This window comes from Euleptes europaea, chromosome 9 (genome assembly GCF_029931775.1).
Source record: "Euleptes europaea isolate rEulEur1 chromosome 9, rEulEur1.hap1, whole genome shotgun sequence".
Lineage (NCBI taxonomy): Eukaryota > Metazoa > Chordata > Lepidosauria > Squamata > Sphaerodactylidae > Euleptes > Euleptes europaea.
The window spans coordinates 12,798,493-13,040,979 of NC_079320.1; the positions used below are offsets into that span (position 1 = coordinate 12,798,493).

The following is a 242,487-nucleotide window of genomic DNA, read 5'->3' on the forward strand; positions in this document are numbered from 1 at the left end:
GACACATGGCATACTGCCACACTTTAAGATGTAAGTTGTGAGGGTGGCATTTGCACCCTCTGAGAGCCATCTGAGAGCCAGTGCAGCGTAATGGATAGAGTGGCAGATGAGGATCATGGGAGACCCAGGTTTGAATCCCCACCTCTACCATGGAAGCACGCTGGGTGACCTTGGGTCTGTCACAATCTCTCAGCCTGGTCTAGAAGAAGAGTTGGTTTTTATATGCCGACTTTCTCCACCACTTAAGGAAGAATCAAATTGGCTTACCATCACCTTCCCTTCCCCACAACAGAAACCCTGTGAGGTAGGTGAGGGTGAGAGAGCTCTAAGAGAGCTGTGACTAGCCCAAGGTCACCCAGCTGGCTTCATGTGCAGGAGTGGGGAAACCATCCCTATTCACCAGATTAGCCTCCCCTGCTCATGTGGAGGAGTGGGGAATCAAACCCTGTTCTCCAGATTAGAGTCCACTGCTCCGAACCACCGCTCCTAACCACTACCAAACCTTACAATCTCCTTCCTGTCCTCTCGCCCGCAACAGACACCTTGTGAAGTAGGTGGGGCTAAGAGAGTTCAGAGATAACTGTGAACTAGCCCAAGGTCATCAATCAGGCTTTACGTGTAGGAGTGGGGAAACCAACCCGGATCACCAGATTAGAGTCCACTGCTCTTAACCACTACACCACGCTGTTGATCAAACAACAATTAACCAACGAAACTTTCTTAATTGGTGGATGTCCCTGATTTTTAGAGAAACTAGGGCAACACAAAAAAAGTGCCTTAAAACAGTGGAGAGGAGGACAAAAAAGGACAATTCACAAGTACAGATTTCCCCTTCTGCCCATCTCGATGCACGCTGTCAAATCTCTGGGTACATGGAGGAAAGGGCTGTCAAGTCCCAGCCGCGTTAGGGTGACCTGTTGGGTTTTTAAGGCAAGAGACATTCAGAGATCGATTCCATCGCCTGGCTGGACTTCCTTGTTGGTCTCCCATCCAAGTACTAACAAGGGCGGATACAGCTTAGGTTCTGAGATCTGACAAGATCAGGCTAGCCTGGACCAAGAAATGTCATGTGCATATTTCATGGTGTCTGCTACAATGGCCTGTACTTGTGCTTGTAAAATTACATGGCATAACAGGTTTTAACACACCAACCCCATAGAATGTATAGTTACCCTACTTTCTTATATACAGTGTCATTACTGTTTTCCAGTATCTATACACACGAACACATGAAGCTGCCTTCTACTGAATCAGAACCTCGGTCCATCGAAGTCAGTATTGTCTACTCAGACTGGCAGCGGCTCTCCAGGGTCTCAGGTAGAGGACTTTCACATCACCTACTGGTCCCTTTAGCTGGAGATGCTTAAAGGGACCTTTTGCCTGGTCCCTTTAGCTGGAGATGCTGGGGATTGAACCGGGGACCTTCTGTATACCAAGCAAATGCCCTACCTGAGCCACACACCCCTCCCATAACTTTAATAGTCAACAAAAGGGAAAAGTTACCACAAGACGTATGATACAGCGATCCCTAAAAGGCTGCCTGCAGATGTGTTTCCTGGCACCTTGCTCCTTTTCTTCCAAACCAGATTTACAGACCATGGCTATACCACTAAACCAGGGGTCCCTAACTTTTATGAGCCTGTAGGCAAAGGTGGAATTCTGACATAGCTTGGTGGGCGCAGCAACACCATGGCTGCCACAGGAGATGGAGCTAGCTGTAAAATTATTGCCAGCTTAACTTCAGTAACACAGTGTAAGATCCTTGTGCTGTGGTGGCAGCTGCTGCCAAAGAAACATTTTTTAAAAATCTACACAGCCAATCAAATCTCCAATTGTCAATCAATGCGAAACGAACACCAATCCGGAGGTGCCGTTTTGATGTTTGATGTGATTGATGTGACTTTTGATGTGATTGAGAATATTAAGGACGCTTTCCTTTTTATGTTCTTCGGTTCTGCTGCAAGAACCCCGGACTGCTATGCTTAATTCCTCCAGTGAAGTAACCAAGGTCCTAAATTAAAGACTGTAATAATTCTGGAGAAGCAACCAAGTCCCAAGTAAAAGACTGTAACTATTCTATTTTATTTAATGATTATTATTTTGTTGGTTGAAATAAGAGTGAATTTTGGAAAAGTAAATTGAGCCCACGTGCTCTTATTGTTGTATTTACGTAGCTAATTCACAGCATAGGTATTGTTTATTTAGTACCTGGAGGTTGGCAACCCTAGGCACCACGTTGGGGATCCCTGCACTGAACAAATGCTGATTTTAAAGCTTATGTTTTGTAACAGGTAAGGAAACCTGGAAACATTTCTTTGACCAGAGGGCAAATCCTTTTAGATAAGACTTTTCACAAAGAATGAGGCTATTCACTCCCCCCCCCACAACTCGTGTATCCAGCTGCACCCAAGAATTACATAATTTAATACTTCTATAGGTTGTGATTCTATGGAACGAGAAATGCCTGATGTTCAAGCTGGTTTCAGAAAAGGCACTAGAGATCATATTGCAAATCTATGCTGGTTACTGGAGCATACGAGAGAATTTCAGAAGAAAATCAGCTTGTGTTTCATAGATTTCAGCAAAACATTTGACTGTGTGGAGCATGAAAAGCAGAACATATAATTAGGAAAGCTGGGTTAGATTTAGAAGGTGAAGTGAAAATTGGAGGGAGGAACATTAATAATTTGAGATATGCTGATGACACTACATTATTGGCAGAAAATAGTGAAGATTTGAAACAACTGCTGCTGAAAGTTAAAAGAGAAAGTGCCAAAGCAGGACTACAGCTGAACATCAAGAAAACAAAAGTAATGACTACAGGAGAATTACACAACTTTAAGGTTGACAATGAGGAAATTGAAATTGTTCAAGACTTTCTTTTCCTTGGCTCCACCATCAACCAAAAGGGAGACTGCAGCCAAGAAATCAGAAGGAGATTGAGACTGGGAAGGGCAGCCATGAAGGAGCTAGAAAATATTTTGAAGTGTAAGGATGTGTCACTGGCCACCAAGACTAGATTAATTCATGCCATCGTATTCCCTATTACTATGTATGGGTGTGAAAGCTGGACAGTGAAGAAAGCTGATAGGAAGAAAATAGATTCCTTTGAAATGTGGTGTTGGAGGAGAGTGTTACGGATACTGTGGACTGCCAAAAAAACAAATCACTGGGTTATAGATCAAATCAAGCCTGGACTGACCCTAGAAGCTAAAATGACTAAACTGAGGCTATTGTATTTTGGTCATGTCATGAGACGACAAGAGTCACTGGAAAAGACAGTCATGCTAGGAAAAGGTGAGGGCAGCAGGAAAAGAGGAAGACCCAACAAGAGATGGATTGACTCAATAAAGGAAGCCAAAGCCTTCAATTTGCAAGATCTGAGCAAGGCTGTCAAAGATAGGACATTTTGGAGGACTTTCATTCATAGGGTCACCATGAGTCAGAAGCGGCTTGAGGGCACTTAATACACACACACACACATAGGTTGTGTACAGAGAAGCAGAAACCTCTTTTCCAAGAAGATGGCAATCGATACAGGGCACAGCATTGGTTTGATGTGTTTGTATGTATATTTAAAGAGTTACTACATTCAGGAAGAAGCTGAAGGGTATGACAAAGTAGAATTCGTTCCTCTGTCCAGCACTGCAGCTTTGGCAACTGACTCTCAGCATAAACAGAAAGCAAAAGGCATGAATGTAATATAAACAGTGAGCATCTCTCGCAATAGAAGTTTCCCCCCAAATGTTTCATCATATTTTGAACCCACCATTGCAGGCAAATTCTAGGATGTTGAGGAACAGGGTGTGTGTGTGGGGGGGAGGTCCCTTAATCTGAAAGAGACAGGGCATGCCACTTGCAAAATAAAAATCACGGTGTCTTGAGATGGTGGGACACTTGGGTGGTCTGTGGGTGATAGTGGTGGTGGAAAGTGCCGTCAAGTTCCAAAATACTAGAAGTCGAGGGAATCCAGTGAAGCTGATGGGCAGTAAATTCAGGACGGACAAAAGGAGTGATTAAACAGTGAGTGATTAAAATGTGGATTTCACTGCCAGGGGATATAGCGATGACCATAGGCATAGAGAGCTTTCAAAGACAAATTCATGGAGGACAGGTCTATCAGTGGCTACTAGCCATGGTGACTGAAAGGAACCTCCACGTTCAACGGCAGTAGACCTCTGGATACCAATGCTAGGAGGCAACAATGGAGGAAGGTTAAGAACATAAGAAAAGCTATGGTGGATCACACCAAGGCCCATCGAGTCCAGCAGTCTGTTCACACAGTGGCCAACCAGGCGCCTCTAGGAAGCCCACAAACAGGACAACTGCAGCAGCACCATATTGCCTGAGTTCCACAGCATCTAATATAATGGGCATGCTCCTCTGATCCTGGAGAGAATAGGGATCCATTGTGACTAGTATTAATTTTGACTAGTAGCCATGGATAGCCCAGGCTACTAGTCAAAAGGTTCTGTATGCCCCCTTGTTGGACCTCCAAAGGAACTGGTTGGCCGCTGTGTGAGACAGGACTGCTGGACTAGATTGACCACTGGTCTGATCCAGCAGGGCTCTTTTTTATGTTCTTATGATTTACAGCAACCCTGTAGGGTTTACAAAGCAAGAGACAAACAGAGGTGATTTGCTATTGCCTGTCTCTGGATAGCTACCCTGGATTTTCTTGGTTGTCTCCCATCCAAGTACTAACCAGGGCCGACCCTGCTTAGCTTCTGAGATCTGACGAAACCAGGCTAGTTTGGGCCATCTAGGTCAGGGTGGCCTAGTGGAGGCCTGAAAGACGCTGTCCTCTTGACGTGGAGCTATCCTACCCATGGTGGTAGTAGTAGAAGAAGAGTTGGTTCTTACATGCCGACTTTCTCTACCACTTAAGGATCAAATTGGCATACAATCACCTTCCCATCCTCTCCCCACAACAGACGAGGTACATGGGGCTGAGGTTCAATCCCCAGCATCTCCAGTTAAAGAGACTAGGCAAGTAGGTGATGTGAAAGACCCCTGCCTGAGACCCTGGAGAGCTGCTGCTGGTCTGAGTAGACAATAGTGACTTCGATGGACCAAGGGTCTGATTCAGTAGAAGGCAGCTTCATGAGTCCACTTCTCAAAACCAACGCGCTTAACCACTACACCATGCTGGCTCAGGCATGGTAGAGCATACTTGATTCTTAATTGGGGGAGGGCACTAGGGCAGGAAGTTTATAACGGAACAGCTGCCAGTCCTCTCCTATGGGGAAAAATTAAAAAAAGACTTGGGGACACAGTAAAGGGAAATCCTGTCCCTGGCTCCTCATTGGCAGGAAGCCAGCATGGGTGTGCTCTGGGTTTCCTTGCAACCCAAGTCTGCACACCACACACCACCGGTCATCACAAAGGGGATTTTGCCAGTGGAACGATACGGGCTGCATGGTTTCACATAGCCCATGTCCCCCGCCCCCCAAATCAAGCAAAAACAACATTATGGAGGAACAGCTAGATTCGAGCCCGGAAGCACCTTAGAGACGAACAAGATTTTTGGGGTATAAGCTTTGGAAAGTCAGAGCTCCCTTTGTCAGATAAAAAGGGAGCTCAAAAGCTTATACCCCTAAAATCTTGTTGGTCTCCAAGGCGGTTATGGATTCAAATCTAGCTGTTCTACTGCATAGAATCATAGAGTTGGAAGGGACCACCAGGCTTATCTAGTCCAACCCCCTGCACAATGTGGGAAATTCACAACTGCCTCCCCCACACCCCCCAGTAACCCCTACTCCATGCCCAGAAGATGGCCAAAGTGCCCTCCCTCTCACCATCTGCTTAAGGTCATAGAATCAGCATTGCTGACAGATGGCCATCTAGCCTCTGCTTAAAAACCTCCAGGGAAGGAGAGCTCACCACCTCCCAAGGAGGCCTGTTCCACTGAGGAACTGCTCTAACTGTTAGAAAATTCTTCCTGATGTCTAGACGGAAACTCCTTTGATTTAATTTTAACCCGTTTGTTCTGGTCCGACCTTCTGGGGCCACAGAAAACAACTCGGCACCATCCTCTATGTGATAGCCCTTCAAGTACTTGAAGATGGTTGTCAGACCAACAGGGCTACCCTCCGAAATTATTATTACGGGGGAGTCTTTTCAAATAATGATCACACAGGGATTCCAGATGCCAAATTTAAGATTGGGAACGTGGGCAGAAGCACCTGGGGTTTTGAACAGATGCGATAGGAGGATGCAAAAATGGGGGGGGGGTGTCCCTCCGAGGGCATCTGGGCCATACTGTCACGGAAAAGGTTTTCCGCATCTCGGCTGGAGACCACCCCCCAAAGCAGGCAAAAGCCAAAAAATAGAGCATGCAGCCGAACTGATGCTGTCCAAGCAGCGTTGCTGCAGTGTGGTGGAGAGACCCACGGGGGAGAGGAGGGGGGGCGAGGGCATCCGTCCACATGCTCGATGGTAGCCTGCCAACAATGGCATCGCCTTAAACGGGTTTTTTCTTTGCTGAGCTTCAACAAGAGCCAGGGAAGGCGGAAGGACGGCGGGGGTTTTCCGAGCCCTGAGCAAACCAGATAAGGCCGCCCGTGGGCTGCGTGCGTGCGAAAGGGAACAAACAGGAGGCATTAAAAATAAGAAAGGAAGGTGGGGACCTTGGGAAAAGCAGCACCAGCAACGATCGGGGAGGGGGGCAGGGGGGGAGGGGTTGCGATTTTGCACCCAACTGCAACCCACCCACCCCTATTGCAACCGACCCCATTGCAACCCAGCACTATTGCACCCCAACCCTATTGCACCCCACCTTATAGCACCCTAACCCGATCGCACCCACCATCCTAGGTTCATCTCAGCCTTGCAAGCGCTCTTGACCGGGGGTGGGGGGGGAAGCAGGGAGCCCTGGGGCAGCCACCTACCGACTGTGGCGGTGCGGGGTGGGGGGTCCGGCCCGCTCGCCCCCGGCCCCGTCGCACCTGCCGAAGGAGGCGGCGGCGGCGAGGACACCTGGAGGGAGAGGTGGGGTTTGGGGGCTGGATCGTCCCCAGGGCGGCGGAGACAAAGAGCTGCGGCTCCTTCTGCCTTCCGAGCTTGCGAAGCGAGGAGGGGAGGGGAGGGGTGGGGAGGGGGCGGTGGCACACCCCAGAAGGGGTTGGATCCTGATAGGAAGGGGGTCGGGGGTGGGTGGGGACATCCTTGCCCGACGAGCCTCCTCTGCGAGAGGCAGCCAGGAGGGGAGGAGAAGGAAGGAGGGGGATGGACGCGGCTTAAGCCAGCATCTTGGCGAGGATGCGGGCGGCGCGCTTGCTTCGCCCTCCCTGGACGAGAAGGAAGCTGCATTGTTCCCGTTGCAACCCTTGCATTTGTGTGTGTGTGTGTGTGTGTGTGTGTGTGTGTGTAGTGCACATTGCTGGTTAGGAGCGTGCGTGGAGCTCACGGTGCAGATCTAGGATGGGGGTGGGTGATGGAGCGCGTTAGGGTCGCCAGCCAGGGTTGCCAACCTCCACGTCTTGTCTCCGCGGCTTGAATTTTGCCGTCTGCATGCATGGGCTTGAAATTAGGATATGCATTGAGCACTTTTGCCTATATTTATCTTTGTGCAAAGCTTGTATGCTGTCATATTGAACTCACTTTGAACCTTTTGTAAATCTCCTGTTTGCTCAGCCAAGGTTGTGCCTGTTAGTAATTACCTTTACTATCCCAGATCATTTCAGGATACAATGCTTCCATATTAACATACCACACTCTCATTCGTACATTATCTTGATACTTATTAGCACATTACGTCTGCAGGACAGTACTCAGCTCAAACCCGACCCCTCTCTGACTCTTCCTACACACTTGACACTGAGAGACCCTGTCCTTCAGTGTTCCTCCTCTGAAGATGCCTGCCACAGCTGCTGGCGAAACGTCAGGAAAGAAAATTCCAAGACCACGGTTACACAGCCCGGATAACCTACAAGAACCAATACCTTTACTATACATTTTCAGAGCAATTTTGTATTGTAGTTACCTTATTTCAGGTTTACTTTTGCTGGTGCTTGCACCTTGAATTCTAACCTCCAGGTCCTAGCTGGAGATCTCCTGCTATTACAACTGAACCCCAGCCAATAGAGATCTGTTCCCCTGGAGGAAATGGCCGCTTTGGCCATTGGACTCTAGGGCCGTGTTGGCGAACCTATGGCACTCGTGCCAAGTCTGGCATGCCAAGCCGTCTCTGTGGGCATGCGCGGGGCGGCGGGGGCTTTGAAGGAAGCGTGGAGCCATTCAAAGCCCCCTCTTCCCTGGACTCCCCATTGCCCAGCTGGGCGGTGGGGGCTTTGAAGGGCTCAGCCCCTTCCCTGGACTCCCCGCTGCCCCCCCTTGCTGAGCTGGGAGGAAACCTCAGTATTCAGGTTAAATTGCCGTGTTGGCACTTTGCCATAAATAAGTGGGTTTTGGGTTGCAGTTTGGGCACTCGGGTCTCTAAAACGTTCGCCATCACTGCTCTAGGGCATTAAAGGCCCTCTCCTCTCCCAAACCCCACCCTCCTCAGGCCGCGCCCCAAAAACCTCCCCCCCCCCGGTGGTGAAGAGGGACCTGGCAACCCTAGTCATGAAGTTAGGGTTGCCCACCTCCAGGTAATAGCAGATCTCCTGCTATTACAGCTGATCTCCAGCTGATTGAGGTCAGTTACCCTGGAGGAAATGGCCGCTTTGGCAATTGGACTTTATGGCATCGAAGTCCCTCCCCAAACCCCGCCCTCTTCAGGCTCCGCCCCCAAAATCTCCTGCCAGTGGCAAAGAGGGATCTGGCAACCCCACTTTCAAAGCAAGACACCTTCAGAGGTGGTTTGCTGTTTCTTGCCTCTACTTAGCAACCCATTTCAGAGATCCGAGGAGATTAGGCTGCCCAAGCTATCTAGGTCAGGGCAACACAAATTCATTTGCTCTCAAGGGAGCATGAGTTTTTCCTGGTCTGGGGGGAGTCTTATTTATTTACACTTCTAGTGACCTTGATGTAGCTGTTTACAGTCTCGATGTTTTTTTAAGGGATTCCACCCTCTTCCATTTTTGATTCCATGTTCGAGTCCATGTTCATCTCTGCAGGCAATATGGTTAAAAAGTCCCTGAGTGTGATGCATAGAATGTTGTGCGTTCTACTTTGGCATCCAGACTTCTTTCTTTGCAACACCCTTCCCACCTTCAGATTGAGATATAAAGGTTCAAGGATAGCCATTCCTACTTGCATCTGACAAAGGGAGTGTTGACTCTCAAAATGTCATACCTCTAAAATCTTGCTGGTCTCTTAAGGTGCTACTGGACTTGAATCTACCATGTATAGAAAATTGTTTTGGTCTTGAAGTCACAGTTGGCTGACAAGTGCATGTTTATCACTTGATGGTGGTGAAATCAGTTGCGGACTTAAATATATGAATGAGCCACACAAATTAACAATGCTTTATTGAATGCATTATAGAAGTGCAGCCTCTCTGTAGTTGTATGAACAGACATGAACTCGTGAATCTGCTTTATAGAGGAAGAAGAAGAGTTGGTTTTTATATGCCAACTTTCTCCACCACTTAAGGAAGACTCAAACCGGCGTACAATCACCTTCCCTTCCCCTCCCCACAGCAGATACCCTGTGAGGTAGGTGGGGCTGAGAGAGCTCTTATAGAGCTGTGACTAGCCCAAGGTCACCCAGCTGGCTTCATGTGGAGGAGTGGGGAATCAGACCTGGTTCTCCAGATCAGAGTCCACAGCTCCAAACCACCACTCTAACCACTACACCACGCTGGCTCTCTCATTTACTGAATCAGACCCTTGGGCAGGGCTGTGGCTCAGTGGTAGAGCCTCTGCTTGGCATGCAGAAGGTCCCAAGTTCAACCCCCTACATCTCCAGTTAAAGGGACTAGGCAAGTAGGTGATGTGAAAGACCCCTGCCTGAGACCCTGGAGAACTGCTGCCAATCTGAGTAGATTATACTGACCTTGATGGACCGAGGGTCTGATTCAGAATAAGGCAGTTTCATGTGTTCATGTGTTCAGTCCATCAAGGTCAGTACTGTCTACTCAGACTGGTAGCAGTTCTCCAGGGTCTCAGGTCACCTGTTACCGGGTCCTTTTAAATGGTGATGCCGGGGATTCAACCTGGGATCTCCTGCATGCTAAGCAGATGCTCTGCCATGAGCCACAGCCCTTCCTTTTCTGCAGCGGGCCAATCCTTTGATGGTTTTAGAAGAGCGTGTCTGTTAGGAAAGTGAATGTGTCTCTTTAATATTCTTACAATATTGATAGGCAGGAGAGAACACCAGGGGACTGAATCAGAGGGCTTTTTACACTGCACACTGAAAAGGACCATACTGGATCCATACCAAATAAGCTGCCCACATTTCCCACACACAGTGTGTTGTAGGCTTCTACAAGGAGCTGGGTATGTTTAGCCTGAAGAAGAGAAGACTGAGAGGGGATATCATAACCATCTTCAAGTATTTGAAAGGCTGTCGTATAGGATGGTGCCGAGGTGTTTTCTGTTGTCCCAGAAGGTCGGACCAGAACCAACGGGTTGAAATTAAATCAAAAGTTTCCATCTAGACATTAGGTAGAATTTTCTAACAGTTAGAGCGGTTCCTCAGTGGAACAGGCTTCCTCGGGAGGTGGTGAGCTCTCCTTCCCTAGAGATTTTTAAGCAGAGGCTAGATGGCCATCTGTCAACAATGCTGATTCTATGACCTTAGGCAGATGATGAGAGGGAGGACATCTTGGCCATCTTCTGGGCATGGAGTAGGGGTCACTGGGGTGTGTGTGTGGGAGGTAGTTGTGAATTTCCTGCATTGTGCAAGGGGTTGGACTAGATGACCCTGGTGGTCCCTTCCAACTCTATGATTCTAACAATGCAAAGTTCTATCCTTTGTCCATTGAAGTCAGTGGGCTTGCAAAGGGTATAACTCTGCTTAGGATGGCCCAGTAGGTGTAATCCTCTGTGGCAAATGCATCAACGCCCCTTGTAACTTCAGAGTGCCCTGATGTCCATAAAGCTTTCAAGGATCTGAAATGACTCTTCAAAATTGCTTCCTTCTAAAATAGTGTTCAGTTTATGTGTGCATTTTTAATCAGTTATTTGAAGCCTCTGGAGCTTTTCTCAACTCCTTTATTCACCACCTCGGCTGAATTCTTGAAAAGGGCAATTCAAGCTAATCCTGAAATCAATGGCTTCTCATTGATATTTGTTTGTAGGCGATACAGCTCTTGTGCTAACAAAGCACAGGTGATCACTGAATCACTGACATTATATTAACAATACGGAGAGGTTACCAGGTGAAGAATCAATCAAGATAAACCAGCAATCCTGTGTCACAATGCACTGTATTAGTAATTCGGGGAAATATTTATGAAAATCACTTACCTAGAAGTCATTGTTCCTTTTTCCACTTTCCTTTATTCTGTTCTTTATGCTCGCAGATCAACAGGTCATGAGCAAAACAAATTCAATAATAGAGAAATAACCAAACATACAGAAATACAATATCTGACGTGTACAGTTAAAAGGAAGTATAATTAAAAACCATGGATTAAAATTTTGTCAAGGCAAAGGTTACATCTGGATCAAGTAGCAGCAAATAGCTTTGCAACTATCTCTTGAGATGTCATTGTTCCTCAATCTATTCCCCAACAAAAGGATCTTAACTTGGAAGGAACGATAAAAACACACCACGATCTAAAACAGTGGGCTTCCTACAATACAACCTGTCTAGACAGAACTGCTGATATCACTCCAGTTATATATTTTTTCATCCCATAATACTCCTGGTTATAATATCTCTCTAGATTTTTTACAAATGGTAACCAGTATAAGTATATAATAGTTTATAAGTAAAATGTAATGTACATGCATATTAAAACTAGAGGAATCTCAGATATTGTTTCATACTTAATCTCAAGTATTGTTATGATACTTTTCAAATGTCATCAGTCTTTAAGATCTATTCCCTATTTGTCCATTGTTCTACATATCCCTTCTTTGAAAGCAACCTGTTCGGTATGGAAAGTATGAATAACAAAGCTAGCGTGGCCAATGTCATTATTAATTCACTTTAAAGATTGCTGCCTCATCTATGACACAAATATCAGCAATTCAAAGATGAGAAAAATACTGCCTGTCTGATAACAAATAGATATTTGTTTTGGTTCCCAAGGAGCTATACAATGCTTCATAGAATCATAGAGTTGGAAGGGACCACCAGGGTCATCTAGTCCACCCCCTGCACAATGCAGGAAATTCACAACTACTTCCCCCCACATCCCCAATGACCCCTACATGCCCAGATGGCCAAGATGTCCTCCCTCTCGTGATCTGCCTAAGGTCACATAATCAGCATTGCTGACAGGTGGCCATCCAGCCTCTGCTTAAATACCTCCAAGGAAGGAGAGCCCACCACCTCCCGAGGAAGCCTGTTCCACTGAGGAATCGCTCTAACTGTTAGAAAATTCATTCTAATGTCTAGACGGAAACCCTTTTGATTTAATTTCAACCCGTTAGTTCTGTTCCGATCTTCTGGGGCAACAGAAAACAACTCGGCACCATCCTCTATATGACAGCCCTTCAAGTACTTGAAGATGGTTATCATATCACCTCTCAGTCTTCTCCTCTTCAGGCTTCCTTATGTATCGAGCCTTTTGGGATCTTCAATGCCTTTTCTGATGGCTAATATAATTGTAATTGTTTTATTAGGGTTTGTTTTGGTTTTAGGTTATTATAGTTTTTTTAACAAACTAGGCTGTGTTGCACATCTGCTGGAAAAGCAGGTTATGAACATTTTAAATTTTTTAATGAAGTGGTAGAAGAAGAGTTGGATTTTATTCCCCGCTTTTCTCTACCTTTAAGGCATCTCAAACCGCCTCGCAATCACCTTCCCTTCCCCTCCCCACAATAGGCACCTTGAGAGGCATGTGGGGCTGAGAGAGTTCGGAGAGATCTGCGACTGGCCCAAGGTCACCCAGCAGGCTTCATGTCTAGGCGTGGGGAACCAAATCCAGTTCACCAGATTAGTGTCCACCGCTCATGTGGAGGAGTGGGGTAATCAATTAGAGTCCGCTGCTCTTAACCACTACACCACGCTGGCTCTCTTTTTGCACATTATGCAAGCCCAAATTTGCCATCCAGCCCCCCAGAGCCTGCTCTTCCAGCTCACCCTCTTCCTCATCCTCTTTCCAGGCCTCATGACCCATCTGTGAGGTCACCCACTTTGGGTCCCGAGCCACACATCAAGAGCCACTGTCACATGAAGCTGCCTTATACTGAATCAGACCCTTGATCCATCCAAATCAGTATTGTCTCCTCAGACCACCAGCAGCTCTGCAGGGTCTCAGGCTGAAGTCTTTTACATCACCTACTTGCCTGGTCCCTTTATCTGGAGATGCTGGGGATTGAACCTGGGACCTTCTACATGCCTAGCAGACACTCTACCACTGAGCCACACCCCCTCCTAAGCTCTTTCAGTGAATTTCATTCATGCTCCTCCCTGAGGGTCTCCAACCACAAGACCCGAGTCTGGTATTTCAGTCGAACCCAGTTGCTGTGTTGCTCAACGGCCCTCTGGGGTCTTTTGTTCAAGCAAGGGAAAGTAAAACGGCTTTCAGTTTTCACTAATACCAGTGATTTCAGCTAAACGAGCTGACAACAAGCCAGGCGGGAGTAGAAGCCCAAAGGGAGGGAACTGGAACATGTTGGGCCCACCAGAAGTAGTCATAAATGATTTGGGGGATTTCCATTTTCAGGCATTTTTGCAGTGTGGCAAGTAGCCGATACGGGGAAATGTGTTCCTCTTCCAACAGTCACAATTTTCTTCAGTTGCATATCTAATAAGTAACAAAACTGGGGAGGGGGGATCCATAGGAAATACTTCGGACAATTATGAGTATTCAGTTATTGCTGTTATATAAGAAGAGTAAGATTCGTGTCCAGTAGCACCTTAGAGAACAAGAAGATTTTCTGAGTATAAGCGTTTGAGAGTTAATGCTCATTTGGAGCGAGGGTTGGTCAGCCTCCAGGTGGGGCCTGGAGATCTTCTGGAGTTATAACTGATCTCCAGGGGATGGAGATTTGATCACCTGGAGAAAATGGCTACTTTGGAGGGTGGGCTGTATGACATTGTACCTCATTGAAATCCCTCTCCTCCCCAAATCCTGCCATCCACAGGCTCTGCGCCCTCCCCCCAAATCTCCAGGTATTTCCCAGACAGGAGTTGGCAACCCTATGGAGCTTTGACTCTCGACTGCTTATACCCCAAAAATCTTGTCTCTAAGGTTCTACTAGACTTGAATCTAGCTCTTCTGCTGTCATATAACATGTTACTGGTGTTATGCCCTGACCTGGATGGCCCAGGTTAGCTCGATCTCATCAGATCTCAGAAGGTAAGCCAGGTCAGCCCTGGTTAGTACTTGAATGATGAAGAAGAAGAGTTGGTGTTTATATGCCGACTTTCTCTACCACTTAAGGGAGACTCAAACAGGCTTACAATCACCTTCCCTTCCTCTCCCCACAACAGACTCCCTGTGAGGTAGGTGGGGCTGAGAGAGTTCTAACAGAGCTGTGACTAGCCCAAGGTCAACCAGCTGGCTTCATGTGTAGGAGTGGAGAAACCAACCCGCTTCTCCAGAGTAGCGTCTGCCACTCATGTGGAGGAGTGGGGAATCAAACCCGATTCTCCAGATCAGAGTCCACCGCTCCTAACCACCGTTCTTAACCACTACACCACGTTGGCTCCCGGCACCACGCTGGATGGGAGACTGCCAAGGAAGTTTAGGCAGGCAATGGCAAATCACCTCTGTTTGTCCTTTGCCTTGAAAATCCTACAGGTCACCATAAGTTGGCTGCAACTTGACGGCACTTTCCACAACCATGCTGGTGAATAAGAGGTCATATGAAAGCACGTGGCAAGTAGATTTACCAATAAATAGCAGTTTTGTGAGTTTGCCCCTGAAAGGTTGCAGGGACTCAAATAAAGGATAAAACCTGAGGTCAATGGAAAGTATATTCTTGAGACCTTTATATCATTGGTTGGGTTACTCTGATGTCACAGAAGTCTGGCAAAATGGTGCTTCCATATTATTGGCTGAGATGCTATGGTGTTATAGTATGTGCTTGAATATTCTGAACTGCTAAGGAGTTAAAGGGCTGCTAGTTCAATGGAGATAAACTCAGTGCTGAACACAGTGGAGAGATGAATAAGCATCAACTCATCCAAGATTTTCTTGGGTGAGACTAGGGTTGGAGAAAAATGACTTGCCCCTTTAACGGAGGCTTAATGTGTGGAAACAGGCAGCTGAAGCTTGTCAAGGCGTGCAAGTAAATTAACGCCCACTGGTAAATAATATCCCATTCAACCGCTTTAAAGGGACAGGATTTATTTTTCTCCAGGCCTGCTAGCAACCCTACACCCAGTAAATCCTTTACAATGAAAGGAATGTCTGATAAGGCTGTTTTCACACATGTTGGATAATGTACTTTCAATGCACATTAGCAATCGCAACAGAATTAGCCTGCATGGATCAGAAAAAGTCACTTGCAAATGGTTGCTGACATGCATTGATAGGGTTGCCAGGTTCTTCTTCGCCACCGGCGGGAGGTTTTTGTAGTGGAGCTTGAGGAAGGTGGGGTTTGGGGAAGGGAGGGACTTCAATGCCATAGAGTCCAATTGCCAAAGCGGCCATTTTCTCCAGGTGAACTGATTTTTATCAGCTGGAGATCAGTTGTAATAGCAGGAGGTCTCCAGCGAGTACCTGGAGGTTGGCAACCCTATGCATTGAAAGTGCATTATCCAACGTGTGAAAGCATCCAAGGCTTGGGTATGTATCTGAGAGCCGTGAATAACCCAGGGCGAATAATAACATGCATTCTCTGTTGTGTTCCCAACCTTATGGAATGACCTGCCTGAGGAGGTCAGGAAGGCTCCACACTCCTGGTTTTCCATAAACTATGCACAACTGAATTATTCAAGAGGGCTTTTAAATGCAAGCAATAGGATTGTACAGTAACAAAATTTCAGACAGATACTTAGATAAAGGACTTATACTGATGGTGCTAGAAAGTGCTGTCAAGTTGCAGACGATTTATGGTGACCCTGTAGGGTTTTCGAGGCAAGAGATAGTCATATGTAAAGATTTATGAAATCAAGTTAATTGGCCGCTGGGCACACCCTAGCCATTTTAATATTGGTTCCACAGAACCCTGATTCTTGCCATATTGAAATATTGGTCATAACAAGCTCTAGGTCTCTGAGATGCTCCTGGCCAAAGTCTACTGACTGTATAGTGACCTAATGACCTCAGTGTAGCAGCCTTAAAGGGATTAGCTTCTTTTAATCTCATCATTCTATGTATGTTTGCTCAAAGGATGCTGGCTACAAGAGGAATGTGCATTGTCTTCGCTATGCCTTGATCTTGTTAATCATTAATCGTGGTATGCCTTGCCTAAGTTCCATTGTCTAAAGTATTGATCAATCTTGCTATTCATTATGTGTCTTTCTTAATAAAAACCTGAGAGCTCCACTCAGATGGCAGAGCTGGTCCTCTCACCAATCCAGATACAGTTGTGTGTGTTTTCTATCAAGGCACTTGCTATGTGCTTTCCCTTCAGTCATACAGTTTACGTGAAACTTGCTTTTTAAATCACAGTGGGTAGCCGTGTTAGTCTGTCTGCAGTAGTAGAAAAGAGCAAGAGTCCAGTAGCACCTTAAAGACTAACAAAAATATTTTCTGGCAAGGTATGAGCTTTCGTGAGCCACAACTCACTTCTTCAGATACCTGAAGAATCTGAAGAAGTATCTGAAGAAGTGAACTGTGGCTCACGAAGGCTCATATCCTGCCAGAAAATATTTTTGTTAGTCTTTAAGGTGCTACTGGACTCTTGCTTTTTAAATTTACATTTTAATAGTTCACTTCTTTTTGAGTTATATTACTCTATCTTCTCAATGTATCTTCATATCTAACTATACATTTATTGTGAAGCATGTATTACTTAATCATTCTTTTTCTGTTTTGATTATATTTTTAATTTTCAACTATATAACTAAAAAAGACATTCAGTTTTTCCTGAAATGGGTCTGTTATATATAACGGATGTTAATTTTGTTCAGTTAACTTATTCATATCATCCTTTCGTTCAAATCTGGGTATTCCTCTCCCTTCCATTTTGCTGCATATATTACTTGTGATCGTTTATATGTTCTGCTTGTGTATTGAAATAAAACTTTTAAAATTAAAAAAGGCAAGAGATATTCAGAGGTGGGTTTGCCATCGCTTGCCTCTGTGTAGCGACCCTGGACTTCCTTGGTGGCCTCCCAACCAAATACTAAGCAAGGTTGAACCCTGCATAGCTTCTGAGATCTGACGAGATCAGGCTAGCTTGGACCATCCAAGTCAGTGTGTGCACTATACTACTGCATAGTAGTAAGGCATAGTTAAATTGTGGAACTCCCTGCCCCAGGATGTGGTGGTGGCTGCCAACTTAGAATCTGGGACAGGACCCTTGGTCCATCGAAGTCAGCATTGTCTACTCAGACCGGCAGCGGCTCTCCAGGGTCTCAGGCTGAGGTCTTTCACATCACCTACTTGCCTAGTCCCTTTAAGGGGAGATGCCGGGGATTGAACCCAGGACCTTCTGCATGCCAAGCAGATACTCTACCACTGAGCCATGGCCGCTCCCCAACACATGGTTGGCCACTGTGTGAACAGACTGCTGGACTTGATGGGCCTTGGTCTGATCCAGCATGGCCTTTCTTCTGTTCTTATGCTCTTATGCTCTCTTCTCTAAATCAAGAAGCCATAAGAGCACAGTCTGATTTTTATTTTCAGTAAGCACTCTGTTCTTTTTATATTATGATCATCTGCCCCCCTACTAGACTTTGATCCATAAATCATCCATCTCTCATGCCAAGATCCTCTCCCGAAAAAACAAGAACTCCACATGCAAGCCTTTAACATGGTTAGATGACTGTTATTCTTAAAATAAGCACGGAAGGGGGGGAGCAGCGGCATTTTTCACCTGCAGCATCTGCAGCATCTTTCACCTGGCAGATTTCTGTCCTCTGCTGCTACAGCCACCTGTCATTGCCAGCTAATATAAAAGACAACTTCAGTGACAAAACATATCTTCATCCTACTCTAAACAAACCCACACATTATTCCCCAAATAATTCCTCACCAGCCATACGTGCCTCTGTTTTCAGGTTTAAAAATATTTTGAAAATGTTGAACATTGTAAAGAAAAATGCCCTGCCACCTGGTGGTAGAAAGTGCCATCAAGTCGCATCCGATTTATGGCAATCCTGTAGGGGTTTCAAGGCAAGAGATGAGTTCACCATTGCCTGCCTCTGCGTAGCAACCCTGGACTTCCTTGGAGGTCTCCCATCCAAGCACTATCTAGGGTTCACCCTGCGTAGCTTGCAAGTCTGGGCCATCTGGACCAGGGCGACTGTAAAATAAACATAACCTAAGAAAGGCCCTGCTGGTAGGGCTGTCAAAAAAAAAAATTCGGTACAGTTCGGATTCGACCGAATTTGACCCTTGTGGGGTCGGTACGTGCCGAAGTCCGAACTCCCCCGCTTCGGATCCCCGGTAATTCGGGGGGATCCGGAGTTCGGGGGGAAATTCGGCCGAAGCGCGCCTTCAGGGATTCCCTGAAGGCGCGCGGGGGCCCTTTAAACTCATCTGAGCCTCCCAGCTGGGAGGCGCAGATCAGTTTAAAGGGCAGCCGCGCCTCTCCAGCGGGCTCCGCTGGAGAGGCGCGGCTGTCATTGAAACTCATCTGCGCCTCCCGGGCGGGAGGCGCAGATGAGTTTCAATGACAGCCTGCCTCCCTTCTGCAGGCTACCTTGAAGGGGGGGGGCTGTCATTGAAACTCATCTGCGCCTCCCGCCCGGGAGGCGCAGATGAGTTTCAATGACAGCCCGCCTCCCTTCTGCGGGCTACCCTGAAGGGGGGGGGCTGTCATTGAAACTCATCTGCGCCTCCCGCCCGGGAGGCGCAGATGAGTTTCAATGACAGCCCGCCTCCCTTCTGCGGGCTACCCTGAAGGGGGGGGGCTGTCATTGAAACTCATCTGCGCCTCCCGCCCGGGAGGCGCAGATGAGTTTCAATGACAGCCCGCCTCCCTTCAGGGGAGCCCGCTGAAGGGAGGCGGGCTGCCCTTTAAACTGATCTGAGCCTCCCAGCTGGGAGGCGCAGCTCAGTTTAAAGGGCAGCCCGCGCCTTTCAGCGGGCTTCCCTGAAGGGGGGGGCGAATTGGCCGAATTTATTCGCGAACTCCCGAACTCGCTGAATTCGGCCCCCCCGGTTGCCCGCCAGATTTGAGTTCGGATCCGTCCGAACTGAAAATCACCGAATCAGGGGAAATTCGGTTGATTTTCAGTTCGGACCGAACCAAATTGACAGCCCTACCTGCTGGATCAGACTGAGGCCCATCAAGTACAGCAGTCTGTTCACACAGTGGCCCAACCAGGTGTCTCTAGGAAGCCCACAAGCAAGACAACTGCAGCAGCACCATCCTGCCTGTGTTCCACAGCCCCTAATATAATAGGCCTGCTCCTCTGATCCTGGAGAGAATAGGTCTACATCATGTCTAGTATCCATTTCTACTAGGAGCCATGAATAGGCCTCTCCTCCATGGTCCACTCCCCTCTTAAAGCCTTCCAAGTTGACAGAATGGTTTGATATGATAAACATGATAAAGAATGCTTTGAGACCATGTAGCTTCCAGCTGAACACTTATCTCGTGAAAGATCTTAACTACCAGCCCCCTGGCTGGTAATACCCCTACTCCCTACCTATGCTTTGTCAGTTTCAGTTTGCACATTTTCTGTTGAGTGTCATTTTCCACTCCCCCCCTTGCCCCAACACACCTTTAGTCTATCTAAGGAGATACCCTTAGGGGTTGCTTAGCTCAGTAATAAAGCCCATATTTTGCACGTAGACCAGTAAGGGCCACAGCTGAACATACATCCGTAGCATTCAGAAGGCCCCAGATCCAAGCCCTAGAAGATCTAGTTAAAAGCAGCAGAGATGGAAAAGACTTCAGCAAGATACTACAAGATAGACCAACAGTGTGACTTAGTGTTGCCAATTCTGGGTTGGGAAATTCCTGGAGATTTTAGGGGGGGTAGATCCTAGGGAGGAGACGGTTTGGGGAGGGAACCTCAGATGGGTATAATGCGGTAGACTCCACCCTCCAAAGCAGCTGTTTTCTCCTGGGGAACTGATCTCTAGTCTGGGGATGAGTTATAATTCCAGGAGATCTCCAGGCCCCACCTAGAGGATGGCAAACCTAGGCTCTGAGTATAATGCAAAACTGCCCCCCTGCTTTGCTGATAAAAACCAATCAGCTTTTCCAATCCAGGGATGGATTGCTTTCTTAATCTGGCATGATTTTAATTGCAACAAATGTTCCTTCTTTAGACTAGTATATTAAAAACTTTTCTTTTTGTTCCCAGGCTTGAAGAGGGAAGCGCCCAGATCTGCATGGTATGGAGAGACTGGACAGGGAGAAACTTTTCTCCCTTTCTCATAATGCTAGAACGCGGGGTCATCCGCTGAAGCTGGAGGGTGACAGATTCAAAATAGATAAAAGGAAGTTTTTCTTCACACAACACATAGTTAAATTGTGGAACTCCCTGCCCCAGGATGGGGTGATGGCTGCCTACTTGGAAGGCTTTAAGAGAGGAGTGGACATATTCATGGAGGAGAGGAGTATTCATGGCTACTAGTCAAAATGGATTCGAGTCACAATGCATGCCTATTCTCTCCACGATCAGAGGAGCATGCCTATTACATTAGGTGCTGTGGAACACAGGTAGGAGAATGCTGCCACAGTCGTCTTGTTTGTGGGCTTCTTAGAGGCACCTGGTTGGCCACTGTGTGAACAGACTGCTGAATTTGATGGACTTTGGTCTGATCCAGCATGACTTCTCTTATGTTCTTATGCAATTCTGAACTTCAACCTATGTTGCAGGGCTTAGTAATGGTGGGCAGGAAGCTGATTCCACTCGTTTGACCTTTATAATTCTGCCTAAGCCTTCCCAAAGGTCGCTTTGCTCAACAAATGGCTTAAAGTCCAATGATACCTTAATCTAAAGATGTCCAGAGTTGTCACAGATGTTATTTCAAAGCTCCCCAGTTCCCCAATGGGTAGGCAATTCCAAGAGCAGAGTTATATCGAGTCAGTTTCCTTGCTAAGAAAGGTTACAGGAAGCTTATGGCGTTTGTGATATATGTTCAATTACAAACATACAATTCTGAAGATGGTTAGAAGTAGGGTTGCCAGCTCTGGGTTGGAAAATACTTGGAGATTTTTGGGGTGGAGCCTGAGGAGGGCGGGGTCTGGGGAGAGGAGGGACTCCAATGCCATGGAGTCCAATTGCCAAAGTGGCCATTTTCTCCAGGTGAACTGATCTCTGTTGGCTGGAGATCAGCTGTAATAGCAGGAGATCTCCAGCTACTACCTGGAGGTTGGCAACCCTAGGTAGAAGACAGGTATCCGGACTGATAAAATATGCTGCTGTTAATGAAGCGTCTCTCCCCCCACCCCCGGTAACAAACAGAAGCCCTCAAACCAAGTGTAAACGCTTAAGACTTCTGTTTGCTGTCCTTTAAAAATCCAAATGGCTTCTTTGTACCCACAATGGCTTCATATTGGCCTCAACTCAGTGTGGCATAGTGGTTTGAGTGTCGGACTAGGATATGGGAGACCCAGGTTCAAATCCCCAACTCTGCCATGAAAGCTTGCTGGATGATCTTGTGCCCGTTACACACTGTCAGCCTAGCCTACCTCGCAGGGCTGGTGAAAGAACAAAATGGTGGTGAGGAGAACAGCATAAGATGCTTTGGATCCCCACTGACGAGGAAGGTGGGGAATAAATTGGGTTTGCCAATCTCCAGATACTAAATACAATTGATAGCTGTATAACTTGAGAATAGTAACCAAGAAAAACACAGCTAGGCTATCCAATAATTTAAACACTCAATAAATCACAATGATTTTAAATAAGCAAGGTGGTTATGTACCATGTTATGAGAAATTGAAATACTCACCTTGCTCATTTAAGACCATTGTGATTCATTGAGTGTTTGAATTATTGGATAGCCTAGCTGTGTTTTTCTTGGTTACTAATCTCCAGCTACTAGCTGGGGATCTCCTGCTATTACAACTGATCTCCAGGCGATAGAGATCAGTTCCCCTGGAGAAAATGGCCGCTTTGGCTATTGGACTCTATGGCATTGATGTCCCTCCCCTCCCCAGGCTCCCCCCTCTTCAGGCTGTGCCCCCAAACCTCTCGCCAGTGGCAAAGAGGGACCTGGCAACCCTAGGAATAAATGAAGCAAATAAATAAAACCTCACTCTGGCTGGCTGTGTTCTGTATGGGGTTGCCAACTCCAGCTTTGGAAATTCCTGGAGATTTGAAGGCTGTGCCTGCGGGGTGGGGGAGGGTTTAGGGAAGGGAAGCAGCTCAGTAAACATATGATGATGTACAGTCCACCCTCCGAAGCAGCCATTTTTTTCCAGGGGCCCTGTTCTCTGTATTCCGGAGATTAGTTGTACTTCAAGGAGGTTTCCAGGCCACACCTGGAGGTTGGCAACCCTCTGTCCCTAACAGCCACCAGTTACCATACACTGCCAAGCAAGCATCTGCTAGCCACTACTAATATGAAGGAAACATCTTTGGTGGTGGAAAGAGCTGTGTTTAGCTTTAAGCTAAACAAAACCCTGCAGTAAGGGTCATTTACTCAGTTAAGAGCCGTTCCAGCCTGTTTAAACAAAGCCAGCAATTTCTTGTGCAATTATGGGTATCCCCCCCCTTGCTGTTTCATGATTTCACACAGTGTTCTTTGCCTTTAAGTTTCTTTTTCTCTTTTCGCCTTGAAGTTTCTTTCCCCCCATGACACACAGTGTTCTTTGCCTTTTTCTCTCCAGGGATTTCCCTTTTCTCCGAAATCCAATTGGGGGTGGGGGGATCCTAACCTGCCCCCTTGAGAACAATGGCCCGCTATTTCCCCTCATCCATTTGGACTTGGCAGTTGGCGTCTGTTTCTTGGTAGCGTGTTTTGCAATCTCTCCAGAGTAAGGAATTTGACTGGGGTGACTACAGGGCCAGTTTTTCTTGGAGCGGGCCGCCCCAGAAGCTTGTCCTTTGTGGCACTCTGTAAATTTACACACACGAAGGATGTAGAAGCCCTGCCGGTTCAAGCTGTTTGGTTATTCTTATTCAATATCATTACTCTCACTTCTGTTTATTTCAAGCATTTAAATTCACAGCCAGCGTGGTACAGAGCCAGCATGGTGTAGTGGTTAAGAGCGGTGGTTTGGAGCGGAGAACTCCAATCTGGAGAACCAGGTTTGATTCCCCACTCCTCCACGTGAGTGGGGGACACTAATCTGGTGAACTGGATTTGTTTCCCCACTCCTACACATGAAGCCAGCTGGGTGACCTTGGGCAAGTCACACTCTCCCAGCCCCATCGACCTCACGGGGTGTCTGTGGTGGGAAGGGAAGGTGATTGTAAGCTGGTTTGCTCTCTCTTAAGTGGTAGAGAAAGTTGTCATATAAAAACCAACTCTTCTTCTCCTTCTCCTCCTTCTTCTTCTTCTGTTAGACTTCTGTCTGGGAGTTTCGAAGCCCCGCTCTGCCTGTGGAAGCTTTCTGGATGAAATTGGACCTGTCTCGCAGCCTAACCTATGTTACAGGGTCCCTCCCCTCCCCAAACCCTGCCCTCCTCAGGCTCTGCCCCTAAAACCTCCCACCGGTGGCGAAGAGGGACCTGGCAACCCTAGCGGTATGCCACTTTGGATCCCCATTGGGGAGGAAAGCAGGGTATAAATATCTAAGAATAAAAACATGTATGCCTTGCTTTTCTACTAGGGTGGCGAGCATGAGGCTGGCAGCCACGGGCAGACTCAATAGTGTGCGTGTGTGTGTGTGTGGGGGGGCTCTTCACCAACAATGTCCCAATGTCACTGGCAACACCCTGACATTTAGCTAAAACTCTATGGCTTAGAGTTTCAGCCAAATGCTAGATCAGGGGTCCCCAACCATTTTGAGCCTGCAGGTACCTCTGATGTAGTGTGGTGGGCACAGCCACAAAGGGGCTGCGTCAGGAGGTGGAGCCCCTGCCACAGCTTACGTCCAGTCACAAAGTGAAGTACCTGGTGGCAGCTGCTACCAAAGCAGCGTTTTTAAAAATCTGCACAGCCAATCAAAACGTCATGGCCACAAGGATTTCTTAACAAGTGGATTTGGCGCTAAACTGAAAGCACTTCTCTATCCCGGTCCTTAGTTGGCTCTGCTATGGCCAGCTGCTGTTACTCTGGGGGCTGCAGGAATCCTTGGGGATACAGCTAGGGTTGCCAGGTCCCTCTTCGCCACCCGTGGGAGGTTTTGGGGGCGGGGACTGAGGAGGGCAGGGTTTGGGGAGGGGAGGGACCTCAATGCCGTAGAGTCCAATTGCCAAAGCATCTATTTTCTCCAAGTGAACAGATCTCAATTGGCAGGAGATCAGTTATAATAGCAGGAGATCTCCAGCTAGTATACCTGGAGACAATAAACAGGAGGTGTACTGATATAAGGTAGTTGAAATCCAAAGGAAAACTTCTCGGTACTCAGCCACTGAACACTGAATATGTACAGTTTTAACAATATATTTGTTTGCTCTTGCAATACTATATAACCATCAACATATACAGAAAAACTTGATAGTTACAATTCTGTATAAATATGGAACTTGTTTAGCAATAATTCCAATGCAATTGTATGCTTCAACAATAGTTCACATCCATTTATTACTAGAATCCCCCAGGGAAGTGTCTATACATCCGGCAGTAAATAGCTTTGCAATAGTAGAAATTTAGGATTGCAATAGAAGATGCTCTCAACGCTGGGGTCTGCTGGTATGTAATTGAGTGCATACAGTTCCGGGTCAGCTGATCACTGCTGACCAATCAGGTTATTAGAATCTCGTTACTGATGGAAAAGCAAAGATATTTACTGCCGGATGTATAGACACATCCCTGGGGGATTCTAGTAATAAATGGATGTGAACTATTGTTGAAGCATGCAATTGTATTGGAAATATTGCTAAACAAGTTCCATATTTATACAGAATTGTAACTATCAAGTTTTTCTGTATATGTTGATGGTTATATAGTATTGCTAGAGCAAACAAACATATTGTTAAGTCCGCGTGGGAAGGATTCACGAGATCAGAGACGGAGTTCAACAACACAGCTTTATTTGATTTCAGCACAGAACTAACTTACACACTGAACGTGCCCTGCTTATATGCCCCCCTGGCCGCCTGCGGCCACTCCCCCCCCGATCCGTGATAGGGGGGGAATACCCTCTCGGTGACCAATGGGACATGCTGGCTTAAGGCCAATAGGATCCGTTTGCTTAGCCAATAGGGCGAGCAGGGTTTAGGATCCTTCGTGCGGAACTCAAGCTCCTAAGTCTCCCCTTGCTTACTGCCCTACTAGATACATACACATATGAATGTACATATTCAGTGTTCAGTGGCTCTGTACTGAGAAGTTTTTCTTTGGATTTCAAGTACCTGGAGGTTGGCAACCATAGATGCAGCCCCCCCCCCCCCGCCATGTAGCTGCTAGGCATCCTCAGCGATGGATGTCATCACTGGGAGTGCAGGGAGGGGTTGTTGTCTCTCAGGGCTAGCTGGAAATAGGACAAAGCTGAAAGGCCCAGGTCTCAAGGTCCCAGTTCTTAGGAGGTCTCGGGGTCAAGTTGGCTTCGTTTCGGTAGCAAAACCTCCTCATGCGCCTTCCGACTATAACCCCAGATTATCGTACAGATTGCAACTGTTTAGAGCACTGGTTCCCAACCGGGGGTCCGTGGACCCCCAGGGGTCCGCGAGAACTAAATTAAGGTCCGCGAAACCAAGTTATAAACCCATAATAAATTAATATTTTCAATTAAAAGTTCTCTATTATAAAATATATATTCAAATATTATTCTGAGTTTAATGTTTAACTAACAGTTATGATTAAAGTTTCTTTTCAAATTCTCGGAATTTTTATTTTGAACCTTGGGGTCCCTGCACCGAACAAAAAAGTCCTAGTGGTCCCTGGTCAAAAAAAGGTTGGGAACCACTGGTTTAGAGGAAAAACATGAACAAAAACAGGTCCGATAAACCTCTGCCAGAGATTCAGCAGCCTCGGATCCAGTGTTGAACGAGGGCTGGATTCAAATCTATACCGTCATGCAATTTTCTCAGTGCTCTTGGATCCTGCATTCCCTCTGCCTAAACCTATGTCCCAGGGCTGTTGTAAGGCTAGACATTTGTTAACATTTGTTAACAAATAACATTTGTTGTCATTTTAGAGAATTTGTATGTCGCCTCTTCTGGATGAGACCTGGATGAGGTGGCTCATGAGGAAAAACAAAACAAAAAACATTAATTATAAGTATTAAAAACAAACTATTTAAAAACAATCCAGGGGATAAGGACAGAATAGAACAACCAATGAGCAGCTTAAAAATATCCATAGAACAATCCTCAGGCTAGAAGAAAATATTTACAATAAAAGTTATAAAATAGTTACAAAATAGTTAAAATAGTTACAAAATATTAAACACCTTCGTTTAAAGTCTGGGTAAAAAGACATTTTTTGTTTGCTTGGTCCCTCACTGACTCTTATTAGCCCTCTTTCCTGTTTGTGTGTTTTTATGAGTTTATATATTTTATTTTATTAATAAGAGTGGTAGTCTTCAAACAGAGAAGCTTCAAGGGGAGATTACAACATGAGATTGCTGAATTTGAGTTCATTCACAAAATCAGAAGAATGGACACCCCCCCCCAGGGCTGAATAGGGACAGAGGACTTTTATCTCTCTACAGATGGTAATTTTCTGCCCCAAAGCATTTTTCCTATTCTCTAACCAAGTTGATTACAATTTACAGACTGACTCCATTCTTTGCAACTCCCCTCCCATCTTCTGATTGTGATAGGACTCAGCCTTATATAAGGTGATGTGATACTCAAACTTTTGTTTTTTTAAAGGTAGGCTATAAACAATGTCAATAAAGTGAAATAAAGGTGGGCTATAAACAATGTCAATAAAGTAAAATAAAGGTGGGCTATAAACAATGTCAATAAAGTAAAATAAATAAATAAAAATAAATATATTCTGTACTGGCCCTAAGGCTATATAAGGGGTGGAAAGTTCCATCAAGTCACATCAAGTGTGTACGATGGAGAATCTCCCACCCACTCCTTTTACTTTTGTGGATGCAATTCTGTACTCTATTTTGCGAGAAAGGATGTGAAATGTGGGGGCAGGGGAGGGGTGACATTTTTTGTCAGAGTAAGCATTACCTTGCCAATGACAATGCAGGGTTTAAAGGGACGGGGACTCAGGTGCTTCCTGATTTCTGCATGTGATTCTGCTTTGCTCCTGAGAGGCCCGGACTTTCTTCACAACAAGCAACACCCATGCGTAAGGTTTTCCAATGTCGGGATATAACATTGTGAGACAAGAGGGACAAACCAGGGTCATACTAACCATGCACAAACGACCAATGTCTGGCTCATCAAGGGAGGAGCTAAAGTATGCCAGACCTTTGGAAGAGTACAAAACCTAACAGCAGGATGGCATCAATAACTGAATGATTTATCAACTAATATCACCAAACCGATACAAGTATTGTGTATCATGCACTTCATATGAAATAATGCAGTCACGTTGATAAAAGTTGATTGGGACTCAGAGTATCTAGTGTGTATACTGACTTCAAAGTTCATGGGTTGTACCAGGCAACACACTAAGACAGTTATGGGTCAGTGGAACCTGCCGAAATCCAAAGATGGGGAAAGCTGTTGTAAACTTGCTCAGAAGTAAAGAGGAAGTTTAGGGTGGTGAACTTGCCCAAGAGTAGAAAAGTGTGCAGGAATGGGACCTCCGGATATATTATTCCATGTTTCAAACAATTGCTTCTTCAGCCCGCATGCATAAATGACGTGCAGTATCAAGGTTGATAGACCACAGAGGGTTCAGTCAGACAATCTCAAATGACAAGTAAATTGACGGTCTTTGGAAGAGACTTCAGAAGCGGACTTAACCCTGCACAACCATGGCACCATGGCTACTATGTTGTATATCTTGACATTGCTCTGGGAGGTTTACTGCAGATATCTGTCTGCTTTCAAAACCTCTTAGAGACTAATCCCAAGACAGGAACAATACCTCTCGAAATTTGGCGAAGCTTGAAAAGTGAGAGAGACACCTCAGTGCTCCTGGAGACTCAGCCCAGAGTTTCAGATATGTCTGTTTTCCTTGCAGCTTTGGTAGGAACCTCATTTTGCCTCCCCCTTCCTAGGGTTGCCAACCTCCAGGTACTAAAGTTCCATCAAGTCACTGCTGACTTATGGCGACCCCCCTCCCCATAGGTGTGAGGCCAGTATGACTTTAACTGGGTGGTGCTTACCATGATAGACAGATCCTAAAGGGTTTGAGAAGAGGAGGAAAAGTCATGGCTGAAGCAGCAAGTCAGTTCTAATGGAGCTCCTAATTCAAGTTTACAAATACAATGTTTTTCTTCCCAAGTTATGTACATAGTTAATAAAGTTCATCTTATGTTAAACTGCATCTTGGATCCTGAAAGTGAATTGTAAAGAATGTGACATCAGGGTTTCAAGGCAAAAGACCAACAGCGGTGGTTTACCATTGCCTGCCTCTGCGTGGCAACTCTGGACTCCTTTGGCGATTGGACTCTGTGGCATTGCAGTCCCTCCCCTCCCCAACCCCCCCTCCTCAGGCTCCGCCCCAAAAACCTCCCACCGGTGGTGAAGAGGGACCTGGAAACCCTACTGTCAGAGGTTCAGAGAGGCCTGGGACATATAAAAAGTAAATATGATGATGCATGATTCACAGAAAAACCTGAATCCCACATTTTGATCAGTTCAACACCTCATAACTGGAATCTCAGATTTTTCCTGGTCACATCTGGTTTCAAGAGTTAAGCAACGACTGTACAGTTTCTTATGATGAGACACAGGGCTAAAATGAGCAATATCATTCCAAGCACAACTTAATTTTTTTTTAAATATGCCAGGATATATATCCCTTTGCTCACAGGATATATAGCATGTAAAACAGTTGACGTGGGGCTGCCAGACTCAATAAAAGGAACAATTAATTTACAGCATATGGTCATCAGCAAATCCTTTGGAATGGGCAGCTTCCCAGCAGAGAAAGCCAACTTTTGTTGACCTCTTCAGTCCACTTAAGTATTAGCCTAGAAAGAAAATGAATCCCACACATCTAGGCCAAAATGACCACTGGATGAACAGTAACTAATGCTTCAAGAATGACTCAATCAGGCAATGTTAGTATTAGAATTACTCTGAAAATGTGATACTTGTTCTTAAAGAGCCAGTACTCAAGGAGTCTATGCATGTATTATATGCATATGTTGTTGTATTGTGGTGCATACAAAGAACCTATCTTCTAGTGGTAGGAGTCTTTCAGATGAATCTGAAAGAGTATCTTTCCTCAGGATGATTACATCGCTTGGAGTCTTCCTACCACTAGAAGATACCTGTTGACTCACAGAGTCTTGATGTTATGCCCTACAGCTACCTCACAACGTCAAGCACCTACATTTTTTTTCTCCTATAGAAACACAGAACCTACATTTTTTTCTCCTATAGAAACACAGAATCATAGAGTTTGAAGGGACCACCATAGTCATCATAGAATCATAGAGTTTGAAGGGCCACCATGGCAGGAAATTCACAACTACCTCCCCCCCACACACATAGACACATACACCAGGTTAGAATTGGCAAATGCCTGAAGAAAAAGATGTCTGGGTCCTTTAAGAGAGGATGAATGGGATGTTATTTACCTCCATGGTATGAAAAGCTTTATCAGCCCATTTCCACACATTTTTGTGTGCCATCAAGTCAGCTGACTTATGGGAACCCCGTAGGGTTTTCAAGGCAAGAGATGTTCAGAGGTGGTTTGTCATTGCCTGCCTCTGCGTAACAACTCTGGTGTTCCTTAGGAGGTTGCCCATCCAAATACTAACCAGGGCCAACCCTGCTTAGCTTCTGAGATCTGATGAGATCAGGCTAGCCTGGGGCTGTCCAGGTCAGGGCTTCAGTACATCAGACCTCTGTTAAAGGGATAGGACATTTTTTTCCAACCCTGTCCCCAGTTCAGTGTCTGCCGCCTCCCAAAGGAGCTCTGGAGAGTGGTGATGTGAAAGATCTCTCTCTGCCCTAGACCTTGGAAAGCTCCTGCCAAACAGAGTAGACAGCAGGCAGTATCAGGTTGTGCACCTTTGCTGTGTTAATTACTCTGCCTGCAGTTAATCTCGAATTTCTCATTCTCTGCTCTGCATCCAACCCCCAACCTCAGCCAGCATGGTGTAGTGGTTAAGAGCGGTGATTTGGAGCGGTGGACCCTGATCTGGAGAACTGGTTTTGATTCCCTGCTCCTCCACCTGAGCGGCAGAGGCTAATCTGATGAACTGGATTAGTTTCCCCACTCCTCCACATGAAGCCAGCTGGGTGACCTTGGGCTAGTCACACTCTCTCAGCCTCACCTAACTCACAGGGTGTCTGTTGTGGGGAGGGGAAGGTGATTGTAAGCCCGTTTGATTCTCCCTTAAGTGGGAGAGAAAGTCGGCAAATCAAAACCAACTCTTCTTCTTCTCTTCCTCAAAGCTGTCTTCCTTTAATAGCAGCCAGGTTAGTTGGGGTGGGTGCCAGGATCTCTTCCTAAGGAACTACACATCTCATGGGGTTTTGGATGGGAAAGGGGATTGCTTTTGAGCCACAACACAGCAGGAAGCTTTCCACTGCACCACCACTTGAAACAGTCATACTTCATCCATGGGTGCTAAGCTTTTCTCTTCCCTGTCACTTGCTCTTCCCCTCTTTCTGCAAAATGGAAGCAGTAGAGGAGGGATGGAAGGAGAGAGTTTGTTGTTTCACAATTATGCAGAAAACCGTGGAATGTGAAAGGAAAAAAGTTTTTTTAGCCCAGTTATTACAACATAAAGTTGTCACGGACAAAGGTTAATGTTACAGCCTTGCTTTGTTTGCCGATTAAGAAACAGGCAGAGCAATCCTGAAAGGATGGGGGGTTACACAATGCCCAGGGACAGTGTCACCATGCTGCCTCCTGAGTGGCTTGCAGCGGTGCAGTGGGGAATTAAGAATAGATTTCTCTATGGTTTTTATATGCCGACTTTCTCTACCACTTAAGGAGGAATCAAACCGGCCTACAATCACCTTCCCTTCCCCTCCACACAACAGACACCCTGTGAGGTAGGTGGGGCTGAGAGAGTGTGACTAGCCTAAGGTCACCCTGCTGGCTTCATGTGGAGGAGTGGGGAATCAAACCTGGTTCTCCAGATCAGAGCCCACCACTCCAATCCACATTTACGCCAGTATAGGGGTCATGCCAACTCCTTAGCAGCTCTGTTCCCCCTTCGGGATTGGAAGTAACAACACAATTGTAAAGAGAGTTATGTCCGTTTAGGCCTGTTGATTTCCATGGAATCAGAAGCATGAAGCACTGTTTAGGACTACCCTGTAAGCATGACCAATGTCCCATTACTGGGATCTCAGGCCGGCTGCTGATACAACATAAAAAACGTAGTTTCCTGAAAACCCCAACTTTCACTTTTGAAAAACAAAAGTCCCCCATCACGTTCCTAGCTGCCTCTCATAGGAAGCAGAAGTAATCTAAATAAGAACATAAGAAAGGCCATGTTGGATCAGACCCAGGCCCATCAAGTCCAGCAGTCTGTTCACACAGTGGCCAACCAGGGGCCTCTAGGAAGCCACTAACAAGACGACTGCAGCAGCACCATCCTGCCTGTGTTCCACCGCACCCAAAATAATAGGCATGCTCCTCTGATCCTGGAGAGAATAGGTATGCATCATGACTAGTATCCATTTTGACTAGTAGCCATGAACAGTCCTGTGAGCTCCAGGCCTGGGAGCACAGCTGTCCTCCAAGGTTGTGTTGCTCAGAAGGTTGTTATGACTGCTTGCTCTCCGTTGGTGTGATAAATGTAATCTATCATGGGAACCAGGCTTGGCTTAGTATCCAACTGTGCCTTTGGTTTTCTGTATATGTTCCATCCTGCTTGTCCCCCCCCCCCCCCCATTAGAGTCCTCATACCTTTCCCTGTAAGTTCCTGCTACTCACCTTATGCTTCCCAAATAAACCAGCTTCTTAGAATACCCTGTCTGGACATTTGGTGATTGGGATTCGACAGGTGAACTCAGACCTTACAAGCCCTCTCCTCCATGAACATGTCCTCTCCCCTCTTAAAGCCTTCCAGGTTGGCAGCCATCACCACATCCTGGGGCAGAGAGCTCCACAATTTAACTAAGCGTCGTGTGAAGAAATACTCCCTTTTATCAGTGTTGAATCTCTCACCCTCCAACTTCAGCAGATGACCCCACGTTCTAGTATTATGAGAGAGGGAGAAAAGCTTCTCCCTGTCCACTCTCTCCATACTGTGCATAATTTTATAGACCTCTATCACGTCTCCCCTTAATCGCCTTCTTTCCAAGCTGAACAGCCCTAAGCGTTGAAATCACAGCATCCATTTCCTGGTTTAAGCTGGGGGGGGGGGTTTAAATAGCTTCCTGCCCTTCCCCCAGAGTTGCTCTGTAGCTTCTGACCCCATCAAATAAGAAACGTTGACGAGACACGATAAAAATTGGAGATGGCTTGATGCGTGGTTTAGTTGTCTTATCGACCTTAATCCCAGCTGGTAGGATATGAATTTTGTATGAGATGTCCACGTATTGGATTACAGTTGAAGCGCCGATTCAATAAATGCTCTAGAAATGGGGAGGGGGGTTGGGGGGGGGGGAAGCCAGGGTATTAAAAAGTAAAAGCATGAAAAGGTAGCTGCCCAGAATATCAATAAATGACGCTGTAATTCTATAAGCACTTATTTAGGAGTCAATCCCTTTAGTTGGGTCTTTCTTGAAAGATAAGTGCAGCTGGCATTTGGGCTGTGAATCTCATTAGAATTATTTGGGTGTATATAGAACCGATCTGGCCAACCTTCTTGCTGCCACTGTCATTTTAGGTCAAGTACCACAGGAATGGTTGTCAAGGAAACCGGAAAAAAACATGACTTTTCTAGTAAGCAATTCATTTGGTTAGGTCTCTTGACACTACTGGCAGCCTGGGTGACTTGAATATTTGCTAGCAAGTTCCACCTTCTCTTGCCCCCCCTCTATCATGCCTCCCCTTAACTACCTACCAGTAATACCGGTTTAATTCTTCCTTAAATGGTAGAGAAAGTCGGCATGCAAAAACCAACTCTTCTTTCATTTCTAGCTGCACCAGGTCAAAGTGAGAGCAAGAAGCGCTTCGCCCACCTCCTTCCGGCTGAGATAATAAGAAGAAAAGAGCCGTGGTTAAGAGGGGTGGACTCTAATCTGGAGAACCGGGTTTGATTCCCCACCCCTCCACATGAGCAGCAGACTCTAATCTGGTGAACAGGGTTGGTTTCCCCTCTCCTACACATGAAGCCAGGCAGGTGACCTTGGGCTAGTCACAGTTCTCTTAAAGATATCTCATCCTCACGTTCCTCATTGGGTGTCTGTGGTGGGGAGAGGAAGGGAAGGGGATTGTAAACTGGTTTGATTCTCCTTAAAAAGGTAGAGAAAGATGGCATATAAAAACCTCCTCCTCCTTCTTCTCAGTGTTCCCTTAGTATCCCAATCAAGCACACAGGCAGGATAATTTCATCTTCTGCCCCTCAAGCACTAAGGTGACATCAGTTTCCCAAAATTCCGCTATGAGGGATCCCTATGCCTCTAACTTTAATTTTCCCAGCACAAGTTGGAGCCTCTCATGGGGTCCTGTTGCTCTGGTGGCAAAAAAGAACACGGCTTTCCTGTGTGACAGATCCCCAGTGTCGACAGGCCAGAAAAATTGTGCCTGATTAAGTGCTCTGCTCATTTTCTAGAAAAGCATCTGTTGTAAGGGAGATTCTCAAGTGGTCTGGTGTGCTCACTATTGTCCTGCAAACTTTAGTTATTAATCATGGCCAGGGTGCATGGGACCTTTGGGAAGTCACAGGAAAGAGCTGCGATTAGGATGTGTCAGAGTTCCCATGAGAGGAAGGCTGCTTCCTCATGCACTGGCCTCCTGATTGCACATATCCTGAGCATGATTCTCTGGCATGATATCAAAGACGATTCTCTCTGTACTTCTGGCTGTGCAATCCTGAGGATTTGTGGTCTCTTAAAACATGAGGAAGGAGCCCCATGGCGGAGAGTGGTAAGCTGCAGTACTGCAGTCCAAGCTCTGCTCACGACCTGAGTTCGATCGCGACGGAAGTTGGTTTCAGGTAGCCAGCTCAAGGTTGACTCAGCCTTCCATCCTTCCGAGGTCGGTAAAATGAGTACCCAGCTATCTGGGGGTAAAGGGAAGATGACTGGGGAAGGCACTGGCAAACCACCCCGTAAACAAAGTCTGCCTAGAAAACATCGGGATGTGACATCATCCCATGGGTCAGGAATGACCCGGTGCTTGCACAGGGGACCTTTACCTTTTTAAAACATGAGGGGGGCTTCTGGGGTTATGGAGACTCAGTCTTCTGGTTTGCATGATGGGCCAAAACTTTATTGACACTTAAAATATTTTCAGTGGGCTGGAGATAAGTCTGTTAGCTTCTCTTTATCCCAGCCCCGAGTGACCCATTTCGATCCAGACAAGGTTTTGGGACTGAAATGGCACTATTAGCCTTAGGAGATTATCTCTAGCTACAACTAGATATGGGCAATCTATCTCGGTTGATTCTATTAGACCTACCAACACCATTTGATATGGCCAGAAAGTGGGATTGGGTCTGGAGGAACACTTGAGAGCCCCTGATAGCCTATAGGTTATCCCAATTTCCACAACCCCCCTCCAAAGTTTCCCTTACAACATGAAAAGGGAGATATAATTTTTAAAAAGATCCCCCAGCCACTCATGTTCAGGGCTAGATGACCCAAACCTCTGAAGTCAGGGAACTGCTTCTGCTGAGGTTTAGGGCAGGCTGAGGACAAAGCTATCTCCTACACATACACTTGAAGCTGCCTTATACTGAATCAGGCCATTGGTCCATCAAGGTCGGTATTGTCTACTCAGACTGGCAGAGGCTCTCCAAGGTCTAGTGGAGGTCTTTCATATCATCTACTAGCTGATCCTTTCAACTGGAGATGCCAGGGATTGAATTTAGGACCTTCTGCATGCAAAGCAGATGCCCTACCTCTGAGCCACGGCCCCTCCTCAATGAGTATTGCAGTATTGTTGGGTATCTCAATGAATATTGCAGCATTTCAATACGGAGAACTCTCCTTGGCCTTTGCCTACAACGCTGTATAATTCCTTGGAGGCTCCAACTTTGAATGAATCTGTGATGAAGGGGCAGATGGAACTAAGGGCTGTGGAGTTGGTCACCTTTGTCTCTCCCTGCCCCTTTCTCCAGCAGTGCTTCAAAGTGATATATTTGTGCAAAAAATAAAACCGGTAAATTTTGGGTTCAGGTTTATTGGGCCATATTTTTTTTGGTAAAACCGGAATAAGCCAAATACCCATACTGGTAAATTTTGGTATTTGGCTTATTTCTGGGTTCCCCCCCCCCAAAAAATGGGCTCATTGTAGTCTATGGGGATTTTTTCAAAGCTCCTTGTATGAAACCCAAATTTTGGTAAAGTTTGGGACACGGGGTCTGATTTTATGGGGTCTGAAAGGGGTCTCCTCCCTCCTCCATAGAGAAGTATGGTAAATTTTACAATGCTTCTCTATGGAGGAGGGGGTCAACCCCTTCTGGACCCCATAAAATCGAACCCCCTGACCTAATCATCACCAAACTTTGGGGTTCATGCAAGGAGAGTTCCCTTGAAGCCACCCTGAAAATTTGGGAACTCTACCTCCAAAAATGCCTCTCCCAGAGATCATTTAAAAAATCCGTAGGGAAAAGTCTGGGGAAAGCCAAAGTCAAAAAAAGCTGATAACCTATTTGGCTGATTTGGCAATCATCTATTTCCGTGTTGGCGAATCTATGGCACGCGTGCCACTTCCGGCACGCGTAGCCCTCTCTGCCGGCACGCGCAGTTCCTCCAAGCCGCTGGCCTTTCCGGCTCTGCCCCGCCCCGGGTGATCTCTAACCAATAGAGATCAGTTCCCCTGGAAAAAATTGCCACTTTGGCAATTGGACTCTATGGCACTGAAGTCCTTTCCCAAACCCCGCCCTCCTCAGGCACCACCCCAAAAACCTCCCACTCATGGCGAAGAGGAACTTGGCAACCCTAGCCTCTCCCTCTGGGCCCCCTCTGGGGGTGGTATTCAGGTTAAATTGCCGCATTGGCACTCGGCGATAAATATGTGGGTTTTCGGTTGCAGTTTGGGCACTCGGTCTCTAAAAGGTTTGCCATCACTGATCTATTTGGATTCAGCTTTATTCCCAGGTTTTTTAATTCGGTACAACCAAAACCCGAATATTGCCGAAACGGCTAATTTGGGTTTATTTTCGGTTTGGGTTTATCGATATGTACAACCCTAGTGATGAGGAACCATTTGGACTCACCACAGCCTCAAAATATTGGTGTTTTTTAAACCAATAATTTTGTTGTAAACTGATTAGTTTTGTGCCATCTTGGCTCCCAATCTTGGCAGAAAGGCCACCCTTAAATCAATACATATTGTCCTGGCTCACAATCTCTCTGGAATTCTGGCTGGAAGGAGCCAATGAGGGAGAAGCAACACATAAAGGGAAGAGTTCTGGAATATGCAAAGAGAAGGGCACTCAAAGCCACTGGAGGAAGCAGTAACTGCAGGAAGAAGAGGAACTGACAGACCGAAGAGAAACTGACTAAGGTGCCTATCCCTCCTTCTCAGAATAAAAACTCTACAGCTTCCCATTGGAGAAGTCTGACCCTATATTTAGAGTCTATAGAACACCAATTCCCTGCAGTTGAGTTAATTATTGCAGGTGATTTTAATGCTAGGGTTGGTAATGGTTTAATTACTCTACTTAATAACCTTGACTTGTGCCAAGATTCTTTTCTTCCATTACTTTTCCTCTTCCCAAGATCTTCTAAAGATTTGATTTGTAATTTTGCTGGGTTGGAAATGATTAAGACTTGTTTACAATTTCATAAATGTTGGTTAAATGGCTTAATGAAATGCCAACTCTGGGGAATTCACCTTTATTTCTCCAGTAGATTGTAGTGTAATTGATTACATTTTAATCTCCCCCTTTTTATGCTCAAATATTATTAACTTTAAAATCGGTACTTTGACCCTGAGTGATCACTTGCCCTTGTTACTTAATGTTAGTTTTGGTGGGACACATAGACTACCCCCAGAAGGAATACCAGACCCTATTCTTAGGATTGATCGATCTCTTGATTTGAATCACAGAATCTCACAATTACTTGGCTCTAAACACGGTATTGATCTCAAAAATGCATTAACAAATTCTTCTAAATCACAAGAAATACTTTACCTTTATGATGATCTAATTCGATTTGTAGTGGGTTCATTACATCAGGTAGTTAAAGGGCAAACTGCCAATTGTGCAAACTATAAACCTAAATTTCCCTGGTTCGATAGGGAATGTATGGAATTAAAATCTCATATGCGCACAGTTTATCAAAACTTGCATAACTCTTTTGCCACCCTATTGCCAGAGGAATATTGTTGCCTTAAACATCAACTATCTCAATTGGTTACTACAAAGAAGCAGGCATTTATTTACAAACAATGGGAACAGCTTCTTAATGGTGTCCAGACCAATAACGCTAAACAATTTTGGGCCCAGATACTTGGTGCAATCCGCACTGACTCTCCTTCAACCTCTTCCATCTCTCCAGGACGCTGGTGTCAATATTTTGCGTCTATATTTCAGGAAGCGTCCCTATGCCTTAATGAGCCAAGTATTATACAACAGGATGATTTTCCAGAGTGGCCTCCGGTCTCCCCAGAAGAAATCATCAGTTTAATAGATCAATTAAAAACAAACAAAGCCCCAGGCCCTGATGGTATTATACCTGAGATTCTAAAAGCCGTCCCAGAATGGTGGGCCCTTCCCCTTGCTTCTTTATTTACGCTGGTAAATAAAACAGGTCAAATTCCAGCTGCTTGGCGTAATGCGACTATTGTTCCTATACATAAAAAAGGCCCTCTTCACAATCCATCTAATTACAGACCTATAATTGGGAAATTATATCCCAAAGTGCTCCAACTTAATTGGTTGTTGTAGGTTATCCGGGCTGTGTAACTGTGGTCTTGGTATTTTCTTTCCTGATGTTTCGCCAGCAGCTGTGGCAGGCATCTTCAGAGGAGTAACATTGAAGGACACCTTCAGTGTTACTCCTCTGAAGATGCCTGCCACAACTGCTGGCGAAACATCAGGAAAGAAAATACCAAGACCACGGTTACACAGCCCGGATAACCTACAACAACCAATGAACTCTGACCGTGAAAGCCTTCGACAATATTTTGCTCCAACTTAAACTTATCGATTGGATTTCATCCCTTAAAATTCTAGGTCCTGAACAGATTGGCTTCAGTCAAGGCAAATCAACTCTTGATCATTGCATTCTTCTTTCTCACCTTATAAATAAATATGTCAAAAATAAAAAAAACCAAACTTTTTGTTGCATTTTTAGATCTAAAAGGGGCTTTTGATTCAGTTTCGAGAACTATACTTTGGAAGAAACTGGACCAGTTGATCCCTGACAAGAGATTAATTTTCCTTATAAAGAGTTTATATTCGGACACATCGTGTCAAGTTAGATGCCCTTCCTCTGGAAGAATTAACCCTATGATTTTAACTAATAAAGGAGTTAAACAGGTTGTGTATTGGCGCCACTTCTTTTTAACCTCTTTTAAAATGATTTGGCCCCTTATTTGTCCTCAACAGATGGTCATAGTCCCAAATTAGGTTCCGCACATATTCCTTTCTCTATGCCCTTTTATCTTCTTCTAATGTGGGACTGAAACGCCTATTACAACATTGTTGTGATTACTGTGAGACCAATCACCTAGAGTTAAATTATTAAAAAATCCAAAATAATGGTCAGGGGTCATTCTTTAGAACAGGTGTAAGTTTTCAAATACCTTGGGGTCCACTTCCAGTACAATGCTGCTTGGACTCACCAATGGAATAAAGTTACTAACACCGCTAAAGTAAACATAACAGCAATCTCCAAATTTTATTTTTCTGGAAGAGGAAATCATACATCCCGGCGGCCCTAAGGGTCTTTAATGCTTTAGTAGGGTCCCAATTACTTTATGGTGCACCTATCTGGATTCAGGCAGCTGACAAGTCCATAGAACAACCTCATTCAGCTTTTTTGAGGAAAATCCTTGGTATTCCAACATGTGTACCCCTATGCTGCTCTATGTTTAGAGTGTGGTCAAAACCTGACGATAACTAAGATGTGGCTTACTACTATTAAATACTGGCTACGTCTTTTGTTTCATTTGGAGCCCTCTAGTTACCTTTTTCAATTTCTTTTAGATTCCAATGCTTCAGATTGGATCTTTTTTATAGAAGCAAAAATTAAATCCTTAGATGTTACCTTAGACGCTCTTTTACTGGCATCTGAATCTGAGGCCTTTTTAACTATAAGATCTAAACTACTTCAATCTGAGAGGCACTTATTAAATGAGGCTGCCAATAAGACATGTTCACCTCTGTTTCATGGAATCATTCCTAAATCTGGTGAAATTGCCCAATGTTTATATCAGTTGGTTACTCCAGCTCTACACAGGGCTTTTTCCTTAGCTAGATTTAACGTACTACCGTCAGCTCTATTAACCGGACGTTATCAGGGTGTTTCCTTCTCTGACAGACTCTGTCCCTGTTCCAATGAAGAGGTTGAAACTATTCAACATGTTTTCTTCCGATGCCCCTTTTATCAATTGCTACGTTTAAAATTTTTAAATCCTGTTTTAACCCATATTGTGAGATTCCCTAATTATCAAATGGTTCTCACTCTTCTTAATAATCAGGATTATAATATTACAGAAGCTGTGGCTAATTTTCTTGTCGGTTTGTTTGTAATTCGTTCGGCCTAAAATAGTGCTCTAATGTGTTACTGTATTAGCTAAATGTTTTTTTTTAATGCCAGTAAAGGTACTTGATTGACTAAGGTGCCAAAGCTTTCAAATGGGAAAAGCTGGGAGGGGGTTAAAGCAAATGAATGTTATTGGGCAGAAAACCAAGTAAATAAGCCAGTCAGTCTTGTAGTTGGAGAAATGGGTCAATTTTTTCCTGATTCATGAAATGTATTCAGTGAGCTAGAAATAAGTCTGTTAATATGTCTGCCTCCAAATGCCCGGAATAGTACAGGTCACCTTGCAATGAAGAGGCTGAGAAACTATCTCCCTGCCCTGCCCTGCGTCTGGGTGACCCAACATGTCCCAAACTCCTAGCCTGACACTTGAACCACTACACCACACTGGCTCTTTGACTGATTTAGAAGAGATGAAACCAACCATAGCTCAACATATGAAAAATTTAGACACGAGACACGAGACAGGAAATTCTCTGTTTGATTAATTTGAATGAACATTCCTAGAAACTGAATAAATGGAGAATTCATTTTGGAAACGAGAAAGAATTACTGGGCATTTAAAAAACAAACTGGAAGGATGTTTTGAGTATACTGTCTCACCTGAGATACGATTACACGTGATTTGGGGTGCATGCAAAGCATATATGAGAGGACATTTCAGCTCCTTCTTTGGCTCTCTGTTTTCTCTTGGAAAATCTGATATTAATTTACCAAGGCACATTACCCCTATTAGCAATAAATTTTAAAAATAGAAGAAGAAGAGTTGGTTTTTATATGCCGGTGTTTGGAGAGGGGAGTAGGGTTGCTAGCTCTAGGTTGGGAAATACCTGGAGATTTTGGTGGTGGAGCCTAAGGAGGGTGGGCTTGGGAAGGGGTGGGACTTCAATACCATAGAGTCCAATAGCCAAAGCGGCTGTTTTCTCCAGGGGAAGTGATCTCTATCGCCTGGAGCTCAGTTGTAATAGTGGGAGATCTCCAGCCACCACCTGGAGGTTAAACAAAAAAGAACACCTCTGTACAAGTACCCACCTGGAGGTTGGCATCCCTTCTGCTCCCCCTCCTACCTGCATGAGGATGAGGAAATAACAAAGATCTCTGACCCATCTGGTCTGCTGTTGTCTATATTGACTTGTCCACACTGACCGGCAGCAGCTCTCCCAGTCCTCATGTAGAGAGAGAACTTTCCCAGTCTGGTACCTGAGATTCTTTCAGGTGTGGAGAAGAGAGGAATTGAACCCGAGACCATCTTTGTGTAAAGCATGGGCTGAGCATGTGCTCAGATGGACTGAGTGGGAAAGGATGTTTAAAGTGAGTTTATGAAACCAGTATGACTCACAGATAGGGTTGCCAACCGCCAGGTAGTGGCTGGGGATCTCCTGCTATTACAACTGATCTCCAGACACTAGTGATCAGTTCCCCTGGAGAAAATGGCTGCTTTGGAGGGTGGACTGTATGGCCTTGTACCCTCTCTAGGCTCCCTCCCCCAAATCTCCAGGTATTACCCAACCCAGACCTGGCAACCCTACTCACAGACTCCAGTTGCTCTGTTAGCTTTGCAATGTAAGTCTAGTTTGGATGTTTCAAGTAGTGGGAGATTATTATTATTTTTTTTGCTCAAAAACCAAGGCTGGAACAGGACATTAGAGAGTTCTTATGTTTGTCTGAAGGCGTATTGTGTGAACATACTGCGTTCTGTGATACGGTCCCACAGATAGCCTGCAGGAAGAGATGAGACGCCAATCAGAATAAGCTAACAGACAGACAGCCCAAAAGGAAGGTAAGCAGCTTCTGCTTTTATTTTCTCCGTAGCCCTCGTTTACTTCTGTACCCCCTCAGGGTGAGGGTAGATGGCTTGGCCATTGCCCCAGAATAAGAGGATGTAGGAAACGGCAGAGAGTTAAGTCAGGGATATTGTACTCCCATTTCAGATTCATAGAATCGTAGAGTTGGAAGGGGCTATACAGGCCATCTAAACCCCTTGCTTAATGCAGGACCACCCTAGAGCATCCCTGACAAGTGCTTGTCTGGCCTCTGCTTAAAGACTGCCAGTGAGGGGGAGCTCACCACCTCCCTAAGTAGCTGATTCCACTGCCGAACAACTCTTACTGTAAAAAATGTTTTTCCTGATATCCAGCCGGGTTCTTTCCACCTGCAATTTAAGCCCATTATTGCGAGTCCTATCCTCTTCTGCCAACAGGAACAGCTCCCTGCCCTCCTCTAAGTGACAGCCCTTCAAATACTTCAAGAGAGCAATCATGTCCACCCCTTCAACCTCCTCTTCTCCAGACTAAACATTCCCAACTCCCTCAGCCTTTCCTCGTAGGGCTTGGTCTCCAGGCCCCTGATCATCCTCATCGCTCTCCTCTGCAACCCACTTGATTCTGTTCACATCCAGTAAGGCCTCCAGAACTACACACAATACTCCTTCCCTGCAAGCTTTCCATTGCTTGACAGTGTGGTTGTCCAGGCCCGGTTATCTGTACATTAAATCCAATTGCGTGTGTGTGTGTGGGGGGGCTTGTTCAGAGGTACACAAGATACTCCTTAGCATAAATTACCCTTAAAGAACAAAATTGACAAACCTATTTATGTTATAACACTGGGGAAATGTTTTTGTACATCTCTAATTATTAATATTTGGGAAAAGCATGTGGGGGGAAACTCAGTTTTACACGGTGTGACCTAGGTTAAGAGAAAAATGCTCCCAAAATGTTATCTCAGTGGTACCTAACATCTTGCCCTGACCCAGGCTAGCCTGATCTTGTCAGATCTCAGAAGCTAAGCAGGGTCAGCCCTGGTTAGTATCTGGATGGGAGACCACCAAGGAAGTCCAGGGTTGCTGTGCAGAGGAAGGCACTGGCAAACCACCTCTGTTAGTCTCTTGCCTTGAAAACCCCATAAGGGGTCGCCATAAGTCGGCTGTGACTTGATGGCATTTTACACACACACACCTAACATCTTACAGAACAGCCAAGATTTACAGTTTGTTTTTTTTTTGGTGGTCGTGAAAGAAGTCTAAACTGCTCTGGTGGTGGAGAGTGCCGTCAAGTCACAGCTGACTTATGGCGACCCTGTAAGATTTTCAAGGCAAGAGACATTTGGTGGTGGTTTGCCATTGCCTGCCTCCTCATGAACCGAGAGAGTTCAGAGAGAAATGTCACTGGCCCATGGTCACCCAGCAGGCTTCACACAAAGGAGTGGGGAATCAAACCCGGTTCTCAAGATTAGAGTCCACTACTCTTAACCACTACAGCATGCAGGCTCTCAAACCTCTTTAGATACAGGTAATGCAAACAAAGAATTTAGTGATTTCATCATGTATGTTTTAAATTGTTAACCACCTTGAAGAAGAAGAAGAAGAAGAGTTGGTTTTTATATGCCGACTTTCTCTACCACTTAAGGAAGACTCAAACCAGCTTACAATCACCTTCCCTTCCCCTTCCCACAACAGACACCCTGTGAGGTAGGTGGGGCTGAGAGAGCTGTGACTAGCCCAGGGTCACCCAGCTGGCTTCATGCGTAGGAGTGGGGAAACAAATCCAGTTCACCAGATTAGAGTCCACCGCTCATGTGGAGGAGTGGGGAATCAAACCCGGTTCTCCTTATCAGACTCAACCACTCCAAACCACCACTCTTAACCACTACACTACGCCAGGGCCATCTTAACGCATGGGACCGATGGGCATTTGCCCGGGGCCCCCACAAGTATAGGGGCCCTATGCTAATCTGTGTATGTTAAGTGACTTGCCATAAATAAATACTACTGCACAGTAGTCTAGACTGCTGTACAGCATGTTTTTAATGTTTTAACACCAGTTTTGTTGAAGTGCCAATAAAATAAATCTATGTTTAATATTATCGACCATTTACATTTTATTCCTGTGAGTGGTTGTCGTAGGGGCCCCAACACACTGGTTTGCCCAGGGGCCCATAATGCTGTTAAAACGGCCCTGAACCACCCTGGCGCCCCATTTCTTGGTGGCCCCTGTGCAAGCAGAAAGGAGGGATACAAATGTTGTAAATAAACAAATAAATGCACCTTACTTTGGACCCTATAAGTCTCATTAGCCACAAGACTGGCTTGTGTCAAACACTTGAAATCTTCAGAAATGCCCAGATTAAAAAAATGGCAAATTTACAAAAATCCAAGCAAAATCCCTACCTGTATTTTTGCAAAGGAGATCGATGAAAAATGGAAACGAGTGGATGTATTTTGGTATGTTAAACTGTTTTCTCTTACAGGCAACCCTACTTCTCTGGTGTGAGGATTTTTTCCCACTCCCGTGAAAAAAATGTTTAGCTCAATGTTTATGAATATATGTTATATATTTGATAAGAGTACAGCATCCATTTTCTGGATGCCCACCGAGTAGAAGATTGGATTCTTGAAATCTGATTCTGGAGCAGGATATTGGAGTGTTCCTTAAATTGACTTCAGCAAAGTAGAACTCACAACAATCTCATTAAATGTGTTCATTTTAAGGCGCATTATTTGAACAGAGTTCTTTGTGTTGTAATCCCACAGAGAGAATTCAGGAGGAGATGAGGTGCTACTCTAAATAAGCAAACACAATGGCCCCCAAAGGTAAGTGGATTCCACCCCTAAAATCTCTTAACATTGGCCAAGGCAGTGTTGTGAACCCTATAGCAAGTGAAAGGTGATGTAGGGAGTTAACAGTTAATGTGGGGAGATTCAGGTTCGAATTCTATCCCATCTATGAAGCTGACTATATCTTTGGACCAGTCACTTTTCTTCTGAGATTATCTCAGATGTGAGTAGGTACATAGTTCAGCCGCGGGTCGATCTTTCTACGTCCCAGCATGCCCCCATTTCCCAAGTCCTCCTCCAACTCCTCCTTCACTCAGCCTTCAGCAATCCTCCAGCAACGCCCCAGGAAGCCATACCAGAGATGGAGGTGGCTATGGTTGGCTCCTTCTCAGGGCTCCCGCGCCACTTTTTATTTATTTTTTCAGCAGCTTTGATGTATTATCGATATATATCATCTAACCACCCAAAATGCTATTCAAAATCTCAGAGAGAGCCATGTGAAGCCTAGGATTGTACGTTTGCTCTCCCCCCTGCATTTGGGTGATGATTTACCCATGGTGGGGGGGAGAGCGAGTGCACAATCCTAGGCTTCGCATGGCTCTCTCTGTGATTTTGAATAGTATTTTGGGTGATTTGTTGATATGTCGATATTACATCAAAGCTGCAGGAAACAATAATAAAAAAGCGGTGAGGGAGCCCAGAGAAGGAGCTATTTTAGTGAGTGTCGGCAAGTGTGTGTGTGTGTGTGTGTGTGTGTGTGTGTGTAAGTATGTGTGTTCAACGGAGAATCTCCCACCCCTTTCTTTTGTGAGATTCACAAACTCAGGGATGAAAGGAGAACTTGCTTCTACACCGTTTATTCTAGTCAATTTCAGCAGCGTGTGTACGATGGAGAATCTCCCACCCACTCCTTTTACTTTTGTGGATGCAATTCTGTACTCTATTTTGCGAGAAAGGATGTGAAATGTGGGGGCAGGGGAGGGGTGACATTTTTTGTCAGAGTAAGCATTACCTTGCCAATGACAATGCAGGGTTTAAAGGGACGGGGACTCAGGTGCTTCCTGATTTCTGCATGTGATTCTGCTTTGCTCCTGAGAGGCCCGGACTTTCTTCACAACAAGCAACACCCATGCGTAAGGTTTTCCAATGTCGGGATATAACATTGTGAGACAAGAGGGACAAACCAGGGTCATACTAACCATGCACAAACGACCAATGTCTGGCTCATCAAGGGAGGAGCTAAAGTATGCCAGACCTTTGGAAGAGTACAAAACCTAACAGCAGGATGGCATCAATAACTGAATGATTTATCAACTAATATCACCAAACCGATACAAGTATTGTGTATCATGCACTTCATATGAAATAATGCAGTCACGTTGATAAAAGTTGATTGGGACTCAGAGTATCTAGTGTGTATACTGACTTCAAAGTTCATGGGTTGTACCAGGCAACACACTAAGACAGTTATGGGTCAGTGGAACCTGCCGAAATCCAAAGATGGGGAAAGCTGTTGTAAACTTGCTCAGAAGTAAAGAGGAAGTTTAGGGTGGTGAACTTGCCCAAGAGTAGAAAAGTGTGCAGGAATGGGACCTCCGGATATATTATTCCATGTTTCAAACAATTGCTTCTTCAGCCCGCATGCATAAATGACGTGCAGTATCAAGGTTGATAGACCACAGAGGGTTCAGTCAGACAATCTCAAATGACAAGTAAATTGACGGTCTTTGGAAGAGACTTCAGAAGCGGACTTAACCCTGCACAACCATGGCACCATGGCTACTATGTTGTATATCTTGACATTGCTCTGGGAGGTTTACTGCAGATATCTGTCTGCTTTCAAAACCTCTTAGAGACTAATCCCAAGACAGGAACAATACCTCTCGAAATTTGGCGAAGCTTGAAAAGTGAGAGAGACACCTCAGTGCTCCTGGAGACTCAGCCCAGAGTTTCAGATATGTCTGTTTTCCTTGCAGCTTTGGTAGGAACCTCATTTTGCCTCCCCCTTCCTAGGGTTGCCAACCTCCAGGTACTAAAGCAATTGATACGTGTGCTGCACAAACACTAGTTAAAGATAAGAACAGCACCAAGGCTCAAACTAACCACTTTTACTGTATAGAATGCAATTTCTCATATAACAATACCAAAGAAAATATTGCAATAAGTACAAAGTAAACAACAGGGCAGCCAAGGTAAGTAAATTATTGCAATATTTTCTTTGGTATTGTTATATGAGAAATTGTACTCTATACAGTAAAAGCGGTTAGTTTGAGCCTTGGTGCTGTTCTTACTTTAACCTCCAGGTACGAGCTGGAGATCTCCTGCTATTACCACTGATCTCCAGCCGATAGAGATCAGGTCACCTGGAGAAAATGGCCGCTTTGGCAATTGGACTCTATGGCATTGAAGTCCCTCCCCTCCCCAAACCCCACCCTCCTCAAGCACTGCCCCAAAAACATCCAGATATTTGGCAAACCTACCCCTTCCTCACTTAGGCTACAGACAAACAGCCTTCAGCCTAGTAGCCATCATGGAGAATGAGGTCTTTTGCTTGCACGCATGCATAGTCTTCTTTCTTTCAGTTTTGGGGTATTATGCCCACTCTTGGGGAGTGAAACAGGAATTAGGTATTTTTCTACAAGTCTGGAAGATTCCACAGTAATGCAGAAACTTTCATTTATGGGTATACAGATATACAGATCAGCACGGAGCTATCTATAGGGTTGCAGGAGATCTCCTGCTATTACAACTGATATCCTGCCAATAGAGATCAGTTCATCTGGAGAAAATGGCCACTTTTGGCAATTGGACTCTATGGCACTGAAGTCCCTCCCCTCCCCAAACCTCGCCCTCCTCAGGCTCTGCCCCAAAAACCTCCCGCCGATGGGGGAGAAGGACCTGGCAACTCTAGCTATCTAGCTTATTATTTGAGGGTTTTATTGTAGTTATATTTTTGCCTTATTGCAGGAAAGGAGCCGCCGGCAAAGGTGGAAAAGCCTGGAGACAAGAAGGGTGCGGCTCCGGCAGGTCTGTAAGCTGCACACACCCCAGAACTGGGTTGTATCACTGAAAGACCAGAATGAGGCACTTAATGGAAGGGACAGAAACAACCATGACGGGGAGGGGCAGGCAGCAAGAGCCTTTAAAGCTACTGGTGTCCAGGAGACAATGGAAACCATATATACGATCAGTAGCTTGCTAGGCCAAGCCTGGCAAAAGGAGGGAAGTTTAGGAACAGGGATGTGGTAGTGAAGCAGCAATGTGAGCATGATGTCAATGTCAGGGGAAGCTCAGAAACGGCAGTGGGGGAGCTCCAGGGATTCACTGGACGTTTCTGGCAATTCCTAGAGCTACCTGCTGCCACTTCCAGGTTTGCCCTGGAAGGGACGTCATCATGCTTGCAACACCACCTTTTTACAGGAGCTCCGGGTGAGGGATCCTCCACCCCAACCTGGGGAATGGCATCCCTAAAATTGTGCCAACCCTCGTTTGTTGTCCTTGTTGCAAAGAACGTGTCTCAAACTGATCTGTATTAGGTAAGCCGTGTAAAACATGTCACTATCCTCTTGAGGCCAGACAAGGGAGAATCTAGAGTCCTATGAGGAAAGGTTGAAGGAGCTGGGTATGTTTAGCCTGCAGAGGAGAAGACTGAGAGGGGATATGATAACCATCTTCAAGTACTTGAAGGGCTGTCATATGGAGGAGGGTGCCAAGTTGTTTTCTGTTGCCACAGAAGGTCGGAACAGAACCAACGGGCTGAAATTAAATCAAATGAGTTTCCATCTAGACATTAGGAAGAATTTTCTAACAGAGCAGTTCCTCAGTGGAACAGGTTTCCCCTGGAGGTGGTGATCTCTCCTTTCCTGGAGGTTTTTAAGCAGAGGCTAGATGGCCATCTGTCAGCAATGTTGATTCTATGACTTTAGGCAGATGATGAAAGGGAGGGCATCTTGGCCATCTTCTGGGCATGGAGTAGGGGTCACTGGGGGTGTGTGAGGGAGGTAGTTGTGAATTTCCTGCATTGTGCAGGGAGTTGGACTAGATGACCCTGGTGGTCCCTTCCAACTCTATGATTCTACACTGCCAGGTTTGTGAAGTTTGCTAACTGTTGATCTAGATGAGTTGTCTTAGAGTATAGGTGTGGGATGTTTACTGGCTCTGACTAAAAAAGAATTTTCTTTCCTCTTGTCCTTCAAGGAAAGCCAGGCGATAAGCCTAAACCCATCCCCATCATGCTGAATCCTAAGGCCAGAAAAATTGCTATTGGTGTGGCCGCAGGGAGTTTCAGTCTTTTTCTTCTGGTGTTTTTGCTGAGTAAGTTGAACTCACAGGCACAGAAAAAAACTTTCAGAATTAGCCTGGCTAGCTTTACTTCAGTGTCAAGAACTCTTTCCAAAAGAGTGAAACAATCTGGTCTCTAGGAAGCTTTTCAATTTCCTATGTATTTCCTTGGTGAATGGAGTAACATGAGACTATATTGTTGCTCATGAATAATTACTCTCTCGGACACTTGGACATCATAGAGACCAACAGAGCTTGACTGACCAACCATCCCAACCCTCTTTCATTCACCAGCCAGATGGGAATGAAATGGTATTAGTATGTTAATAAATGTATAAATAAGGGGAGGGGCTGTGGCTCAGGGGTAGAGCATCTGCCTGGCATGTAGAAGTTCCCAAGTTAAATCCCTGGCATCTCTACTTAAAGGGACTAGGCAAGTAGGTGATGTGAAAGGCCTCTTCCAGAGACCCTGGAGAGCTGCTGCCGGTCCGAATAGACCAGTAGTTCTCAACCTGGGGCCATATGGCCCCCCGAGGGTCCCCAGGATATTCCAAGGGGGCCACAGGTGAAAACTGCTGTGTGCATTTTGTGTGGCTGTTTATGCTTCTTTGTTTCTTGGCTATTTACAAATGAAACATTTAAATAGCTACTTTTCTATCCGTAGGAGCTCTGTTTGTCTCTTGCTTTGTAAACCCTACAGGGTTGCTGTAAATCATAAGAACATAACAAACAGCCCTGCTGGATCAGACCAGTGGTCCATCTAGTCCAGCAATCCTGTCTCACACAGCAACCAACCAGTTCCTTTGGAGGTCCAACAAGGTGGCATAGAGAGCCTTTTTAGTAGCCAGGGCTATCCTTGGCTACTAGTCAAAACTAATACTAATCACGATGCATCCCTATTCTCTCCAGGATCAGAGGAGCATGCCTATTAGGTGCTTTGGAACATACAGGCAGGATAATGCTGCTGCAGTCGTCTTGTTTGTGGGCTTCCTAGAGGCACCTGGTCAGCCACTGTGTGAACAGACTGCTGGACTTGATGGACCTTGGTCTGATCCAGCAGGGCCTTTCTTATATTCTTATGGTTTCTGGGACTTCTTAGGTAGTCAGTCCAAGACCCTTGGCAGTGCCTTTCATGATAGGACATCCTTCAGGAAGGACTGATTCTACACCCACAACCTCAAATCCTTCTACAAGCTGCATGGACAGTGAGCAGGAGCAGCTGCGATGCCTAGGTTATTTTGACACAAGGGATGCCAACCTCCAGGTGGGGCCTGGAGATTCCCCAGAATTACAGCTCATCTCCAGACTACAGAGATCAGTTCTCCTGGAGAAAATGGATGCTTTGGAAGGTGGACTCTCTAGGATTGTACCCCACTGAGGTCCCTGTCCTCCCCAAATCTCCAGGAGTTTCCCAAGCTGGATCTGGCAACCCTATATGAGACAATTACAAACATACTGTTGGCATCATATATGGCAGGGGTCCCCAGTGTAGCAGCCATGGACTCCATGGTGAGCCCTGACACCTTTCCTGTTGGCTACCTTGTGTTTTTAGAACGTGGGCAGGCCAGGTGGGGTTTTTACCCAGAAGAGTTTCTGATTGGCCATTGGAGATCTGATTGGCTGAACAGATTTTATATTGCTTTTGGCAGCAGTTGCCACCACAGGAAATATTCTTTAAAATAAACTGGTATAAACAATTTTTAGATGGTATATTACACCAATGGGCGTTTAAAAATTGGTAAAACATATGACAGTTGATGTTGGAAGTGCAAAGAATTAGACGGGACTTGTTTTCACATGTGGTGGACATGCAAAAAAGTGAAGAAATTTTGGATACAGATTCACCAAGAAATGCAGAAGATTTAAAAAACCAACTTCCCTCTAGACCTTGAAATGATGCTGTTGGAAATAACGCCGGAAAAGTTAGATAAAAATCAGAGAGACTTGTTTAGCTATCTGACTACAGCAGGGAGAATAGTACTGGCAACAACCTGGAAACAAGAAGAAATCCCAGAACTGGAAAAATGGCAAGATAAAATGGCAGAATATGCAGTGATGGTGAAACTATCCAATTTGGTGAAAGGCAGATCGATGGAAGAATTTCAGAAGTAATGGGTGTTTTACTTTGATTACATAGAGTAGAGATCATAATTCAGTAAAGAAGCGTGGTGGCATATCATTGTATAATAGAATAGTAATATAAAGACAGTAGATTTATTACGTATATATATGAAATAGTTTAGCTGAAGCAATAGACGGAAAATAAAATTTAAGCATAGATTAAAAGAAACGGTTCAAATGTGAGATAAGGACACAGGACTACAGGACACAGAGGGTGGAATTTGTACCTTGTATTCTCTGTAACGCAAAAAGAGGCCTGATGTTACAGCCTCGGATTTCACAGAGCTAAGAGTAAGATGCCACCAGGGTGGTGGCACAGCTCACTGTCTTAGGGGAACTGCTCCTACTCTTCCAGTCTACAGCAGTGGTTCCCAAACTTTTCAGGCCACCGCCCCCTTGGTTCCACAAACTCAACCCCAGCACCCCCTACTCCTATAAAAAGCATTATTCAAAATAGGGGTTTGCATGACGCACTAAAGATAATAACAATAAAATTTCAAAAGAGCAACAATTTCACATTTGTTCAAAATCAAATTAAAACTTTTTAGTTGAAAATTTATTCAACAAAGCTGATGAACTTGATCCAGTGGTACCAGCTCTTCAAAGTCTGGGGAAAAAATTTGCCAGCATGGTGCCATAGCTTGATCTATTGTAAATTAGTGAACAACACGGTTGAAGGCCCCCCTCTAGTGCCCCCTGCTGCCCTCTTGCCTCTTAGCATCGCTCCCATCGCTCCCCAGGGGGGTGGTACTGCCCACTGTGGGAACCACTGGTCTACAAAAATTGCCCATCAGCTGAGATGGTTTGTAAGCCATCTATCTACATGGAAGTCAGTCTATACTTGCAATCATTAAAAATGGATGTGTACTCAACGCATAGTTAAATTGTGGAACTCCCTGCCCCAGGATGTGGTGATGGCTGCCAGCTTGGAGGGCTTTAAGAGGGGAGTGGACATATTCATGGAGGAAAGGGGTATTCATGGCTATTAGTTAGAATGGATACTAGTCATGCTGCATACCTATTCTCTCTAGTATCATAGGAGCATGCCTATTATTTTGGGTGCTGTGGAACACAGGCAGGATGGTGCTGCTGCAGTCGTCTTGTTTGTGGCTTCCTGGAGGCACCTGGTTGGCCATTGTGTGAACAGACTGCTGGACTTGATGGGCCTTGGTCTGATCCAGCAGGGCCTTTCTTATGTTCTTATGTACTCTTCTGCTGACGCTGCCTATGGCATAAGATTCTTCAAAGAGTCCTTCCAGAATGAAGGAATTCAGGACCCTGTGTTTTTGGATGTGCTCCTCTTTTTTACATCACAAGATTGCCCCATCCCAGAACCTCTAGAGAAAAAAAGATTGGCATTTACTGTGAATTTTAATTCTTGGAGGTTCCAGGGTAGGTCAATCACCCCACCTGGGCTGCATTTTGTTTCAGCTGACCTGAGCTGGGGACTACAGGCAGGGGTGAGTTTAAACTTTGCCTTTCTTAAAACGCTGGGAAGCCTAACTATACTGAGAATTTAATTGAAGTTTGCTGGGAGAGGGTTGGGATTGTTGTGCCAGTGGGTGATTAAGGTTGATTGCTGCCGGAAAGCTTGATTGTTACCTTGTTAAGTGGAGTTGTTGTGATTGGAGCTTGTGTGTGAGAGGTGAGGGCTGTGAGCATTTAAATTCCAAGGCTTCTGTTCACCAGAGGTACGAGCCTTTGGTGAGAGCACAAGGGCTCTTAGCCTGTGGATTGTGACTGGGGATCTGTGGGGTGAGTATAAAATCTTGTTATCTTGGCAGAGTAATTCTCTCCATCCAGTTGGAGTACCGAGCAACTTGAATTGGCAGCAGATAGCTGCAGGGCAAGGAACTTTGTTACTCAGTTCTTATTTGGTACAGGAAGAGTGCAAGAGAGTAAAGGGTAGGGTTACAACACCAAAGAATAATATAATAATTAATTAATAAAATACCAGTTAAGAAGGTAGAAAGCCAGCAGGGGTCGGGGGGCTATCCAGTGTGCTGCATGGAGTGTCACATGTATTATTATCTGTCTGCTGGACAGAAGTCGTGGGTGTGTGCTCGGTGCAGGGAGCTTCTGGCTCTCAGGAAGCAAGTTCACTTCCTTGAGGCCAAGGCAGCTCAACTGGATGAGCTGTGGCAGGCAAAGAGAGAGGTGACTAAGGACTCCGGGGATGAAATAGTCACATCCCAGTCCCAAGGTGATGACAACCTGCCAGTCACGGATGATGGAGCTCTTGAGGAAGGAGGCCATCTCACTGAGGTAAGGGGATGTGGTACCTTAGAAGGGACCTCTTCCTTGGTGGATGAACAGATATCCTCTCTTACCGAGGATATGCCTTAGAGGGGGGCTTCTTGTAGTGGGGGATTCAATCCTTAGGAATGTAGATAACTGGGTTTCTGGCGGGTGCATGGACTGCATGGTGACTTGCCTGCCTGGTGCGAAGGTTGCGGACATTACCCGTCATATAGGTAGTCTGGTAGATAGTGCTCGGGAGGAGCCAGTGGTTGTGGTGCACGTTGGCACCAATGACGTGGGGAAATGTAGTCCGGAGTCTTGGAATCCAAATTTAGGTTGTAGGCAGGAGACTAAAAGCCAGGACAGGAATGAGCCTGTGGATATTGTGTATTTGGATTTCCAAAAAGCTTTTGACAAAGTCCCCCACCAAAAACTGCTAAGCAAACTTCATAGTCACAGGATAAGAGGACAAGTCCTCTTATGGATTGAGAGCTGGCTGAAAAATAGGAAGCAGAGAGTAGGAATCAATGGTCAGTTCTCACAATGGCAGGATGTGAGCAGTGGGGTGCCTCAGGGATCTGTGTTGGGACTGGTGCTTTTCAACCTGTGTTCATCAGTGACCTGGAGTTGGGGTTAAACAGTAAAGTAGCCAAGTTTGCAGATGACACCAAATTATTTAGGGTGGTTAAAACAAAATCGGACTGTGAAGAGCTCCAGAAGGATCTCTACATACTGGAATAATGGGCATTAAAATGGCAAATGAGATTCAATGCGAGTAAGTGTAAAGTGATGCATATTGAGGCAAAAAATCTCAACTTCACATATACACTGATGGGATCAGACCAAGAAAGGGATCTTGGGGTGGTAGTGGATAGCTCAATGAAGATGTCAACCCAGTGTGCGGCTGCTGTAAAAAAGGCAAATTCCATGCTGGCCATAATTAGACGAGGAATAGAGAATAAAACTGCTGATCTCATACTGCCCTTGTACAAATCTGTGGTGAGACCACACTTGGAATACTGTGTGCAGTTCTGGTCACCACACCTAAAAAAGGATATTACAGAGCTTGAGAAGGTGCAGAAAAGAGCAACCAAAATGTTTTGGGGACTACAGCAACTATCCTATGGGGAGCGGTTAGGACGCTTAGGGCTGTTTAGCTTGGAAAGAAGGCGGCTAAGGGGAGACATGATAGAGGTCTATACAATTATGCATCAAGGTTTGGAGAGAGTGGACAGGGAGATGTTTTTCTCCCTCTCCCATAATACTAAAACACAGGGTCATCTGCTAAAGCTGGAGGGTGAGAGATTCAAAACAGATAAAGGAAGTATTTTTTCACACGACACATAGTTTAAATTGTGGAACTCCCTGCTCCAGGATGTGGTGATGGCTGCCAACTTGGAAGGCTTTAAGAGGGGAGTGGACATGTTCATGGAGAAAAGGGGTATTCATGGCTATTAGTTGGAATGGATGCTGGTCATGCTGCATACCTGTTCTCTCTAGTATCAGAGGAGCATGCCTATTATTTTGGGTGCGGTGGAACACAGGCAGGATGGTGCTGCTGCAGTCGTCTTGTTTGTGGCTTCCTGGGGGCACCTGGTGGGCCGTTGTGTGAACAGACTGCTGGACTTGATGGGCCTTGGTCTGATCCAGCAGGGCCTTTCTTATGTTCTTATGAATTGTGAGGTAGGACAGACCTACATGATTTTGAGGGGTGTTGATTGGTTTGAGGAGTAGTGGTGTCATAGCCAGCCTAGACAATCAGCTGGAACGTCCCCCTCTGTCCTGTCCATATCTGGTTTCTCTATTAATATTTGTTCCCAGAAGCATTTCTCTAGAAGAGTCTATTTTTATCAAGTTTTGTGGGTTTTTTAAGAGCAAGTCTGAAGGGTGCTTTTGCTATCCTTGGCTTGTCCTGGGGAATGCTGGGTGTCTTGGTGTCTCTTCAGAAGAATGACCCTGCCTGCAACCAAGAGGAGTGGAAACTGCCCCCCTCCTCTCCAGATCCTCAGAAAATCAAAGTTCATGGTACATGCCAAGCTTTCTTTCTGGAATTTTCAGAGTTTAGCTACGTTCCTGGCCCATAAATATCTAAAGTTCCAGGAAAAGGAATCTTCTCATACCTGTCGCTGCCACAAAAGCACAGCCAATTACACCATGCTATCCTACACAGCCACCTAGACGTATTCACTTACTGGGCCTGCCTTGCGTGGTGTAGTGGTTAAGAATGGCGGTTTGGAGTGGTGGACTCTAATCTGGAGAACTGGGTTTGATTCCCCACACCTCCACATGAGTGGTGAACTCTAATCTGGTGCATTGGGTTGGTTTCCCCACTCCTCCACATGAGACCAGCTGGGAGACCTTGGGCTAGTCACAGTTCTCTTAGAGCTTTCTCAGCTCCACCTACCTTACAGGGTGTCTGTTGTGGGGGAGGGAAGGCGATTATAAGGTGGTTTGATTCTTCCTTAAATGGTAGAGAAAAGTCGGCATAGAAAAACCAACTCTTTCTCCTCCTCCTTCTCCTCCTCCTCGAGAGCTGCTGCCAGTCTGAGTAGACAATACTGACTTTGATGGACCAAGGGACTGATTCAGTATAAGGCAGCTTCATGTGTTCATGTGTTCTTCTTCTTGATTACCATCTCCCAGTTTCTCAAGTGAGCCTCAATGGCTGCTCAGAAGTGGTTAATTTCTACTGGAGCTCATGTACCAACAAGGCATATTGTCTCTTTATTGCTGGGGAGATGACCCCTGATAAGCAGGGCACATTTGCCAGCAGTTGGGTAAAGGCACTCTGTACATGCTCTGTACATGGTTTCAGAAAAGGAAGAGGCACTAGAGATCATATTGCAAATATACACTGGTTACTGGAACATACGAGAGAATTTCAGAAGAAAATCAACTTGTGTTTCATAGATTACAGTAAGCTTTTGACTGTGTGGATCATGAAAAGCTATGGCTGGTTTTAAAGGAAATGGGGGTGCCACTACATCTGATCGTTTTAATGCGCAACCTGTACTCTGGACAAGAGGCCACAGTTAGGACAGAATATGGAGAAACGGAATGGTTTCCAATTGGCAAAGGTGTCAGACAAGGATGTATTTTATCTCCCTATCTCTTCAATCTATATGCAGAACATATAATTAGGAAAACTGGATTAGATTTAGATGAAGGAAAGTTGAAGGGAGGAACATTAATAATTTGAGATATGCCGATGACACTACATTATTGGCAGAAAATAGTGAAGATTTGAAACGACTACTGCTGAAAGTTAAAAGAGAAAGTGCCAAAGCAGGACTACAGCTGAACATCAAGAAAACAAAAGTAATGACTACAGGAGAATTACACAACTTTAAGGTTGACAATGAGGAAATTGAAATTGTTCAAGACTTTCTATTCCTTGGCTCCACCATCAACCAAAAGGGAGACTGCAGCCAAAATTTCAGAAGGAGACTGAGACTGGGAAGGGCAGCCATGAAGGAGCTAGAAAAGATTTTGAAGTGTAAGGATGTGTCACTGGCCACCAAGACTAGATTAATTCATGCCATCATATTCCCTATTACTATGTACTGATAGGAAGAAAATAGACTCCTTTGAAATGTGGTGTTAGAGGAGAGTGTTACGGATTCCGTGAACTGCCAAAAAACAAATCAGTGGGTTATAGATTAAATCAAGCCTGGACTGACCCTAGAAGCTAAAATGACTAAACTGAGGCTATCGTATTTTGGTCACGTCATGAGACGACAAGAGTCACTGGAAAAGAGTCATGCTAGGAAAAGTTGAGGGCAGCAGGAAAAGAGGAAGACCCAACAAGAGATGGTTTGACTCAATAAAGGAAGCCACAGTCTTCAATTTGCAAGATCTGAGCAAGGCTGTCAAAGATAGGACATTTTGGAGGACTTTCATTCATAGGGTCGCCATGAGTCGGAAGCGACTTGACGGCACTTAACACACACACACACACATGCTCAAAAGCACTGTCACATCATGACATTGAAGACAAGTTCCAGGGCTAAGATCTGTTGAGTCCTCATTCAGTGTAAGCTAGTGACGGGAGAGGAGCGGGTCACAATTCCACCAGGCATAAATATCAAATGTCAGAACAACATTACAGCATTTCCTCTCTTCCTTTCTCTTTGTTAGTTCACATAGAAACGAACAATATATTGCAACTTATTGGTGCTGTATCAAGCGTACGGGGAACAATGATCTATCACAACGAGAGCCTTGACAGTCTTGATGGTAAGTAGTTTCAGTGGGAATCCTCAGGACCTTTCCCTCCCAAGCCCGGTGAGCTTTCCTCTGCTATGAAAGAACTTCTAGTCCAGTAGCATCTTTTAGAGACCAACAACATTTGGGGGAGTATAAGCTTTGGAGAGTCAAAGCTCCTGTATATGACAAAGGGAGCTTTGACTCCAAAAAGCTTATAACTCAAAAATCTTGTTGGTCTCTAAGCTGCTGCTGGACTCAAATCTAGCTGTTCTACTGCAGACCAACATGGCGACCCTCCTAAAACCATCTGATTGAGTTGGATCCAAACTAAATTTTCTCCTAACTGAAGGAGAAGTGTAATGTCCATGATTTCCCTCTTCCTGCTGCAGTTCCACCTCCATTTGCCTCTCATGCTGTTCATAAGGGTCTCCCCCTCCTAGCAGCAGCGTATCAGAGAGATCCCTGGGCTGCAGCTGATGGGGGGAAGCAGGGGAGTTCTGTCTAATGAATTCTGTTCTACTGGTGAAACTACCTTCTTTTAGCAGAATTTCCCCCCTGGATCCAGTCCATAGATGTTTTGAGGAGAAATGGGAGAGGATGACTCTGTTAAAGTGGGAGAGTGCAAGGTGGGATTGCTACCCAAATGTCTCACAGGTGTATATACTCGGACTAAAGTGGATATACATATATTGGCCATTTGAGTAACATTTGGTGGGCCCTCCAGTGGCTGAGGGGCACACTTATAAAACAGTGGTCAACAAAACTATGCTCGATTCCCCATTAAGAGGACCGTGCTGGTCTGCAGTTGCTTTGGCCTAGGTGGCTGACCATTTAAGTGTCTCTTTAATTTCCAGTCTCTCTACCTGCCCCTTCCAATTCCCAGTTCTTTTCTCAATTACCTTGGTTCTCATGTGGGCTCCTGGAACTTTCCTTTACCCAATCAGGATTGTGAGGATGTTCTGCTAAGGCATCCTATGGCTTGTCGGAAGAAGCAGAATACTCTGACAAGTCTCCCGTGTGTATTGAGGCAACCGGCCCTCTATGCAAGGCCGGTTGGCTCTCCAAAGACTGTCTCTTTGTGGCACACGTGATGGATGATTGTTTTTCTGCATCTTAACCAGAAAAAAATTAGCAGCTTGCATTGCCTCTTCCAATCCCTGTTCCAGAGAAGCTACTCCACTTTGAGTAGCCATTGTGGTAGCAGTGATCTAGAGCTTCCTGTGCTTTTGCGAGGGTGGTGGACAAATTGCCCTGGGTCTGTTATTAAATGGTTTGGCACCTCCCTCCCTCCCGCTCACCGATGCTCCATGTTTCACATGGCAATCGATGCTGCTTATGAAATGCCAAGTCTTGAAAATACCAGACTCCCTCAACCGAGTCTGAATAGTGGTCATAGTCTCATGTATTCTGACTGGCCGCAGCTCCCCAATATCTGATGCAAAACTCTTCCTCAGCTCTGCTGTGTTAAATTGAATACTGAACCATCTCTACTAAAAGCATGTGTGCTTTCACTGAGCCACGGCTTGCTGTAGCATTAAATCCCCAAATTCACCACCTCTTGAAAGTTTTAAAGCCTGTGGGTATATGAAGAAGAGTTGGTTTTTATAGGCCAACTTTCTCTACCACTTAAAGAAAAATCAAACCTGTTTACCTCCAGTTTAGAGTCCACCGCTCCAAACCACTGAGCTCTCTCAGCCCCACCTACCTCACAGGAAGGGAAGGTGATTGTAAGCCGGTCTGAGTCTTCCTTAAGTGGTAGAGAAAGTCAGCATGTAAAAACCAAGTCATCTTCTTCATCCTCAACGATTACAAAATGTGTGCACTGAGTTGCAGTCCTAGTTTGGGGTAATCAGATACCCTTGAGCAATATTAAGCCATTTTTTGTCATTGTTATGGGCAGCATGGGGAGGGAGAGGGAAGGCTTTTATAGTGTAAGAATCCAGTGGGATGCATTGCGGTACAATGTGAAACTTTGAGCCACACAGCCTCGGGTATGGAGGAGAATATTTCCTCTGCTAGCAATAGCCTGTGTTAGGGCATCGAAGGAGCAAGACGTAACTAGCATTCCCTCTCCCCTACCCAGCCACTGAGAATGAAGCCATATTGGATAACAGAATGTTAAAAACTCCTGGGGCTTTCAAATCCTCTGACTTGGATTGTTGCCTCTCTTAGATTTACCCAAAATTAACACCACAAGTGCTGGCTATTAGAAATTACCACAAAATTACAGCCCAAAGGCTCATAAATATATTACCACTACTGTAATGTATATATAATATTATATATTATATAATGTATATGTGTGTATATATGTGTGTGTGTGTGTATATACACACACATTAATATACATTAATTCAAATATTCTAACATTACATTCAGAACCGATATTACAACTTCATATCATGATACAGTTATTCACCCAAATCAAATTCAAAACTCACTACTATAGTAAATGTTCACATCACATTCACTACATCCTGGACTCTCTCTTTTTTGGGAGCAGCTCCTGCGTTATAGAATTGGTTCCCTGAGGACTTGCAAAGGGCCCCTGTGCTATCTTATTTCGTAAGAATGCTAAGGTCATCCTTTTTCAGAAGCAGTGGAAATACTGCCAAAAACAATAGGACTGAATAGGAAGATTTACAAGCAGATGAAATATGCATGAAACATGTTACAAATCTGGAAAGCATGCCCTTGTGGTGTTCACAGCTTTTTGAATTTACCTGGAGATCTTCTCAGCTCCATTATTACGTTCACATTGGATTGGGATCCAGTCAAGGACACTCGTTGGTGTTCATCACGTTCTGTAAAGTATACTTTACCTGACTCGTTCCTTGGGACATTGACACCTGTTGAACTGAGATTTATCAACGTCTGCTGCTGCATTTCATGGAACATGAAATTTGTTTTTTGTTTATTACACTCCCTTAGATTTAGAGATGTTAGCTGTGACCAAGCAGCTAATGTTCACTATGAGTGAGTTACAGGCAAGGGATCAGTCGGCAGATCAGAGAATCGGTAAGTAGTTTAGAGATCACCATGCAGAGGACTCTGCAGTCTGCTTGCAAATTTCCATCCTGAAGTTGCACCTGCCGAAAATCCCTTTTCTCCTGAACTCTTTTGTTTTACAACATGTCTCAGAAGGGGCCTGTAGAGCAATGCATTTTACTGCAGGGCTTTGGCTCTGAACAAACGCCACATTTGGTTTTGAAAGGCGTTTTTCTGTGAGCAGAAGACAGGCAAGAAGGGGGAAGTTAATTGCTCCCAAGGTTCACCCATACTGTCAATGGCTCTAGCATAGGGTTGCCAGGTCCCCACTTACCTTGGGTGGGAGTTTCTTATGGGAGGGGCTGGGTGGAGCGATTGGTGCGCTCTCCCATGCAACATCCGGTTTCCTAGCCCCACTGTGTACGCACTGCATGGGGGTATTCTTCACGGAGTTTGCTGCTGTTTCGACGCTGATTTGCGTCGGCTATTCACTGGAGATCCGTATTTTCCCCCACTGAGCAAAATAAGCCGCATTAAAAGAGAGGCAATCCAAACCACTTTTGAGACGATCTTTCCTATGGACTCGTGTTTTGTTGCTCGGATGCCCATGAAAAAATGTTTGCTTCGCTCCCCGGGACGTCTCCTTTCTCCTCCCCCAAGAACGGTGATTGGCTGGGGGAGTTTCGCGCTCGGACAAGAATACCGCCCCTTTTGCTGCCTGCCTGCCTGCCTAGAATCCTGGCACTTCTCTCCCTCCGTCCCCGCATGCCTTCCCTGCCCCTCGCCCGGGATGGGCCTTGGAGCTGGGCCCACACCTCCAAGCCCAGGGGGACGTCGGACGGACGGCTCCAGGGGGAGACCGGCGGGGCCACGCCATGTGCTCCTCGCGCACTGGGGGTGGTGGTGGTGGCAGCTCAGTCTAGGGCAGCTGGACCTGTGGGGGGGATGTTCAAGGGAAGGGGCTGTTGGCCCCTCTGCCCCAGAGGGGAGGGGGGATTTTTGAGAAATCGGATGGGAAAAATGTGCATCCTGAGAGCGGAAAACCCAAGGCAAAACTCCCTCCCATCACTCTTCTGAAGAGGGGCGGCCAGCCTGCTCTTATCTCCCTCCTCTCTCTCGATGCACTGTGGCCGGATCATGGCCGGCGCACAATCCAGGGGCCTTCTTTCCTCTCCCCCCCCCCCGCCATGCACATTGGCTGGATCGGGGCTGTCGCGCAAGCTAGGAGCCCTCCTGTCTCTCACAATGCAATGTAGCAAGATCATGGCCAGCGCGCAATCCAACCTCCAGGTAATAGCTGGAGATCTCCTGCTATTACAACTGATCTCTTTTTTATATATATATGCAATTTTTTATTTTTCTAAACTATTAAACACATAGTTCAGCAAATACAAATAAACAATAAACATCAGAATAGATAGAAAACATTTGCCAAAATTGTTACATTCAATCATAGGTTAACTTCCCCTACACCCTTCTCCATCTCAAAATATATTTGTATATTCTTTTGCATAGAATTTCTAATCCTAATATTTATTTTCATTATTTATCTATCCCTTACTATAACAAACAAGAAAACAGAAAGAAATAAGAAAAAAGGGTAAAAAGGACAATAATAAAAGGATTAGTAGAACAAAGTAGCATCAATTACTTCCATTAAGAAATTTAATTTATTTTAAGTTCTCCCTTCCTCCCTAACACCAATTCAGTGAAATATTGCTAGTAAATTTATTATCAAATACAGTCCATATCCATAAGGCCTGTCCTTTTAACCAATTCCATTTATTAATCTTCACCACATAAGACACCAAAGCCAGTTAAACTAGTCCCTTTATCCGTGTTTTCCAACGCCGCCTTCTTTTCATCATTTTCATTAAACACCGAAGATGGTCCTTAAAAGTTGTTAGTAAACTCTCTTCCACAAATGAGTAGTCGTCAAGGCGTATCTTAGTTGCAATGTTTTCCGCATCCAGTTCTACGAGGAAGATCCCAACAAGTCGAGTTTTCCTGTCCAGGTAAGTATTGAACCATTCATCAAGCAGATTGAAGAAATCACTTACATTCTACTCCATTGGTATCGGCAAGGCTATTGGAGTTTGGTCTGTTGTATGTTCTTTCTCTTCTTCCTCAGCAAGAGAGCTCTCTAGTATTGCAGTATTTGGGAATACATCTGCAGCATCTTCTATGAATTCATTCCTGTTTTGGGTTGCTGGCAGGGTGGAGATATTAAATTTGGTCATCATCTGCTCCAGCAGTGCTGACATCTGCTTTTGTTGGTTTATCAGTTGTTCGTGGAACCTTGCAGTTGTCTCATTTTGTAGATTGAACATATCCTGAATTAACTTTTCCATGGCCGATTCTTGCCAGAATGCCCTTCTCAACAGCGGTTTTGGCAGGTCCAAAATCAAAGATTTTAATGAGTGTGGGTAGATTAATAGGCTTTGTTAAACATAATCACTAAGAATTTTTTCCAAGAAGTCCTTAGTTTGAAGTAGAAATTGAGGTTTGAAAATTTTCTGAAAAAACCAACCAGTTTTTTTGCAGACGCTCTAGATCGGAAGTTGACAGGAAACAGTATAGCCACGGGCTTTCCGACGTCCCCTGTTTTGTAGTTTTTCAAAGAGACGCCTTTAAGTGATGCAATGAGGGGATGCCTTTCGGTCCTGCACGCTTCTTTCACTTCCCTTCTCCCCTCAATCGGCAAACATGCTTCTGCAACTCACGGCAATTCCTAGATGTCTTCCGGTTCTTGAAAACGAAACTTGAGGACGTGGATGGAAGACCTTCCCCAGCCGGGAAAAGGTAGCGTAACCGAGAAAAGGGAGGGTTTTAATTCTCCTTTCCCCTCAAACGTCACAGAAGCTGATTGGTCCCTTTCACATCAATCAGGAAGTTCGATTGTTTTGTCTACCCACAGATCAATTTGATAGTCCTTGCCACTTTATCTGATGATTTATCTTAACAAAAAAGGCTTTATACGATGGAGGGGAGGCATGCGGAGTTCCCAGTAGTTACTTTCAGCCCGGTTAATTTTCTATATCCGGTAAGATCAAAAGAATTTTTGTATTCACTTAGACTTCGGAGAGTGAGGTATTTTTCCTTTAAATGTTTCTTAAGATGGTAATAGGTGCTGGAGGTGTCGGCCAGTAGCCAAGAAAACTCTTGCGGCGATGCCTTCTCCCCTCAGTGCCAAAGCAGGACTGTATCCACACCTCCGGGGGACTTATAAGTTCCCTCGGAGAGTATAGGAGTCACACTGCTATCTTCTGGCTGCAGAGGAATTCCTGCATCCCAGTCCACTATTTAGGACCGGGTTGGTGTGCTAAAAGCACTCCAATTTAAAGCGTATCTTGGATTCTCCTAGGAGCTCTCCTAGAAGACTGGTGCCGGGACCAGCTCAGTCACCGGAAGTTCCTATTACAACTGATCTCTAGCCGATAGAGACCTGTTCACCTAGAGAAAATGGCCGCTTTGGCAACTGAACTCTATGGCATTGAAGTCCCTCCCCTCCCCAAACCTGGCCCTCCTCAGGCTCTGCCCCCAAAACCTCCCACCGGTGTTGAAGAGGGACCTGACAACTCTAAGCTAAGGATGGGGGAGAAAGCTGCAGTGGGCTCTACAGGAGAGGCTGGGAGCCTCGCTAGGCCCAGGATCGGTGGCAGCAATGGGGGGGGAGAGATGGGCTCCCGCTAGAATTGCCCTCTGCAGGTCCCTCTTCTCCACCAGTGGGAGGTTTTTGGGGCGAAGCCAGAGGAGAGCGGTGTTTGGGGAGGGGAGGGACTTCGATGCCATATAGTCCAATTGCCAAAGCGGCCGTTTTCTCCAGGGGAACTGATCTCAAGTCAGCAGGAAATCAGTTGTAATAGCAGGAGATAGAATCATAGAATTGGAAGGCACCACTAGGGTCATCTAGTCCAACCCCCTTCCCAATGCAGGAATTTCACAACTACCTCCCATACACACACACACACACACACACACACACACACACACACACACAGTGACCCCTACTCCATGCCCAGAAGATGGCCAAGATGCCCTCCCTCTCATAAAATGCCTCTCATGAACTGCCGAAGGTCATAGAATCAGCACTGCTGACAGATGGCCATCTAGTCTCTGCTTAAACACCTCCAAGGAAGGAGCACTTACCACCTCCCAAGGAAGCCTGTTCCACTGAGGAATCGCTCTAACTGTTAGAAATATCTTCCTAATGTCTAGATGGAAACTCTTTTGATTTAATTTCAACCCTTTGTTTCTGGTCCCATCTTCTGGGGCAACAGAAAACAACTCGGCACCCTCCTCTATATGACAGCCCTTCAAGTACTTGAAGATGGTTATCATGTCTTCTCCTCTTCAGGCTAAACATACCCAGCTCCTTCAACCTTTCCTCATAGGACTTGGTCTCCAGACCCCTCACCATCTTTGTTGCTGTCCTCTGGACATGTTTCAGCTTGTCTACATCCTTCTGAAATTGTGGTGCCCAAAACTGAACACAATACTCTAGGTGAGGTATAACCAGAGCAGAGTAAAGCAATACCATCACTTTACGTGATCTAGACACTATACTTCTGTTGATGCAGCCCAAGATTGCATTTGCCTTTTTACCTACCGCATCACACTGCTGACTCATGTTCAGTGTTTGGTCAACTGAAACCCCAAGATCCTTTTCGCACACACTACTGCTAAGACAAGTCTCCCCCATCCTATAATTATGCATTTGATTTTTCCTACCTAAATGCAGAACTTTACCTTTATCTCTGTTGAAATGCATTTTATTAGTTTTAGCCCAATTCTCCAGCCTGTCAAGATCATCCTGTATCCTGGCTCTGTCTTCTACCATATTTGCTACCCCTCCCAATTTAGTATCATCTGCAAATTTAACAAGCATCCCCTCTATTCCTTCAAGATATTGAACAACATAGGGCCCAGGACAGATCCCTGAGGCACTCCACTAGTCACTCCTTGCCAAGTGGATGAGGAACCATTAACAAGCACTCTTTGGGTGCAATCTGTCAACCAATTACAGATCCACCTAACAGTAACAGGATCTAAACCACATTTTCCCAATTTGTCAACAAAAATATTATGGGAAACCTTATCAAAAGCCTTACTGAAATCTAGATAAACTATGTCTACAGCATTCCCCTGATCCAGCAAGGTAGTAACTTTCTCAAAGAAGTTTGTTTGTTAAAATTTGCTTTCCTAAGGTCCAGTCTAAATGTCTGACTATATACAGTTTTTCCTTTCCCCAAGATTGTAAATTCCAAGGTTACATGGTCACTACTACCCAGGGTGCCTACTACTTTAACCTCATCGACCAGTTCTTCCCTGTTGGTGAGAATCAAGTTTAAGATAGCAGATCCCCTTGTTTCCCTATCCACTTTCTGGAATAGGAAGTTGTCAGCAAGACAAGCCAGGAATTTATTGGATCTTGCATTTTTAGCAGAGTTGGACTTCCAACAGATATCCAGGTAATTAAAATCTCCCATGACCACTATGTCTCATCTCTTTGAGAACTTTGTGATCTGGTCTAGGAGTGTCCCATCCAAGTCCTCTTCCTGGTTTGGTGGTCGATAGCAGACCCCCACCATAATATCACTATTATTTCTTACTCCTTTTATTTTTACTCATAGAATCTCGACTGCACTACCATGCTCAGATTCATGCACTTCTTTACAAGTGTACACATCTTTGACATATAAAGCTACTCCCCCCTTCCTTATCTGTCTATCCCTTTTAAACAAGTTGTACCCCTCAATCATAATATTCCAATCATGAGTGACATCCCACCAAGTTTCAGTAATGCCTATTAGGTCAAAATCCCCTTCCTATATTAGGGCTTTGAGTTCTTCCTGCTTGTTTCCCATACTCTGTGCATTAGTGTACAGACATCGGAATCCGTGGTTTATGTGCCCTGTGGTTTTTGTTTCTGTACTTACCTGTGAGTTTATGTTTCCTTGCAAACATATCACTCCCTGCAAATCTTTATTGTTCTTCTCCAGTTATTGTCAGCATACTAGGCTTTAAGTTGTTGTCTCGCTCCCCCATAGGATTTCGTTTAAAGCCCTGATCAGGTTTGCAAGGCTCTCACCAAACACATTTTTCCTACCTTCGTGAGGTGTAAACCATCCCCCGATAGAAGAGCTTCTTCTCGAAAGCATAACCCATGGTCCAAAAATCCAAATCTTTCTTGAAGACACCATCTACACATCCAGTCATTAATTTGTAGTATTCTTCTTTCCCTTCCTAAGCCACGACCTTCGACAGGCAGAACTGATGAAAACACAACCTGTGCCCCCAGGTCCTTCACCTTCTCACCCAGAGCCATGCAGTCTCTTTTAATACGTTCTGGGCTGTGCCTGGCAATATCATTCATTCCCACATGAATGAGCAAGAAAGGGTAATAATCTGTGGGCTTGATGAGTCTTCCTACCCTTTCCATCACATCCTGGATGCGTGCACCTGGTAGACAGCAGACCTCTTGAGACAATAAGTCCCTTTGGCATACTTTAGTCTCTACCCCTCTCAGTAGGGAGTTCCCAATTACCAGAACACGCCTCTTCCTAAATTGTCGAGCGGAAGATCGAGTCCTCTCATGTGCAGGAGCCTGAGAAATTTCTTTCACGCTTTGGGGGGATAGACCTTGTTCCAGTGGTCCAGAATCAGCATCTACGGGGAGATCCTGGAACTGATTGCTGAGCAACAGAGGATCAGAATGAGTCCTGATTTTCTTGCTCCTGTGGGTTACATTCTTCCATGGACTCTCCTCCTGTGTTGCTTGCAACTCCATTTGTTCAGATTCCTTACTCTCCTCCTCCTGTTACTCACTAAAGAGTGCTTCATGAGTTCTGTCCATGAACTCTTCACCTTCCTTTATAAAATGGAGTGTGGACAAACGAGCCTGAAGTCCCTGTATCTTCTCCTCCAGCAGGGCTACCAACTTACACTTGCTGCACGTGTAATTATTGTTACCCTCAGGTAAAAATACAAACATGCCACAGACCTTGCATGTTACTGCCTCAGCTCCCTCACTAGCCACACTGCTGTGATCCATTGCTGAAGTTTCTTTCCTAGGCTACTTTGATAGTTCCCCTGACAAACTGCCTTTCAAGGCTCCCTCCTTGAAGAAGCAAAAACACTCAACACATAAAAATATAGAAAGTTGTCAGTGGCTTACAGGGCCCCCAGGTCAGACCCCCAGGTTAAGAGCCTCAGGGCAAGAGGCCTTGTGCTCTCACCCTTCGGCTCGTGCTAAAAGCTCGTGCCTCTGGCAAGAGAAGCCTTCTAATGATGAGCTCGCAGTCCTACCCCTCAATAGCTTACAGCAGAGGGTGGTCAGCAATTACCCCCAGCAATTACACTGCCCTCCTCACTCAGGAAACCGCAACTCTTTAGAAACTCTGGGTCCTGCAGACTCTCAGCCCAGGTGCCTCAGGTTCTGTCCCTGGCGAGAGGAGCCTTCTAATGAAGAGCTCGAAGTCCTACCCCTCAATAGCTTACAGCAGAGGGTGGAGCCAGCAATTACCCCCATCAATTACACTGCTCTCCTCACTTGGGAAACTCAGGCCTCCAGTTGGTACCTGGAGGTTGGCAACGCTAGCTCCCCCCAAGCAGCGGGAGATTGGATTCCCCCCTCCCATTTGTACTAACTGTGCATAAGCTGCCGTGTCCTAGGGATGCTTGAACACCTGCCAGCCCAGCTTCCATCCTGTTCACCGGTTGCGAACAGAGACCTGATTTTTCAATAATCAGTTCAATACTTCGTGAATCTATTTATTAGCGTTTGGCAGGTCGTTTCACTGTATTCCTTACTAACTATGCAGTGTGGCTCAATTACCTTTTTGCACATACGTGTTCTCTTATAGCCTGACTGAGTTCTACTACCCCTGCAGCCATGCTGCATAAGTGCTCTGCTGAGCAGGCAATTGTTTAAATCGAACACTAAACTATTTATTAAATCACTTACGAATCATATAAATCAGTTATCAATCAATGTGGTGTTTCAATAAAATCTTACCCTTCAGTGCTCGCTACGTAGCCTTTAGCGGAGTGAATGGCCACCAATCAGTTTGAACTAGCAGTGTCTTTGTACATGTGCAGTTTTAGGAAAACCTGAAGCAAGCTGGTTCAGCAGGCAGCTGCAGCTGCTCAGTACAAACCGAACAGACCTGAGTGCTTGGGCTCACATGTGAACGCCACTTTTGAATATGGTAAATTCGACAGCTGAGCACATTCACAATGACATTCACAGCATCTCTGCCTTATGCTGAGTCTGGCTTTTGGTCTATCAAGGTCAGAACTGTGTTTGCCCACTGGCAGTGTCACATGTAGATCTCAGATAGAGCTCTTTCACATCACCAGATCCTTTTTTAACTGGAGATGCTGAGGATTGACCTGGGAACTGCCACATACAAACCAGATGCTCTAGCTCTGAGTCATAGACCCACCCCACAAAAGTTAATTTAAAGAGTATACCCCTGTGAACCGGGCTGGTATCCCCACTCCGATAAATGAAGCCAGCTGGGTGACCTTGGGTTTGCTGCAGCTCTCTTAGCACTCTCTCAGCCCCACCTACCTCACTGGTCGGGTTGCCAACCTCCAGGTACTAATCAAACAAACGGCTTACAAGTGCTTACAGGAGCATGGAATTTAAAATATGGCACCAAATAAATGTTTCCACTATAGGAAAGAGACAAAGCAATACTTGCAAATAGAAGAATATAATGAGAATATTGAAAACAGGTACACTTCTAAAGCAACAAATATGCAACAATGGGTGAAGTCCCAAAACAAACACAGTTGTAAAAATATGTCGGCGTAAACGCTCAGTTCATATCAGTTCGTTGTCTATAATGTTCATAAATATATCACATAGCAACGGAAACAAGACGTAGAGCAATGGAGATCCGGTAAGCTTCCATTTCATGTAGACTTTCTCAAGCCTTCAATCTTTCCGTGCAAAATTCATTCAAAATTTGAAGGGAATGTACCTTTCCTATATCTTGGGATGACAAAAGTAAGCTTACCGGATCTCCATTTCTCTACGTCTTGTTTCCGTTGCTATGTGATATATTTATGAACATTATAGACAACGAACTGATATGAACTGAGCGTTTACGCCGACATATTTTTACAACTGTGTTTGTTTTGGGACTTCACCCATTGTTGCATATTTGTTGCTTTAGAAGTGTACCTGTTTTCAATATTCTCATTATATTCTTCTATTTGCAAGTATTGCTTTGTCTCTTTCCTATAGTGGAAACATTTATTTGGTGCCATATTTTGAATTCCAACCTCCAGGTACTAGCTGGAGATCGCCTGCTATTACAACTGATCTCCAGCTGATAGAGAAAACGGCCACTTTGGCAATTGGACTCTATGGCATTGAAGTCCCTCCCCCTCCCCAAACCCTGCCCTCCTCAGGCTCTGCCCAAAAATCTCCTGCCAGTGGTGAAGAGGGACCTGGCAACCCTACACATAGGGTGTCTGTTGTAGGGAGGGGAAGGGAAGGTGATTGTAAGCTGGTTTGATTCTTCTTTAAGTGGTAGAGATAGTCAGCATATAAAAACCAACTCTTCTTCTTCTTCTTCTTCTAATAATAATAATAATAATAATAATAATAATAATAATAATAATAATATTTTGCTTTAGTGAAGAAACAAAGTGAAACATTTCCCTGCTCTTTTAAACATATATCTGGATAAATTTAACTAAAACCTCTGCCTTTTTATCTTGCATGCTAATTTCTTTTCTATTATATATTTTATGTAATATTGCAATTGTTACCTGCCTACTGATATTTTTTACCTGGACACATCATTTACATTTGTGCCTCTTAGCATAACCTGAATTGATTTGACTCCTATACCTGCCTCACAACTAGAATCTGCAGCTTCCCAACTTGTGTGTTTATTAGTTCCTGGGGCTGCAAATGCCGGCTGTTGGGTGAGGAGGGAAGTGTAACACAGGGAAGCTCTGCAATACTTGCATAGACTCAAACTCCTAGTAATTCATTAAATTATATATCATGTAATATATGCAATTTACTTTTCTTTGTAAATACAATGTTTAAAAAATCTATGCAGATTTACAAGCTGTTGAGTCCCCTTTTTTGTTCTCTCTCTGTTCTGCACATGTTCCTGGCTTGGTTAAAAGACAAAATCACAGGACTTTTGGCTAACGGCTGGCTTGGAATTCAAGGGCGCCTCTATCACTTGATGGACAAGATACAAAATGACTATTACGTAGCCAGGGCAAACTGTGATGAAAATAAGGCTCTGGTGTTTTGTCCTGACGACGCCAGGGAGCAGGTGAGCAGAACAGCTGAATACCTAAAAGGCAGTAATAGTGGGGACCAGTAATGGATCTGGTGGTATTTAATTTGTTCATAAAGGATCTGGAATTGGGGATGGGCAACATAGTGGCCAAGTTTGCAGATAATATCAAAATATTCAGGATAGTGAAAACCAAGGCAGATTGTGAATAGTTCCAAGAGGATCTCTCTAAATTGTGTGACTGGGCAGCAATGTGGCAAATGAAGTTCAGTGTAGATAGGTGTAAGGTGATCATAGAATCATACATTCAGAAGGGAGCACCAGGGTCATCTAGTCCACCCACCTGCACAATGCAGGAAAGTCACAACTACCTCTCCCCCACACCCCCAGTGACCCCTACTCCATGCCCAGAAGATGGCAAAAAGCCATTCAGGATCCCTGGCCAATCTGGCCTGGAGGAAAATCACTTCCTGACCCCCAAGTGGCGATCAGCATTACCCTGGGCATGTAAGATAGGGCCACGAGAGCCAAACACTGGCGCAACCCTTCCCGCCCACCCTCTCATAATCTGGCTAAGTTCTCAGAATCAGCATTGCTGACAGATGGCCATCTAGCCTCTGCTTAAAAATCTCCAGGGAATGAGAGCCCACCACCTTCCGAGGAAGCCTATTCCACTGAGGAACCATTCTGTCAGAAAGCTCTTCCTAATGTTTAGCCGAAAACTTTTTTGATTTAATTTCAACTCGTTGGTTCTGGTCCGACTTTCTGGGGCAACAGAAAACAACTCGACACCATCCTCTCTATGGCAGACCTTCAAGTACTTGAAGATGGTTATCATATCCCCTCTCAGTCATCTCCTCTCCAGGCTAAACATACTGAGCTCCTTCAACCTTTCCTCACAGGACTTGGTATCCAGACCCCTCACCATCTTTGTTGCCCTCCTCTGGACACGTTCCAGATTTATATCCGTCTTAAATTGTGGTATCCAAAACTAAACACAATACTCTAGGTGAGGTCTAACTAGAGCAAAGTGATACCGTCACTTCGTGTGATCCAGACACTATATTTCTGTTGATATAGCCCAAGATCGCATTTGCCTTTTTAGCTACCGCATTACACCCGGAAGTGCTGCATTGTAAAGGGCCGGTTTCCACTCAAACTCCCAGTGGTAAAGGCCTGGTAAAGGTAAAGGCCTGTTGCGATGAGTGGTAAAGGCCTGTTGCGATGTGGCCCCTTGTGATGCGTTTTACATCTGGAAGTGCCACATTGCAACAGGCCTTTACCACTGAAACTGGGAGTTTGAGTGGAAACCGGCCCTTTGCAATGCAGCACTTCCGGATGTGAACAGGAAGTGACCTGTCCCTGCCTGCACAGATTGCCTGCTGACCCTCAGCTAATCAGCGGGCGGCCAGGTGGATTGGCGGGGGTTTGCCCGCCACCACCTGGCACTTGGCAACCCTACTGATAGAGATCAGTTCACCCGGAGAAAATGGCGGCTTTGGCATTTGGACTCTTAAGTCCCTCCCCTCTCCAAACCCTGCCCTCCTCAGGCTCCACCCCAAAAATCTCCTGCCAGAGGCAAAGAGGGAGCTGGAAACCCCACTTGTGCTGTTCTGTTGGAGTCTCTCCTCCTTTGGAGGATACGTCCTCCACCAGTCCAGCATCCTGGTGAAGCAGGTGACTTTCAGTGATTATGCTCTTAGAATCGACCCCTTCCTAAGAAATGGTATGTTATCTTATTCAGTTAATCACCTAATAAGCAGGACACAACTTTATTTAACTTATACAAGTGAGCTCTTTTTATTGTATAGCTTCAAACTGAATATGTGCGTATATGCATGTATGTAAAGTCTTAACAATGAATACAAGAATACAAGCAAGTTCTATATACTAAGTAGTCTTAAAATCCATAACTTAAAATATAACAGTTAAAGAGATCTGATTTAGTTAAAAGAATCTGGTTCACAACATCTAGAATAGCATATAAGTAGATATACATACCAAACCAAGTATCTTCTGAGACCCTCCTAGACTTTGAAAAGACTGGAGAAATTACAGTTGAAATTCAGCTGCTGCAGCAGTCAAGGCTGAGCAGTAAAAGTGGCTTCAAGGTTGCTGCTGTTTGTGACACCATCAAATACTAGTAACTAGACAGTTTAATATCATTACAACAGCCAGTTACATTAGCAATTCATTATATATAAAACATTTAATTCTACTAGCAACCTAATACTCTAAGAACTACAGTTAAAACAAGCATAGTATCATTATATTGAATACCTATAGATGATAAAGCTAATATCATTCTAATATTCTCAGTTAAATATTTCTCAGTCTTCTTTGCTGGGCTGTCGTGGGAGACATACTTTAGCAGTCGAAGAGGACATTTTTTTTTTTTTTTTACTAAGGCTAGAGGTTAGCTAGAGCCAGCATCCTTACATATTGATGTCAGACTTGGCATATGTTCAAGGTCTCCACACTAGGTTTAGCTAAAAGCAGTTTTTGCCTGCTCAAACCAATATTAGGCAGAGACAAGCCTCTGAATGGATTTCAGTGGGAGCTCAATGTTTCAGAAATGGGGGAAATTCTGTCTATGTACAATACTAACACAAAATACAACATTTTCATATGGTCCCATATGTCAAAGCCTGTAACATTGCTAGAGGAGGACTTGGTTGGCTTCATTCCTCTTTTCATGTTTCAGTGAGATGTGCCTTGATGAGACCAGCGCCAGTAAAAACACTGGTTGTTATTTCCCTGAGTAATGGACATTGTCTGGACTTAGTCTGAGAGAAGAATCTAGTCCCCCATTCTCACTTTGTGTCATTTACAGCAAACAGTAAATAATCTTGCCAAAACTTCAGGGAAGAAGTACTGGATCGGACTTTACAAGGAACACAATGACTGGAAATGGTTAAGTGGTAAGAACCTGTCGGCTTTAAAGTGAGTATTTGAACGAAATTTCTCTATGCGCTGTACAGTCCTTCTCAGAAATGTATCTTTGTGGTGCTTTCCAGAGGTTCTTTGCTGAGTGATTTTCCTATTTGCATGCTGTGAAACTCAAATGCTCCTCAGGATCTGGTATCCCCAAAAAATCTGGGCTTTCATTGTTGAAGAGCTTAGCTGTCAGACCTGCTTTCCACAGCTCTAAGCAGCCTGTCAGACTCTGACCATTCTAGTTTCGATTCTACCAGGTGCCTCTCAAGGCCAAACTGCTAGCTGCTGCATTCCTGTTCCAGTGCTGTCTCCCGTGGGAACGACTCCTCAGTGGAAGGGGGGCCGCCTCGACCTGTTGTGACTAATACTTTCCCTTACAGGCCTACCCCGTGCTCCCAATTGCCATTCGTGCCAATGTACCTGTAAGCTCTGCAATACCTGTGTGTTTTCCATTAAATCAGCTCTCTTTTGGACTCTTTGTCTCTGGATGCTGTTTGTGGGACTACCACGGGACAAGTGCTCACATTAGCAGGTCACACCTGTAACCAGTTTACATGTAATTGCTTTGAATATTTGACAGAAGAGCTAAGGATGCTGAGACGTTTGCCATGAACATGATTGGCAGATGCACATAACATTTTCAATAGCCTCAATTACTTGTGAGTCAAGCACTGTACTTCCTCGCATCACAGCTGTCCGACTCAAACAGCATGCTGAACAGCTTTTGCGGCTGTGCAGTAGCTGTGGCTGTGAAGTTTCATATCCTTCTGCCTTGCAACCGTTTCTTCATCCATGCAGTAGGTGAAATTGATTCTCCCCAGGGTCATGGATGCTGGGTCAAGTAATTAAATGGTGCCAGGGGAGACTATTGAGAGCCACTATGAGCTGGTCTCATAGTAGTTAAGAGTGGTGGACTCTAATCTGGAGAACTGGGTTCCATTCTCCACTCCTCCACATGCAGCCTGCTGGGTGATCTTGGGCCAGTCACAGTTCTCTCAGAACTCCCTCAGCCCGAGGGGAGCCAGACAGTGGCAAACCACCTCCAAATGTCTCTTGCCTTGAAAACCCTATGGGGTTGCCATACGTTAGCTATGGCTTGATGGCACACACATGCATACATACAGGGGAGACTATGACTTTCATAAGTCTGTGCACAACTATGCACAAAATAACATTGGTGAAATGGACTTTGATGAACACTAAATTGTGAGTTTTAAAAAAAACTGTGTTGTTGCTGTTGTTATCATCATCATGATCATCATTATTAAAATTTCTACCCTGCTGTCTGCCCTGACCAAGGTCGGGCTCAGAACAGCCCACAACCCTCAAAATACAACAGACACATATAAAACAAATTCAACAAAAACTCTAACACAGGATTAAATGTAACCAACAACCAACAGGTTGTTTGCACACTGGCACCTAATGAGCCCTGGGACAGCAATCGGGACCCCCTCCCCAGGATTCAATAGATGAAACAGAAAAATGGGGAGACGGTAGGGTTGCCAACCTCCAGGTAGTAGCTGGAGATCTCCCACTATTACAACTGATTGGCAGCCGGTGGCAAAGAGGGACCTGGCAACCCTAGGAGAGGGGTAGTGTCAGACTTCAGTACCTCGTTGCATTTCAGCAATAGTAAACTTTACTCCAGACGGTGCAGAGAGTTTAAAGTTTTATTAAGAAAATAAACGGGTTCAGGACATCTTACAAACTTAAGGTTGGAATACGGATTGGGGAAACAGTGGTCAATTTTATAGGGAACATACAATACAATTGATTACATCAGCGGTAGGACGTGAAAGGGTGCAGCAGAGTTGTTTTGAATATAAAAGGATACAAGGTGACAGTAAGGAAATGTTCGCTGGTGATTGCCCTCTACTAAACCTCCTGGTGAGATTGACTAGCAAGCGGCCGGGCGATCACTGGGCTCCCAGGCATTTGTTCTGCGGCACCAGAGATCTCACCTGGATCTCTATTGAAACGCTAATGCCAGGTGATCAAAGGAAAGAGAACGGGGTGGGAAGAAGACACAGAGTCTGCTTATCCGGGGCTCGACTGGACGCCCTCGCTGACAGGTAGGGAGGCCAGCTATGCTAACATACCGTTGCTGCCCTCAACCATAGGCCTGGCAGAACAGCTCGGTCTTACAGGCCCTGCAGAACTGTGTTAAATCCCAATTAGGGCTGCCAGCTCCAGGTTGGGAAATACCTGGAAATGCTGGGGGTGGAACCTGAGGAGGGCAGAGTTTAGAAAGGGTAGGGACTTCAATGCCATAGAGTCCAACTGGCAAAGCAGCCATTTTCTCCAGGGGAACTGGACCGCAATAAAGGACGCAAATCCCAAGTATTTCTTTGCGTTTCACCTGGAGAGGCTTCATCAGCCTTGCACGTTTCTATATATTCACAACTGCCTTAAGCAAAGGCCAGAAGGTTTCCATGAAGAGAATTCTCTCTTGTACATATTGATGTACATATTGATGTGATTGTTGTATTGTTCAGCACCTCTGTTTTTTGTACACGATTTTGCATGTTCACTACTAGATAGGTAAGAGTCTTGTTATTGTCGTTTGTTTGAGTACCACCTGGAGGTTGGCAACCCTACTTCCTATTGCACTGTACCATATTATTTAAATATGCAGAAAGCTCACTGCCAACCAGGCTTGCACATTTCATGAACCTACTTCATGAGGGGAGACATGATAGAGGTCTATAAAATTATGCATGGTTTGGAGAGAGTGGACAGGGAGAATTTTTTCTCCCTCTCCCATAATACTAGAACGTGGGGTCATCTGCTCAAGCTGGAGGGTGAGAGATTCAAAACAGATAAAAGGAAGTATTTTTTTTCACACAACACACAACATTTTTTTTCACACACAGTTAAAGTGTGGAACTCCCTGCCCCAGGATGTGGGGATGGCTGCCAACCTGGAAGGCTTTAAGAGGGGAGTGGATGTGTTCATGGAGGAGAGGGCTATCCATGGCTTCTGGTCAAAATGGATACTAGTCATGATGCATACCTATTCTCTCCAGGATCAGAGGAGCACGCCTGTTATCTTAGGTGCTGTGGTGGAACACAGGCAGGATGGTGCTGCTGCAGTCGTCTTGTTTGTGGGCTTCCTAGAGGTCCCTGGTTGGCCACTGTGTGAACAGACTGCTGGACTTGATGGGCCTGGGTCTGATCCAGCAGAGCTTTTCTTATGTTCTTATGAACAGTGTGCAAAGATCAACCCCTTAATTAAAAGCCCAGGCAAACAGACATGCTTTGTCGTGGCACTTAAAAGAGCCATTTCCGGTTGCCACCCATGTCACCTCTGAAAGCGGGGACACAGAGAGCAGGGTTTGTGAGGCTTAATTGGCGGGCTGAACAAGGCAGGAGGAGATGGTCCTTCAGGAACCCTGGTTCCAGGCCATTTAGGGCTTTAGAGGTAAGAGCCAGTATTTGGAACAGTATCCTGAAACAAATGGGCAGCCAGTGCAGAATTTTTCTTCACTGGAGGGATAACAGTCCCTGTAGCCCATCTTTGACATTAGCTAGCTGCCACATTTTGACCAGAGGAAGTTTAGGCTGCCAATTCCCTCTTCACCACTAATGGGAGGTTTTTTGGGTGGAGCCTGAGGAGGACGGGGTTTGGGGAGGAGAGGGACTTCAATGCCATAGAGTCCAATGGCCAAAGCGGCCATTTTCTCCAGGGGAACTGATCTTTATCAGCTGGCGATCAGTTGTAATACCAGATCTCCAGCTAGTACCTGGAGGTTGGCAACCCTAGAAGGGAGGCCAGTATTGATCTCACCTGCGGCAACCCTAAGGAAGTTTCTGGACTGTTTTCAAAGGCAGCCTCATGTAGACTGCTTTGCAGTAATCTAACCAGGAAGCATGGATCACTGTGGCCAAATCACACTTTTCAAAAAACGGCTGTAGCTGCCGTATCAGGCTAAAATGATAAAAGGCACAACATGTCACGGAGGAGACCTGGGCCTTGAAGTGTAGACCAGAATCTCACAGCACCGCCAAGCTATGAACGTGCTCCTTCAGGGGGACAGTAATCCCCTTACAGCAGGGGTGGGGAACCTTTTTTCTGCCAAGGGCCATTTGGATATTTATAACATCATTCACGAGCCATACAAAATTATCAACTTAGGACTCTCCCCCATGCATTCTGGCCCTGCCCCCTTTAACCCCTCCATTATCGCCACTTCCACCCCCAGGCCTCTTGTAGTTCAGAAGGAATAAGTTTCTCCATGGCCCGGGTGGAAAAGGGTTAACACAGTTTCTTGGGCAGTCCTAGCAGCTCCATAACTAACGACTCTTCTGCAAGGGGGAAAGAAGGTTCCTTTTCTTGGCAAAACAAACCCACATCTGCCTTGAACAGAGGCTATTCCTGTCTGTGGGAGGGGGCAGAACGCCCGTCTTAGATCCTTCTGAGCTAGAGATCTGCCAGGACCCACAAAGGGCCAGACCAAATGATTTTGCGGGCCTTATACAGTCCTGAGGCCTGACGTTCCCCACCCCTGCCTTACAGGGTAGGGAGCACTATATCTCTCTGTATTAGGAACCTCAGCAAGGAATAATGCCATAGAGTCCCCCCTCCAAAGGCACCTGTTTTCTTCAGGGGAACTGATTTCTGTTGCCTGGAGATCAGTTGTAATTCTGGGAGATCTCCCATTTCAACTTGGAGATTGGCAACCCTACACGAATGGCCCTTTGGTCTGGTCTGGCAGTGTTCTTATTTATGTTCTTAGCTGGATGCTGAAAAAGCATCCATCTGAAATGCAATTTTGAAATGGAAGGCAAACCTGATTCAAGTTTTTGCAGGTATTCATTTTGCCTTCCCAAGTGGCATACATATTCTTCACAATGCCTGGTGCATAGGGATGCCAGCCTCCAGGTGGGATCTGGGGATCCCCCAGAAATAAAACTCGTCTCCAGACTGTAGAGACCAGTTCCCTTTTGGAAGGTGAACTCTGTGACATTGTACCCCACTGACTTCCTTGTCCTCCCCAGGCTCCACCCCAAAATCTCCAGGAGTTTCCCAACCTGGATCTGGCAAACCTACTTATGAGAGTCACTTACAGCATTAACCAATGTTGGGCTCCATTCCTAAATGCATTTTTATCCTTCTTTTCAAAACACATCCTGAAATAGGAACAATCCATTAAAATTATACATGGAAAAGGAAAGCACAGATCACAGTCTTGCGACTGATTGATGGATCATTGTGAACAAATGATCGATGTTGATACAGTATCTGTCTAGCTTGATCGCTGTTGTCTTTCCATTTCAGTTTCTGGGCTGCAGGGGAACCAACCCAAGGAAATACAACAAAGGACTGTGCTCAGTTACACAAAGATGGAAAGTGGCATGAGGCCAATTGCAAGGAGCAAGTATCCTGGATTTGTAAGCTGTGGCCTGAACAACACTGGCCTGATGATGAACCCTCAAATTAGTATCCATTCTCCATGCAAGAAGGAACAATGACATCCTATTTAAAAGTAAAAACCAATGGCAATCCCAGTGAAACTGCCAGCCTATGGAAACCAGATGAGAAAAGCACAAATCTTCGACTTCAGCACCTTCCTCAAGGCTGGGAACGATTAATTTACTTTGCGTGCTTTAGAGACGCAGCCCTAAACAGTGGAAGGCATCAGTAGTTGCCAGCTTCTGTGGTAATAAAAGAATATAGAACATCTGTCTGTGTGTGTGTGTGTGTTAAGTGCCGTCAAGTCGCTTCCGACTCATGGCGACCCTATGAATGAAAGTCCTCCAAAATGTCCTGTCTTCGACAGAACATCTACCAATATCTATATAGTAAGTTTCTCTTTGTGGTTTCTGGCTTATATTTTAGAGGGAGAGTCTGGCGCAAGCCTACCCAGAACAATTCAGGAGAGCTTCAATGGAATCAGGGCTTGGTTCTGGGAAAGATAAACAGCCATACATAAGGAGTATTGAGCCTTTCTGTCACCATTTAACAACAACGTGAGTTAGGGGAACGAATTCCAAGCCAGAGGATATAAACCCTGAAGATCTGAAGCCTGGCCTCATATTCAAGAAGTTATTCCAGTGCCCATCCTCACAATAAGAGCACCAAATACACCACAATTTCTGTAATGACTACTAACACAAAGAATTCAGTTCTTTGTTCAATACCCGTAGAGTTGCCACCTCTGGATTGGGAAATACCTGGAGATTTTGGGGGTGGAGCCGGAGGAGGGCAGGGTTTGGGGAGGTGAGGGACTTCAATGTGGTATAATGCCACAGAGTCCACCTTCCAAAGCAGCCATGTTCTCTAGGGGAACTGATCTCTGTTGCCTGGAGATGAGTTGTGATTCCCGGAAATCTCCAGCCACCACTTGGGGGCAGGGGGCACCCTTTGAAATTAGATATATACATATTAATAAGCCCACTATCAAAATTAGGTCAGTCCTCTGAACCCACTTGGTCAGGATAGTTTCAAGACTTGCTCATGAAGTTTTAGTGCCCATGAGATGAATTGTGCCACTGTTTCTGTAGTCCGACCCCGAAGGATCTTCAACAGATGATAATCCACCAAACAGGCTGGATAGGTAGCCATAAGCAGGGCTAATATAATTGCTGTTTGCGAGGCCTACATCTTGCAGGAAAACAAAAACCGTGTAATGGATTCAACAACCTGAGCTCCATAGGGACATAACTAGGAGTGTGCATTCGGCAAAGCCAAACCGGAAAAACCTGCCATTACAGCTGATCTCCAGCCGATAAAGATCAGTTCACCTGGAGAAAATGGCCGCTTTGGCAATTGGACACTATGGCATTGAAGTCCCTCCCCTTTCCAAACCCCGCCCTCCTCAGGCTCCACCCACAAAACTTCCCGCCAGTGGCAAAAAGGGACCTAACCTATGGGTTACACACAGGCTTGCCAGGCTTGCTCCCTACATCAGTTAAATCTGTGCTGCATCTCCATTCTTACTCTCAAGAGCCTTTTGCTGTATACCCTGCAATCCCAAAGAGTCAATCTCATGGCTTTTCATAGCAAAATACATTTATACCCATGACACATTCAACCATCCGCAGGATCCCCTAATTACAAACCTGCCCAGGCTTTGGTTCAATGCTTTAGCTTTAAACCAGAAACATCTCTGAAAAACAGATTCGAGTCCAGTAGCACCTTAGAGATCAACAAGATTTTCAGGGTATAAACTTTCAAGAATCAAAGCTCCCTTCGTCAGACACAAATAAGAGTGGAGATCTGAGTCTTTTTATCCCAGTCTAAAGGAGGGGTGTTATATGTTACTGGACTCAAATCTAACTGTTCTACTGCAGACCAACATAGAAGAAGAAGAGTTGGTTTTTATATGCTGACTTTCTCGACCACTTAAGGAAGAATCAAACCAGCTTACAATCACCTTCCCCTCCCCACAACAGACACCCTGTGAGGTAGGTGGGGCTGCGAGAGCTCTGTGACTAGCCCAAGGTCACCCAGCTGGCTTCGTGTGGAGGAGTGGGGAAACCAACCCGGTTCACCAGATTAGTCTCCGCCGCTCATGTGGAGGAGCAGGGAATCAAACCCGGTTCTCCAGATCAGAGTCCACCGCTCCAAACCATTGCTCTTAACCACTACACCACGCTGGCTGGCCAGCCACCCTCTGAAAAAATCACTGACAAAAATATCCACGGAGGTGCAGGGCAACAAAAAAAATTGTGTTCCAAATCAGTATCGGTTCTTGTAGGTTATCCGGGTGGTGTGACCGTAGTCTTGGTATTTTCTTTCCTGACGTTTCCGCCAGCAGCTGTGGCCGGCATCTTCAGAGGAGTAACACTGAAGGACAGTGTCTCTCAGTGTCAAGTGTGTAGGAAGAGCAATATATAGTCAGAAGGGGGTTGGGGTTGAGCTGAATCATTGTCCTGCAAAAAGTAACCAAGGTAGTGTGCTAACCATTGTCCTGTAAGTATCAAGATAATGTGCTAATGAGGGTGTGGTATGTTAATGTGGAACCATTGTATCCTGAAATGATCTGTTAACATGTGGAATCCAAAACTAATCCGCATGGCTATTGTGGACTGTAGTCTTTGTTAGTCTGGAGGTTTTTTCCCCCCCAATATACCCAGAGTATATTGGAGCTTTTTATAGTTATCAAGCTTGCTTTTAAATGAAGAGAACAATGCTGTAAAAGATGTCTACTGCTTTGGGCTAGGGTGGCCACCTATAGATGACCCACAAGGAGGACTACAGCCCTCACAAAATAGGACAAAATGTGCATATGCTGGTTTACATTCATAGATGCAAATTTGATCATAATGACTTCAGAGCCAGCGTGGTATCGTGGTTAAGAGCTGTGGTTTGGAGCAGGGCACTCTCATCTGGAGAACCGGGTTTGATTCCCATCCCCACTCCTCCACATGAGCGGCGGAGGCTAATCTAGGGAACCGGGTTGGTTTCCCCACTCCTACACGCGAAGCCAGCTGGGTGACCTTGGGCTAGTCACAGCTCTCTGACAGCTCTCTCAGCCCCAACTACCTGACAGGGTGTCTGTTGTGGGGTGGGGAAGTGATTGTAAGCCGGTTTGAGTCTCCCTTAAGTGGTAGAGAAAGTCGGCATATAAAAACCAACTCCTCCTCTTCTTCTTTAATTTCCATAGAAATACAGCTCACTGTAGTGCCACCTCTGCCTGCTGCCCAACTGCTAACAGTGGACGGGGAACTACGCTCCCTTCTTAAAGCTCTTCATCTTTAATTCACCCCCTCCTCAGCAGCCTGGTTAGCTTGAGCAGCCCTTCTTCCAATTGCCAAAAGCTAATTTGACATGTCATCCCATCATGCCATTGTTACAGAATTTATCAACGAGACTGAAACATCACATTAAAAAAGATCCCTCTGAGTTGAATTTCAAAAGCCAGTGTATGTAAAAAAAAAGAAAAAAAGAAAAAAAAATCTAAAATCGAATTCAGAAAAACGTGCCAAACGTTGAATTAAAACCAAATGTGACCTCACAAAACTGGGGCAGGGAGAGAGAGGGGCCACTTTTGGACAGAAAGTGAAAATACTGGTTTTGGCATAAGTTTGTTAACAGCCAACCCTTGTTCAAATAAAGTTTGCGGGAAGCCAAACTCATTAATAACTGTTTATTATAAATCACTCAAGCATTTACATGTCATTCGTAACATATTAACACCATTAAACGCCTGCTGAAGAACAGAAAGATTACATTTTTTTTAATACAGTTATCATTTAACAAACCGATAAGACATTAACAAACCAAACTGAGGGCGTTTTTAAACTATGTATTTGAAATTCAGTATCCATCTTATAAAATCTGGCCTGGATTCTCGTTTATGCCCCAAATGAGCCTTCACACAAAGGTGGACAGTGTAAAAATGTGGGTTTTAAAGCAATGAGTGTTCCACTTGAATGAGACCTCATTGATGCAAATTCCTTTAGTTGTTTATAAAGTGCTGCCGCTGGCCCTGATCCACACACAGCAGAGGATCACGGCAATCAGCAAGCCCAGATTTGCAAGCAGTTCTCTGCCTGATCCAGAGAACTGTGAATTTACTCATAGGATGCATGTGCCCACAGCTATGCTTGTGCAACCCTTTCCCTTCCAGTAGAGTAGAGCACACCTTTCCTCCCTCCTGCTGGTCAAAAATGCAACATGTGGGAAGGAGGAATATCTAGGCACTTTATCTCTCGTGGATATCTGGTTCAGTGCTGATATAAGTAATGGCTTTGGACTGAAGAGCCACAAAATTCAAGTCTCGACTTGAGGGGTATTTTGATGCCTTCAAAAATCTCCACGCAAACCTCTTTCCTGCCAACTCCAGGTTCATTTCACTGGCTCTGACGGGCCTGTTACTGAAGGGGGTCACGTTTGAGCTGCTGTCTGAAAGTATTCTACACATCTTGGCCTGTGACATCCTGAGCACCCACCTAATGGGTTTGGTCCATGTATAGCATTGCTTGTATGAATTCATGGCAGAATTTGAGACGATCCTCCACTGTCCTCATTTTCCACTCATGATATCACCTCATCCTTCAAAGTATTATCTGCTGCGAACTATTATCTCTCTTCACTCTTTCTGTGGGTGAGCTCCTTGAATCTCATGGATTTCACTACCGCCTGTGTTCTGATGACAGCGCCAGATGTACTTCTGTAGCCTAGATTTCTTCCATTGCCTGTCTGGTGGGTAAATATCATTGTCTCTAAATCAATATGTCAAGACTTATCTTTCCTTCGCAAGCCTTCTTCCCTTGACCCTTCTTCATATCTGCCAGTATCAACATTCACAAAGCTGCATGATACTGAGTCACACCATCGGATTGTTCTATTTAGAATTGTCTAATCTGTCTGCAGTTCTCCAGGGTATCAACTTGGTCATTTATGCTTAGTAATTAGCAGCGCATTCCAGGCTGAAGTGCCCCGCATATTTTTTTGAGTTTTTCACTCTGAACCATCATTCAGGAAGTGACTGCAAAGCTGGTGCACTTCGCTTTTCTTAAGAGCCCCTTTAACTCGACCTTTTGTGTTTGCTCCACCCCTTCCTTGAAGAATCCCCTCAAGGAAGTATGCAAAATCACAGCTGCGCGTTAGCTATGCAAACGGTGGTTGCTAATGGAAGGAGCAGGCAAGTGGGGGGTGGAATTTCTCCTTTTGTGTCGGGACCGTGAATAGGCATTTTAAAGGTCGCATTTTAAAAAAGAGCTTTGAGCGAGCATCAAAACTGATCCTGCATAAATGGCCGTAGAGTTCTTTGACATCATCTACTCTCTGATCCTTTTAAATGGAGATACTAAGGTTGAACCACCCTGTCCTGGATGGCCCAGGCTAGCCTGATCTCGTCAGATCTCAGAAGCTAAGCAGGGTCAGCCCTGGTTAGTATTTGGATGGGAGACCACCAAGGAATACCAGGGTTGTTGTGCAGTGGAAGGCACTGGCAAACCACCTCTGTTAGTCTTTTGCCCCAAAAAGGGGTCGCCATAAGTTGGCTGTGACTTGAAGGCACTTTACACACACACACAAGGTTGAACCTATGACCTTCTGCAGGCAAAGCAGACGCTCTACCATTGAGCCATACACCCTCCCTACTTTGTTGGACAGTTGCATAACTTTGATTTGACCTATGATACTTCCTTGATCCCCACATTGCATCAGTGGCCAAGTTGTTTCTCCCTGTTCAACACTGCGAAAATCTGGCAGTTGCCCATCTATGCAATGGTCCCATCTATTCAGCCTTGCCTACTTCAACTTTCTTCTCTTTGGTCTTTCTCTGACATACCTTGGTCCTGTCCCTCTGTGCAAATGTTTGCTGAGAAAATTGGTCACTTCTACTATTGCATACACCATGTAACATCCATTTCTCATATCTCTTCCCTGGCTTCCATTCCTCTTCTGCATCTTCTTTCATTTAAAGCTTTCTAAGGTCTTTGTTTCTTGTCATGTGTGTGCCCATGAACTCTACCCCTCCAACTCTACTGTCTGACTTCTCTATTTCCCCTTGTCACCTCCCTATCTGTGGAACTCCCTAATCATATACATGGTGATACTTTCAGAGGGTAACTGTGTTGGTCTGCAGTAGAGAAGAAGAAGAAAAAGAAGAAGAAGAAGAAGAATTTGTATTTATATCCCGCTTTTCTCTACCTTTAAGGAGTCTCGAAGCAGCTTACAATCGCCTTCCCTCCCCCTCCCCACAACAGACACCTTGTGAGGTAGGTGGGGCTAAGAGAGTTCTGAGAGAACTGTGACTAGCCCAAGGTCACCCAGCCGGCTTCATGTGGAGGAGTGGGGAAACCAACCCGGTTCACCAGATTAGAGTCCACCGCTCTTAACCACTAAACCACACTGGCTCTCAACAGCTAGATTTATACCATCAGCACTTAAGAGACCAACAAAATTTTCAAGGTATGAGCTTTTGAGAGTCAAAGTTCTGATATCTGATGAAGGGAGCTTTGACTCTTGAAAGCTCATACCCCCAAAATCTTGTTGGTCTCTAAGGTGCTACTAGATTAAAATCTAGCCATATACATAGCGCCACATCTCATTTCATTGAAAGCTGTCCTCAAATCTCTTCTTTTCCACATGGTCTTTGGTTTATCCCCCTAATTCCCATTTCCACCTGTGGCAACTTTTAACTGTTTTTGCTCGCCTTCTTTCCCTTACATCTCCTTCCACTTCCTCAATCATCCCAATTGTTTTACATTGTAAATTCCTTGGGAGTGGAGATCTGCCTTCCATGTAACTCCATAAGTCACCACGAACACCAGTGAATAATAAATATGAAGCCACTAGCCACCATCTTGAATTATTCTGCACATCTTGGCCTGAGATCTCTGTCTCACTGAACAACACACAATAGCACATGCATGGTATGAACAATATGCATCCACAGATAAAATTAAGATGGCTGTGCCTACGGCCATTTATGCAGGGCGTTTTCCCCGCAGTCACCCCCACTGACTGCTCCGCACTTCATCTTGATTATGCATGTCTTTCCTGACCGCCAGAGGTCGCCTCGCTTTCCCCGAGTGTTTTCCCCGCGCTTTCTGGATTCTCACTAAAACAGCATCAGGGCAAAACGTGCAGAAATGTGCGGGGAGAGCGAGGCAGCCTCTGGTGGTCAGGGAAGGCATGCATAGTTAAGTAACTGTCCAGTTTTAAACATAGAATAGTCAGTATTTCTTTTAAAAGGATAATACTTTGACAAATGAACGATATTTTCTACTCTTAAAATTATTTTTTATTAGACAAACTGTATAATATTCATTTGATATTTTGTTTGTATCCAACTGAGCTTATTTTCTAACAGAAAATGTAACGCTGTTTTTATATAGTTAATGATCTACCTTTTCCCTTTTTTCCTTTTTGTATCCTTTAAAATATTTTTTTTTTTTTAAAAAAGGGAAGGCATGCATAATCAAGACGAACCACCGAAGCAGTCTGTGGGGGTGACCACGAGGGAAACAGCCCTGCATAAAAGGCCAATACTATAAATCTCAGCAAGCTGATTGTCAAAGCCAGAGTGTTATGCCTGGAAACTGGGCACTTGGGAAGATGCCTGTTAATGCCTGTGCTGAGAGAACGGGTGACGATTTTAGTAAATCCTTTGGCTTGTTTCCACGAAAAATTCTTACAGACACCCCAGGATGGCTCTAGTATACTGTCTCCAGAGGGGTAGTATAAATGAGAATCAGGCCTTCTGCAAAAGTGCCCTAGTGCCGACAATCATTGAATCATAATTGGAAGGGACTTCAAGGGCTGTCACAATCAAAATCTCCTGCATATTAGAAGGATTCACAAGACTAGGGTTACCAGCCTCCAGGTGGTGGCTGGCGATCTCCCACTATTACAACTGATCTCCAGGTGATAGAGATCAGGTCCCCTGGAGAAAATGGCCATTTCGGCCATTGCACTCTATGGCTTTGAAGTCCCTCCCCTCTCCAAACCCCACCCTCCTCAGGCTCCACCCCAAAATCTCCAAGTAATTCCCAACCCAGAGTTGGCAACCCTACACGAGACCAAAACAGTTAACTGAGAGATATATCCACTCATCCCTTAGAAAATTCCAGTAAATGAGAATTAATAGCTTCCTTAGGAATGTCATGAGAACTTTTCTTTAGAACTGGAATAAATTTTGAAAGTGGAAAAAAAATACAAATTTAAACAATTGAAAACTGAGTTTTAAATTTTTTAAAAATAAATGTCAAATTTTGGGTGTATGGGAGGGGTACAGCTTGTTTTTTTTTTTGCGTCCAAATTTTAGTGACCAGATTTGAGATGGGTCAGTCTCCACCTGATTGATATTTTTAACAAAATACAAATATAGTTTCCCCTGTTTTAAACACCAAAGCCATTATCAAAACATCTACTTTAAATTCACCCAAGGCTAACTTTCACCCAGAACATTTTTAAAAAACCTTTTGTGCCATACTACAAACTGTTTTTGAAACCCCAACCCAGTTTTGATAGCAATTTGCCCTGTGGTATTGGGTGTGGGGGGGGGAGAGCTTGAGGAAAATCAAGTCTAGAGACCTTTGGGCTCATTGAACTGTCTATAAAGTTATTTGGATTCTGACCTACATATTCCAAGGAAGCACACTTTAGGGCTATTCTTCCTGTTGAGAATAAATGATACAGTTGAATGCATTGGGAATGGTTGCCTTAGGTCATTTATGCATGGTTGCTGTAACCTCCTTTATTCCCTGTTTCAGCCAGGATCTAACTTTTCAGTATGCATAATATCCCATTCTTTTGATTGCTCGATGCTGTTCCAATGCAAAACCAACCCGGGGCCTCCCATTCCTCTGTTAATCCGACTTTTCCCTCTCCCCTGAGTTCAGCCCGGCTCACATTTCCATGCAAGATGGCAAGCAGGGGAAACACAGAAGATTGGCTTCTCTCACAGCCAATCACAAAGCAGTGTGAAAAGAGGCGGGGATTCCAGTGCTTCCTGCTACCTCGGAGCTCTTTCTGAGCAAAAGAAAGGCTTTCTAAAAAACGAGGCTTGGATTCCCCCCCCCTTCTTTCAGATTGCTCCATTTTTTGTTTTTTTGTTCTTAAAATGCTTTTTTATGCGGCAGTTGGGTTTTGGGGGGGAGGAAATCTTCTCTCACGGTGAGCACTGCGAAGTAAGCCAATTACAGAGCAGCATTTAAAGCAGCGGGACTTGATTTGCGCTTGAGAGATGGCCATTGCATAGATTCCCAACAGAAAAGTGTGAGTCCAGCCAGCAACAAACCTCAGGTAAAACTCCCATGCATAAATGACCTGAGTATCTCTAATATAGCAATTACAGTAGAAATGAATTTTAAGGGAGAAGAATTCTTGCTCAGATATACAACCGTGGCAATCTGTATAACCAATAAATAAACAAACAAAAACCCAAATGTTGTACGTCTGCCAATATTGAATACCATTTTAGTTCATTTTATCCCTCAGTGGCTAATGTTGAACATGGAGGGCTCAGAGCCCCTTTTAAGCTAACATGCTGTTTACAACGTGTCTAATAAATTTCAAAATCTACATAAATGGACTTTTAAAATATATCTGGCTCGGAAACCCATGAATGCTGCATGCAGCTGAAGCATTAACACACTTTACGATCAGTTCTTGCGTCTCAGAGGTGAAAAGTCTTTTGGGGGGAGGAGAAGATTAAGATACTGACAAAATATGGAATAATTAAAATATGCATGCGCCAGGAGCTTTGAGCACCTAGAATAGAAATTAGGTATCCAAACATTTAAAATGAAGCTTTATTTGGTTTAAGACATTATTTAGCTGTACACATTTACAAAAGACGATGTATATAATGTGTCCATAAAATTAATCATCTAAACATACTGATTACTATTTTTTCCAGCCCTCAAAGCATATTGATGTTACTACAAGTACCTGCTCGTCAATAAATTAATTGCCTATTTAACAACAAAACAAAGCGAAGAGTTTAAAAACAAATAAAACCCAAGGAACACCAGTCTTGCAACAATGGGCAATTGCTCGCTTCTTCTCTCAACCATGACAGTTTTTCAGTTCAGAATTGTTTGGAGATGCATTTCTGCCTTAATGGCTGTTCTGTCTCTCCAGACCATAAGGCATCTCTGAATGCCCTGAGGCCTGGTCTTTCTTGCATATAGAAAGCCAGAACAGCAGGGAATAAGGTTCTATCTCAGCTTGTCTGACTGGCTTTCTGTTTGCAGGGACTTTTTAATATGGGACCATTCAAAAATTTGATCCCTGACCTGGCAACCTTAAAAGTACTGCTTAAGACTGCAGGTCAGGGATCAAATTTTTGAATGCTCCCGTATTAAAAAGCCTTTGCATGGCCTGGCAATCCGCAGGAGCTGGGGGGAGCTAGGTACTTACCACGGGAGGGGGGGGGTATCATTGCCGCTGCATGATAATGTCACTTCCACCATGACCTGGAAGCACTGGCATTGCACTGGGGTAGGGTTGCCAGCTTCCAGGCGGTTATCAAAAACACAAGAACGGCACTGATAGCTAATTGGTAATTATTAACTATAACAGGCAATGTCAAACAATATAAGACAAAATGTACAATATCAACAAAAGTCCCGAATAAATATTCTAAGTGGTTTCCAAAGTTCTGGGCTGTAACAGGACGTGAGAATAAGATCCCAAACACTTCGGGTGAACACATCTACCCAAGCTGGTGGTAATGAAAAAACGCCCGGTGTCGCGCACTGGAGAGTCGGGTTTACCGGGTGTAAATCCCATTTTGCAGAGGCTTTGTCTATCAGGAAGGCTAGTAGCCTTCCGCTTTTATGTACTATGAAGTTACATTGAGCAACGTGATAGACATTCATCCGTTGCGTTTATGAATTCCCAATAGACAAAGCCTCTGCGAAATGGGACTGGCACCGGGTTCCCATCTTGGGGATCACAGCTTTGACCACGAGGATGTCGTGGTCTAACCCACTTCTGCATGATGTAATGCTTCATTTTGAATATATGTTTTGTGGTGAATTTCCAGTTTGGTTTTATTTAGTACCTGGAGGTTGGCAACCCTATCTCAAAGAGAGTGCGGCGTATGCACATCTAGGCCTTTATGCATACAAAGAATTGCTAGATCAGGTGTAGAAAAACATTTGGTTTTGCTACTGCAATGGGAACAATCCACTTGGATGATCAGTGCTGTTAAAGAACTACCAATCCCTCCATTCTGTCAAGAGTTCACATGTGCCACCGCTATGAATGCATTCATTGGGTATCATCATAACAAGAGAAGTTAAAAACTCTACTACATTTAACTGTTAAATGTTAAATAATATGTAACCTTTTGAAACACTGTACTTAAGACAGCTAAGAAACTAGGCTATATCTACTCATGATTTAATTCCATTAAAGTAGAGGGTTTTAAATCGTGTGTTCTGGGGATCCCTGAAATCCCTCATGAGCTAATGAAGGGGTCCTCACCTAGGCGATCAGAAAGGGTGGACAAGCTTCCTTGAAATGAAGCTTGCCTCCTACTTCTGACTTTCTTGTTCAGCCGTTGAGGGGTGTTTGGTACGTTCCACACTGCGTTCTCAGTTCCCACAAAGCAATGGTTAACTCCAGTTGGCCAAGCGAGTGACCCTGCATGAACTCAACATGACCCAGAATCCCCAGTAACACACAAGAGTTCCTTGGGATGTTTGCTAAGTAGATAGCGTTCATGGAAGAACAGGACATATGAAAACCATTGCATAACAGTAAAATGGAATTAATCCAGGAAGTAATGTGGCCTATATTAGATGACAATACTACTTCCATTCTAAGGGGAGAGGGAGGGGTAAGGAAGACCACCCCCCAATGAAGAAACATACAAACAACACGTACAGCAGCATCAATGTTCAGAGACGAGTTTCGTTGTCTCAAGAACTGCCATCTCCAGTCCTCTCTTTGCGGGCTTGGATCATCTCCTTGGGAGCCTGCTTTCGCTCGGTGACCAGACCCAGCCAATACATGAAGTCAATGAACCATGTGGTCGGGTTGAATTTCAAGCCCAACTCACTCGCTGAATAATCAAACGGAAAGGTGTGGTGGTAATTGTGAAAACCTTCCCCTAGGAAACAAAACCCAGAGGAAACAAAGAGAAAGGTTAAAGGTTAAGGGGAATAAACAGTGGAGGGTGGCATTGGAGAGGTGAACACACGAACACATGAAGCTGCCTTATACTGAATCAGAACCTTGGTCCATCAAAGTCAGTATTGTCTACTCAGAGCGGCTCTCCAGGGTCTCAGGCAAAGGTCTTTCCCATCACCTGCTTGCCTAGTCCCTTTAACAGGAGATGCCAGGGATCTGCCAAGCAGATGCTCTACCACTGAGCCACAGCCTCTCCCCAATAAACTGGCTCTTGGCACTTGCAGCTGTCCACTCCTGTTTCATGGCTAGGGTTTCCATCTCTGGGCTGAAGTCCCTCCCTTCATCAAAACTGACCCCTTGCAGACTCCACCACCAAATTTCTAGGAATTTCACAACTCTGAGTTGCAACCCTAGTTGTAGAGGGTCCCTTGACCTTTAACAGAAGCTGGGGGGAGGATGATACAAGGGCATGCAATAAGAAGGGGAAGCAAGTAAAAAGTAGCTTTCATCCACAGAAGCATAGGATCGTATCCATTGTTTTAATATTTTTTTCCAGTTGAGGGGGTTGTGGCTTAGTGGAAGAGCCTCTGCTTTGCATGTAGAAATTTCCAGGTTCAGTTCCTGGCATCTACAGTTGAAAGCACCAGGCAGTAGGTGAAGACCACTGCCTATGACTCTGGAGAGCTTCTGCCAATCTGAGTCAACAGTACTGACCTTGATGGACCAATGGTCTGATTCATTATAAGGCAGTTTCATACATGTTCAAATGCCTGTTTAATGTATTGTAATCCACCTTGAGGATCTGTTCTCTGGTGGAAAGGTAGGATAGGAATGTTTTCAGTAAACGAACAGATCCCAAATGGTGTCCTGCAGACTACCGTCTCCATGCAGTAGATATTCAAGAGAATTTGAGGTCAAGCTGCATTTTATCAATGTCCTACAATTGCCTAGGAGCCATTAGCAATAATGAATTCTTATGGCCTCAGTGATTTCCAAGAAACCATAAGACGTTAAGATAAAATTGGCCAGTCTGGAATCCAACTCTCTGGAGAAGCTGGCAGCAGGGTTGTGGAAAAGAAGTAGAACTCTAAGAGGATACACAAAGCCATGGAGACGACTGTAATATCAACCGACAGGCAAAATGCCTTATTTGCCATACACTGAATTATAAAGCTGTTCGGTCTGTGTTAGAAAAGCAAAGTAAAAGATAAAATAGATTAGATAGATTGGCATGGCAGGGGGTTGGACTGGATGGCCCTTGTGGTCTCTTCCAACCTTGTGATCTTGTGATTAGATTAAATAGATTGGATGGATGGATGGATGGATGGATGGATGGATGGATGGATGGATGGATGGATAGATAGATAGATAGATCATTTGACACCTGACAGCAAATGAAACATGCGCACAATAATCGGCAGGGGTGGAGGACCTTTGTCTGGAGACAATGTTCTTGGTACTCACCAATGGCCCCTACAGTGACGAATGCATTCTGTCTAGGGTTGATGGTCTTATCATATGGCCGAGTGCCATACATGTGAGCTGCACTGTTCACCAGCCAACTGACATTGAGTGAGATGGTGTAACGGAGGATCGAAGCAAGAAAGTAGGAATTCCACAAGGTCTCCCCCCAGAAGTACCAAGGCACAAGAGTAGGAACGACAAAACACATCAGCACTACTGAACTCTTATAGTACCTGTGAAGAAAGAAGAAGGGTCACCATGCTAAATCACACAAGGCAACATTGCCTTTTCTGCTGAAATCCAAGTAAACCGAGTAGGAACAAAAGATAACAGAACCTTCTAAATGGTGTGTGTGTAGGCAAATTATGGGCAATGAAGAACATGTGTGTGTGTGTAGGCAAATTATGGGCAATGAAGAACATAAAGTAAATCAAGATAACCATCTTCAACCTGTATTCCAGGCCTAGGAAATGCTATGAGGAAGGTTGTTTATGCATGGGAATTTTACCTGGGGCTCGAAGGTCACTCGACCCACACTTTTCTGTTGTAAATCTATGCACCAGCAGTCACCAAGCTCAAATCAGGAAGCAATGAGTCCCTGCCCCTTGAAACGCTGCTTTGTAATTGGCTGTAGTGCTTCTTGTGAGTGAAACGTCCATTTCACCTCTTACAAACCTTTTAAAAAACAGGAGCTATCTAAAACAAATGTGGGAGGGGGGAGAAGCCCAAGGGTCTTTTAAAAACCCTTTCTTGTGTAAGTCTGCTCAGAAAGAACTCAGGAGAAAGCAGGAAGCATTTGAGTCCACTCCCCTTGAAATGCTGCTTTGTAATTGGTTGTAGTGCTTTCTTTGAGAGAAACGTCACACACACACCCCGACTCCCCTGTCACACGCTTTGGCTTATGCATGGAGACTTCACCCAGGCTGATCTCAGGAGAGATCGAAGAATTGGGATTTCACAGCAATGGGATGACCCGGGATTTGCGAGGGCTGGCCACTAGGTCATCTCTAACGGACAGAAAACTCATGCATAAGAAAAACTCAGACCAAGGGCAAACGTGAGTGAAAGTACCTATGCATAAATGACCAGAGTCTTCCCTGAAAAGTCAACTTGACCCAACACCAGCCCCTGTAATTGCTTCTCTTCTAGCATACTCAGATGCTGGTGACTCCACTCCAGAGTTCCCCTACATTTCCTAGCCTTGCTCCTGCACTACCATACCATATTCAAGTGAAATAATGGTGCACCAAGACATTTTCCAGCTCCACCAAGGCCCACAACATAGGCCAGAGGGGTATCCCCTATGAACTAACATGTCCCAGGGAGACAGATCTTAGATGTGCACCAGTTATTGATTCAGAGCTCAGCAGGCTCCTATTTGTTGCTGGAAAACACCCAAGACTAACTGCTTACTAGCCTTAACCTTGACAACCAACTCCCCATGTGATCTGTTCATGGTCCTGAAACCTTGCTTGCCATTTCAGAAGCCCTGACCTGGATAGTTCAAGCTACCGCGATCTCACCTGATGTCACCTGATCTCTGAAGCTAAGCAGGATTGTCCCTGTATTTTGATGGGAGACCACAGAGGAATACTAGGGTTGCTATGCAGAGGCAGGCAATGGCAAACCACCCCTGAGCAACTCTAGCCTTAAAAAAGGGGTGGGGAACGTCAGGCCCCGAGGCCGTATAAGGCCCGCAAAATCATTTGGTCTGGCCCTTTGTGGGTCCTGGCAGATCTCTAGCTCAGAAGGATCTAAGACTGGCAATCCGCCCCTTCCCGCAGACAGGAATAACCTCTATTCAAGGCGGATGTGAGTTTGGTTTGCTGAGAAAAGGAACCTTTTTGCCCCCTTGCAGAAGAGTCGTTAGTTATGGAGCTGCTAGGACCACCCAAGAAACTGTGTTAACTCTTTCCCACCCAGGCCGAGGAGGAATGTATTCCCTCTGGATGGCTACCCCCAGCTGGTGCAACAGACCATCCTGTGCCACCAGGTGGATGCCTGCCTGCTTGCCAGCACCCTGGGGGGGGTGTCATCTGGGGCAGCTGCCTGCTTGGGGCTTGGTCGGCTAATTTTTAAGTTGATAATTTTGTATGGCCCATGAAGGATGTTATAAATATCCAAATGGCCCTTGGTGAAAAAAAGGATCCCCACCCCTGCCTTAAAAACTCTACTCAACTTGACAGCAAAAAACAAACAAGCAACAAAAAAATAACAAAATCTCCCTGCTTCTTAGACTGTAGGTACTTACCATGGTCTTACCCGGTGTGGCTCCCAGTGAATTTAAAAACTGGATTCTAACTCATGCTGAACTACATTTTGCTGTCATTCGCACATGTGCAAAAATAGTGCACAAGAGGTTCAAAGGTGTTTGGAGGTGACTGGCGAAAACATATCTGCAATTGTGTGGGCTACGTAACACCTCCCCTCGTGCCGTGCACCCTTAGGGGACAGACAATGAGAACTCACCCAACCCCCCAACCAAAATGGCCACCAAACTCCTCATGCCTCTCCAAGTTATCATTAGCTGCATTCAGCCATTTGGAACCGAATGTGTCATTGCGCAAGAATTTCTGTTGATTTGTTCAGCACAACATCACTTAAAACTAATTGCAATTTGCCAGAATTGTGTCATCAAGGGCAAATTTCTTCTCCATTTATGCAAATGCTCACAGATCTGTACTCCCAGCATAACGGTAGCAAACATCCCCCCCATCCTCCATAAACAGTGTCTTTTTTTAACCTCTCAGTGTAGACAGATATCAGATAAAACTGTAGCTGTAATGACAGCAATCCACTTCGGAAGAGAGGGGAAAAGACTAGACAGGAGAATTTGATTGCTTCTAAGCATTAAAGCCTTCACACTTTTAAATGAGCCGAGGTTGTCTCCTATGACTACGCAATGGAGAATTTAATGATCTCTTCTCTCTTTTTTTTTTATGAAGCAAGTTATCAAGTTTTGAAGATGTAGCCCCACTTTGCTGAAAATAATTATACGATTTCATCCAACCTTCCCCTCCCCAAATACCTGAAAATTTTATTTTTCTCAAAGTCTAAATTCCATCCACAAGACACCATTGCATGATAACAACTGGAAACACTGGTTTTTGCAGGCTGGTTATGTTTTTTGTTCTTTGTTCTATGAATCAGGTTTTCTTTGTTTTCAAGGGGGTGTCATTACACAAGGTTCATTTAGGATGTTTCTCGGCCCTCCTCCCCTAGGGTTGCCAACCTCCAGGAGGTGGCTGGAGATCTCCCACTATTACAACTGATCTCCAGGCGACAGAGATCAGTTACCCTGGAGAAAATGGCCACTTTGGCAATTGGACTCTATGGCATTGAAGTTCCTTCCCAAACCCTGCCCTCCTCAGGTTCCACCCCCAAAATCTCCAGGCATTTCCCAACCCAGAGCTGGCTACCCCCGCAAAAAATAATAATGATATTGACTAAGATAAAGATTATTTTGGCAAATCTGGCTGCATTTTTATGACGTGCATTGTTTTGTCTCGTTGGCAGAGGGTGATATTGTTTTCCTGTGTTTGCAACCCATTGCTCTGTTAGCCTCCATGAGTCTATGGCGATAAGGCAGGACACAGATGTTTTAAATAAATAAATGAGCCGCTTTGCCAAGTAGCGTAGAAGTTCTGTGAGCAAAGCCTACCGAACTGGCAAAGGAATGACCCCTTGCCTTTGAAGATCTGAGATTCTGAACACTAAGCTGCGTAAACTACTGTCGCTAGCTCAAGGTGAGAAATACCTGGAGATTTTGAGGGAGGAGCCTGGGGAAGGAGGGTTTGGGAAGGGGAAGGACCTCAGCGGGGTACCATGCCATGCAGTCCATCCTCCAAAATAGCCATTTTTCTCCAGGGGAACTGATCTCTGTTGTAGGGAGATCAATTGTAATAGCAGGTTATCTTCAGGCCCCACCTGGAGGTGGGCAACCCTAGTGTAAGCCCTTAATATAACTAGGGTTGCCAACCTCCAGGTACTAGCTGGAGATCTCCTGCTATTACAACTGATCTCCACCCACTAGAGATCAGTTCACCTGGAGAAAATGGTTGCTTTGACAACTGGACTCTATGGCATTGAAGTCCCTCCCCTCCCCAAACCCAGCCCTCCTCAGGCTCTGCCCCCAAAAACCTCCCACCACTGGCAAAGAGGGACCTGGCAACCCTAAATAACAGAGGCCAGAAATTGCACAAATCTTGTAGCCTCTCCTCTCACTAGGGATCCCCCCCGCCCATTTCACTCACTTCCTTTGAAACCGAACAACAGAGTCTTCCAGCAGGTCGCTGAAGTCCAATTTCCCCCCTTTTTCTATGACGTCTCGGTGCTTTCGGACAAAGAGCCAGCCGATATGGGCGAAGAAGAATCCGCGTGTGGCATTGTGTGGGTCAGCATCCGTCTCTGAGTACTTGTGGTGCACTCGATGGTCTCGGCACCATTCGAAAATATCATTCTGCATGGAGGACAGAGGGAGGCATTACAAGAACGTAATCGCTTCATCACTGCAGGGAGTTTATTTATTTATTATTTGTTTTTTTATTTATTGAATTTGTTTCTACCCTGTCTTTATCCCAACAGGGACCCAAAGCAGCTTTCTTCATTCTCCCGTCCACCATTTTATCCTCACAACAACCCTACGAGGTAGGTTGAGCTGAGAGAGTGTGACTGGCCCAAGGTCACCCAGCGAGTTTCCATGGAGTGGAAGTTCTGAATCCCTCTTTATTAGTCCTGACTCCTGACAGTAGTTTTAAACTACATAAAAAACTGCCACAGCAAAAAAGGTTGATGTCATATATTACTACTGCTGCTCCAGAAATGAATTTGTGAAATATACACAACATTTGGAATGATACCGACGCAAAAAGCACCTGACTTAGTTTTCTGCAGAAAGAGCAGCGGGTGGAGGAAGGCTTAAGCACCCCACTCCCCTCTTCCTAGGGTTGCCAGGTCCCTACTCACCTTCGGCGGGAGATCTGGTGTTTGCAAGTGTGTGCGCAATGACGCGGCACTTCCGGTTTACAACCGGAAGTGCCGCCTCGCAAGGAGCCTTAGACCACTCAAACTCTTAGAGCCTCACGAGGAGCCTTAGACCACTCAAACTTGTGCGCATGCACGATTGCCCACCGGCCCTCAGCTGGCCAGCGGGCAGAGGGGCACATTACCGGGGGGTTGCCTGCCACCAGCGGGCAACTGGCAACCCTACCTCTCCCGCTATTACAACTGATCTACAGCCGTTACAGATCAGTTCACCTGGAGAAAATAGCAGCTTTGGCAATTGGACTCTAAGGCAGGGATGGGGAACATCAGGCCCGGGGGCCATATAAGGCCCTCGAAATCATTTGGTCTGGCCCTTCATGGGTCCTGGCAGATCTCTAGCTCAGAAGGATGCTGCCCTGCCTGAATCTCTTGGGCCCAGCTGGGGACAGCAGAGCTCAAAAGCAAGTTGCCCTATGTGGCTGTCTCCAGTCGTGCCTCTTGGTTAAATGTTTGACCAAATATAGCAGGCTAATTTTCAAGTTGATAATTTTGTATGGCCCGCGAATGATGTTATAAACATCCAAATGGCCCTTGGCAGAAAAAAGGTTCCCCACCCCTGCTCTAAGGCATTGAAGTCCCTCCCCTCCCCAAACCCCGCCCTCCTCAGGCTCCGCCCCCAAAACCTCCCGCCGGTGGTGAAGAGGGACCTGGCAACCCTAGGCTTCAGGCCAGCCACTTCCTCCACTCAGCAGACAGTCATCGATAGGACAGTGGAAAAAATCAAGGGAAGCTCATGCAGAGGGGAGCTAGAGCAACAAGCCCACCTGAAAGGCCATAGAGTTGGCCGCAGCCAGGAATATCCGTAAAGGCAGCTTGGCTTTGTAGGATCTGTGACTCCACAGGCGGTGGGCCCCCGCTGTCACTCCCAGGGCGGTCACTATGAAGCATAAGTAAGCTGAAAGATATAAAGGAGACTTAAATACACACACACACACACATACCCTGTACCAAGCAATTGCATCTGCTCTCTGTCCTTGTTAAAATATCATTCTCCCTCTTGTTGGAGCCCCCGTTGAGGATACACACCTACTTAGACCGATTGCACTGACAGATCCAAAAAGGCTCCTTATATGTTTCTGGGCACAATCGGAAGTGTTGCCATCGACCTTTAAAACTTGGGTCTAGGCTACCTTCCAACCTTTTAATTTTTTAATTTATTCGTTGGTTTGCTTGCTTGCTTATTTATTTTATACCCCATCTTTCGCCCCAAGGGGGACCCAAAGCAGCTTATGTCATTCTCCTCTCCTCCATGCTATCCTCACAACAACCCTGTGAGGTAGTTTAGGCTGAGAGTGTGTGACTGGCCCAAGGCCACCCAGCGAGTTTCCATGGCAGACTGGGGATCTGAACCTGAGTCTCCCCGATCCTAGTCCAGCACTTGAGTCACCGCACTACGCTAGCTCTCAACATACAAGCTATTAAGTGCACAGCTTGCTATGCTCTTAGAGAAAACTGGTACAAAATGTTTTTCCGCTGGTATTTTACTCCCAAAGATTTTCAAAAGATAAACAAGGAGACTGAAGGGACCTTCTTTCATACTTGGTGGTCCTGTAGGATTGTGAAGAAATATTGGATTCAAGTTCATAAAGTAATGCAAACAATGTTAAAAACTAAGTTAGCTTTGGATCCTAAGTTTATGCTACTTGGGGTATCGCCAGCAACTTTGGAAAAGGTGTCTGAGGAAATTTACAGATATGCGGTCACAGCAGCCAGAGGGGAACTAGCTGCAAAATGGAAATCGGATGAAGGTCCCAATATAGAAGAATAAGTTGGCAGAATATGTCATGATGGAAAAACTAATCTAGTAAATAAAAGACACAGAGAAGATTTTTTTTTTAAATTGGACGCTTTATTATGCTTACGTGAGAACAGCATAAGCTATGAGGAGTTTGATATGGATAATATTAAAAATGTGTTATTAAAATGTATTTTTGTTTAAGCTTGACAGAAACATAGAAACAGAGAAATAGAGAACAAATACATTAGAATGTTAGAGATTGAACTGGGACATAAGGTGTATTCATACCCAGTAGATATATAATTTTTTTAAATGTAACTGAACAGTAGTTGTAAGATTTTTGATGCATTATTGTCATCCCGCATTCCCCCTACCCCCCTTTTTTACATTCACTCCTTTTATTTTAAAAAAAAAAAAACTTCAAAAAACAAAACATACAAGCTCCCCTTTATCACAAGGTGCCCTGACCTGAATGGCCCAGGCTAGCCTGATCTTGTCAGATCTCAGAGGCTAAGCAGGGTTGGCCCTGGTTAGTACTTGGATGGAAGACCACCAAGGAATACCAGGGTCGGGACGTGGAGGCAGCCAATGGCAAACCGCCTCTGTTAGTCTCTTGCCTTAAAAACCCTACTGGAGTGCCATAAGTTGGCTGTGACTTGACGACACTACACACACACACACACTCACTCAACCCACCCACTTCTCTGAATGCCAGCCTCTTGGTCTGAAGCCTAGCTGTGCAAATTTTGTGACACAATCCACTGGGCGTTCCTGTTTTGTACAAACTCACCAGGCATGCGGGTCCCTGATTCAGACTGGGGATGCCACAGGAAGGGAGCGGGCTATTAAGTCTTCTAACCCGGTGTTTTTCTGAGAGAGAGAAAAACAGTTCTAGGAGAGCGCTGTTTGCCCTGTTGTGAAAATATATGTGTATCTGATACCACTACAAGTGTATTTTCACAGTGGGGCAAATAGAGCTAACCTGAAACTGATTTTGATCAAGAAAATGGCACCAATCCCAGTCTGAATTAGACCCCTGAATGTGTGGTGAAAGTAGGGTTGCCAGGTCCCTTTTTGCAACCGGCGGGAGGTTTTTGGGGGTGGAGCCTGAGGAGGGTGGGGTTTGGGGAGGGGAGGGACTTCAATGCCATAGAGTCCAATTGCTGTTTGACTCTGATTAGACTATACGAACTATTCCTTACTATATGAAAAAGTGTATATTTATTTCCTTATTTACATCCTCGTTGTTGCTTGCAGTAGCTTTAGCTACCTTTTGTACAGAATTTATTCTTAGAATTGATAAGTTTCTTTTGTCACATTTATAGCACTTGCACTTCTGTACTTGTCAATACATGTGTTTTGCAATTATTTGAGAGCCTGTACTATCTTTACCTTAGCCAGACTATTTTTAGTACTTGTGTATATTTATCTCAGCAGTACCTGGTGGTTGGCAACCCTAGGTGAGAGGCAAAATATAAGTGACATTGTACACATGTTCCATCGAGTGTTGCTCAACTGTCCTTTAACATATAGCTGTGGCTCCACTGATTCATCTTCCCGGCAGTGTTCCAGGTGACAGTGCTGCCCACTCAACCACCTGAACATCTGATAGCACATCCACATGTTCAGCTGGTTATGATGACATTTGCATGCTGTTGTTTCTTCAACCACTTGATGGCACAATTGCAAAACCCGTGGCCAGGGAATATGTCGCATGTGTGACTGCAACAGAGACTGCACAGCATAGGGGGTAAGCACATGGAATCCCAAGCACTCGGACAAACCTGCGTTCAGTGTCACTGATAGGTCTTTTATGAATGGGTACTTTCACTCACGTTTGCCCCTGATCTGTCTCAGTTGTTCCTTGGAGTTACGCATGAGTTTTCCATCCATTTGAGTTGACCTTGCTGCCAGCCCTCACAAATCACAGGACTTCCCGTTCCTCTGTTAACCTGATTCGTCCCTCTTCCCTGAGCTCAGCCCGGGTGAAATCCCCGTGAATAAGGCAAAGCACGGGACCCGCAAGCTTAGTCTCTCTCACAGCCAATCACAAAGCAGTGTGTAAAGAGGCGGGGATTCAAATGCTACCTCCTTTCTCGGAGCTCTTTCTGAGCAGAAGAAAGGCTTTTTAAAACCGAGGCTTGGATTTCTCCCCCCCCCCACTCCTTTCAGATTGCTCTGTTTTTTGGTTTTTGTTCTTAAAATGCTTTTTATTTGGCAATTGGGTTTTTTTGGGGGGGATTTTCTCTCACAGTGAGCTCTACAAAGTAAGCCAATTACAAAGCAGCTTTTAAAGGGGCGGGATGTAATTTGAGCTTGGAGACTGCTGGTGCAGAGATTCCCAACAGGAAAGTGTGGGTCCAGCGAGCAACGAATCTCAGGTAAAACTCCCATGCATAAACGACCTATATAGTTTGGCTCTGAGTTTGGGAGTTCTACCCATGGAACTCCCAACATAGGGTCTGGGAAGGATGAGGATCAGGGCTTGTTCAGTAATAGTCCCCACAAACTGAACACCTTCCATGGGGAAGATTTTCTGGCCTGTCCCTTGATGGGCTGATCGGAGTTGTTTTCTGCTGCCCCAGAAGGTCGGACCAGAACAAGTGGGTTGAAATTAAATCAAAAGAGTTTCCATCTAGACATTAGGAAGAATTTTCTAACAGAGCGGTTCCTCAGTGGAACAGGCTTCCTCGGGAGGTGGTAAGTGCTCTTTTGCTGGAGGTTTTTAAGCAGAGACTAGATGGCCATCTGTCAGCAATGCTGATTCTATGACCTTAGGCAGATCATGAGAGGGAGGGCATCTTGGCCATCTTCTGGGCATGGAGTAGGGGTCACTGGGTGTGTGTGGGGGAGGTAGTTGTGAGGTTCCTGCATTGTGCAGGGGGTTGGACTAGATGACCCTGGTGATACCTTCCAACTCTATGATTCTATGATTCTAAGTGCCTTCTTATGCAAGCAGGAGTGTGGATCTGATTAATTCCAGACAAATGTTAATTATCTGGCACACTTTTGCAACCTCATCCAAAGAGTTGCTAGAGAAACTTGTAGGCTCTGTGCATTTGTAAAGTGCAGGCGAGTCACAGCCGAATTATGGCAACCCCATAGGGTTTTCAAGGCAAGAGATGAACAGAGGTGGTTTGCCATTGCCTACTTCTGTGTAGCGACTCTGCACTTCCTTGGTGGTCTCCCATCCAAGTACTAACCAGGGTTAACCCTGCTTAGCTTCTGAGATAGGGTTGCCAACCTCCAGGTACTAGCTGGAGATCTCATGCTATTGGAACTGATCTCCAGCCGATAGAGATTAGTTCCCCTGGAGAAAATGGCCGCTTTGACAATTGGACACTATTGCATTGAAGTCCCTCCCCTCCCCAAACCCCGCCCTCCTCAGGCTCCGCCCCGAAACCCTCCACCGGTGGCGAAGAGGGACCTGGCAACCCTATCTGGAGAGGGGTGGGACGTCAGTGGAGTATAATGCCCTAGAGTCCACTCTCCAAAGCAGCCATTTTCTCCGAGGGGACTGATCTCTGTAGTCTGGAGGACAGGGTGCCAGGAGATTTCCAGGCCCCACCTGGAGGCTGGCAACCCTAGTTGTGATCTAAGAGGTCGCTTGTTCAAGTCAGCCACAAATTCTCGAGGCAAGCCACTCTGTCAAGCTGAGTCCCCCAACCACAATATGGAGACAGGGGTACAAGCCGATTCTTATTGGACTGTTGTAAGGATTACTGTGATAATGTAACTGAACTGGTTTGAACATAGGAAATGCTATACAGATGCTAAGCATTATTACTAACTTGCAACCTCATTGATAAAAATTTGCTCTCACAAGTTAAATTTAGCTTCTACCAAATCAACAAAGGCTTTAAATAATTTATCAATTCGAAAGTTTTAGTCCTGGCCTATACATTAGTTATTCTGTGCCATCAATGTATATGTTGATTGATTGATTGATTGATTGATTCGATTAGTATCCCAGTTCCCAGCAGAAAACTCTTGAAATGTTTCATAGCCCCTTAAAATACAATACAGATTATAAAATAGAACTTTAAACAGCACAAGATGACAGGAATGCGAGCAATACTCCAGAGACAGAAAGCCTTCTTAATAGCTTGTATCCGTTTCTGGAATGCAGGAATCCAGCTGGCCATGCAATGTTCCCTGGGCGGGGAACCCCAGAGGCAATAAGTGATGTGAAAGACCCTCAGCCTGAGACCCTGGAGAACTGCTGCCAGTCGGAGTAGACAATCCTGATTGACGGACAGGTGGTCTGATTCAGTAGAAGGCAGCTTCATGGGTTCAAAAGAGGGGGGGAGCAAACATTAACAAAGAATATCTGTGAGCAAATGGGATTACATGCATTTAGCTTCATTTCTGAGGAGGGAGATTGAAAAATTAATCAAAACGCTTTAGGGAAAAGAAGTAGAAGAGTTGGTTTTTATATGCCGACTTTCTCTACCACTTAAGGAAGAATCAAACCGGCTTACAATCACCCTCCCTTCCCCTCCCCGCAACAGACACCCTGTGAGGTAGGTGGAGCCAAGAGAGCTGTGACTAGCCCAAGGTCACCCAGCTGGCTTCAAATGTAAGAGTGGGGAAACAAACCCAGTTCTCCAGATTAGCCTCTATTGCTCATGTGGAGTAGGGAATCAAACCCGGTTCTCCAGATCAGAGTCCACCACTCCAAACCACCGCTCTTAACCACGACACCACACTGGTTTTGAAGAAGGAATTGAAGTATAAGAGAGAAAAAGACAGAAATCTGTGGGAAAGAACTGCAGCCATGGGGGCAGAGAGGAAAAATGCAGACATTTCCCATGTGAAAACCTTGTGTTACCCAGAATGTAGAACTTGGCAATAAAACCTCACTGCCTACTGAAATTTAACATTCAAGGTCTCTAGGGTCAAGAGAGTCCTTTTTCCTCAGCCTAAAAATTGGCAGCAAACATTCCTCAGCTGCAGTTTTTTGCAGCCTCACCTTTGTACTTTATCCTAGGCAGCGGTAAAGCTGGCGCTTAAGAGATCAGAGCTTTTCTTATGAACCTAAAGGTTGCCAACCTCCAGGTGGTGGCTGGAGATCTCCCGCTATTACAACTTATCTCCAGCCCATAGAGATCACTTCCCCTGGAGAAAACAGCCGCTTTGGCAATTGGACTCTATGGCATTGAAGTCTCTCCCCTCCCCAAACCCCGCCCTCCTCAGGCTCCGCCCCCAAAATCTCCAGGTATTTCCCAACCTGGAGCTGGCAACCCTACCCCCACCCCCCAAAAAATAGATAATGCCAAAGGTATCTTTCTGGACTAAGAGAATATGGGGATAAGGATCACGTCTGGCACTCTTCAGGCCTTGTGCTTTGTGCATCTTGGGAAAGGTATCCCATACTTTTATTGGGGGGCGGGTAGAGGCGGAGAGAAGGTTTCAACTTTCTCCATCCATTTCTGTCAGAGAGGAAAGATTGCATTTCTAACCATAGGTCCTTTATTGCCCATACAAGAAGGCCATTTTTCTGGTTGTTCACTGTGGCCCTTGAGAGAGTTCACAGCATAAAATGATTAAAAAACAGTAGCATTTAAATTAGTGGGGTTTTCCTTTGAATCCTGTACAACAAACTGTGTACAACAAACTGTGTACAACAAACCTTGCATTCATGGCCCATTACCAATGCTGATTTCTCCACACCCATCTCTCCCCTGGACATCACAGACTCTTCTGCATATCACACCTAATCCCATCAATTCACATTTACATACTGTTCCTCTACTTAAAGACTGATGGATTCACATTCTAGCTGTATCTGAAGAAGTGAGCTGTGGCTCACGAAAGCTCATACCCTACCAGAAAATATTTTTGTTAGTCTTTAAGATGCTACTGGACTCTTGCCCTTTTTGACTACAACAAACTGTGAGTTTGAGACACTTTTCCTGGATCAGCTCACAGCCTTTAGAGTTCCTGTCTAAAACAACCCCACAAGCCAACTGCCATTTCCCTCCTCTTTTCAGTGTGATTAGTCTCAAAGAGGGTTGCCATCTCTGGGTTGGGAAATTCCTGGAGATTTTGGGGTGGAGCCTGGGGAGGGTGGGGTTTGGGGAGGGAAGGGAAGGGACCTCAGCGGGGTATAATGCTGTAGATAACACCTTCTAAGGCAGAAATTGTCTCCAGGGAAACTGATCTCTGTAGTGGGGAAATCAGTTGTAATACCAGGAGATCTCCAGCCACCACCTGGAGGTTGGTAACCCTAGAGAATAGGCCTTCTGGAAAGACCCAGGAATCCAGGATCACGTACCTGCCCATCGATGAGGCTCTAGCTATCTAGTCAAACTTTTATCCCACCCTATTTCCCTGTTAAAGGGGTGGGGACTCAGACACTTCCTGATTTTTGCTGCTTCAATCCAGAAACCCCAGGACTTTCTCCGGGATGAACAACAACATATATAGCATTTTTAGAATTCGGGAATTAGGAAAGTGCGGGTCAAGGGAGCATTGAATCCCAGGTAAAACTGCGATGCATAAAAGACTTCAGAAGTCAGCCCCACTGAACTTACTTGGGTATATTTCTTGGCAAGAGGGAAGATAACCTTTAAAATTAAATATTACTGGAAACCAAACTTCGGAGTGGACTCCCAGAACAGATCCTTTGTAGCAAAAGGACAAACACAACTACTTCTTAGAAATGTTGGTTACTTTGTGTTTTGAATACTCTATTGCAAAATGCAGATTTTTTTTTCCAGAGCCCAAATGTACAAGCGAAGCTTATTTATTTATCATAACTGAGGTTGCATTCATGTTTCCAGTCTCACGACAATGGTGCTATTGTTCTCAGGGAAGTAGAAGGTGGACATGGAAGGGAACGAGATACTAACAGCACTCCTCTCACATGAATAGAACGTCCTCTTGTTTCTGCTCTGCCTTCTGTTTATACTCTGATATTACATTACCTTACATTTTGCTTGCTTTTTCAATTGTATGATATTGCTTTTATGTCTACGATACAGTTAGTAGGTTAGTAGGACTGACCTCACTGTAGATATAAAAACAACCTCGACTGATATTGATCCAAGCCATGTGATATTTTGATTATTCCTAATAAAAGGTCTCAAGAGCCCGTGATGCAGAGTGGTAAGCTGCAGTACTGCAGTCAAAAGCTCCGCTCTCGACCTGAGTTCGATCCCGACAGAAGTCAGGTTCAGGTAGCCGGCTCAAGGTTGACTCAGCCTTCTATCCTTCCGAGGTCAGTAAAATGAGTACCCAGCTTGTTGGGAGTAAATTGTAGTCGACTGGGGAAGGCAATGGCAAACCACCCCGTAAACATAGTCTGCCTAGTAAACATTGGGATGTGATGTCGCCCCATGGGCCAGTAATGACCCAGTGCTTGCACAGGGGACTACCTTTACCTTTTAATAAAAGGTCTCACACCTTTGCCAGGGAGAGCAGGATATAAGAATAATAATTAATAAAATAAATAAAATAGGTTGCACGCTTTCAAGGTCTATAGAACTCTTTATCAAGGCTGGATCTGGATGTAAGGGGGCAGGGGATGATCCAGGCCGTAATGTTTGCATTTTGTGCAGGATGTGGAACGCTTGGTTAGCTTTCAAACATTGTGCTGAACAAAGCCGGTATCAGGTTGCACTTTTAGCCTTCTGGGAAGAAGTAGGAAAAAGTGGGAGCCTTCATCTGAAAAATATCTAATCAGTAATTCATCAGATGCTTTTCTAGTGCCAAATGGAAAACAAAGGTCCTGTCAAATGCTAAGCAGAGAGAAAATGTCAGTGCATTAACAACAATGGGCAATAATTTATAGACTAATAAATCAATATCTGAGCTGAGAGCTGTTCAGCTTTGCTTGCGAAGATGGTGGTGGAAAGAACTGTCAAGTCACAGCTGGCTTATGGCTGCCCCAAAGACTTTTCAAGGCAAGAGATGGTCAGAGGTGATTTGCCATTTGCCTGCCTCTGCATAGCAACCCTGGACTTCCTTGGAGGTCTCCAACCAATTGCTAACTAGGGCTGACCCTGCTTACTGTCTGAGATCTGATAAGATTTGGCTAGCCTGCGAGCATTGTTTTGAAGTGAACTTGATGTGCAGATTTTTATTTTAATCAGAGGAAATGACCCGTATTGACAATTTCGTCATTATTGTCCACCTTCACATCTATAAGAATACTACCAGGACATACCATTTCTTCAGTCTAATAGTATTATGACTTCTGGAGTTTGGAGAGGGGAGGGACTTCACTGCCACAGAGTCCAATTGCCAAAGTGGCCATTTTCTCCAGCTGCCACCAGGGGGTTGGTAATCTTAGCCCTGGCAAGTATTTGGATGGGAGACAACCAAGGAAGACTAGGGTCATGACGTGGAGGCAGTTAGTGGCAAACCACCTCTGAATGTTTCTTGCCATGGAAACTCCACCAGGGGTCACCATTAGTTGGCTGCAACTTGATGACACTTTGTGAGTGTGTTAAGTGCCGTCAAGTCGCTTCCGACTCATGGTGACCCTACGAATCAAAGTCCTCCAAAATGGCCTCTCTTTGACGGCCTTGCTCAGATCTTGCAAACTGAGGGCTGTGGCTTCCTTTATTGAGTCAATCCATCTCTTGTTGGGTCTTCCTCTTTTCCTGCTGCTTTCAACTTTTCCTAGCAGGATTGTCTTTTCCAGTGACTCTTGTCTTCTCATAATGTGACCATCACAATACCCTCAGTTTATTCCTTTTAACTTCTAGGGTCAGTTCAGGCTTGATTTGATCTAAAACCCACTGATTTGTTTTTTTGGCGGTCCAGGGTACCCGTAACACTCTCCTCCAACACCACATTTCAAAGGAATCTACTTTCTTCCTGTCAGTTTTCTTCATTGTCCAGCTTTCACACCCATACATAGTAATAGGGAATACGATGACATGAACTAACATGATCTTGGTGGCCACTTTATCCCTCTGCATATTCTATGCTATATGATACTAATACATTGTGTTGGATCCCATCAGCTTTCCAATGTTGCACAAGGGAGGAAGAGTGATCTCATTGCATTTCCATCCTCACTGCAGCACCCTCCTGCATCCCATGATTCGTGGCACAACCATTTCAGCTGTAGAAAGGTTCTCCTCCTCCTGGCCTAGAGTAACCAACACAGGACAACAGAAACTTCACCAAAACCAATACAGAACAACAGAGAACTCACCTAGTCCCCTAAACACCAACACAGGTTGCTTCCACATAAAAGTTTTGCTCCACCTGAGCAGCTTTACTGCTCTTTTGTTTTTGCAGCTTTTGCACAACAGCACACTCTTTCTGTCCCGCTTCTGTTCTTTTGCCCACACTTTTCCAAACCTGTTTTGCTTTGATTTGCGGGGAGAAGCCACTACACTAGGACCGTGGCTCAGTGGTAGAGCATCTCCTTGGCATGCAGAAGGTCCCAGGTTCAATCCCCGGCATCTCCAGTTAAAGGGACTAGGCGAGTAGGCGATGTGAACGACCCCTGCCTGAGACCCTGGAGAACCACTGCCGGTCTGAGTAGACAATACTGACTTTGATGGACTGAGGGTCTGATTCAGCATAAGGCAGCTTCATGAGTTCATGTGACATTGTTAGCCACAATCGTGGAACCCCTCCCTAGCCCGGTCAATCAGGCAGAGAGGAGATGGTTCGATAGCTGCAAAGGAGGTTTTAAAGATTTATCATTCAGCTGGATAAAACTCCAGTCCAAAACCGAAGCCACCACTTTTAGTCCAGCGTAAGATTATATACTTGCCAAGATGTCAGTCATGACAAACGTCATGTTCTCCTCCTCTTTACATCATTCTGTCTCCACCTTAGACATACAAAGTCATGTTAAGCCCAGATCACATCTTTTCATACGACCCATGATCAGAAAATGGAGGCCTTTAGGGTGGGCAATGTACTATGCTAATGAAACAACACCTCTTACTCTGGCCTTGGCTGAAGCAACTACCTCATCAGCAAGCTAATAAAATGGTGTTTAGAGCAGGGCATGGGGGAGGGTGGATGCACTTATCTCCTACAATTGTATCAGAAGTCGGTGAATCCACAGCTCCTTTCATCTACTTCAGAAAGCTGCTCTCGATATTTTCATTAACCCTCAGCTCAGGCCCACAACATGGTTTCATTCATTCCTAGCTACAAGGACCTGATAATGACACCTTTATGCCTGATGTGTTTTCCAAGGGTGCCGAGTTCTGAAGAGGGTAGAGATGAAAAGGATGAAATATCCTCCCTTATTAGGGTTGCCAAGCCCTGATAGGCGTGGGGGATCCCTCCCCTCTGGGCCCATTAACCGCCATCACTCTGAGACGCAATGGGAGAACTTTTAAAAAAGCATAATTCTTCCTGGAAGTGACCACGAGGAGCTCTAGGAATCACCTACGGTTTTACCATAGAGTTTCGGGCAATTCCTAGAGATACCCTTTGTCACTTCCATTTTTTTAAACCCCATTGCTTACAGTGTATCAGGCATCAAGTTAAGTGGTGGAGACACCCTGGAGCACTTTAGAAAGTCACATTAAGAGCAGCTTCAGGTTCTCAGAGAAGATTTCTACCATCATTCCATGTTCCTCTCCCTCCTGTCTCATTGGATTAAGATGGTTTAAGTGCTACTTATGAGTATGACTGAAATTCCTTTGTGGTATCTCTCTTCCAAAGCCAGTTCCTATTAGACCTCTTCAGTCATTATGTTTTACCATGTGTATGGGGAGAACATAGGGTTGCCAGGTCCCTCTTTGCCACCGGTGGGAGGTTTTTGGGGCAGAGCCTGGGGAGAGCGGGTTTTGGGAAGGGGAGGGACTTCAATGCCATAGAGTCCAATTGCCAAGGCAGCCATCTTCTCCAGGTAAACTGATCTCTGTTGGCTGGAGATCAGTTGTAATAGCAGGAGATCTCCAGCTAGTACCTGGAGGTTGGCAACCCTAATAAGAATCTTCACACTACACATTTTGAGGAGGTGAAATCCTGTCTTTAAAAAGCATAGCTCTCACTCCAAACAGGACGTTCCCCCCTTTCAGTCTTGCTACATGTGCCTACCCCTCATTTCTTGGATTGTCTGTTCATACTACTCTTCTTCCTTGTATTCAGAATAATGCATAGGGTTGCCATCTCTGGGTTGGGAAATAACTGGAGATTTGGGGGGTGGAGCCTGAGGAGGGCAGGGTTTGGAGCGGGGAGGGACTTCAGTGTCATAGAGCCCAATTGACAAAGCAGCCATCATGTTCTCCAGAGGAACTTATCTCTGTCACCTGGAGATCAGTTGTAATAGTGGGAGATCTCCAGCCACCACCTGGAGGTTGGCCACCCAATAGTGCGCCATGTTACAGAGGTCAAAGCATTTTATGCAGTTGGTGCATTTCATCTGTGCCACTCAAGCAGATTAACGGACCAGAATTTCTGTGTGATGCAACCTTGTTTTCATTTCCCACACATGATTGGCAAAATTGACAAATCTGGAATCAGAGCACGAGTGAATGTCTTCTTGCTGACGTACAAGCAGCTAGAGAACGGTTGGTATTCATACTGCACTCTCCAGGTGGCTGTGTTTAAAGCGTAGCAAAAACAATGGGGGGTATGGGAAAGAGATGCAACTTCTTAGCAGGCAGAGGAGATAAGGGCTTGGAAGAAAAATGGGATATGGAGGCTATAGACAATTTTACCTTCAAATGATTCTGGCACTCTACAGAGAACCAGCCTTTACTCCAGATTCCACCGAATACAAAAGATTCTTTGTTGAGTCCAGTCAGAATGGATGTAGGGCGAGAGGTATTTTTGCTCAAAAAGGGCTTTGGGCAGTAGGGTTGCCAGGTCTCTCTTCGCCACCGGCGGGAGGTTTTTGGGGTGGAACCTGAGGAGGGTGGGGTTTGGGGAGGGACTTCAATGCCATAGAGTCCAATTGCCAGAGTGTCCATTTTCTCCAGGCGAACTGATCTCATTCTCCTGTCTGTGTTCCAATGTACCTATGCTCTTCTGATCCTGTAGAGAACAGGTATGCATCATGACTAGGGTTGCCAACCACCAGATACTAGCTGGAGATCTGCTATTACAGCTGATCTCCAGCCGATAGAGATCAGTTCACCTGGAGAAAATGGCCGCTTTGGCAATTGGACTCTATGGCATTGAAGTCCCTCCCCTCCCCAAGCGCCACCCTCCTCAGGCTCCGCCCCCAAAACTTCCTGCCGGTTGCAAAGAGGGACCTGGCAACCCTAATCATGACTAGTATCCATTTTAACTAGTAGCCATGAATACCCCTTTCCTCCATGAACATGTCCACTCCCCTCTTAAAGCCTTCCAAGCTTTGTGTATGATTTGGACTATTAGTTGGAATGGATGCTGGTCATGCTGCATACCTGTTCTCTCTAGTATCAGAGGAGCATGCCTATTATTTTGGGTGCGGTGGAACATTGGCAGGATGGTGCTGCTGCAGTTGTCTTGTTTGTGGCTTCCTAGAGGCACCTGGTTGGCCACTGTGTGAGCAGACTGCTGGACTTGATGGGCCTTGGTCTGATCCAGCAGGGCCTTTTTTATGCTCTTATGTTCTAACACATGAAGCTGCCTTATACTGAATACCCTTGGTCCATCAGAGTCAGTACTGTCTACTCAGACCGGAAGTGGCTCTCCCGGGTCTCGGGCAGAAGTCTTTCACATCACCTACTTGCCTAGTCCCTTTAACTGGAGATGCCATGGATTGAACCTGGGACCTTCTGTGCATGCCAAGCAGATGCTCTGCCACTGAGCCACAGCCATCACAATACCATAATAAGGTGGGTTGACATGAGTGTGCCCAGTTTGCAGGTATTGGTGGTGGGGTGACTAAGGTAATAACTTGCTTAAGGTCACACACTGAGATGGCCAAGGAAACATTTGAATCAGGTTTTCCACCTCATACCCTTCAACAATATGCTGTGCCAGCTCTAGTATGACCGATGGTCATGTGTCTGAATGCCTCCTTATATTAGGGCTCCAAAAAACCAAATATAAGACAAAAATCAGTGAGATGCCCATTCTCAGAAGTGTCCTGAAAGGGAAAATGTCCGTCCCCCACCCACCCCCCGCAATTAGAATTGTGCCGAGAGGAGAAGCAAGCTCAGCTCTTGAGCTTAAAAAGTTTATTATTGCCTAGCCAGTTTTCTTAATCTTTAAACTGCTGATACACACAGTAAAGCAGGCAAAAATATTGCCAGCGTTATTTCTTGTCCTTAAGTTCATTTTACAGACAGCAAGCAAAGGAAAATATACTCCAGGGGGCATGTACCTATCTAGTACATTTTTATCCCGCCTTTCCTGCAAGGAGCTTATGTACATTGCTGTTCTTCCTTCCTCCATTTTATCCTCTGAACAATCCTGTGGGAGGGGTTTGGTTAACTGCCCCTATGTAGGGTTGCCAACTTCCGGATACTAGCTGGAGATCTCCTGCTATCACAACAGATCTGCAGCCAATAGAGATTCAGCTGGAGAAAATGGCTGCTTTGGCAATTGGACTCTATGGCATTGAAGTTCCTCCCCCCTGAACCCTGCCTTCCTCAGGCTCCGCCCCAAAAACCTCCCATCAGTAGTGAAGAGGGACCTGGCAACCCTACCCCTACGGGCGCTTCATCACATAATGGGGAGATGAAATAGGGTTTCCAAGGTGAGCGTGGCAACTAGTGGGAAGACTGGGGTTGGGGGACATGGGGGCGCCATTTTCTCCAGGGGAACTGATCTCTGCCGTCTGGAGATCAGTTGTAATAGCGGGAGATCTCCAGCTAGTACTTGGAGGTTGACAGCCCTACCCAAGGAGCATCCAAATTCAATTTCAGCTGTCATATGCATGCACTTCTGATTCCCGTGAGCCTTTGGAAAGCCAGTATTGGCTGAAAAATGGGGTAAAAATATAATAAATAAATAAATAAATAGCTTCAAGTGCACATGGAACAGGCAGGATGCAATTACAGGCCTGGAAGCGATCCGAGAGAGAGCTTGACCCAGCTATGATTACAAAGAACATGACAGATCTTTGGTCAAGATAACTGGCAAAGGTCAAGTTCTTGTCTTGGCATCTCATATGGCAATGACCTTCCAAGTCCTTACAAGGCCTGGAACAAAATTCCATAGTCTGGAATTTGGAGGATGGCCTTTACTATGGTCAGCATCTAAATTACTATGGTCAGCATCTAAAACCAGTTGTATGTGGCACCATGATCTAAGACTGGTAGCGTTGCCAACCTCCAGGTGTAGCCTGGTATTCTCCTGAAATTACAACTAATCTCTAGCATACAGATATAATATCCTCAGGAGGAAATAGCAGCTTTGGAGGGCAGACTCTATGGCCTCACATCCTGCTGAGCTCCCCCCACCCCGCCAAACATTGCCCCTGCATCTCCCCCCAGCCAAACTCTGCCCCCAAATCTCCAGGCATTCCCAAGCTGGAGTAGATAACGCAGAGTTGGAGAGTCAGCGTGGTGTAGTGGTTAGAGTATAACACTAGGCTCGGTGAGACCCAGGTTCGAATACCCACTCTGCCATGGAAACTTAGTTGGGTGACCTTGAGCAGGTCACATGGCCTTAGCCTCACCTACTTCACAGGTTGTTGTGCTGATAAAGTGGAGGAGATGGGAATCATGTAAGCTCTGTGGGATCACTATTGGGAAGGAAGGTGGGGTATAAATGAAGCAAATTAAGCAGACTCTTAAGGTGGGTGGCCATGGGCCTTTTCTGTAGTGGTGCCTTAATTATGGGACACCTTCCCAATTTCCACAGACATTTGGCTGGTGCTGAACATGGTAAGTTTCCATGGCGGGTAAAGATATACTTGCTAACCCAGGCTTCTTGTGAATTATGATTATATAGAACGTAATACTTTATGTCGTTATTTGTAATGTTTGTTAATTGTTTGTAAATCACATTGAGCACCTTGGGTGGGGAGAGTTAGGAGAGAAATTATGAAATTAATAAATCAGATTACTCCAGTCTTTCTGGTCAAAACTTGGGGCCATGCAGAATATGTCCAATGCCACCTGTATTTCATGAGAAGGGGTAGATTTTGGAGCTGGAGCCTGAAGAGGGCAGGTTTGGGGAGGGGAGGGACTTCAATGGGATATAATGCCATACAGTCTACCCGCAATATCTCCGGTATGCTTGTAATTAAATCTTCTCATGATAGTGAATGTACAGAAAGAGGAAGCAGAGGATTCCCCGCCATTGCAAAGTCCAGCCAGGGTGGGATTAAGACCCCAAACTATGCCAGTTTTAAGATGCCCCATAACATTCCAGAAAAAAATTGTATTCTAACATTGAAATGTTTATGACACAGCAAATAGGGTTGCCAACCTCCAGGTAGTAGCTGGAGATCTCCTGCTATTACAACTGATCTCCAGTCGATAGAGATCACCTGGAGAAAATGGCCACTGTGGCAACTGAACTCTATGGCATTGATGTCCCTCCCCTCCCCAAACCCCACCCTCCTCAGGCTCCACCCCAAAAATCTCCTGTCGGTGGTGAAGAGGGACCTGGCAATAGGGTTGCCAGCCTCCAGGTACTGGCCAATGGAAAATGACAGCACAAAGGGCTCCTGTGAAAGAACACACTGTCCAATACTTTTTTCAATTTATGCAAAAACTTATATTCTTAAATTCATCAAATAAACATAATACACTATATTAATTACTATATTGACATGCAAACATCCACAAGTAACATAATATTTCATAGGAGCCCTTCGTGCTGTCATTTTCCATTAGCCAGTTCTATTACAGCATAGGTATTTGTTTGCATTTAGCCTCCAGGTACTAGCTGGAGATCTCCAGTTATTACAACTGAACTCCAGCCAATAGAGATCAGTTCACCTGGAGAAAATGGCCGCTTTGGCAATTGGATTCTATGACACTGAAGTCTTCCCCCGCTCCAAACCCCGCCCTCTTCAGGCTCTGCTCCAAAAAACTGCTGGTGGCGAAGAGGGACCTGGCAACACTGCCAGCAAACCAAGTAAAGAACCAGTGAGCTAGCCAAAGATGCAGATTTCCAGAGGCATAATCACATTGTGGCCTGAAACCAGCTTCCTGTACTGTTTAGTTAAGGTTGCCATAGAGTCCAATTACCAAAGTGGCCATTTTCTCCAGGGGAACTGATCTCTTTCGGCTGGAGATCAGTTATAATAGGAGGAAATCTCCAGCTAGTACCTGGAGGATTTGGAAATCAGTACAGGAGCGAAGCCAATTTAAACAAAGTGCAAAATTCTTTATAAGCTACCACATATGATTCAAGACAATACAAGACAAAATGAACAACAAAACCCACAAAAGTCCATATATACATATGTACAGAAGTTGTTTGACATAGTTGTCTCAATTGTGAGTACAAAATCTTCTTATTGAAGACAAATATCAGGTGATAAGCCAGCCATTTGTGGAGGATACGGCCGTTTCAAATTCTTAGCTTATAAGGCAATTCTTCCTCAGTCCTTCCTATATTAAAAATTGTATAATGGTAATCAACCTATATTGCACCTGAATTTTACACATAATAAATATAAAATACTTACAATCAATCTCCTGCATAACTTTCTACATATTCCATAGATATAATGTAGGTAACTTTTAATTGTCCCTCAAAGGGTACAGAGCAAACCTCCTCCCACTCAGGGTAAGGATTCAAAGTGTGGCGATTCCCATAGCAAAATTTCCTAGTAGTTAAATAGCTTGCCGGTGTGTGAAACAAAACTCAACTGCATGCATCTGCTGCGAAATGGAGGTTCAGGCAGCTCCCTCTTACAGTGGTGTCTACTTTGTTCTCTCAGTACCTGGAGGATGGCAACCCTATGTTTAGTGCTATTCATAATTTTGTATATGAAAACTATCGTTAATTATTATCAAAGCAAACTTAATTAATATCAAAGCAAACACAGAGCCTCTCTGCCTGCAGACCTTTCTCCTTCAAGAGTTAAAAAAAAATCTAAAGAATCGGATCTCATTAAATAAAAATGGAAGCAGCAGCCTTTTCATATGGAGCTCAATACCCGCTGAGAATGTCGATCCAAGATAAATTACACCAAGCTGCTGAAACAGAATAATCGTCTGCAAGGGGGATCAAAGAACAGAAGCACTATTGTCTTTTCACATAAAAGCCAGCACCCGGCTGAGTGGAAAGATGATATCGCAGAGCACTTGAGGTTTTTCTGCATCGGTTTCAGGTAGGTTCCCATTTGGAGTATATGTTTACTTTAAATGCTTTAATGGTCTTGAATGTTCTAAAAGAAAGAGACAATACAACAGCCCGATCCAATTGTGAGTGTATACAACAGCCCTGGGTGTGCATAACTCTGAGAGTTGGCACACATTGGCCAAAGGGGCAAGAGTCAAACTCGGGATACCTGGGTTCAAATACCCACTCAGCCGTGCAGCTCATTTGAAGTATAGTTTCTAAACTGAGCTGCACCCTTCTAAGACAACTGACTTTAATGCCACATTAGATTAAATGTTTTGCCATGAGTTAGGCAAGGGTATCTCTGATTCAACTCTAGGGTTGCCAGCTTTTAGCTGTGGCCTGGGGATGTCCTGGAATTACAATCAATCTCCATACTGTGGAGAACAATTCCCCTGGAGAAAATGGCTGCTTAGGAGGGTGGACTCTATGGCATTAGACCCTGCTGAAGTCCCTCTATTCCCCAAACCCCACCCTTCCCAGGCTCCACCCCCAAATCTCTAGGAATTTCCCACCCTGGAGCTGGCAGCCCTACTCAGCTGTGATCCTCTCAGTCAGATGGGCTGCTCTCATGCAGAGTCTTCTCTAGGCTGATTTTCACTCAGGACAATGAGATTAGCAATCTAAAGTTAAACAAATGAGAATAAAACATACATACACCATTTGTTCTGGCACATTACATATTATTAAACTATTTTCCCAACATTTGTTTGTGAAGTTCAGAAACTCTTTTAAGGCAAGGATTGCCAAGTCCCAATGAAGTCTGAAAACGCATGCAAAAAGTTATTGATCTTTCCTCACCAGGAAAAACTTCACTTTCAGTATCCTGGTAGGTGGGGCTGAGATTCTGGATACAGGTCTCCAGATGAGGTCTGACTATCATGGGTCGTTTATGTATGGGTAGTTTCACTCACGTGATATCCCCGTGCATAAGGCAAAGTGCGGGCACTCAAGCTTGGTTTCGCTCACAGCCAATTACAAAGCAGCATGTCCAGAGGTGGGCATTCAAATACTTCATGCTTCTTCTGAGCAGAAGAAAGGTTTTTTAAAACCGAGGCTTGGATTTCTCTCCCCCCCTTTCAGATTGCTCCTTTTGTTGTAGTTCTAAAAAGGCTTTTTTATGTGGCAACTGGGTTGGGGTGCGGAATTTTCTCACAGTAAGCACTACAAGCAAGCCAATTACAAAGCAGCATTTAAAGGGGCAGGGACTTGATTTGAGCTTGGAGACTCCAATGCATAGATTCCCAACAGGAAAGAGTGGGTCCAGTGAGCAACGAACGTCAGGTAAAACTCCCATGCATAAATGACCCTAGGACACTTTGCGATGGGCTGGGGTGCTTCAGTCCTTAACCTTCAAGTGTATTGTGTAGGCATAAAGCAATCTAGTCTGTAATGATCGATATGATACATGAGCCTGCTGTGTTAGAGCTGAAGAATCAGCAGCATTCCTACAACCTTCCAACAGTAGAAAAGAAGCATCAAACCCGCGCCCCCCAAGTATGCTTTAGTCCAAAGAGGGTCTTATACTATGAAAAACTGCAAGTAACAGACACAATTGTATTCTCAGGGGAAAAAAACAATTGGTACATTCCAGACTAGGTTCTTCCTTGGTCGTTTATATAATTTAATGAGTCTAATATACTTGAATTGTTGCCCTAATCTTACTGGTAAATGTCATCCTTATATAATAAGGGATGGAAATATGAATGAAATTTGTTCATTTGGCAGGGACACCTGGTAGGACTTGAGATTTAAACAATATAGATGGGAAAGGTTTGTATTGTGAGGTTGGTATCAATATATTTACAAATCAGATATGAGAGATGGTCATCCTGCACTGATATATTATAGAAGTAGAGGGAATGTGGTTTAGGGGTAGACTATCTGCTTGGCATGTTGAAGGCCCCAGGTTCAATCCCTGGCATCTTCAGCTTAAAGGGTCAGGTAGTAGGTAATCTAAAAGTCCTCCACCTGAGACACTGGAGAGCTGGGCCAGCCTAAGTAGATCAATGGTCTCTGATTTAGTATAAGAAGAAGAAGAAGACTTGGTTTTTATATGCCAACTTTCTCTACCATTTAAGGAACAATCAAACTGGCTTACAATCACCTTCCCTTCTCCTCCCCTCCCCACAACAGACACCCTGCGAGGTAGGTGGGGTTGAGAAAGCTCTGTGATTAGCCCAAGGTCACCCAGCTGGCTTCATGTGTAGGAGTGGGGAAACAAATCCAGTTCACCAGATTAGCCTCCGCCGCTCCTGTGGAGGAGTGGGGAATCAAACCCGGTTCTCCAGATCAGACTCCACCACTCCAAACCTCCGCTCATAACCACTACACCACGCTAGCAGCTTCATGTGTTCATGTGGAGGATGAAACCTAAGTTATTTACTGAGGCTACTTGGCAGGGTTGCCAGCTCCTGGTTGGGAAATACCTGGAGAATTTGGAGGTAGAGTCTGAGGAGGGAGGGGTTTGGAGAGGGAAGGGACTTCAATGCCATAGAGTCCAATTGCCAAAGCGGCCATTTTCTCCAGGTGAAGTGATCTCTATCGGTGGGAGATCAGCTGTAATAGTGGGAGATCTCCAGCCACCACCTGGAAGTTGGCAACCCTACTACTTGGTATGGCAGGCCTTTAGTAAATGTCAGAAAGATTTTAGAAACAGTCATACCAGCCACTGTAAAAACCATCAGTGTGGTTCAGTGGAAACACATCTTATCATCCAACTGGGCTGAACAATAACAATTTAAATCCAGTCTCTGACCAGAAGGGACGCAGTATGCTGTTTCTCCTGTGCACCCTCCCTCCCCGCAGTAAAATGAAAGAGAGGATATACAGCATCCACTTTTGAAAACCAATTTGCATATTAAACAGCGTTAATGTCCCTTGACAAATGCTGCTTCTGCACTTCCATTGTGTCAGATGAGCTTTCATAAGGTACGAGAGAGAGAAAAACCTCGCTTACAATCTGTGCATTCAAAGCAAAACAAACCTTGGGTTGCTACATTGCCTGGGACAAAGACCTGCAGGCTTTATACCACAGCTACTGAAAGATAATACTGCTAGTTTAGTGTTAATCTAGTCTTGTTCAAGTGTGTTACATTACATCAGTAATCTCTGCTCCTCTATAAGGGTGACCAAGATAGGGTTGCCAACCTCCATGCAATGGCTGGAGCTCTCCTGGGATTACAGTTGATCTCCAGGTGACAGAGATCAGTTCACCTGGAGAAAATGGCTGCTTTGGAAGGTGGACTGTATGGCATTATACCCCACTGAAGTCCCGCCCCTCCTCAGGTTCCGCCCTAGGGTTGCCAGGTCCCTCTTTGCCACCAGCGGGAAGTTTTTGGGGTGGAGCCTGAGCAGGGCGGGGTTTGGGGAGGGGAGGGGTTTCAATGCCATAGAGTTCAATTGCCAAAGCGGCCATTTTCTCCAGGTGAACTGATCACTGTCACCTGGAGATCAGTTGTAATAGTGGGAGATCTCCAGGCACCACCTGGAAGTTGGCAACTTTACTACTTGGTATGGTAGGCCTTTAGTAAATGTCAGAAAGATTTTAGAAACAGTCATACCAGCCACTGTAAAAACCAGTGATCTGATCTCTATTGGCTGGAGATCCAGTTGAATCAGCAGGAGATCTCCTGCTACTACCTGGCAGTTGGCAACCCTACTCCGCCCCCAAAATCTCCAGATATTTCCCAACCTGATAGTGGTGACCATAGTATGAAGCTGAAAGATGGTGACTTGTCTAACATCACCTAATGAGTCCGTGGCCGACAAAAATGGGAATTAGAGACACCCCGTTCCAAACCTCAAAACTCACTCTTGGTAACTAACTACACGTTACCCGTACACTTGTGTAACATTGACTATGTGGCTCAACTAGGCACTACCTGGAGATCTCCCAATGTCACAACTGATCTCCAGTTCACCTGGAGAAAATGGCCACTTTGACAATTCGACTCTATGGCATTGAAGTCCCTCCCCTCTCCAAACCCTTCCCTCCTCAGGCTCCAAAATCTCCAGGTATTTCCCAACCTGGAGCTGGCAACCCTAGACTCAGCAGTTAAAGCATTCAAGGGGTTGCCAACTTCTGGTTGGGAAATCCTTAGAGATTTGGGGGTAGAGCCTGGGGAGGGACCCAAGCAAAGTATAATACCATAAAGTCTGCCCTCTGAAGTTGCCATTTCAACCAGAGGAACGGATCGCTGTGGTCTGCAGATCTCCCAGTAATTCTGGGAGATCTCCAGGCCCCACATGGAGGCTGGCAACCCTACAAGGGAGCGCCAGGATTCAAATCCCTCCTCAGCCATGAAGCTCACTGGTTGACCCTGGGCTAATTGCCTTCTCTCAGCCTGGCCCACCTCACAGGTTTGTTGTGAGGGGAGGCGACCACGTATTCCATTTTTGAAGCTCATTGGAGGAAAGGGGGAGAGGAAAAATAAAAAAACCCCAATAAACAAACAGAGCCTCGGTGCAGTTTTTAAAAAAGAATTAGAGTGGACAAACTGAGGGAGTGCTTAGAGCGTGCCATTTACCCCATCCAAACCACCTCCCTTTCCTGGTCCTCACCTGTGGGAGTCCGAATGATAGCAAAACGCATCAATGGATCCATTTCACACTTTGGGTGTCTGCCTTTTAGCCACAATCGAACCCTAGATCACAGTGACCTCTCTGGGACATTCATATACCACCAGCTACATCTTACTGATGAATAGACAGCAAAGGTTTGGATGCTTCTCCTGTAGAAGTTTTACTGTATCTTTTACAATCATCGTCTGGGGAACTCCTCCAAGAAGTCATATACATCATTGAATGGAAGTATCTCATGCCGAGACTGGGGTGGGAGGGCAGAGAAGAGCAACCGGCTTGTCTGGCCGGCATTTTGTGTCAATTTATGGGCTGAACTGGCAAGCTGGACTATGTGAGACAAGGGAGATGGAAGAGGCATCTTCTCAGCCTGGACGCCTGCCCAGATATCATCATAGAGCTGGACTCTACAGAGGAGAGGAGCCAAAGGAGAGTGAACAAAACAGATGCTCTAAAGCTACTGATACCTTCCTTCTGAATGCCTGAATTGCATAGGGAAGAGCATTTCCTATTCAAATCAGGGGGGCATTTTATTACAATGAGCTAAATGCCTGCAAGAAATGGGGGAGGGCAGCGTGGTGTAGTGGTTAAGAGCGGTGGTTTGGAGCGGTGGACTCTGATCTGGTGAACCAGGTTTCATTCCCCGCTTCTCCACATGAACGGCGGATGCTATTCTGGTGAACCAGGTTGGTTTCCCCACCCCTACACATGAAGCCAGCTGGGTGACCTTGGGCGAGTCACAGCTCTCTTAGAGCTCTCTCAGTCCCACCCCACCTCACAGGGTGTCTGTTGTGGGGAGAGAAAGGGAAGGTGATTGTAAGCCGGTTTGATTCTTCCTTAAGTGGTAGAGAAAGTCGGCATATGAAAACTAACTCTTCTTCTTCTCTCAACCCCTAATCTCACCCTCCAGATAGGGTGGCTAACTCTGGGTTGGGAAAGGGGGGTGGATCCTGGGGAGGGAGGGATTTGGGGAGTGTGGGAACTCAGTGGGGTGTAATGGCATAGACTCCATCCCCCAAGCAGCCATTTTCTCCAGGAGAACTGATCCCTGTTGCCTGGAGATTGGTTCCAGTTCTGAGAGATCTCCAGGCTCTTCTTGGAAGACACAGTATGCTGTCCAGGGCTTGAGAGGCGAAGCACAAATTATTGCTGACCTCAGCGTGTTCAATATTCAATCCACACCGGGACTTTTGAGACTTTTCCTCATGTTCTTTGCCTAATTTGTGGTTGAACTTGTTCGCATGCCTGATAAGGTTGCCAGTTCTGTATTGGGAAATTTCTGGTGATTCAGGAATGGAGCCTGGAGAAGGAAGGGTTTGAAGAGGGAAGGAGCTCTGTGGGTTATAATGCCATAGATTCTACCCTCCAAAGCAACCATCTTCTACAGGGGGACTGATCTCTATAATCTGGAGATCACATTTGATTCCAGGAGATCTCCAAGCCTTACCTGTAGAGTTGCCAGCTCTGGGTTGGAAAATACCTGGAGATTTTTGGGGCGGAACCTGCAGAAGGTGGGGTTTGGGGAGGGGAGGGACTTCAGTGCCCTAGAGTCCAATTGCCAAAGCTGCCATTTTCTCCAGGTGAACTGACCTCTATCAGTTGGAGATCAGTTGTAATAGAAGAACTCCAGCTAGTACCTGGAGGTTGACAACCTTAGAGCAAGAATAGGTGCAAAAAACCAAAGATCAATTGTGGAGCCTCTAGTTGCTTGAATGCAACTTATACGTCTGTGAATCTCACAATAGTTGCCCTTTCATACAGCTACCAGTTCAGACCCACTATATACAGTTTCTTTCTTTCACAGTGGATTACACAGACTTGAATGGTGGCAATTGTGGAAACTGTCTTCCCAAAGATATTTCCTTCCATTTGCAAGAAAAGATGGCCTTGCATGTTACTCCTCATGTTCACATCCTGACGCTCTTATCTATCAGCTCTTTTACAGATAAAATGTGTTAGCCCTTCCAGACAAAGAAAGAAAAAAACTTCCAAAAATAAAAAAAAATGTAGGTGTATACTCAGCAGAGAGAAAGACATGCAGAGAACGCCGAGAATAGCAAATATTTTTGTCTTCGAAGAGGAATTTAACCAACAGTTCCTATTGGGGGAGGGAGTCGAAAAATGGAAGAGGATGGCCTGAAGAAAATGAAAAACGTGGTTCTCTTCGTCCAGGGCTTTCATCTACCTCAGGTGGTTGAGGTCATGAATCTTGGAGAGGGTGTTCAAATTATATAAATATAAACAGGTAAAGTGATCTATAAGGACTCAGGCACAGCGATACCGGGCAATTTCACTTCAGAGAGTGAAGAAAACACACGGAACTTATTTCTTGTCTTTCAACAGCAGCCCACGTGGAAACAGCTATAAAACAACTACTAAATCTTGGTACGGATAGCTACGGGGCCATCTCATTCATCAGGGACAGGCTGTCGAACTGAAGCGGAACGTCTCAGTCAGGGGTCCCCAGCCTTTTTCTGAGCCTGCTTGACCCATTTACAATTCTGGCCCACCACGGTGGGTGCAGCAACACAATGGCTGCCACAAAATGGTTGCTTTAGGAGCTTAACTTCAGTAACACTGTAATGCCTGTAATCTTCATTATTATTGGAAATGTATGCTTTTATACTCAGTCCGCATACTCACACTTATAAAGATGCTAAGCCCGGGGCATAAGGGTTAGCATCTAGCACAATACCATATTCTGCACACATATATAATGGCAATACCCCATGTATAAAGGGGTCAAGTATGATTCTTTGGTTCCTATTCACTCCTGTGTGATCACTGAGTTAGCATAAACTGGCATCCGCTACGAATAGGTGCCAGTGAGATCATCCTTGCCCAGGCCTGGTACAGCTAGCCACCCTAATGAGGCCCAAGGCAGTGATTTAGGAGTGTCAGATAAGAATGTGAAGTTTCGTTTCTCCATTAGAGATCCTACGGCCACCTAAATCCACGCCTCAAAACCACATGGATAGGATCTGCTAATCCAAATGTATCCATCATTGGGTCTTTGGGTCTCTACGCACTATATTACGTATTTTGTAACACCCCTGACCAGAAGTTATAAACGTCATTGCAATCCTTTGTTCGGGTGTGTGAATTGTCCTGCGCATTTGGGGCAATTTTCACCCGGTGTGTCTACTACAGGCATATCAACACAGGGCAGATCCTTTTGCTGTGGTGGCAGCTGCTGCCAAAGCAACATTAAAAAACAACAACTGTGCAGCCAATCCTATCTCCAATAGTCAATTAGAGAATCCTTGCTGGGCAAAAACTCTACCTGGCACCACCCGCTTCCTAAAAACACTTGGCGAGTACAAGAAAAGGTGTCAGGGGACACCACGGCGACCAAGAGCACCACATTGGTAGGGTTGCCAGCTTTGGGTTGGGAAATACCTGGAGATTTTTGGGGCGGAGCCTGAGGAGGGCGGGGTTTGGGGGAGGGGAGGGGCTTCAATGCCATAAAGTCCAATTGCCAAAGGAGCCATTTTCTCCAAGTGAACTGATCTCTATTGACTGGAGATCAGTTATAATAGCAGGAGTCCTCCAGCTAGTACCTGGAGGTTGGACAAATATACAGTTAGCCTGCGATATAGTTAGTTAGCAAAACCCAAAATAGCAGAAAACTATAGTTGGCAACCCTACACATTGGAGACCCCTGATCTAAGTGCTTAGCCAGAAACTTTGTGGCCATCTGCCTTATGCTGACAGATCATGTTCAAATGCAGCTCTACCCAGTAAATAACCAAATTATTTTAAAGCACTGATTCTTTGTCATGTGCTTTACGCTACATTGTAATGTATGAATCTTGTTTTGATCTTAAACATTTGTTACTCCGTTTATATGGTTATCAATTTGGTTTCCTTGTTTGCTCACTTGTATTTTTTTTTAATTTAAAAAAATCAATAAAAAGGGTTTAAAAGATCTCTTTCATCTAATAGAAATTAGCAGGACCTAAGCTATTAAACATTTTTTTAAAAGGAGATCATTTGAAGAGAAAAATTATCCTCCTTCCCTTATGATACTTGAATATAGGGTCACTCAGTGATGAAGGTGATTGGCAGTAGGGTCAAGACAAAAGAAGGTATTTCTCGAAAGAGGGTATTTTATGCGATGCATAATTACTTTATGGAATTCACTTCTGTGGGAAGGAAAACATCCAGCAGGGGCTATTACCAACCATCTAGACTTTTACCATTAGCTGGTTTCTTGCTTAATGATTTAAAAACTCAAAAAAATATAGTAATCGATGCAATATCCCCAAAGAGGCTCTAAATAAGTAAACCTTAACAAAATACTTTTCTTTCTGCCCTCCAGGCATTTGGAGGTGACGCAGCTTGTCATAGAGGGGAAAAAATTCTGTTTACCAGTAGTAGCCCACGTAAAGTCTTTAAGAATAGGTAAACACTAGGGATTTTAATTGAGAAGCAGATTAATGCAACAGATAAAGATCAGGTTTATTATTAGGAATTCACCACTTAGAATTCTAAACATAAAAAGCAAGGTCTCTTTGTAGTGTTATAACGGGAACAAGGCAAATGCATGCTTTACAGTGCTACATTGACTTCAAAGGATTTAGAAAGGTCTAACTGTCCTCAGGCTAGCCCAATCTCGTCAGATCTCCCAAGCTAAGAAGGGTCGGCCCTGGTTAGTACTCGGATGGCAGGACACCAAGGAAGTTCAGGGTTGCTACGCAGAGGCAGGCAATGGCAAACCACCTCTTGCTTTGAAAACCCTATGGGGTCACCATAAGTCAGCTATGACTTGACTGCACTTTCCACCAACAACAACTCTGTTTAGGAGGAGGAAGAAGAGTTGGTTTTTATATGCCGACTTTCTCTGCCACTTAAGGAAAAGTCAAACCAACTTACAATCACCTTCTTTTCCCCTCCCCACAACAGACACCCTGTGGGGCTGAGAGAGTGTGACTAGCCCAAGGTCACCCAGCTGGCTTCATGTGTAGGAGTGGGGGAAGCAACCCAGTTCACCAGATTAGCATCCACCGCTCATGTGGAGGAGTGGGGAATCAAACCCGGATCTCCAGATTAGAGTCCACCGCTCCAAAGTACCACTCTTAACCACTACACCACACTGGACTGCAGTTACCTGTCCCATTTCAGAACAACCTTGATGAGGCTATTTCAAGAGGGTTCCAGCCACATCAATAGGGCTGCCAACTTCCAGGTGATGGCTGAAGATCTCCTGTTATTACAACTGATCTCCAGCTGATAGAGATCAGTTCACCTGGAGAAAACGGCCGCTTTGGCTATTAGCCTCTATGGCATTGAAGTCCCTCCTCTCCCCAAACCCCACCTTCCTCAGGCTCCGCCCCCCCCAAATCCCCAAGTATTACCCAACCTGGAGTTGGCAACCCAACACGTCAACCCTGGGCTCCACATAACCATTACATAGTCATCCAAGAGAACAAATAGAAAGGCCTGCCTAAAGCAAACAAAACAACCTTCGGTATTGTGTCAAGGGGTTCCAGAGGTGGTGATGGAAACCGATCGATAACATAAATGTCAGAGAGACAGACTACTAGAGGCAAGGCTTGTGAAAAGTCAATCAGGGAAGCTAATAGAACATGAGGTTTCCATTCCCCACCTAATTAAGTCTGATTTAAATTAACAGAAAGGAGAGAATTTCAATTCCCCTCCACCTGGCAACAAGGCTGATGAGCTGTTACGCTGTGGAATTGCAGGAGGGAAAGGTTTTGGTTACCTTGGCTACAGACACAGGGACATATATACCAAGATGGACAAGTTAACTTTAGCCCCTTGGAGTCTGGACGGTTTTAAAATGCAGGTTAGTCATGTGTCGAGTCGGGGGTCATCACTAGAGCATGAGATGCATCGAAGCGAGGAGCCCGGTGGGATCCATAACAAATCAACAAAGGTTGTGCCACCCGACTAGTCTCCAAGACACACCACGCTAACCGCAAGAGAGGCGCTGGCGCGCACACCGCTTTTAAAAATTGGGGAGCCAATCACATTTTAGTTTCGAATTTCCGCACGGAGGGTCCCGCGCATGTGCGTTTATCGGGATGAGGGCTCCTCTGTGATGGATAGGAGTGCCACGCTCCAGGTGGTGGCTGGTGATCTCCTGCTATTACAACTGATCTCCAGGGGACCGTGATCGGTTCCCCTGGAGAAAATGGCTGCTTTGGCCATTGGACTCCATGGCATTGAAGTCCCTCCCCCTTCCAAACCCTGCCCTCCTCAGGCTCCACCCCAAAACCTCTGGCTGGTTGCAAAGAGGGACCCACCCTGTCCCTCCCCTCTCCAGACCCCGCCCTCCTCAGGCTCCACTCCCCAAATCTCCACGTATTTCCTAACCTGGAGCTGGCAACCCTAGTCATCACAGTGATCACAACATGGTGTGATGACCACTAACTTGGCTCTTTTAAAAACACTGACAAAATCTTGGAGGATAGATCTGTCAGCAGCTATTCACCATGGCAGTGACATGGAACTCCCACGTTCAGAAGAAATGTACTTCAGAATATCAGGCACTGGTGACAAAATGGGGGGGATGGAGGAGAAGGAGTGGACTTCTCCAATGTATACTTGCAAGCGCCCAGACAAATCTGGCTGACCAGTGCTGGAAACTAAGCACAGGACAAGATAGATTTCGATCTGATACAGCATTGTCTCTCTGTGTGTGTTGAGTGCCCTCAAGTCGCTTCCAACTCATGGTGACCCTATGAATCAGTGTCCTCCAGAATGTCCCCAGGTCCCACCTGGAGGGCGGCATCCCTAATTTATTAGGGCTTAGCCTGCTGATCAGCAAACATATCCCCCACCCACATTGTCTTTTTATGTGATAGTCTTCTTCCCATGGGAAAATGAAAACCCAATATCCAGCCTACACAATGCCCTAGAGTGGGAGGATAGTTTTGCTGAAAAAGAGAATTAATGTTTCTTGCTTCCTTTTTAATAAGTATTAGGAATGCATTTCAGCATCAAAGATTGAAGAGTAGGGGTTGCACAGCCTTCAAATAACCAATTAAATTACCAAAAGGGGAGTCGTGATAGAGGTCTATAAAACTATGCACAGTATGGAGAGAGTGGACAGGGAGAAGTTTTTCTCCCTCTCTCATAATCCTAGAACGTGGGGTCATCTGCTGAAAACAGATAAAAGGATGTATTTCTTCACACAACACATAGTGAAATTGTGGAACTCCCTGCCCCAGGATGTGGTGATGGCTGCCAACTTGGAAGGCTTTCAGAGGGGAGTGGACATGTTCATGGAGGAGAGGGGCATTCATGACTACCAGTTAAAATGGATACTAGTCATGATGCACACCTATTCTCTCCAGGATCAGAGGAGCATGCCTATCATATTAGGTGTTTTGGAACAAAAGCAGGATGGTGCTGCTGCAGTCGTCTTGTTTGGGGGCTTCCTGGAGGCACCTGGTTGGCCCCTGTATGAACAGACTGCTGGACTTGATGGGCCTTGGTCTGATCCAGCATGGCTTTTCTTATGTTCTTATGAAACCAAAGTGAAAAAGTCACAAACCAACAGGCCATTGCTATGTGGGTTGGAACAATTAAAAAAAAAAAAGCCGTATGAGCATTCCCAAACTAGTGTAAAATAGAGGAGGAGAGCACAGCCTCAAAACTATATGGGAAGCCCAAGATCCAATGGATGCGTTCAGAAATATCATGTGTCACCTTAGTCCTTCCTAGATTGAGCCACTCGAGTGTGAGCAGGGAAGGAGGTCTGGGCAAGAGAAACAAAGAGATCCTGGGACAGCCATCGCCAGTACTGCAGTTGCAGAGTAATTGAGCCCAAGGGAAACCTGGAGGTGCAGGTTAACAAAGGCAAGGTGTAAATGGGGAAACCCAGGGCGGAAGAGAGGGCAGGCAGGGGTCATAGCATCAATAAGCCAGCAATGCATGGTGAACAGTTATACAGAGACCATAGTGACCACAGACTGTGTAAAGTGCCTTCAAGGCGTTTCTGACTTATGACGATCCTACAAATTCATGACCTCCAAAACAGTTTAGTGTCACACAGAAGTGACGCTGGGCTGTGTCCGATCAGTCAACAGTCAGATTGCTCAGGCTTAAAAACCTGCTTGCTTCTTTCTCCCAGACCTCTTTTGCCCATCAGGGCCCTTTCCCTTGATGCCTTCAACTTAAATCCACCAGTCTTCACCACCATCAACTAAGAGTGCGCAACTGAATTTACTATCCTGAACCTCTCTTTCTTTATCCCCCCCCCAACCTGAAGGGATTATCGAGATCTGTCCTCTTGTTTATGTTAAATCTACAAAGTGTCACGGGCTTTAACAGAGATAATTTATTAAAATAATAATCTTACATGCATGTACTGTAAGTGGCAAGGGGGAAAGCACTCTCAGCATGCTCAGAGGCGCGCTTCCCAGACTGCAGATGGAAGGGGAGTGTCACATCTAAGGAAAGGAATCCTGGTGGGGAAAGTGGTTTCCAAGATTAGCCCTGACTTTGAGCGTTAACACAAATGGACAAGCCTAATGTCGCAAACCAAATAGCATTCAGAAATCAGAAACAGAATCTACAGTAGCAGCAGGAAATGAATGGGAGACTCTTTAGGACTGTGCCGGCCTAATCCAGCAAAAACGTCAGTGCTTAGCAATTTTCCTGATGGCTTCAAGAGCTGCAATTGACCGACATTTCCATTCCTGTCCTGGATTATTTCATTGAGGGCTTATTCGTGCTTCCATTCAGAAATGAATTTGAAAGTAAGCCAGCCGCACCAGCGCAACAGAGTTAAAACGAAGACGTCTCTTATAAGACCAGCCACGCGAAGGCAGTAATTAAATCACCCCATCCCAAACTCATATTACTTTTACAAAATTCATTCAAATCAATGGGAACCCCCCCACCCCCGTAAGTGACTTTAGAATCAGGGAGATTGTATTTTTTGTATTGATCCCTCCCTCCACATAATACATTTAGGCATATATTTACGCCCAACATGCGCACACCAATTTCAGATGATAATTGTGAGAGAGGCTGTCGGTGTTTCGCCACCTTTTAGGGCTAAAATATGCATCTTCTAGCACATACTAGGGCATTGTCAAAAGTGGGTGTTCACAAGATCAGCAAACAGCAATCGTTTTAAAGCGTTGGTGTTTTTTTTTAATTCCAAACCATTAAGGTGATTAAAGGGTGGGTTCCCCCTGGCTTCCATGCTCTCGCCCATTTAAAAGCAAAACGATGGTTTTTAAGAGCAAAATGGTGATCCCGACTGACCTAAGGACACAATACCGAGGACACAAATGTCTATTCTGGCTTCACTGATCTCGCATGCATACCTCAAAATGGCAGGAAATTCCTTGAGCAGAAACAGAAGTGACTGTTTTACTTCTGTAGAGACAAACTGGTTCTCTACGAAAAGAAAGCTGACCCCAACTAGGCCCGGTACTAATCGGATGAATCCTCTGGGGATCAGGCAGAGACTCAAGACCAACCCCTGTATTACAGATGACTTTTTCTCCTTTGAGAGTGTGACACCCTCGTCATCTCCAACCACTGGGGTACCAAACTGAACCCCTTACCCCAGATGAGGGTGAAGATGTGGCTCCTGGGTATGAGGACCAGGGAATACACGGCGGAGGCGTGGAGCAGGGCCATCAGGACGACGTTCCTCCAGACGATTTCTTGCGGCCGTCCAACTTTCCCTTCGCTTTGGTCTGCCGAGCCTTCTTCTCTCCCATCGAAGGCAGGCATTTTCCTCTCTCCATCCATCGCGCTGTCAGCTCCTGGGTTTGACATGGCTGAAAGGGGACCAGCTCCGGGCGAGCGATGGGAGGCTGCCAGAGCCAGCCGGAGGGATTCTCTCTTTTATGAGCTGATCAAAGGCTATTGTTGCTGTTTGCCTGGAAGGGGTTCAGATATCTGGTTGTCCTTTTCCTCCCTCTCTCTTCCCCCGCTGCTTTCTGATCTTCTGGGTTGGAGGATGCTTTTGGAGCAGGGTCTATGGACGCGGGTTCCAGAGTCCAGCATCTGTTGCTGGTGTCTCATGCATGCTGCTGCTGCTGGCGAGGCAGAGCCAAACTCCGCACAGCAACAGAGGATGGAAAAAAAAGATGGGGTGGGGGGAAGAAAGAGAATGAGAGAAAAGACCTGCATAGCTACAGCCAATCAGAATTGCATGCGGTGCTCTTAAAAGGGAGAGAGGAGGAGGGAGGGAAGAGAGGCAGAGAGGGGGAGAGTTACAGCATCGCTGGCCACTGTGGCCACATATTGGCCAGATAGGAAATTTATTATATATGCTTCTTCATCCAACAAAGGGAACGTAGACTTGAGCTGTGAGGTTTCGGGGCAGCTGGGGTTTACTCTCGGGCAAGGCCTCTAGCCTATGCCGGGAAACTGGGCTTCCTCTGGACGCTGCCACCCAATAATCCTTCTTGAGCACACCGCCATCAACTCTGCTGACACTAGCTTTGCAAATGAATAGCTGTTTCTCATCCACCTGCGCTTACCAAAAGGCCTTTACTAATCAGACGCTGGGGGTCCCCAAAATTAGTCATGTTTGTCAAGGACTCCCAATTTAATATAATAAGTCAATCAAGTTTCATTTCGATACGATATCAGCTCTGAATAAAAATCAAACTTAGGTTAAAATAATAAAATAAAATATTAAAAGTTGATGGTTCTGGAAGGGATGATTTGAAGAAGAGGAGGAAAGATCTTCTATGGGGAAAGGTTTTCAGTTAGCCTTTTATGAATCCCACTAGACCGGAGGCAAAATTTGGCTACTTTAATGGTTATCTCCCAAGAGGAGTCTGCTAAGAGAAGGGAAACTTTAACATAATAAATAGGGTTGCCAGGTCCCTCTTCGCCACTGGCAGGAGGTTTTTGGGGTGGAGCCTGAGGAGGGCGGGGTTTGGGGAGGGGAGGGACATCAATGCCATAGAGTCCAATTGCCAACACGGCCATTTTCTCTGGGTGAATTGATCTCTGTCGGCTGGAGATCAGTTGTAATAGCAGGAGATCTCCTGTTAGTACCTGGAGGATCCATAAAAAAGCACCTCTGTACTGTTACCATAGGTTTAGAAATTAGTACAGGATATCAACAATGCAAGCCAATTTGTATTGAAATGCTGCAAGGCAAATAATAATCAAGTGCTATATACAATGGGTGAATAATCAATTGCAATATATTCAAAAGTTAATGATAGTCCATAATGTATGTCAAATGATGTCCAAGATGGTAATCATCATGCTGAAGAATAAGATGGAAAGATGGGATACGATAGTTTCGGAGTCTTCTTCAGTCTCAGTTATATCACCAAGAGTGTATGCACTCATTTCAATCACGACTCATTGTCATAACCCACACGGGGAATTGGAAAGTTCCTCATGGGGATACAAGTGATAGCCGCACAATATTTCTTTGCAATGATCAATAGTTCCATAGGATTCAAATATTGCAGTGGAAGCTAAATAACACAGCGTCTTACATTAAGTGTGTAACGTTCCCACAAGGGATACAAAGTGTAGCAGAATGTATTAAGAAAAATCACTGTTAACTGTTAATTAGTACCAAGTGCTGATTGAGTAGAAGTTTTAATTCTGTTTTATAAAATGGTTAATGTCATTATTCTATTACGGTAAGCGCTGATGACTTTGTTATTGAAATGTTTCTGGTCTTCTGATTGAAGTTTTTGCTGCTCTGAAGTAATTGTTTTATCCGCGCTTACAGTATTTTTGGGTTACTCTTTATTTTATTTTACTTATACATTAAATTGTGTTTATTTTATCTGTATTGTTTTGTGTATTTGTTGGCTCTATTCATTTTTTGTGTTAGATAATGCTATTACTTTTTCCTCAACTTGTTTTGATTCTTTGTTAGTTGCAGGTTTCGGTTCCCTTATTTATTTTTTTTAACTTTATTGAATTGGGAATCCATCTGTGTTTGGAAGAAACTGATTACTCCTCTGGGATTCTAGTTTCAGCTCAAAGCATGCAACCCAGCACCACCACCATAAGAAATGGGACAAATGTTTTTTGAGCTGCTTTTGGCACAGAGCAGACCACAGGTAGGGAGAAAGGGGTGGCCCAAGAAAGCCCTACATCTAAAACCAGTGTACACCAAACAGGTCATTGGGTGTCGCAAAGCAGACCCCTTGGTTTCTGTTAGGGGTAGGATGCCAGCTTCCAGGTGGGGCTTGGAGTTCTCTCAGAAATACAACTGATCTCCAGACTACAGCGATCAGTTCCCCTGGAGAAAATGGCAGCTTCAGAGAAGAAAAAGAAGTAGAGTTGGTTTTTATAAGCCGACTTTCTCTACCACTAAGGAAGACTCAAACCAGCTTGCAATCTCCTTCCCTTCCTCTCCCCACAACAGACACCTTGTGAGGTAAGTGGGGCTGAGAGAGTTCGGAGAGGACTGTGTCTAAGGTCACCCAGCTGGCTTCATATGTAGAAGTGGGAAAACCAACCTGGTTCACCAGATTAGCATCTCCCGCTCATGTGGAGGAGTGGGGAATCAAACCCGGTTCTCCAGATTACAGTCCACCGCTCCAAACCACCATTCTTAACTGCTTCACCATGTTGGCTGCAACAGATTCTAGATGAAGTCCTGCCCCCAAATCTCCAGGAATTTCCCATGCAGCGGTTGGCAACCCTAGGAAATAGCATGCGGTAAAACAGTAAGACGTTTGCCGAAGCCAACCAGAAATCACTCATAGCCTATGTCGACCCTGCTTTATCTACATTAGCTATAATGAAAGCCCAAAGGAATGTTAACTACACACACACACAGAGGCCACTCATGTCTAGCCAAGAAAACCATCTCCTCAGAATCTGCTGGGCTATGTGCAGCAAGATATTACAGTTCTTGGTTCTTGTCAATATTCATGCACGCTTGTAGTTGTTGGTTGAACTCAGTATGAAACCCTCCAGTTGAAACAGTTTGCATGTAAACAGCTGCCATTATGTTATGGAGTTATGTGCCCCGTATTGTTCAACCAGATTCACATAACCACAATATTCCTTTACAGCCAGGAAATGTGCAGATGTCCATTATCCTGGTTTGAGGTATAGAATCATAGCGTTAGAAGGGACCACCAGGGTCATCTAGTCCAACTCCCTGCACAATGCAGGAATTTCACAACTACCTCCCCTACACACCCCCCCAGTGACCCCTACTCCATGCCCAGAAGATGGCCAAGGTGCCCTCCCTCTCATGAACTGCCTAAGAGGTCATAGAATCAGCATTGGTGACAGATGGCCATCTAGCCTCTGCTAAAAACCTCCAGGGAAGGAGCACTTACCACCTCCCGAGGAAGCCTGTTGAGTTATATGCCCTTTAAGTTCTTGCTTGAAATTCCTTTCCAAAATAATGTATTGCAACTGTGAAAAGTAATTACTAGTTTCCCAAGAACAAGGAGTTCTGTGGTACCTTAGAGGCTACTAAGAGTTCACTAAATTAATTTTTTCAGAGGCAGTTTTTCCAGATTAAGGCTTGGGTTTATTTTAGAGCTAGATCATATTTTGCATGCAAGGTCCTGAGGATCAGATGGTGGGATCTCCAGGGAAGTAGAATTCTGATTCTGATAGGAGGACTATCACAATCTGTACTTGAGAACTGGTAAGGGACTGTGGCTCAGGGGTAGAGCATCTGCGTGGCATGCAGAAGGCCCCAGGTTCAATCCCCGGCGTCTCCAGTTAAAGGAACTAGGCAAGTAGGTGATGTGAAAGACCTCTGCCTGAGACCCTGGAGAGCTGCTGCCGGTCTGAGTAAACAATACTGACTTTGATGGACCAAGGGTCCAGTTCAGTAGAAGGCAGCTTCATGTGTTCATGTGTTCAACTTGATATCCAGCGTGGTAGCCATAGGTAGCATAGCAACGGCCAATGTATTTCCTGATGCCCACCTTTCTCCTCCCCTAAAGCATATCTTCTCTGAAGCCAAGGCATTCCTGCCTGTTATTGGAGCAGGAGCTGCTGCAGAAAATTCCAGGAGGTGTCACCTTTGTATCTGCAGGAGGCACCCATTGGGAAACAGTTGTATCCATCATAGGAAAATACTTGGCTTGGAACAGCCCAATATTTTCAGACTGGCCCCAATCCCCATGGCTGACTATCCCCTCCAGGGCAGCCATTTTGATGGAACCCACTCCCCGTTCTCGAAATTCCAGAAGCGTCCCCTGGCTCAACAATGCCATAGACAATGGTGTAGTAGATGGACCAATGGCTGACTCAGCACACCGAAGTTTCATATGTTTGATGTCACATGGTTACAAGTGTAGAAATAAAACAGACTGGCCAGGCCCTACGCAAGTTTCTTGCGGGTCCCAATTTGTCTTAACTAATCCTAGTTAGCAGAGCGACTTGCATACAGACAATCACACCGACCCTAGTTAAATTAAACCATGGTTTTGTAAGAGGCCTGAACGAAGTCATTTTGTCACAAGTAGGGATAGAGAGAAGAGCCCCGTGGCGCAGAGTGTTAAGCTGCAGTACTGCAGTCAAAAGCTCTGCTCACAACCTGAGTTCGATCCCAACGGAAGTCGGTTTCAGGTAGCCGGCTCAAGGTTGACTCAGCCTTCCATCCTTCCGAGGTCAGTAAAATGAATACCCAGCTTGCTGGTACAGTGTAGACGACTGGGGAAGGCAATAGCAAACCGCCCCGTAAACTTAGTCTGCCTAGTAAACGTCGGGATGTGATGTCACTCCATGGTTCAGTAATGACCCGGTGCTAGCACAAGGGACTACCTTTACCTTTAGAGATAAAGAAAGCAAAAAATGAGTGGTGTGAGATGGTTAGTGGGAACTACAGCAACTACTGGTGTGTGAAAATAAAGGTGGAATGCCAACTGTTAAGGACGGTCAAAAATTTGCCCCCTGAGCAGGCCACAAGAGAGTCTAAAAGGGATGCAGAGGGTCAAGAGCCTAGAAAAAAAGACACTTTGCTCCTATCCTGCTTTCCTTCACCCCAATCCAAGAGCACCTTCGGACAGACATCTAATCTGTTTACTTGTTAGGACAGAATAGTCTGTGAATCATTGGTACAAGCATTCATCCATTCTGGAAGATCTAATCCGTGCTTTCTTTAGGGCTACAATATTTTGGGTATAATTCGATACCGTTGAAACGCTCGTCCAGAGGACAACTTGTGCGCTCAAGACGGGTAAGAATCTAGGCCATTCAACTCCCCCTTTGCTATTTTACTAAACGATGCTGCTCAGTTATTACTTGATTCCCTGGCCTCATTTTATCTACTGTGTCATATTACAGAGCTGTCATTAGAAGGGAGGGGGGGAATGACAGCGCTTCTGTTGTTCTGCATTGTGCTGCAGGATTTGTTAATATGAAGTTCAGGAATGTTAGGATGACCCAGATTCACCAACCAATGAAAATAGTTCACTGGAACTAGAAGACAGCGATATCCACAGCTGGCAGAGAGTGACAGAGACGGTCACATCCCAGTGACTTTACAGTACTGCAAGTCATTCGCGGATCAAAAACAGAGTAAAATAAGTACTCATCCTTCAAGATGAGCAAAACTATCCCTTTTGTTCTTAAAACAATTCTAATTTTCTTCATCTCGTTCAGAAATATGGGACTACCCCATAATCCCCAGGAACTGCTGCCCAAATTGCCAGAAATCACCTAAACTGGAGTTGGCAACCCAAGATCTAAGAACATAAGAAAAGCCCTGCTGGATCAGACCAAGGCCCATCAAGTCCAACATAAGAAAAGCCATGCTGGATCAGACCAAGGCGCATCAAGTCCAGCAGTCTGTTCACCCAGTGGCCAACCAGGGGCCTCTAGGAAGCCCACAAACAAGACGACTATGGCAGCATTGTCCTGCCTGTGTTACACAGCACCAAATATAATGGGCATGCTCCTCTGATCCTGGAGAGAATAGGTATGCATCATGACTAGCATCTATTTTAACTAGTAGCCATGAATACCCCTCTCCTCCATGAACATCTGATGTGAGATGGCAAATATGATGTTCTTACGTGTGCCTGTACATGTGCTCTACACATATATCTGTAGATAAAGCAAATATTACAAACAAAACAAAACCTCAAGTCTCCAAAACTCTTGTTATCAAAAAGAGAACCAACTAACACAGGTAGTGTTGAACTTGGAACGTCTCACTTTTTGGAGAAATGAAAAACAAAATGGAAATGGAAATCAAAATTACGAAGCTTCAAAAGTAAGGGATGTGTTACTTGCTCGCCCATAGTAACCGGCTGGATATGGAATACACACAAAGCAACATACTTTGAAAGAAATAGCTTGGATGCCAAGGCAAAGACGTCCTTCTGTCTTGCAAAACCTACTCCTATGATCTTTTTTTTGGTGTGGGATCGATGGCATAAACCTCTGACTTCAGATTATCCCCAGTCTCTGTTTCGGAGAGGGGAGGTCTCCCACCTCCCACGTTGACACGGGTTTCAATAGAGCCCTCTCAGCTTCGGAGGTTTGTGGCACTTACCTGCTAGAAGTAAAAGCACAGCGACTCCATGCTGAAGAGCAAACTGTGCCCCCGCTCTTGCCCTTCACATCTGGGGCAGAGAGGAGAGGCCAGCATACCGGTGCATTTTGCAGAGGATCTTTCAGAGGCTGTAAATTCTAGACTCTGCTCTGTTGAGTCATGGAGTAGCAGTAGGATTTTCATTTTCAGAGGCCCAAGGTTGCCAAGCTTCCCTGGCAGAGCAGGACTCACACCTGGGTCCTTCCTAGGGTTGCCAACCTCCAGGTACTAGCTGAAGATCTCCTGCTATTACAACTGATCTCCAGCCGATAAAGATCAGTTCAGCTGGAGAAAATGGCCGCTTTGGCAATTGGACTCTATGGCATTGAAGTCCCCTCCCCCAACCCTGCCCTCTTCAGGCTCCGCCCCCAAACCTCCTGCCGGTGTTGAAGAGGGACATGGCAACCCTAGTCCTCCCAGATCCTAGCCTGACATTCTAACCACTGCTCCACACGGACTCTTAATATAACATTAAGCTACTAATTTTTCAGCCTTCACAACTGTAATATAGGGATAATCAACATTTACCTACATTACAGGTTTATTATAAGGATAATTTAAATAAACGAATACATAAAATGAAACATAAATCAGTCGTAGCTTGTATTATGAATAAAATTATTATAGTTTGAATAAGAGATGGTGAGATTACGCCTATCTATAACTGGGTAAGACCCCAGGTTCAAATCCTTACTCTGCCATGAAGCTCGTTGGGTGACCTTGGGATTGTTGCAACATGGAGGTTTTGAGGATAAAATGGGGGGGGGGGGACATGTACATCACACTGAGCTCCTCAGAGGAAGGTTGAGATTGGGGGTGGAGAATCAAAGATTTGAAAACCACGATTCCCATTTTTTGTTCAATTACAATGCAAACCTATGCAGAGCTACTCTAACCCACTGAAATGAACGGCTGGAGCAATGATAAGAACATAAGAAAAGCCATGCTGGATCAGACCAAGGTCTATCATGTCCAGCAGGCCCTTTCCTATGGCCATGGAGAGAATAGGTATGCATCATGACAGGTATTCATTTTGACTAGTAGCCATGGATAGCCCTATTCTCCATGAAGATGTCTGCTCCCCTCTTAAAGCCTTCCAATTTGGCAGCTATCACCACATCCTGGGGCAGGGAGTTCCACAATTTAACTATGCATTGTGTGAAGAAACCCTAGGACTTTGTGATGCCTAGGACTGCTCTGTTTAAACTGTCAAAACTTGCAATGCTGGGTGGCTTTGCTTCCATTATGGCTGAAGTAGTGGAGCCAAAGGAGTAAGGACACCGTAATTGGGAATGGGAGGGAACTGTCGTCCCCCTCCCTGTACCTTAAGAAATTCTATATGTACAGATTTTGTTCTGGAAATTACAGAGAAACCTTCTCAGATGTGGAACAGAAGTCACGACTCAGCTTCCCCCTTTGGAACACAGCATGTAGCGGGCCGCTTATTATCCTTTTAATGAACAACAGCTAGCGAGCCCGTAAAGACCGATTTTATGAAGTATGCCAAGGAAAAGTGCATTACATGAATGAGCTAATTACGAGCTAGGTCTCCTGCAGCAATGGCGAGAGCAGAGAGCATATAATTAAACCAAAGTCTTAATATAGGTTTCACGAAAGGCCTTCCAGAATATCCATTGTGAGAAAGCAAAAGGGGGATTTTTCAAAAATGCTTGCCTAAACAGATGGTAGAGAAGCTATAACGAAGCAGTTCAGGGAACAAGCGGTGATCCCGGAAGATGCTGGTTCAAATCTTGCTTCTGCCAAGACCTCATTAGAGACATTTGGGCCAGCAGCTCTCATCTAATCCTCTGATTTCCAATCTGTAATATAGCATTCTGCTGACCTCCCTCCCTACAGCCCTGACCTGGATACCTCAGGCTAGCCCAATCTCGGAAGCCCAGCAGGGTCCAGAATGGTCAGTCCTTGGATAGGAGACCACCAAAGAACATAAGAAAGGCCCTGCTGGATCAGACCAAGGCCCATCAAGTCCAGCAGTCTGTTCACACAGTGGCCAACCAGGGGCCTCTAGGAAGCTCCCAAATGAGATAACTGCAGCAGCATCCTGCCTGTGCTCCACAGCACCTAATATAATAGGCATGCTCCTCTGGCACTGGAGATATTAGGTATGCATCATGACTAGCATCCATTTTTGCTAATAGCCATGGATAGTCCTCTCCTCCATGAACTACTCTCTTAAACCCTTCCAAGTTGGCAGCCATCACCACATCCTGGGGCAGGAAGTTCCACAATTTCACGATGCATTGTGTGAAGAAATACTTCCTTTTATCTCTTTTGAATCTCTCACCCTCCAGCTTCAGCAGGTGATCCCGCGTTCTAGCATTATGAGAAAGGGAGAAAAGCTTCTCCCTGCCCACTCTCTCCATGCCATGCAGCCAACACAACGCTTTGTCAGAGGTTATGGGACACTGGTGTTTCAAATCAAAGAAATGAGGTTCTATTGGGTTAGATCCAGCCAGGTTTTTTCCTCAATCACACCCAATTCCCTTCCTTTTTACAACCCTAGTGGCCTTTGTCCATGGAGAATTGAAGAAGAGCTGGATCAGACCAGCATCCAGCTCTGCTGGACCAGACCAGCAAATGTGTTGGCTGTTGGGTCATCCTTAGGCCCTCAGAAGGTTTCAGACCTTTCATATAAAGCAGGGTACAAATGTGTGTCAATGGGATATCAATCCAGATCCATATGCCATTACTACCACCTACATTAAAGCCCACCACTCTGCTTGCTTGAGCATTCTGGCAATACTATGTTCTCACACAGTGGCCAACCAGTTATTCCGGACAGGGTCCAGAGGCTGAGGCCTTCCCCTGATGTTGCATCCTGGCACTGGTGTTCAAAGGTCTGTGGGAGGCCCCATAATCCCCACCGTAGCCATTTTGGAGTTCAAAGAGCCCCCCTCCCTCTTTTTCCACCAGTGGAGAACCTGCTTGGCTCCAACTCATTGTTTCCATTGCTTCAGTTTAACTCAGTAGAAGGCCTGGCTTACTACGGACAGATCATTCCAGCTATTCTTACAGATGCTCTTGTGAAAGAAAAAAATCAAGCAAATGTATGTAGCAGCAAGATATATTTGGGGAGGAACAACATGAAAGCTGTCCTATTGCTGCTGGCTTTGAAGATGTGAAGGAAGAGTCCTTGAGTGAACATACAAGCAGCTCAGGCTTCTTGCTCAAGATCATGCTTCTTTTGTGTTACTAACAGGCCTCTGTGCTGACTGTTTTCTTACAGACTCCTGTATATAATTATGCCAGCCTAAAACTGACTCATATTCCAAACTAGGTTATGAACTGGTGACAAAGGGGGAGAAATCGTTCATTTGAACTCTCTAGCAACCAAAGCTGATCAAGATATATCCAAGTCTGTCGATTCTTGGTCAGTTCTATCTGTGTTTGTGCCCTTTCATGACGAATCTACAAGATGTGGGCAGCCTGAAAACCCCAGGCCATGAAAACATGACTGTTCATAGAATCATAGAGTTGGAAGGAACCACCAGGGTCTTCTAGTCCAATCCCCTGCACAATGCAGGAAATTCCCAACTACCTTCCCCACACCAGTGACCCCTACTCCATGCCCAGAAGACGGCCAAGATGCCCTCCCTCTCATCATCTGCCTAAGGTAACAGAATCAGCATTGCTGATGGATGGCCATCTAGCCTCTGCTTAAAAACCTCCAGGGAAGGAGAGCTTACCACCTCTCGAGGAAGCCTGTTCCACTGAGGAACCACTCTGTTAGAAAGTTCTTCCTAATGTTTAGATGGAAACTCTTTTGATCTAACTCAGAAGCAATCCCAGTTGTATGAACCCATCTGTAAAATGGGAACAATGATCACCTACCTCACTGGTGGCCATCAGTAAGGAACTTTGCTCTTAAAAGATACATTCAAAATAAAATGTTGACGACAATCATTTTGTAACAAGGACAACATATGAGAGTAACTGGGTTATGAAATGGAAGTAAGAATCCTTGAGGGACTAGAAGAAGAGTCGGTTTTCATACCCTCTTTTCTCTACCTTTAAGGAGTCTCAAAGCGGCTTACAATTGCCTTCCTTTCCCCTCCCAACAGGCACCTTGTGAGGCAGGTGGGGCTGAGAGAGTCCAGAGATAACTGTGACTGGCCCAGCAGGCTTCATGTGGAGGAGTGGGGCATCGAACCCGGTTCTCCAGCTTAGTCTGCTGCTCTTAACCACTACACCACGCTGATGTCCGGGTACTTATAGCCATTCTGTATTTGGTTACATTAAAAATATGTTTTTCAATAGCCAAGGGGAACAAAAGGAAAGTATAGGCCTCCCAGTTGTATTTGGCCGCAGGCCAAAGACTGCAGTTTCAAAGCTAAAGAAGGCTTTAAATTGAATCTACGGTCGTTTAGGCATGGGTACTTTCACTCACGTTCACCCCCTCTGTCTGTCTTGGTTGTTCCTTGGAGTTATGCATGAGTCTTCCCTCCATTAGAGATGACCTTGCTGCCAGCCCTCGCAAACCCCGGGTCTTCCCATTCCTCTGTTAACCCAGTTCTTCCACCTCCCGAGCTCATCCCGGGTGAAATCCCCATGCATAAGGCAAAGTGCGGGACATGCAAGCTTAGTTTCACTCACAGCCAATTACAAAGCAGTGTGTCCAGAGGCGAGGATTTAAGTACTTCCTGCTTCCTCAGAGCCCTTTCTAAGCAGAAGAAAGGCTTTTTAAAACTGAGGCTTGGATTTCTCCCCCCACCCCCTTCTTTTCAGATTGCTGTTTTTTGTTCTTAAAATGCTTTTTAATGTGGCAATTGGGTTTGGGGGGGAGGGAACCTTTCTCTCACTTACAAATTACGAAGCAGCATTTCAAGGGGCGGGGATTCAAACACTTCCTGATTTGAACTTGGGAGACTTCTGGAGCACAGACTCCCAACAGGAAAGTGTGGGTCCAGAGAGTAATGAACCTCAGATAAAACTCCCATGCATAAACGACCCATGAAGCCGCCTTCTACTCAATCAGTCCATCCATGAAGCAGCCTTCTACTCAATCAGTTCACTATAGCTGGCAGAGGCTCTCCAGAGTCTCCGGCGGAGGTTTTTCACGTCACTTAATATCTGATCCTTTTCGCTGAAGGTGCTGGGGATTGAATCTGGGACATTTTGGATGCCAAGCAGTTGCTCTACCAATGAGCTATAGCCCCTCTTGTGAAGTTAGCATCTTACAACAAAAGCCAGTATATTCATGTCAACACACACTATGTAAATATCTTCACGGCTATACAAAGAGCAATCCCCTAAAGATCACTTTGTGGTCTGCAGATCCTTGGGAGTTGAATGAAATCGATAATGAGAAGTTCAAAAAAGGTGGCCCGCAACTCAAAAAGATAACTTTGTCCTCCACTACCAATCTTTGCTGCGATGTGCAGAGACAAGGGAATACCTGGTGTGTTCCAGAACAACTGCAAGCTGGGACCTGAGCAGATGTCACGAACAAGTCCCTGAATCCTCTGAAATGTTCAGACTCCCCAGCGGACAAACCAAGACGTAAAGAGCGTGCCATAAAAGTCTGAGCTTGTACGAACACAGTTTTCAGACACACGTGGAATTCAAAAGGCATAATTAGTTCACTGCTGTGATTTAAGTCACAGGCTTCATTGCCGTGTTACATCTGTCAAGAGCAACTTTAACATGGTCCCGATTTGTTTTTGTTTTCCTAATGCTCATCTGACACAAAAGGAAACCGGCACGGTGTAGTGGTTAGGAGTGGTGGACTCTAATCTGGTGAACTGGGTTGGTTTCCTCACTCCTACAACATGAAGCCAACTGGGTGACCTTGGGCTAGTCACAGTCCTCTCCGAACTCTCTCAGCCCCACCTACCTCACAAGGTGACTGTTACAGGGAAGCGAAGGAGATTGTAAGCTGGTTTGATTCTCCTTAAAAAAGGTAGAGAAAGTTGGCATATAAAAACCAACTCTTCTTTTTCTTCTTCATTGAGGTTCATACTTTTCAAGCTTACGGGGCACACACACATCCATCCATCTCCATGAGGCCCAACTGAAATGGAGCTAACTGACCGTTTTAACTACAATCACCCCAACCTTTAAAAGAAGGCACAATTCAAAATAAAACCAGGAACTTTTTAATTTGGTTGAAGCGGAGGAATGTGCAAGGAGTCGTCTCTTGAGGTCACCCTTACACACTAACTTGCCCTCTGGTTTCTTAAAAGCCACTTTCAAAGCAGCAAAGGAGACATGCACTTAAAATGAACAGTGTGGGGGTGGGGTGGTGTAATTATACTATCTGTCGACAGGAATCACAAAAGGTGAAAAGATAAAAAGAAAAGCACCAGGGCTTACAGGCCCTTCTAAAAGTAGAAAAGCTCCTCGGTAGGGATACTGTAGTGACCAGGCTTCCGTTGTCTCGTATTCTACGAAGTGGAGATGGGTTTCTGCACGTCCTTCCTTCCAAAGCCATGCGCTTCCTTCCCTGCAGAAGCCCACCTTCACACCCCCAGTTTGTTGGCCTGGGTGAGGACGACTTTCAGCACCGGCATGAAGGCCGATGTCTCGCTGAAGTTGCTGGTGCTGACTATGTGGGTGTGGAAGTTCAGGCCCTCCATGTAGTTCCGGGTTTCGATGCTCCTGGCAATGTTGTGCAGGCCGCTGATGATCATCGGGGAGAGCTGGAAGACAGACCAGAGGAATATTTCCTTTCCCTAGGTTTAACAGCCACTGGCTATCCATCAACCACTTCGCACTTGAAAAAGGGGAAATGAAATTTAATTTTTCCTTGACACTATAAAGAGAAAAGTTGCCACGTCTCTCGCGCAACTGACTGATCCATTTGACAGCAGCTAATGCAGTATCTGCTTCTCAGAACGCGTCTTTAGCTGTTTTATCCAGGGAGTGATATCTTTATTCTGTGCAATATTATTTTGTGGACATGCCAAAACTATGTGGGCTAGGGAGTCTATTTGATCCGTATAAAATGGGCATTTTCATTCTTCTGCAGTAATTTTATTATATCGCCCTTGTGTTTTGGCTGAGTCTAGGGCGTTACATCTAGCCAATAAGAAAGCTTGTCCGAACTTATGAATTTCTAACCAACGGAAATAGTCTGGCAAGGAGAAAGTTCTGTAGAAGGGTATCAGGAAGAGGTGAACATTTACTATTTGCATCCTTAAACACTAAGGACCAATCCTCATTTAAGATCTTGTTTTGTAATTGTTTACAGCTTGCTTTCCAAATACTATTCCTTGCAGCTTTCGGGATCTCTATTGGAAGGGAAAAATATTTGGTTTAAACCAGAGGAATACCATGGAGGAGAGGAGGAAGACTTTCTACAAGCTCCCAAAGGAGGCCTGCCTTTTCATTTGGAGCACTTCTGTGGCTCTCCAGGGTCTCCATCACTACTAGTGGTGGTGGAAAGTGCCATCAAGTCACAGCTGACTTATAGCTACCCTGTAGGGTTTTCAAGTCAAGACTCTTATTCCCTACCACATCTAAAAGGGAAAAATATTCCACTTGGTGGCAGGCCGTTGATAAGATCAACAGGACAGGGCATCTGACAAAGAATGCGGTAGGGTCTTTTCTGGTTAAGGAAGCTGTTCTGAACTCTTTAGAAGTACAAGCGTCACACCGCAATAAAGCTTACCGTCTGGTCTCGAAGTTTGTCGTACAGAAACTCCAGGCGTTTGTTGGCATCATCTAGTTTTCTCTTGGTTTGCTGCAGGCCAGAAGGGAACACAGGAAATGATTAAGAATTAATGCTGGCTTTTACTGATGCAAAACCAGAGCCTTATTTGTATTAGCAGCAAGTCCCACAAGCACAGTTCAGTATGGGGAAATACGTGGAAATGCATAAAGGCTGTGGAGAACTGGCTTTGGAATAAACGGGAAGGGATCCCTCACTCTCACCTGAATCAGACTTCTTGAGAAGTTCCCTTCTTGGCAAGGTGGACAGTTTGTTACTGACAACAAATCCATCTATGCCTTCTGTTCCTAACTCTCCCAACACTCTGGTTGTCTGTATGTACAAAGCTGCCTTATACAAAAGGCAAATATTTGGTTTGACAAGGAATTATCCAATGTCTTCGACGCAGGTCTTTCCTAAGACTGAAACAGGAGATCCTTTAACTGGAAATGCCAGAGACTGAACCTGGGATCTATTGAAGCGGGTCAGTGCCTTTCGAGTGACTAAGCTCTTAGAATTGACCCCTTCCTGAGAAGTGGTATGTTATCTTATTCAGCCAGTCACCTACTAAGCACGACTCAACTACTTTACTTACTTAAAAAAGCAAGTCTTTTTATTGATATACTTCTAGTAAATATGTGTAAATGCAAGTTACAAAGTCTTTATGTTCAGTAACAATGTATGTTTACAATGTATACTGTAAAGCAAGCAAGTTCTACATACTATTCAGTATTAAAATCCAACACTTTAAATATAACAAATAAGTCTGATTTAGTTCAAAGTATCAAATTCACACTCTAGAATAATATATTTGTAAAGCCATACATACCAACAGCCTCTTCTTGAGACCCTCTGAAAGAGGTCTGAAGTACTAGCCTTTCTGTGTCTGTATTTATACTATTTCAGTTACCTTGTGGCTGTTGGTTTATCAAGGTATGTGAAACCGTTTCTCAAGGTAGGTTTCACTGTCCTTCTATCAAGAAGCTATAAGTAGGTGAAGGATTGACTGTCCTTCAACCAAGCCTCCTATTCCATTACCTTATGAGGAATTCCCCTTACAGGAGACTCTGTTGCTAACTATAAACAATCAGTTTTAAGCTTTATCCTTACTCTATATATTCAATTTTAGTATCATTCTTATCTACAGAAAAATACATTTCATTTGAACCCATTCATTAAGTTCTAGGACCTAGCATTCATGTTTAAATCATAAAACACAATTATAGTTTACATTACAACATCAGTATCACATGAGTAGATGGACAGCATATCTGTATGTGTAGTCATAAGAACATAAGTCATTGGAGTCTGACATTGGAGTCTGCTTTCAATAACTATAAAGGACTTGAGAAACCGATTCTTAGTCTAGAAGTCAGGTAAAGGACTATGAGAAACCGATTCTCAGTCTAGAGGACAATGAGAAACCGTTTCTCATCTGGGAAGGTCTTTGGCAATGATATGTCACTTGAATGTTATTGAAGCCTCTGTTAGAGTGATAAGAGACAAAGGCCTCTTGCATATAACATTCTTCTTCCTTTTAAAAGGACATTAAACTTCTTTTATGTATTTTCTGCAGTTTGTATATGTAGTTGTGTTATGTTCTGAATAATTCTGCATATGTACAACATTAATACCATGTTTATGTGTTCTAATATGTCAAAGCCTTTAACACCATCCAGGTGCAAAGTATGTGCTTACTAATGAGCTATGGAATTTAAGGACCAAACTACGGTAAAAGACATAATTTGTTCCTTTGCCTTTTAGCCTTGCCTGTCAAATGTCTATTGCCGACATTATTTCATATCTGCAAAGTCCTCCTGCACATTTAGATTGGGAGGTGCTTACCTTCATTCCAGCCACCCCCACCCCCAAGAAACAGAAGGAAGGGCACCTAAGTTTATGCTCACATACTGTCAAATCAAATCATGTTTATTTCGAGACAAGATCAGCTCTGAATAAAAATTATAAGTTAGGTTAAAATAATTAAAATGGAAAAAAAAACGTGTTAATGGTTCAGGGAGAGACAATTTGAACAGGAGGAGGAAAGATTAGCTATGGGATAAGATTTTCGAATCCCACAAGACCGAAGGCAAAATTTGGACACTTGGGTGGTTATCTCCCGAGAGGAGCCTGCTTCGGATCTCCTAGGAAAGGCTGACAATACAGGGAGAATATACTGCGACCTTATATCGTTGTAAAAAGGGCATGGCAGCAGAACATTGTTCTATGGTTTCCACTTTCTCTGTTCAGCATGGGCATAATCGTTGGTAAAAAGGAGTGTGGTGATACCTAGGGGGCTGAAAACCACTGAGTATGTATTTTTTAGATGTCCCCTCTACAAGCCAGTCCGCTTCAATATTATTGACCCTTTGATTAGGGAAATGGGCTCTGGTGATGAGGGTGAATGGACCAAAAGGTTTCTGCTGGGAGACAGCTCCCCAATCACCACCCAGGTTGCAAAATATTGTGCGATAGCAATGAAGCTACGTTGCCTTAATGTACATCCTTAATCTGTGGAATTGTAAAATTGAGTGATTCCTAATTTTGTTGGCCTTGGTTGTAAACATCTGCTCTGTATGGTCAGTTTCTGTTTTACCTGGCATACTAGCCGCAAATAAAATTTATTTATTTATTTAGGAGCGCTGAAGGTAGGACATTGAACCGTGCAAGGCTCCCATATTGTAGAGTCTCTGGTAATGGTAGCTGTCTCGATAATCTACACAAATGAAAACCGAGGCCTAGTTGGTGCTCTGGCTACACAGTGACGGAAGCCACCAGACCGAGCATGTGTGACCATCTTATTTAAAAACATTTCTGAAATACAGAAAGTGGACACGCTGCACCCAAGGACATACCGGATCTGTAGCTGAAGAGAGGCATCTCTGGATCAGAGCTTCAAATGTGGTCTTGAGGATAAGGTGTTCTTCAGGAATCGGCTTTTTTGTTATCTTTTCCGTTGGCAGTGACTGCACGTGCTTAAAGAAACAGAAAACTCACTGGTGACACCACTATGGGTTCACCCCTCCCCAATGCTTTTAACTAAAAAGAAATCACGAAGTGTATCTGAGCAGACATCTTAGCTATCTTTCAGCAAGATAGCAGAGCCCAGTAAGGAGGAGCGACCAGCAACCGCTCAGGGGAAAAGGCTGAATTGAACAGGAGCTGGGCTGATTGGGAAAGCACCTTGAGGGGCGATCACTCTGTCCCATGCACTCAACATCAGGGCCCCAGGGCTAATATTCTGAGAGAATAGGCGACTGTCTCCCATCTCGCCAGGGTTGCAGCCCTTTCCTCTCAACTCCAATGTCAATCGCAACAAGATGCATTTCTGCCCACTGGTATGAAGCACAGGACAGAGGATGCTCTCCCCACGTATAACTGTAGCCCCCCCCAACTCCCCACGTTCACTTAAAGAGGAAGAGACGTAACTGCCCCCTGAAAGCCCCAGAAGAATCTTCATGGTAGGCAGCAAACTGAACTTTTGCCTAGGGCTGCAAGATAACCTCGAACAGACAAGAAATTGCATGTGTGTTAAATGCCGTTAAGTCGCTTCCGACTCACGGCAACCCTATGAATCAATGTCCTCCAAAGTGACCTATCCTTAACAGCCTTGCTCAGCTCTTGCAAACTGAGGGTTGTGGCTTCCTTTATAGTCAAATCCATCTCTTTTCCTGCTGCCTTCAACTTTTCCAAGCATGATTGTCTTTTCCTGTGACTCTTGTCCTCATAACGTGACCAAAATACAGCAGCCTCAGTTTAGTCATTTTAGCTTCTAGGGTCAGTTCAGTCTTGATTTGATCTATAACCCACTGAATTGTTTTTTTGGCAGTCCAGGGTATCCGTAACCTCCAACACCACATTTCAAAGGAATCTACTTTCTTCCTATCAGCTTTCTTCATTGTCCAGCTCTCACACCCATACATAGTAATAGGGAATACGATGGCATGAATTAACCTGATCTTGGTGGCCAGTGAAACATCCTTACACTTCAGAATCTTTTCTAGCTGCTTCATGGCTGCCCTTCCCAGTCTCAATCTCCTTCTGATCTCTTGGCTGCAGTCTCCCTTTGGGTTGATAATGGAACCAATCCCACATGATGGAACAAGAAATTACAAGACGGCAAAAGCAGAAAACCTCCCCACTCAGAGAAAATCCAGGCAGTGTATTTCTGGAGGTTTCACAATGGCAGTGACGGCAGCAGCCATAGGCAAGGTCAGTGGCATGCATCCCCTGTGGCCTCTGACAAGATTTACTGCGATGCTTGCACAAACAGCCCGCCAAGTGTATATACCTCGCAGCATTTTAGGCCCCTTTTCAAGGATCAGAACGGACAGGCTCAATGTAAATGCAATGTAAATGCAGGCCGATACATACTTAGGGTTGTTTTTTTAAAAAACAACAACACTATACATCCCCCTAATTAATTTGTTCAACTGTATTGTTTTTCAAGCGTTCCTGATTTACAGAACACTTATATATTTTCTTTCAATATATCTTTCCTGGTTGTACCAAAGTGTACTATGATATATTTCCCATTAGGGCTGCACTGTTTAGTCGATAAATTAAAAAAAATGCCACCAATGAATTGGGCAGCAGTTAATTTTTTGGTTCTCGTAGGTTATCCGGGCTGTGTAACCGTGGTCTTGGTATTTTCTTTCCTGACGTTTCGCCAGCAGCTGTGGCCGGCATCTTCAGAGGAGTAACACTGAAGGACAGTGTCTCACTGAAAGATACTGTCCTTCCGTGTTACTCCTCTGAAGATGCCAGCCACAGCTGCTGGCGAAACGTCAGGAAAGAAAATACCAAAACCACAGTTACACAGCCCGGATAACCTACGAGAACCAATGAACTCTGACCGTGAAAGCCTTCGACAATAAGTTAATTTTTTAATTAACTATTTTTAACACTTTCAAAAATGTAGGTGGTAGGGGGTCTTACAAGAGGCATTCCCCTACTTCATACACAAGAACTGTGTATGAAGAATTGGTACACAAGAACTGGTTTCTGCAGACGGCTACTTAAATTTTATAATACGTATGTATATTGATTGTTCTTCTCTGCTGTTAGCTGCCCTGAGCCTGACTGAAGTCAGGAAAGGGCAGGGTTATAAATCTAATAAAATAAAAATAAAATTTAAAAAAATTACTGTGCTTTAAGCTATTTCAATCATTTAAAAGGCTCCTGGAAATACTTTACTTTCAGACGCCTAAACGAGCGATTCCGGCAAACTAAGAACACGGAGCCGACAGGAATAGCTTCTTGTGCTTGGTTCTCACCTGTATGGTGTTGCCGATCGGAGCTCCTGGCGCTCCCTCCATACTGGCCGCCAAGGCGGCAGGAGGCATGAGGGGCTGACCGCCGGGCTGCGGAACATTCTGGAAAGGGTTGTGCAAACCCGGCTGGCCCGGGGGGAGATGCGCGGGCTGGAACGGCGCTTGCGGCGGAGGCATGGCCGAAGTCGGGGGCTGCTGCAGCTGCCCTTGTTGGTCTGGCAAAGGGTTCATTATTGGCGATGTGATAGGAACCGGAGGCATGAAGTTGTCGGGTATCTAAGGGCAGAAAAGGCTGAGTATGAAAACCAACTCATTTTGTGACGAGTTGTTTTCTGTTGCCCCAGAAGGTCGGACCAGAACCAATGGGTTGAAATTAAACCGAAAGAGTTTCCGTCAAGACATTAGGAAGAATTTTAGAAAGTTAGAGCGGTTCCTCAGTGGAATAGGCTTCCTCGGGAGGTGGTAAGCACTCCTTCCCTGGAGGTTTTTAAGCAGAGGCTAGATGGCCATCTGTCAGCAATGCTGATTCTATGACCTTAGGCAGATCGTGACAGGGAGGGCATCTTGGCCATTTTGGGGGCACGGAGTAGGGGTCACTGGGTGTGTGGGGGGGAGGTAGTTGTGAATTTCCTGCATTGTGCAGGGGGTTGGACTAGATGAGCCTGGTGGTCCCTTCCAACTCTAAGATTCTATGATTCTAACTTGCCATAAAGCAAAAGCTAACAAGATCACAGTTAGAAGGCAGAGCCATCTTTTAAGATTTTTAAAAAATCTTCTACTAGAACATATGTCCTAACCTGGATGGCCCAGGCTAGCTCAATTTCATCAGATCTTGGAAGCTAAAGCAGGGTTAATCATGGTAAGTATTTGGATGGGAGACCACCAAGGAATACTCAGGTCACTATGCAGAGGAAGGCAACGGCAAACCACCTCTGTAAGTCTCTTGCCAAGAAAACCCTACGGGGTCGCCCTAAGTCAGCTGTGACTTGATGGAACTTTTACACACACACACACGAGAACATACACACCAGAGCCAAAATATATTCAAAATTTGAAACATTCCCTGCCATCTCCGGCCCATTGTTAAAAATTTGCTTTGCCAATTGATTAAAGACTTGAGTCTCCAGATTAAAATCAACGACGGCTCGCAGCTGTAATATTTCTGCATTAGTTCGCCAGCATGTGAGTAACAAGGAATGAGTTGAGGCAGTCTGAGCCAAATCATGTTCTTGCTTTTTCATGCAGATGGCACAAGCCATCCCTATCAGAAAAGCCTGCACCTCATTCCTACGAGATGTACAACTGTTACGATATCCTTCTCAGGTTGCTCTGCAAGCAACACCCCAATTGTAAGAAGCTTACAGCGGCAGCCCTGCAACGAATATGGACACGTTGACATAATGCGGGGTCGTGGAACTGTTCTGTTCTGCTGGTTGCAAAAAAAACCCCCCAACCCTGCTGTTTAACATCACAACCGAGCAAACAGCTAGGATCCAAGGGGGCTGTAGCCGCCTGTCTCCTTCATTCTGGGGCTTTTCAGGGATCCTGTCTTGTGGCCATTGGGGTCAAGTCGCAGGTGACTTACGGTGGACGCCGTAGGGTTTTCAAGGCAAGATACATTCGGAGGTGGTTTGCCATTGCCAGCCTGTGCACAGCACCCCTGGACTAACTTGGTGGTCTCTCCTGCTTGGCTTCCGAGATCTGACATGATTGGGCTATCCTGGGCTATCCAGGTCAGGGCCTCTCTGAAGAACCACCCTCGAGGAGTGGGGACTCTCCAGTGACATCCGGCCCAGCAGAAGACGCTGCAGTGAGAGGGAGGGACCCAGCAGAACAATTATGGTCGTTTATGCATGGGTACTTTCGCTCACATTCGCCCCTGGTCTGTCTCAGTTGTTCCTTGGAGTTATGCATGAGTTTTCTGTCCATTAGAGATGACCTTGCTGCCAGCCCTCACAATGTCCGGGTCTACCCATTCCCCTGTTAACCCGACTCTTCCACCTTCCCTGAGTGAAGCCCAGGTGAAATCCCCATGCAGAAAGCAAAGCAAAGTACGGGACACAAAAGCTTGGTTTTGCTCACAGCCAATCACAAAGCAGCATGTCCAGAGGCGGGGAGTCAGATACTTCCTGCTAGCTCTTTTTGAGCAGAAGAAAATCTTTTTTAAAACCAAGGCTTGGATTTCTCCCCCTCCTTCCGGATTACTCTGGTTTTTGTTGTTGTTGTTCTTAAAATGCTTTTTTTTGGTGGCAATTGGGTTTGGGGGGGATTTTCTCTCACAGTAAGCACTACCAGTAAGCCAATTAAAAAGCAGCATTCATAGGGACGGGGTCTTGATTTGAGTTTGGAGATTGCATAGGTTCCCAACAGGAAATCGTGGGTCCAGCCAGCAACGAACCTCAGATAAAACTTACATGCATCAATGACCCGTGAGTGCACCAGAAGCACATTAGGCAAGTACAGGAGCCTAAAGCATTTCATGCTGAAGTTACAATATGATGTACAAACTATGCCAACTACCAAGCGCCCAAATGATTAGAAGCACAGGATGCTGATGGAACATATCACAAATAACAGGCTCTACATCGGGGGGCCCAACCTTTTTGAAACTGCGGGCACCTCTGGAATTCTGACACAGGATGGTGGATGCAACAAAATGGCTTACATAGGAGATGGTAAAAGGTAAAGGTAGTCCCCCTGTGCAAGCACCAGGTCATTACTGACCCACGGGGTGATGTCACATTCTGACGTTTACTAGGCAGACTATGTTTACAGGGTGGTTTGCCATTGCCTTCCCCAGTTGTCTAAACCGTACCCCCAGCAAACTGGGTGCTCATTTTACTGACCTCGGAAGGATGGAAGGCTGAATCAACTTTGAGCCAGCTACCTGAAAACAACTTCTGCCAGGACTGAACACAGGTCACGTGCAGAGAGCTTTTGACTCTAACACCAACTTTTCAGGCAGAAGTTCAGTATTATAGGACGCTTTTTAATCCACAAAGCCAATCAGATCCCCAGTGGCCAATCAAAAGCCCTATTGGGCAAAAACCTCAACTGGCCCTACCCACTTTCTAAAAACACTTGGCAGGCTCCAGGAAAGGTGTCCGTGGGCACCATGGCGCTCAGGGGTACCACACTGCCGGCTCACGCCCCGTAGGAGAGGCTTCGATCAACAGAGTGGTTTGAAAACTGGATCATTAGACCATTCCCCGAAATTTCACAGAATGGTTGCCAGCCTGCAGATTTTCTATTACTTCTAACACTGAGAGCTATGAATGTGCTCCTCTTCAGGGTGACGGCTGACGTGAATGGATCGGATCCGGGGCTTCCTGTCAGAGATAGTCCAAAATCATTGTCTATGCTCCAAGGCAGCAATCCAATTCATGCTGGCTTACTCCCTATTACTGCACAGTGAAATAATTTGGGTTTGTTCATAAGCATGAATGCTAGCTACCCTCCCCCCACCCCCAAACAATCCTTGAAATAAATGATTCAGGAGGAAGCCAACTGCAGATAAGACTCGGGCTTAGTAGAATAATAAAGCTGAAACTGAAAAATCGATTTTTTCCCTACTCATCCCACGAATCTTTCCCATGTGGTTTAGCCACACACACAGCTTATTCCCCCCCCCCCCCAAGCACCTTTTTTTTCTTCGCAACTCTGTTCAAAGCAGGTGGGTCATTCCAGCCATTCTGAGGTCCTGAAACAACAAAGATTGAAGAGAGGAAAATTGCCACACTCCGTCTACAAATTATTGTTTTGCCAAATGCTAAGACTTTTATCTGGAGAGTGGGTTCTCTGTTTCACATATTAGGGCAAACGGTGGAAACCCAGACACCCCTTCTTTCACCCTCTGCCTTACTCTCTGACCCAAGGGAAGCCCAAGTAAATGTAACCTGGTTTGTGCAGTCTTCTAATTGCCTCTCCCTTTCCCTCCTCCTTCTGTTTGAAATGTGGATTTGAAACCCCTTTGGGACGCGGGCTCTGTCATCTCGTTTTTCGTTATTCTGTACTCAGGTACACTGATGGTGCAGTATGAGTTATTATGGATAGTTTTAAAAATCTCCTTAAAGCCGTGTTTCATGCCAAACTGGCACATTAACAGGCGTTATGCAGAAACACGAATAATACGAAAAAAGTATGCTACGAATTGGCATTTCAGAATTATGGAGGGAATCCAAATACTTGCTACAACGGACATCTTGTGTAACCCTAAGGAAATAATCTCAGTACACTGCCGCAAATTTGTTCTCTTTTAAATATATTTTCTCCAAGTGTTTCCTTCTTTAAGTATACTCTTAGTTTTAAACTTTTAACTTGTCATAACAACATGTACAACAACAAAATTGTAAGTTCTGAATACAGTTAGATTTACCGTGAAACTTCACTATACAATATCACTTATCAGAAGGATGTATATTGCCTACTTTCGAGTAAAGGACATTGCTTTTGGATTTTCCCGAGGAGTACTCATCAATGTTAAAAGATTCTGATAAGTGATATTGTATAGTGAAGTTTCACAGTAAATCTAACTGTATTCAGAATTTATAATTTTGTTGTTGTACATGTTATTATGACAAGTTTAATCTGGGGACTTGTAAGCACAGTGTGCAAACAATGGTTTAAGGATGTATATTCAGACATACAAATTACAACTCAAGTAAGGAAAAGTCACTTGCGCAGAATCGGCCCTCAACAGTGATACCAGGGATTCTTTCAAGACCAAGTTTCAGTATTGCTGGAGGATTATTTCTGGAATAGCTTTGTTAACATTGTGAGTAAATCAGCAGTAGGTAAAAAAAAAATGGGAGAAAGGAAGTTATTTTATGCACACTACTGCTCAATGGAACTTGAATGCCATTGCCCATCATGCCTTTGAGTAGAGAGGAGTCTAAAAAGGCAACAAAATTTTGCTGCATTTATACCAGAAGAGAATAGTTATGGCTCTTTGCAAGCCATAAACGCACAGCAGAGCTGTCATTAAAAGCACAATTCACATTAAACCGGTAAGACCAGAAAACACAAAGCAGCTGTAAATGTGCTTATTTTAGCTGCCTAGCTAAGATTTACAGCAGCTTTTAGCAAAGACTGATTAATAGTCAAAGCACGTATAGGCAGATCTTGCTGCCTTAATTCATAGTTCGCAGGAACGAGATGACAAAGAGCGCAGCCTATTTTTTTCTTGTGGGCTCAAATGCATGGAGCTCTGACACCAATAAAGACAAACACTTTTACTTTATTGGAGGGGAAAGCTCTACATAGGAAAGATGAATGTGTACAAAGAGCTTCCCCTTCCAGTGAACTGAATGGGGATCTCTATAAGTACAGGAGCTCCAAGTACACATCTCTACATACGGGCTCTGGCCAAGATTGTAAAAAATCCAAACCCTAAACATAGGTCTTTTATGCACAGCTGTTTCCCTTACCCCTCCAACAACATCAGGTCTTTATGTTGATTATGAATGTCGTTTCTGACCGTCAGAAGTCGCCTCGCTCTCCCCCTGCGTTTCCCAGCATTTTGCCCACGTTTCCAAATTCGAGATAAAGCAGGTCCAAAATGCAGGGAAAACGGGGGAAACAGCGAAGGGACGTCTACAAGCCGGGAAAGACACGCATAATGAAAACAAAGCCCCGAAGTACTCAGGGGGGGGGGAGTGATGGCCACGGAAACAAGCCGTGCATAAAAGGCCTATGTGACGGAAAGAGAGCATGCAAGCGTGGCAACAAGCTGTATTTTTGCTTTTTTTTGCCATCAAGTCACAGCCGACTTGTGGCAACCCCAGAGGGTTTTCAAGGCAAGAGATGTTCTGAGGAGGTTTGCCATTGCCTGCCTCTGGGGAGCAACCCTGGACTTCTTTGGCAGTCTCCCATCCAATTACTACCAGAAGTGACCCTGCTAAGGTTCTGAGGTCTAACAGGATTGAGGTAACCTGGAGTATCCATGCCCTAGCTCAGTTCAAATTGCATCTCGCCATGACATCTGAATGCAGTTTAGATGTTAGGTGAATGAAAACCTAGTCGACGTTTTCCCTTGTTCTTATTTGGACATTGCTTGATCAGGAGCCCTTCTAAAATTAACAGTAACAGCGAAGCATTAGATTTCAAAATGGCTGGCACAGGAGATTTTCCTTATGGAATTTGATTTTGCTGACGTATCGGCTTGATTTTCTCACAGGTGTATTTAGGGAGGGCAGCCTCAATTGGGGCCTACTGCATTAAACTTCAACATAAAAAGCTGCTTAAATTAAATGCAGGCTTATTGCACCACAATTGCTAATTAAGCAAAATAATCACAGCTGGAGTTTTCCCACGAATGCGCTTTACATTTAGCAAGCTGCAACATCCTTTATGCTAATATCTAGGATATCCTGGATATTGCGCGAGCGATTTGGAACCCGTTTTGCATGTTGGTGTAGCCAGTTCGTACAGAAAGTCAAGGCTGTGTGTAAACTGTGATTCCGCAGGATGCCAAAAAAGGACACAAGTGGATACCGGTCACAGAATTTAGCTTCCCTATAACCTTTTGCTTGTTCTCCTTTTTTTCTAAGATAGCTCTCGGACTGTGGAAAAGAGGCTGAAAACATGCAAAAATGTTAGCTGAGATCTCAGAAAGGGCTGCTGGTTAACATTTTCAGTGACTATGGTAGTATTTCAGTGTCCTTCTGTTGCTCCTCGGCTCTCCACCTCCAGTCAAATTAGAATAAACTACTCAAGAATAAGGTATGCAAGTTAAGAGACACAAATGAGTGCTTGCAATGTGTCTGTGGGGCGGTGGTAAATTAGGACAGAGAGAGGAAGATTTCTGTATGTTCCAGTGCAAGTTCCTCACGAGAACCAGGGCTTTTTCAGTCCTGGTGGAACTCCCTTCCCAGTAACATCAGGGACCTACGGGACCTTAAAGAGTTCTGCAGGGCCTGTAAGACAGAGCTTTTCCGACAGGCCTACAACTGAGGGCAGCCGCAAGTGTTATCTGTGCTGGCCTCCCTACCCCCTCCCTCTTTTCAGCATTAATCCTGCATATGCATTGAATTGAGGGGCCCCTGTCTGCTTACGGCCTCTCCAGTGAATGTTTTATGATATTATGCGCTGTCTACGGTTTTAATAGTTGAAGACTGCTGAACCAGGTTTTATTATTTTGTTTTATTGATATATTTATATTGAATATATGCTGATCTTATGGTCGTTGTCTGCCTAGAGCCTGGTTTTGGCCAGGGAAGGCAGGCTATAAATTGAATAAATAGAATTCAGCTCCTTGGACTCGGAACCCCAGTTTGCAGACAGGTATGCCTGGGGAAATCCCTGGCCACATTAGGGCAGTGCAAGTGCACAACCCCGGTCCCATGGGGTTCTGTGGGGCAGAAGGGGTCACTAGTATTTCCTCAGCAAGATGAGGGAGCCTGTACAATAGGTTGAGCGTTCCTCCTCAACCCCCCCCCCCTCCAGTTCGCCTCTTTATCTGGGAAGTTACAAAAATAAGTTATGAATCTGGGGGAGGTAGTTGTGAATTTCCGGCATTGTGCAGGGTGTTGGACTAGATGACCCTGGTGGTCCCTTCCAACTCTATGATTCTAGTCGATGATCTGTCCAATTTGGATAATTTATTCAAGTTGCAGAAGTCAGGGTTTGTTGGCAGAATTTGGACTGCCTGAGTACACTTTTTTTTTTAAAACAGAGTACACACAGCCCTGATTTGATTTCTGTGCCGCTTCTCAGCTTTTTCTGACTGCGCCGTACAGCTGTCCCTGTTTGCTCCAAAAGCTGTTCCAATCATTACAATGCAGATCACTGAAAGCAGTATTTAAGAGCACACACTTTGGTTTCACAAGCTGTTGATATCAGTGGTATAAATCCAAGCCACAACATTTGACTCAAAAACCATTTGTTTACATGACAAGTGTTAATTTTCAATTAATTTAGTGTTATTAGCCCGAGGCATAGAATTTGTCATTACATGCATTGCTAGTGGTGGATTCAGTCAATTTCCACACTGCAAAAACCCCTTAATGATTCCCATTTTACAGTGTAGCTGATTCACCTTGCAGGATACTGGCCTGGTCTTGTACGGACTGAAACTCTGCAGACAAAATGCAAAAACAACTCAGGAGGTGTTAAAAAAAGCAAACCCATCACTCTCTCTCTCTTAGCAGCTGGACTAGAACACATTGGTTTGAAATGCTCCCTTTACTCGATCCACTAGCTCTCCAGAAGAAATCTGATCCAGGTTGGACTGAGGGAATGCCTTCCTTTCTACCCCAAAGCCAATTAGTTCTTCAAGACTTTTAAGCAGCCGCACTGGACCGAGCCCATACAACCCACTGCAGCCATTTTTACCATCCAGCTGAGCAGACAGCCCCCAGATTTCCAAAAGGCTTGCTTCAACAGCAAAGAGCAGCTCATTTAAAAGAATAAGAAAAAGAGTTGGCTTTTATATGCCGACTTTCTCTACCACTTAAGGCAGAATCAAACCAGCTTACAATCACCTTCCCTTCCCCACAACAGACACCCTGTGAGGTAGGTGGGGCTGAGAGAGCTCTAAGAGAGCTGTGACTAGCCCAGGGTGACCCAGCAGGCTTCATGCGTAGGAGTGGAGAAACAAATCAGTTCACCAGATAAACCTCCGCCACTCATGGAAATCAAACCCGGTTTTTCAGATTAGGACTTTAATCGGGAGAACCGAGTTTGATTCCCCATTCCTCCACATGAGCAACGGACGCTAATCTGGTGAACCAGGTTGGTTTCCCCACTCCGCCACATAAAGCCAGCTGGGTGACCTTGGGCTAGTCACAGCTCTCTTAGAGCTCTCCCAGTCCCACCTACCTCACAGGGTGTCTGTTGTGGGGAAGGGAAGGTGATTGTAAGCCGGTTTGATTCTCCCTTAAGTGGTAGAGAAAATTGGCATATAAAAACCAACTCTTTGTCTTCTTTTTATACCCCACTTTTCTCTACTGTAAGGAGTCTCAAAGCAGCTTACAATTACAATCCTTTCCTCTCAAAAGGAGGTAGGTGAGGCTGAGAGAGTTCTGAGAGAACTGTGACTGGCCCAGGGTCACCCAAGCAGGCTTCATGTGGAGGAGTGGGGAATCAAACCTGGTTCTCCAGATCAGAGCCCGCTGCTCTTAATCACTACACTGTGTTGGCTCTCACCTACATGGCACAAGTTAGGGTGTCAGTATGGGGAGGCAGCGATATTATCGCTGCTGCCACTAAAATGTTAAGCGCCCGCATAGTGCAACCGTTTCAAAATACAACTTGGAACAATGCTTTCCACATCGGATTCCTCTGATGAGGAAGTTGCACACCTTGCAGAAGATTCTGGGGGCATAATCTAGGGTGCATCTTCAGTTCATGTGCGTCAGGCCCGTTCAACTTCATCCTGGCCCAGCAGGAGTTCAATCTAGAGCTCACTGAACAACCTCCAATAGGGAAGACTGGGAATGAAAGGCAAGCCATCCACCAAGAGAACTGGTGTACTGTTAATAATCTTTCTCGCCCAAGTACCCAAGATAAACTCCCAAGGAGTTCTAGAGATTACTGGAACAGGGCTTGGAAATCAATGGTGTCATGAACATGCCTCCTACTCAATCAAACCCTTGGTCCATCAAAGTCAGTATTGTCTACTCAGACTGGCAGCGGCTCTCCAGGGTCTCAGGTAAAGGTCTTTTACATCACCTGCTTGCCTAGTCCCATTAACTGGAGATGCCGGCGACTGAACCTGGGACATTATGCATGCCAGGCAGATGCTCTACCACTGAGCCACGGCCCCTCCCCAAACTTTTGTAGTGGCTAGATACCTGAAGGATGTTTTCTTGTTATCCATTTTTAACTGACCAATTCCTCATTGGACACAGAAAATATCTGCTCACCAATACTGGAAAACTTCAGCCACCTTTGCAAAGTACCTCGAGAGGCTATACATTCTAGGATTCAGTTCCCAAAGGACACTAATCTGTTTTCTTAATAGAAAAGGGCAACTGTCTTAAAAGTCTGCAGACAATTGCCAGGTAAGATTTCAGCTAAGTCTTTGATCTGCAGTAGCCTCTCTCTCTCTTCCTCCTGGAAAAAAACCCTCAAAAAATTAAAAGAAAAGCTTGCATCTCTGACAAAAATACAACCAACTCCCCTTTATAAAAATGTAAAGGGTAAAGGTCCCCTGTGCAAGCACCGGGTCATTCCTGACCCATGGGGTGATGTCACATCCCGACGTTTCCTAGGCAGACTTATGTTTACAGGGTGGTTTGCCAGTGCCTTCCCCAGTCATCTTCCCTTTACCCCCAGCAAGCGGGGTGCTCATTTTACCGAATTTGGAAGGATGGAAGGCTGAGCCAACCTTGAGCCGGCTACCTGAAACCGACTTCCGTCGGGATTGAACTCAGGTTGTCAGCAGAGCTTGGACTGAAGTACTGCAGCTTACCACTCTGCGCCACGGGGCTCCTATCACCCTTATAATAGACACACACATATATATAAATAAAAAAGGGGGGGAAAGAGTTGAGCTTTTATAAAGAAACAGGTCTGCTATCATGCAACAGAGCCAACCAAGTAAAACACGTTAACAAAAGCAGGGTCCAACCGGTGTTCGGCTTTGGGTTCATGCTGTGCCAATAAACACGTACGGCCAGATGCTCCAGCCATGCACACATGCTCCGGCTCAGCTCACGGAAGGAAAAACCCTTTTGAAAAAAGTGCTTCTAAATCATTTCCATCAAAATCGTCCCTTAAAATCGGTTGAGAACTGCAGCCTTACTGTAGGCGTACAGAAGAAAGGGGGAGGGGGGACTCGGTTTGCCATGAAATCCAAAAAGCACCTGGGGCTAGAGTTACTGGGTCACTGGCCAGTATATTTTCCTTTCTAGCTGGAGTCTTGCCAAAAGTCAAAATCAAAATCTTACATAATAATCCCTAACTGGAGGAGTTAGAATTTTTTTAAATACAGCAGCTCAGAATAAAAGCTCTCACAGCCTCCACTTTAAGCGATAACCCTAATTCTATACTTTTTTTTTTTTTTTGCCGCCAGAAGACTCAGCGTGGTGTTGTGGTTAAGAGCAGTGGTTTGGAGCGGCAGACTCTGATCTGGAGAATCAGGTTTGATTCCCAGCTCCTCCACGTGAGCGCTGGAGGCTAATCTGGTGAACCGAGTTGGTTTCCCCACTCCTACACACGAAGCTGCTGGGTGACCTTGGGTTAGTCACGCTTTCTCAGCCCTACCTACCTCACAGGGTGTCTGTTGTGAGGAAGGGAAGGGAAGGTGATTGTAAGCCGGTTTGAGTCTCCCTTAAGTGGTAGAGAAAGTTGGCATGTAAAAACCAACTCTTCCCCACAAACTGGGGAAAAAATGGAGCAAAACAGTTCTGAGTGTTTGACTGCTGGGAGCATTTGCATTTATTTATTTATATCCCACTTTTCATCCCCACAGTTAGGACTCAACATCCTCCTCCCACGCCTCCATTTTCTCACAGCAACCACCCTGCGAGGTAGGCCAGGCTGAGAGTTTGGAAAGGACCCAAGGTCATTCAGAGGGCTTCCACGGTGGAAGCAGGGATTCGAAGTCTCCCAGGGTCTTAGTCCGCCACTGGATCCACTCCACCACACTGGAGGGCTGGGTTAAGAAGAAGAGTTGGTTTTTATACGCTGGTTTTCTCTACCTTTTTTAAAAAGGAGAATCAAACCAGCTTACAATCTCCTTCCCTTCCTCTCCCCACAAACAGACACCTTGTGAGGTAGGTGGGGCTGAGAGAGTTCTGAGAGAACTGTGACTAGCCCAAGGTCACCCAGCTGGTTTCATGTGTAGGAGTGGAGAAACCAACCCAGTTCACCAGATTAGAGCCTGCCGCTCACGTGGAGGAGCGTGGAATCAAACCTGGTTCTCCAAATTAGAGTCCACTGTTCTTAACCACTACAACATGCTGGGTCTCCTATAAAGCACTCTAGATCTCTGCCATCAACATAGCTGCAAAGACCCCTTGGCTTTAGCACAATGGAAAAAAAGTTTGACATTCAGCAGTAAACTGGACGCTTGTGAGAGAACATTTCCCCTCCTGCTGGGTAAGGGAGGGTCTCTTCTCTAAAGCCCTGTTGACGAAAAGATCTTTGCTAGGGAGGGAAAAGCTGGGACAGCTTCACATACCGGAGTGGCATGACTTCGTTACTGGCTCCCCTGCCTTAGTTATTGGTTCCCGCTGCTCCGGGAAAAGCGTCTACCTGCAGAGGTGCCGTAAACATAACCTGCAAATATGCAGCTACGCCGCAGCAGACAGAAGCTTCATACCTTTCCAGAGCAGCAAGCAAGCAACCAGATTATTAGCAACTGGCCAAACAATTTGGAGGTGTGGCAGGAAAAATGATTTAAAGTGGTTAAGACGCCATTCCTCTGCCCTTTAACAAAACAGATATTAATCTGGGTGCTGACTTCCTTTCAGCTGCCATTTTTAAGTTCCTCTTCTTCAGCCAAAGAAGAGACAGGTGACCTTGCTAAAATGAGAGCGTGAAGATGAGAAGTGGAGGTTTTTTTTTTTTTTTTTCTTTTGCAATGGCAAACAAGCCTGAAAGCCTCCTTTCTATATGGGTCTCGGGCTATTTCTGTCTCTCTCTGTGCCAGCTGGTCTCAACAGAAAATAAGCGAGGCCTTGATGCTACGTGGCAGGCAGAGGACGACAACACTTTTTAGAAACATCAAACTGCAAGTAAAACGTCTGCATTCTTTTACAAAATTAAAACCAGCCTGCGCGCATGCAAAAAAAGAAACACATCCCCTCCCAAAACACACACTTCGAAATGCAACAGAAAAGTCCGTTTCAAGTGCAGACCTGTTCTTTGGGATGCAGGAAGCTCACAGGCGGCAGGCTCTGTACCTGTTGGTCCAGGAGGCGGCCCGTACGGCACAGCGGATGCTGGGGCTCCTGGCCTGGCATGCTGGAAGGAGGCACCGGAAGGAGGAGGGGGAAGAGAAGAGCTTGGATTCAAGGTCGTCGGAGAGGCCTGGGGCTGTGCCGGATATAACTGAGAAGGCAGGGAACTGGGAGGGTTAGAGGGGACGTACAGAGGGGAAGGGTTAACGTAAGAGGTTGAAGCGGGAGGGGCGAGAGGCTGTTGGGGCTGGTAGAGCGGCGGCCCCCCTGTCCTGAAAGGATATTGCTGCGCTGGCTGGCAAGCTACACAGGATGGGGGGGAAAGGAGAAATGGAGTTAGTAGAGAGACTCTGGCACATGTTTACATTAGAACATAAGAAAGGCCCTGCTGGATTAGACCGAGGCCCATCAAGTCCAGCGGTCTGTTCAAACACAGTGGCCAACCAGGTGCCTCTAGGAAGCCCCCAAACAAGACGACTGCAGCAGCATTGTCCTGCCTGTGTTCCACAGCACCTGATATAATAGGCATGCTCCTATGATCCTGGAGAGAATAGATTTGCATCACGACTAGTATTCATTTTTACTAGTAGCCAGGAATAGCCCTCTCCTCCATGAACATGTCCACTCTCCTCTTAAAGCCTTCCAAGTTGGCAGCCATCACCAAATCCTGGGGCAAGGAGTTCCACAATTTAACTGTGCAATACAATACACAACACTCTTTGGAGAGTTCTGCATGCTTTCTCTTATTTCATAATTATTAAGGATGAATAGATTTTGACTAGGTTCCCACTTAACATGGGGGTGAGGGGGCAGAATTCATCATAATGGCCTCCAAGTATCATTTATGTACTGCATCAATAGGCCACCATTTTTCCTTTGTTAACTGCCTTGAGTTTCACATCGGATTTCCAGGTGCTTTTCCATCCTGGCATTGCCTAGATCCAGAATTGCATTTTGGCAATGCTCCCGCATCAGATGCCATGTAACCATATCCAAAAGTTAAAAAACCATCAACAACTATGCACCGAGTTCTTATTAAATTAAAATACACACTACTCAGAGTGCTATTTTTTCCTAATTCAGTGATTCACAACTCTTCAGCACATAGGTTTCAAACATCAGGATCCTGTCCCCCTACTGTGATAGAAATATCAAATGTCAAAAGAATGGTAATGAAACCACAAAGCGGGGAATCAAATGAGTTTCCAACGCTGCAGTTATTTCACTGCAAAATATATTTATCACCTCTAAGGTGACTTAAAAGCCATTTGTCAATACTATCAGCGATCAGCCTGTTAATGAGTAAATGGGAAAGATCCAAAGACCTGATTTTTTAAATGTCTGGCTCAGTGCAGTGAAGATACAGACATATATGTGCTTTTGGGATAACACAGAAGACCGATCTAAACCTGCTTGATTAAAAAAAAATCCCACATTTCTTGTCAAATCCTGATTGGGTTTTGCTGTACATGCCTGCCAACAGGCGTAGTCTCAGGACCGTTGTATTCATCAGACAATGGTCCAAAGGCCATAAGTGTATTTTGCCATACCGACTCACCTCCCTTCATAACTGGTCAGGTTTCATAATAAAGTTGGTGCAATCTAACATACTGGGCTTCCAAGTTACGGAAAACATGCGCTGGTCACGGGATTAAAAAAATATTTACACAAACAGTGCAATCCTAGGGAGAGTTACTCCAGCCTAAATCCATTCATTTCAGTGGGCTTAGACTGCAGGTACTCTGCATAGGACTGCGCTGAAAATCTTTTTTAAAAAAATCAAATACGGATTGATTTCAATACGGATTGGATCCAGCCAGCTTTTTCACTCAATCTCACCTAACTCTCCTTTTTACTACAGTTTGCACAGACTTTGTCCCTGCAGATTTTGTGAGTCTTTTTGGTGGTCAACAGGACCCCACCTTTTTTTTTTTACTAGCAGAAAAGCTGGTTGAATTCAGCCTACTATGTGAAAATACTCCTCTTTCTTAACAGGCCAAGCTATGAACACACATGAATACATGAAGCTGCATTCTACTGAATCAGACCCTTGGTCCATCAAAGTCAGTACTGTCTACTCAGACCAGCAGTGACTCTCCAGGGTCTCAGGCAGAGGTCTTTTACATTACCTACTTGCCTGGCCCCTTTAAGTGAAGATATCAGGGATCGAACCTGGGACCTTCTGCATGCCAAGCAAATGCTCTACCACTGAGCCATGGCCCTTCTGTACTATACTTTGATCAGCATTTGCTAGGGCACCTGGAAATCATGTGACATCACCTTGTGAGGGGAGCGGATTCGTCCCAAAGGCTGTCATTTGACCGGCTCGGTTTTACAGCTTGATCAGGCGAGTTCTAGAAATGCATTTTATTTTTAAATGCCGGCAATGGTGGATCTAAAGGAGCACACCGGTGCTAGCCCGCTGCCGTCGAGGAAAGAGGCGGAACGGTGCTGCTACTTACGCTGCGGGTAAGCCTGCCGCGCTCCCACCTGCGAGTACATATTGTAACCAGAAGATGTAGGCTGATGTGGTGGTGCATTGGGATTGACATTTCCTTGCATAATAAACCCTGGAGGAGGAGGAGGGTTTTCTCCCTGGGAAATAAACGGGGAGGGGGGAGGAGAATAATAATAAAAAAAGGTTAGGCTTGGTACGTGGCGGCAAAGACGGATTGTGTTGGGATTATGCTTTTTAGAGTCAGAGGTCATGAACTCATAGCAGCAACACACTACACTGCGTTTTCTCTCTACATCCCGCATTTATCACATGACCGACTTTGCAAAATCGAGCATCCTGAATGTAAATATGAACTACAGCCCCCCCCCCCATGTTAACATACAATAAACAGCTAAGAAACCAGCAATCCCATCCTACCACATCTAGGGTAAAAGAAAATGGTGCAATATAATCTATGCAGGATTCATTACCGGGAAGGGGGTAAGGACAGGGAGAACAGCCATTTGTTTCAGCCAAGATGCTTTCCCAAGGACTAAAAGCATTTACTCAATTTGTTAAGAAGAAATTCAGGGCTGGGGAGAGGAGGGGGAGGAAGATTAGATGTCCTTAAACCCATCTGTTCCCCAGGGGAAGCCACAGAGCTTATTTGCTTCAATGCAAAATGGCAATTTGTGGGCCAGCCGACGTTTCCTTTCGGCTTTGGTAAGTATCATGAAAAATAGCGCTAGCGGCATTGGGGGTGGGAGAGAGAATCTGATTGAACTGAAAACCTGTCCATGCCTTCCAGATGGCTTGGAATGCACTGAGAATATCAAGTGAGCGGGGGGGGGGGGTAAGCAATTGACTATATTATCGGTATATGCAAGAGGAGCAGATCCTGCTCAAAGAGGAATAACTGATTTATACCTGTGTCTCAGAGGGAGAGGCGGCGGAAGGATGGCTGGGAAGGGCAGTGGGGTTTTTGTTACTCCAGGTAGTGACAGTAGGGGCAACTCTAACCTGAATTGAACAGAGAGATACCAATCATGGAAAAAATAAAATAAAATAGAAACCCAAAGGGTTTTCAAACAAGCCAGAATGCCTTTTTTTTTAATGAACCAAACATCAAAACAATGATTTATTTCTCATGCCGTCAAGTTCTTCGGATAATTTCCGACCTCGATCACAGCGCAGGAGGAACGGACCGGTGAGGGTGAAAAACGAGAGCAAAGACTAAATTTGGGGGTGGGAGTGAGAGACAGCAAAGAGTGCTCAATGGGAGTGTGTTAAGCTGTAGTATCCGATCACCTGTCATGCAGCAATTTATCATGTTTTATAGAAATTCACAGCAAGCTAGATTCAGAGACACTATGTAGATAGCATGATTCAGAAGAAGAGTTGGTTTTTATATGCTGATTTTCTCTAACCTTTCAAGGAGAATCAAACCGGCTTACAATCTCCTTCCCTTCCTCTCCCTACAATGAGCACCTTGTGAGGTAGGCGAGGCTGAGAGTGTTCGAAGAGAACTGTGACCAGCCCAAGGTTACCCAGCTGCCTTCATGTGAGGGAGTGGGGAAACCAACCCGGTTCACCAGATTAGAGTCCGCCGCTCACATGGAGGAGCGGGGAATCAAACCCGGTTCTCCAGATTAGAGTCCACCGCTCTTAACCGCTACACTACGCTGGCTTACATCAATGCTCGTTTGCTACGGTCAAGCTTTTTTCTCTCACCAAAATATTATCTTTATGTGCTGTGTGCCTGTTAGGAGTTATTTGGCTTGAGACTTTAACGCAAGAAATTTGTAACATGCACCACCAACCCCCAGATATTTAAACATGAAGAGTTTTTGAGGAAGGCAGGCAACATCAATCCATGCAAAAAACTCAGTACTTCTGGCACTCAAGCTGGGATAATGGCAGAAGGTAGACAAGTGAACAAGACATTTCCTCTGTCTTTTTTTTATCAACAGTTTTACTCAGTAGGACACACAAAGGAAGAGACCAAGACACAAGTAACACCCCATTTTAGACTCAGCCACACAAAGGCACGTCCCTGTGTTTTGCTTTGCACTCTGGGAACAACCTGGAAGTAACAGTCCCCCCTCCCCCAAGACTGTCAAATCAAATTTATGCACATCTTCAAAGATGGCAATTTACTTTCCCATTCAGAAACACAACACTGCTGGCTTGCAGGACAAACAGTCCGGGACAGACCAACCAGAGAAACCTGCAAGCTATGGTTTAACAAAGGCATCTGTTCATATCGGCCCTTCTGTCTCCAGCATGGCTTCATTTAGCCATGTTTAACACTAAGTCACTACCAGCACAAATACAGTTAAAGTTCACCAGGATTCACTTTAACTATAGTATGTGAGTCTGCTTCAAACCGTGGTTACAAAGGCAACCTTGGTTAGGTTTAAACTATGTTTGTACTATATTATATCAAAAGAGGGGATGCTAAGATAACTGACACATGAGACAGTGTGTGTGTGTGGGTATTTGTAAGGGAGAATTTGAAGGGGTACCTATCCCTTATCTGTTTTTAAGATGTGTTCCCCCTAGTGGACTCTGTAACTAAAAGCCAGGATGGTGGGGAAATTACTTAATAAGGCATCTCTACAAGGAATCTGTGGGTGGGGGATGGGTCACCCCATCCTGTCTCTCAAGCCCCCACTACAAATGTCCCCTCCATTCAGATTTTCTCTCTCCAAATGCAGACTTGGGGAAAAACACCTTTGCTGAGATAACATGTCAGTCTTCTGCCTCTTTCTCGTGTAATGCAAGGAAAAAAAGAGAAGAGTCTGAGGATAAATTGAGTTCCTTTTATTCTCTATAAAATTTAAGCCCTAAATGGTTTAGGACCGGAGTACCCAAAGGACTGTCCTCTTCCATCTGTTCCTGCCTGGGACTTAAGATCCTAGGGAGAGGCCCTCTTGACTGTCCCATCAATCAAAGCAACTACAGGGTTTGGTGACTATAGGGCCTTTTCAGTAGCAGCCCCATGATTATGGAACAACCTCCCCAGGTAGGTCCACCTGGGCCCCCTCACTTTTAATCCTTGGGAGACAGTTCAAGACTGTTTTATTTAGGACTGCGTTTGATTTAAGTTTTATTAGCACTTCTGAGTTGTGGTTTTAGATCTTGGTTTTTATGTGTTTTATTTTATCTTATAAATTCTATCTATGCTGTAAGCCTCCTTGGGCTCCGTAAGGAATAAGGGAGGCCAAATAAACATTTAAATGAATAAATATACTATTTTGTAAGGGAAGCGATCTGTTACCCATGTACCTAAAATCACCAATTCGAGTCTCTTGCCACTTTGTCTTTGAAAAAAGATCATCAAGATCGCAGTTAACAGTTTTTCTTTTCTTTTTTTAAAGACAACATCTCAGTGCTCTTCATAAAATATTGCTGCATAAGGAGAGAGCTGGGGGTTTAAAATGTTCTTGAATTTATCCCTAAATGCTATCCCTCATTAAGTTTATTCCTTAATCTCAGTAGGTCCTCCGGGGCGCGCAAAATACGTGCTGCAGAGTCTGAGAAATATTCTCTTTCCGCTGGAATTCCCAATCAGGATCATGGTGCCAGGTTGCAGTTTGCGGGCATAACACAGAAAACCCTAACTTCACAATACCCACCAGTACCAGATACAATCAGCTGACGTAACCTTGTTTTTCATCCACTGCCCCACTAAATGTTACCAACCTGACCCAGGTTCGTTTGCTTACGCACCCAGCACACAATACCTTGTGCACAATAAAACCCTCCCTAGCCAATAATTGTTTGGCTGCCTCTGCCGTCTTTAAGCTGTCCCCTAAAGGCCTCCTGGGAGGCCTTAAGAAACACTCACTCTTCAATACTACTTCAAGGACAAAGGGTGCAAGAACTACACAGCGACTAACTGCAAAGTGAACGGCAGCGAGGATGAGAGGGGGTGGTGAGAAGAGCCCGACTTAACAGTCCTTCTCCCCACATTTGCATGCCTAGGGAAAGATCGCAAAAGAAGGCAAGTCTCCCAAAGCTGACTGCCAGAGAGCTTGCCTGAATATCCAAAATGATGGAAGAAAGAGCAAGCACCCCTCTTCGCATTGTGTGCGTGTTAAGTGACATCAAGTTGCTTCCGACTCATGGTGACCCTATGAATCAGTGTCCTCCAAAACGTCCTATCCTTAACAGCCTTGCTCAGGTCTTGCAGACTGAGGGCCGTGGCTTCCTTTATAGAGTCAATCCATCTCTTGTTGGGTCTTCCTCTTTTCCTGCGGCTTTCAACTTTTCCTAGCATGATTGTCTTTTCCAGTGACTCTTGTCTTCTCATAATGTGACCAAAGTACGACAGCCTCAGTTCAGTCATTTTAGCTTCTAGGGTCAGTTCAGGCTTGATCTGATCTAGAACCCACTGATTTGGTTTTTTGGGCGGTCCACGGTGTCCATAACACTCTCCTCCAACACTACATTTCAAAGGAATCTACTTTCTTCCTATCGGCTTTCTTCATAGTCCAGCTTTCACACCCATACATAGTAATAGGGGATGCTATGGCATGAATTAACTTTATCTTGGTTGCCAGTGGCACATCCTCTTTGCATTAGCATACACAAATTTAGCCTTGCAAACGAGGCTACAGAATTCAGGAGCCCATATGTTCACCTGTCCAGAAACATCAACACCAGTCATTTGAGATGGACTGACTCAACAACGGAAGCCAGGGCCTTCAATTTGTAAGATCTGAACAAGGCTGTTAATTTTTGGAGGTCGCTGGCAGTGCCGAGGTTCACCATAAGTGAGTTGAGGGCACATAACATACAATCACTTGAACCTCAACAGGTGGAAATGAAAGGGGGTGGGGGAGAAAAACCATAACTTCTCCAGTAAGCAAGATCTTCTCAGTTTGGTCATTCTGAAGAGTTTCTTGCTTATAACAGAGGATCAAGCCCTGGGACTGTCTAACACGCCTGCCCTCAGGCAGGCTGCGCAAACTTGTAATTTCGTTCATCGGAACAGCTTGTTGGGCAATCATGTTTGTAGACCAAGAAGCAATAAGCAGTGATGAGCAAATAGCTAGATTATTTGGAGCACAAAGGTAGATATGAATAATAGAGAGTAAAAGCAGAAAAAAGAAACGGCCAGACAAAAAAATTCTAAGCAATATTTGGGGCTTGAGCACTTACTATTTAAAAGTACATTTCACATCCATGAAACTAGATTGCTGTTACATGCAACTTCTGGCAGTCTGTCTGATAAGATTTAAGAGCACATTCCAGGAACTGAGTACATCTGTCCACACTGAAAGTGCATACATAGTGTTGGCAGCTCTAAGTTGGGAAATACCTGGAGATTTTGGGAGCAAAGCCTAAGAAGTGCAGGGTTTGGAGAGGGAAGGGACCTCAGCGGGGCATAATGCCATAGAGTCCACCCTCCAAAGCAGCCATTTTCTCCAGGGAAACTGTTGTTTGTCATCTGGAGATCAAGTGTAATAGCGGGAGATCTCCAGGTGCCCCCTGGAGGTTGGCAAGCCTACGCATGCACGAGTTCCTTTTTAGAAGCCTTGCCTGACACACTGCCAGCGCCGTGGGATGCAGAACCAAATTAAAACAATTCAATAATAATTACAAACTGCGTAACTATCAGTGTGAGTTTGGCTTCTGAAAATGTCACTTGCCTGCTGGTAATACTGCTGGCCTGGGACCTGCGGCATCTGTCCACCTGTGGGCCCAGCTCTCCCCTTGTCCACAGGCTGCCTCTCGTAAGGTGCCTTCGGAGCCTCCTGGCCCATGGGAAGTTCTCCTTGAGCTCTACAAATCCTGTCCCGCAACAACACGATGTTTGGCTGCAAACCACAAAACCAGAAATTATCCTGTGGGCCTGGCTGTATCAGATCAAGACAAAATAATCAGCACTGTTATGTAAAATGTAATGCAACAAATGAAACTGACGTAGACTGCCAAGCATTGGTGTCAAACTACTATGTATAATAACGTGCAAATGTATAACATGCAATGTAGAATCCTACAAGATTAGCCAGAAAGATGACCAATTACAGGTAAGTACCAAAGGTAAGTGTCCACAAAAAGATTGTACCCAACAGAATAGTATAAAAATAAGTCCATAACGTTCCAAAAATAATATCAACAAAACTCTTTTTGAGGAGCGCTCCAAAATAAGCTGCAAAGGAGAAAGATGGTCTTCTAGAAGAAATATTGTTTCGTTTGTTGACTTCCTCAGTTCCATTTGCCTCTTCTCATATACATGCAATATCGTCTCAGAACAGCTCACACAGTATCAGATCAAGGAGACGGTAACGAGCCCAAACCCCACCCCCAAACCCCACTACACTATTAGTGCAAAGGGACTCAAGGCAAATTACACAGAGTCAGTACAATCAACAAAATAGGACATTCAACAAACTGTGCACTAGGACTGCAGAAGTCGGGAACCAACCAGAAATCTAATAGATAGAACTGAAGCGCAGCATATGTATTAGCATGACACATTAAGTGGTGCAAAAACTACACAATAGGATCCTACTTACTGTAAGCTATGCACGGCAGTATAAACCACAGTCCCTAATTATTTCTCCAAGTTAAGTTTGGAAACCATTTATACATATTGGAATGACAGCACGCAGCAAGCCAGAAGCCTGTCCTTCAACCATCAATTTTGTTCAGTACTTACACTGCCAGAGAAATTTTTCCCATTCAGTTCAATTCTGCATCTCTAGCATAAGGTGAACAAAGATATACTAAAAAAAAAAGAGTTAACCTTCCCCTTGCCTGCAGTAGAAAAAAGAGTCCAGTAGCACCTGCAGTAGAAAAGAGAAAGAGTCCAGTAGAACCTTAAAGACTTAACAAAATTTCTGGCAGGGTATATGAGCTTTCGTGAGCCACAGCTCACTTCTTCAGAAGCTCACAAAAGCTCATATACCCTGCTAGAAATTTTGTTAAGGTGCTACTTTACTCTTGCTCTTTTCTACTGTTATAGACAGACTAAGACGGCTACCCATCGTGATCGATCCCCCTTACCTGGTTGGTGTTAGCAGGGAGGAAAGCCAAAGCAGCTGCCACACTGCCCTGGGACGCCAAGAGGTTGGCATACTGGCTCATCTTCTCAGCCAGAAGGGCCCCGACGGCGTCTGCATCCATTGCCTGCGTCAGCTGCACCGCCTTGCGCAAGATCACCACTTTCTCAATGAGGTCCTGGGGGGTTTTAGGATGGAGGGGAAAGAAGGCCGCAGTAAGAGGGCAGTGGATTGCAGCTGGTGCAGCACAGTGGTTAGAGCATCTGACTGGGACCTAGGAGAACTGGGTTCGAATCCCTCACTCAATCCGCCTGCTAGGTGACCTTGGGCTCCTCACAATCTCTTAGCCTCACCTACCCTCACAAAGTTGTTGTTGTGAAAATTGTGTATGTGTGGGTGAAAATTGTGTGTGTGTGTGTGGGGGGAAACTATCTGAAAAGCCATTTTGAGTTCCTGCTCAGGAAGAAAAGTGGGATATAAATAAAATAAATTCAATAATTTAGGTCGCACCTGGAGTACTGTGTGCAGTTCTGGAGGCCTCACTTCAAAAAGGATGTGGACAGAATTGAGCGGGTACAGAGGAGAGCGACAAGGATGATCAGGGGCCTAGAGACCAAACCCTATGCGGAAAGGCTGAGGGAGTTGGGAATGTTTAGTCTGGAGAAGAGGAGGTTGAGGGGGGACATGATTGCTCTCTTTAAATATTTGAAGGGCTGTCACTTAGAGGAGGGCAGAAGGCTGTTCCTGTTGGCAGCAGAGGATAGGACTTGCAATAATGGGTTTAAATTGCGGGAGGAAAACATTTTTTACATTAAGAGTTGTTTGACAGTGGAATCAGCTACCTGGTGGGGTGAGCTCCCCCTTTCTGGCAATGTTTAAGCAGAGGCTGGACAAGCACTTGTCAGGGATGCTTAAGGCTGATCCTGCATTAAGCAGGGGGTTGGACTAGATGGCCTGTATAGCCCCTTCCAACTCTATGATTCTAAATAAACTTTGCTAAAGCACATGGCCCCATCTTGTAGAGAGAGGGAATTCAACAGCCGTCACTGGGAGCTGCACAAGTGTCGCTTCAGTGAGCACAAGGCAAGCCCATGACGTCCGGGTTTGTTTCCACAAGCACAATAAGAATATCAAAGTATTAACTCTGCAGCTGGACAGCTTTTCATTTAAACAAACAAACAAAAAACATTGGCTGCACCACACCAAAACACTATTACAGTGTCGTGCCACCTCTTTCTCCAGACAGCTCCGAGCAGCTTAATATATTTCCTGGGGAGTTTACAGAGCTGAGCCTGCCTGAAGTCAGCCAAAGAACCCTGTCATATTCGCTCAAGAAGCCTTCATACCATTTTCCTGGTCCCAAGCAGGAATTGTGCATCAAAGGCCATGAGATAAGGCATGAGGCAGGTGTGTTAGTTTGTTGTTGCTTTGCTGCAACGGGGACTAAGAACTGGGAGAGCCAGGTTCGAATCCTCAACCTGCTATGGAATCTTGCTGGGTGGCCTTGGGCTAGTCACACACTCTCAGCATAACCAGGGCAATTAAAATAAAGCAGAGGAGTAGAGAACAATATAAGCTATTTTGGGTCCCCAACTGAGGAGAAAGGCAGGGTATAAATGAAGTAAATGAAGTTGCTGTAGAAACTCATGGGGGTTGACTAGAGACATCCCAGCATTTGACCTCATAGAATCAGAGTTGGAAGGGGTCATACAGGCCATCTAGTCTAACCCCCTGCTCAATGCAGGATCAGCCTAGAGCATCCCTGACAAGTGCATGTCCAGCCTCTCCTTAAAGACTGCCAGAGAGGGGGAGCTCACCACCTCCCTAGGCAGCTGATTCCGCTGTCGGAACAACTTTTACTGTAAAAATTTTTTCCTGATATCCAGCAGGTACCTTTCCTCCCGCAATTTAAACCCATTATTGCGAGTCCTATCCTCTGCTGCCGGTAGGAACAGCTCCCTGCCCTCCTCTAAGTGACAGCCTTTCAAATACTTAAAGACAGCAATCATGTCCCCCCTCAACTTCCTCTTCTCCAGACTGAACATTCCCAACTCCCTCAGCTAGGTCTCATCTATAAAACAACATCTATAAATATTCAGCAGTTTGGCTGTGTCATTTGCAGGAAGCTTTTTTTAATCAGGGTTCCTTAGACTGGAACAAGGGCTTCTGGGAAAGCTGTGGCTTTCTTGTGCCTCTAAGGTGCTTAAGGGAACGTCAGTGGTAAAAGCCACATGTTTAGGTGTTCCTCTTTGCAGCTGCTATCTGAACATTTTATTAGCCTAGGAATGGGTTGCTGAACATGCCAAACTGTTCACTGTTTTGGTTAGCGGAACAACGGCTTGCATTCAAAAGGAAAGGTGACACACAGGAAAAGGCTTCCCAAAGCTGACAGAACTTTCAAATAAAATGCGAATGCCACACAGCTGACAGGGAACATACCAGAAAGGGGCCTACATAGTCTGTCTTCATTAACCAAGATACTAACCTGAAGAGAGAGAGGGTTGTTTCCATCCTGAGCTTTAGTCCAGCAGGCGACCAGTTTCTCTACGTTCCCAGCACAGATGTAGCACAGGCAAGCCTGGGTTTGCAGAAGGCTATCCCCTTCGCTTTCAAGTCTAGTACCCAACAAATCTAAGAATTAAAAAGAAGGAACAAGGAAATATATACATATGCGAACCAATGTAAGGAAAGTAAAAAATCATTAATGACATGACAATTGCCGCTTCAGAAATGATGTACCAGCTCTCCAAAGTAAGGTTTGGAGGACCAAGAATGTACAACGAGGTCATTGATCTCTAAGCTTTCCCTTTTTCATCTTCTTTTATGCTTCAATGGCTACAGGGTAAAAACCCCGTTCTCATTTTAAGAAGAATGTTTCTAAGCATACAGAACTTTATTGGTCCATAAGTAGGAAGGAGAACACGCAAGGAGTATCCATTCTGGTTTCTGCCAACCATAGTTTGCTTTCACATCTGAACTTGCCAAAGCTACAGTGGGTGGTCATCTCCAAACCACTGAAACTAGTTTTCCAACCATGGCTTGCCCAGTTTGGACATCTTGCAAACCAATGGTTAGAGCGGCCCAGAAAACAAGAAACAGCATATGAAAAGGGAGATGGGAGTGTCATGTGATCATGGAACATACTGGAGGGATACCTGAACTGAGATGAAATGGGAGTGTAACTGTTTCACAATCCTTCATTTTGCCCTGTATCAGTGGGTACTACAAGTTGCCAATTCTAAAACTACAGTGGCTCAAGACTTGGGAGTCCCGCATTGTGTGGAGGGGAACAGCGTCTCAAAGAACACACATGAACACATACTGTGTTCATACTGCCTTATACTGAATCAGACCCTTGGTCCATCAAAGTCAGTATTGTCTACTCCGACCAACAGTGGCTCTCCAGGGTCTCAGGCAGGGGTCTTTCCCATCACCTTCTTGCCGAGTCCCTTTAACTGGAGATGCCATGGATTGAACCTGGGACCTTCTCTGCATGCAAAGCAGATCCTCTACCACTGAGCCACAGCCAAGATTGCCTAAAGGCTAATACTAATGTGAGCTAATACATTGTCTGCTCTGGCAGTTCTTGGTAGCCAGCATTTTAGTAATACTCCTTCCTATTCTTAAAAAGAGAATCATTTTCCCTATGGCCACTGAAGTACAAGAGAGGAATGGCATCCAGTTGAAGGCAGAGAAAACTGGAGCTGCCAGCTTCCCTCTTAGAGAGCCAGTGTGGTGTGGTAGTTAAGAGCGGTGGACTCTAGTCTGGAGAACTGGGTTTGATTCCCCCCACTCTTACACATAAAGCCTGCTGGGTGACCTTGGGCTAGTCACAGCTGTCTTGGCGCTCTCTCAGCCCCACCTACTTCACAGGGGGGGTCTGTTGTGGGGAGGGGAAGGGAAGGTGATTGTAAGCCGGTCTGAGTCTCCCTTAAGTGGTAGAGAAAGTCGGCATGTAAAAACCAACTCTTCTTCTTACAGTGTCAGATGAGGACCTGGGTAACCTGGGTTTGAAACCCCACTCTGCCATGGAAGATCGCTGGCAGACTGTGGGCCGGTCACAGGCTCTCAGCCTAACCTACATTACAGGGTTGTTGTGAGGATAAAACAGAGAGGAGAATGAGGTAAGCTGCTCTGGTTCCCCACTGGGGGGAAAGGTGAGGTATAAATTAAGTAAATGAATAATATTTCTTTAGAGGCTGCTGCTAAGAATGGAATTGGGTTTTGTGGTAGATTTACAGCAGCATCTGGGGATCAATTTTCCCTGCAGGTGCAGCATCTGGCTTCTGAGTGGCAGCAAGTGGCAGTGTATCTACCTCACGGTTCCCCAGAGACGGTGGGTCACCCAGCAGGAGTGACCAAGGGTGAGGACCCCTCAGTTTTCTGCTCTTCCTCTTCATATCGCTGAAGTTTTGCATTGCTTTTATAGATTTTGGAAGACATCTTGAACTCTGTATGTGGTGGGAAGGTAATGGCTGGAGCGGGTTCTATATTAATTTGTGTGCCATCTGTTTTAATAATTTATGAGTCTTATTGTTTTAGACATTTTATTGGTGTGCATACACACACACAATTTGTGTTTTTATTGTTCTTACCCGTCCTGAGCCTGGTTTTGGCTGGGGAAGGCGGGCTAGATATTTGATTAAAACAAACAAATAAATATTATAAACAAACATGTAGTTAGCAAGAGGGATGGAGCAGGCAGCTAGTGAAGTGCAATATAAGGCACAAAATATCAGCTTCAAGATTTAAATCCTGAGCATCTCAATTGGAGCAACAGCCCAATAAATGAAGTGCATCTTATTTTGCCAAAACATCAATTATGGGGAGGAGGACAGGCTATACTGGTTGAATTATAGACATTCGGTCCATGCCCATCTTTCCTCACCACAGAGAGCTGAAAATTCATCCGGCCTAGCATAAGTCAACACTGCAGCCAGAGCTTCCTTCCAATTTTGCAGGTCACACGACTGCACGATTTCCCTCCAGTTCTTGGTCACAACAGCCGTGATGAGCTGGAAAAGAAGAAAGGTGACTTCCTGCTTACAGGTAATTCCACAGCTGTAAACGTGGCGTTTCCCAACGTCTTACTCCTCAAACTCTCTGCCACCAGGAACTATTCTCCAGGACTGGCCCAACCCAGCTGTACCCTTAGCCTTTATCATTAGAATTTCCAGGGTCTTTGTAATCTAATTCAGGAACCTGATCGCATAAGGCTGGGCCGGCCTGAATTACTTATCAACACCTCCGACAGGGCTGATTCGCTTCTGAGTTATAGCGCCAGCGGCCTTCCTAGGGACAAACAACAAAGCCTTCGATCTTGAGGAGGCGTGAATAGCTGTCAAATACTGAGATTGTGACTGCGGCGAGAGTTCTATATGCAAGATACTGGAAAAACACGGGAACTCCAAAACTCTCTGAATGGATTGCAAAAATGATGGAGTATGCAACGATGGCTAGACTGACAAACCTAATTCACGGCATGCAGCTAGAAGAGCATCAACAAAAGTGGCGACCATTCTACAAAAAATACGGATGAGAACTGATCTAGGTCATAACCAGACAGCAAGGACAGTGCAGCTAGGGTTTCACCCGAGCCATAGCAGAAAGAATCCACGATTTTTCCTACGAGACAGACCAAACTTTTTCCCCCCATAGATAGTCAACATACCAAAACAAAACCCTAACAATGAGTTGGGTAGAACTACATGGTGTACCAAGAGATGCAAAACTGGATGTGGGCTGTGGGTTAATAGCACGAGCACCACTTCCCTATTCCCCATACCTTACCCCTCCCCCTCACTCTCCTGTATCTCTAAAAGATCAACAATAACAATATCAGGAAAAAATTTGTTACGTAGACGGGCTTCACTGGGTACGGACACAAGATTAATTGTAAAATCTGCGTTTCCCTGCCTTTTGCCCAAATTTTCAAATTCGAGATAAAACATGTCCCTGGAAATGCGATCAAAATGCGGGGAAAGACAGGGGGAGAGCGAGGCGACCTCTGACAATCGGAGACGGCATGCATAATCAAAACAAAGACCCGCCCAAAGTCATCGGAGGGGTGACCGCGAGGGAAACAGCCATGCACAAAAGGCCCCTGCCTTTCAGTCTGGCCGATGCACAAGCCAGTCATCCTGTGCAACAGCAGCAGTGCAGGGAGCTCCAGAGCTTGCTCCTTAACAGACTTCAGCAAAATAAGAACATAAGAAAGGCCCTGCTGGATCAGACCAAGGCCCATCAAGTCCAGCAGCCTGTTCACACCGTGGCCAACCAGGTGCCTCTAGGAAGCCCACAAACAAGACAACTACAGCTGCACCGTCCTGCCTGTGTTCCACAGCACCTAATATAATAGGCATGCTCCTCTGATCCTGGAGAGAGTAGGGATGCATCATGACTAGTATCCATTTTGGCTAGTAGCCATGGATAGCCCTATCTTCCATGAACATGTCCACTCATAAGAACATAAGAAAAGCCATGCTGGACCAGTCCAAGGCCCATCAAGTCCAGCAGTCTGTTCACACCGTGGCCAACCAGGTGCCTCTAGGAAGCCCACAAACAAGATGACTGCAGCAGCATTATCCTGCCTGTGTTCCACAGCAACTAATATAATAGGCATGCTCCTCTGATTCTGGAGAGAATAGGTATGGACCATGACTAGTATCCATTTTGGCTAGTAGCCATGGATAGCCCTTTCCTCCACGAACATGGCTTCCCTAATAGCCCTGAGTCAAAGGTTTTAAAATTTGGTCTGCCATAGGTATCTTTCACAGTTCCAGTTGCTACAGAGATGTAAGAAAAACCCCTAGAAGTTAAGAATGCAATGGGCCCCACCAGCAATGACCAGCGTATCAGAGAACTTAAAGGGCAAATAACCCTAATTCCTGTGACAGACACAGGGCCAGCAGAAAAGAACAAGCCCTGCTAAAACCAGGCGATAACACGACCCAGACACCTCTCCACCAGAAATCTCTGCTCTGTCTGGACAGAAATCAACATAAGGATACCTGGCAGCAACACAGTTCATGTGACACACACACTTGCAAAATGCAAACACATTTAAGGCTAATATAAGGATCGACAAAGACTTCTTTAGTTGAGACTGGATATTTTTGGTACCCGATCTAAACCCTTAAAGTGCTGGTCTTATTAACATATGTGAAAGGAGAGGAAAGGAAGACAGTGGAGAGATACATAAGGGCTGACATGACCCATATGGAAATGGGAAGTTCTCCTCTATTCAGAAATTCAGTTAAAAAACAACAACTCTTATTCAGCTCTAGCCCCATACAGAAAGATAAGGAGAAAAAGTTGAAGTGTTATAGAACCAGATGGTATTAACACTGGCTATAACTGGAGAATGTTTTCATACATCAACTAGAAAACCCATTGTCTGAACATAAAATGAGACCAGTCTCTTAGCCTAAACCACAAATAAGCTGCAGGATCACATGTTCCTTCTCACTGCTGACACACACAAACACCACCCCCCTTCTTGAAGTTACACGGACATGAGCTGTGCTTATGGAAGGAAAGGCTCACGTTTGCAAGGGGTGTGGATTGGGAACATGTGATCCTGTGTCCTGCTCTTGACTGCTTACCAGCCAATAAGAGACTGGCCCTGTTAGGCATGACCCCTTCCTGCTTGAATCCATCACATATCCCTTCCACTCACAAAAGTATCCTATGTTAACATACCTTTGCGCACACAGATACTCCGTCTACTGCACCCCGAGATTCTTCTGGATGCCTGCCAGACCTTTTGATTAAAACCATGAGATTTGCACACTTGCAAATTATGTCCGTACCTCCTGTTTTTGCCCTGACCTGGATGGCCCAGGCTAGCCTGACCTCGTCATATCTCAGAAGCTAAGCAGGGTCAGCCCTGGTTAGTATTTGGATGGGAGACCATCAAGGAAGTCCAGGGTTAATGTGCAGAGGAAGGCACTGGCAAACCACCTCTGTTAGTCTCTTCCCTTGAAAACCCCAAAAGGGGTCGCCATAAGTTGGCTTGCCACTTGAAGGCACTTTACACATACACACACACACCTCCTGTTTAAAAGCCTACATACCCTAGTGATCTTGCCTCGTGTCTTCGCAAAGTATTTCTTCTGTGTCCTCGACAGAAGTTCCTGGCCGCCAGCTATAGCTAGGATAATGGCGTCAGCCATGCGATTATCATGGAGGCAGAGGTCAACGGCACTCTCAAAGTTACCAGTCAGCAATGCCTGAGTTATCAGGCCGTCGATATCTGTGGTAAGAAGAATTTTAAGATTACTTTAAGCTGCTATGGAGTCTTTACACACACAAAAAAAACCACTTCAGGTTTAGTTAAGTCATTCAGAAGTGGGATGTTTTGTACCAAATGTGGTTTCTTTACCTCCAGTGATGGAAATGTTAAAGGTTTCCTTCGTAGCCAGCGGGGCCTCGGTCTCTTCTTTTGCATTCTAATGGGGAGAAGGAATGCCACTTAGTGAGATTTCAAGAACCTATTTAAGATACATCCAAATCAAAATGATACAGACTTAGCTGGGAAAACATGATATTTTTTCTAGTAATGTTTTCATATGAGGTTGCTAGCTTATGAGCTTTTTCACTGGCTGGCAAAGATTTCAAAGAGCTACGTCAGCACGACCTCCTCTACTGTCTCTCCCCTCCAAAACCCCATACAAGTTAAAAATCCTCAAGCACAGTGACAGAACTGTGCATATTCATGTCATTCAACCAAAATGCCGATATATCAAAGCCTGCTGTTTGCAGATCTGGAAAGCTGCCCATGTAGTAGGAGCAAGCCAAAGAAACACATCCAAAAAAAAAAAAAAATTCCAGCTATCAGAATGAAGCCTCTTGAAGCAGAAAGCTTCAATGAAAATCTGTGAGGGTAAGCAGAAAACTCCAAAGTCAAGGACAAAACTCATAGAAAGCCTTGTTTCCTCAAATGCATCCAGGACAGGGGAGGGGCTATGGCTCAGTGGCGGAGCATCTGCTTGGCATGCAAGTCCCAAGTTCAATCCTCGGCATTTCCAGTTAAAGGGACCAGGCAAGTAGGTGATGTGAAAGACCTCAGCCTGAGACCCTGGAGAGCTACTGCCGGTCTGAGTAGACAATACTGACTTTGATGGACCAAGGGTCTGATTCAGTAGAAGGCAGATTCATGTGTTGTGTATAACAGGAAGTAAAGCAAAGTCAGGCCTGCAGTTCTGGTGGTATATACAGATGCAGACACAGGAAGGGTATGTAAAATGAGATTAACTGGCATATTTACTTACTGGGTTTTTTAGCGGACAATATTCATAACTGTTCTACATGTGAGTGTGTGCACAAACACACACTCGACCTTACTCAATCCTATACACAGCTAAGTGCTCATAAGCGTGTACACATTCAGACATGTTAGAAAGCAAAAGAGTAGTCAGGAACGGGTTAATAAGCATCCACTCGTCCAGCATAGTCAGAACAGAACAGAATGGAGTACCTCTCCCAAGAGCTGATCCTTAGCAGCCAGACCCTCTTCGCCATCACTCTCTGCAGGTTGGTCAGATTCCTCAAGAGTCTTTCACAGAGAAGAGAACAGGTGCTTCAAAGATGCTCAGCAAAGTGAAAAATGACAGTGCAAACAACCCGGCCCGACCTAACACCGAACCCCCCCGCCCAGCAAGGTCTGGTTAGTGATATTGCAGTTCCAGCAAGAACAAAAGAAGATCTTCCTTTCTTTTATGCAGTCAGTGACTAATGGTTGTCAAAACCATTACAACTGCAGAAAGGCATTTGCAAACCCACGCAAAGGAGTGCGAGGCAAGCTTGAAGAGGTGACAACCAGAGGAAGAAATACTTCCATGGCTTACTTAAAACCCCGTAAGAGCAACAAGCAAAAACACTAGAATATTTGGAGTTACAGTTCAGCGGCAAAGTGCTTTGGGCTTAGATTCAGGATGTTTTGTAGAAACCACGTAGCAATGAGCAAGTAGCGACTTGAAATGAATGCCCCTTCTCATACTGTGCGAGAGAAGTTTGCAGCTCTCGGCACAAGCTAGACTTGGGATTCATTATTCTTGCAAGAGTAGAAGAGATTATTTGTGAGCTAAAGGAGAAGAGGGGGGAACTGGACCAGTGAGGGAGAAAAAAACGAGGAAGATATTGGGGGGGGGGGAATGGAAAAGAGAGCAAATGAAGTCAAGGGGTTTGTGAAGAGAGGAAACACCAGGAACTCATTAGCAAAACCATGCCAATACACTTGGATTCCTGCTTAGCCAATAAATACTAGGTTTAATTACTGAGGAAGAAGAGTTGGTTTTTATATGCCGACTTTCTCTACCTTTTAAGAAGAATCAAACCAGCTTACAATCTCCTTCCTTTCCTCTCCCCACAACAGACACCTTGTGAGGTAGGTGAGGCTGAGAGTGTTCGGACAGAACTGTGACTAGCCCAAGGCCACCCAGCTGGCTTCATGTGTAGGAATGGGGAAACCAACCCAGTTCTCCAGATTAAAGTCCACCGCTCTTAACCACTACACCACTCTGGAATAACAACAAAAATTGATTTATCTAAGACACTGCAAGTGTTGAAAATATGCTTGGGACACCATAGTCTGAGAGAATACTGGCTTGCCTACATTTAATGAAATTGCAGCCAAGGGGAGATCTGAACCAGTGACTTCTAAGCTCATAGCTCACACTCTTAGCTACTTCGTTACAAAGGTGCTGCTCCATCTATTCTTCCTGCCCATCTGGAGATGATAAAACAGGCATGTTCTGTGAGGAAATCCTGGCTTCTGCAACCCTGGGACAATTCAATTATCTTTAGTTGCCTGGCTATTATTTTTTTCCCTTCCCTGGTGCAGGTTTGTCTGTGTGCTGCTCTGGTTCCTGTCAGACTCATATACTAGGAAAAAAACACCTCAGCTGCCTTAAAAAAAAAAGATCTCCCTCATGCTTTAAGATATATATAAAATTCAGAACATTCAAGAAAGGAGCACCAGCTCCATGAAGGCACGGAACAGTAATTCCAGAGAACCTGAAAAGGTTAGAGATATATACTGTCAAGACACCCACGTAAAATGCAGGTGAGACTACAATGAGCTGGCAGAAAGCACCAACATAAAAAAGGGCAAACCATTAAGTCATGCCAAGACGAATCTGTCTCCTGTGAAGCGAGTAAACAGGAAAAATCGAAAAGCAAATTATCTGTACCCAGCTAAGAAGCTTTCCAAGAGCCCCGTGGCGCAGAGTGGTAAGCTGCAGTACTGCTCTGCTCACGACCTGAGTTCAATCCCGATGGAAGTCGTTTTCAGGTAGCCGGCTCAAGGTTGACTTAGCCTTCCATCCTTCCGAGGTTGGTAAAATGAGTACCCAGCTTGTTGGGGGTAAAGGGAAGACGACTGGGGAAGGCACTGGCAAACCACCCCGTAAACAAAGTCTGCCTAGTAAATGTCGGGATGTGATGTCACCCCATGGGTCAGGAATGACCCGGTCTTGCACAGGGGACCTTTACCTTTTTTAAGAAGCTTCCCTGTTTTCTGTTTCTCACTATGAACCATTAAGTTCACGATGTGGAACCTCTAGAGCAGGGGTGTCAAACATTAGGCCCGAGGGCCAGATCTGGCCCCTTGAGGGCTCTTATCTGGCCCACGAGCCAGCCCCCCACCCCAAATCAGGACTGGCAAGGTATGACCCTGCCCGACCAAGTGACATTTATGTCATATCCGGCCCTCGCAACAATTGAGTTCGGTACCCCTGCTCTAGAGTGTAAACAGTAGCACCAATGTAGATGATTCATAAGTTTTTGTGCAAGGATGGGGCTGCAAGGGAAATACAGTCCTGGCAGCAGAAATAAGCTTATTTCCAACGCTTATTGAACTCATTGTGACAACACAGTTGCGTTTGCTTTCTTACCTCCTCCTGCTCTCTTGGATGAAGGCTTTCCTTATTGAGAGCTGATGTAATCTGAAGAGGGGGAAATTATGCATAGTTAATCTCAGAACGAAGCAAACCTTAACAGTCTCCGTTTGCCAAATGACACTGGAAATGCCAGTTTAAACCCTTTTTTTTTACATGCTGCTTGAAATACCCCCCAATGATATCCCTGTTGCTTAGTGAAGGATTTATTCTTTTGTAAATTAATCTCATATGGAAAGTCAGGTATGCATCTATGTCTGAAGCCTACTTATTTTATTTTCTCCATGTGAAGCAGAACAGTTATTAGTGAGAGAATATACAACAAGAGAGACCTGCAAGAAAAAAATACTTAAAGTGAGAGGATAGAAAATTCAGGTGGAGGGGAACAGAACATGCACCCTAAATCTGTGGATAACCATAGCCAGCACACAAGCACCTAGGATTAAGCAGCAGGGCATTGACGCATGTTTAAACCCAAGCACCTCTGCATAGCAAACACATACCCCCCCCCCCCGAGGACACTAAGACTGGCGGATGAGAACCTACTGGTGATCCCTGGCCCTAAGAGCATACAGCTGTCCTAGATGAGAGCCAGGGCTTTCTGGGCCCTGCGGGACCTAAGAGAGTTCTGCAGGGCCTGTAAAACAGAGCTTTTCCACCAGGCCTACAACGGCGGACAGCTGCCGATATCATCTTTACTGCACTCCCCCCACTTCCTTCCTAATTGAATATGGAAACAATATAGACCAAAGGGGTGCCACCTGTAAGGCACTTACAGTACATTTTGGGAATTAGTGCACCATCTTGTTGTAGAAGAAGTGGTTTTTATATGACGACGTTCTCTACCATTTAAGTAAGACTCAAACTGGCTTACAATTGCCTTCCCTTCCCACAACAGACACCCTGTCAGGTAAGTGGGGCTGAGTGTGACTAGCCCAAGGTCACCCAGCTGGCTTCATGTGTAGGAGAGGGGAAACAAATCCAGTTCACCAGATTAGCATCCGCAGCTCACGTAGAGGAGTGGGGAATCAAACCCAGTTCTCCAGATGAGAGTCCACCACTCCAAACCACTGCTTTTAACCACTACACCACGCTGGTTGTGGGGGCTTTAGGGTTTTACTGATGATTTTATTAGTGGTTTTATGTATTACTGGAGGTTATATTATGTTTTTAAATGATGTCACCCGCTTGGAGCCGGCTTGCCGGGGAGGGCAGGCTACAAGCTCGAAAATAAATAAACACTTTAGCAGTCCATTGACAAATGCTGCCTTGATGTTATTAAGAAACTTGAAATGCTCAAAATAAAAGATTATGAAACTGTGTCTGGACAATGATCTGCTATCATCACTAGCAGATGCTAATCCAGCTTCTTTTTAAGGGTCACTGGTGATGCTTGTAGTACCCAACGCTAACAGGCCTTATCGCTATAAGGTTCTTACGATGCTCGGCTGTCAAAAGAACTGCATGGATAGGAAAAAGGCAGCGTGAGCCCGTAAAGCTTCAAAGGTGAACAGGGACTCTGGCGGGAATAAACAGATCATAGAATCATAGAGTTGGAAAGGACCACCAGGGTCAACTAGTCCAATCCCCTGCACAATGCAGGAAACTCACAACTATCTCCCCCCCCCCCGCCCCACAAACACACATCCAATGACCCCTACTCCATGCCCAGAAGATGGCCAAGATGCCCTCCCTCTCATCATCTGCCTAAGGTCATAGAATCAGCATTGCTGACAGATGGCCATCTAGCCTCTTCTTAAAAACCTCCAGGGAAGGAGAGCTCACCACCTCCTGAGGACGCCTGTTCCACTCTGTGCCACCATGATAGCTTGCCTGGAAGAGAGAACTGCCAGCCTGCTTTCTAGTGCGCTATAGCGCCACTACTGCATGTAGACCAAGAGTGGTATGGCAGCTGCCAACTTGGCAGAGATAAAGCAACTCCAAAGGGAAAGAGTTCTAACCAGCTGCTGACTGTGGCTCCTGTCTGAAAAACCTTTCTTAAACCCAGACTGTTCTCAGACTGCCTCTCCCTGCATGCTAATTTTAATCACACTTGTCAGGGACGCTTGAGGCTGATCCTGTATTAAGCAGGAGGTTGGACGAAATGGCCTGTGTGGCCCCTTCCAACTCCATGGTTCACTGGTTTCCAGCCCCCCAGCCCCAACACTATTGTGGCAGAAAGAGAAGCACATGGCAGCAAGTACATCAAGGAGCCTGCACGATAGGTGGAGGAATGGGTGGGACAACTTTCTACTATGCCACCTGGTTGCTTTTCCAGGGAATGTTGTTACTAATCTCTGGCAAATTATAATTGCCACTAGATGCCCTTCTAAGGAATTGTGTGTTCTTTGAAGAAAGCTAAATTTATTAAAAGGAAATGAATGACCTAAACCCAGCTACCAGAGGAGGCCTCTGTGCTTAATTACCAAAAGAGTACATAATGCTCACGATACAATTTATGCTGTAACCTTTCAATCTTCGGCACAGAGTAGCCACCTGCCTGCACATCCCAACCTCTGACCGGCTGCAGCAAACAATATCATGACGAACGTTCCTGAACACCTAGAGAAGCCGCTTGATATACCAACAGCTTCCATATACATTTACCTTCTTTCCCAAATCCTCTCTCTTGTACCCCAGCAGTTCTAGGTATTTGCCACGTGAATTCTCTTCAAAATGCACCTTGGTTAAAAAAACAAAAGCAAGAATAAGAACATAGGAATGGGACATTTTAGAAACATATTTCATTTTAGTTTTGCTCCATTTCCTTATCCCATCTATCGTTTTAAAAATACTGCTGGAAATTGGACACTGTGGAGGTTTCTTTTAGCCAGATACAATGAATAAAGGAAATTTAGAACCACAGTGTTCCTCAAACGAGGGTGGAAGGGAACAACACACATTGCTCCCCACCCCCGAAATTGCCTCATTGCCTAAGGCTACATAAGAGATTTGGAGTTAAGACAGTAATAAGTGGGTGAGTGTAAACCAGGGAGGCATATAGCCAACATTCAAGGAGTGTGTATATTGGGACCAAATCTAGCAAGCTTATGGTGCTGCCATGATGCCTTGTTCTTTCCTGTTAGCTCATGAGAATGTTGATCTGTTTTCACAAGGCTGGAGTTTATGGGAACATTCATAAGAACATAAGAAAAGCCCTGCTGGATCAGACCAAGGTCCATCAAGTCCAGCAGTCTGTTCACACTGTGGCCAACCAGGTACCTCTAGGGAGCCCACAAACAAGACGACTGAAGCAGCATCTGCCTGTGTTCCAGAGGACCTAATATATTAGGCATGCTCCTCTGATACTAGAGAGAACAGGTATGCATCATGACTAGTCTTCACTTTGACTAGTAGCCATGGATAGCCCTCTCCTCCATGATGTCTACTCCCCTCTCAAAGCCTTCCAAGCTGGCAGCCATCACCACAACCTGGGGCAGAGAGTTCCAAATTTAACTATGTGTTGTGTGAAGAAATACTTCCTTTTTATCTGTTTTGAGTCTTTCACCCTCCAGCTTAAGCAGATGACCCCATGCTGTGGTATTACGAGAGAGGGAGAAAAGCTTCTCCTTGTCCACTCTCTCCAAACCATGCATTAGCCCAATCTCCATAAACGCCTGGGACGATCACCTCACATGGATGACAGGTGCACTTTGCCTGCTTCGCAATATCGCCCTCCACTTGAGCAACCCTCGCATGGTGATAATTTCGCAATGGACATTAACAAGTACTTGTTGCCTGCAAAAAAGGGCCTTTGGAAATGTTCACCTGGCTGCGCAGAACCAACTCTTCCTTCAGCTGCTCCTGGGCAGCTGAGCGCTCATTTAATTGACCCACTGGCAGGAGCGGGGTCCCATCGTGAGAATCTTTAACACGGAATTGGTATTTCTTCCTCCTTGCAGGATGCCGATTCAGCGGGCCAAGATCTGTACAACTGGTCCCTGCTCCCGACGACATGGCTGGGTCATTTAAATTTTGTCCTCGCTGTATAAGAACTGCTCATGGAGGAGTGGTGTCCAAGAAGCTGGAGTAACATTTAAATGGCCCCTCATTCCCCACCAACCTCACTCTGTCACACACACACAAAGCCATCTGAACAATGGGTTTTGCGACAAATGGCACCTTTAACATTCCATCACCGTCTGCAATTACCTTCAAGAAAGACCACACATTCCTCTCGAAGTTGTTCTTGGCAGCATCGATTTTCTTCTGACAATAGACAACGAAAGCTTCCGCCCGAACGGCCTCCTGCAGCTGATCCGAACGGTTCAAGAACTCCTTCTCGGTGACAACTTGACTGACGTAGACATGATAACGCGGTGGCGGCTCCGCTCCTTGCTGCTGAGGCTTTGTGTTCTCAAATGTAACTAGCTTCCCTCCAAACTGAAACGCAAAGGACACCAGAGATAGGATTTATACACTATTCTTAGCTTAGGGGAGGGGCTGTGGCTCAGTGGAAGAACCTTTTTGCTTTGCATGCAGAAGGCTCCAGGGTTCAATCCCCAGCATATCCAGTTAAAAGGACCAGGCAATAGGTGACGTGAAAGACTTTGACCTGAGACCCTGGGGAGCTGCTGCCAGTCTGAACAGTACTGACCTTGACAGACCAGTGGTCTGATTCAGTATCAGGCAGCTTTATGTGTGTTCACTTGCTATTAAATGCTAATGCTTTAAAACGGTCCTGAAAAGACAGCGTGTTTGTACGATTAATGATTACAGTCTGAAGGTAGGTCGCAAACTGTGGCTTAAGGTAATGATGGTGAATCTTTGCACTGGTGGAATCTATTATGCTATGCAATGGCTAATGCTGAAAAAGAAGGGAGTGATCTGCATAGGAAATAATGGGCAACCCCTTCACAAATAGGAAACTTTATACCAGGAATGCCCAACCTTTTTGAATCTGCAAGCAAATTTGGAATTCTGACATGGCATGGTGGGTGCAGCAACAAAATGTCTGCCACAAAATGGCTGCTGCAGGAGGTGAAGCCAGCCACAAAATGATTCCCCCAGCTTAACTTTAGTAACATGGTGTAGATCCTTGTTCTGTGGTGGCAGCTGCTGCAAAAGCAACATTTTTAAAAATCTGCACAGCCAAATTTTCAATAGTCAATCAGAAGCCTTGCTGGGCAAAAACCCTACCTGGGCCCACCTACTTCCTAAAAACACTTAATGGGTGCCAGAAAAGGTGTTGACAGAGGTTGGGGCATTCTGCTTATACCTATATTATACTACAGTTTAAGAGAATTCATTACAATATTCCTAGGCTTAATTTAAGGTATATGATCTCCAGTATTTGAACACACAAAGCTGCCTTATATGGAATCCAACCCTTGGTCCATCAAAGTCAGTACTGCCTACCAAGATGGGCAGCTGCTCTCCAGGGTCTCAGGCAGGGGTCTTTCACAACACCTACCACCTGGAGGTGCCAGGGATTGAACCTGACACCTTCTGCATGCCAAGCAGATGCTCTACCACGGAGCCATAGCCCTTCCTCAAATAAATATGCAGTTTACCTATGTATTTATCCCAGACACTTGACAAGTGTAAGGCTATTGGCTTTCGAGCAGTGATAAAATAGGGAAAGTTACCTTTTGTTCTGAACAAGCACAGAGTAGAAAACAAAATACCTTCCATTTTGCTAAAATAACCAGACAGATACAGGTGCTCTTTAAGACACCTAGACGCCTAATGGCAGGGATGCTTCTGGAACAGGTCACAAGAACCCAGCTATGGCCTGTGCATATGACCTCATGCCCAGAAAGCAGACAAGCAATGCACTATAACACTTACTAAAGAGCCAGGAACTACTGAGAGTGAGAAAACAACCCATTCATAGAACTAGATGCTCTGTTCTTTTTTCTTTTCTTCAACATATTATAAAACATACACAAAATACAACAAAAGGCATACAAACCATACGACATAACAATTCTGCATGTTAATACATCTCTAGGACAAGTTACTGTTGATGAATAACTGGAATGGGTTTATAATCTTTCTAACCTAAACTGTTAAAAAACTATTAGATGCTTACACAACATAATATTGATTGGTTAAAACTGCATTGACCTGCTATATATTTATCTATATATTTGCTGATATCAAAAGTTAGCTTATATGGAATTTGAAAAGTAGATTTAAAGATGACGAGATGCTTTCATATGTAGACGCTTTGTTCTTGAAGTTCGAAGTCTAAAGCTAACCCCTAATGCTTCAGAACAAAGACAGGTAGCCACGTTCCACTGCTCAGCGGGGACTGAATGAACCGATGAAGCAAAGCTGTGACATATTTACATGGAAGTCTTGTGTGCGATTTTGAACTGGGAGACAACGAATCCTGAAGGCATGGGGTAGAAAGTGAAAATTAACTCGGAAGGAAAAGTTCCCCTTTTCCACAGCTGTCCCAAACTTGCATTCTCTGCAGCCTCCCAGTTCAGAACTGCAAACGTGCGCAACTCGCAAACATAAACGCAGTATTCGGAGAACACTTTCCCCAAGAGCTCACGAGCATCTCTTAACCATTACAATGGTGTGTATCCAGTGAGGCATCAGTGAACTTCATCTGGGCATGGAGTAGGGGTCACGGGGTGTGAGTGTGTGGGGGAGGTAGTTGTGAATTCCCTGCATTGTGCAGGGGGTTGGAATAGATGACCCTGGGGGTCCCTTCCAACTCTATGATTCTATGATCGCCACATAAGCAGTCATCAATTAATGCAAAAGGGTCACTGCGTGAGCAGCAGCATGAAACACGGCCCCATTCATGCACGCCCTGCTTTGAAAACGCATTCTTTAACAGCATTTGCAAATTAGCAATTAAAATTACTGCACAAGCGTACATTTGTACTGGCGTTCTCTCACCAGCATGGTGCCTTGAGCAAGCAGAAATCAATGGCTAGAGACAATCAGGTGTCCCTTGTGCAACTGCTTACCGTAACTTTAAAAACACAAAACTTTAAAAAAACAAAAACACTAACGTGATGGCTTTTAGGTTAGAGGAAGTGGACCGCCGGATCCACGTCAACATTCTCGTAAGGTCAGCTATTCTACAGATGTGACACTGACACTGATGGCTCTTGCCTAAGAGATTTGGCTTCAGTTCTGCAAAAGCTGCTTTAAGAAGCATACGGGAAAGTCAAAGGAGGAGCAAAAGTGAGCAGGGAAGTTTAATTCTGGGGTGCCTCGGGACCAAAGTTCCACAGCACCTAATATAATAGACATGCTCCTCTGATACTGTAAAGAATAGGGCTGTATCATGACTAGTATCCATTTTTACTAGTAATGATCCATGATGAATCAGACCAAGGCCCATCAAGTCCAGCAGTCTGTTCACACAGGGGCCAACCAGGTGCCTCTAGGAAGCCCACAAACGAGATAACTGAAGCATTATCCTGCCTGTGATCCACAGCACCTAATATAATAGGCATGCTCCTCTGATACTGGAGAGAGCAGGCATGCCTCATGACTAGTATCCATTTTTACTAGTAATGATCCATGTTGGATCAGACCAAGGTCCATCAAGTCCAGAGGTCTTTTCATACAGTGGCCAACCAGGGGCCTCTAGGAAGCTCCCAAACGAGATAACTGCAGCAGCATCCTGCCTGTGTTCCACAGCTCCTAATATAATAGGCATGCTCCTCTGGTACTGGAGATATTAGGTATGCATCATAACTAGCATCCATTTTTGCTAATAGCCATGGATAGTTCTCTCCTCCATAAACTCCCCTCTTCAAGCTTTCCAAGTTGGGAGCCATCACCACATCCTGGGGCAGGAAGTTCCACAATTTAACGATGCATTGTGTGAAGAAATACTTCCTTTTATCTCTTTTGAATCTCTCACCCTCCAGCTTCAGCAGGTGACCCCGCGTTCTAGCATTATGAGAAAGGGAGAAAAGCTTCTCCCTGCCCACTCTCTCCATGCCATGCATAATTTTATAGACCTCTATCATGTCTCCCCTTAACCACCTTCTTTCCAAGCTAAACAGCCCTAAGCGTTTTAACTGCTCCTCATAGGGTAGTTGCTCTAGTCCCCTGATCATTTTGGTTGCTCTTTTCTGCATCTTCTCAAGCTTCTCCCATATGTTCCTGTGTGGAAATTAAGATCACAGGGAGAGGCCCTCTTGACTGTCCCACCAATCAGAGGAGCTCGTTTGGTGGGTACAGAAAGAGGGCCTTTTCAGTGGCAGCCCCATGATCATGGAATGAGCTCCCCAGATTGGTGTGCCTGACCCCGTCCCTTTTGATCTTTAGGAAGTAGCCAAGATGGCTTCATTTAGGACTGCATTTGATTAATTTACTAGCAGTCCTAAACTGTGATTTTAATTTTTTAATAGATATTATGTATTTTGGCTATATTGCTTTGACCTCCCTATAAAAAAGGCAGCTAATAAATGTTGTAAATAAACACATATGTACATGTGCCAAGACATAGAAAGCTATAATACATCATGCAGTGGTAGGCGAAACCCAGTGCATGCTCCACAGGACAGATACATAAATTCCTGCTTCCGCTTACCGAAAAGGTTGCGCCCACAGGTCGGCGAATCCACTTGGGCGGCTTCTTCAGAGGCAGGACCACGCTCTGGGGAGTCGTCTGCTGCGGAAGCTGCAGAGGAGGGAGAGGCTGGCCCGTCCCAAACGGGTCGAGGTTCCCAAAGGATGACGAGAGCTTTTCAAAAAAAGAAAAAGGTTATTTCTGCTTATTGTTGTGAACTCACTGAACGCTCACTTTGTGACCACCTCAGAGTGTTCACATGAGCAATTATGCTGAGATAACTCCTCTTAAACTCAAATTTCACCTTTGATTAGTGCAGATGTTTAGCTGCCCAGAGTTAAAACAGTTGCTGGTCCCTGGTAATATTAGGAGCCCCATTTTTTTTTCAAAAATAAAAAGAACAGGGTTGTTTACTTTGGCAGGTGGAGTTTACAGGTCTGTACAGAAACCTCGTTTCTTGTAAAGTATCCGGATTAGCTAGCAAAGGAGAGATACTGGAACAAGGATCATTATCTCAAGGTAACCTCTGTGAATGAGCTCTAAGGGACCATAACAGTTTTGGCAGGTGTGGGTATTCCAAAGCAACTCATCATGGTTAACAAAGAAGACTGCATATTGCATAAATTTCCAATCTGCAAACAACTAAGATTAGTGGGGGGGGGGGAACACACAGCCAAAGATGAAGAGGAAGAAAAAGAAGAGTTGGTTTTTAGATGCTGACTTTCTCTACCACTTAAGGAAGAATCAAACCAGCTTACAATCACCTTCCCTGCCCCTCCCCACAACACACACCCTGTGAAGTAGGTGGGGCTGAGAGAACGGTGACTAGCCCAAGGTCACCCAGTTAACTTCATGCGGAGGAGTGGGGAAACAAATCCAGTTCACCAGATTAGCCTCTGCCACTCATTGGAGGAGTGGGGAATCAAGCCCGGTTCTCCAGATTAGAGTCTGCTGCTCCAAACTACTGCTCTTAACCACTACACCACGCTGGTCTTTATTTATAAACTGCTGGAATAAAGTCAAGCCAGAGGAGGCCACAAAGCTTGCAGTTCTTAGTTGTATCGAATTGTTTATTGACTATTTATACTATTTGGAAATTACGAAAATATTTAGTCACATGGCATTGCACTGATTGACTGAATGTTTCTCCACTATGGCCTTGCGTCAACTGTTTTTATAGACAATGATTATCCTCAACCCAGGCATTTTATTATGTAGTACAGTTCTTTTTTTCAGAAGTGTAGTTGTGTTGTTTGTTGCTTATGGATACTAGTTAGTTATAAATATTTGCTGCTCTTTGTTTATTCTAATATTCTAATAAAATTAATTTTTCAAAAAACCAACCCAGCATCCCTCCCATTTCACATTTAGTTTTCAGTACCTTATCGGCCTGTTTCTGCCTTAGGCTGTCTGTGCTTCCACCCATAATGGAGTAGACACTGATCCACCCGTCGAAAGAAGCTGCAGAGAGGAGCGCGGGGTTTCTGGGACACCACTGAATATCAAAGCACCACTGGGAGTTGGTGGGAAGCTCATATAACACCTGTAACCAAAACCAAAAGATATGAGAACACAACACCTTACTACTTTATAACTACTCGACTCTGACTATGAGATTTTGACAATTTTATTTATGACTGAAATATAACATCTCATTTAAGAGGGAAACGCATACAGGGATGGGTTTCCCATTTGTTTGGAAGCCTAAAACTGATGAGGAAAGTCTTGCAGTTATAAATATTAATTGTTATCCTGCAAACACAGCATACCTACAGTCATAAAGATTTTTATAGAATGATGTATATTTGTAGACTGGAACTGTGATTATTTTGACCATTGAAGAAGGCCATTTGGCCGAAACGTGTTTGGTCAGGTCAAAGTCTAATTTTGTGATTTTATGCCTATTTGTGTTGTATGTTTACATGAGCATGTCGGTTTGGTAGGCTATTGCAGGGCTTTATATATGTTATTTTTAGCCTGTAATAAATATATACATATTTTGTATTGACATAACCTTTATATTGTATAACCTTTGGCCTTGGACGTTGATTTTTTTCTTGACCTTTGGGTACTTAATTCTGTTGTTTTTAGGGTTACGTTTTCTCCCCCTTTGATGTTGGTGAACACAACAATATTAAACAGTACAGGTAGGAGTAAGAATGCTACAGTTGCATGGGTGTAACTTAAACAAGCGTAGATCTCAAAACACTTAGCTCTCAGATCCTTCCTGTTTGCTCAACACACACTTAATATCCAGCAAATGTATGCTGTGTGCTTTGGTTTCTTCTTCCACACCCTTTTGTTTAGTTTCTGAGCTGATTCCAATGACATTACCTATGGAGTATTGGGTGTGATGGGGGGGGAAGGGCAGAGGTGGCGGAGGCACCTGGAAATCAGGCCCAGGCGACACCATTGCAGGTGAAAAGGAAAAAGTACTGTCCTTACTGACAAAACCTTGAATACGCTTCCACCCTGATCCACAGATCTGGATGCACTGAGGTGGGCAATATGCACATATGTGCATTCTTCCCGGGGCTCTTAGATCATAAAAGTTACTCTTTAGGGAAAGATGATCTAATAAGGAACAAGGTGGACATTTTTCACACTAGTGCCTGCTTTGCATTCTGCCAAAAGGTAAAGATCTGCTCTCTCCCCCACTTTTGAGGAAGAAGAGTTGATTTTTATATGCTGACTTTCTCCACCACTCAAGGAAGAATCAAACCAACTTACAATCACCTTCCCTTCCCCTCCCCACAACAAACACCCTGTGAGGTAGGTGAGGCTGAGAGAGCTCTAAGAGAGCTGTGACTAGCTCAAGATCACCCAGCTGGCTTTATGTGTAGGGTTGGGGAAACCAACCCAGTTCACTAGATTAGCGCCTGCCACTCATGTGGAGGAGTGGGGAATCAAACCCGGTTCTCCAGATCAGAGTCCACCACTCCAAACCACCGCTCTTAACCACTACACCACACTGCAGCCCCTACTATTTTATAGTCTGCAGTGACAAACTACAAGAACTTTAAAACAGATCCAACCTGCAACAAAGTACACTGTGCATTTTAAACACATCATACTTACAAAGCTAGCCTATTATTTACCCCACAATGGGGACATGTAACAGAAAAAAACCTGGATGAAGAACATGTTGATGAAAAGGCTGATACAGTCTAATTGTACTGTAGAGAGCAAAGTTAGCTTGCTCTTTAGCACCACCTAGACAAAAAACAATTTGCCATTCGAAGAACCTGAAAATAGCTTGCAAGTACCTCTCCAGTGTTTGGATTGGAACAGAGTATTTTAGCATCCTTCCCACAGCTCAGTAGAAGCTCAGGATCCGCCATGCTCCAAGCAATGGTCAAAATGCCCCTATGTGAAAAGACACAAACACCACTGTGTAAAGATCCCAACATGTGGCTTGAGAGTTAAAAAACAAGGTTGTGTATAGATTTTACTGGCTTGTTTGCTTTCATTTTGTGTCTGTACTGTACAGTGCTTGTCTCGGACACAGAGCTGGTGTGGTGACCTGGAATTTCAACAAATGAACCAAGGTTTTGCAATGTAGCATTTGTGAAGGGAGGGCGCGTTTGTCATTTAGACAGAATCCACAGAGGAGATGGCAGAGGATGGAGAATAGCTCTCGGGAGAGGCAGGGCCAGAGAAAGAGTGCAGAGTAAGCAATGCGCTGATAGCCCAAAGGTGGAGAAATGAGGTTCAGGGGCAGGGGGGGGGAATGGTGGAGGAAATAGGGCATTGGCCTGAAAAGCACATACTTGTGGAAACCATGAGTGGTGTAGACACAGAGCTGAGGAAAGGTGGAACGTAGAATTTGTAAGGGATAAAAAAAGCATGCACACACAAACCTTGCGTGGTTTTCCAGAACACGGAGAGGAGACGATGCAAACCTAAGGTCCCATATCTGAATTACAGGCAACCTGTCATCTTCTGAAGCCAGAACCATTTGGGTAGCAATATCCGGATGCCAAGCCAGCCCTGAGCAATGCATCTGTGGGGGGTAAAAAGGAGTTTAAGTGTATCATCATCATCAAGCTGTCTTAAAAAGGCACAAACATTCTTTGCCCGCTTCTTGCATTCGCTTGACACTTAGTAAGGCGGCTGCAGCTGGAGCAATGTGGGAGCAACACCTATGGCTGCTCTCAACAACACACTGGCATACATGCAAGTGAAGAATGCACACATTTCTCAGACTTGTTGGAGCACCACAACCTGGAAGGGACCAAGTAAAGGCCAAAATGTATACAGAAGCACAATAGCAATCAAAGATGCACTGCACTAAATAAAGGAGTGTTTTTTGGGGGGGGGTTTACCTAAGAAATTCAAGTGATCAAGTTAAGGAATGTTTCTCAGTGTCAAATAGGTGCAACAAAATGAATGGAACCATGAAAGGGACAGTTCCATCAACTTCCTTCATCTTTCATCAACACAATTAAGAAAGTCAATATAGAACAAAACGCTGAAAGCACAACCTGAAAAAGCTGTGATTTTTGTCTTAAAGACAAAAGATTCTTGTCTTAAGACAAAAATCGGGCCCAGGGCAAAATATGTGCACCCTGTTTTAAGGATGTGCTCATTTACCTGGCACAGTGGGAGTTTCTTCTGAGCAGACATGCATGGGATTATGCTGCATTCAAAGGAATCTAGCACCATACCATCTACCTGTATTATGTGTGATGGATACCTGAGTTATGAAGGATACAGGTCACTGGCATGTATCCAAATCATGCAGTTAAGAAAACCTAAGATTTTCTTACAAAGGAGCAGAGATTTGAGTTCTCTGAAATTTTGTTCTAGGTAGGGGGTCCTGCATAATAGAGGTCTGCATCAGGAGGGGAGAAGTCAGCGGTCATCACCCCCTCCTCTTAAGGAAATTTTCTTAATGCAGTGGAACACAGGCTATTGCAACAGAATCTGACAGAAGTGGAGGCAACGGCGACTTGCAAGATTGTGTCTACATTGTTTTATGTCTCTTTTTAGGCTAGCAAGATGGGGACTTGGATGAGATTTTCACTTTAATGCCAGCTCTCTGAAGAAGTTACTCCATTCAGGATGGACAAAAGGAAATACTTCTTTACACAGCAAGTGATTAAAATGTGGAATTCACTGCCGGAGGATGTAGTGATGGCCGCAGGCATACACTGCTTTAAAAGGGGACTAGGCAGATTCACGGAGGATAGGTCTATCAGTGGCTACTAGCCATGGTGACGGAAGGGAACCTCCACATGTAGAGGCAGTCAACCTCTGAATACCAGTGCCAGGAGACAACATCAGGGAAAGCCCTTGGCCTCTGTGTCCTGTTGCTGGTCCTCCAGAGGAACTGGTTGGCCACCGTGCGAGACAGGGATGCTGGGCCAGATGGACCACATGGTTCCACATGGTTTACCCCGTACTACGGTATTTAGGAAAGGGCCTGGTTCACACACTCAGGCTAAAGATCCTCTCTGAATGACAGAGGAGCATGTAATCACCCTTTTAGTGAATATAAGGTAAAATAACCAAACAGACAATTGTACTTTGGTCACATTATGAGAGGACAAGAGTCACTGGAAAAGACAATAATGCTAGGAAAAGTTGAAGGCAGCAGGAAAAGAGGAATACCCAACATGAGATGGATTGACTCAGTCAAGGAAGCCCCAGGGCCCTCCGTTTGCTAGACCTGATCAAGGCTGTTAACGATAGGATGTTTTAAAGGTAATTCGTTCATAGAGTTGCCATAAGTCGGAAGCGACTTGACGGCACTTAACACACACACAAAAGATGTAAACATTCCATGCTCAGGGCAGCAGGCAGGGAGTCCTGTTACACCATTCTTCCACATTAAAAAAAAAAAAAAAGGTCAAGGGAGGATTGTGCGAAAATAAGGCCAAAATACAAATGTCGCTACACATGGAATGTTCATGTTAGCATGTTGTCATAAGTATGCAAGGGGGGGGGGGAATTCACAGGCTCCGCTACCAAGTGAAAACAATTTTTGGCTGGTAAAAACGGTAAAGGTGCAAGCACCGGGTCATTCCTGACCCATGGGGTGATGTCACATCCCAACATTTACTAGGCAGACTATGTTTACGAGGTGGTTTGCCAGTGAACGTAAGAACATAAGAAAGGCCCTACTAGATCAGACCAAGGCCCATCAAGTCAAGCACCGAGGCCAACCAGGGGCTTCTAGGAGGCCCACAAAGAAGACGACTGCAGCAGCATCATCCTGCCTGTGTTTCACAGCACCTAATATAATAGGTATGCTCCTCTGATACTAGAGAGAATAGGTATGCAGCATGACTAGTATACAATTTAACTAATAGCCATGAATACCCCTTTCCTCCATGAATATGTCTACTCCCCTCTTAAAGCCTTCCAAGTTGGCAGCCATCACCACATCCCGGGGCAGGAAGTTCCACAATTTAACTATGCGTTGTGTGAAAAAATACTTCCTTTTATCTGTTTTGAATCTCTCATCCTCCAGCTTCAACAGATGACCTCGCGTTCTAGTATTATGGGAGAGGGAGAAAAACTTGTGCCTTCCCCAGTCATCTTCCCTTTACCCCCAGCAAGGTGGGTACTCATTTTACCAACCTCAGAAGGATGGAAGGCTGAGTCCACCTTGAGCCAGCTATCTGAAGCTGACTTCTGTTGGGATTGAACTCAGGTCGTGAGAAGAGGTTTTGACTGCAGTACTGCAGCTTACCACTCTGCGCCACAGGGCTCCTTATATGAACTGGTAAGCCAACTTAATTAGTGCAACCATCTGCAACAAACTGGCTGGATAATTACCCGGTTATTGTGGTCGCTGACTTTGATGATAGGTTCATTTTTCCTGAGATCCCACACTGTGGCACGGCCACTGGGGCTAGCAGAAGCCAAGATATGCTGTACCTGTCGGTTCCATGCAATACAGCTGATATCTTCAGGAGGCTGTCGGAAGCAGAACACATGCTGATATAACATCTTTTCCACAACAGGGGGCAGCAGTAAATGAAGAAGAAGAGTTGGTTTTTATACCCCCATTTTCTCTATCTTTTAAGGAGACTCAAACCAGCTTACAATCACCTTCCCTTCCTCTCCCCACAACAGACACCTTGTGAGGTAGGTGGGGCTGAGAGAGCTCTGAGAGAGCTGTGACTAGCCTAAGGTCACCCAGCAGGCTTCATGTGAAGGAGTGGGGAAAGCAACCCAGTTCTCCAGATTAGAGTCCACCACTCTTCACCACTACACCATGCTGGCTCTCACTCACATCATGTAAACAAAACCACACTATGTAAACAAAAACATTTTAAATTCATCACTTCCACAGCCCACCACCAAAGGATGTAACAGCAGGCCAATACATCTTCTGAAGCAGTGGTCCCCAACTTTTTTGAGCCTATAGGCACATTTGGAATTCTGGCACGGCATGGTGGGCACAGCTAAAGCCACAAAACGATTGTCACGGCTTAACTTCAGTAACACAGTGCAGATCTTTGTGGCTGCTCTGCACAGCCAATCAAATCTCCAATAGTTAATCAGAAGCCTTGCTGGGCAAAAGTCCTACCTGGCCCTGCCTACTTCCTTAAAACACTTGGTGGGCACCGGAAAAGATGTCGGTGGGCACCATGATATATCTGGATTTGGGGTGATTACAATGCGATTTTAGATTGTTAGCTGCCTTGAGTCCTGTGACCCAGGATTAAAAAGGCATATCAATATTTCAAACAAATATTACAAACAAAGAGACAGTGTGGTGTAGTGGTTTAGAGCAGTGGTTTGGAGAGGTGGACTCTGATCTGGAAAACCGGGTTTACGCAGTCCTCCACATGAAGCCAGCTGAGTTAACTCAGTCCTCCACATGAAGCCACATTCTCTCAGCCTCACCAACCTCACAGGGTGTCTGTTGTGGGGAGGGGAAGGTGATTGTAAGAAGGTTTGATTCTTTCTTAAGTGGTAGAGAAAGTCAGCATATAAAAAACCAACTCTTCTCTTCAAATTAAATAAAAAACCCACATATCACTAAATACAATTTCAACCTCCTTCATCCAGATCGTGAAGCAGGTTGTTGCCCCTAGAAAAACTTTATGCTAAACCAGTTCATTCCTACAGCATCTATAATTTTAATCCTACTGCTTTTATATATTAATGCAGCTTGTAAATCACTAGAAACCTCCATGTACATTGACGGATGCCTCATGAAGAGTTGGCTTTTATACCCCACTTTTCTCTACCGTAAGGAGTCTCAAAGTGGCCTGCAATTGCCTCCCTGCCCCCACAACAGGTGCCTTGTGAGGCAAGTGGGGCTGAGAGAGTTCTGAGAGAACGGTGACTAGCCCAAGGTTACCCAGCAGGCTTCATGTGGAGGAGTGGGGAAACAAACCCGGTTCACCAGACTGGCTCATGTGGAAGAACGAGGAATCAAACCTCTCCAGATTAGAGTTCACCGCTCTTAACCACTATACCATGCTGGCTCATCAGACAACCAAGTGCTTGGTCAAAAAGGATTCTAAGACACTCCTGTGCAACAAGCTTTGGAAAACAATATTTACTTAATCTGACTGCAATCACATATACATTATCCCATCCATTACTAAAGGTTTTGTTTTTGACTCTAGGGCAAAATATATATTGTACCTGCGTCTTGGCTCCAGGTGTCATTGGTGTCGCAAAGTTGTTCAAGTCCCAGATGTAGATCTCAGACTCATTTGCTCCTGATGCTACTAAGTTTGTCTGTAACAGGGGGGGGGGGGGAGAGACATACACCCCTCTGGAGATTAGAGAATTTCCTGGAAGCAGCCTTCCTAGTTATGGAAGGGCCAAAGCCAGAAATCCTGCAATTCTTTATACCAAGTAAAAATATTGCTTCTGCTTCCAAGCAACCAATATGGGACAGGAATTCTCTCAGCACTAAGATTTAGCCAAGGATTCACAAACACAGCAAAGAGCTGAACAAAGCAGGACTCCACAGCTGAGGCTGTGCAGATACAAAAGGACATGAAGCATTTGAGACTTCTATATACAACCACCAAGGATGCAATAGGAACAAGTACACAGCAGCTTGTCTAGAGAGAAATATCTTGACCTTATGATTTTAGAAATGGGTCTGAAGCTGTGATGGTCAAATGCCAAAAGAATCAAAAGCCAAACAAACAAAAACCGTAATATCTATTATGATCCTTGGCTTTAAATCCGTTCAGCCGAGATTTTTCAAAGTTTAACTCAAATTTCTCACATCCGAGGACAACAATTTCTTAACTGTAAAAGTGAAGCACCCTTTGCGATTTAGCACCCACCAAATTGCTAAAAAATATATATGGAGGATTTAACATGTAACTAATAATGCAAATTAGCAGCCTCTTACCCACCTGCCCAAACACACAATGCAATGTGCTGAGCGAAGGGCCAGCCACTGTGGGCTAAGAGTACACATTAAAAGAACAGCCAGATTCGAGTACAGTAGCACCTGAGAGACCAACAAGACTTTTGGGGTATGAGCTTTACAGAGTCAAAGCTCCCTTCATCAGAGAGCTGTGACTCTCAAAAGCTCATAACCCCAAATACCTTGTTGTTCTTTAAGGTGTGTCTGGACTTGAATTAAGCTGTTCTACTGCAGACTGACATGGCTACCCTCTGAAACATTAAAACAGAAGCATTCTGCAGTGTCTAGATCAGTGGTTCCCAAAGTGGGCAGTACCACCCCCTGGGGGCGGTGGGATTACCTGGGGGGGCACTAAGAGGCAAGGGAGCAGTATGGGGGAGCTAGAGGTGGGCCCCTTCAACTATGTTGTTCACTAATTTGCAATAGATCAAGCTATGCCACCATGCTGGCAAATTGGGTGGAAAATATCAGATTTTTCACCCAGACTTTGAAGAGCTGGTATCATTGGATCAAGTTTATCAGTTTTGCTGAATAAATTTCAACTAAAAAGTTTTAATTTGATTTTGAACAGATGCCCAATTAATTGTTACTGTTTTGAAATGTTATTATTAACTTCTTTAGTGAGTCATGCAAACCCTTATTTTGAATAATGCTTTTTATAGGATAGGGTAAGGGGTGCTGGGGTTGAGTTTGTGGAACCAAGGGGGCGGTGGCCCGAAAAGTTTGGGAACCACTGGTCTAGATGATGAAACACAAGTGGTAGTCCCAATTGTACCTCTATTTTAATTTTTACCTCCACCACCCCTCCAGAAACTTCCATTTTCAGAAGCTTCTATTTCATATCAACAAGAACACTACGAGTTATTTAAGGAAATCAGAAAAAAAAAACCTGCTATGGGAATATCATGACAACAGCAATCTGGAAATAGCACAAGATGCATAACACAGAGAGAGGAAAGAAGATGGTATCTGAAGAAGTGAGCTGTGGCTCACGAAAGCTCATACCCTATCAGAAAATATTTTTGTTAGTCTTTAAGGTGCTACTGGACTCTTGCCCTTTTCTACTACAGAGAGAGGAAAACAGGGTAGATGAATGAAAGCGCCAGCATTTCTTCTTGAAACATCGGTGCAGAGTCAGCATGGTCTAGAGGACCAATCCCATTTTTTCCACGAATACACTGGGTAGCCTTAAGCCATTAGCATCAAAAAGCCTCAGTTTCCCACATGTAAAATGGGACTAATGCCAAGCATGTGTTTTATTTATAAAGCTGCCCTTCCACTTATCCTATAGCCCCAAGGCACTGTATAGACAGGGGTCCCCAACCTTTTTGAGCCCGCGGGCACCTTTGGACTTCAGGCACAGTGTGGTGGGTGCAAATACAAAATGATTGCTGCAGGAGGCGGAGCCAGCGTCAAAATGGCTGCCCCGGCTTACCTTCAGTCACACAGTGAAGATCCTTGCACTGTGGTGACAGCAGCAAACAGCAAGCTTTTTAAAAATCTGCAAAGCCAAATCTCCAATGGCCATTCAGAAGCCCACCTGGCTTCACCCACTTTCTAAAAACACTTGGTAGGTGCCAGGAGAGGTGTGAGCAGGGACCGTGGCCCCCGCAGGCACAACATTGGGAACCCCAATATAAAGGATAAACCACAACTTCTATAAAAATTAACACAATTGGAACCTCAAAAATACAATACAAAATCACCTACCACAGATGCATAGGTAAGGGTTAAAGAGTCCTTTTTATATGGCACTATCCATATATGGTAAACAATACGATAGAAAAATCTAACCTGGAATATGTTGACATCCAGCGCTCTCACGGGCCCAGTGTGTTTGTCCTTCTGTGCAATCACAACTTCACTGTCACCAGCTATTATTTTAGCTGGATCATACAAAATGATGTTTCCATTTTCGCCGCCTGCAATGAGCACGCCTGAAACACTCCCATCGGGCGCCATCTTGTGAGGACCCCATATTAGTTTGTGATACCTGCAAGATTAATTGGGGGAGTGGCAGAGAGAATCTGTTACGTACAGAAACTATGTTCCTCCTGTCGGTCTCTGTTAATGAATTTATCTTCTCCCATACAAACAGCAAGATGGCTACAGTGAGGAGGCAGATGGCCCTGATCCAAATGCCTGCTGTGTCAAGGAAAAACTGGGCGTTCTTAAGATGCTCAGCCAAACCCTATGTCAAAGGGATGCTGAGAATAAAGAAAGAAGTGAGAATTAAATAGTTAAATTGTGGAACTCCCTGCCCCAGGAGGTGGTGATAGCTGCCAACTTGGAAGGTTTTAAGAGGGGAGTGGACACGTTCATGGAGGAGAGGAGTGTTCATGGCTACTAGTCAAAATGGATACTAGTCATGATGCATACCTATTCTCTCCAGGATCATGTCTATTATATTAGGTGCTTTGGAACACAGGACAATGCTGCTGCAGTTGTCATGTTTGTAGGCTTCCTAGAGGCATCTGGTTGGCCACTGTATGAACAGACTGCTGGACTTGATGGGCCTTGGTCTGATCCAGAATGGCCTTTCTTATGTTCTTATGTAATTGTAGGGCGGTTTTAAACTGCAGGCCAGAAAACCTTACAGTTCGAAGAGGTTTAGATTTTCATAGGATTGTACATATTGAATTTGGTTAGATAGCGAAAGGGGAGTCTGACCTACTTATGTCAGCAAGCATAATTTGAGACAACACAGTCCCAGTGATCTTGGCCCCTACAATGACAGTATGAATTGTGGTCAACTCCTGTTGACCATGTATCCGCCATCAAGGATTCATGGACTCAGTCCCAACATCAATGGGAATTTCTCAACTCCTTCGTCACGCTAGGAAGAGCAAGTCTTGCTCTCACGGCCAAAGCTGCTTAGTCATGAAAAGCAGCGGCTGTTAGCTTAGCTCAAGAACAATTTAAAAGGCTTAGGGTCAGGTTTCTTCCTCATCAGTCAACTTACATAGGACTCCAGTAAACAACAGAATGTGCAAAGATATTCAGGATCACTTGCCTATACAGAGGGCACAAACCAGTTTCGGAACATAAACAACACCACACCCTTGCATGATGGGCTATGAATTAAGGCTAACGGAGTGGGGGTACCCCATATATAGGGGCTCCCTGTAGCCCTATTGCAACCCATGCATATGGAAACAGGAAGAAGAAGAAGAGTTGGCTTTTATATGCCGACTTTCTCTACCACTTAAGGGAGACTCAAACCAGCTTACAATAACCTTCCCTCCCCCTCCCCACGCAGACACCTTGTGAGGTAGGTGAGGCTGAGAGAGCTCTAACAGAGCTGTGACAAGCCCAAGGGCACCCAGATGGCTTCATGTGGAGGAGTAGGGAAACAAATCCAGTTCACCAGATTAGCATCCTCCGCTCATGTGGAGGAGTGGGGAATCAAACCCGGTTCTCCAGATCAGAGTCCAACACTCCAAACCACTGCTTTTAACCACTACACCACACTGGCTGGAAGCCAAGCAGGAGGAAAGAACCAATATGGCCTGGCTTTCCTGGATCCAACCATCACAAGTCCCAGGGAACCCAAGTGTGTTCTTTTAGCCAGCTCCTTCCTTTCCTCTCTTACCTCTCTGGCTCAATAAATACAAGAGATGTAGTCAAGGATGAAGATCACCCACCCCACCCCCAAAATGGGCCAAGCAGCATTCTCCCCCACCCCTGCCTTCCCACAATTTGCTCTGGCAGGACTGTAGTTTGTGCACAAGCAAGCCGTGGCCTATAGATCCAGGTCTTCAGGCAGCATGGAGGTCCTCCCATTGAGAGCCAGCATGGTGTAGTGGTTACGAGCGGTGGACTCTAATCTGGAGAACCGGGTTCGATTCCCCACTCCTACACATGAAGCCTGCTGAGTGACCTTGGGCTAGTCACAGTTCTGTCAGAACTCTCTCAGTCCCACATACCACAAGGTGTCTGTTCTGGGGAGAGGAAGGGAAGGCGATTGTAAGCCGGTTTGAGACTCCTTAAGTAGATAAAATCAGGGTATGAAACCAACTCTTCTTCTTCTAAGTTTTATACCAATGCACAGCAGCACACATGGCAAAAAAGTTTTTGTCATCAAGTTACAGCTGAATTATGGTGACCCTGTAGGGTTTTCAAGACAAGAGATGTTCAGAGGAGATTTGTCATTGCCTGCCTCTGTGTCGTGACCCTGGACTTCCTTGGTGGTCCCCCATACAAATTCTAACCAGGGTCGACCCTGCTTAGCTTCTGAGATCTGACGAGATTAGGCTAGCCTGGGGCTATCCAGGTCAGGGTCCCCATGGCAATAGGGCTGTGCATTTGTGTGTGTGTGTGCACACACAGCCCTGGGTTGGATCCAGAGAGCATACATCTCTGCCCTAATCCCAAGCATGCCTGGGCCTCTGCATGGATTGGCTGTGCCTAAGTCTTTATAGTTAGTCTGGAGAAGAGGAGGTTGAGGGGGGCCATGATTGCTCTCTTTAAGTATTTGAAGGGCTGTCACTCAGAGAGGGCAGATAGGACTCACAATAATGGGTTTATATTGGGGGGGAAAGTACCAGCAGGATATCAGGAAAACTTTTTTACAGTAAGAGTTGTTTGACAGAGGAATCAGCTACCCAGGGAGGTGGTGAGCTCCCCCTCACTGGCAGTCTTTAAGCAGAGGCTGGACAAGCACTTGTCAGGGATGCTCTAGGCTGATCCTGCATTAAGCAGGGGGTTGGACTAGATGGCCTATATGGACTCTTCCAACTCTATGATTCTGTATTGAAATCCTACTGGCATCACTGCAGCAAAACCAGAAGCAGCCTCCAGATCTCCCTCCGACGCTGTCATTTTTGACCTTCTATTCACACATTGCAAAGCGGGGACCATAAAAGAGGCCGACTATCTTTAAAATCTGAGCTTGTACCTGTGAGCAGAGGAATAAGTGGCACAGGACTTCATGTCCAGCGAAGGATCAGTCAAGTCCAGTTCAAATATTTCCAGCGACGCATTGGTGCTGAAGGTTGCATCTAGCTGTTGAGCAGACGTGCCTGTGTAGAAATGTACAACTCACCACCACTGTACTCTAGAATCACATCTGAATGCCAAAATAATTCCACAAGCTTAAACAGAAACACAAGATCAGATTTTGATTTTAGGCTCCCTTCCTTTCTTAAAAATAAAAAAGATCATTAGATTTTTGATCTCCCTGGCACTTCAGAACATGCCTTATCATTTGCAATGTTTCTCAGTGTGGTGTAGTGGTTAAGAACGGTGGTTTGGAGCGGTGGACTCTGATCTGGAGAATCAGGTTTGATTCCCCACTTCTCCACATGAGCGGCAGAGGCTAATCTCGTGAACCAGGTTGGTTTCCCCATTCCTACGCATGAAGCCAGCTGGGTGACCTTGGGCCAGTCACAGTACTCTCAAAACTCTCTCAGCCCCACCTACCTCTCAGGTTGTCTATTGTGGAGAGGGGAAGGAGATTCTAAGCCAGTTTGATTCTTCCTTAAGTGGTAGAGAAAGTCAGCATATAAAAACCAGCTCTTCTTTTCTTCATCCTCCCTTAAGAAAGCTGCTAATCTCACAGGTAAAAAGAGTGTTTTGTGTATTTGGGGTATGGGGAGGGGCTGTGGCTCAGTGGAAGCATCTCTGCTCTGCATACCAGGTGATGTGAAAGACCTTTGAGACCCTCTGCCAGTCTGAGTAGACAAGCCTGACTTTGATGGACCAATGGTCTAATTCTGTGTGAGCGTACAACTCACAAGTCAAGCTGGATAACAGCCTGTCTTGGAAAGAACTGCTTAAACCAGCTGGCTCTGTTAAGTAAAATTTATTTATTTATTCTGCAAATTTCTACCCTGCCCTCCCCAGCCGGGCTCAGGCCGGGTAACAACAATAAAATCACAATATAAAACCATAATACTCATACAATGAAAACCAAAAAATCTAACCATACAACATAAACATAGTAAAAAACAACAGGTGGCACTCGATTAAAATAGTGACCACTGAAAGGCTCTGCGATCAGACACTCCCCCCCCCCGCCCCGCAAGTTCACAAAATGAACAGAATAATACAGGGGGGAGATAGGGAGGCCATCAAAGATGTCCTCAATTGTAGGCCTGGTGGAATAATTCTGTCTTACAGGCCCTGCAGAACTCTTTAAGGAACTCTTTAAAATTTGTGCTCTTGGTGATGGCTGTATGACATACTCTACTCCACAGGGGGTTTCTCAAATGCTGTTATGCATTCTTAAAGGTGGCTCTTCGTTTTTTTTTTAAAAAGGATTAAAACAAATCCATGGAGTGTCGCTGTATTAGCCATGAAAAGTAAATGGAACTTCCATGTTCAGAGGAAGTATACCTCTGAGTGCCAGATGCCAGGAACGAACAACATGGAAGGATGTCACTTTCACAGCCTGCTTGGAGGCAAACAGAAGCATCCGGCTGGCTACTGTTGAGAACGCTGATTAAGACACACATTGATTGGATCTAGCAAAGCAACTGTTTGCTCTTTTTAGGAAAACTGAGTGCACAGAGAAAGCGAGTGAAACAAAACAGGAAATAATTTTGCTCTGGTTTTGCTAAGAAAGTTGATTGTGACTTTCTGCATGCCTTAATCTATACTTAAAGTCAGTCTTTCAACTTCAGGAGAGTGATACTTTAATCAGGGCTTCAAAAATTATTAACAACTTCCGAAGCGCCAGGCCTGTAGAAGTCTGAATATCTGAAATTCATGCATGCTAGTACCAAACATCTAGAGGGCCAACCTGTTTCTACTGAAGACGTCATAATAATTTTTGCAGTTGAATTAACATCTTGTTATTCAAAGATTTCCATCCCACTTTCCCATTAAAAGAAAACAAAATATAGTATTACACCGCATAAAACTTTAAACAGCAGCAGGCAAATAAATACTATTTCATTAAAACTATAATGAACAACTGTAATAAAAATGCAGCAATAATCACAGAAAATCTACAGCAAGAAGATAATAAAACAGAAACAGCTGCTGAAGCATAATGTAATGTGTCAGACCATCTGACATTAGTACTTCATCAGCTTTTTACAACTTACCTGTGGCCAGGTAAATGGGATGATGCTGGGCTGGACTCCAGGCCTGCATAGCAGTGCGGTCTATCTCTTTGAGCTTCATTCTGCTGTGGGGGGAAAAGACATAGCCGTACAATAAACAGACTGCATAATTTTCAATAGTGATGCATAAAAAACAGAGGTGAAGGCTGAAAGTAAGACAAATCTCTCTCCAACAACAACAACAAACAAAACAGCACAAGGAAAACATGGAGTATTACTGGGGTCCAAGTGTGGGTCAAAAGAGTCCTTTGAATTTTCAGCAATATATACAATATGATATAGCAAGGGTCCCCAACGATTGGCAGGGCACATTAAAATAACGTTGTTGCAGTGGCAGCTGCTAACGCAGTGTCAGTTTTATGCCCTGTCACTCCCTTTCCCCCAGTGTATTGTGTTAAAATTATCCCTCTTGCCCCCTGCACTTAGGTGTCCCCTATGTGTGTGGCTCCGCCTCCTGTGGCAGCCATTCTGTGGTTCCACCCAAGACCTTGTGTCAGAATTCCAAAGGTGCCCACAGGGTCACAAAGGTTGGGGGACCCCTGTGCTAAAGCACCTGTGTGTGTGTGTTAAGTGCCGTCAAGTCGCTTCCGACTTATGGCGACCCTATGAATGAAAGTCCTCCAAAATGTCCTATCTTTGACAGCCTTGCTCAGATCTTGCAAACTGAAGGCTGCGGCTTCCTTTATTGAGTCAATCCATCTCTTGTTGGGTCTTCCTCTTTTCCTGCTGCCCTCAACTTTTCCTAGCATGACTGTCTTTTCCAGTGACTCTTGTCTCATGATGAGACCAAAATACGATAGCCTCAGTTTAGTAATTTTAGCTTCTAGGGTCAGTTCAGGCTTGATTTGACATCAGCCTAAAACCACAAGTCCTAGAGCTTAGACTAAGTGTCTACGGAGATCTTGTCTCCCCAACATGAATTCAGTACAATGCAAAATAGGCTTTTTAATACATTAGACTGTCAAAATGCACAAGAATTTCATTTCAATTACCATTACTCATTTGACCAAAGGTCTCAAATCAGGCCATACTAAAACATTCCTATATTTTTTCATTATTATTATTCCTATATCTCTCTGTACTTTATTTCTATCATGAAGGCAAAGCTTGAGATGAGGATTTTAACTGGTGATGACATAGGCCTCCAGGCATTCTGACCTTCTGCCATCTAGGGCTTTAAATGTAAAAAAAACAACCATATAAACATGAAGCTGCCTTATACTGAATCAGACCCTTGGTCCATCGAGCTCAGTACAGTCTACTCAAGATTGACAGCAGCTCTCCAGGGTCTTGAGTCATCGTCTTTCACATCATCTACTACCTGATCTTTTTAACTGGAGATGCTGGGGGACTGAACCTGGGACCTTGTGCATGCAAAGCAGATGTTCTACCACTGAGCTAGAAAAAGAAGAGTTGGTTTTTATACCCCGATTTTCTCTACCTTTAAGGAGTCTCAAACCGGCTTACAATCACAACTCCTTCCTCTCTCCACAACAGATACCTTGTGAGGTAGGTGGGGCTGAGAGAGTTTAGACACATCTGTGACTAGCCTAAGGTCACGCAGGCTGAGGTCATGTGGAGGAATGGGGAAACAAACCTGGTTCACCAGATTACAGTCCACTGCTCCTAACCACTACACCACACTGGCTACAGCCCCAAGTGAATATCGCAACAGAGGGTGAAAGGCTGGCTGAGCAGAAATGCTCTAAAACGTTCACATGATGGCCAGTGTGGTATAACTGAAATGTGCCTGGAGACAGCAGACCTGGACCTTTGAATTGTGTCCAGAAACAAAGAGGCAGTCACTGCAACTATTTCAACTTGGGGGTGAGAAGAGCTAACCCATGACACTAACCTGGTGGTTATATTCTGGACCAGCTGAAGCACCTGGATAGTTTTCAGAAGCAGTCCCATGTAAAGTATAAAGTGGGCCAGAATCCCTGCTCCCACATCATGTGTAGGTAAAGGTAGTCCCCTGTGCAAGCACCGGGTCATTCCTGACCCATGGGGTGTCGTCACATCCCGACGTTTCCTAGGCAGACTATGTTTATGGAGTGGTTTGCCATTGCCTTCCCCAGTTATCTTCCCTTTACCCCCAGCTAGCTGGGTACTCATTTTACCAAACTCCGAAGGATGGAAGGCTGAGTCAACCTCGAGCTGGCTACCTGAAGCTGACTTCTGTCGGGATCGAACTCAGGTCGTGAGCAGAGCTTATGACTGCAATGCTGCAGCTTACCCCTCTGCGCCACGGGACTCATGTGCACAAGTCCAGGAATAAAACTGAATATTTTTTGTTCATTAAGTCTGAAATACCATGAAGACCATATAATATACTCTACTTAAGTCCATTTATAATCCACCTCTCCCAGCCTCCAGGCACCCAAGGTGGCACGGAAACAGGCTTGCAGCCTGGGCAAGCTCTTGGTGAAGTGTACCAACTTCCCCCTCCATGCTTGGGCCCTGCCCACTCCTAAGAACAGCTGATGCTAATATTAGCCTAGTGGCATGGGAGACAGGCAGTGGGATGCTACCTCTCTTCCCTGCACCTCATTAAAAAAAAAAAAAGACTGATCAACACAAGAGAGGAAACCTTCATCTTTCACTATAATGGTTTACCTCTCACGTCTCATCCTCTGGTCTGAACTTTTGTGCTATCCTTCACACTCTTATCCTCTAATTAAAGATGGAAAACTACATGACTCACTGCACACACACACAAAAACACCAAACCAAACTTAATTATGTAGAAGGCAAGTAAGAAGCTATTGTATGTTTTTCTATTTCTCTGTACTTGGATGGCTCAGTATCACTGTAGATCCTGCAACAAGGTTATTTTGGCTCCATGGTATATCCCAATCTCATCAGATCTTGGGCACTAAGCAGGGTCAGCACTTGGATGGGGGACCACCAAGGAAGACTATCCCAAGCAAGGCCATGGAAAACCACCACTGCTTCTCACTTGCCTTGAAAGCCCCTTGCTGGGATTGCCATTAGTCAGTTGCAACTTGATGGCACAGATCTACATAACATTGACAATATACCATGTGGCAAACCATGTGTATCTACTCTGTGCCTACATGGCTCTCTGTACACATAGGTACCATAATTCTCAGTACTGCCATTTTGGATGGCCAAAGGGATAGCTTCCTTTTCCACCAGGAGAGAAGCTGACCGAATCCAACCCATTGTTTTATTTACGGCATACCGCTTTTCAACCCCCAACCATTCCAATTCCTGCATTAGGGTTCTATATCATGAAAAAAGCAGGATAGAAGTGTTTTAAATAAACTTCTTACCAAATGCAGAACCCACTGATCAACAAGGGGCGGATGTGAACAAGATGCAATTCAACAAGGATAAGTGCTGAGTTCTACAACTAGGTAACAAAAATGAGGGACATGCATACTTCTGGGTAGCACTGTGTGTGAACAAGATCTTGGGTACAGATGGACCATAAGTTAAATATGAGCAGCCAATGTGATGCAGCGACAAAAAAGGCTTATGTGATCTTGAGGTGTATCAACAGAGGCAAGATGTCTGTTCCGCTGTACACTGCATTGGTCAGGCTGCACACGGAATACTGTGTGCAGTTCTGGAGGCCTCACTTCAAAAAGGATGTGGACAGAATGGAGCAGGTGCAGAGGAGACCGAGGAGGATGATCAGGGGCCTGGTGACCAAGCCCTATTAGGAAAGGAGTTGGGAATGTTTAGTCTGGAGAAGAGGAGGTTAAGGGGGGACATGATTGCTCTCTTTAAGTATCTGAAGGGCTGTCACTTCGAGGAGGGAGGCAGATGTTCCTGTTGGCAGCAGAGGATAGGACTCGCAATAATGGGTTTAAATTGTGGGCGGACAGGTACCAGCTGGATATTAGGAAAAAAATGTTTACAGTAAGAGTTGTTCAACAGTGGAATCAGCTACCTAGGGAGGTGGTGAGCTCCCCCTCGCTGGCAGGCTTTAAGCAGAGGCTGGACAAGCACTCATCAGAGATGCTCTAAGCTGATCCTGCATTAAGCAGGGGGTTGGACTAGATGGCCTGTATGGCCCCTTCCAACTCTATGATTCTATGAGTCGAAGTACAACCACAATAAACTTTACTTGTAGCCTAGGATTAGTGAATAAAATTATCCAACGGCCCTTTTTTCAAGGAGGAGACCTTCTGTGTAAGATTCATTCTATAAGAACAGTAAAGAAGGGCCTGCAAGTGTCCTCCTCCCTAACGTCTTTAGAAGGACAATGTGGTCTTCTATAGCAAAAGCCAAGAATTTTGTTTTAACCACAGCTTCCTCTTAATACTTTCACTAAAATATTGTTAGAGCTCTGGCTTACTTCACATTAACTTCCACGAGAATATGAAGCAAGACAAAAGCTGAAAAGTATTAAAAGACTTCAAAATTTCAGAAAAGCATCATAAAAATGACGATGAAGATATTCAACAGTCACTAAAATTAGCATTCCCTTCAAAGCCAACAGGACTATATCTATGTCCTTGCTAGTGGCCCCTGACGCACTCACTCATTGTCTTTGGTCAACTGTCTCCCCGACAGAAGACCAACCTTAATACTGTAGAACGCAACATTATAGCAGACTCAAACCGGCTTACAATCACCTTCCCTTCCCCACAACAGACACCTGGTGAGGTAGGTGAGGCTGAGAGAGTTCTAAGAGACCTGTAACTTGCCCAAGGTCACCCAGCTGGCTTAGTATGTAGGAGTGGGGAAACAAATCCAGTTCACCAGATTAGCTTCCGTCGCTCATGTGGAGGAGTGGGGAATCAAACCCGGTCCTCCAGATCAGAGTCCACCGCTCCAAACCACCGCTCTTAACCACCACACCACGCTGGCTCTTGTCTTTTGTGGCTGTAAAACAGATGCCTATTGCGCTGCCTATATTGCGTAATGTTGCTTCTAAGTTCTTTCACAGCAATTTAAAGAAGGGAAAAGAAACTGGTTAACAGTAGACCTCAAGAGCTCTTGCATTAAATTAGTATTTCCTCGCATCAAAAGTCACAAGAGTTTGGTCATCTCTCTCACTGGCCAATTTTACCTAGAATAAGAATATAACTCCAAATTGCTGAGAATCAGAAGCTTGCACACTGTTATTCCAAAAGGTTATCATGCAATAAAAGACACTATAATGTCTATATTTCATTTTGGGTAATGTATACTTGCCACGTAAATTATATTTCCTACAATAAGAATGTCCAAACGATCATGCACCACGAATCTATAGTTAGCCACATGCTAATCTCAAAAAGCTGGAAACTGCATGTTATGTTTTTTACTTAAAGATGAGCCTGTAGCAACGTTAAGTGGTAACAGGCCGTAAAAAATAACTTCTTATAGTGATTATTCCTTATTCTGCAACTGTCTTTTCTTCTCTCCTGCATTAAACATCCACAGGCTTTTTTCCCCTTAATGCAGGGCAAATTTCCCCAAAAGACTTAAAAACAGTATGGCAATTTTGCATTCTTGTACTTTTGGATATATCCCTACAGCCTTGCCTACCTTTCTACTCAAAAGGATACTATATGAAAGCTAAAAATTGTCCACTTTGTCCAGCTGAGCGGACAGAACTGAAACCTTTGATACTGGCACAGCATCAAAAGACAGCTTCTCCTTCAGAGAGATTAATAGATGCAGAAGGATACACACTTAAGAACACGTAATGCTGATCCAGTTCTTAAATTGTTCTTCTGGTTAACAGGTGGACTTTTCCAACTAATGCTAATGCAAGCTTGCACACGGGCTGCAACTCATGTTAATAACTGGGAATACAGAACCAGGACCACTGACACAGGACCGTGTTCTATAATTTTATAGAAATAAAATTCTATAATAATTAATGACCATCTTCCTAGTTTTCACATTAACTGGGACCAGGATCCCCAATTCATCTGTGTTTGCAGGTACTGGTGGGAGATCTCATTGTACTAGTTCAACCATTCCTACAATAAGGGCAAGATAATGGTTGTATTAGCCAGTAATCTGAATTGAGTGATCTGGAATATGGACCCAAGGAATGTTAGGAAATCTCACCATTCAAAATTAATGAACCCTGAGCACAAAGCGTAGCCTTCCATATGAAATATTTGAACGATCAACCCCCCCATACCACTAAACACTAATGATAACCAGAAATATCTTAGCAGTGTGTGTGGGGGGGAGCTCAATATTCAAATAAACCAGTTGTTCCCAAACTTTTTGGGCCACCGACCCCTTGGTTCCACAAACTCAACCCCAGCGCCCCTTACCCTATCTTATAAAGAGCATTATTCAAAATAGGGGCTTGCATGATGCACTAAAGAAGGAAAGAACAATAAAATTTCAAAACAGTAACAATTAATTGCACATCTATTCAAAATCAAATTAAAACTTTTTAGTTGAAATTTATTCAACAAAACTGATGCAGTTGGATCCAGTGGTACCAGCTCTTCAAAGTCTGGAAAAAAATTCTGATAGTTTCCACCAAATTTGCCAGCATGGTGCCATAGCTTGATCTATTGTAAATTAGTGTACAACACAGTTGAAGGGGCCCACCTTTAGTGTCCCCCTGCTGCCCCCTTGCCTCTTAGTGCCCCCCCAGGTAATCCCACCGCCCCCAGGGGGTGGTACTGCCCACTTTGGGAAACACTGAAATAAACTAACAACAGCGTACATAATTTAGGGCAGACAGAGCAAGGGCTAAAAGTTATCTACTAGTTCCAATAACTTCATGCACACTGCCTGACCCTTCACCACTACATGGTGCTTAAGAGGTATGCAAAAGAGTATGCGTCAGCCAGGCTATCATTTTTGTGGTTAGCTACCAAAGCAGGGATAGGGCTCTATTTTTAGTGCATGTAAGTATGTATCTGGGCAGGTAGCCGCTCCAGATTTACTCACACAAAAATTAATACGACACTGCCACCCCCATATATTGCAAGCCCCTACCACCCCTTCCAGGCACACAAGCGAGAGAGTTTGCAAACCCGGTTAATTTGGAGGGTTTGGAAGCCCCCCCCCTTTCCATTTTGTTCGAGGCCCTAAGCGCCCCCCTGCCCCCATGAAGCTATAGAGGGTTGCAGGGGGGCGGGAGAAGCAACCCATTGCAAAGGCAAGAAAGGGCCTCTAAGATGACGTCTCGTTTTTCCCAAATGGGCGGTGGGGGTGCAAGGAGGAACTCCCCCCCTTGCCAAGCCCTGTACTGGCCAGCTTAGGGGGGGGGGAAGCAGCCTTGGGGGGAAGGAAACCAACTCTCCCCCTCCACGCACACCCACACACAAGCCCCTCACTCCAAAACCCAAGATAGTATGTCAGCCATAGTATGTCAGGTTCATACCCCTGCTCATCTTCTAATGTGATTTATGCCATCACATGCCAGCAATGCCCTTCCACCATCTACATTGGACAAACAGGACAGTCTATTAGACAAAGATTAAATGGACATAAGTCTGACATCAGAAACCACAATATTCAAAAACATTTCAACCTTCCAGGACATTCTGTTGCAGATTTAAGAGTAGCCGTTCTCTTACAAAGGAATTTCAAAGGGAGATTGGAAAGAGAAACTGCTGAATTACAGTTGATATTCAAACTAAAGTCAATGCATTAACCTGGGCTGAATAAAGACCTTGCATTCATGGTTCATGACCAATGCTGATTTCTCCACACCCATCTCTCCCCTGGACATCTCAGACTCTTCTGCATACCACACCTCACCCCATCACGCCTGCTATTCACGTTTACATACTGTTAACATTTACATACTAATGATTGTCTGAATTCACTCTCCTCTACTTAAAGACAGATGGACTCACATTCTAGCTGTATCTGAAGAAGTGAGCTGTGGCTCACGAAAGCTCATACCCACTGTGAAAAATATTTTCTGGCAGGGTATGAGCTTTCGTGAGCCACAGCTCACTTCTTCAGATACAGCTAGAATGTGAGTCCATCTGTCTAGAGGAGAGTGAATTCAGACAAGCATTAGCATGTAAATGTTAACAGTGTGTCAATGTGAATAGCAGGCGTGATGGGATGAGGTGTGGTATGCAGAAGAGTCAGAGATGTCCAGGGGAGAGATGGGTGTGGAGAAACCAGCATTGGTCATGATCCATGAATGCAAGGTCTTTATTCAGCCCAGGTAAATGCAAATAACAAAATATTTTTGTTAGTCTTTAAGGTGCCCCTGGACTCTTGCTCTTTTCTAGTATGTAAACGTGAATAGCAGGCGTGATGGGATGAGGTGTGGTGTGCAGAAGAGTCGGAGATGTCCAGGGGAGAGATGGGTGTGGAGAAATCAGCATTGGTCATGATCCATGAATGCAAGGTCTTTATTGAGCCCAGGTAAATGCAAATAACAAAATATTCTTGTGAGTCTTTAAGGTGCTACTAGACTCTTGCCCTTTTCTACTAGCTTTATCTGAAGAAGTGAGCTGTGGCTCACGAAAGCTCATCACCCTGCCAGAAAATATTCTTGTGAGTCTTTCAGGTGCTGCTGGACTCTGGCCCTTTTCTACTAGCTGTATCTGAAGAAGTGAGCTGTGGCTCCCGAAAGCTCATCACCCTGCCAGAAAATATTCTTGTGAGTCTTTCAGGTGCTGCTGGACTCTTCCCCTTTTCTACTACTGCAGACCCGCTGGGAATTATCTGCAAAACCCAAGTGAGAACAGCAACCCTCAGCAAAGCAGCGCCTGCACCGCCGCTGCACGGGGGGGGGGGGGAGAGAGAGATGGTGAGGGGAGACTAGGGGTACCGCCGTGGTCAAGGGGAGACACCCTGGAAATGGGGCCGGGGTGGGGGAGCGGAAGGGTGACGGGCCCCGCCCTCCCCCCACCTCCTTACCCGCCCGGGGTGGCTGTGGCTGGGGTCTCCGGTGGCGGCGGCGGCGGGCGGGGGAAACGGCTGGGCCGCGGCCTACCGGTAGCTCCTCCTCCTCGTCGTCGTGGCCTCGCAGGCCCTCAGGCGCCTCCACGTTCCGCTTCAACGTGGCAACCGGAGCGCCGCCTCCGTCCCCGCCGGCTTCCGGGCCTAACTGAGGCCCGCCCGCCCGCCGGCTGGGCAGGGCCTAGCTGAGGAGGAGGAGGGGAGCGGCCGGCCCGGCGCACAGGCCCAGGCCTCTGGAGCGTAGTAGTAGTGTGTGTGTGTGGGGGGGGGGGGCTTCGTCGTAGCCGGCCCCGCTGAGCTGCAGCTGCACCCGGCCGAGCCCTGCCGGTGCCTCTGGGCACGTGTGAACGCTCTGTTCAAAGGATGGAAAACATCTGCTTGTCCTCATTCCAATACGCTCAAGCGGGATGGCCTTGTCAGGCCTGCTCTCTGCGTTTGTGTGTGGGTTAAGTGCCGTCAAGTCGCTTCCGACTCATGGCGACCCTATGAATCAAAGTCCTCCAAAATGTCCTGTCTTTGACAGCCTGGCTCAGATCTTGCAAACTGAGGGCTGTGGCTTCCTTTATTGAGTCAATCCATCTCTTGTTGGGTCTTCCTCTTTTCCTGCTGCCCTCAACTTTTCCTAGCATGACTGTCTTTTCCAGTGACTCTTGTCTCATGACGAGACCAAAATACGATAGCCTCAGTTTAGTAATTTTAGCTTCTAGGGTCAGTTCAGGCTTGATTTGACATATACTGTAACTGAAACACAGAATATAGGAGAAAAGGGCAAGAGTCCAGAAGCACCTTAAAGACTAACAAAAAATTTTTCTGGTAGGGCTATGAGCTTTCGTGAGCCACAGCTCACTTCTTCAGATACAGCTAGTAGAAAAGGGCAAGAGTCCAGTAGCACCTTAAAGACTAACAAGAATATTTTCTGGCAGGGTATGAGCTTTCATGAGCCACAGCTCACTTCTTCAGATACAGCTAGAATGTGAATCTATCTGTCTTTAAGTAGAGGAGAGTGAATTCATGACAAGCATTAGTATGTAAATGTTAACAGTATGTAAATGTGAATAGCAGGCGTGATGGGATGAGGTGTGGTATGCAGAAGAGTCGGAGATGTCCAGGGGAGAGATGGGTGTGGAGAAATCAGCATTGGTCATGAGCCATGACGCAAGATCTTTATTCAGCCCAGGTAAATGCAAATAACAAAATATTTTTGTGAGTCTTTAAGGTGCTCCTGGACTCTTTTTTCCTAGCATGACTGTCTTTTCCAATGACTCTTGCCTTCTCATAATGTGACCAAAATACGATAGCCTCGTTGGTTCTTGTAGGTTATCCGGGCTGTGTAACCGTGGTCTTGGAATTTTCTTTCCTATAAACTGATAGCCTCAGTTTAGTCATTTTAGCTTCTAGGGTCAGTCCAGGCTTGATTTGATCGAAAACCCACTGATTTGTTTTTTTGGCAGTCCACGGTATCTGTAACACTCTCCTCCAACACCACATTTCAAAGGAATCTATTTTCTTCCTATCAGCTTTCTTCACTGTCCAGCTTTCACACCCATACATAGTAATAGGGAAGACGATGGCATGAATTAATCTAGTCTTGGTGGCCAGTCACATCCTTACACTTCAGAATCTTTCCTAGCTCCTTCATGGCTGCCCTTCCCAGTCTCAGTCTCCTTCTGATTTCTTGGCTCTGAGGCTCCCTTTTGGTTGATGATGGAGCCAAGGAATAGAAAGTCTTGAACAATTTCAATTTCCTCATTGTCAACCTTAAAGTTGTGTAATTCTCCTGTAGTCATTACTTTTGTTTTCTTGATGTTCAGCTGTAATCCTGCTTTGGCACTTTCTCTTTTAACTTTCAGCAGTAGTTGTTTCAAATCTTCACTATTTTCTGCCAATAATGTAGTGTCATCAGCATATCTCAAATTATTAATGTTCCTCCCTCCAATCTTCACTCCACCTTCATCTAAATCTAATCCAGCTTTCCTAATTATATGTTCTGCATATAGATTGAAGAGATAGGGAGATAAAATACATCCTTGTCTGACACCTTTGCCAATTGGAAACCATTCCGTTTCTCTGCGTTTAGGGATAGTTTTGGTCTCTCACAGATACTCTGCTTTGCTCAAGGATTGTTTTCCTAACGACTGCTTTGAAGCTCATGGGAGTCTGGCCCGTTGGACTGAGGGGTTTCCATGCCAACCTGTGCTATCTTGATATGACCTATTACTCCATATAGTCTGCTGTATGCCCCTTTTGCCCCATTCCTGCCTTTTTAATCGTTGCAAGCTCTGTATACCTGTATGACCTCCATTAAAGTCAACTCTTCTTTGGGCTACCTGTCTGCGAGTGTTGCTTGTGAGAGTGCATCGGGAACAAGGGCTTACAGTCCTAAGCCGAACGACGGGAGTGCCAGTTGGAAACCATGGGAGAGGCTGCGCAGCCCGTTGCAGATAATGGGGACTAGGATTGCCAGTTGACTTGCGTGGGCTTCGTTGGAATACCTTGCAGCACAAAAAAGAGTTGCAAAAGAAAATGCGGAATGGATTTTCACCCTGGGAAATAGCCAGGTTTCAGGAGCTGGGTTCCAAACACAAAGACTTAAAGCCAGTTTCTGGAAGAACATTTTTTTATTTATTTATTTCAAACAGCTGTTTGAGTCTTCAAACTTTGCCCTTTGAGGCTTTTCAAAATGGATCTTGGAGCACCTTGCAAAAGTGGGTTTAGAGTTTTGTCACCTTTTACAAGCTCATTAGGCCCTGACCTGGATGGCCCAGGCTAGCCTGATCTCGTCAGATTTCAGAAGCAAAGCAGGGTCAGCCCTGGTTAGTATTGGGATGGGAGACCACCAAGGAAGTCCAGGGTTGCTGTGCAGAGGAAGGCTGGCAAACCACCTCTGCTGGTCTCTTGCCTTGAAAACCCCAAAAGGGGTCACCATAAGTCGGCATTTTACACACACAAATGAAATAAATAGGATAAACAGAGCAGATTCTTGGGTTCCAAGTTGACATTTCAATTTACTTGAGTTAGTATGGTGAGGAGGGGAGATACCATGAAAGAAACCTGAACTTTTGAAATGAACCAGTGTGTTTGAGAGGTGTGGTTACCTCCCTACATTGATGCAACATCCGGAGTCCTGGGCTCTGTCACCTGCACACCTTTCTGTCACCGGAAAAGAAGCTATGTTATATGAGTAGTCGTCAGATTACTCTTCCCAGGATTCTTTGGGTGGAGGCTCTGACTTGTAAACTGGTGTACGTTTGTGGTGTAGCTCTTCCTGCCTTTGTTCATCATTTGCAAATGTTTAGTTAAAGCAGTGCCCTGACCTGGATATCCCTAGCCTGATCTTGTCAGATCTCAAAAACTAAGCAGGGTCAGCCCTGGTTAGTATTTGGATGGGAGACCACAAAGGAATACCAGGGTTGCTGTGCAGAGGAAGGCACCTCTGTTAGTCTCTTGCCATGAAAACCCCAAAAAGGGGTCACCATAAGTCGGCTGCGGCTTGACGGCACTTTACACACACACACAAGCTCATTATAATATTTTAACTACACATATTACATCATAGCTTTTCATTGGGCTCAGAGGTCTAGGGGATGATCCATGGAAATCAGAATAACTTTCATTGGTTTACAAAAATAAGGAAAATCATTGGTTTACAGAAATACAGCTACCTTGGTGGCCCTTAGAAGGAGATTGAGACAGGGAAGGGCAACCATGAAGGAGCTAGAAAAGATTCTTAAATGTAAAATGTGTCACTGGTGACCAAGATCATTCCCCATAATAATGTATGAGTGTGAAAGTTAGACAATAACCCAAAATGAGATTGAGTCAGTCTATCAAGGAAGCCATGGGCCTTCTGTTTGCAAGACAAGGCTCTTAATGATACATTTTGGGGTCATTAATTCATAGGGTCCCTATAAGTGAGAAGCGACTTAACAGCACTAAAACACACCCTTGCGATTTGAATGCTTACAACCATAGCCTCCACCTGGATATTAACAAACAGCAATTATGCCCATTCGACATGACAAGGTATGAGCATACACACTTCAAACCAGGTCTCAGTTAACCACGTGGAATTTGAGTAAACATGTACAAGCACTACAGTGCATGTCTCAGTCCTACGGCTACGTGTCCAATTATCTCACACGCGATCCACCAAAGAACTCCCCTAACACCTTCAGTTGACTATTTTTAAACTATCTCTTCCAGGATTAGAACAGCAGTCACTGCTATCCAATTTCACCTCCTTCCAGACCACTGAAACCAAATTGCTACTAAGATTTTGGTTATATTATGGAATGGAAGCAGACTGTTTTGCCTCCATTACTTAGCGGCTACAGGATCCAGCAGGTATCTTCAAAACACCTTAAAACCCCAAGTTTCAAACCCAGTACAAAATAATTTTACTACTCACTCCCTTTTATTACACACATTTTTGATCATTCATTTAACATCTATGACTGTTCTAAAACTGGGATAGTCATTTTAAGTAAAATGTACTTAAGTGTTCTGAAACATCAGCTGTGATTCATTTATGTATAAAATAAAAATGAAGCCACAAGACCCAGGATTTCATTCGAAGTTAAAATATACGTTTATTACTACAAACAAGGAAAAAGCAACATAAAGAATGTCATGGCTAGAATGTACACACGTTCTTGCTAAGAAAAGCAATTTCAAACGCTTGCCCTTTTTGCAAAGAAACTTGTCTACCAGATCTTCCAGTAGTTGAGTGAGAACTAATTTAGGCGTCACTCTCCAAAGATCTAAGAAACAAAGAAAAATAAAGCAGATTACAAACAATTATAGCAGTTTGTTTTCAATTGCTATATCAGCAATATTCTTTTATGGTAACATTTCTATATTATCCGGCATACTTTTCTTTTAAAGCATTGGTGGAGGGGCGAGTCCATAAAATAGACTGACCGTACATTACACAGTTCTATTTATGAAGTTAAGTCCAACCCTGCAGAGTCACAGTATAAGAGCAATATATACAATAAACCCCTTCTCTGGAAGTTATTCTTTTAATGGAGAAAACTATACTTAAAGGTCCCTTGTGCAAGCACCAGGTCATTCCTGACCAATGGGGTGACGTTTCCTAGGTAGACTTTGTTTGCGGAGTGGTTTGCCAGTGCCTTCCCCAGTCATCTTCCCTTTACCCCCAGCAAGCTGGGTACTCATTTTACCAACCTCGGAAGGATGGAAGGCTGAGTCAACCTTGAGCCGGCTACCTGAAACCGACTTCCGTTGGGATCGAACTCAGGTCATGAGGAGAGCTTGGACTGCAGTACTACAGCTTACCACGCTGAGCCACGGGGACGCCCATTTACCATCTAGCTCTATTCAAATATTTTATATGGCTAATGTGCAACTGTCCAGAAGGGGTGGGGTGCTTAGCTGAGACATGCCCAGGTTAGTTGCTACACTAGCCATCATACCCTCCACAAACACGAGCTGATAATGTGAAACTTAAATTATACACAGACGAATCAGAAAGCTCCATAGTTTACACAGTGGGTTGGATCCAGCCAGCTTTCCCACTCAATCTCAACAAACAACCCTGCCTTCTACAGCCCTAGGAGTACACGCCTCTTACCCACGAAGGCTCCAAGATTGCCAGCACAGCCTTTTCAGTGGTCAGAGGGGAGCCTCTCTTCCCTTTCTCTCCAGCAGAAAAGCTGGTAAGATTCAACCCGTATATTTTAGCCTTGCATGTTCCTGATGGCATATGCTCATGTGGAAAGCCATTGTGGCACAGCAACTAGAGTGTAGAGTTATGATGGCAGGATCAGGTCCCCAGTCCCAAAGCATGTCATGTCACTTCCTCAACCTAACCTATCTAACAAGGTTGTTGCAATGATAAAATAGAGAATTCTGTATACTTCTTTGCCTTCTCTGGAGGGTGGGATAAAACTGAGACTGGTCAACAGAGCAGAAGACAATGCGTTCACCAAGCAATCATGGACATGTGGTGGTGGGAAGTGGCGGCAAGTCACAGCTGATTTATGGTGACTCCATGGGGTTTTCAAGGCAAGAGACATTCAGAGGTGGTTTGCCACTGCCTGCCTCCACACGGGCTGAGAGAACTGTGACTGGCCCGAGATCACACAGCAGGCTTCATGTAGAGGAGTGGGGAAAAACTCGGTTCTCCAAATTAGAATCCGCTGCTCTTAACCACACCATGCTAGCTCTCTAAATAGGGATGTAGTCAGCTGCAATTATAACTGCCCTAAGCACTTTCTATCGACCATGACCTCGACTGCCTAGTAACACAGGAAGTGTACTTCCCCAGCTCAGGTTCTGTTGCATGGATCAAAGCATGTCCTGAGTGGAGCAGCTCGTATTTTTGTTGCTTTCCCAGAGGCATTATTAAGTTTACCCTGGCCATCCTGGAGAGACTTCTTGATTCCTGAAAACGGGAGGACAATTTATCACCATACAGTTTATCACCAAGCAAAGAGTGTTCAAGAGTCCCATCAAGCTTTTAAAATCCTGCGTCCTCATCCAAGCAAGCAATAATCACAGCAAATCATGATGTGAACAGCAGAAAAGTTTTAATCATTGGACATCAGGACAGAACCAGAACACAGAAAAATCACAAGCAATGCTGATGTCATTTTAGACACTTGTAGAAAACAACTCAAGCTGAACAGCTTTCTTTAAAGAGCAGCTTGCACATGGGGGAGGGTCTATGTTATTAACTGAACAGTTTTCTTTAAAGAGCAGCTTGCACATGGGGGAGGGTCTATGTTATTAACTGACTATGGTACAAATGAGAACATAACATATTTCAAGGTAATGATGTTATGAGGGGAAAGCAATCAAAGTCATTTAAGTAAAACAAGGTTAAATCTTATTTTTATTACTCTACTGGTAAGCAAAATCACCGGCGAGCTTAAATATGTTGAATGTGATTCAGTGGAATAGTCTCACCTCAAGAAGACTGGGATCCTATTTCTGGCTATGGCATAATTCCTAAGGGATGAAGGACCAACATTCAGCAGTTATTTTGTCCGCAATAAAAGGAAGCATGATACATACAAAACACTTTAAAAGCACATATAGAACAAGCTACGATAAGACAAAAAGGCTAGTCCTTTGAACTTCATGTCCTCAATCCAAGTACTAATCACATTGCATCATTATGTGAACAGCAAAGAAAAGGTTTTCATCATTGGACAGATACCAGATACTCCACTACCTCATGGTACACCACAGCAACATATGAAGCTGCCTTATATAGTCAGGCTATTGATCCACCAAGGTCAGCATTGCCTGCTGACTGGCAGCCGCTTCCTGGGGCTTCAGGCAGAAACAGAGCTAACTCTGCCACTAAGGAATGAACCCGGTACCTTAAGCATGGAAAATATGTGGCCTGCCCCTCAGACGCAGTCACTTACCTGATGTTACACGACCCTTATTTATTCAGTTCTAATGCTTCGCTCATGCTCATCACACTGGAAATTCCAGTACTTGACCAACAGACTTTTCTCTCTTTTTTTCTTGTAAAAACGGCGGTGTTTCTACCCAGATTCTCCCCAGAAGAGGCTCCTCTCGTAGAAACAAGCGCCTCTCAAGCCCTTCCCGCCAAACTGAACAAGTTTGCTCCATTTAACAAAAAAGCAAAAACAAAAAAGTGGGGAGGGGGGACAAAAAACCAACAATAGCCCATCGCTTTCCAAAACAACGAAAACGGCACACCACCCACGAGCAAGCCTAAGGCTACCCTTGCCCCGCGAGGCTCCTAGCCCAGCACCCCTTAAACTACCTCCACCCCTGCACTACCCGCACATCCTCCCTCCACGAGGCAGGAACCCGGAAAGGCAGCTCTGCAAAAGCCCCACCCTAGATGACGTCACAATGAACATAGCCAAACTCCCATTGGTTCAATCGTATGCCAATTATTCATTGGTTCCTGCTCTTTCCTTTTTCCTTCGCTATAGGGCAGGGAGCTAGTGACGTAGAGGCCCATGGCTGACTCTACAATGTGTAGGGTTGCCAGCTCCGGATTGGGAAATACCTGGAGATTTTGGGGGCGGAGCCTGAGGAGGGCGGGGTTTGAGTCCAATTGCCAAAGAGGCCGTTTTCTCCAGGGGAACTGATCCTCATCGGCTGGAGATCAGTTGTAATAGCAGATCATCTCCAGCTAGTACCTGGAGATTGGCACGCCTAATCATTACGCAGATTAAACACATACTTTTAAAAATGGGTTCGCTCTTAATCCATGCTAAGGGACCTTCATATATGTGTGTTTTAAGTGCCGTCAAGTCGCTTCAGACTCTTGGTGACCCTATGAATGAAAGTCCTCCAAAATGTCCTATCTTTGACAGCCTTGCTCAGGTCTTGCAAATTGAAGGCTGTGGCTTCCTTTATTGAGTCCATCCATCTCTTGTTGGGTCTTCCTCTTTTCCTGCTGCCCTCAGCTTTTCCTAGCATGGCTGTCTTTTCCAGTGACTCTTGTCATATACTGTAACTGAAACACAGAATATAGGAGAAAAGAGCAAGAGTCCAGTAGCACCTTAAAGACTAACAAAAATATTTTCTGGCAGGGTTATGAGCTTTCGTGAGCCACAGCTCACTTCTGCAGGTACAGCTAGTAGAAAAGGGTAAGAGTCCAGTAGCACCTTAAAGACTAACAAGAATATTTTCTGGCAGGGTATGAGCTTTCCTGAGCCACAGCTCACTTCTTCAGAAACAGCTAGAATGTGAATCTATCTGTCTTTAAGTAGAGGAGAGTGAATTCATGACAAGCATTAGTATGTAAATGTTAACAGTATGTAAACGTGAATAGCAGGCGTGATGGGATGAGGTGTGGTATGCAGAAGAGTTGGAGATGTCCAGGGGAGAGATGGGTGTGGAGAAATCAGCATTAGTCATGAGCCATGAATGCAAGGTCTTTATTCAGCCCAGGTAAATGCAAATAACTAAATATTCTTATGAGTCTTTAAGGTGCTACTAGACTCTTGCCCTTTTCTACTACTGCAGACAGACTAACCCGGCTACCCACTGTGAAGAATATTTCCTGGCAGGGTTATGAGCTTTCGTGAGCCACAGCTCACTTCTTCAGATACAGCTAGAATGTGAATCCATCTGCCTTTAAGTAGAGGAGAGTGAATTCAGACAAGCATTAGCATGTAAATGTTAACAGTGTGTAAATATGAATAGCAGGCGTGATGGGATTAGGTGTGGTATGCAGAAGAGTCTGTGATGTCCAGGGGAGAGATGGGTGTGGAGAAATCAGGATTGTTCATGAGCCATGAATGCAAGGTCTTTATTGAGCCCAGGTAAATGCAAATAACTAAATATTCTTATGAGTCTTTAAGGTGCTACTAGACTCTTGCCCTTTTCTACTACTGCAGACAGACTAACCTGGCTACCCACTGTGAAGAATATTTCCTGGCAGGGTTATGAGCTTTCGTGAGCCACAGCTCACTTCTTCAGATACAGCTTAGAATGTGAATCCATCTGCCTTTAAGTAGAGGAGAGTGAATTCAGACAAGCATTAGCATGTAAATGTTAACAGTGTGTAAACGTGAATAGCAGGCGTGATGGGTATGCAAATAACAAAATATTTTTGTTAGTCTTTAAGGTGCTCCTGGACTCTTACTCTTTTCTAGTATGTAAATGTGAATAGCAGGCGTGATGGGATTAGGTGTGGTATGCAGAAGAATTGGAGATGTCCAGGGGAGAGATGGGTGTGGAGAAATCAGCATTAGTCATGAGCCATGAATGCAAGGTCTTTATTCAGCCCAGGTAAATGCAAATAACAAAATATTTTTGTTAGTCTTTAAAGTGCCCCTGGACTCTTGCTCTTTTCTAGTATGTAAATGTGAATAGCAGGCGTGATGGGATTAGGTGTGGTATGCAGAAGAGTCGGAGATGTCCAGGGGAGATGTGATGTCTGTGAGCCACAACTCACTTCTTCAGATACAGCTAGAATGAATATAGGAAAATATATAGGGAATATATAGGTAAATAGGAGTTCTTTTCCAAGGGGCCCCTTTCGACGTTTTACCGGAGGTTTCGCTACCCAATACTTCCTCTACCTCTATGTTCCAATCTCCGGGGTCGTCTCCGCACGCTCTATCCCAAAGAGAGAAAGCCAACCAATGAGGTAGCCAGAAGGAGGAACGGCCAATGGAAAAGAGCCATTGCGAGCCGAGAGTGAAAGCGCCAATCGGAAAGCGCTACAGTGTAGGGGGCTAGACCAATCGGGATCCGGATTCGACGAACGCGAGTGGCGGTTTGACTCGGCCTCAGCGATTGGTGGCGTCTGTTCTCGCGAGTCCGGCTACTTCCCTCTCGTCGCTCTTAAGGTGGCGGCGGAGCGATGACGCGGAGTTGCTCCGCTCTGGGCTGCACGACCCGGGACAGCGGGCCGAGCCGGCGGAAGGGCATCTCCTTCCACCAGTGAGTGAAGGCGGTCTGGAACCCCTAAGCGGAGCCTCGTGATAAATACACGTGTCGGCGAATGCGGAAAGGCTCTTTCTCACGTTACAGTTTGGCAAATGCCAGTACACGTGTAACGTGGGGGATATAAACACTCGTCGCCAAAGACCTGCCTCCCTGTAATGTGTGAAGGCATGCTCAGGGAGCAAGTAAAGTGTGTGGGACCGGGGGAAATTGGTGTTTGTTTGTTTTTTTTTTGCTCCTCCTAAGTTGTGTGGTGGGAAATTCATTAAAATCCGGATAGGTAATCGTGTTAAGTCTGAAGCAACAAAATAAAACAGGAGTCCAGGGGTGCTTTAAAGGCTAACACAAAAGCTTCCGGTGGAGTAAATTTTGAGTCACAGCTTGCTTCATCAGTTGCATCAATGTTCTTACATTATATTAGAAGTCATACTCTACACACAAATCCATGTTCATCTTGTTACTTCAAAGGTTCCCATCTTTTCTATTTGCACTTGTAAAAACAGAGACATTTATGTGATTCCCTTGACGTATGGGATGGTTATCAATAAGTATCACTTCTGGCTTCTCTAGGAAGTCCTAGAAAAGAAGGGAAAGTCTGATGAAGAATTAAGCAGGGATAAAAAGGCCGATGAAGTCACCCTTGTTGCACACAATTATTGCCAGTATATCATTAGGAATGCTTTGTTGCAGATTTCCCGTTGACACTCTACAACGGACCAGATGGATTCATGCTGTTAACAGAGTAGATCCCGAAAGCAAAAAAGTTTGGATTCCAGGCCCTGGTGCCATCCTGTGTTCCAAACATTTTGTCGAAATGGACTTCGAGTCATATGGGATGAGAAGAAAACTAAAGAAAGGAGCCGTGCCGTCTGTTTTCCAGCATAAGGTAGTTTTGATAGTTACACTAGTTTTAATTGTAAGGCTGATAGACAGAGGCTGAAATATTATGCTGAAACAAAGTAAACCATGTTTATCTTGTGAATTATTAAGAAGTACCATTCATCTAACAGAAAAATTATTTTCACTTAGTATATTTGGAACCAGGAGGAGAGGACTGGAGACATCTCCGCCACACTGACGTGTGACCTACAAATAGAACTCGGAGATGACAGATGGAGATGAACATAAGAGCCCCACTGGATACGACCAGTGGTCCATCTAGTCCAGCATCCTGTTTCACTCGGTGGCCAACCAGTTGTTCTAGAGGGCCAACAGCAGGGCATAGATCAATGCCTGCCTCTGATGTTTCCTCCTAGCACTGATTGGACTAGATGGCTTGTATGGCCCCTTCCACCACTATGATTCTATGGTATTCAGAGTGTTACTTCTGCTGGATGTGCAGATTCCCTTTGGTCTAGTAGGCACCAATGGCCTTGTTTTTAATGACTCTGTCTAATCTCCTTTTAAAGCTGTCTGTACTTTATGAAGAGGTGGGGCTCTACACCTGGTTGTTAAAGATCCTCTTTGAGTGCTGTGAAACAAAGCAAGTAAGCTATCATTGGGTGATATCTTCTCAGACCATTGCCAGAGGTTCATAAAATGTGACTTTGTAACATTTGTTTATTTACTTCATTTATACCCTGCCTTTCTCCCCAAAGGGGATGCATAACAGCTTACATAATTTTCCTGACCTCTATTTTATCTTCACAACAACCCTATGAAATAGGTTAGGCTGAGAGTGTGTGACTGGCCCAAGGTCACCCAGTGAGCTTCCATGGCAGAGCAGGGATTCAAACCTGGATCTCCCAGATCCTAGCCCGACTCTTTTAACCTGTACACTACAGTGGCTACCTCCCTTTGGTAGATATTCATTCTGGTGTGTTGAGCATGTCAAGGGATATCCGCATGTTATGTTAGTCTTGTAGCTTATCTCCCCATGATGTTAGCAAGGATGATCCATTCCTTTCATGCAGAGTAGTTTAACGTATGTTAATGTTTCAAATAATAACAGCTAAAATAGGAAATAATGCAAGTAATGAAACTTATCATAAAATCATAGTTGGAAGGGACCACCAGGGTCATCTAGTCCAATCTCTGCACAATGCAGGAATTTCACAACTGCCTCCCCACCTACACCCCAGTGACCCCTGCTCCATGCCCAGAAGATGTTATGTTAATCACTACAGTATAAAGGGGAAAAGAAGGAAAACAGAGGGGGAGGTTGGGCCTACAAAAGCCACCAAGAACCTATAGGATCCTATAGGGGAAATTTAGGTCATGATGAAAATTCCCCAATGTTAATCTTCTTTTGTCTCCATAATTCTGTGCAGGCCTCCCACTTAACCAACAGTGCAATCCTGTGCTGAGTTAACCCTTCTGTCCACAGAAGTCAGTAGCTGTTAACGCTGCTTCAGATTACAGTGCAAGAATCAGAATCGCCGTATTGTTGCTGAATTCTGACTCTCTGGATCCACTAACCTTTATTGCCCAATAAACTCAAAAAGCCTTTCTCGTGTTTACAGGATCCCTGGAGTAAGTGCCAAAGAAGAATGACCCAGAGAGTTGTCAAGCAGCCATTTCCTGATAATTCCTTCACGAAGGAAGCCGTTAAGGATGATCACAATTATAGCTTGAGAAGTCCTGGATGCCTTTCTGAGCAGCAGAGAGAAACAAAGGGCCTGTCGCAGCTGCCTGAAAGAACTGCTGCAGCCCAAAGGAGGAGCCTCTCACACAGACAAAAGAAAGCCGTTGCTGTGATTAAAGAGCTGGTCGAAAAGAGACTGGTCTCTGAAGACATAGCAGGCCTGCTGCAGACTCTGTTTTCAGGTATCCTCGGGGGCTTGTGTTAGATTGCAGGCGTCTTAGTGCCTGGATTGCATAGTGCTTGGCTTTATTTTATTTTTCAACTGCAGGAACACACAGATGTGATAGGCTTGTAAACAGTCAGTCACCTATGGCGAGCAAGTATGATCTCTAGATGATCAAACTGGATGGTTGGTCAAAGCTTTTGGTGGGGGGGAGGTTGGCATTTTTTTCCTTCAGTGTATTAAAAAGTTTTGAACTCCCCCTAATAAACTTCGTCTTCTTTCTGGAGGCTCAAAATTCCACACTGGTCATCTGTTCAGCCAATGAGGGTTGATCTTTGTGCATAGCTACATGCATTGAGTTTAGTGCTGCATGCAAGGATATCCTTAATTTCTTCATCCTGTTATCATCATTGTATGAGGCTGGGTCCAAGAAGTACATGCAGCAGAACAAGGGCATGATGGACTGTACCACTTCAGACTACAGGTGGGCCATACCACTTCTGTCCTCTGAAAAAGAAATTTCCTGCAGATAATGAAAACTAGCACATGCTGGTTTTCTGTTTGTAAGGAGGGCTTTTATTTTATTTTGTCATTTTATACAGTGCAACATTCAGAATTGGTCTGGTTTCTCTCTACATTTCATGGTCGCTTACTCAGTTTTCACCAAGATTGTCTGATGCTTTTGTAACAGATTTACCATGGGAATTGAACAGCAGAAAGCCAATGACATCACACACCACAGAAATGAAGCAGTTTGCCTGCATCCTTCACTTGTACAGCAGTAGAGCGTACAAATATTTCCGAAAGCGATTTCCTCTGCCTCATCCTTCCACCCTGACAATGTAAGCCTGCATTAAAGATTTCCAAGGTCCAAGTAGATGTGAAGGCTGCTGATCTGTGTGTTTAAACTGGGCCTGCCACAATCATATAGAAATAGCATGGGGGGCAGAGTCTGCTGCTCTTAACCACTATCAGTGCATTCCTAAGGAGAGTTACTCCAGTCAAAGTCCATTCATTTCAATGGATTTAGATATGTGTTTGTATAAATGTGTAGTTGTATTGTAATTTATACGAATAGTATATAGAATATATCAGAGCCCCGTGGCGCAGAGTGGTAAGCTGCAGTACTGCAGTCCAAGCTCTGCTCACGACCTGAGTTCAGTCCCAACGGAAGTTGGTTTCAGGTAGCCGGCTCAAGGTTGACTCAGCTTTCCATCCTTCCGAAGTCGGTCAAATGAGTATCCAGCTTGCTGGGGGTAAAGGGAAGATGACTGGGGAAGGCACTGGCAAACCACCCCGTAAACAAAGTCTGCCTAGGAAACGTCAGGATGTGACGTCACCCCATGGGTCAGGAATGCACAGGGGACCTTTACTTTTTTATATATAGAATATGTAGCATTGTATAATTAAGTGTGAACCTTCGTGCTGTCACTGTCTTTGACCACCTGGAGATTGACAACCCTACCCTCCCTTCCTCAGTTACAATTCCTAATCTTTCTCCCTGTTTCCTCTTCCAGTTGGCTGTCCACAGACACGGCTAGCCCAGGCTTCAGTGACAGAGCCTTCTTCCACCTTCAGCAAAGAGTCGAGAGCCACGCAACGGCATACCAGTATTGCTCGCTGATGATAGAGAGCGTGACTCTTAGGGATCAGCTAGAATGGGATCGTGCGACTCAGCGGCTGGCCGGGTTTGTCGACGTGGGCTCAGGTGCGCTTGACGCTGACGAAGCACCGGCGGCCTCAGAGTCCATCGTCTTAATGGCCGTCGGGGTGTTCGTTCCCTGGAGAGTTCCCCTGGGATACTTCTTTGTCGGCTGGGTCACAGGCCATGTGCTGGCCCAGCTGCTCCGTCAGGCAATCAACAGACTGAATCACATTGGCGTCACGGTGCTGTCTGTGACGTCTGCTGCCAGTGCCCGTGGCATGGCCACCGCAAAGGCCCTGGGCGTGCTGATTGAGGCTGGCTGTATCAGGTGCACTTTCCGGCATCCTCCCGGTTCTTCCCACCACATTGCATACTTCTTTGACGCTTGCCACTTGTTGCAGCTGTTAAGAAACACATTCCAGTCCTTCGGTCGGCTGGAGTTTGAAGGCGGTGCTGCGGAGTGGCGGCACGTGGTGGCGCTGGCGGCCCTGCAGCAGGAAAAGGCGGTCCTTGATGGCAACTTCCTGCCCAGCAAGCTCAGGAAGAGCCCGGGCTGCTGTTTGAAGGTGAACCAGGCCACCCAGTTGTTCAGCGATGAGGTGGCAGAAGTGCTGGAACATCTCGAATTACTGGGCCTGCCTACGTTTCAAGACTGCAGGGGGACTGCTAAGTTTGTGCGCTTGATCAGCAACTTATTTGAGGTGTTCAGCAGCAGAAACCGACACGGGAAAGGACTGAAAGGCCCCGTGTCGGCTAGAACCTACGCCAAGGTCAGTCTCCTGCTGAGCGAAGCAAAAAGTACGTTTGTGGCATTACGAGACAGTTCAGGGAGGCGCATACTGAAAGGGAGACGGAATCTGGGTTTCCTGGGCTTTTTGCTCAATGCCGAGAGCTTAAAGTGGCTTTATTCAAATTACATACATTTTGACAAGGTGCCTTCCCGGTCTCTCCTGACCTTCGTTTTCAGCCTGGACCATTTGAAAGTATTCTTGGAGATTCTCAGACAAACATATGCAATCAATGGCAATCCCCCCTGTGTAGCATTCCAGGCAGCTTATTGGAAGGTGCTTACCAGTTACATTTTTAGGCCAGGTGAGCAGGAGGATAGCCTTTTAGGAGAAGCAAGTACCTTGGACGAATCTCTCTATCGAAGAAGGGACTTAACCCTCGGTGCGATTCATGCTCTGTACCATGCCGAGGTGACTGTGCCAACGGATAGCCTACTCTGTTTGGCTCCCAGCTCCTCCCTCTCCGACCTGAGTAATGCACTGACGGAGCTGCCAGTGCTTGCAAGAGGCCGCAGTGCCGCCAGCTTCGTTGCTGAGAAGTTGGCGGCGGCCCTAAGATGCGGGGTGTGCGTCATGGCCCTCTTTGCTTCTAAGGACGGACTGTTAAGCCACGATTTGGACCGGCGTATAAAGCGTGTGGACGGTTTGAGTTCACCGTCAGTGTGCGTGCGGCAGATCGTAAAAACCTCAGAGCGTGTCCTAAGAAGATACGCTAATGTCAAAGATTCTCTAATATATTTAAAGCAGCTGCAGTTACCTCTAGAAAAGAAAATCTTACATGAACTTTCTGGGCAAAGTCCCTTTTTCCCAGACTTAAGCAATCACCTCTTTGACGGTGAGACGAGTGTTTCCAATCACTATACAAAACTGTTGAAGGAAATCGTGCAGGGCTATCTCGGCATCAGAGCTGAGCAAGAGCAAAACTGGGATCTACGAGGCAGGTGGGGGGTAAAAGAGTGGAAGGTTTTTTTCAATGGATGCTCTTTTCCGCCATCGGCTTGTGAACCTATTCAAGCCCTATCTTTGCCACAATAAATAGTGATTTTGGATGTGATGGCATTGCATTGTTGAGGGGCAACAGGATCAGGGTTGAGCTGGGTCAAAGCGCATATCAGCTGAGCAAAACGATGTGCATTTGATACGCTGCTGGGCAAGTCTTGCCAAAGTGGTATTAAGTCTTTGATAACTCGTTCACACATGCAAGTAATCCAGTGATGTCACGGGCACTGGAGAATTTGTAGGTGAACCAGCCCTAGCAGTCATTTACGCAACTGTGAATCGCACAAAGATTTGGAAAATTTTGGGAGAATACCACCTAACATAAGAACGTAAGAAAGGCCATGCTAGATCAGACCAAGGTCCATCAAGTCCAGCAGTCTGTTCACACAGTGGCCAACCAGGTGCCTCTAGGAAACCCCCACAAACAAGATGACTGCAACAGCATTATCCTGCCTGTGTTCCAAAACACCTAATAGGCATGCTCCTCTGATCCTAGAGAGAATTGGTATGCATCATGACTAGTATCCATTTTGACTAGTAGCAGTGAATAGCCCTCTCCTCCATGAACATGTCCACTCCCCTCTTAAATCCTTCCAAGTTGGCAGCCATCACCACATCCTGGGGCAGGGAGTTCCACAGTTTAACTATGCATTGCGTGAAGAAATAACTGCAATATGACCTTATATGGGCACCATTTGTGCCTAAAGTGGATGGAGGTGTATTGGTAGTCCTGTGCCTTATCAGTTGTGTTTTTTGTTGAAAATGGGAATTTGTAGCTCCAGGGGTCTCTGGCAGATGCCTGGCTTATACTGAACTACACAGTGGCATTGCAAAGTACAGTGGCTGCTGATTGCAGGTTTAAAACACTGACAGTGCAGTCTTAAGGAGAATTTCTCCAGTCGAAGCCCATTCATTTCAGTGGGCTTGGTGATGGTGGAAAGTGCCGTCAAGTCACAGTTGACATATGGTGGCCCCAAAGGGTTTTCAAGGCAAGAGCCATTCAGAGGTGGTTTGCCATTGCCTGCCTCCATGTCATGACCCTGATATTCTATGGAGGTCATCCTTTCAGATACTAGCCAGGGCTGACCCGGTATAGCTTCTGAGATCTGATGGGATCAGGCTAGCCTGGGCTAACCCTGCATAAGATTGCACTGTGTTTCCTCTGCTAGCCTTCTTTGGTTGTATGCCCTAATGTACATGGTGTAGTGGTTTGGAGCGGTGGACTCTGATCTGGAGAACCGGGTTTGACTCCCCCCTCCACACGAGCGGCGGACGCTAATCTGGTGAACCGGGTTCGATTCCCCACTCCTACACATGAAGCCAGCTGGGTGACCTTGGTCTAGTCACAGTTCTCTTAGAGCTCTCTTGACCCCACCTACCTCACAGGGTGTCTGTTATGAGGAGGGGAAGGTGATTGTAAACCAGTTTGATTCTTCCTCAAGTGGTAGAGAAAGTCGGGATATAAAAACCAACTCTTCTTCGGTGTGTGCCGTCAAGACACAGCTGATTTATGGCAACCCCATAAAATTGTAAAGGCAAGAGACTGTTCATAGGTGGTTTGCCATTATCTGCCTCTGCGTGGGCTGAGAGAGTTCGGAGAAAACTGTGACTAGCCCAAGGTCACCCAGCAGGCTTCATGTGGAGGAGTGGGGAAACCAACCTGGTTCTCCAGATTAGAGTCCAGTGTTCTTAACCACTACACCACGCTGACTCTTTAAAAAGAAAAAAAAGCCTGATCATTATTTCAGCGAGGTACAGAAAATGGAAATTTACCATCTTGGCATAGTCAAATGGGACAAAAAGGAAACCCACTTGGGAAAAAGAAACAGAACAACATTAAGATGCTTAAGAAATAGTGGTGTGTCCTTAACCATCCATGTACTTGCATAGCAGGACATTCTTGCTCCCCCCCCCCATTGCTGCCAACTGAGCTCCCTAACATTTTGTTCGTGAGTTCCATAGATCCTCAGGAATGGCATTGGGGGGGGGGAACTAGGAGGGGAGAATTGGTGGAAATTGCTAGTCCTGCAGATGCTGTTTTATTGGAGGAAGTGTGTGGCTGGATGCTTGGGAAGTGTTGTCAAAAACGGAAAGTTGAGTAGGAGACATACCATTATTAGTTTCTAATTAAAACTTGCTACTTTGCATAATTTTAAGGATGGCTGTTATAAAAACTGGTATGGTGTTTTAACGTTCCTTTTTATGCAAAAAATAAAAACATAGGTGGGTGTTTTTTAGGAGCCTCTCGGTTTCTAACACAAACGTGTGAGGAACTCCCTCTCTTAGGAAGTATCAGGGAAGTGGAAACTCTGATTGCCCCTCCCTCTGGTCTGTGTCCTTGTCATTACTGAGGCAAGATGTGGGAGCAAAGATACTCAGCTGAATCAACCATAGCACCTGAATTGCTGAAGACATATATAGGAACATATATATCAGGCTGCATTCTTCTGAATGGGACCGTTGGTCCATGAAGATCAATCGTGTCTACTCTCTCCAGGATCTCAGGTCTTTCCCATCACCTACTACCTGGTGATGCTAGGGATTGAACTTGGGACCTTCTGCATGCCCAGGAGATGCTCTGCCACTGAGCCACATCCCCCTTCCCCACCCCAACGTTCTACCACAGAGGCTGCAATGTGAACAATTCAGTCTTCAAAAATGATTCACAGTGGGCCTGTACAATCTGGCTTTACATCCTTGAGTGGGGACAGGGCTCATATAAAAGTCCCCCAGAAAAGCTTGGCCAGATGGCATTGCAGAGATGCCCTTGCATTGCCGCCATCGCTGCAACAGAGCAGGCAAGATTATGTGCTCTCACCATATTCTGTTGCATTCAGAGTTTTCCTCCACATGGCTCTGTCTGCCTGTCATTCCAAGCTCTTCAATAAACCTTGGGGCATTCCGGGTCTTGTGGGCAAGGCGAGGGTGCTCCAAAACAATTGTGTCTACTGCCCAGGTCATCGTCTGCAGTCGACAGATTGACCAAGGCTATGACAGGACTGGAAAATCCCACAGAGACATCAGGAACACTTCTGGATCTATAAGCCTCCATGGGTGGACCCATCTTAAGCAGGACCTTGCTCTTCCAAGTGTTTGTGAGTTAAACTCCCTCATTACCAAGCCATGAATTGCCATCCAGCATAGACAACACTGCACTAGATGGATCAATGATCTGAATCAATATAAAGCAGCTTCTGTTCTGATTAGACCTCACCTAGAATAGAGTTCTGTTTTGGGCACTACCATTTAAGAAGGATGTAGACAAGCTGGAATGTGTCCACAGGAGGGCAACAAAGATGGTGAGGGGTCTGGAGACCAAGTCCTAAGAGGAAAGGTTAAAGGAGCTGGGTATGTTTAGTCTGGAGAGAAGACTGAGAGGGGATATGATAGCCATCTTCAAGTACTTGGAAGGGCTGTCATATAGAGGAGGGTGCTGAGTTGGTTCTTCTCCGACCTGGGGCAACAGAAAACAACGGGTTGAAATAAATCAAGAGTTTCTGACTAGACATTAGGAAGAATTTTCTAACAGAGCGGTTCCTCAGTGGAACAGACTTCCTCAGGAGGGGGTAAGCTCTCCTTCCCTGGAGGTTTTTAAGCAGAGGCTAGATTGCCATCTGTCAGCAATGCTGATTCTATGACCTTAGGCAGATAATGAGAGGGAGGTCATCTTGGCCATCTTCTGGGGGTCACTGGGGGGGAGATAGTTGTGAATTTCCTGTATCGTGCAGGGGGTTGACTAGATGACTTTGGTGGTCCCTTCCAACTCTGATTCTAGGTGCGTGTTTCATGCATATGGACACTTGGGTGGCCACCGAGTAAAGGAGGATGGGTCTCGACAGGTCCTTGGTTTCACCCAGCAGGACTCTTATTTCCTTAATAAATTTGGGTAGTTAAAAAAAAATCTTTATATTGTCAAGAACAAGCAGCACAGAAGTCTCCTTGTACAGAATAGTATAAAGGTTTTATTTTTTTCTTTGTGATTTATCTGACAGTCTTGTTTTTACAATATAGAAAAGTGTAATCTTTGAATAGGTCTAGTAAATATAAATTTAAATCTATTTTTAGATGTAAACCAGAACTAGAAAATTAACCCCAAGCACCCTCTTCTCCCCCTCCCAAACTCTACTGGCAATGGGGCTGACCCAGATGCAGAATCGATTCTATAGGGCTTTTGCAGGGATTCTGCATCACCCCACTGAATAGAGAGGTTATGCTGCAGGTGTGCCTCATGAATGCTCACAGCATCTTGATGTATTTTTACTATTTTCTTCAGCAATTTCATGCAAAAGGCCGGGGGGAGGGGCAGGGAGAACCAAGCTAAATACTGAAGGAAGCTTGTTCCGAGAGAGACAAAAAAACTGGATCTTTGATTGCACCTTCTTCAAATCTTTACACGCAATTCCGTCATACATAATCTACAACAGGAATCCAAACTTCACAAAATGTTTTCTGCACATTTATAAATACACATCACACAAAAAAGGTGCAAGTTAGAATAAGACACAGAATATTTACAAAGGTAAGCATAGATTTAGTTCTAGACAAAAAGGATGCATGTTGCAATCTGTTTGAAAAATATCTTGATCAAGTATTATTTACCCACTTACACTAATTTACATTTATACAACTGCTATCATACCGACACATATGGTATCAGTAAAAGGTGAGTCTTCCATCATCTACTCTGGAAAGTAATGCACAGACTTGGTACCCTCAAGTCAGAGTTCTAATTATAAATTCTGCTAAAATGAAACCACAGCTTCCTTTTCAGGACTGTGTGTACAACTATGTAATCCTGCATGTGTATACATACACAGTTCCATAATAGTATATATGTGTGCAGTTACACAGAGAAAACGCTAGTATCCTTTTTGAACAAAAGACCTGTGGCATTATAATTACAGGGAGTATGAAGCTATCCAGCATCTGTTTGCCAGTTCAGACATGGGGCTTTATATCCATTCATGAGACCCTGAACAGTTTGCTGCACTAAAAAACTCTACACAATTGTGTTAGTTTTTTAATAAGAGCAGTTAGAAAGGTGGTTACTTCTAAGCAATCTCCATTCCAAGCATTGTTTCACTCTTTTTCTGTTCCACCAAGAGGTCCAACATGTTTAGTCAGCAGCGTCAGGCTGAAACGTTCCACTGCTAGAATGTATTGTTAAAATATAAGCTAGCTTGAGGTGGTATCAGAAATGATTAGGTTTAACAGTCTCCTATCAAGAAGTGGCTAGTTTGAAAACCTCTCTGTTAACGCCTCCTAAGACCTGGTTGCTCTTTGCTGAAATATATGGATAGCAATTATTGCTGGTTCTCACCCATTCTAGTTGAACACGTTCAAATTTGCGCTGTATCTAGGGTCACCTCAGAACATACACAGCCACGAAAGGGCAAACACACTTTAGATGGTTCCTGAATGGAATCCTCCACTGTCCAATCGAGTTCAGCCATGGTCCGACAAGCAAGGAGCGCTTAAACCCAATGGGCTGAGCAGTTCCAGCGCCAGATTGTGACCGTTATGCTTACCCTTGTCAAACTTACTGTCACAAATACCACCATAGTTAAAAGCTCTTGCTTAAAAACTGCACCCTCAGCTCCTCACTTCGCACAACTTAAAACAACACGCGAAAGAGTCGTCGCAACCCCTGAAGCCATTTCCCAGCATTCCCACCCAAGGCGGCTGGGATCCAGTTGCTTTAGGTACGGCCCACAGGGATTTTTTAAAATTCGTTTCTTTAAACAGAAGCCCCGCTGCCACCAAATCTCATGCCGTATAACTGACCATCTTTGGAAGTTCCCTCAGTTTCAAAAGCGCTTTCCTCTGTGGCGTGAGGAATTCTATTTAAGAAACTCAACTGGTGTGCACCATTTTTCCTTCACCCCCGTCCCCGGTATTTTTCGAATTTAACAGACCCGGAAATTTTCAAAAAAATGCGAAGAAAGCTGAAGCCCCATACCCCATAGGGGGGTGGGGGTGGCTTTTTGGGGGATATTTGAATTTTTGTGGGGGGGTCTATTAAACCCAAGCCCAAAAAATTCCAGCCACCTCTGAAGTCCACAGGGGCTTGGAGGCAGCAGGTGGTGCAGAGTTGAGCGGTGGGCTCAGCTGGGCTGAACCCCAGCATTCAGCTCTGTACCACCTGCAAGTGAGGGGCAGGGGGAGAGGGGATTTCCTCCCAGTTGTTTTTTTTAAAATGGTGGTGGGGCTGAAATGGCCTGAATAATGCCGAATGTTTTGGCATTATTTGGGATCCGCCTTTCGGGCCCCTTAAATTGCCGCCATTTTTTCAGGTTTAATACCCCCCCTCCCAAAAAAATACCAACATGGTATTTTTTGATTCGGCTTTGCCAAACAAATGCACACCTCTACTCAAGACCCTCTTCCTGAGTGCACAAAACTAGCCATGTGGATTGTTTTTTAACCAGCTAGTATCTACGCAGAGTTGATTATGGGCTACCCAGTAAATAAAACTGGGCTGATGCTTTGTTCCCCCGTACATTAATTTAAAAAAAGGGTCCCCCTGGAAAATACTTCTTTTGAATGGTATGATCCACAAACATCACTTTCATCTGCTCATTTATGTTGGAGCGTTAGAAAAAAGATGTGAGGATTTTTTCCCCTATTCTTGAAGTTTAAAAGTTTAAAAGATTTTCAGGAGTTATATAATGCAAATGCGACTAGAATTATGCTACTAGAAGATCTACTGGGGTATCTCAGTGTGTGTCCTAAGGATGACTATGAGTCTACTGGCTGCTACCTGTATAACGTTAGCTCAATTCTCTACAGGTTTTTGTCTTCAGTTCTTCAGAATACCGAGGATTGTCTGGGAGATAAATTTGTCAAAATAAGCCTTATAGTGATCTCTCGGAACCCAAATGGAAGCAGCTTCTTACAATGTGGAACGGTACATTTATAAGTGATAAAAGATTGTTCTGCGGTATTTCAGGCTGTTGCTAGCTTTGACCTTGATTTACGCATCACAATGTGGTACATTGCTGTACCAAGTTCTGCTGATTTGTTTTTCTTAATATAAAACTCATAGTGGGAACACCACAAACTGTGTTCCCCATGAAATCAGAACTGTAGCCGGCAAGATAATCCTCAAGATTTGCATACCTTCCTGAAATGCTTCCCCCCCGCCCACCTTCAGCATCAGCATATCCATAGATGCACTGTTCCTGATTCAAAGCTATCTTTGTGTTGTGATGCTGGTCAAATATATTAGAAGTATCGATACAAGGTTTTTGTTCTGGGGAATGCTCCTGATGGAAGGACTGCGGCTGATGTCTCGTTGCC

The 242,487-nt window shown here is 45.1% G+C and overlaps 3 protein-coding genes across 5 annotated transcripts; 1 reads left to right on the plus strand and 2 right to left on the minus strand.

Annotated features, from left to right (window-relative positions):
• Positions 1 to 90,998: 90,998 nt before the first annotated feature.
• SCD5 (stearoyl-CoA desaturase 5) lies at positions 90,999 to 130,966 on the minus strand. Its single transcript, XM_056855167.1, has 5 exons — positions 130,750 to 130,966; positions 98,481 to 98,611; positions 96,927 to 97,132; positions 92,674 to 92,906; positions 90,999 to 91,189 (listed from the first exon to the last, which is right to left on the minus strand). The coding sequence occupies exons 1-5, from the start codon at positions 130,964 to 130,966 to the stop codon at positions 90,999 to 91,001; spliced, it is 978 nt and encodes a 325-aa protein (XP_056711145.1).
• A 13,203-nt stretch (positions 130,967 to 144,169) lies between these two features.
• SEC31A (SEC31 homolog A, COPII coat complex component) lies at positions 144,170 to 209,798 on the minus strand. 3 transcript variants are annotated; one of them, XM_056855168.1, is made up of 28 exons: positions 209,720 to 209,798; positions 207,568 to 207,691; positions 204,465 to 204,663; positions 201,926 to 202,021; positions 200,099 to 200,239; positions 197,176 to 197,318; positions 196,582 to 196,681; positions 194,697 to 194,858; positions 193,337 to 193,489; positions 188,977 to 189,207; positions 187,432 to 187,506; positions 184,822 to 184,872; positions 182,406 to 182,483; positions 181,311 to 181,377; positions 181,003 to 181,181; positions 177,816 to 177,942; positions 175,413 to 175,558; positions 172,932 to 173,105; positions 171,572 to 171,739; positions 166,842 to 166,934; positions 165,940 to 166,072; positions 163,436 to 163,780; positions 158,668 to 158,706; positions 154,274 to 154,332; positions 150,636 to 150,908; positions 148,215 to 148,334; positions 145,321 to 145,392; positions 144,170 to 144,349 (listed from the first exon to the last, which is right to left on the minus strand). In XM_056855168.1, the coding sequence occupies exons 1-28, from the start codon at positions 209,796 to 209,798 to the stop codon at positions 144,170 to 144,172; spliced, it is 3,807 nt and encodes a 1,268-aa protein (XP_056711146.1). The 3 variants fall into 3 exon arrangements, with proteins under 3 accessions (XP_056711146.1, XP_056711147.1, XP_056711148.1); XM_056855169.1 differs by lacking the exon at positions 166,842 to 166,934 and having other exon boundaries at positions 163,481 to 163,780; positions 165,940 to 166,068; positions 171,568 to 171,739; XM_056855170.1 differs by lacking the exons at positions 158,668 to 158,706; positions 163,436 to 163,780; positions 166,842 to 166,934 and having other exon boundaries at positions 165,940 to 166,068; positions 171,568 to 171,739.
• Positions 209,799 to 232,469: 22,671 nt separating this feature from the next.
• Positions 232,470 to 238,232, plus strand: THAP9 (THAP domain containing 9). Its single transcript, XM_056855794.1, has 3 exons — positions 232,470 to 232,598; positions 233,274 to 235,130; positions 238,145 to 238,232. Exons 1-3 carry the CDS (start codon positions 232,480 to 232,482, stop codon positions 238,230 to 238,232), a joined length of 2,064 nt encoding a protein of 687 aa, XP_056711772.1. The 5' UTR covers positions 232,470 to 232,479.
• The last annotated feature ends 4,255 nt before the right edge of the window (positions 238,233 to 242,487 follow it).

What these genes read in the sequence shown, in the direction of transcription:
- THAP9 (XM_056855794.1), top strand. Translation starts at nt 232,480, where the DNA reads ATGACATCACACACCACAGAAATGAAGCAGTTTGCCTGCATCCTTCAC. An exon ending in CATCCTTCCACCCTGACAAT is followed by an intron (nt 232,599 to 233,273) that starts GTAAGCCTGCAT and finishes TTCCTCTTCCAG; the next exon opens with TTGGCTGTCCACAGACACGG. An exon ending in AACTGGGATCTACGAGGCAG is followed by an intron (nt 235,131 to 238,144) that starts GTGGGGGGTAAA and finishes TCTACTGCCCAG; the next exon opens with GTCATCGTCTGCAGTCGACA.
- SEC31A (XM_056855168.1), bottom strand. Translation starts at nt 209,798, where the DNA reads ATGAAGCTCAAAGAGATAGACCGCACTGCTATGCAGGCCTGGAGTCCA. An exon ending in ATCCAAGAGAGCAGGAGGAG is followed by an intron (nt 182,484 to 184,821) that starts GTAAGAAAGCAA and finishes TCTCTGTGAAAG; the next exon opens with ACTCTTGAGGAATCTGACCA. An exon ending in CCTCTCCCTCTGAGACACAG is followed by an intron (nt 166,073 to 166,841) that starts GTATAAATCAGT and finishes TTTATTTCCCAG; the next exon opens with GGAGAAAACCCTCCTCCTCC.
- SCD5 (XM_056855167.1), bottom strand. Translation starts at nt 130,966, where the DNA reads ATGTCAAACCCAGGAGCTGACAGCGCGATGGATGGAGAGAGGAAAATG. An exon ending in CATCTTCACCCTCATCTGGG is followed by an intron (nt 98,612 to 130,749) that starts GTAAGGGGTTCA and finishes TATATCTTTCAG; the next exon opens with CTTACTTATGCTTCATAGTG. An exon ending in CGTCACTGTAGGGGCCATTG is followed by an intron (nt 91,190 to 92,673) that starts GTGAGTACCAAG and finishes TTTGTTTCCTAG; the next exon opens with GGGAAGGTTTTCACAATTAC.